Raw genomic sequence first — 255,553 nt, forward strand, 5'->3', positions numbered from 1 at the left:
TCGTCATAGATATCCAGTGATATTATCGGCCATTCTTCTTGGAGTAAGGGCGAATGCACAAGTAGAAACTAATGCAGGGGTCGGGAACCTTTTTGACTAAGAGGCATAAAACTAAAATATTTAAAAATGTTATTTTCAGTGAGAGCCAAACGCACGCTAACACGCACGCGATTTCAACAAAATGTCAGAATATATTATTTAAAATAACTTTGTGATAACACTCATCATTAATATGAATATGTTTCCGTTCCTCATGATTGGTAAAAAAAAAAATCCAGCCAAACAATCGGAATGAAAATCAATTTGCCGGTTCCATAGGCGAAGCTACTGCTAGCTAGCCTGCACACTGCTCATTAGCTTGCACGCTTGCTTGCTGCTGTCTCTCGCAGAAGTATATGGATGCTCATGTTAGCATGGGGCATGTAAAAGTGCCACTAATTTTCAACTGTCATTCATAGTATTGTTTCATTGCAAATTAGAATCACTGCAGAACTTTTTCTCTCCACAAAGGTGAATCCTTCCGTCCATTCAACATCATTTTTTACTCGCCAGGCTTATTTAAAAGGGGCGTTTACCTGTTTCGACATCAATGGCCATCGGTCAGTATCGTCCTATCAAAATTGCGCTTTCCGCCAATTGCCGCCGAAACAGGAAATGAACAGCGAAAAAGCAAGAATATGTACGTACAGTATTTAGTTTTGTCGGCGAGCCAGATGCAGTCATCAAAAGAGCCATCTATGGCTCGAGCCATAGGTTCCCGACACCTAGAGACTTGATTAAAAACTGGTTTAATATTGAACCTCATCTTTTTGCCAGATAAACAGAACTTCAGGGGCAATTGGATTATTAATAGAGGAAGTTATGAGGTCAAACCCATACTTGGAAAAAAGCATAACCACACATTACTCAAAGTGCGACAAACCCACCGACCACTTTCACAGGCTGGCTATTTTTTGCCCCCAACAATGTTGACCAATGTGAGCATTGTCACTTTCAGACTTCTTGCCAACTACTGTGAACTGCTGAAACAGGTCAAGAAAGACAAAGCACTAACACAGGGGTCATCAGTCTGAAGGGGTCATACATTTTGCATAATGACAAGCCCTCACACAGCAGCCTGAACTGCAGACCATCGAGGAACTGCTCCTCTAATCTCTTTACAGCTCAGGCCTTGCCCTTTCAAGCTTTCACTTGTTTAGTCATTTAAAAAAGTTCACGAGAGGTGCAAAGTTTGAAAGTGGTGAAGTCAAAAGTGCTGTGAGTGACTGGCTGAGACATCAATTCAAAGAATATTAGGATGAAGGGATATGGAAGGCTTGTGCACAGATTAGAAATGGGAGTGACAGTGCTGGGAGACGACATTGAAAGAAAAAAAAATCGGAATTAGAAGCCCTTATGTAAAAAAATAACAATGACGCTGGTTGAAATGGTGGATTAATATTCATGTCTAAAGGTCTCTTTTGCAGAAGCATCATCTTGTTCTGTGCTAATTTGCTTACACGAATAGCCCAAAAGTCACCACAATCACTTGCGCAGGGTTTCTTTGCATGTCCAGTCCTGCATGCAAATCCTAAATCAATGCGTTTTTATGGGACTTGTTCTACAAGTGCACAATCTAAGAATTGTCATTCTATTTTATGTACTGTTTATCAATTTATGACTTTGGGCCAAAGGGTCTGGACTGGTTGCTAGTCAATTACTGGCCAAATGTAAAACCAAGTTAGAAACCTTGAATGGTAATGAGGTGTCATCACTTCCACGGCAAGGCAGTCATTCGAAACTTGCATTCCTTTTGGAAGCATTTGTGATTCTTCTTTCATTCTACTCTATTATGTTTAAATTGTATTTCTGCAGTCAGTCCTAAAGTATGTGTGCCCTAAGAAACACTTAACGGACTCATTGATATCAGGAAATGAGACTCTGTTACAGCCTCAGAACTTGCTTCCTATTTTAGATTGAACTTGGCTAATGACTTATTTCCTGAGACTTTTTTTCTGTAACATGTACAAAAAGCCCACACAGTACAGACGCTTTGTATTTCAAACGTGACTACGGTACAGCTTTAGGTGTGAAGTGAGCTACCGCACATACTGTGGGCTTCCATATCAACGAATAGTCCTAGGTGTTAAAACTGATCTGAGATATGATTTACAAGGGGAGAGAGCAGGACAAAAACCCAAATGGATACGTGGCAGTGTAGCATGTGTCTATTGTTGCAATCCCTTGCCTTCTATTTGATTCATGACTTCAAGACCGCTCTAGTAGCTTCTATGTATTTTTGGACAATTTCAAACACATATTTTGAACGCATTATTCATATTTTCAGTAAGCTGAGGGTTAGCTAGTTTGTGTCAATATTTCCACTCTTTGTCTCTTAGCAATCTACCACATTTTTTCAAACAAACCCACAGACATTTGAATGCTTTTTTTGCATTTCTCAGGTGGAAGGAATCATTGGCAATAACACCAACACAAACAATGTTACAGTATACCATTAACGCAGCAAGAATAAAAAAATGTAAACTCTAAAATTGCAGCATTAAGATGTTTTGTGTGTCATGTTGGCTTACTTTAAAGTCAGACGTGCTCCAGGAGAATTCTTTGTTATGTCACCATCAGCACAGGTGCTTGCGATGGGTGGGGCAGGATGACCAACTATGTGATCGACTTTGAACTATCCTACAGAGGGTTTGAGAAACACGGATCGGTCACTCGGATGTACTGTGTGAAGAGACAAAAAAAACGATCATACTTCAAATGGGCAACGTGTGGGCATTCTGTCTTTTCCAGAGCCTCCTTTAAAGCAAGTAAGTATTGCTATTTGTGTTTAATTTTGCCCTACCTTATTGTTGAGGTTCAACCAAACAGTTACAGTCTACCGTCTCATATTTTGGACAACTAAACTAAACATGATGGCTCAGTAACTTGTAAGTCATTACACATTTGTATTGATGCCATCGAATTATGGAAAGACTTCATCGGTAAGTGGTTTCTACCATTGTATTTGTATATACATCACGAGTATGTTATGTTTAACACTGCAACACTGGTCTGACTAAACATAAAGTTCTGCTTCACACATTTTCATGTGAATTTCTGAATGCTGTTGTTTCACACAACTTAAAAAAAAAAGATCGATATGTACCCGACAAACTTCTCCTTCTCACAGATTGCATCCGTTTGGAGCTGAAGCCCTAACATATGTGCAAAGATGGATAAATTGCGTATGATGTTCCAGTTCCTTCAATCCAACCAGGAATCTTTTATGAATGGGATCTGTGGTATCATGGCCCTGGCGAGTGCACAGATGTACTCTGCCTTTGAGTTCAGCTGTCCCTGTATTCCGGAATATAACTACAGCTATGGAATCGGGCTGCTGATCATCCCACCGATTTGGTTTTTCCTATTGGGATTTGTATTAAACAATAACGTGTCTGTGCTAGCAGAAGAATGGAGAAGACCCACAGGAAAGAGGACGAAGGATCCGTCAATCCTTCGCTACATGTTTTGTTCAATCACACAGAGATCTTTGATAGCACCTGCGGTTTGGGTGTCCGTGACTCTCATGGATGGAAAGAGCTTCCTCTGCGCTTTCAGCATCAATCTGGATGTAGACAAGTTTGGGAATTATAGTCTCACTAAGGGGATGTCTGAGACAGAGAAGATCAAACTGCTGGCTAAGATTCCATGTAAAGATTTATTTGAGCATCAGGAAGTCAGAGTAGCAGCGTCACGCTACATCAAGTGCATATCACAGGTGTGCTGATTTTTTTATTCACAATTTTATATATACATAAACATATATACATGCATGTGTGGGGGAGGAGTGAAGCATAAAATGGATGAATTGATTAGTACTTTTATTTTTTTAATCCTTTATTTTACCTAAAGTTGAACGTTTTTATGAACTTTTGCAATTGAATAACATTACATGATGACATAGCAAATTTCATTTCCTGTATTTCGTTAACACAACTAACTTCTTTTTACATTTGGAGCGCAGCGGGGGGGTTTTATTGGCTTAGTAATGGGAAAGATAACCCTTCAAATGTGTTATTCATGGCACTGAGGCCTATTGTAATCCATCCAAAACACACACTGTATTTTTCGTGCTTTGATCCACTGTAGGCAATGTTATGGTTTTAAAGTAAGATAGGAACACATTTTAACTGATATATTTAGGAGGATAATGCCATTATAGAGCCAGGGACATGAATATATATCAAAAGCCAAGAATGACAGTTTACTTCATACTTTTTTTTCGAACAACTCAACGCAATGTGAAGCTCTATCCCTAATGCTCGCCAACTGTATGTTCTACAGGCTTGTGGATGGATATTTTTGCTCATGATGACCTTCACAGCATTCCTGATTCGAGCTATTCGACCTTGCTTTACTCAGGCTGCTTTCCTCAAAACTAAATATTGGTCTCATTATATCGACATTGAGCGCAAGATGTTTGATGAGACCTGCAAGGAGCATGCCAAGAGCTTCGCCAAGGTTTGCATCTATCAGTACTTTGAAAATATTAGTGGAGAGATGAGCAGACTACATCATCACTCCAGCAAGGATGACAGCGACAATGAGGATGATGATCGGAGAAGAACGGAAGAAGACAAGCTCTTGGGTATAAGGGTCCAAGAAGACATGAATAAAGCTTTGTGCAACTGGCACATATGCAAGCCAGCTCTTGCGTTGAGAAAAGACCAAAAAAATGGTGAAAACAATGACAAACTGCATAGAGAAGGCAGCGGAGCAGTAAATGGGTTTGCAAATGGCCACACTCACAATGTGGAGAAAAAGGAATGGGCGGTGTATTACAGTAAAGTCTGACCTCAAAGGGACAATGGATTATGGGCTGAAAATACTTTATATACATACATACTGTATGTATATAGGATATGTATGCGTACACTGTTGACACAGTACAGTATTGCCAAATATTCGGCTCCCTTGAATCCCTCCCACATCCATCCATTTTCTGATCCGCGTGCTCTAGCCTATCCCAGCTGTCCTTGGACAGTAGGCGGGGGACAACCTGAACTGGTTGCCAGCCAATCATAGGGCACCCAGAGACGAACAACCATTCACTCTCACACTCATGCACACACGCACGCAGCACATCCACATACGCGCACACCCACTCCCCCAGCACGCGCTCACACACATACAGTACATACATGCACGCACACACACACACACACACACACACACACACACACACACACACACACACACAGACACACACACACAGGACGTGCGCACACACAACCCCCCCACACGCGCATGTGCGCACACACGCACACGCCCACACACACACACACACACACACACACACACACACACACAAGGGCAAAAGGTGGTTCAAAGAAATCAATTCAGGGAGCTGAATAATTTTCCGCACCTGCTTTTCAGTTTACTAATTAAAAAAATATAATGTCAAGTATCATTTGAATTTGGGTGGCCCAGTGGTTAGCACGCCGGTTTCACAGTGCAGAGGTTGGGAATTCAAGAACCGGTCCGCCCTCCCTGTGTGGAGTTTGCATGTTCTCCCCGGGCCCGCGTGGGTTTTCTCCGGGTCCTCCGGTTTCATCCCACATTCCAAAAAACATGCATGGCAGGCAGATTGAATACTCCAAAATTGTCTAGGTGTGAGTGTGAGAGTGACTGGTTGTTTGTCTCTGTGTGCCCTGTGATTGGCTGGAAACCAATTCAGGGCGTCCCCCGCCTGGTGCCCGAAGACGGCTGGGATAGGCTCCAGCAACCCCCGCGACCCTAATGAGGAATAAGCGGTACGGAAAATGGATGGATAGATCATTTGAATTTGGGTCCACTTCATCTTTGTGTCCGGCTTGGTGTTCATTTTTCAGCCAAAAATCTGATTTTATGTACAAGTAATTAAAAAAAAAATACAAATCATAAGTTAAAAGGGGCCGAATACTGTGTGTGCATGTGTATTTGTGTATATTATTGTTGTTTGAAGTGGCCCAGTGACATCACTGAATCAGATGGGTGTCACACATATGTTTGTCGTTTGCTCAGTTGACTTAAAACGTCCAAAACATAGGTCTGCAGTGCAGTTCTTGATCACACCAAACCACCACAATCATAGACACATTGTTAAATAAATAACTGCTGAGAAAGGTCAGTTAAAACGGACCGTATATCATGTAAAAACATTCATACACTTGACATCCAATTTATATTACACACTACAAATGACACACTACACACATAAAATGTTTAAATGTGTAGCGCAACTTAGATGTTATTCTTTTAGTGTTGGCAAAAAAAATTAAACTGTCTTATTGTGTTGTCCTACAAACAACAGCTGCTGCTCTGGACAACTAAACACTGGCTGTCAAAAGTGGTCGAGGCTGCAGAAATGTGACCCTGAAAGGAATAATAGTTTAGCAATAAGCCCAGGATGACACTCAAACGTGTTTGCTCTCAAGAGAAGGGCCACCGTGAAAATTCCCAAGTGATGACAGGACATATTCAGGCAGGGAAAAAAGGTATAGAAACAAGAATCTTAGCAGTTAATGCCTCGAGTGCACCTCATTTGCAGTTGGGCTAAACATGTGATTTATGCAAACGAAAAAGTTATGATTTTCCTGCTGCTTGAACATAAGGTCAACATTTGCTTCGGTTTTATTTTGTCAACCTCTTAGTTGAGCATTGACAGAATTCATCCTCTGTTAAATGACAATTCACTGATCAGGTGATAGTTGAGAAAATGACTGCATGACACTGATCACCTGTATACAGGACGGTGGGTTACGTGCATCATCATGTGTCAGCATCAACAACAATCCTTGTAGCGTTTCACCGCAGCCTTCTTGCAGCCTCCACATTGGGATGGGCGATCCAGCTTTTCCTCAACAATGAAATGACTAAGAGTCAGAAAAGGACAGAGAGGAAGGGGGCTGAATGAAAATGGCTTGGAGCCCATTGTTGTCCCTCCCTCCCCCTCGGGATTACTGAAGCAGCACTCCCCTTGACCGTCTGACAGCTCACCCAGTATCCCAGCAGCTGTTCTCCTCCTCAGTGGACTGGCTACAAGGGTGCTGGTGTGGGGGGTTGGTGGTAAGCATGTCTTTGTCCAGCTTGCTATTTCTTTATCAGCGCTTATTCTCTTTCACGTTGTCACCTTCATGCATTCCTTACTGAGTTTATACTTTGCAGACAGGATTATCTTTGTCTGCTCACTAGCCACATTTGGGAGAGCGAGTGAGATAGACCGATTCCGATTTTTAGTATTCGTAAAAGGTGATTGGGGAAATTATTTTTAAAACACGTAACAGTACGACATACACTCATCGAAAGTGAAATTACTAAAATAAACGTGTACTTTTCTGTAGTATATTGGTGGCAGTTCCACCCATGAACTAAGCATTGAAGAATTTATTCGGGAATTGAAAATATGACTTTTTATTTTTTCTTGTTTGGGTGCCAATAAAGCGCTGGCCATGGCCTCTGGCAATGTTTTTCACTTTCACAAGGGGCAGCATTTCCCGTTTTCCCATGTTAGCGCTTTGTTCCAGCTTCAGCTGTTCTTAAAGCGCTATATATATAAATCAATATGTATGTATTGCATTGTATGTTGGACAGCCACCCTCATTTCAAGGTCATATAATTCCAGACCCGTATAATTTAGGAATTAACTCTTTTTGAGGGGTGAAAGAAGACAGTCTAAGGCAGGGGTGTCAAAGTCATTTTTTGCAGCGGGTCACATTGTAGTTGCGGCTTCCTCTCGAGGGCCATTATAAATTTGAGGAAGCCATTAGAATGTTTAATCCCCTCCACATACTACACATAGAGCACGCAACAAATTAATGAATAACCGGTTTTCAAATCTGAAGTCAAGAATAATGACTGTTATTGTGGTTTACATCCAAAAATAGGAAATTTTGGTTAGGATTTTAGCAAGCATCATGGAATTTCACAAGTTGGATTTGCTTTCGCGGGCAGAAAAAAATGATTTGGCGGACCTTGACTTTGACACCTGTGGTCTAAGGTTTCTAACGCTGTATTCAATGTTTATGTCGTCCTAAAAATCAATATTTTGTGACAATGACAAAAACCCTGGCACAGCAGTGGATACATTTTTGCACGTCTGGCAGTGAATGAGTTAAGAGATTTGACAATACAAGAGGCAAACAGTAAAAATAGACTGTAGAACGCACGTCGCATCAACCATAAATATTTGACATCTCAGTTTGATCAACTGACGACATGAACCAAAATAACAGCATTATGTTCATAATTCTTCTTGAAGCTAATGTTGTGAATTCTGCTCAAAGTAAGCAAATGTGTCTTGTTTTTCAAAAAAACACATTGTATGCATTCTTGATCGATCGAAAGAAAAGGGTGCATAGGGTATCTGCATGCAATCTGGATGACATCTACTTGGCAGAAAGGACATTGTTTTGTTTGTCAGGACACCAGCCATGCATGCATGCATCTGACTGGGGCCTCCCTTGCTTGACTTTGCTGCAAGAGCTGTACGCACTCAGACACATACACATCAGCATGCTTGCAGTCATCCTATTTGTCGGCGTCTGGCTCATTTTGCCTTCCTTCTGCCTACAGATTGGAGGACAGAAGCAGAGGGAGGGCTGAGGCCGAGCAGAGTTGCGAGGCAAAACGGATGGTCACATGAGCACAGATCTGTTTACAAACCCGAGGCAGAGCGGAGCGGTGCAGGAGGCGTCGGGAAGGAAGACTGCATCTCACTTTAAAAACCATTCTGGACTGAGAGAAGGAATGGAGAAGTGCCCATGAAAAAGCCAGTTGGAGGTGCGAGAGACTGATTGCAGCAGATAACACTCTTCACTGATACACGCCACCTTTTGTCTTATTTCTTTTCATCTGAAGGAGCAGATGGTGGGAAGAAGAGGATCCCCCTCCCCATTGAATCCAACAAAAACACACATGCACTGAGTGAGAATCACACTCAGCAGCAAAAACAGCGATGCCATCTTCAGGACTGCCTTGCCAAGCGGTCCTCACTCTGTTTGGTCTTTGACGAGAGCACATCTTTGGCTTCTGGAATACCCTCTGCAACATCAGCGGACTGGAGGAGGAGACGGCAGAGGACATCTGAGGGGGGTGGAAGCCGCGAAAATCCTCTGTGAAAAAGCGGCTTTATGGGGGGGAGACAAAGCAGACTCAAGGCAGATTATTACCTCCATTGATCGACGACTGTCATTGTGATCGGCGGATGACATTGGAGCCAAAACTGGCGACAAAAAAACACAAGACATAGTGTCTTTGTCTGCTTTGACTGTCAACACGCTTTGACTGCGCTGTTGATGTTATGACTGCGCATGATTCAGATTTTGACAACAACTTGCGAAATAACCCCCGGTATGAGGCAAGTGACAGTTGAAGCTGCACAACAAGATTTCTTTGTCTTCACTGATGACATCATTCAGATCGGCATTCAAGAGCACATAAGGTTTTTAGACGCGATCCAAACTCTTGTCCCAAATATCGCAGTCTTAACACGGAAGGCTTGATCCAGATTTGGGAAATGCTGGGCCACACAGACTGCTGAGCCAACAAAACCACACCTCTGAAGGATTTATGGAAATCTGAGCAAATCTGAAAAAACTTAAGGCTTGTATTTGGGGGGGCTCAGCGACTGCTCGCAGGCACAGACCACCAGTCCAAGAGGTTGGCCTCCATTCAAACTCAGCCTTCTTCTTAAAGGGTCTGAATTTATTGCAGTTGCCCCAGGAATCAAATTTCATGCAACCATTCCAATGGTGTAACGGTAAGTGGATTTCTATACCATCTGTTTTATACTCAAAGGACCCAGTACACATTTGCGTAGCTTGTCACCTCAGTGTGCTTCGTAGGTTACTGGCTCTGCATGATGGATTGAGCAAACCACAAAGGCCCGAGTGTTTTGTCTGTGCCAAGCGGCGCTCCAAGTGAGGTGCATTCAAGTTCATGTTTACTTGAGGCAGACATCGACTGCAGCTGCGTATTGTATCTCAGTCTGCGCTATTATTTTGTGTCTGATTTAGTAAATCAATCATGTTACATTCCTACTCACTATAAGTCTTGTTTCTTCAGCGTGACATTTTCGTCACTTCCAAGCTTCCAAATTGATGGGTGCAATTTGACGAAAGGCATGTCGCCTTTGAGCGTGACACAAAGAAAAACAATGAAGCGAGTTGAAGAGTTTGATGTGGATGAAGTGGGGAACTTACATAACGTTAATATGAACTAGAACAGAAATGAAGCAGGTCCTCTTCATGTCCAACTTTACTAACCTCACAGAGGTTCTTCTTGAGCGTAAAATGCCATAGACACACACGCCTGACATATTTTAAAAAAATCAGTATTCCAAAGACGTTTTATTTTTAATTCCTGTTTAGACCTGGTGTCCACATGTTGCCCATGTCGTCTATCTTTCATTCAGTTTCCCTGCCCCCCTTCTTTTAAAATCCCCCAACCTCCATCTATGTTAAATTATCATACCTCCCACACAGTGCAAGATGTACCCATTCATTGACTCTGAAAAGGGACACATGGACATTTTGAGGCTGGCAAAGAGCCCGCTTGGATTGGATTGGATATGCCTTTATTAGTCTCACAGTGGAGAAATTTACATTTCACAGCAGCAAAGTGATTGCTGCAAATTAATAGGGTGACATGTGGCTAGTGGAAGTGGGGCTTCCGCTGCTATTATTTTGCCAAATGGCCCCGTGCTCCCAAGTTCATTCTCGTTTTAAATCTACCCCCACTGCCATCCCGCCACCTGGACCATCCATGTTTCTGGTCTTTTAAAATAAGCACACACACACACACACACTGCACTGCACAACCCAAGCCCTCAACCCCCAAATGCTGTCACACATGCACACACTTTATTGCATTACTCTATTTTGTCTGGAGAACAGGTGGTGATGTGTCAGTGTTTGTTCATTGTGTTTGTCTACTTCACAGCCAATTAACGGGTCTCCCTACGAGGGTTATTGTTGCCACCACTGTGCCACAGCCGCGTGCAAACAGTCACATCCAAGAAGCCTCATTGAGTAGTTGTGACTAGACAGGAGAAAATCTCCAGTTATGGGGAAATTGCACTTACCTTATATGATGGTCACCTAATAATGATGATGATCATGATCATGATGTGCAGCCCAGGTGTCAAAGTCAAGGCCCGAGGGCCAAATCTGGCACGCCACGTCATTTTATTCGGCCCACGAGACCAAATCAAGCACGTTAAGTGCCATGATGCTTGCTAAAGTCTGAACCAAAATTTCAAATTGTCCCTTGTAAACCACAGTAACAGTCATTATTCATGACTTCAGATTTGAAAACTATTCATTTGTGGTGTGTTCTGTATGTTACATGTGGAGGAGATGAAACATTGTAATGGTTTCCCCAAATTCATAAAGGCCCTCGAGAAGACACAGTAACTCCAATGTGGCCCGCAGCAATAAATGCGTTTAACACCCCTGATGTACAGTATCTAACTATTCCAAAGACTGTTTGAATTTTCTGTTCCAGACATCTCTCGAAATATTGGTTTGAATTAAATTGATTGGATGCATGTGTTATAAACTTGTTGACCCTTTTTTTTTTTTTTTTGTCAGGATGCCTGTGCGGTTTGAATTCTCTGAGCTCTGAACACAACTGCAGCATGACATCTGACATGTATCACTTACCACTCAATGTGTATGTCATTGTGCTGGGCATTGGCCTCTTCGTCTTCATGCTGAGTCTCATCTTCTGCTGCTACCTTTTCCGGTAGGTACAAGGGCGATAGTGGAGGTTGGCTTTGCCAGTTCTGAATTGCTGTAAAGAATTGGAGAATGGTATGTGTTGGGGAGAAATTGGGACAGCCATGAATTTTTGCATGTCATCCTTTGTAAGTAGTCGACGATGCAATGTTGGTATGCTTCCAAGCTACGATTGAAACAAAGCCATGAGCGACGAAAAGCACAGGAGGTGCAGCACGGTTTTCGCACCCCTTTTCATTTTGACCTTGGATGCCTGCAAATGTTCCGTTCTAATGTACGGATGAGTGTGAATTTCAATTTGAGAGATGAGATTAAGTATAATACATTCCATTTCGTAATGAAAGAAATGATGTAAAAATCTGTCCAGTCTAGGCTTTGGTTGGCTCTGGCAAGGTGGATGCATACATCAATCTATTTCATAGTGGGCACTTGGAAAGTGTTCAAAAATGATACACATCTTGTATTGCTCCATATTTAAACGGTTAATTATAGGCTCAGGGTAAAAGTATGTACATTATCATTTTATTGCAGGTTACTTTAATTGCACAACCCCTCCATCCATCCATTTTCCGTACCGCTTTATCCTCATGAGAGTCGCGAGAATCATTGCAGAACCATTTAATGATAATCCCTCCACGTGAATTTCTAGCAATAAAGCTAAAAAACAGTCACCCTTTGGAGTTTGTGTCAACTGAAAACAACCGCTCACTCTTTTCATCCCGAACTCGAGCGGCTGTACGTCCTGAATTTACCATTGGCCGCCATACTGTTGTTGCTTACGTGTGTGTGGATTTTGGAATGTTTATTTTGTTTAGCAATGTCTGAAACTCATGACAAAAAGTTAGCGGACACCAGGGCAGACAACTCTGAAAAGTTGCCTGCCCGAACATAAAGTTGCATGCACCATTTTTCACAACTTGAAACACAATAAGACGACTAATCGCAGAAAAAAAAACATTGTTGCAAAGTATAAAGGCTTTTTTTAAATTCGGGAAGTACCTACCACAAATGCTCCCTCGCTTAATTTATGGTAAATATCCCTTGCTGAAGATTTTGCTCTAGTGTCGTTTGTCGTCATGGTTGTCTGCTAAAAGCCGCGTGGACTCCTCTTTCTAAGCGCCTTTCAAAACTCTCAAGTACACTTTACAGTCACGGTATAATGTACGTTTAGGTTTTGTAGCGTCATAAATTTTGTTAGGTTCTTTTGAAGCTTTCTTCTGGGGCTGAGTTTCTGTCAATCTACTTTGGAAAATGATATTCAAATGCACGACCTTATAACGCTCGGAAAAGTCTGAAGCATGAAACAGGCTTCTGATTGGCTGATTGGCCGAGTATGCCAAACGAACATTAGTTTGTCAATTTGCATCCTCGGCACGGCAGCCAACCAGAAGACTGCTTCGTGCTTCGGATTTAGCGTGTCTGTAAAGTGTACTTGAGAGTTTTGATAGGCGTTTAGAAAGAGGAGTTCACGTGGCTTGTAGCAGTTTGCTTGTTGCGTTTGCTTTATTGAAGAAAGCAAACGTTTGATTTGAAAAAATAAAACAAATCTTGAAGAAGTTGTCGGCCACCCGGGCCGAGACGTTTTGAAGGTTGTACGCCCGACGTAAAAGTTGTACACCTTGGGCCTCCGGGCAGACGTTATTTCAAACACCGTGTTCAGTAAATAATTTAGCAATTTTGTGATTGAGTATTCATAGTAATTAGTGGAATTGCAATGCTTCGATTTTAGTCAGGGAAGTAGCCACACAATCACATCTGTGAATGCAATTGTACAAAGAACAATCACAATGTGATGTTCTTGACAGAATTTTGAAAATACGCAAATTCAAATAAAAATCCTTTGGAAGCAAATTTCTATCACGAATGACATTTTCTCAACCCCAGCCAGATATACAACATAAGGTCCCTCACCTGATAACTTGCAAGTCATTATCATCTAACAATTTTGCCCCAGGGGCCAGAATGCGAACCACGTTTCTTTCTTGGCCCTCTGGTGCTAAAACACTAGCCTGATATTTTGGAGGGACACTCGTGCCTTAACGTTTTCACTTAAAATTACACACAGCTCCGTGCCGGCGAATGTCTTATCGCAGAAAATTTGCTGCTCACCATTAAAGTGCATATTTTGTCTTGTTTATGACTTGCTCAGGTTGAAACAACAAGGAACAAGGGAGCAGTTCAGCTACAATGAGGTTTGTCACTCAATGCGGTCTCTGCATATGTAACACCACACTTCTGAGACAGAGTCTAAATCCTACCACTGCATGTCATTTTCATTCAGCCGAGCTATATAACACCAACTTCCAGAAGAGTTCATTGGGGTAGATTGAATGCAACAATTTTGAAGCTATAATTAGATAGGCTTTTCTATGCATCAGACGGAGAAGTAATATGAGGTCACTCATGTTCGCATATATGGCTCAACAGAAGACGTTATATTTATGATCTGCTTGCACTGTATTATGTTAAATGTTCATCCTGGCATACTCATTCTTCACTGTAGGTGGTGCTGAAGGGAGCAAGCAAGAAACTCAGCCTGCTTGGAGTAAGTTACATGGACAGTATTTTGTTTGACATGTTACTTACATCTAATGCATTAGAACAAAGTGACAACCAGTATACGTTGACGCCTTAATGTGCTGCAAGAAATATAGTGTTATTATCCATCTGTTATACAAGGGTCGTGGGGGGTGCTGGAGCCTACACCAGCTGTCTTAAGAGCTGTAGCAGGAGTACAACCTCAACTGGTTGCCAGAAACGTGTAGGGCACACATAGAACAAATAACCAGTAACCACACTCAAACTCACACCTAGGGACATTTTACAGTGTTGCATTAACCTGCCACAACTTTTTGGAAGGAGGGAGGAAACTGGAGTACCCAGATAAAAGCCACAGGCAAAAGGAGTACATGCCAATCAAATCCACACAGGATGGTTGGAATCCGGTTTCATACCTTGGACCTGTGTACTATGAAGCAATCCGCTAATCACATACTGTTCTGCTGCAAGGAATACAATTTCACTTAAATGGTCCAAAATCGTGTACTGTACTTCAATGTATTCTACTTCAACCATCAATGCCAGCACCATGCAGTGACAAACATTTAATTTTTTAAACAGACGATACTAAACCTTTTAAACAAAAATTTCAGATATTTTTGTCTGGTAGTGTGCTGTGAGATTTTTCAAATGTGACATATGTGCCTTGGCTCAAAGTTTGAACTTTGAACATTTGAATTTATTGTGGAATTTATGACTATGAGCCAGGTTGATCTATTCTATCCCAACATTGTGACGCAATTCAATCCTCAAATGTAATTAACACACAATATGCATTTTACTGAACATGTGTTTGAAATATCTTGGGTTCATGGCAAATACATATCAAGTCCTTCCCAATCTTCAAGCGGCAGAATTTAGGATTGCCAAGAATAACTCTGCTTTTTATAGATGCTTCATATGAGCATGCTTCTCCGTTTGCCATCTTAAAATGACTGCCTTTAAATGTTTCAAAGGCAGAGTTGGCAGGGCAAGTACAGATTTTGAGAGAAAAAAAAATGATACAGCTATGAAAAGAACAAATACTGGTAATAAATAACATTACATTATTTTATTCCCTGAAACATTGAGCAGATTGAGATTCACAAGTTACAGTTTTTTTTGCTTATTCGTTTGATTGAAAAGATGTTACACAAAATAGGGCCTTAACTCATTTTTTCTTCTGGTTTTGGTAGCAAACTTGCGCCGTATGTCTGGAGGAATTCAGGACCAGAGACGAACTGGGAGTGTGCCCATGCTCACATGCATTTCACAAGAAGTGAGTGTCTGCAATGACATTTGTAAACAAACAACTACATTCCAACATGTTTGCTGCTTGATGACAAACGATTTGTGAGCTCACTGTCGATATCCAAATTGATGTGGAAAAAAAACAGTGTTTATTAAAAATATCACATTATTTTAGATAATAAAGTACCAAAAAAGCAAAAATGTGCATTCTTACAATGCAGAACTACTGAATGAGACATTGTTTCCTCAAAGAGAAAATATCAGTAAACAAGACACGGCCTGTAGTTCCAGGAAGGCAATCCTAAAAAAACATTACTCAGTTAAACTTTGACTTTAGCTACTTTGCCGGTTGTTTCAATGGCAATGGTAACAATCTGAGTGAGCTTTGACCGAAGGTGCACGGAACACATCAGGCACTAATTCTTGGGACATTTTATTTGGTTTTCATGTAAATTCCTCTGAAATAAAATACAATTGAAATTCTATACACCCCAAAAAAATTATTGTCTATAAAATTGCCATTACATGTTTCATATTTTAGTTACGGTAATATGTTTGGGGACAACATGTTAAGAGAATTGTCAGTTTTAAATTTGTTTCTGGTGTTTTTATGGTTCTTTCTTTGACCTGTAGTTCTTAACCAATTTAGGTGCCTGCTCAAGTGGCTGGAGATCCGCAGCGTGTGCCCAATGTGCAACAAACCCATCTTGCGGCTCCACAATGATACCCCCCAGGGTGCAGAAGGTCCTCTGGAGCCAGAGGAGGTGTGAGGTTGGGAGAGATGAAACTATACTTCTCTTAGGAAAAAAAACAAACAAACAAACCCACAACTCCATTTATATGACTAGAGATGATCATCTCACGGACAAAGCTGTTTTTGATCCCAAGCGGCTATGTTGCCACTGACCTTTGAGCAATATTCTTAGGTGGGAATTGGATGTCGACGGATGCAAACTTGATTTGGTAGGGTCAGAAGAATGGTGGAAGGATGTATAAATAAGACATTTGTCATGACATTGGTCCTCGCTTAGATTCCATATTGCACTGCTCAGCAACAGTCGGTCTGCAAAGGAGGCACCAAGACTGCAGCACTGCTGGACAGAAAAGCGGTACTGAGCAGGAGTAGTACTGATACCTCTACCATCTCAGGGGTGTTACCAACCCAGCCAGCACAAAGCACGTCAGTCACAACGTAACCCACACAAGCATTTTACAATCAATACTGCAACTGTGTAGGTAAAATACTCAAGCAGTCAAGCGGTAGCCACACCCTACGGATGACATCATGACCAGCATCAAGGATTTAAGTAGGCAGATTTCTTTTCAGAGTGCGTACTAAGAAGGTTTCTTTTAAAAGAGGATAGAAAACTACCGTGTATGTATTGTACGTAAATGTGTACCAATAGATATTGTTCTTTTGTATTTGTTGCTTTTAAATAAAATGTCATGCAACGTACTGTAATGATTGAGAATTTATTGAGTGGTGGTAATGCTTTCAGACAATTTCTTTATGGACACAGACTCAAAACATTCAGAGTAGATTTCATAAGAGTGAATTCAGTCCTTAATTCTAATTGCAGCCCAATTAGGTTGATGTCAGAACACATGTACATACATTTTACAAAAGGTTGGATAGAGTCTTCTAGCTCCAATAAGCTATTTCAACAGTAAAAATGTCAACTGACAATTAAGAAACTATTCACATGATGTAGCCGTCGAGACCAAACATACAATAAGCAAGATTGTACATTTGGTCTCTAGCTGGCAGCCTCACTGCCTTTGCCTTCCACAAACTCAACAGCCTTTTCTTTAACAGCCTGCATGCTTTGTGGTGTGCCGTGCTTCTTCTCGTACTCCAGGTAGCGTTTGAAGAAGAACTTGATTTTCTTCACCGACACACTCAGGTGGATGACACGATCAAAGAGGGCCCTGCGTGATAATTGAGAAGAATGTGACTGTAAACGTGCAACAATCTTTCTTAACCTGTTTAGAAATCAAGAAAATATCTGACTGAAATGTTTCGGAAGTACAAGAAAAAACAAACGTGTCCTTACCTGACTTCCTTCTGTGATCCATGTTTGACCATCAGGTCGATGAAAACGGACCAAAGGTCTGTGCGTTTCGGGTAGCTTGTCAATATTTTGTCAAACATCGTGTGACCCTTTTCCGTGTTTCCAAAACGAAACTCCAGTTGGGCAAATTTTGTGATGACGTCCACACCTGATAAAAAATTACAATGTTTACAAATTAGTCTCGGTAGGTGCCGCGGGCACACGTCACCAGGCCAACAAAACGAATACATAATCTGAATTGTTAGAGAAATAATTTAACAATACTTTATTATTGTGTCGGTAGTTTGCATTGGTGTAGAACCACACAACACGTTTTCCACTTTTATGGTTACTAAGAGACTACCGAACAGTGTGACATGCTTAAACCAAAATTCTTACTAGTCAGTGAGATTAAAACATTTTACATTACATTTAAAGGCCAACCGACAACATTTTTTTTGTTTCCTAACTGACATCAGAGAAACGTTTTATAGCATCTAAAATACCCAAAACATGCAGACTGATATTTTTAGTCAAATGCAAAACACTAATAAAAATGACTTAAAGTGTCCCAAAACTACTTCAAAATGACCTCAGAAAGTTTGTTTCAGAAGTTCCCGCCCCCTTGTTCGTGACGTCACGCCAGGACGTCTTTGCCTTGCTCTAGAATCAAAACAATGGCTTCAGATTCGGAGAAGATGCTTTCTTGTTACTCATCCAATTATGAATATGATTCAAATAGTTCTGAAGTGGAAAGCATAAATGTTTGCAATCAATTAAAGAAGTCCTCCCATAACAATTCGAGCAGTCAGGAATCCAATGTAGGGTCCCAGAAAATGCACAAGATGGCGCCCAAGCTCCGTTGGAAATGGGCTGATTTGTCTGCTGGGAATTTGTGTCAACTTGTATCAAATAGTAGTCTTAGTGCAACACACAACGATTCACCATCGAGTTATGTGTTTTCCTTCTAATTTCGGCAGCAACACGGATCAACACGAAGTTTTCAGACCAAACAAAGTACCCAAAATGCATTGTGTCGCTTTCTCGGTCAGGGGCGTTCCAAATATGACGTCACTTCGGGCATCGTCATCAACTCAAAAACAAGACTTCCTGAATATTCAGTGCGAGTCTTAAAACGTAAAATATAGCTACATGCCGTGGAATCTTTGCAAAATACGCTCAGTAGAAGTCATTTGAAGTGATTTTACAAATTATGGACACAACTTGTCGGGAGGTGTCGGTTGTCCTTTAAGGGGCCGTCTACACAGTAGCCAAGTGTCACATAAAAAGATACAATTATTACAAAAACTGTGAGGGTGTACTCACATTTATGAGACACTATATATGAAAAACTGACGCAGATATCCACCTTTGGAGGTCATTTTACATTACTTACGTCTGTGTAAGCTCTCAGTCGTACAGGAGTGGTCCATCGATGAGAAGGTTTCTTCAGCCGTCATCTGTACAAAAGTGAAGGTTTCGGACGTTTCGCCTCCTATCCAAGAGACTTCGTCAGCGAACTAAAGTCTGACTGGTCGTATCGGCCCCATTTATATATCCCTAATGTCCAGACCTAGTGGCGCCGGACACAGCTATGATAGGTCCCTACTCTCAGGTTGGGGGGGGGGGGCGCGGGACCCCCCCCTGTGGCCCCACTGATTGTTCCTACATTCCTGACTAACGATTGGCCTATTACCCCCACTCCCCCCGGTATCACCTCATCAGCATAACGACCCTCATCAGCATTGCGAAAGTTGCCTAACCTGTTTTGCCTGAGCAGGCTATTGTATGAACGATCCAAATTGAACCTCACACCACCCGACCGGTTTAATGAAGGATTTTGTTGTTTTATAAGAATCGCCTCTTTTACCCCCCTTTCAAACCATCTATGTTCTTTCGCTAAGATTTTAACCTCATTGTCGTCAAATGAGTGGTTAGTAGCTTTTAGGTGCAAATGTACTGCCGATTGAGGCCCACTAGTATTATCCCTGCGATGTTGATAAAGTCTTTTTTTGAGAATTTGTTGAGTTTCCCCAATGTACTGCTCTTTACAATTTTCATTCTTACAATGTATGCATGCATACAATTTTCATTCTTACAATGGTAATAGGCCAATCGTTAGTCAGGAATGTAGGAACAATCAGTGGGACCACAGGGGGGGGGGTCCCGCGCCCCCCCCCCCCAACCTGAGAGTAGGGACCTATCATAGCTGTGTCCGGCGCCACTAGGTCTGGACATTAGGGATATATAAATGGGGCCGATACGACCAGTCAGACTTTAGTTCGCTGACGAAGTCTCTTGGATAGGAGGCGAAACGTCCGAAACCTTCACTTTTGTACAGATGACGGCTGAAGAAATCTTCTCATCGATTTACATTACTTACTTTCTTTGGATGGCAGACTATTAAGCGCCCTTTGCAGGAGAGCAGTGGCAGCATCATTGTGGCCGTGCTGTAGCAGGAAGGTACCATAGCTCAGCCAAACCGCTTTGTTTTGGCGGAAACGCTTCACCATTGACTTATACAAGTTCTCGGCCTCCTGACCCAAACAGAGAGACGGACAGACGTCAGCTCAAGCAAAATAAATGTTTTACAAAGAACAGTTTGATAGATTTGCCATTTGTTCATCGTGGATACTGTGCAAATTATGTACAGGATTTAATACCTTCATCTTGTCTGATTTGGAATAGATATCAGCCAGTTGCTGATAAACTGGCATGGGCTCACAGAACTGGAGGGCTCGCTCAAAAACTTTCTTGAGACTCTCCTGGGTGCCGTACATATTTTCCAAGTTCAGCAGGGCAACCCACACGTTCAGTTTCTCTTGCTCCTCTCTGGACATGCCCAAAAAATAAAATACAATTACAATCAGCAAACAAGCACTGAAAACTAAGTAGGTCTTGTGTGCTGTAAGTAAAGGGATGCAGATAAATTTGACATGTTTCTCAAATGGGTATCAGAGTTTGTTGCTCTTTTTTATTATTATTTTTTTCTTGACCCATCGTGCTCATTTAATTTTAAAGACTTGGAGTACATTTGGAAAAACACTGTGGTGTGTTTACATGCAATTTAAAGGACAACCGACATCACTTTTTTGTTTTTTAACTGACATCAGAAAAACGTTTGATAGCATCTAAAATACCCAAAACACGCAGTATGATATTTTTAGTCAAATGCAAAACACCAATAAAAATGACTTAGTGTCCAAAATCTGCAAAAAAATTGAGCTGCGTATTGGGCATTTTCAGAAAGTCCCGCCCCCAGTTCGTGACGTCACGCCAAGACGTCTTGCATTGCTAGTGAATGAAGACAATGGCTGCAGATTCAGAGAATATGCTTTCTTGTTACACATCCAGTTATGAATATGATTCAAATAGTTCTGAAGAGGAAAGCATACATGTTTGCAATCAATTAAATAATTTATTTGTGCCATTTTGAGGCAACATTGGGGGTTAATCTTTCACCTAAAAAAGACGCACAAAATGGCGACCTCCTGTGGCCACCTCCGTTTCCACAGGCTGATAAATTCCTTATATGGCGCTTGGACGCCCTCTTCTGGCCTTCTGGCGGCTTTTGGGTGCAACACGAGGTCCCCAGACCAAACAAGTACAGCAAAATACATTGACGTGATGGAAGGACCGCTACAATGCGTCTTTTTTTTCCGGTCAGGGGCGGTCCTTTAGTGACGTCACGTACGGACTCGTCACCAACTCAAAAACAAGACTTCCTGAATATTCAGCGCGAGTCTTAAAATGTCAAATATAGCTATATTCGGTGGAATCTTTGTAAAATACGCTCAGTAGAAGTCATTTGAAGCCATTTTACAAATTATGGACACAACTTGTCCGGAGACGTCGGTTGTCCTTTAAAATAATGAATCCACATTTTCAGTTTTTATTCAATAACTACAAAACACAATCATACCAGGGATATACAACTGTCACTTTTTAGGAGGCTATAATTTACATCAAATTCCTATCGAGCACAATTGAGGTGCATGGTCCATTTGGAAAAAAATAACCTCCGAGTTGAAGTACAGGATGGCTCTGTAATCAGATAGCTTTGTGAGCACATTTCTCTCAGGCAACCGTCCATAATCCACTAGTTTTGTTTTTTATGTTGTTTTTTTTACCACGGCCCGTTTCCATGTCATATCAATCCACAGCACACCGACACCGAGATAAGAGTCTCACCAATGTTTGCTCACTGTCACAAGGCAAATGGAGCCGGCATACAGCCAACTAAGTGAGGTCAGCAGCCATGATAGTTGCCCATGTTACTATGCAACGTGCCTCAAGGGTCAACTTCAAAATACAAGTGTGCTAGTATTACCTCACGTTGATTTTAAAGTTGGCACTTGGAATCATTGATGATGACTGACTTGACGTAGAATAGAGGGTGGCCTGATATTTTTGTGCCGAAATTGAGGAGACGGATTGAAATTTGGGGAGCAGTATTCAATTTCTAGTGTTCATGCATATTGGCGCACGCAATTTCGGCACGCCTAAATATAAACTTATATAAAACAAAACAATCTTCATAAAAAAGCCAAAACAACAGGCACGAACCATTTTAAGAAAAAAAAGTAAGCAAACTTAATTTCTGATAAAAAACCCAATAACAGAAAAGGCAAAACACACAGTGATGACCATGACGACAAGCTAAAACTAAAAAAAAATAAATACATAAAGTTAAGAATACAAATGCCAGCAACTAAAACAATTTTCTTCCCATAGCCAATGAAACCCAAGTGGGCAAAATATCAAAGTTACGTATTGACAGGGTCTAATCTTACCTGAAAGAAATTGTTTTCAGCGCCCTCTCCGCCACAGCGCGAGCCTGCTCAATTTGGGTGGCCTGCAGATGGTGAGCCATGTACTGAAGCCAGAGAATCGAGCTGTTGGGAGAAGCCAAGAGCAGGCGCTCAAATGCTGCTGCATCCTGAGGCCTGAGCTGAGGGTCCATCAATTCTATCTCCCGCCGAGTCAAGGCTTTCTCCGCCACTTTTTTCTCCTTCTCCAGCTCATACCGAGATTTCTTCTGAGACTGACAAGGAAAGAAGTAAAGTCTCGTTATATCGATATTCTCGGGAGTCAGAAAAAATATTGATATAACCGGACTATCGATATATCCGATCCTGCGGCATGTAAATTTTCTCCTTGCGTTCATAGAAATAGTATCGTAATAAGCAGTACTATCGATATAACCGATATCGATATAACGAGACTTTACTGTAGTGAGAAAAATAGCGGAAAGTTGCAACAACAAGCACAAAGTAAACAAATGCCTCACCTTGCTGCTTTCTTCTTGGTCCTCTCCATCGCTCGAGTCCGCATGTGTGTTTGCTATCGCAGGCTTCAATGAACTGAGGCCGAGATCCCAGGAGAACCCAGCTGCAACTTGTAGTCTGAAAGGGCCAGATGAACTGGAAACCTGCCGAGACATTTATTTATTTATTTCCTTGCAAATATAACCAATTTCAATCAATTTGCTTACATTCACAGCAACTGGTTTGGTATCATTGGTTTCTTGGTCCTCTTCCTCTCTGAAGTACACATCAACCCCACTGTCATTGTCTAAAATTTTTGTTTTCTTCTTCTTCTTCTTGGTCTTCTTGTTTGGGGGCTCCAATTCATTCTTTTTCTGGAAATATAACCAAAGTTAAAACAGCTAGGTATGCATAGTATTTCTGTTTACAGAAAAACCAAAGGGCAATTGACGATCTATGCGGAAATGTTTCGTAACTGTTTGGTTACCTCTTCATTTTCAGAGAGTGAGCGTTTCTTTTTCTTTTCAAGGTTGTACTGCTTTTTCTCCTTTCCCAAGAGACGCAGTGGCAGATGGAGGGACTCCGGAAGGACGTCAGCCTTCCCAGTGTCCACGGTGAGCAGGGACAAGTCAACTAACTTTTCTTTTCTGTTGATACTAATGAACAAGAACATAAAAGGTTGCAGTGTTATTGTAACACAAACTATTTGTGCAATGCAAGATGTTTGCTGCAGCATTTCGCACTGTCCCATGAAACCCAATTGATTGTGTGACAAGAAGCACTACCTAGAACTCTAATCAATATGTGTATAATTTATTGATTCTTTTTTTAAATACCACTTATCCTCAATAAGGCCATAGTTGAGTGGGAACCTACAGCAGGTGACTGAATGGACGAGAAATGGGGTACATTCTGGTTTGGATGCCAGTCAGTCCCAGAGCACATGTTAACAAAATAAGCATTGACCCCTACTTTCCTAAGGACAAGTAAGATTCTTCAATAAACACAACATGTACATTTTTGTTGACAGGAAAGAGGAAAATAATACATTTGTTTCCTTAACTACGACGACTACATGTTTTTCTTCTTCCACTTTTTGATCTCAGTTTTTGTAAATCTAGTAATCATTCAATCACCAAAATGCTACGTGAATTCCAAAGCAGCTTTTGCTTCTTAATTATGCTTTTTTTTTTTTTTTTTGGGGGGGGGGGGGGGGGGGGGGGGGGGCTGGTGAGATTTTTACTAGAGAGGGACTTAGAGACTGAAAATGCAAGGAGTTAACTACAATGTCTAAAAGCAATCGTCCATTTTGATTATGTGTCAGGGGTTTTCTTAGCAAGCGTATTGTATCACTGCTTTGCAGTGAGTAAAACTCATTCCACCTGATGATCTTTGCGGTGACCAGCGTGCTGGGGGGAAGATGATTACAGAGGACTTTGTGGTTGTTTACAAAATATTTGGTAGACAGCTGAAGCTCGGCTCTCCCAGTGATGCTGTTTGACAACCTGGAAGATGCAAAGAGATGTCACTGATTTCAAGTCTTGCTTGAGTGAGCCATGACATGATGGATTTCGTACACGCTTCCCCTGCAGTCTATGTCTTACCTTATAAAGACTCCTTGTTCACTGATAGACTTGACAAAGCCTCTGATTAACTGCCCTTCTTGCAAATCCTTCAAGGACAAAACCTCTGCGTCTTTTTCTTTGTTGGCCTGTTGTGGGTTCAACCTGGACAACAGGAACAACAACAACACAATGAGGTTGCAGGTTCATGACAGATCAACATTTTTTTTGAGTGCGTATATGTCAGATCTCATACCTTGATGGTCGTAGCGATAAGTGCCAACTGTCATTTTCACATCCTAGAAGGTAACACCTGAGCGAAAAGAACATCATCCAAAGTGGCAGGTCTATTAACTCTGAAGTGTGTGTGTGTGTGTGTGTGTGTGTGTGCGTGCGTGCGTGCGTGTGTGTGCGCGCGCGCGCATATAATGCAGACATCGGTTTATGTGGACGGCTGGACACCAGAAGTGTCAATCCAGGGATTGTGCCATTGTTTTTATGATTTAAAATATACAATATTAAAGTATCGTGGATTACACCGCAAAACTGAGCTGGCGTCTGAAGACTGGAAAGCTGTACACATGTAGTATGACCTTTGTGGACTCCACATTATATTGTATTAATTTTACAACTGGTGTTTGGATGAGTGGCTGTTCACTGAAATGACACTGAGAATCTGTCAAAATAGCACAGCTCGTGCTGTACAGGCTAAAGCCCGATCACAGATAGTGTAATCAGAATTTAAACAGGGAACAATACAGGGTCTTAAACTAAATTGTTATGCACGGTTAAAATTGTTTAAACGCGAGTTGAGATTGCGGTGTGGTGTCATTTTTTCTTTATGTGTATTTTGGCTCTGGAACACCTTTCAGTGTCCGGAGCACATATCGGCATCAAGATATTTTCAGATTAACATGCCTGCACAAAAACACTGTGACAAAACGCAAATCAAAGATACGGGCTTGGATTTAAGCATGGGGTGGAGGTGAGTTTAGTCTTACCCAAAGCGCTTTGCATGGAGCATAATGTTATGTACTTCGTGTACATAAAAGCTACAATGTTTGTCAACATATATACATACATATAACATTCCATATTAAAATCTTAATGATTTAATTCCTTTGGTCTTACCAAAGACTTTTAAATAGGGGCAAAATGATAGAGAATACTTTTGTTGATAAAGTATTCCAGAAATAGCACACAGGTACTACATATTAAGCAAACAACAACAAAAACGTTATTTAAAGGACAACCGACGTCACTTTTTTGTTTCCTAACTGATATCAGAAAAACGTTTTATATGCATCTAAAATACCCAAAAGACGCTGTATGATATTTTTATTCAAATGAAAAACACCAACAAAAATGACTTAAAGTGTCCAAAATCTGCAAAAAAATTGAGCTGCGAATTGAGCATTTTCGAAAGTCCCGCCCCCAGTTCGTGACGTCATGCCAAGACGTCTTGCATTGCTGGAGAATCAAAACAATGGCTTCAGATTCGGATAATATGCTTTCTTGTTACACATCCAGTTATGAATATGATTCAAATAGTTCTGAAGAGGAAAGCATACATGTTTGCAATTGATTAAAGAATTTATTTTGAGGCAACAATGGGGGGAAATGTCTCACCCAAAAAGAGGCAGAAAATGGCCACCGAGCTCCTGTGAGGAATGAATCAGCCCGTTTCCACAGGCTGATAAATTCCTTACATGGAGCCTGCACGCCCTCTTCTGACTCTTTCTGGTGCAACACGAGGTTTTCAGACCAAACAAGCATTGACGTGATGGAAGGACTGCTACAATGTGTCCTTTTTTTTTGTCAGGGGCGTTCCTTCAGTGATGTCACGTACGGACTCGTCACCAACTCAAAACAAGACTTCCGGAATATTCAGCATGAGTCTTAAACGTAAAATGTATCTATATGCGGTGGAGTCTTTGTAAAATACGCTCAGTAGAAGTCATTTGAAGCCATTTTACAAATTATGTACACAACTTGTCCGGAGACGTCGGTTGTCCTTTAAATGGACATTTTGCTCTGTGTTGAGATCATATCAATGTTTTTTAATGATTTGATCAATTTCTGCCTGAAGCTGACTTCAATTTGGGTATTAAAAAGCTATTCAATCTGAAATTACTCACAGCTATTCAAAATGGTAAAATGTCAAGATCTTACTAAAAAAAGATTCCACATTAAACCCCTTCATTATTCTACGCAGTCTCTGAAACTAAAATGTGTTGGTTGGCGGTCTAACGCATTTGTTATATGACTATTGAATGAATTTACTGTACTGATGGTACATTCACTGACCTCAGCAGCTGATCCTTGCTAAACGCAGCCAACGGGTTGGGCTTGTATGCATCGGCAAGATCAGTGATGGCCACAGTTCCCGTGCAGCCAAACGGAAGTTTGACCCGAAGGCCGAGCTGTGGCAGTATGCTTGTCACCATTCCTAAAGTGATGTTGCCGGTCTCCAGTTCATGAATGCCTACAAAACAAACACACAGTAGCCCGTTAGCTTGTTTCCACAATATAATTACATATAGGATTGCTAAATAAGTTGTGTCCTACCGGTGAGTGACAGGAACAATCGCTCAGTTTTCAGACTTATTTTGACAACTTTCGCCTTAACTGCCTGGCCAGGTTTGTACAATTTTTCAAGGTGGCTGGAATCCTAAAATAATATGAAAAGGAAAACAAAAAAGAATCAATATTAGAAAAAAAGTTTGCATTAAGCAGTTTTTGTAATGTTTCCTTTGTTTAGCAATTATTATCTTTGTGACTTCTCGTTTCATTTGTTTTATGGTAAATCTATTATACAGTACTGCAAATTTGAGTGTGAATAGTTCACGATGTTTTGGTTATATAGCGCCAACTGCTGCTTATGTGTGCACATGAGTCTGCAAAAGCACACATGCCCAATTTTATGTTAGTGTAATGACATTTGTGATAAAGATACTGTATTTATTTGGAATTTTATTTTAACAATATGCATGTTAAAAAATATATTGAATTTCACTAGTTCATCTTTTGGGGAAAAAAACTTACTTTCAGGTGTGTAATCATAGCCAGCAGTTCTACTGTTCCGGTGATAAAAATATCAGAGGTGACCTCCAAACGTTTCCTCTCTGGATGGAACTGCACACAGTTACAAAAGCATTCACCTCAGCTTAGCTTTGTGGCAAGAGTATGTCAGATCCACAACTGTTTAATCTTGCCTACCTTTGAAATAAAACATGTAATTTCCTCTCCAACCTTGTAACTGCTCAGTTTGTCTGCAGCCGTCAACGGCTTGAGTTCCATTTTCCTGTCCAGTTTACTATGAGAAAAAAACATTTTGTGGCAACATGTGAAATGGCAACACAAACAAAACCGTACGTTCAACAAATCATGCCACTGTCAAAACAGTAATGGTCAGTCATTTACCTGGATATTAGTGTTAGCTCAGGTGAGGTGTATGCTAATCTTGGCCGAGAAATAGGTAATAATCTAAAGAAAACAAAGAACAAATCATTTATAATTGTAGCAGAGCAAAACAATGAACTCAAACGCTTTTGTTCAATGTTGTCAACTAATATCTCAATTTTCTAGAGGACAAAATTTGACAAATCTGGAAATCCGGGAAAATCCAGAGGGCTTTAGCCTCTGTTGTAGATAAACTTCAAAAACATTTTTAGAGAACATTCAATGTCAAAATAATAATATCGAGCAGTCACCCATTACTGTTGACGTCTCGCCTTCCAATGACCCTGCCGGTGACAACACTGCCCACTTTAACGAAAGACGTGGGGAAGGATCCTTCTATCACCTCTGTCTCCTCCATCACCTCAGACACATGCACAAAGCCTGTGCTTCCATCCTCTAGTTCAACCTGAATGTTGGTAGGCTTCACTGTCCGTACTTTCCCCTGCACAATTTCTCCAAAGCAGTAACGAGTGTCAGAATCCATTTGGTTTTCTGCAATGGTGCGCTGTTTTTTTGGTGCAGTATGCTTCCATGACAATAGTGGGAGCCCTTGCAGTTGCTCGCAGCTGGCTTCAACGACTTCAACCGCCAAACGCATTCCTTCCCTCAACCTTTCCGAATCTGGTTGAATGACCTCGTTCAAGTGGCTTTGAGTTTGAATAAAAGTCATCTGAGCAGTGTCTTCCACAGAGATGATGGCTAGGTCTTTGTCAATGTGCTGTAAAATTGCAGAATATTTTCTCTCTTCCGTAAGCTGTAAACACACACACACAGACACACACACACACACACACACACACACAATTACGATCCACAATATTTCAGGGATGGTTCTCTCTTTATTTGTGTGTTGGGGGTTAATCTTTGCATGTGTGCAGTAGCTCGCCACTGTTCTTTACTGACTGTTGGCCCTTATTCACAATTTAGCTGACCAATTATTGCAGGAGAGAGTGACTCCCATTAGTTTCAGGTGGGCTATACCACCTGCAAAGATTAACCACCACCAGAAGGTTCAAACTCTTCAGTTGCTATCACATGGAAGAGCCATAAGAACACAAGGTTTGTCTTAATACAAATGTATCACCCCCCTCATCATGACCTCATCGGGGGAGGGACAAGCTATCTTTGTTTTAGAAAAAAAATAAACCACATCTAGCATGCAGCTAAAGACTAAGCTTAGGGTTTGGTTATAAGGGGTAGGTAGCGTCTCCTGGAGTACATCGTGGAAACGGTAAATACCTTGTACATCAGATTTTCATGTTCACAAACATCAGATTTTTTTTATACAAATCAACTTACCCTTTTCTTTTTGGAAACTAACTTGGAAAGGACTGACACATGGATAGTGGCAGACAGGATGTCAACATAAATGACAACTGCAGTCACCTTCTGTCCTGGTGTCAATTCAATCCCTTCCACAAAGAGAGAGCAATATGTTATCAAAACATAAGATCTATCAACATTTAAAATCATGTTATATTGAAATGCAGACATTGAAAACAAGCAACATCTTTGTTGTAACAATGACGACCTGTACATGCCTTTTTTTAAATTCAAATATTGCAAATATTTGTTTTGAAAGGCCATTTAAATGCACAAAAACGCTCATTGTCCGATTTTTAAAAATCAGTATGTGCAATTCAGTTCAATTACAGTGCATTAGCATTTTTATTGAAACTACGGTAATGACACACATCCATCCTTTTCCCAGACCTTTACGTGGGGGTACTGGAGCCTATCCCAGCCGTCTTCGGGCACTCGGCGGAGGACACCCTGAATTGGTTGCCAATTTTTGTCCCATGTCAAGATTGTGTCCAAATTTTGATTTTCCACCAAAACAAAATCTGATTGTATTTCATTCCATCAGGGAGGCTCATGGTTTCACAAGGCATTAGCCGATGATATACATCATACAGACTTGACTGAAAGATGCAAACATACCCATCACATGGTATTTGTTGGCCTGTATGGTGGCACCAACCAATTCATCTGACTTGAAGGTGGAACCGTCGCCATCTTTAACTGTGTCCACGGTCAACTTCAGCCTCTTGCCAACAGAAAGAGCAGCAAGCTGCTGGTAAAGATCTGTGGCTTCTGAGTAGAACACAGAGGTAAGACATTTAATCGTGACTTCAGATTAAGACTCAAATCAATATAAGAAATAAAAGCACACAAAAATGTAGATATTGGGGACCTTTCTGCATTGTATCTTACATTGTATTTTGGCTGTTGATTTACCACCTTATTATAATGTTTTTTGACTTCCTTCCTTTTTAATCACTTTGCTACTGTGAAATGTAAATTTCTCCCCTGCGAGACTAATAAAGGCCAATACCATCCAATCTAATACAATAAACCCAGCCCCCCCCTATTATGCCCAATAAATAGATTTCTAAACATGTTTTCTGATTTGGATTACCGCCACCAAATACACTGCAGTGTAATTTTCACACAAGATTACACAGTTCATAAGAATTGCATAACATGGTTATATCACGTACACTGTGATAAAACGTCCCACCTTTCAAGGCAATCATTTTAGTCACAGCTTGTCGCTCTTGCACAGCATGAATAAGTCTGGTCTGGGCAGATCCTTCTGGCAAAGTGACCTCAGAAATTTTCAGTGTGACCAGGAATCGCTTCTTCTCTTCATCCAAATCTGTCACCTTAGCAACCACTGTCTGGCCCACGTGGAAGGTGGTTGTTGTAACAGCAATTAACTGATCAGATAAGGCCTACAAGTGCGTGGACAGGAAAATACAGCAGTTGGCACAACACAGATGGAGAAACAAAGAAAACATGCCCTGCCAATGGTGAACCATCACTCACAGACTTTGGTGCAAGACCAACAAGGCCGTATGGGAACTCAACAAAGATGCCGTATGGCATGATGTTCTTGACCCAGCCAAACATCTGCATTCCAACTGTGATCTGGGAGAATTCCTTGGCTGCCACTCCTTCCTCCAGTGACCAGAGCACCATTGGCTTCTTGGTGACAGTCTAGGAGAGAAACTTAAGGAAAACAAAGGACTACTCTTTGCACATTACAAAAAAGGTCAGGAAAAAAGCATTATTAAAAACAAATATTCAGGTGTGGCTTAGGTTATTTACTTCGTTCCAATAATAAACCAGGATACGATTTTATTCTTATTCTGGAGAAAACAGACAAGGTTCGAAATGGTGTCTCCCTCCTGAAGAGCCTCCCACATCAGAGAACAGTTGGACACGAGATCTGAGAGGTGGATGGTGGGTAAGAAGGCAGAAACCTCATTGGGAGTAATGGACACTTCCAGACCATTGGCCGACTTCTTTAGCACCTTGGCCTCCAATCTCTACAACATGGGCAAAAAGTGCAAAAAACGAGGTGTTACTAGTGTCCATTGCATTGGATTTAGAAATATATTTTTTCCACATTAAAATCACTACCTCTGCATGACAAAGCAGCCTAACAGTTGTAGTTGTTGAAGTATACTTGTGGATATTGTCATTCATCCAGGTCATTTTATTCTCAAAGTCAATGGTGTGTGTGCTTGTTGAAGTACTTCTGGATATTCTCATTCAATCCGGTCATTACATCTTCAGGGTATTGATTTGATCGCAACTGTATTGCTTCGATCAAGAAACACAGCCACTCCTATTGTGATCGTTTCAGAATCAGAATGCCTTTAATAGTCCCACAATTGGGAACTTTGCAATGGTGTTGAAATAGGGAAAAAACACAAACACACTCACTTTCAGCCAGACTGTTACACCTGTGCTGCAAAGAGAGCTGAGGCCGCTCGTTCCTACCAACAGGCTTTTTAACAATCATATGTGAATGAGAAAAAAAGCTGGACTCTTGTATTGTAAATAGCACAGCCACCTTATGTTGACTTGATACAGTTGCATATATCAAATATGCTTTTTTTATACTTTCACTCAGTACAGTTCTTTATAAAACATTTTGCACAGTCACAGTAAACATTTCAGTCCTCTGACATTTCTATTAATCTTAGAATACTTTGTTTTTGATCTTTTCACATATCTTTCCCACCTCAGAGCCAAATTGGGGCTTTCCAATTTCTTCTGTTTCGCCCTCTGCCGCAGACTTAAATGACAGCAGCATTTTTTCGTTCTCTGGATCACACTGTAGAACCTTTGCCCTCAAAACCTTTAAAAGGGAGACATGCATAAAAAACAAATAAAAACTGTTCCAATGCATCTTAACATGCTTTTGCTCAATAATAGGATATATTTATTTACACAATTTTGGGATTTGTCTCTTATGAGCCAACCCTATTGAATGCTGCAGCAACTGTGAGTTCATTATTCTTTTTCACCTCGCTTGGCACTAAGTGTTTGAGAACTCAATAAAAAGAACCCCCCCCAAAAAAAAAATATGAGGACTTAATTTCAGATAGCAGAGACTCAAGACACCCACCATTTATATTAAAAAAACTGATTTATCATATGTCTGCTTTAATCAAAGGAAAAAAAGATATACTTTTCTTGATTGCTGAAATACTATATAGTAGCGTACCAGCTATAGTTCATAAGAGCTCACCTGACCAATATAGAAGACTTCCTCAGGGTTGACAATGGCTTCAGAGCTGAGTTCATTGACTGGCACCAGGCCCTTAACATTGTTGTAGAATCGAACAACGCATCCAAAGTTTTTGACACAGACAATGTAACCGTGCGACACTCGTCCGGGACGAGCATCATCATAGCTAAGGAATAATGGCAGCTGGCTTCCGATGAGGGCCTTCTTCCGGGTCAAATACAGCTTTTTGTCTTCTACATTCACTGAGAGCACCTGACAACATGAAGAGCAAAATAAAACATAACACAACTTTTGAAAGATGACACATTCGATGAACATGTTTCTTGATTCTAATAAAGGACTGACCCGACATTTGACTTTCATGCCCTTGGTATACTTCTTCTCAGGGTTCTTTAAGACGATGCTCGATAGGTGGGTAGAAGGAACCAGCCCTCGAATGTGGCTTGACAAGTGCACCACCATGCCATGATTCAGCAGGACAGACACTGTCCCCTTAAAGGGATAGACATGTAAGACTTGGTTAGAGACAAAACATTACATCAAATTTAAAGGACAACCGACGTTTCCGGACAAGTTGTGTCCATAATTTGTAAGATGGCTTCAAATGACTTCTACTGAGCGTATTTTACAAAGATTGCACCGCATATAGCTATATTTTACGTTTTAAGACTCGCGCTGAATATTCAGGAAGTCTTGTTTTTGAGTTGGTGACGAGTCCGTACGTGACGTCACTAAAGGACCGCTCCTGACCGTAAAAAAGACGCATTGTAGCGGTCCTTCCATCACGTCAATGTATTTTGCTGTACTTGTGTGGTTAGGGGACCTCGTGTTGCACCCAAAAGCCGCCAGAAGGCCAGAAGAGGGCGTCCAAGCGCCATATAAGGAATTTATCAGCCTGTGGAAACGGAGGTGGCCACAGGAGGTCGCCATTTTGTGCCTCTTTTTTTGGGTGAGAGATTTCCCCCCAATGTTGTCTCAAAATGGCACAAATAAATTCTTTAATCGATTGCAAACATGTATGCTTTCCTCTTCAGAACTATTTGAATCATACTCGTAACTGGATGTGTAACAAGAAAGCATATTCTCCGAATCTGAAGCCATTGTTTTGATTCACTAGCAATGCAAAACGTCTTCGCGTGACGTCACGAACTGGGGGCGGGACTTTCTGAAAATGCCCAATTCGCAGCTCAATTTTTTGCAGATTTTGGACACTTTAAGTCATTTTTATTGCCGTTTTGTATTTGACTAAAAATATCATACTGCGCGTTTTGGGTATTTTAGATGTTATAAAACGCTTTTCTGATGTCAGTTAGGAAACAAAAAAGTGACGTCGGTTGTCCTTTAAATAATAGCAAAACAGGAAATCACTTTTTCAGTTAAGTTTGTAATCTTACAAATAAAATGAATCTATGTTGTCTGAAGAATGTTTCGTTTTCACCACTTTCATTTCTGTACTATTGTTCAACCTGAACATACTTTTTAATTGTAACCGGGAATTGCAATTGTTACATTTTGTAGATAACTGCCATTACAGGGTGTTGTGAAATGGACCGATAGTGGGGACTAATTAGGGACATGGGTTAGATATAGCCTTTTATAAAAGTGTCAAGTGTGCTGATATGCGACTGACGGAGCACTTCAACACCAAAATGCCAAAACAATAATAAATCCCAACACTACGTTGAAAACCTCCCATTAGGTAATCATTGTATGGATGTAATGTAGATGTGCTGTTTATCAGCCATGGCAATGCACTTTATTTTCTAATAATTTAGGGTTGAATGTTTTTTTTTTACTTAACAAACGTGATTTAAAAAAAATCTATGTAAAATAAATAATAACTGCCATTACAGGGTGTTGTGAAATGGACCGATAGTGGGGACTAATTAGGGACATGGGTTAGATATAGCCTTTTATAAAAGTGTCAAGTGTGCTGATATGCGACTGACGGAGCACTTCAACACCAAAATGCCAAAACAATAATAAATCCCAACACTACGTTGAAAACCTCCCATTAGGTAATCATTGTATGGATGTAATGTAGATGTGCTGTTTATCAGCCATGGCAATGCACTTTATTTTCTAATAATTTAGGGTTGAATGTTTTTTTTTTACTTAACAAACGTGATTTAAAAAAAATCTATGTAAAATAAATAATAACTGCCATTACAGGGTGTTGTGAAATGGACCGATAGTGGGGACTAATTAGGGACATGGGTTAGATATAGCCTTTTATAAAAGTGTCAAGTGTGCTGATATGCGACTGACGGAGCACTTCAACACCAAAATGCCAAAACAATAATAAATCCCAACACTACGTTGAAAACCTCCCATTAGGTAATCATTGTATGGATGTAATGTAGATGTGCTGTTTATCAGCCATGGCAATGCACTTTATTTTCTAATAATTTAGGGTTGAATGTTTTTTTTTTACTTAACAAACGTGATTTAAAAAAAATCTATGTAAAATAAATACATATTTGTTTTTTTTTCTGATTTGAAATCCAATCCGTGACCTAAAACCATGATAGGTTCTGAACCCCTTTTACCTATTGCACCAGTCCTCGACAATATTTTCGAATCCATCTCCAAGAAGAATCATTAAGAGCTTTTCAACTGAGTATAGTAGTTAAACATTTTTTAACAGTAGCTAATTTATATTTCATCCAAGTCTCAGAACATACCTCAACAATCTGACCAGCCCGAAGATCGGAGTAACGAAAGAAAGGTTTTTCAATCACAGTCCTGAAAATCAAGTGAAATTAGTTGAACGCTGACTTACAAAGGGGGCATGATGCAAAGAATGATTTCACATACTTGCGTAGAGTAGCAAAATGAATTTGGTCAATGGGGCTGAAGTCAATTATCCTACAAGTGTGATTGAATAAGGCGAGTAGTTTGCTCTCATTAGCTGGCTCCTTTAGCTCCTTCAGGTTATTCCTCTGTCAGAAGGAAAAATAATGTACCAGGCAAAGGAGTTTTTTTTTATATCCAAGATATAATGTATATAATATGAATATTTCATGATTGTTACTCACATGTACAAATGCGAGAGTTTTGTCAGGCAGCTCCAATACAGCTCCAGACATGATGTGCATAGAGGTCATCTTGCAGTCCTTCACCACCTCACCGACTCGGTCGCCGCAGGCAGGAATGGTAATGATTCGAGTTTCAGGTTGGACTATGTGGTCACGCAAGCTTAACCCCACCAAGCGGGTGGATGGGTCCAGATATAACACGCGGGCCAGCATCTGCACAATTGATGCAAACATACAAAGCAAATGGTACGAAAATGAAGACATACAAATGTCTAACCTGACTTGAACATCTAAACCAAGCTGGGCAAAACATGGAGGTCGCCATGAGCGCAGACAAGTGGAAATATCTTCATTAAGCCAACTTTGCATTGTCGTAGAAGGTCGTACAATTTGTATGAATTGTTCTCACAAAAACGACCCATCCTTACATTGCTGCCCTCAGTGTAATGAGCAGCCATCTCTCGCTCCATGTGAAGGATGTTCACCTGACCGCGGAAAGCGGACAGGAAGCCCATGAGCAGTCCATTTTTGGTCACCTGCAATACAGGCCTGATTAATTTCAGCCCTGTCAAGACTTCATTTGTCATTATTTGTGGTCATGCATTTGTGTTTCAGTGTCGTGAAACTTGAACAGAGCTTTGAACAGAAGTATTTTTTTAGAAGTTTTAATTTCAGTGTTGCTTGATGGGAGCCTCCGTGCCGAGAGGTGGGTTTGGTCCACTACAGAGGACGTCATCCTGTGGATTCCCTGGACCTGACTGGGGCTGCTAGGGAGCTATGCACATTGAAATGAGTTTATTAGTGTCTACCTGAGTCGGAGTGGTCTGTGTGGCGATATCATCTGTAGATGAAAAGGTTTCTTCAGCCATCGTCTGTACTTCTTTGATGGTGTTGGACGTTTCACTTCTCACGCAAGAGGCTTTGTCAGCGAACTAAAAGGTTTGCTGGTAACTCTGGCCCTGTATATATAGCCCTACTAAAAAACTACAAGGGGTCCTTTGGCAACACAAAATTAATACTTATTTAAAACCGATAAACACTTGAGACAAAAATTAGCGAATCCAAAATATAGGCTGCCAAATGAAAAACAAATTAACGTAGTTTATTCGATACATTGTAAAGAGTAATACATTGGGGAGACTAAACAAATTCTCAAAAAAAAAAAAAAAAAATCAACATCGCAAGGATAATGCTAGTGGGCCTCAATCTGCAGTACATATGCACCAAACGCTAGCAACCACCCATTTGACGACAGTGAGGTTAAAATCTTAGCGAAAGAAAATAGGTGTTTGAAAGGGGAGCAAAATAAGCTATTTTTATAAAACAGCAAAACCCTTCACTTAATCGCCATGGTGGGGTGAGGTTTAATTTGGATTGTGTTTACAACAGACTTCCTAGATCATTACCACGTAGCTTAGTCATGCTGATGAGGCGATACATGATTGAATAGGGCAATGAGGCCAGTCATAGACCATAATCAGTCAGGACAATAGAAGTAATCAGTGTAGCCTCAGGGAATAGTCCTCTGCTCTCCCAAACCTTAGAGCACCACACCTCTGGAGAGAGAGAGAGAGAGAGAGAGAGAGAGAGAGAGAGAGAGAGAGAGAGAGAGAGAGAGAGAGAGAGAGAGAGAGAGAGAGAGAGAGAGAGAGAGAGAGAGAGAGAGAGAGAGAGAGAGAGAGAGAGAGAGAGAGAGCGAGAGAGAGAGAGCGACAAAAGCTACTAGCAAATTTTAGTCCACTGACAAAGCCTCTTGGATGAGAAGTGAAACGTCCGACACCTTCAAAGAAGTACAGATGACGGCTGAAGAAACCTTTTCATCGATGGACCACTCTTGTACGACTGAGAGCTTACACAGACGATATCCTCTGCGGTTATAGACTGCGGTACCTCGGCGTGGATTGCTCCCACAGAATGTTTTCTCGCATGAGTTTCAGTGCCTTGCTATATTTCCCTATTTTCACTCAGTATGCATTGCGTGAATGTGTGTACATGTGGGTCAGTGTGTTCTTATGGGCATGTTTGTATTTACAGATAGAGATAGGAGGGGTGTTTTTTTTGCAATTGACTGTTTTTATTTCTGCAAAGCATTTTGTGTTTACTTTTAATGGAGGAAAATGCCAGACAAATAAAATATGGTGTGAGAATGTTAACATTACAGATTATACAAAACTCGGCCTACCTTTCGGACTGTTGCTTTAACAAGAAGTCCCGGAAGGAGGTTAGTCAGGGTCCATCCTTGTTTGGATTCAGCAATAGCTCGGCGAACAGCCAAGGGCTTGGCGCAGAGTTCTAATACATATCCATTGTTCTTCACTTTTTTTATTTGACAAGTCAAATACTGGCCCACTTTCAGCTCTGGGAAAGACGAAAACAACTATTGTCACATCTTTGACCTTGAAAATGAATTTCAAGAGCAAGGGAGAGGATAAAACAATTCCGATTTACAATACCATTGTTACTGTTCTGTTTATCCTTTTCAGCTTTCTTGGGCAGGAAGGCTTTGGTTCCATCGACACCAATGTCAACTATGCAGCCATGATCTTCAAGGCTCTCAACACATCCACTCAACACCTGAAAACAACAAACAGTGACAACTGATAAGTTGTGAAAAAGGGATTCTGGGTAAGAGGTTCTGACTTCTGACTTGCCATGTCAGCTTTCAGAGCACTTGATGTAAGTGCGCTGTTGACGAGCTTTGGATTGACTGAGAGTTGGATGCTGATTGTGTTTCCTTTGGTGGTGTCCAACTTTGCAACCACGCATCTCAAAATCATGCCAGTCGAGAAGAGTTGTGACAAAGAACAAATGTCCTGTCATGGAGAAAAAACACATAGTTCTGTCACTTGAAGCCAATGAACAAATCCACAAAGTGTGTTCGTGATTTTTTTCCTTTTATTTGACAAGTCAACATGGAAACCATACTCAATGATTCCAAATTCCAGTTTGCGAACACATAGGGCGGTGGTCAGCAAGACACAGCACGTCATTCTCCACAATTAATTAGTCAATTTAATCACAAAGGCACATTATGTATTTAATAATAATAATAATAATAATAATAATAACAATATATTACATTTTATTTGTAAACAACCCAGTCATTTTGATAGTAGGCTAACATAGATACATATCGTATGGGTTGACTTCATTATAAGGCTTATATAAGTCTTTTAATTTATTGTGGCTCAATCCACATTTTTTGATCCAGCTTGGCTCTTTCAATATTTTGGGTTGCCGACCCCTGACCTAGTGATACATGAGTTCATGGCATGGGATGTGATTTGCTGCTTTTCCAAAATCTAAATGAGAGAGTCACAGATGAAATTCTCATCAAAGCATGGATGACCGATGAAAAGATTTATTTCTAAGGTCTCATTTGTTTTTATTTTTGATTTGAGATTAAAAAAAGTCAAGGCCCAGGAATGATAACATTTAGGGAAAATACTCTCATTTCAGAATCAGTTACGTTCTGCTTTTAGAAAATCATGTTTGATTGAGTGAGGGTGTTATGCAATGCCAAAAGCACTGAGTTACACAAGGCAAAAAAGGTCCGGAACCAATGAAATAAAGTTTATCTACCTCATCAGCTGAATCCAGTTGCTCAGTGAGCAGCTTTGTGTATGAGTCGCAGATGTTCCGAATGCTGAGGAATCCTTGTAAACCACAAGGTAGACCAACAGTCACCTCAAAGTCTGAAACATCTTTTACACAACCCAGCATCAGCATGCCTTCCTTAACATCCTGTGAAGGAAAAAAGTGACATTTTGAAGACATTTTCCAACTTGAGAATGTTATAAATCGACACGTTTTCAATGTAAATGCCCTAATCCATTCCTAGCCCAGCCAAAATGCAAACAAATGTTTTCCAAAGCTTAATAATGCATCAAAATGAGTAACAAATACAAGTCTTAATTAGATTATTGTACAATACATTAGAGTTGTGCATAAAATACAAAAATTAAGAACAGAGTAAAGAAGAAAAATTATGGTCATGAACTACGAACTCATCGTTTTTGCCCTCTTGGGTTCATGTTCTCTCTCAAAAATTGTTTTTGCCTGCTTTTTGTAAAGAACTGATCCAATGATATTTGCTTTTGTCGGATTTTAACAATCCTTCGAAAACATCCAAAGGAAACATCAGCGTAGTGAACGATCACCCAACTTTTTCTGGGTGACTCACATTTACAGAAATCTGAGAGCGCCTCATATTTATTTAAAGTGTAGATGTGTGGCTAGAGGCTCGGGCAGTTAAATTTCTTGTCCTTTCTATGTGACAAGTGGAAAACATTTATAATCACTCCATCATATTGAATAATCCTCCCTGAATTTGGTTTGTATCATTTTTATGGCTAGTTATGACAAGATTTCACGAGCCGCATAAATGACTTGGAGGTTTGCATCTGCCATGTGGGCCATCAGGTTGATATCTGAGCTATATTATCTAATTCTTTAGAATTCAGTGTCATTTGCTGTTTGTAATGTATTTTGTCCTGTTGTAATGTGTGTGACTTTCCTTACTCGTGTATTACCTTAATATGTAGTATTTCCAGACATTTTGTATCCGCATTTAGAGTCAGGCCATTTCCATCCGTCCCGGCAGTCTTTTGCTTCTTGAATTTCTTATCTTTTGAACCCCCCTTCCATTGCTGAGATTCTTCTTTTTCGATAGACTGCAGTAAACAAACGAATTGCTTAGAGCATGGGAAAATTACACAAGCCGCTTGAAAAGTTACAAGTGAAAAGTGAAGACTTGGAAAGAAAGCAAGCATAGCAAGGAGAACAATCTCAACTAAAGTGGCTCGGGTGGATTGTTTTGTGCTACATGCCAGCTCTGAATAAAGGATGATCAACGATACCTCGTAAAGGTTGTCCACTTCAACCCGTGAGTCTATTTTATCTGTACGAGCCTTCTTAACTGCTCCACCTCGAGGAAAGTCTTCCTCTGTTGATTCCATGCCTTCTTTTTCAGCTTTCTATGAAACAAAATAATGTAATGACGACATCATGAAACTTGCAAGTCCCATTTGACTTGATAATCAGTCTTGTGAAAAACAGGTTTATTAAACTGAAATGATCACATTTAAAACACGATTCGATGTGGTTTAATGCATTCTATGCTACTACTACCCAGCGTGATAAATCAGACACTGCGTGCTAAAGTATGGTGAACACGTGGAAAATACAAACTATATGACATTAAATATTAAACGTACAATATGGTACAAACGGGTTTACGTGAATTTAAAAGTGATGCGACCCGTGGTCCAGAGAAGTTTGATCAGTAAAGCGCCGTTAGAAGATTCATTAACTCACGTGTTGATCAGCACGCCATAACAATGACCCGGAAAAGGAACTCGGCTAGTCGGTTGGTCAGGCCTGGCGAATCACAAACAATCGCAAATATTGACATTTTAGTTGGCCATTCAGTATTCGTATTTAATGACGTTGCTTCGCTATGACCAATAGAGAAGAATTTATCAATTCTAAGTAGGCGGGACTTCCTTTCAAGTCCCAGCATCGAGGCCATCGTTGAAGGGCACAGTTCTAACGAAAGCTCCTCAAGGTAAGACTTTTACAACTATAACTTGTGCTCACTTACCTTACATTGCTAACTACGACAGCATTATTTGAAACGTGTAAGTTTCCATCATGCAATTGGCTTGCCTATTTCCCGTAATACATTCTTTAGCTAATGATAATGCTATGTAAACGTCTCACGGTTAGCTTCGTGTGCTAACAAGCGACCAACTTGTCAATGTCAAGAATGGATGAGCTTCGGTTGCAGTCCTTCACCCACAGGAAAATAAAGCATTAGAACATGCGTAAAATAAACTCAGTGGAAATGTGCATTAATGCTGGTTTTTATACTCTCACAAATTCAACTGTATAACATACTCTCTAATTGCACGATACTGGCTTCCAAGCAAATGTCATATTCATGAATAATAGAACGTAATGATCTTTCCGTTTCACCCTGATGTAGGTTCACTATCCATCATGGGAGGTCATGACGCAGGTTCCCAGCACCAGTTCACTGGGTTTGCAAAGTACTTCAACGCATACACCATGGTTGGTAGGAGAAATGTAAGTTAGCAATAACTAGACTCGCAATGTAATCTATTCATTTATTTCATGAATGGTTACTTTCTTTCTAGTGCGTTTTGGCCACGTATGCTAGTATAGCAGCAATTGCGCTCTTTTTTAAATTGAAGCCCAAGAAAAAAGCAGCAATCACAGAGACATAAAGTAAGTACAAGTTTTGACTAATAGTCTGAAACATATACATTGACATAATTTTGCATCAATGAACTGTGATTTGTGTTTCTTTTATAGACATACAATTGCTTTTTGCCTGCTGGGAGCGGAGAAGGCAGCTGGATGTTCTTGTAAGATCATAACTGTTTGTTGTCCCTATGTTAACAATAAAGACCATTCATGTCCAAAACATAAAAAAACATTTTTATTTACACATTTTATCTATTAAAAACACTATAATACATGAGTGGCAGCCAAATGTTGAGCTGTACTTGTAATTAATTTTAACATGGTTATTAGGACAACATATTTGGGTCCTACATCACAGTCAAGTGTAAGAATTGATAAATAATAAATGTGCTATTTATCATTAGATGTTTTCGCACTGCCCAAAGCTATTTCAAGCTTAATTCAGTTAAAGGTCTTATGGGTTGTAGCCACCAGCAGCCAAGAGTAGATTTCTGCGGGTAAAGTGAAGGTGTAGGACTGGTGAAGATTTAGTTGTGTAGCAGCCAAGCAGAAGTTCCTGTGAGTTATCTTGTAAATGAATGTGTCCTGTGGTTGCAGTGAAGTCGTCAGTCTCCAAATCATCAAATGCTTTCATGGCATCCCACAGGCGAACCGTGTTATCCATAGAGCCTGGGGAACACAAAATACTTGAATAGCTAGGTGTATTTAAGAAATATAGCACATGTATAAAGGTATAGTATAGAAACACTAGTCGTTTCTCAATGACAACCTTACACTGCACCTTTGTCAAATATGCAGTCATGCAATGAGAGATGTCCGAGTGAAACTGGTGCGAAAACAGTGCTGCACCTCTTGACCTAGAATGGGGTTGGTGTTTTCTTCAAGGGCACCTTGACAATAGTTAGGAAGTAAACTGGCATTTCTCTCAGACAACTACTTGCTTTTTTGTATACATGTTGTGGATAGTGACTCAAACTGTGAGTCTCCAGTCCTTACAGACAAGCTTTTGCCTAACCATTTATAGATCCAAGTGCCAACTCTCCATGACACCACATGAGAGCTGTATCAGTTTATCTTGCATTAATAATTTGGAGGCCTTGGTTGATTTAAAATTGTCCAGAGACTCAGAAATTCAGCCCGTCAACAGAAAATGTTGCATTTCTGTAGTCCTCCAAGAAAGCAGATTATCTCATGAAATCTTTGCAAGACTCTGCTTTTATTGTGGGAAACAGGAATTAAAAAATCTTATTTTTCTAAATGTGAAGGGCCAAACCAGTAACTGAATTATAATTTGGGCATTTTCTGCTTTGTCAGTTTTGGATAATGTTCTACTTTTGAATGAAGCGATGAAATAAAAATGTGATTGATTCAATAATTGCCAAAATGATATACAGATTAATGATTAAAATAATCATAAATTGCAGTCCAGCATGACACGATCAGAATGAATATACTTGTGAATGGCTCAATGGAGCATGCTATAGCAGTCATGTACATACACAACTACTGTACAGTAAATTACGCACCAGAGGCAAGAATTTCACCATCCCTGCTGAACTTGAGAGAGTAGATGGTGTCTGTATGGCCTTTGAGCTCTCCAATCATGAGTCCATGACCAATATCCCAAAGAAGAACTCTACCATCAGTTGCCCCCGAAGCCAAAAACTTCCCGTTGGGAGAGAATGACAGGGCATGGATGGGACCCTAGAAAATGCAATACCAAGATGTTATACTTTCCTTTGGCACCTCATTGTTGCTGTGAACATCAATTTACAGTGTGGACCTCACTGTGTAAGACCACATCAGGACCATGTTCAATAAATTATGAATGTTAAAAATGTTGACCTTGTGACCTGTGAAGATGCGAACACAGTTCCCATTCAAGACATCCCACAGGCGGATGGTACGATCAGATGAACCCGTGGCCACATAATTAGAGTTGGGGTGGAAGCGGGTGCAAGTGATGTCAGCTAGGTGGCCAGCAAACATCCGCAGAGGCTGATAGTGATCTGTAACCCAAAGACTAAAGGAGGCAGAGATTAGATTCAGATAGAGAGATTTATTCATCTTATGGACACTGTGTGTTTGGCAATGTTATGAAAGCTTGACCTGAGGTGCATTTATTTCTCCTTTTTTATCATGTTTTTTTCAAACAAAATTTGTTAGTCACGTTTGTGAAATACTTGCCAGGGTTGTAAAAAAAAAAGCGACATATTGCGACACAATCGCTAAATTGGAAAAAGCACTCCACTCTCTATATGAATCAAACGTAAACGTTGATCCTTACACACACCAGACAGTACTTAGAGGGCTTCAGAAGACAAGGTGTAAAATAACCGGGGTACAGTATGTAACATTGTTGACAGAGTTGGGTATGTCAAGTACCTAAAATGCAGATCGCTGAAACTGCTACTTCAAAATGTCACACTAACAGGTTGCTCTAAAAAAATTGTGAGGTAAGCAAATCTTACCGGGCAACTCTGTCATGTCCCCCGGAGACAAAATAGTAGCCATGAGGGGAAAACTGGGTGTCCCACACAGGGTAATTGTGACCTTTGTAGCCCACCAGACAGGTGAAGGTTTGAAGACTCCACAGCCTCACCGTGCCATCTTCAGAGCTTGACAATAGGTAGTTCCTAAACGTGCACAGCAGTGGTCACTACACTGGGCTTGTGCTGCTCATATATTGCACGCTGAAGCAGCTCATTCAGGAGCGCATATGATCCATGCACCAAAAGCAGGTGGCAAACCATCTTTTTTGTTTTACCTGTCTGGGCTGAAGCTGATACCATAAACAGGACCACTGTGCCCGTACAAGAGCTTGGACTCACTTGCCGTCTTTTCATCCATGATCCTCTCCAGTACATCATCTGACTCTTTATCTATCAGGTTTAAGTCTGTAGCAAGAGAAACAACATATAGTTAGTCCCGTTGGACAAAATACTGCTTGATGATGACAAACATTGGTTCAGAGGTTTACAAAAAATAATAATCCACTCAGTGCACATCATGTAAAATGGCAAGAAATCCTCCTATGAATTTGACGAAGATATTTCATCCAAAAGGCTTTGTCAGCGAACTAAAATTTTGCTGGTAGGTCTGGCCCTATACAAATATCCCTGCTGTCCAGAGGTGGCGGTGCCAAACCTCTGCTATGATAGGTCCCTGCTCTATGGTTGGGGGGAGCAGAGGACTATTCCCTGAGGCTACACTCATTACTTCTATTGTCCTGAGTGATTATGGTCTGCGACTGGCCTGATTGCCCCATTTGCTCTGGTATATATAGGGCCAGCGCTACCAGCAAAACTAGTTTGCTGACAAAGCCTCTTGGATGAGAAGCGAAACGTTCAACACCTTCAAAGAAGTACAGATGACGGCTGAAGAAACCTTTTCATCGATGGACTGAGAGCTTACAGACGCCTCATATGAATTAAAATTTTCTCTTAATGTGTAATGTCATTGAATGTGAACACCATTTTATTTGTTTGTAGGTAACATTGTTCCATACGTTATCATATACAAGGTAATTACTTGAGACGACTGTAATTGTCGACTCACTTTACCTGCTGCTGACTTGACTTTGCGAAGCTTTTTGGGAGTGACACTCCACACTCTGACTGAGGAGTCAGCGAAGCCTCCGGCAATTAAACTGGAGTCATCTGTGAAGTCCACAGCAGTTAAACCCTGCAGGAAACATTTTTAAAAAAGACATCAGGATACAACAATTGAGTTGACCGTCACCCCACCTGAACACCAATTGAAAAATGTGTAGTAGGGGTTCCAGACCTGGTATGCATTAAGAAATGAGTAGAAGCAAATCGAAGGGAGATTATCTGGTCCCAGTCGAATCTTCTTGGTGGCCTCTTTCATGTACATGATTTTGTCCAGTTTGTCTGAGTCCTTCAGTTCTGGAAGAGGTATCCTGAGGAACAGAGCTCATTTTTCAGTAATTATGAGACACGCATGTAGGTCACAAATTGGTTCAAGACAGCAAAAGTGTCTATGTTTGAAAGATCAATCTAAATCTATACCTTGTTTGTGAAGGTGCATTGGGATCCTGCTTCTTGCTCTTGGAGCCCATGCTATCCTTTTTTGGTTTCTTCTTTTTGGGTTTACCTTCCTCGTTCTCTGCTTCCTCATCCTCATCATCAAGTGGTAGTTCAATTTCCGGTTCCTTCAGCAAGCCATAATAAACCTAGCGGGGCGTTGATAAAAGTGGCAGGTCAAACTGGGAGCCTGGTTCAACAGCTCAGCTGATTTTCTCATTACTTTGTACGTCTCCACCATGATTTGTCATTTTATGTTAATTCTGCATCTTGTCAATCAATTGTAGACATTTTTCAGTCTTATTGGCCATTATGTCTTGCGTTTATTATTTTACTTTATGTTCATTGTTTTGTTTGGCGCTTTGTTACAGCTTCAGCTGTTGTGAAAGCGCTATTTGAATTAGGATATAAGTATGTTTTTTTGGCGCAGAGTATAAGTTCTTTAGTTTTCACATGCGATTTTTCCTGTGTTTACAAAAGCTCTTTTTTATTGAGTTTGGGGAAAAATGCAACTTGTCTCTAATGTTATAAACCGCAAGAAGCTAAATCTGCATGAAGTTTCTTCGTCAAAGAGCCAAAACCTCCCATCAACCCCAGGTGCCATCTCAACACAGAGCTGAATGTCTCCCGAAGGAGCAGAGCTGCGACTGAAATTTAGTAAAAAAAGAGTGTGAGTCAGACAAAAATATTGAACCAGGCCTTTGGTATGTATGTTACTCTATCTGCTGGAAAACAATCCTTGTTTGTTTACTTTCAACCTCAGTTTGAAGAAAAAACCCCAATGGAGCGATTACAATTTCAGTATACTGGGCATGGACAGTATATGGTCCGGGAGCTTTCATACTGGTTTTCTGAAACTTTAAGCTCGCTACATTTTCTCGCCTACTAACAGCTAAAAACACAATGCGTGCAACAAAAGCGAATAAAAGCCTTCACCTGCTGGGTGCTATCATTTAATTATTACAGTAAAGTCTCGTTATATCGATATCGGTTATATTGATAGTACTGCTTATTACGATACTATTTCTATGAACTCAAGGAGAAAATTACATGCCCGCAGGATCGGATATATCGATAGTCCGGTTATATCGATATTTTTTTCCGATTCCCGAGAATATCGATATAACGAGAATTTACTGTATATAGATTTGAATTTGAAAAGAGTGTTTGTTATTGTATAATTATTTCAAAAAAACATCCCAAAAACAATAATATATTGAATATTGAATTTTAAAAAGACTATTTAGATATTTATGATTCTATAATTATTAAGAATCAACCTAATAAAAATAATAAAATTATCGTTAATATTTTATAAACACCGCACCAACCTTTGCCTTATTGGCCTCTCTCTTGCCCTCTCCAGCCAGACTACCAGACATGGCATCAATCTGGCTCTTGCTGCGTGGCATGCCATCAAAGATGTCAATGTAGAGATGCTCCTGGATGATATTCCAGATCTGATTGTTCTGACGCTCTTGTAGATGCCTTTTGAGCAACTGGTACGAGTCCCGGGAGATGCGCAGAACAAACTTGCTGGTGCGGAAGTCGAGCAGAGTCTCGTTGCCTCTCATGTGCTCCCTCTTTGTCAAACCCGATAACACTTGAAGGTCTTCTCTGTAGTAACACTCTTGATCCCCGCTAAACCTGTGATGGGGTTGCATCAGTTTAGTGGAAAGGCAAGCGGGCACAGGAAGACAATCTTTCCAGGAAAACTTACTTTTCAAAGAACGCCTTGGCGACAGTCTCATGGTTGTTGTATACTAGTTCCAGGTACATGTGAACAAACAGTGGGTAGAAAACCTGGGACAGTTCTGCTCGATGACAATCCAAAACTGTTTCGATAAACTTTTTTAAACCGCCGTAATAAACCTCATAAAGGGGTGGGTCTCCCTGCTGGCTATAAGCAGACAAGACCACACTCACATCCGGCTGGTCCTCTGCGGGTGCAGCTGAAACACAAGATTACATTTCGATATTAGCAGAAAATGTTGAATATTTCTATTCACAGTCAATGAGTGTCCTAGTACATTTTACACACTTCTGTTCTCTTTCAATAAACCTTTCGAATGAAGTCAGCTGGGATAGTCCCCAGCTTTCCCCAACACTTAACAGAGGTAGTGATATAGAAAATCTATTCCTGCAGACTCTTGAAATAAATAAGGTTACGAAAATATTAGAACCAAATCTAAAGGCGAGACACGGATCAGTTCTTCAAAGCCGAATAAGGATTCTCAGCTTTAAAAATGCACAATATTACATCCAGCTATTGTATTTTATGTCAATGTAACATGCATGTATAACTTTTCTGGAAGATAATGTTGAGGTCTTATAGGAGTACAGAGATATTTGTATTACTTCGAAATCTGAGTTTACTTTTTCTAACCAGTGCATATTCCAATTGTGAATATTTGTATCGAAAAAGGCGGGACCAAACGTTGCTAATAATTTCAAATTAATTATGCAGATAATGTACTTTACTAAGTCTTTTTTTAAGAAATCAACATTTAAGTATAATACATCCGATATGGCTTATAGTAATGCAAATTCTTTATTGCTTGTGGTTGTTTACAAAAAATATGATAAGAGGACATTGAAAACAAACAACATATTAAATCACAGTCACAATTGTGGGGCAGCGAGAAAGTCTGCAATGAGATAATTTTTTAAAATAATGGTTTATCTGTGAATTTTGTCCATTTCAGATACTTCCGATGGGGTAAAAATATTAGAAAAATATTTATAAGCACTATAGATCACGCGTCAAAAATTACAGATGACGGCTGAAGAAACCTTCTCATCGATGGACCACTCCTGTACGACTGAGAGCTTACACAGACGCGTCAAATGAATGGAACACAATACCGTAAACCGTCGTGTAGGGAAAATATGCAAACAAAGGTGTGTGTGGGGTTATTAATTGAAAGCACAAACGTTTAAAGTACATCACGCATGCACGCGGGTAGTAAAATGAAAATAAATAAATTCTCCGTGTGCAAAGTTTTAAACTGCACCTTTGACTGGCGCCTGAGTTGCGCAGGATGTCACTCGGCTCAGAAGAGAGTTGGCATCAAGACCTCCTCCTTCCACGGTCCCGGGTGTCCCTCCAGATCCCGAGGATGCATCACCACCTTTCAAATCAAACAGATCCTGGGGTAATCCAGCTTCGCGGCGCAGAATGTCAACAGACTCGGACAGTTGGTTCTTTTTAAGGAATTGCAGAATTGCCAGCAACGTTTGCTTCTCCTCCAGAGCTCCCGTTGCAGGTTTGGAACTTCCAATCGAACCACAAGGTCCAGGGGACGCAGAAAGTACACTCCCGTCATTAGCATTGCTGTTTACCACGGTATCGACGGGTGGTTCTGTTTTAATGTCCTGAATTTCAACAGCGTCGGCCATACCGCCTTGTACGGCCGCCATTTTCGAAATGATGTGCGCATGCGCAATAGTACAAAAAAGTTAAACCCTCGTGGTTGTACATATCCCCATATGATTGGCTATCTACCACCTACGTCTGTACGAGATGCCCTCGTTGTGGTCACATGCTATAAGAATTTCATGCAACATAAAGTAAAAAAAAACTCAATTCCCGTGAAGTGAATTTCGCGTTTTTTCCATTCATTAAATTTGTTTCATGATAACTGATAGAAAATCAATTCGGTATTGCTGCTGCGTCCACGTAGAACGATTTCGTTGTTTTATGAGTTTAAATATTTGCCACTCAAAACTGAATCTGAGTTGTTGAAATTTAAATTTAAATTGCTAAACTTAAATATTACACTCTTGATTGGGTTATAAAGTACATTCGGAGACTGTAACATAGTTGTATGTATATTGTATTTATTCCAGTTTGCTTTATTTTACATTTAAACACCATACATGATGTTTGGTACTTCACTACAAGCTTAAAATGAAAACCCGCAAAAGCATAACTCAACTAACTTCAGCAGTGCTGTATGGGTTTCAAGTAAGGGCTGTACAATGCAAATGACAAAGGTTTGGGCCCTTGGCAGTATTTTGCTTCGAGACCCCGAAAAGTCTGGATCGATCCTGGAGAAAATTTTGATATGATACTTTATATGTGAAGATGAACATAACCTAAGCATGCAATATTGTTATTGTTGGTAGTCCTTGAGGTTCTTGTGGCATACACTTGAAATTTCATAGCGGTGTTTTGCTCCTGTCTCCTGCTATCCAAGCCGTAAAGAAGTGATTGCTGAGTTCAAAAGTTGGTAACGTATACAGTAATACTTTCTTCATCACGAGGACTACGATCGAAGCCTGAGGTGGGCAAACCTTTTGACTCAGGGGTCACATTGATTTTTAAATTTTCCTTTCCATTTACATCACATGGTCACAACACTGGGTTTCTTCTTCTTTTCCTTTCAGCTTTTCCCTTCAAGGGGTCGCCACCGCAAATCAGTATCCTCCATCTTTAGAGGTTTGATCCGCATGTTTGTTTTGGCCAAGCGTTTACATCGGATGCCCTTCCTGACACAACCCTCTGTATTTATCCCGGCTTGAGACTTATTAACGTGGACTAAGTTTTGCCCCACTGTGTGCACATTTTATGACAAGTACCTATTCATACCAGGTGGGGGCAGTTTAATCACACATCACCCGTGCCCCACCCACCATCCAGGGCCCAGCACAATGACCTTCTTTACAAAGGTGACAAATTGAACTGCAAAGGAAAACAAAGCAAATGCTGTGAGCCACTTGGAAATCGATCAGCATTTCCCAAGTGAGAAGAAGACTATGTTCACGACATGGATATTCTTAAAACTAATTGTTGTAGTTATTTGTAACATTATGTTCTTGTATCCTTTTGCCTTTCAAAATGAGGATCCTTGTTTACATTTTATTTGGAGGACAATATTGAATGTATTTTCGATTTCATGCAAATATGTTTGCTGACAAGCCTCTATATTTGGAAGCCTATCTAAGGTTATTACACTGCCTTCTTGATGTTGCACTCTTTCATGTTCAAAATGCATGCTGTGGGACAAAAAGCGGCAGTGTTGTATAATATTGCAGTGGGTTTGGAGTGCAGGAGAGATGGGGATTTGCTGTGGGAGACACGTTCACCTCAGCAATTCAGGGCGTGGTCTGAGCTGATATTACCACTCTTTCGTGTTGTCCATTTCATTAAAAAAATAAAAGCTTGCCTTTGGTGAAATCCCCGGTAAAATCTGACTGAACGACTGAATATAATGCATTGAAGACATAAAATTTTGTATTTGAATAAAAAATATGCAAATGAGTCTAGTACAGCCTTATATGAGGTTTTCACCACATTCTTTGAAAATATTGTTGTGCTGAGCGTTTTGATTGTTTTTTTTCATCAAACACAAATAAAGCTATAAACAAAAACACTACACTACAATCCACGGCACAACGTTTGAAGGAGATTTATGTATTTATTCATCCATAAAAATAAACCGAAACGCTTTTCTTTGGGGGAAGTAAAACTAAATTAAGACTACAACCCTGTGTCCTGAATTGTCACAATGTGTATGTGACATGAACATTGAAAATTGATTGAGCAGTCTTATTCCATTTTATGTAAAACTGCTCACGTGATCTTATGAAAATCATGAAACGCGTGAGGGAGGAGGTGAGAGGCAAATGTTCACTCTTCCCCTCCCTTCACACCTAACTGGTGACTTCACTGCATGTGGCTGTTCTTTCTTTCTCTATCAGGAGGCAGAAGGGTGTGGCTTCATCCAATATAGGCGTCTTTGTACACTAAACATAGAAATCTGCCACTTCCTCCTTGTAATACACTCTAATCTGTGTAATCAAATAAGATAAGGACATTCTGTATAATTCACTCTTCTAAATTAGCATTCTGTCTGTCTCATTTGTTCAGATTAATAATGTAATCCATGAAATTGCTGTTAGCTTCAACCATGAAAATATATAGTAAATCAAAGTTGACAATTTAGTATCTCAGATATCCGGGACAGTGTATTGTGAAATCTTATTGCGTATGATAACTGTGCCGAACAATGTGTGAGGATGCAGACATCCTTGTGGGGGTTCAGACTGGGGTGTGGCAGGTCGACAGTGTCTTCATTTCTGTTGCAGTCATGAAAGGTGTTGCCGCATGCATCTGCCGCATGATGGCCACGTAAAACTAAGTCACCATTTAGGTACATTTTAGATTTTCATGTATCTTCTGTGTGTGTGTGTGTGTGTGTGTGTGTGTGTGTGTGTGTGTGTGTGTGTGTGTGTGTGTGTGTGTGTGTGTGTGTGTGTGTGTGTGTGGGTGCGTGCGTGCGTGCGTGCGTTGTGTGCGCACACTATAACTACAATTTATTGACATTGGCATTAAATTGTCTCAAAGATTTCCCCACTGCTCTCCTTGTTTATCGCCCTCCCAGATTTCTTCCACATAAACTACATGAGGACAATCAATCTAGGATTCTTCACACCTCGTTATGTTTGTTGGTGTCAACATGTTCACGACAGAAGAACCTGGCACTCTTCTCAGAGAAACTCAACTGTCATGTATGCAAGAGCATTTTGGTAGTGCATTAATTTGTGCCTTTCAGAAAAATTGTCTCTGGTTGCAGGTCTTTGAGCCATAAATGGTCAGAGAAAGCGGCGGAAGTCCCCTGTGGTGATGCAGATGTAAATAATTCATAAGGTGTGACTCTCAGAAGAGGTAGAAATTGCTCAAGTAGAAGAGAGGATTGAAAGGAGTTCTGAGGAGAGGCTGCATAGTGGGCGGGACTCAGAAAAATAGAGGGGTGGGGCAACAATGCAATGTTCATGGTGAGGTTCCCTCAGAAAACATCAATAGATACAACGATGAAAAATAGAGGTAACACCAAATAAGAACAAACTGCCAAGTAGACTTCCAATGTGATTACGTTTTCGTGAAGAATGCTGACTGTCATTTTCTATCTATTTTTGTCAAATGTTTTCCCAGACATGCAGTAAATCCAGTGGTGGTCTTATGTCTCTGTGCAGGCGGCAAATTTAGACCCTCTTGTCCACTCATGCGGAATAATGGCTGTGAAGGCGGAGCACTAGCAAAAGAGTTCTTCTATTTGGTTGACGAGATGTAAGGGGGTTTGCATTATTCATTCCTGCCCTAACATGGAGAAGTGGATCCTGCACGAAGGTTGTCGACTCTGTTGGCCTTACGACGGGTTGGAAAGAACAGCATGCTCTTACAATGGCTTCACATACATGAAACCAATTGGGCTGTTTTTGTCCCATTGTTAGCCCAATCTCAGCATGTTGTTTTATACAAGTAGGGTTATACATTGTTTTATTTTCGACAAGTCCAGTTTTGATTGCAGTTTCACAAATTGATTTTGGTAAAATAAAGTCATAAAAGCTTGGCCAAAACAAACATGTGAATCAAACCTCTGAAAATGGAGGACAAAGATTTGCTGTAGCGGCCCCGGGGAAAGCCAAAAGGAAAAGAAGAACATCCTATCCACTGTTCATCCATGCATAATTTGAAGGGCGCTTATAAATTAAATGTTTAACAATTCTTCTTCTTCTTCTTCTTCTTGTTGTTATTATTATTATTATTATTATTATTATTATTATTATTATTATTATTATTATTATTATTATTATTATTATTATTATTATTATCTGAAACGCTTATTCTTCCTCACACAAGTCCCTGGAATGATGGAAGCTATCGTTACTGGCCTGTCTCATGTCATTTCTGGTCAAATATGTGTTTCTCAAAAAATAATATTTTCCAGAGCATGTTTTACTTGCTGACAGTGCTATCATCTACAGTCATCTGTGGAAATACTCACCAATCTTTGAGTTTTATCTGGAAGAGCATGGTCAGCTTCACGTTTGTATTTTTCCTTAAGTCAAAGTTAAAGTCAGCTTTATTGTCAAATATGCTAATATGCATGGCATACAGCACAGATGAAATTAATGTCCTCTCGGATACAGCGTGCAAGGCACTTATAACGTGGCATACAATTGACAACAGACAATACATGTAATGTCTGAATGTAAAGTGAGGTAGTGTCATGTAAAGTGAGGTAGTGACGTATGCACGTAAGAGCATATCGGCCTCACATCGGCTTCAAAGTGCAGAGGTCCGAGTTTTGATTGCGGCCATGGGCTTCTTGTGTCGAGTTTGCATGTTCTCCCCGTGCATGGATTCAATACAACTACCCCGGTTTCCTCCACATTCCAAACACATGCACCATAGGTTAATAAAACACTCTAAATTGCCATTCATTGTGTTTTTGAGTGTGTGCTAATTTCAGAAGGGGGGTCGCAGCAGCCATTGTGCTCCAAATGTATGGATGTGTGAATGAATAATCCAAAGAAATTAGATTAATAATACATTGATGTTTTTTTCAGCCTAAATTGCACTGGCAAACTGGATGTCATCTTTTAAAGGACATTCAGGATAATGAACTGATGTGTGCTGATATAAATCAGCACACATCCCCATACATTTCTAAAATACAATACAATATAATACACCTTGATTTATATACCACTTTCACAACAGCTCCAGCTGTGACAAAGCTCTCTCCAGAACATTTAACATAAAATAATCTGAATTTAGTAAAGCGCTGCTGCCTTTGTTTAATCTTAGAGCCGCTTTAAATCGAAGATTAATTTGGATTGGAAGGGGATGGCATGGATTTTTGAATACTATCTGATTATAATGCCTGTTGTCATGGAAACCAAAGGACCAGGGTAAAATACATGATTGTGGATGAAAAACATCTAGATTCTAATGGCATTGTTTTTTTCTTGGTCATGTATAAATATATATTCCACAGTAAAGCATGGCGTGTGATCTTTTAGAGACCAAAAAAAGTAGAAGGCATTTTCCTTTGTTCCAGCCGTTCCCTATACCAAAGGGAGGGGCAGGTGGGCAGCCTGATGAGGATGTCCTCAGGGAGTGACTCCTCCGGCAGACAGACGTGTGGTCGCATATGCGCAGCTTGGCAATATGAAAAAAAACAAAAGAGGAAATTTCACACATTGAAAGCACAACTACACTTCATCACACTTTAGCTCTTACTATAAGCATGACGAGGCATGTCCCAGAATGCTGTGCAACAGTTTGTCTATGCTAACCCACGCAGCTAGTATTTTTGTATTTGTCTAGTATATCAAGTTAACCAAATAAATAAATAAAATACTGTATCTCAAATACGTAAAAAGTTGATTGTAAACTACGTTAATGCCGGTTCAATGTCTGAATTAGGTTCTGTTCCGTTAAATATGCTGTCATGCTCATCTCGAACTTTGTTTCCGTTGAGCTCCCATATCGTCACTGGTTTGTTTTGTAGCTACAAATCTGAGTAATCAACATGTAATAAAGGTTTTGTGATTTTGATTCAGATTATTTCCACTTGCCTGAGAAATAAGCAGTGCTATAACCTCTGAGAGCATGCATTTGTGGTTCAAGAGAAAAGAGACAGAACAACAAGACAAATTTTACTATTTGTGTACTCTGTGTACTTGTGTACTATTTGTGTACTTTACTATCTTACTTTGTAGATCCAATAACCAACTACATGACGTAATTGAAGCAAATGTTGGATGGCAAGTCAGTTTTTTTCAAGATATAAAAAAACGAACTGGTCACAATCCATATCCGTCTGCAGCCTCAGACGCTCACTGCCTAATTTTCAGCTCAGTGCTCTTAGATCATTCATCTTTCAGCTGACAAAGACCAGGACCTGCCATTCTTCCTCTGATTTGCTCTCTATTCCCCATCGATAGTCTGGTTTTCATTTCTGATCTGTTATTTCATGGACTCACCATACTCTCCATACTGGACAAGTTGTCCACTTTGACATCTCTAGGTGTGCAATTGTTACTGACACTCTACTTGTAAAACTCAATTTCTTATATTAAATTATTTCACAAGGATTTTTTTGTTAGTTTTGGGCTGCAACCAGTAAACCAGAATCCAATGAGAAAATTAAAGGGCTAGGGTTAGGGTTAGGGTTAGGGTTAGGGTTAGGGTTAGGGTTAGGGTTAGGGTTAAGGTTAGGGTTAGGGTTAGGGCCTCAAAAATTTATCTCAAATGTTGTTTCTTGCCAGGACCACACTTACAAAAACATAGAATGTATTGATTGATTTGACATTAATTTTTACATGCCAATTAATCAGAAATAACACAACAGAGTTAAATGTATATTTGATTGAAAAACGTGAATACCACGTAACAACTCAATAAGCATTGTGAGCTAATCTCGATGCCGCCCCAAAGTTTGGGATCCTCATTCGTATGCATACATAAAACAGCTGAGTGGTCATTTTATGGCCTCACATACCATTATAATCACATGCACATCGAATGAGATTTAACACAAGAGCTGCATATATATAAAATTCGGCTTTCTCACTCTGTAAAATAGTGATTACAGTGTGTAGTGCTGCAGCAGACTGAGAACCATGCTAAATTTCCAAAATCTTATTCAGCTAAGGAGGGCCCGGCATGGTTCAGAGGTCGTGAGTTCAAATCCCTGTGCGGATTTTGCATGGTCCAGGTCCTCCGGTTTCTTCCCACTTTCCAAAAAACATGCATGGCAGGCTGATTTAACACTCAAAATTGTCCCTAGGTCTGAGTGTGAGTGCAAATGGTTGTTTGTCTCTGTGTGCCCTGCGATTGGCTAGCAACCAATTCAGGGTGTCCCCCGCCTAGTGCCCAAAGACGGCTGGGAAAGGCTCCAGCACACCCACGACCCTAATAAAGATAAAGAGGTCTGCAAAATGGATGGATTTTTCATCTAAACGATTTACATAAAATATGAGTGTCAATCAACACTGCTGCTTTGCTTCACTAATCTTAACAGTTGCAATATCAAAGAAATGTTTCTATGGGGAAATCATTTTCTATGGGGAAATAATAATTTTTCTTCCTGTCTGCTCGGCAGGCCATGGAAGCTTTAAAATTGCTTCTTAATTAAGCGCTGATATGGGGCTATCGATCGAACTATGCGGTTAGTGTGAACTTGCATCAACAACAATGACAGAAGCATTCTCACACTCACGTTCAGTCCCATAACAGTGCTCAGTACATATTTTAGCAGATGAGTTGTCAAAAAGGTTGTCTTGCGTTTTGACCCTAAGGACCAAGAATCAGCTTTAATTAAGTCATTGTCAAGGTAATGGAAAGCTGAGTGTTTTTCAGCCAGTCAATAGCTGTAGCCTGTTTATGTTTGTGGACAGCTAGACAATATATCAGCCATTGGGCACATTGCCAGAAAGCAGAGAAGGGGCGGAATAAGAAAATGAGGCAATCAAACCCGCATTGTACTGCTCGAGATGAGATTCTATGAGACTACTGTGAATGTAGTGCAAACATCAGTTGAAGCTAAAGTAGCAAACATAAAAATGCATAATTTATCTGATAAATCAACATACAGTATGTTAAAAAAAGATAGAATATTTAAAGTAAGCTTGATTCAATTCAGATTTTCAAGACCACCATCACGCTGACAGGCACGTGTTGTCAACATCTTCGGACATTGTCCACATTTATATTGCAAGAATTTGAGGATTTTTTTTGTTCCATTCATACAGATTGATTCCTTCATAGGTTAATTGGTTTTGAGGTTCTTCACATAACATGCTACCCTATAGTACAAAAAATGTTCGACTGCAACTAAGCATGTCCTATCATGGAGGATTTTGGTCCTTGCTACAAGGTCAGAGGCACAGCTGGGCATCATCCCCATAATAAATTGTGGCAATTATGTCCTCAAGGTTTTTTTATACTCAGTTGACCACAGTCCTGCAACATTGTCAATCAATAATGACAAATGATTCATGAAAACAGACATAAAATATGCAGAACTGTCTTTATATTAATTCAGAAAATAACAGCTCTGTTAAACCAGGTTGTCTCATCAAGGGAATGAATGTATTATAATATCACATTGCCAGGAAGCTCTTAAATAATGTCTTATAATCACCATGCACTCACCCATAACAAGCAGTTTAGATTGGAGACCTATCTTCCAGACAGGCAAATCAGCAGCACTGCAAATTACCGTTTAAGCTCTGAGGATAAAACAAATACTGTCACCTAAGAGAAAGAAGTGATGACAACCACCTGAGAAAGTGCTGTGTTATCACTGCTGATACATTCAGGCCAAAGGCTGAACATTTTACAGAAAATATAGGTACCATGTTTGAATGTGTTCAAGATAATGAGTGCCCATGCACCTGAAGTGAAATGAACCAATTCAAGTTAATCCCCACATTAAAAATACCTATGAGTTTCCCACAAATGCAAGCTGTTATCTTGAAATAAAATTAAATAAATAAATGTATTTATTTCACATTTTTAACCCCACCCCCTAAAAAATAAATAAATAAATAAATAAATAAATAAATAAATAAATAAGTCATTCCCTTTCTTAATACAGGCCTGATGAATGCTGACTGGGCTAAATATTTGACAATAAATTAACACAGCAAATGCTGTAACACAGTGCCACTTTATTATGTTACCTCCAGACCTAAGGAACTCAAATGTTAGATAAATGTTGCCTATTTTTATGTATTTCCCAATAAAAAGTGTATTCGGCATAGAAATAGAGATTTCTCTTTATGTTATGAAGGTGCACGTGTCTCCTTTCTCTATAAAGAGAGAGTGATAAAAGAGAGCGGTCCTGACTACAACCTCCCCCACCTGCAATCCCAGTGCTCCTTGTCCCAGCTGTCCAGTGTATGTGTGGACATTTGAAGCCCAGATCATGTGTTGATATTTGTCAATGAGATGGCCTCGAGAGGCTATGCCTCTTTATCCGTAAGTTCAGCACTTTGCATAGCAATGGAAGTCTCCATCTTTGCTTTTCCCGCTAATTTAAAAATATGCATGACAAGAGTCCTATTGAGTAATGTGTACCGCTACAGCATGCAATAAAATGACAGTAACTATCAATAGTAAAAATGTTCATTGTTGTAAAACATAATACAGTACTTATTTGAAATTGATATTTGAATGTTGTAAGTGGCAGCGTTTGATAATCACACCACCTCTGAGGACATTATGAACACCAGTCACTATGATGCATTAGTTTTGCACCACTGCATAATAATAATAATAATAATAATAATAATAATAATAATAATAATAATAATGACGAGCTAGAAGAAGTGGCTGGGGAGACGGAAGTCTGGGCTTCCGTATTGAAGCTGCTGCCCTCGCGACCCGACCCCGGATAAGCGGCAGAAGATGGATGGATGGATGAATAATAATAATAATAATAATAATAATAATAATAATAATAATAATAATAATAATAATAATAATAATAATGATGATGATGATGACAACAACAACAACAATAACAATAACAATAACAATAACAATAACAATAACAATAACAATAACAATAACAATAACAATAACAATAACAATAACAATTGTTGGATTATTTTTATCGTTCGCCCTTGGTTCATTGCTTCGACGGGTGTTGACGGAGATCGATGGTTAAATCATCAGGGAGCCAGGTCTTGAACAGAAAGTTGATTTAATTTGGGAGAGCTGGAGACATCGCGGTGTCGACCGTGGAGGGAGCATGGAGAGAGAGAGAGAAAAAAACGGGCTGCAGGAGTATTTATACGGCGCATAGTATATGACGCGACAGGATGTGACGTAATGAAAATGCGACATCATGTAAAGGAAGGCAGGATATGACGTATGAGGAAGTTCAAAATGTAAACAAAGATTACAGAGCGATGTTTAGAGATGTTTGTATGCCGAATTACCCCAACAACAATAACAACCAAAAATAATGGGGCGACACGGTGATCAACTTGTTAACACGTTTGCCTCATAGCGCTGATGTTGTGTACCCGGCCTTCCTGTGTGGAATTTTGCATGTTCTTCATGTGCTTGCATTGGTTTTCTCTGGGTATTCGAGTTTCTTCCTAAAAACACGCATGGCGGGTTCATGGAACACTCTAAATTATTTCACACAAGTGCAAGATCAACACACATACAACCAATAACAACCAAAAATCTATTATTTTTCAGTTGTCCACCGCATTTCTACTTGATAGCTTCAGAAAGCAGTAGCACTTTGTGTAATATTTGCAATAGTCATGCTGCTAGTGGAAATTGCTTCCTAGTGCATTATACAAATGTTTCTCCTTTGGCATAGCTATTGTCATATGTATTACTCTCTTGATCCCTCCCCCTTCTATCTGTCTACCCTTTATCCCATTCATGTCACGCTAAGTCTTAGGCAAATAATCATAGACAAAGTATGTGAACTATTATGACAATATTGCTGTCTTTTTTTCCTTGTTAGTCGGTGTGAAACAAAGAATATTTTCATTGCAGTCATTCAAAGTAACCTTCTATATTTTGGCCAAACGACTGCTGACCCTGCCAGATCTTGTAAATCAATCATCACGGTAAAACAGGGACATAATTAACCTCGGTCTATTGTGGTGTTCTCTCAAGTTAATCTCGCCTGCACATCTGCTTCAATCAGACAAAGAACCATCTGAACGAGCTGATTTACTGACCACTGGGAAAAGGGATTTGTTTTTTTCTTTTTTTGTTTTTGTGTTTGTTTTAACTTCGGCATGAACTCTTAAATTGGTCTCCTTCCACACTGAGGGAGTGACTATGAAATAGCCTTGGGAAGGTGTGTGATACACTGTTTTACCAATGAAGATTACATGCAGAAGTAAGATTAATGAGAGAAAACAATGGTCTCTGACCTTACCCAGTTTCACATCTGTTCAGACATAGGAAATTAGTGATCATGGTGATGTAGTATTGTTACACATTAAGCATAGCAAAAACATCTCTTATCTGAAGCACAACATTAATCTGCAGAAGTATTATCGGATTATACTTTTCAATCAAGGGCTGTAATCTTAATCTGCACTTTATTTTTAGTTTTTCTGTTTTATTCAGTTTTAAAATGCTGTGTCACAGTCTGCAGTTCATACAGCAAATCCTGGAATAGCTCAGCTGCTCTATTATGGATAAGGCAGCAGCACCCTCACCCCCAGAAGCACCACCACCAGAGAAACTGAGTGATGCATGCGTTTTTGCCACTTTAATCCCACAGTCCAGAAACATGTAGTACTGTACTGTATGATGTGCAATGTGAATTGAAAACTCAAAATAAATGGCCAATGTATATCGGTGTCACCATTGTGATTGATTGATGGCCTATACGGGCCCCACCTCTCACCCTACAATTCATCTGGCATAGTCTCCCATTTCCCGACGGCCCTGAACGGGAAAGCAATAAGGAAAAGGACTGGATGAATGCGCTGAACATGACTGGCACATTTGTGTCCAGAAATAATTTTTTATTACAAATCTACATCTAAAACAAAACACACTCTTTCATCTTTTATGTTATATACACACTACAAAACAATACAATACAATACAATACAATACAATACTGTACAATACAATACAATACAATACAATACAATACAATACAATACAATACAATACAATACATTACAATACAATACAATACAATACAATCTATTTTTATGTATCGGTATATCATATATATATGGCTTTTTCATATTCAATTAAAACTTGTATATTATGTCGGGAACAAAATAAAACGAGAAGCGCGATCATTAAAGTGGGTATTGCCGTATGTAAATCATAGCATTGTAGAACACAAGACAAAAGCATTTATATTCACATTGTTCTACCATTTTATGTAGAGTCCGTCTATTTATAAGGGAAATAAATCACATAAAAAACTCTCCCAAGGCCAAAGGAAGTGTGTGGAGTCAGTATACATAACAATGAGAAAAAAGCTTGCAATAGGTGCGAGGTGCCGAAGAACTTGCAGTTCATGGCCCATTCTTTACAACTCCATTTAGAAGTTACATTTTACTTCAATGTTGGATGCAGATCATGACTGTATTGATTTTGATGTGGGTGCCGCGAGCAGTGCAGAGAAGTCCATGCAGAAGTTTACATTCTGTAAAAATACACGTGTTCACAAACTGAAAGATTCCAAAAGACATGCAATTGAAGTCATTAGTCTTGCTTCGAGCAGACTGCAATAACTTTGTCCTCATCTCATTCCTCTATTGGATGTTCGTATGACCTTGCTCCTTCTTGTATAAATATATAACAGCACTTGCCACCAGAAATTCCATTGAGGAATGAGGAGTTCGAAAACTTGGGGATATTTATACAATTGCTTCTCGAAGTTGTCATCTGATGGAGATATCTGCTAAAGATGGATCACATATGCTAAACAGAGAGTCAGACAGAAATAGCTCACTGGAGAAAGACCAGAGTGTAATATCTGGTGATGTGCTTTTATTCTCTTTGAGTGATCAACTACTATTTTCCAAATCACATGTTTTGTGTTATGTTTTGCTATTTATTAAGTGATAGTCAAAAAAAAAAAAAAAAAACGATTGAAAGTCATATATTATATTTTTATTCCGGCATATCATTTGCCAGCGACCAATCAGGATCAGTCTATCATTATTTCAAGGCAACATTCTTATTTTAGTAATGCTTCCATCATTACAAAATTACAGTTAGTCCCCATTAATTTTGGGACTGTTGAAACTGTTTTTTTTTTCTTCTGTGATGTCAGACAATTTGCATAGACAACGTCGTACCAAATGTCACATACATTTACACTACACAAAGTTTATCTACTCCGGTAAAGGAACACGCCTTGTACTGATGTTTCATTGCTCATCTACTATCGAAGAGTCTGAAAACAAAAACAAAGATATTCCGTTGTATTTCAAATCAATATTTGCAATCACCTCTTTAATCAAGCATTCAAGAAATCAACAAAATACATATTGTATAGGTTCCTCTGCTCCTACATTCCTGATTCAAATGATGATGATCGCTCTCCAGCTTCTCCAGAGATTGCTCATGAGGTGATCATTTGAATCAGGTGCATTGGAGCAGGGAAAACCTCCAGAGTAGCAGACATCGAGATTACAGTTCCACATAATCTGAAATTCAAGATTCATGTTACTGTACCTACAGACAGGTGGTCCCATTGGGATAATTGATGGCAAATTAAAGAGATGGAAAATATTAATGGTAAAATAAAAAACAGAATATAAAAGTGAGCTTATGGCTCAAGGTACATTACTGTTAGTGTTAATCATTCTTTGAAATGTATAAATGGGAAACAATGAAGTAACAGAATGCGCTCTGTTGCAGAAAATGGGTCTTGCAACAGTATAATGACCCGAAACATGACTGAAAAAGCCCAAAACACCAAAAACAAAAACCAAGATTGGCTAAAACATTGGACAGTTATTTTTTATGAGCCCCGTTCTCAACCTAACATTTGTGGGAGGAGATGAAATACAGTATACTAATGGGAGAAAGCACCTTTCAATCCTGAGAGAACTGGAGCAGTTTGCTCATGAAGAGTGGACCGAAATAATTCTATTTAAATGCAATTTAAAAGCAATGTCTGATTTTCATTGTATAATTATTATTATATTTTTATTCAGCACATTCTCGACAGTAGTTTTTTTTTCTTTGATTGACTGATGTTTACCAACAATGTTGTTATCCCATACAATGCTGTCCATCTACCGTGTGAAACCTCTTTCCAAGATCAGGAAGCAGGATTAGACATTCTGTTAATCAGGGAAAATATTCTTTCGCCAGTCTTCCGTGAGCCTATTTGTACAGATGAGATGTGCTATTATTAGCCTGAAGGGTGGTTGAGGCCAGGGGTGAGTTGAGGGAGGGGGGCCGTGATGGCTTGGTTAACACGCCGCATCACACGGCCTGCCTCAAAATGAGGCAGCACTTTCTCCCAGGAATGTGTCAGAGGATGAAGTGGTCTTGTGTAAAATATTTTTTTTGTTCATCTACAAAGGTAAACATTCCATCTAGGAGGTAAACAGTCAATGTCAAATGTCTAATGTGGTCGGAAACCTCTTGTTCCTTTTTTGTGTTTTGACATCAATCCTCACTTCAGACCTCGCAATCTCTCAAGGCCGTCACTCCCTTAGGCTGCCACAGCCGGAGGATGCTAGCAACAGACTCCAAGGCAACAGCAGAGAATTAACACTTTGTTTACTGACACCAGGGGCGTCACTAGGCTTCGTGGGCTTGGCCCCCGGGAGATGTACAGACGGACAGGTTCAAAAACAATACAATACTGTATAAGTCGCCATTAGATTTGAAGGCTTATGTGAGTCTGGTTTTGCGGCTGGGGCCGCGGCCAGTGATTGTTAATCAGCAGTGATGAAAAGGTACTTTCTTCAAACATTTTCTAATATCCACAATTCATTTGCAGGAAAAATAAGCATCTAATGCAGAGTACACTAGACAGAAACAGCTGCAGTTTGGAGAAAACAATGTCATCTAGAAAACATGGAAATTATTACCAGTAATTAGGATGTTCAAGCAGAATGGATTTTAATTGATAACAAGCCACGAAAAGAGCCTTCTTTACTTAACAGTATAAAGTGAAGGGGATCTATTGATGTCAGTTGTGAAGTCATTGAAGAAGTTTATTGGGAATTTATTGTGAAGCTGGGTCCCTAGCCCAGCTTCTACTAGCCCAGTTTCTACCAGAGCCTCCTGTTGGCATGGCGTGTTAACCGTTCACAACTGCACCACAACTGTTTTTTTTTCATTGATTGACCGATGTTTCCCAACTATTTTGTTATCCCATACAATGCTAACCATCTACAGTTTGTAATCTCTTTCAAAGGTCAGGAAGCAAACTTCATCGGGCAATCCTCCTGCTGAAACGCTTCAAGATGGCTTACCCGGTTTAAAAAAAAATCTCATTCCAGTTGAACTTTAATTCGTTATGACCCCAAACACTTTTGGTTCGCAAATATTTAATGACACTATATGACTGGAAAGCAATTATGCATCATGACATTATCATTTCAAAATGTTCATGTATTTCTTTACAATGGCAGAATCAGAATCATCTTTATTGCCAAGTTTGTAGAAAACACAAGGAATTTGTTTCTGGTAGAACACGCTGCACTAGTATCATCATCAAAAAATTGCAAAGTGGCACTATACAGTTCCATTTGGGCTACTGTTTAAAGAGTTCAAAGAGTTAATGGCTTGGGGGAAGAAACTGTTTAAATATCTGCTGGATTTGGTGCGCATGGATCAGTAGCGCCTGCCTGAGGGGAGTAGCTGGAAAAGGTGGTGGGCAGGGTGCGGAGGGTCCAGTAGGATTTTTTCCAATGATTTTTTCCGCAATCCTAACTGTCCGTTGAAGTCGGATTTTTTCAATGACAGCCGTTTAGAAATGTTGCAGCACCTCCTGTGGCAGGCCATGCTTCTTTCGCGTCATGTGTCTTCTCTTTTGTTGTTGTTATGATTCCGAATCAAGAAAGATTTAATTTCCAAAGCGTATGCATGCATTTAACAAAATATTGTAAGCGATTATAATGCAGCTATCCTGACAAACGGATGAAAACGAATTAACCATACCCAAGTATCAATTTCACCTAACGCCGCCACAGACCCTTCTCACCGGATGGATGATAAAACCAGCTTCTTCATGAGCGCAGCCAACATTAGTTACCAAAAGGGAAAAAGGGATTCCAAAATTACAAGCAGACAGATAGCCACTAATTACAATCTTGCCGTGCATTCAGAAATAGAAACATCTACATTGCCTTGGTAACAGAGATGTCAACAGTAGCACTGATTAAAAGGACCCTAAACAGCAAAGGAAGCATGAGGGTAACATAAGAAGCTTTTTTTTGTTTTATATTTAAAAACTACAACGCTCACACTCACATGTAAGGACAATTTTGAGTGTTCAATGAACCCAACATGCATGTTTTTGGAATCTGGGAAGAAATCAAACTACTGGGTAAAAACCCATACAGTCAATATAACAACACAGTTGAGGAATGCTTTAACTGCACTGTACATTGATTGCAGTGGGATTACAGATGACCACCGCTCTTCTTCAGCATCTGCAAATCTCAAATGAAACCTGCTTGGAATACCGTCTCCTTTACTATATCACATTTTATACAAGGGAGTAGCAATTATTCATGCGTTTTACTGCTCTCGCGTGTTTGCTATGTTTGATGAGGAAAGGGGTTGGGGTGGCTGAGGGTTGGAAAGTTGTTTTTTTTTATTTTACAGCAAATCACAGGGACTTGTTTCACAGCAGAGCTTTTACAATGGCATTTCAGAGGCCTTTACCACCGTCTGCTGGGTGCATTGCAGAGGTATAAATCTGAAGAAGAGCTGCACCTTGGATCACGCATGCACTACAAGCACCAAAGCTGTCTCACCCAATCGATGGGCAACAAAAAAGGAAGGACTAATCGCACACGTATGTGATGCTCAAGGTTAGGGCGGTGTGTGTCCTCTTGTTGACTTGGTGTGGTAGAGGGGCTTGTGTCACAAGCGACTTCACAAAATACTGCGGCAGGTGATCGATCATGCCCTTGATATGCATGTTGCACTTTGCCCCACGTCAGGAATATCATTTATTCAGAAGAAGACGCTTCTTTGGTGTTGGTTGGTTTAAACGGATATCCCATTCTTATAATACAGTGAAGCAAAACAAAAACAACAACAATATTTGCTTGTATGACTATGAAAGACTGGATGAGGTGATCCAGTCGTACTGTTGCGATATATGAAGTTGTCAATCATTTTTACACACTCCTCTTTCAGGAGAAAACATTGCTGCAGTGAGGGACTCAGTAGGACGCATCTTTTTGGGTCACCCTACCGAAAAAGGAGTGTGTAAAAGTGATTGACAACTTTGTCAGACGAGTACAGGTTTGTTTGCAATGAAATGGTGGATATTTGGAACACATCTTGGGAAAGCCATAAATTGACTAAAATGGACAGAAATAGCTGAAACTCTGGTGAATCGTCCATAAACTAAATAATGTGTGGTTGTAATTTGAAAGAAATAGCTTTTTAATCAAAGCCACAATTGAAATTTTCATGGGTATGCATCATTTAGGGTCACCCTGTCCACCAACCAATCTTTGGAATGCAAAGTGGGGCAACTATGTCAGTAAATAACAAAAGGCAACACAAGACAATACATATCAAATTATATCGCGTTTTAACAACTGCTGAAGCTGTAATAATGACCAAACTATTATTCTTTTGCGAGCCAATATTGACAATTAACACTATTTTAATTTTGAGGAGTATATATCTATATTAAAACATATATACCCTTGTGTCTGAGCCCTCCCCCAAATACTGAATCAGTCAAAAAAAGACCACACACAAATAAATCGCCATGCAGCCACAGTCAAGTCAAGTCTTTATTGACACAGTGTCTAACAGCAATACATAGCAAGTTGAAACACCAACAAGAATAACATATCAACAACATTCAATCCCTAAACTTCAATTTTCACAGTAGCTCTAAACCAGGGGTGTCAAAGTCATTTTTTGCCGCAGGCCACATTGTAGTTATGGTTTCCTCTCGAGGGCCCTTATGAATTTGGGGAAGCCGTTATTAGAATGTTTAAACCCCTCCACATATTACATAGAGAGCGCACAACAAATTAATGAATAACTAGTTTTGAAATCCGAAGTCAAGAATAATGACTGTTATTGTGGTTTACGTTCAAAAATGTGAAATTTTGGTTAGGATTTTAGCAAGCATCATGGAATTTCAAAAGTTTGATTTGCTTTCATGGGCCGAACAAATGATGTGGTGGGGCGGATTTGGCCCCCGGGCCTTGACTTTGACACCCGTGCTCTAAACGAATGCAAATAACGATCAAATACTCCACTTGACAGAATCATCTGCACCATGCACACGGCAAGATACGAAGCTGCTGGTGTTTTAAGGCATTTTATATCCTACAGTATTTAGTCTATTGCAGAATTTTGATCCTTGCGTTGGACATTGTGAAACTCTGTAACGTCATGCTATGTATGACGTGGTGCTGTATGTGTAGTACTTTTGGCAGTGTTGCGGGAATGGGATATTTAGATACCCACGACATTTTATTTGGTTTGCATGTGTGGTTATGTTATAAAAGCTTTTGTTACTCTGGAATGCAGCATACATACATTTACATGTGCTTGTGATATTTTTCTATTCCAAAGTCCTTTTAGCATAGGCCACTGCATAGCGATACAAATGCACACTTTCTACAGCACTAACATATTGAGCGTTTCCAAGCCACAAATATAAGAAGCCAATCCAGAACATTCTGTCACACAATCACATTTTTGTTCTTTTTTTTCATGTGGGAGTGCAGCCTGTCAGGGCGGGGGTCTTGCATGGAGCATAGCACAATTATAACGTTGCTGTGTTTTAACTGGCAGGAAGCAAGCAAAAAAAGTGAGCTTTAAGTGGCTCACCCAAACAAGTTTCTACTGGTGAGATTACACTACAACAGACATTTTATCCAGTCATGGCCAAAGTGTGAACGAGAGTTTACATTTTCAACAATCTGGTGCTTTTCAGCTGTTCATCGGCTTATTCTTAACTGCCGTTGCAAGGTTTGGTCTTCAGCCTTGAGTGATATGGATTGTGTGTTCAAATCAGACTTTACTCATCCATGTAAGAAGGTGAGAAATGGACTACTCTTATCGCTCAGGTGTATCGCACAAAATCACCTTTTTGTGCTTAAGTATAATTTACCCAACGGGTTACTGTGCATTATTGGTTAAGTGAGGAAATAAACTTGTTTTTTTGTTTTCATTTAGTAGTTTATAACATTTTGACATTTTTTATCCTGGAATGCTTGTGCATGATGATCTTTTGCACGGTCAAAGGCAGAAAAGGGAGGCTTTGCTCCAACCCTTAAATCTGGTCATTGCGTTGAATGCATGGAGCAAGAGGATGACTATCTACAGTACACCATGCAAATTAAGCTCACTTTGCAGACATTTCTCTTTTGGTCATTAAATATTACAACTTGCTTTTTTCTTTGTATTATTATCGTTCAAAAGGTGAGAGAGGCGGTGTTACTTTGAGGGTGTCTTCCTTCATTTGTGCTGCTACCATGTAGACACCATTAACGTATCATTATTTGGAATTTTTTGCGAGGTGATTTTTTTTATTTTGAGTTAATCAAGCAACATGAAAAGCTAGTCTTTTAGGCCAACCATAACCCTGGATGGTTTTCTTGTAGATATGTGTGCTTTCATACGAAACTCTTGAATCTATCATTTATCTAACTTAAATTGAGTCTACGGGTGATGTTTTCAACACATTTGTCCTTTTAAGTATGCACAGTGGTTGCACACTTTGTCTCATAGTTGTGGAGGTGGTGTTTGTTTGACCTGTTGTGAACTACTGTGCGCATCTTTATGACACTAGTGTGAACAAGTTCTTCAGTACTGTACTGTACTGTACTGTACTGTACTGTACTGTACTAAAAAAGACCACAGATCTGGCCACCGAGCCTAAGAGCTTGTAAGTGAGTAGCGAGTGAATGACAAACAAATAAAAGAGAATTGAGTGGTCTTGAACAGAATGACTCACGTATCGGAGTTAACGGGGAATGTGTGTTATTTAAGGGTTAGAGAGAGAAACAAAATAAAACCTCTACACCTCAAAATTGACTTCTATCTGAAAATCCAACACATTCATCCAATTGTTTACGAGAAGGCAAACTAGCACCTTAGCTCCTTGTGGTGTTCTAAGTGTAAAGACAAAGGGTTTATCATGGTATGGAAACTTATCAAAGGGGAAGGGGAAGGAAGTTGAGAGATAATAAGGTTATGTGGTCTTGCAGGCTTACACCGGGCTCCTAGTTTTTCTGATTGGTGATATCACTGGCATCTTGTTGCTTCTCCACCTTTTTAGTGGTGACCACCGTCTCCTCATAAACCTCATGTGTGGCCTTGCTTCCAGCCTTGCTCTGTGGCTGGCTGTCCTCCTTCCCTTCCTTCTTGGAGCTCTTGCCAGAGGTGGTGTAGATGCGGGTCTGGTAGTTGTAACTCTGTCCACCTCCAGAAGTTATGGAAGGGCTAGAATATGTAATCCCTGTCCCGATGCGGGTCTCCTCCCCTTCGAGCAGCTTCCTGCATATGATAACAATAAGAAAGGTTTCAAAGGAAAATTGAATATGGCAGAAAAAAGCAGTCGGGCGTGTCTTTTTTTTTATTGTATCTCAATGAAACATGTGTTAAGTGACCCACCTATATGCTGCTATCTCAATATCAAGAGCCATCTTGACATTCAGAAGATCTTGGTACTCCCTCAAGTGACGAGCCATCTCACTTTTAGTGGCCCTCAGCTCATTCTCCAACTCTGCTATGCCATCCTATGAAACAGATGGATTAAAAGGCTGCTTGTAAAATATTAAATCCTACCAGAAGCAACAGACATGTGCACGTTTGAGGGCATCCAATGCTGTCATAAGAATCATCACTTTGCCCGCATACCATGAATGTTACCATATATACAAAACATTCTGGAATATGTTAGTAAATGTAGTGTTTTAAGGTGAAACATCTGATCATATATCAGCTGTGTTTTGTTTACAGTAATATCTGAAAACGTGAGTAAAATAGAACATGACGATCAGCATACATTGCAAGCTGCTGACAGAAAACATAACGACGTGGGCGTTGTCACTTGCGGATGCTGAGCTAAGACATCCCAGGAGAAATTCAGTACCATGGACAGTGCTCCAAATCCTACGATTTTACTCAAACTTAAACAATTGTAAATGTCAGTTAAACGACATGATACAGTGAGGGCAAGATTTTGTTACCTGGTAGTTCCCAATCTCTGCGCCGTGTCGGTCCTCCATCTCCCTAAGTTGTTTTTCCAAGGACTCATTAGTGCCTCTTAGGCTCTCAATCTCGATGGTTTTGGACTGCACCTGCCTCCTAAACTCGCTCATTTCCTCCCTGCTGGCGCGGATGGCATCGTTGCTGCGGGTGGCTTGCTCAGACAGGTCGGCGAACTTGGTCTTGTACCAATCCTCGGCAGACTGCAGGTTCTTGGAGGCCATGGACTCATACTGACTTCGGATCTCCTTGAGGGCTGAGGTCAGGTCTGGCTTGGCGACCTCCATCTCAACAGACACCTGAGCAGCCTGTATCATGTCGGTGAGTTCGGCCACCTCCTCATCGTGCACCTTCCTCAGGAAGTTGATTTCATCCAGGAGAGATTCCACCTTCTTCTCCAAGTCCAGGCGGACCATGGTGGCATCCTCCACATCTTTCTTGAAAGCCTTGAGAGTGGCCTCCGCATCCTCTCGAGCACGGAACTCGTCTTCATATTTTCCCCTGAGCTTCTGGAGGTCATCGTCAATGCTGTCTCTCTCGATGAGAAGCTGGGACTTCTCCCCATTGAGCTCATCCAACTGGGAGCGCAGTTCGCGGATCTCCTGCTGGTAGAGCTCTGCGAGGCGGGATGGTTCCGCCTGCCTTTGACGCAGGGCCACGAGCTCCGTCTCCAGCACTTTATTATGTTGCTCCAAATTGCGCACTTTCTCAATGAACATGGCAAAGCGGTCGTTGAGACCCTGCATTTGCTCCTTTTCATTGGTGCGGACAATTTTGAACTCATTATTGAGGACGCTACTCTGTGCCAGATCGAAGGTCTCCAGAGGCATGGACGAGAAGGAGCGTCCGGACTTTCGGGTGTACGCGCCCGCGGATGAAGCGTTGCTGCGCGATGCGGAGGAGGCTCGGTAACCTCCCCGCGAGGACCCACTCATGGCTGTCCGAGATGGAGAGGACGCATAGCGGGGTGATTCCCCGAAGATCCTTCGGTAGGAAGAAGAGGAGTAGACTTCAGATCCGTAGCTCATCGTGCCTTGAAAGGAGTCGGAATAAGACGACATGGGCGCGTCTCCCTTTTATAGGCGGGGGCAGCGTGATCGTTATTGCATATGCATTGTTCGGACCACGGAGTCGCTCGAAATGTGCCAGAAAGGAAAACAAGGAATACGAAGTAAAAGTAAAAATTAAAAAACACCACCCCCCACCAGTCCCCAAAAAAAGGTCAGTAATCATTTTCATAGCCACACCCTGGTAAGTCAAACAATTCAATACTTACATTATGCTATTTGTGTCAATTGCTTCTGTCAACCTACAGTTAAAGTTTAGTTTGCTAAAGATATTAATGCAATAAAGCTATGATATTTTTGTTATTTCAACGAACGAACTCTGCATTTTGCATGCAATTTCATGTTTTTCGACTTTATAAAAACGCTTTCGTCATTCCCCACTACACTTGTGCATTCAAAAATATGACTTTGATGCCCTCTTTTGGAAGGAACAAGTACTAAAATGCTGTCGCGTGCACAAGTTCACCGAGACGACAATGAGCTAGCTGACTGCTGACATTGACACATCCAACTCGCATCATCAATTGGCATACCTGTCAACCTTGGTTAATAGTTGCTCTTATAAATGATTACAATTTCCGTATAAAAGTTGCAGTACGCCTTGTGTGTCAATGGCTAAAGTAAATCAATTATTCTTTCAAGTAACACATCCACAGTCATTCACATCACAACTCCCTGCCCTTTACTGTCTGTCATGACATTTGTAGTCCACATGATCAGAATCAGAAAGCCTTTAATAATCCCACAATAGGAAGTTTGCACACTAGAACAAGTGAGGCGAAGGATCGGCCAAAAAGTGAACCATTTGGATGGAAGGCCTCATTGCTTCATGAGGCCCCATATAATCAGAATCAGAATCAGAATCAGAATACCATAATAATAATAATAATAATAATAATAATAATAATAATAATAATAAGCGCGGGCGGCCCGGTAGTCGCGTGGTTAGCACACCGGCTTCACAGTGCAGAGGTCGCCGGTTCGCGTCCCGGTGCGGCCTCTCTGTGTGGAGTTTGCATGTTCTCCCCGGACCCGCGTGGGTTTTCTCCGGGTCCTCCGGTTTCCTCCCACACTCCAAAAACATGCATGGCAGGCAGATTGACCACTCCAAATTGTCCCTAGGTGTGAGTGTGAGAGTGACTGTTGTATGTCTTTGTGTGCCCTGCGATTGGCTGGCAACCAATTCAGGGTGTCCCCCGCCTCGTGCCCGAAGACAGCTGAGATAGGCACCAGCAACCCCCGCGACTCTAATGAGGAATAAGCGGTACGGAAAATGAGATGAGAGATGAGATATTAAGCGCCTTTCAAAATCTCAAGGACACTTTACAGTCAGAGGATATGTCTTTCTGTGGGTGAGCAGCGGCAGCCACACTCAACTTGCGGATACATACGCAAGGTTACTGCTAGCTAGCCTGCACCCTACTCATTAGCTTGCATGTTTGCTTTCTGCTGTCTCTCACAGAAGTATATTGATGCTAACGTTAGCATGGGGCTTGTCATAGTGCCACTGACATTCCACTGTTTCGTGCATGGGATTGTTTCATTGTCAATTAAAATCTATCAAATCAGAACCTCTTCTCTCCACAAAGGTGAATCCTTCAGTCCATTTTTATTTTACATTTTTATTTTACTATGCTTAGAATATCTTGTTTTTCTATCCTTTAACCCCCCCACCCCCCATCCCATTTCAAATCGCTGCCGTGGACTGCAAATTTCCACATTGTGGGACGAATAAAGGTTTTCTGATTCAGATTCTGATTAATTCCGTCCATTTCCGTCCAGTAGAGAATAATCTCTCCGAACCATTCCAATCTGGTTTCTTAAAAGTCACGAACGATCTTCTTTTGGCAGCTGACACCGGTTTACTCTCCATCCTCGTCCTTCTTGACCTCACCGCAGCTTTTGACACCATTTCTCATCCCATCCTCATTGACAGCTTTGAAAACATTGAGGGCTTTGTAAGGCCCTTGAAAAAAACGAATAAAATGTTAATTAAGTTAAGCAACAAAAAAACTGACGAGACATTTGGGAGCCGAAAGAGTCCGATCTTTTTAGTGAGCCGAGCCCAAAGAACCGGCTCCCTGAAAAGAGCCGGAATTCCCATCACTATGTGACTTATTATGATAATTGTCGCACCGACGCAATACCACAGTCACTTTGCCAAGATGGGAGGTGACTCCGCCTAATGAAAGACAGAAAAGAGACTCCGCCCCCTCTGCCTGCTTTCGTCTTCCAGCTGGCTGCCGAGAAAAAGACCGACAGAAACCCTACCGAGACTTCAACTGAAGAGAAAGACTCGACAGCTTGGGCTCACGGCGCACTCATTCGATACTCTGACTGCAGCGTTCTACGCAGATATCCACCACATTTCTTTCTCATATTTTCACGCTGTTTAAGGTGCATGCTTAGTAGTAGTGGCGGTGCAATTGTACGACACAGGATATAACAGTGGTGAGTACAGCTATTCTGGTAAGATCTAAGTTAAACCCAGTGAAACCTGCCACGACCTTTTTTAGCTGTTGTTGTTGTGTCCCATTAGGCTAATGTGTTATTAGTCTTGCTCAATACATTTGCGCACTGCCCGCTTCTATCAGTGTCGAACTAGGAGAGCTCTGCAAAATGTTAGCTAGTAAATGGGATGTTTGGTTGTCTTGCGAAAACATTTTCCTGTTAGCCTGGTTAATTCAACACCGACCGATATTGCAGCTTTTATGTCACACTTGCACCCAGATTTCCGATTTCCCGGGTGCAGTACGGCGTAGTAGCGCTTATTAATGGAGCTACGTGATATGGTGGTAGTGAAACAAAGCCCATTTGCGTTAGTGCACGCTCCTCGTTAGCAATGCTTCCACATACAGTACTTTTATCTTCCTAAACCCGAGCTCTCCCATCCGACACCACCGAGCCCCGTTCTGAGTGTAACACAGGTGTCGTGCAGGCATTGGTTCAAAATGACTGCAACCCGGTAGTTGTTTGGGATTGTTTTGAAACACGCTGATGTACATCAAACGCCTGCATGCAAATATTAAAAAGATACAAACGTTGATAGTTGCCTTTCTTTGACACATATGATCACGTGTCACATATGCAAGGTGCTGACACAAGAGCAAGAAGGCTGACTTCAGCGATTATGCTAGGCAGAGCCTACCCTCTCCTCCAGATTCCAGTAAAAACAACTTCGAATTACTGTCAACAAGCCATGGGAGGACCAAAGGTCCAGAAACGGTCATGCAACCAGAGTTGACAGCACACTTTAATGTATTTCATAGCTACTCTAGGTCTTCCTGTCTTTGATACATGTTTGATTCAGCGTATGTATTAATCTCTGTCTTAAAATACAGTATATATGTGGTTTCCTTTGGATGTCAAATGTCAGACAGTAAAGTACAATACAATGCAGTGTGTACCGTCCATTTGACAGACACGTTAAAAGTAGGGAAAGTATGGAAAATGTGGAATATATTTTGAATAACAAAGGTAAGTAGGGGCAGATGCCCTTCTTAAAAATGGCAAATTTCTTTGACATGTTAAAGGTTTTGAATACCAAAAAAGATGATGTGCCTCGCCAAGAATTGTGCTGAAGGACACATATTTAATAAAACAAAATGTAAAATCATGTAAAGAGGCATATTACCCCACAACCTGGAGAAGACATCCCTCACTTGGGGAAGATGCCTATTCTACCTAACGTCACTTCGATCATTTTTAATCTTTGTATTTCCGCAAAATATTAAACCTCATTTTCACATCCCCATTGCTTTTACCTCATCTGAAATACAAATGTTCTTCACATAATCATCACACTTAGTTGTTTTAACAGCTGTTTCCTCCACACTGTTTTGTTTAAACCAATTGTAAATATTATCTAGCCTTAAATCAGGTGTTGTTAAAAAAACAAAAACACTTAAAGGATGCACATAGTCAAGTTTAATTTCAAAGTCTTAACAGCTTCATGTGATTATTGTAACATAAAATCAGCCCAGTATCTTTTAAACTGGTAACAACACATTTGTTTTTTCTTGTGGTGAACCCTTGCAAGTGTTGGCGAATGTTGCAAATTTTGCTCTGGAGTATGGAGTTAACCATGCCTGTGTAGGTTTTCTCTGGATACTCTGGTTTTCTCAAACATTCCAAAAAGGTGAATGGTAAATTTAACAAACCCTAGTCTAGATTGATATGACTGTGACTGTGAATGGTTGTTCATCTATGCAAGTCTGCAATTGGCCGGTGACCTATTTCAGGTTGTACTCTGCCTACCGCCCACTGACAACTGGGATAGGCTCCAGCGGGCCCGCGTTCCTCGTGAAGATAAAACAGTTTGGAAAATGGATGTATGGATGGTCATCATCGGTACTGCTCGAATCATCATGGCAGGCTTACTTCAGTGACTCCCCGACATGCCCTGTTTTAGTACACTCAAGGCCATCCCTTGTTTGTTTTTGACGCCCACGCCTTCTTAAGTATCTTGTGTGTGTGATGTGATTACATCAGCTATTATACCCATGCTAATAGTGTGAACAACACATTCCCGCATAGGTTGTAATTCCAGTCAATCAGTGGACTTCGTTCACGATAACAGCAACCATCCTCACACAAAAGAATGTACAACTTTGTATCATAACTCAATACCCTTTTAGGCAAATAATTATCCTCTAACCAATGTAAAGCATTTTTTATGAAAAAAAAAAAAAAAAAAAAAGACTAAAAACTACCGGTAAGTGTTATGCCATCACGGTCTGGTTTATTCAACAACGGACATATATTTGTTGTGGTACATCTCAAAATATTTGCAAATACAAGATCATTAAAAAGCATTCAAAAGTAAATGAATTCTCTGTCGAGATACGCGCGTGAAAAAAATATTAACATATCGTAAAATGTCCTCATTTGGGATTATCGTATGGTTCTCATAAATATATATCAATCCATCCACTCATTTTCCGATCCGCTCTATCCTTATTAAAGTAGCGGGGGGTGCTGGAGTCCATCTCAACTGTCTATGGGCAGTAGGTGGGGTACATCCTGAATCGGTTGCCAGCTAATCCCAGGGCACACAGACAAACGTTCCCACTCACAGTCACACCGAGGGACAAAATAGAATGTAAAATTAAATTACTAATCAATCACTGTGCAGCCCCTCAATGAATTCTCTTAATTTCAAAGAAGAAAAAAGAAAGAAAATGAGTTAAGTTTCCCCCATGCCAACATGCCTCGGCCTCACTTGTCGGTATGAAGTGGTGATCTAAACACCAAGGACAAAAGCAACTCTGTGGTTTGGGTTCAACCTTAGCGCTTCCACTCTATTTGGTCAAGTAGAAACCCAATCAATATAGATTCATTATAGAACCATGAGGTACCTCATGTTGAGTACAGTACAAAGATGGATATGTTTAATTTCTCCTATCTCCTTAGACACTGAAAGACTCAAGATGACCACTTCTTGGAGTGACAGACTTCAGAATTATGCAGACCTGCCAGCCAACATGGACAGAATGACAATGAAAAAATACAGACGTGAGCCATACCATAGGTAAGAACCTTATGCCTCCTACAATCTATGGATATCTCAAACATGCACTATCCTCAGGATGTTGACAGAATAGTTCTGGCTTGAAGGTGTTCTCTTAAGTTATATTGTTTTAACATGCAGGTTTCAAAATCAAGGCCTGGGGCGGCAGATCCAGCCACTTTATTTGGCCCACTCAATTAATGAATGCTGGCTTCATGTTTCTTACTAAATATGTCTGTGTAAGCTCTCAGTCGTACAGGAGTCGTCCATCGATACTTTTTCATTGATCTTACTAAATGTGTTTTTTCTTCACTTTTCACTGATATTACAAGCATTTCTTTGTTACAAAATCCCTTCCTCACATAATATGAAGGGTAGTACTTCATATTTGTGTGCCACAATTTTAGATGGCTTCTGTTCTCCAATTCAGTTATCGCTAACAATTAACGACTATGACAATTACGGTATATATCTGAGTACAGTGATCCCTCGCAGCTTTGCGATTTCAGTCCATTGCTGATTTTGTTTTGAGGGGAAAAACAACTTCAGAATAAAAAAAAATGACGAATGACTCAAAGGTTTTGTACATGACTGTAGAATGGTTCCCAACGCTGACGTCACCCAATGACAGCATGGTATCCCATGGTTTACAGCCAAGTGGATTGGCTGTGCATCTTCTCAGACCCGACCAGCACCCCTCTGTGTCTTATCACATGGGTTATTGTTATATAACTCTATTTCACGAATTTTCATCTATCATGGGTAGTCCTGGTCCCTATTAACCGCGAAAAACTGAAGTGACGTTTTTTAGAGTCATAAGAACCATCAGAGGAATTCAATAACTAACGTGGTCTGCGACTAATATGTAGGAGCTTAACACTTCCCCATATGCAGCCAATAAATCAAAAAGATTTCCCTTTTTGAACCTCCTGTTTGGTCATATGTACAAGAAGCTATTTCACAAAATTACTTAAACTCACTATGACTATGTGAGATGACACATTTTATTTATTTATTTATTCATTCACTCATTTATTTATTTATTTATTTACTTATTTATTTATTAATGTTTGACCTCATTTTATTGCAAGTCACATAATATGAATTAATGCACTGCATTAGTCCATCGACATTGCATCACACACATACAGGACTTCAAATTCAATGTTTTTAAGTAGTGCACTGAAGTTTGGACACAGTGTTAAGCAGGTTTTTCCTGTGTTGGTGGCATATATGTTGTTCCTTGGGTGTGGTTTTATTTTTTTTTTAGCATTCTGCAAAACCTTGAACTTTGCAGCATGCACCTTAAGTCCTGACTTTGCATCAATGGTTGATGTGTAGTTGTTGCTTATGCTGCCAATTGATACAGATTGCCGTTACTGAAACTAACGGAAATAATCTAATCGTCAAATGTCAAAATGTTGCTGCTAAATTTTGAATGAAGAATTAGGAACAATCTCTGCCAGTCCGTCTGTGTAAGCTCTCAGTCGTACAGGAGTGGTCCATCGATGAAAAGGTTTCTTCAGTTGTCATCTGTACTGACGGCTGAAGTAACCTTTTCATCAATCTCTGCCAGTGAAAGAAATCTTGGGGAGGCTCCGGCATGTGCCTGACGTCAGTCAGTCTAATTTGTTTTTCTTTCAGGCGTTATCCCACTAAACAGCGAACATCTGAATTGGTGGGAGATCACTGCATTTGATTAATATTCGCTTCAATCACAAAATGTATTTTTTAAATATAAATATTGGATGTGATATTTGGTTCAACAATTAAATAATCACAGATGTACACCATGAGTAAAATCATCAAGAGTCAAATTAAATTGGAAAAAGTGAATGTGTTCCGAGGATCAATAACATAGTTTTTTTGTAGTGCACTTGCTTATTGTTCTAACAAATAAAAGTGATAGGTGAATTCTAAGCGTTAATTGGCCAAACCAAACATAGACAGATGGATATAATAAAAGATAAACAGCCATCTGACGTAAGAACATATTTTAATCTCCTTTTCTTCCCTCGATCAAACAAATCAACATTCACTTTGATCATTTTCTTTAATACATAGAGACTTTAGGTTCGAGGTAAATTGAGCAACCAAATGGATAGAACAAATGAGTACATCAGTCTCTTAGCTGACGTGGCACGATGCTATCTGTCTGATTGAAATTAATGTCTTCTGCTCAGAGGTGGTCTGATTTGCATTTTCTAGCTCACAGCCAGTTTGAGCGATCGTTACTGCAGTTGATGAATTATTATTTCAAATCATATCTAAAAAGCACAATGACTCTTCTCAATTTTAAACATAACGTTTTACTTCCCGGTGGCGTTGTTCCTGCTTATATTTTAAATGCGTTGTGGATTTTATTTCAGAAAACCATGACAGCGATTAGTTTCACAAACAATGACTTCTCAGCCATATAAGAAGCTGACTATCATGTGCAAATAATTAGCGGAGATTCTTCAGATTATGGTCTTATCTTTGATGTGTGATCTGTTGAGGTCAGGGGTCGGCAGAGATATTGGACAAAAAAAGAAAAACAAATGTGTCTGCAGCCACAACAAATTAAAAGCCCCAGAAATAAAGCAAGAAACGCTGTATGTATATTAGCTATTACCCTAGTATCAAAATGACTAAGGTGGCTACAAATACACAATGGGCCTTCCTGATTAAAAATGTTTTTTTTTCCCTGCCGTGTATCCTGTTGAACATTGTGGGGGGGGGGGGGGGGGGGCAAACTTTGACCAAAGCTCTATTTTTCAGTCAACCAGCTTCCCGCGATTGGCCCGTGATTCCACACGCATACGTGGGGGGGGGGGGGCAAACTTTGACCAAAGCTCTATTTTTCAGTCAACCAGCTTCCCGCGATTGGCCCGTGATTCCACACGCATACGTACATGTTCACTAAGCATATAACAGCATGAAACTTTTAAATATGATAACTTCTTACTCTCCATCATTGACCTTAGTTTTTTTTTTTTTTTTCATTCACGGAACATTTGACTGTTTTATAGTACTATATCATTTAGCCTTTTTCAACTGTATAACAGAAAGAAAATTTAGATTATTTTTTTTGGGACATTTTGTTATGGGTGAGAGGTGATAAATGTTAGAGGTAAAAACGTCAATTAAAACATTGTTTTGTGTATCCCAGGGGTCGGCTACCCGTGTGCACGTGGGTGTGTGTGTCTAGGGGGGGCGTGTGTGCATTCCTATGTTAACATTATGGTCCTTTGAATGGTTAACAAATTAATGAGTGAATAATTTCCATTATAATTTTTATTATGATTACAGTAAAGTCTCGTTATATCGATATTCTTGGGAGTCGGAAAAAATATCAAAATAACCGGACGATCGATGTATCCGATCCTGCGCCGAACTGCATTAAAAGTGGTCAATAAATGGGGGATCTTTGATATGGCATGTAATTTTCTCAGTGAGTTCATGGATTGCGTATCTAGCATGCTTTTGCAGTGTAGTGAAGTGAAAAAAAACTTTTGCATTAAATAAAAACATCATTTATTATTCTCATAACGCACTCTTGCAATTGTGACTGAGTAAAAATTTGGGTTCGACATTGTCCTATACACACGAGAGAAACCACGATCGCCAGCATGTACATATGAAAAACAATGATTATTGCAAGCGATAAAAAGATATCTGAATACAACACAATTAAATAAATGTATGGAAAACAAAAACTGCAATGTTTACATTACTTATTCATATTCTTTGTAGGTTACCGGCAAACCTTTGGTTTGTTTGCTTTCCCGATAACAATGAGTTTTAACTTATGGGTACCCGTCATGTTTGCGCACGGCACGAAAGCTGGTCACGTGACCAACGGTGTTAGCCGAAAATCAAACAATACGCCGTTTACTGATTTCGCGAATAGTGGTATTGAAATCCTTCAGCAAATATTGATTCAGCTTTAAGCTGATTTTGTATCGATATAAGCAGACCAAATTGGCTGGCGGGAGATGAAAAGGGCATCGTAGTAACCGGATTATCATTATAACTGGGTATCCTACTAACAGGAACAAATTATATCATAAAAGACTAGAAATTTGCCGGGTAATGAAAATAGTATCGTAATAAGAAGCACAATCGATTTCACCGATATCGATATAACAAGACTTTCCTGTGTGTGTGTGTGTGTGTGTGTGTGTGTGTGTGTGTGTGTGTGTGTGTGTGTGTATATGTGCGTATATATATATATATATATATATATATATATATATATATATATATATATATATATATATATATATATATATATATACACACATACACACACAGTAAAGTCTCATTATATCGATATTCAAGGGAGTCCGAAAAAATATCGATATAACCGGGACTATCGATATATCCGACCCTGTTTGCATGTAATTTTCTCCGTGTGTGCATAGAAATAGTATCGATATAACCGGGACTATCGATATATCCGATATCGATATAACGAGACTTTACTGTATATATATATATATATATATATATACAGACTGTAGTATTAATTACTACAGTCATTTGACTACAATAGTCTTCTGTGAACCGATATATCGATAGTACGGTTATTTTGATATTTTTTCCGACTCCCAAGAATATCGATATAACGAGACTTTACTGTAATCATAATAACAATGAATGAATTCTTCACTCATTAATTTAACCATTCAAAGGACCAAAGGCATGTGTATCCTCCTCGAACCCTTCCGCAATTGAATGAATTGACTGTTGCTTGGTGCCGTGTTCTGGATGTCTTTGAAGGCCCATAAACGTCATGCCATCGAAAAACAACTCTGACTAACCGCACACAACAACGGAGAATGACGTAGAATAGCCACAATCATTTTTGCAACAAGTCAGAAAAGGTCTGAATGGTAAGAAAGCAAAGAGAGGGGGGTTAGGGTAGAGAGGGTGGAGTAGGGGGTTCATTGTGTTTCCTGTGGTGGCCTGCTGGAGCAGGTGGGAGAGTCATAGTCAGGTTTAATTTGACATAGAATGCATCGCTACTCCTCTTCTGGACAAATATTGAAATGGGAGCTTGTTCACTACGGAACTGCTTCAAGGTACAGTATTTACTTTATGCTTTGGATGACTAGGACAGGTTGACAAATGCCATCCTCGTGTAACGCGACATTCTATTTGTCTTGATTTTTCCATTTTGCTAATTTGCATTTTAGTTTGAGGAGAAAGAAATAGGAACGTGTTTGGTAACATGAATGATATGCTCTCCAATCTGGTGTTTGTCTCAAATTTTGATGACCAAAAAAAAAAAAATCCTAGTAACGTGATGCTCACATTAATATTATTCCCAAATTTGAAGGAATTCTCACTGTAAAAATGTGCTGATACCTCAAAGATGTAGTTTATAAAAGTTAAGTGCATTAATTTCAGGATAAAATGTTGCAACAATGCGAGTTAAGTCAGGAGGTTGAGACCGGTGAAACAACGTCTATAGTTGGGGACACTGCGCACTGGTTTATGAGGCAGGACAGTTGAGCCGTTTCCTGGCCGAATGTCACAAAGTCTTAAGGGTAACCGTCACTCAAAATAGTAGCATACTGTCACAAATCACCTGGCACAAAGAAAGTTTCTCCTTACCGATACGAATTAAAACTGCTGTAGATTACTGATGGTTTTCTCTGAACAATGTCGGGTTGAATGTTAAAGCTATCAAAAAGACCCAACTTTCCTCTAACAATTATTATTCTTCAACAGCGTACTAAACGATACCAGTACTGGTATCGTAACCCTAACCAGTACTGGATTTCAGTAAGTTGTGCAACTATTTCAAACGCATGGTCCACTACATCCAACGTCAATAAGCTTTATATGGGATATAAAGGTGCCTTAGTGATTATTCACAAACGTTTGGACCTCTATCCATCCATTTTCCGATCCACCTTATCCTCACAGGGGTCATCGGAGATGCTGGAGCCGATCCCAGCAGTTTTTCAGGCAATTGGTGGGTCGGGGATAGGGTTGGGGTTGCACACCGAACCGGTTGCCAGCCAATGACGGGACATACAGATACCAACAACCATCCACACTCACACCTTGAGAGTCAGGCTGCCATTCATGTTTTTGGAATGCGGGAGGAAATCGGAGGACCCAGAGAAAACCCTGGGAGAACATGTAAACTCCACACAAGAAGGCCAGAGCTGGGATCGAACTCGTGACCTCTGCACTGTGAGGTCAACACGCTAACACTGGCTCACATTTGGACCCACGGCAACCTTACAAAATACAATCATTTTTCATTTTCACTGCGATTGTACTTTTTAAATGCATATTTAATGACACATACTTTTTTTTACAGTTTGTTTTTCTTGTTTCACTATGCTCTTACAAAACTCACTTCTGTATGATGGACATTCGACCTTGTAACTGTAGGTTTTTGCTGATGTAGATCATTTCAGTTTTTTTCTGCAACACATTAATTTTAATGTGTTGTGATTTCTAAGGTCACGATAAACAGTAATTTCAGTCGGAAAACCACGTTCTATAAAATTTATGCAGTACTGAAGTTGATCCATATTGCAAAATAGGTTATTGTATCCGTGTTGTAAAATAATTAATTGTACCATATCGTCTCAAAGCGAGTCATGCTGTTTTGATTTGAAACAAACCGAATCCTAGCGCTCCACATGTATCATGTTTTGTTCGTGAGACACGCACCCCTAGCGATTGCCTCAAAGTGAGTATGCAATATGATGACATTTTTCTGACCCTTTCTCACTGTCTGGTGCAAGCCAGTGTTTTCGATGCAGGAGTGAAATTGTGGGTATATACTTTGGCCTGGCTTCCCTTCTGACTTGTGGAAGGTTTACAGTTCCCCACCTTATACATTCCAAGCGGTCGTTCGTAAGGTGAATTTGTTCGCAAGTTGTTTCAGTGCAATATAGGTCAAACACTGAATGGGAAGTATAAAACACTGATGCTCTAACAGTCGTAAAATAAATTCACACCTACTGTAGTACGACGACATACAGTATATACTTGGGTCTTCAGTAAGCCGTTACTGAAGCTGCTGGTCCGTAATTACTGAATTACGTGCCAGCAGCCATTACTTTTTGTTATGCATCACATCCTCCTGGAGCGTCAACTGGGAAGAGGGATTTCCTCCCCGCCCAAATACTATACACCACAGGTGTCAAAGTCAAGGCCCGCGGGCCAAATCCGGCCCGCCACATAATTTTTTTCGGCCCGCGAAAGCAAATCGAACTTGTTAAATTCCATGATGATTGCTAAAATCTGAGCTAAAATTTCATATTTTTGGATGTCAACCACAATAAAAGTCATTATTCTTGACTTCACATTTGAAAACGAGTTATTCATTAATTTGCTGTGTGCTCTATATGTAATATTTGAAGGGATTTAAACATTCTAATGGGTTCCCCAAATTCATAACGGCCCTCGAGAGGAAACCATAACTACAATGTGGCCCGCGGCAAAAAAATGACTTTGACACCACTGCTATACACAGTCAATCGTAAGCAAGCTCGACGCATCCTCCTGCAGCGTCAAATGGGAAGAGGGATTTCCTCCCCGCCCACATACTCTAGCAGCCAGCCAATCGCAGGCGAGCGCGGACGTACTAAGGCGCACAATACAAAATCTAACTTACAGCATCTCTGTTCAAACATTTTTCGACATATCCACAAAAAATGTTTGTACCATTTAACGTAACTTGAATGTTCATAAATTGGGGAGTGTCTGTATTCTCACAAAGGGTTTTTTTTTCATCCAAGAATGGTATTTTCCATTACAGTATGTCTGCGTATTGCTGTTTATTTTTTATTTTTTTATTACGAGTAACACAAATACTTTGGTGTGTCCTCTCTAGAGTGTTTGTCAACAGAAGCTTGGCAATGGAGAAGATTAAGTGCTTTGGCTTTGATATGGATTACACTTTAGCAGGTACGTACGTAACACCTCATCCAACACCTGTGGAAAGTAAACAAATAGAGTAAATGGCAATATATTCTTAGTACAGAAAGAAAGGTAATAGTTACTGAATGGAGATGCTTTTTTGCAGTAAAAAAAATAATCACAGTTTTTTTAAGTATCTCTATTTGAACGGTCTCCCTATCAGTCAGTGGGAAACCTGTTGTGAACGTTCCACATAACTCCCTTGCACACAGGATCAGTTGCATACCCCACTGACCAGTAACTGCTCCAAAATTACCCTGCCATGTTGTTCTGTGACTCGGACACACTTTTTCACCCATGCTTTCAAAAATAGCCAAATGACTTTGTTAAGTGGGTCACGTGTGTTTGTGAAGTTCTCAAATGATGACTCCTCTGAGAACAGGAATCACTCCTAGTCCCGCTGTGAATTTAAAACTCCATCTGAGTGCAGAGTGCAAGTTGCTCAGCTGTTGACATTACTCTTTTTATGGGACTTCATAACTTAATGGAAATGTTTGCGAGAGACAGGAGCCTCACATATCCACAGAGGCGCTGGCAGCTTTCGTCCCAGAGTGGGTTTAACCACGATCCTGAATTTCATTGATTTATTTCAAGGTGTAATGGATCATCATCGTTAGTCTGTCATTATTTCAACCGATACAGAAGGTGTAATCATCAGTGTGTCAACCCATCATCATTATTCAAACCGCATAGTAAACAGTTTTATTATTGGAGCACCATGGTGTGTACGTGGCTAGCATGTTTACCTCACAGTTCTGAGGTTTGGGGTTTGAATCTTAGGTCGGGTCTTCTTGAGAGGCACTAGTTTCCAGGTGGTCTCGCTCTACGCTCTGTCTTTGTCCTTCAAAACGTGCATGTTAGGTTATCGGAGGGCTCAAAATTATCCATGAGTTTTAATGTTTGTCTGAATGCGTGTTTGTTTGCCCTATAAGCAGATCAGTCTGTCTGTGACCTGCCTCATTCTCTTAAGTCACCTGGTATAGGCTCCAGGTCACGGGTGACCCAAGTGAATCTAAATAAATAAGTCTTTCTGCTGGCACGTTTTCTTATATTGTAAGTGACTTTGGTTGCATGCCGGGCAGTGTGGATATTGGTGTTGACAACCCTACTCTTTTGCTTGCAAGAAACCCACGTCGTTCCCCCGTGAAACAAAATCATGCGAAACATGCATGGCAACACGATATTTCATGTATGGTTTGAACCTATAATAGCATGCATGATATGATTGTTGACCTAGAACAGCTGAGAATAATGAGAACTAAAAAACTTCAAGGAAGTTAAGGACATTGTAACCACATCTTCCGGTCCATACACCAAAGTTCTTGGTTGAGTTTGCTGTCAATAGTGTGAAGCAGCAACAGATCTCCAAATACCTGTATAGGCTACTGTCAGAGATAGGGGAGCTTTAAGTTACACCTTTAAGTTAAATTCTGTCAAATACTATCTCTCTAAACTTTGTGGTATTCTGTCAGTCTATGCTCCGCCAAATCAACACCTCTTAATCAACCATTCAATCGTGCACAGGATATATGGTTTAGCTAACCTAATCTTTCCTGTAATTATGTAATCAGACATGACTCACTTCCTAAATGACAGTCCTAACGGCCGGTTTGACAGTCTAGATTAGGATATGAAGTGACATGCTAAATTGAGGTTTGTCCATGTCAAGGTCAACCTGCAGAAAAGGACCTGGCAGTGAGCGAGAGAAAACGAGAATGGATATTCGCAGAGGGGACCGAGGGCAAACAACTCTTAAAATAGGTTTCTTTGTAGCAAACCTGAGCTTCGGGAAGAAGAATATGACAAGAGAATGTGGTGCAGGGGGGAAGGGAGTGGAGGAAAAGAAGGGGTGGAAAGGCAACGTAATTGCTTTGCACTTCTGCTCCGGGCAGAGGGCCCAAGCCCTCTGTTTACTGAAGGACCACAGCTGGGACTGAGAGACAGATGGAGGATTGAGCAGCAAAAGGTGACGTGTTTTTTTTGGCAGAAACAGACTCTGGATTAGCAGGGAAGTTTGCAAGACAACAACGCTAGTTCTAATTTAAAACATCACAACTGTGATCTATACACTGTGAGAATATATTTGGCACAGCTCTGGTAATGAAATCCTAATCATATTAATATAAGAAAGTAAATTATTATAGTCATGATGGATTAAAGCATAATGAAAATGCTCAAGTGTGACTTGTTGGTATTCAAATTAGACCTTAGACTGTCACCCAAACCAATTTGCCAGGCTGGTATGTGGTTGTCGCCAATTTAATGTCTTACAATTTCATGGAATGTTTTCATGGAATTCAAACGTCAAGAATGAAGATGTGATTATTTTGTCACAATTCACAGAGGTGTTGTGGTTGTGAGCAAGTTTGTAAATCTTGATGTGGCAGTTAAGACTAAAACTGACACACAGACTACAAAGTAACAGTGCATGACAAAAACCTTTAGCAATTGAGATTGTTCTATCAACAGAAATAAAGCAGAACAGAAAACAGAAAAGTCCCAAATAAAGAACACTCAACCTGCTGTCTAACATGGAGGAGACAAAGTTATATTTTGAGTCTGCTTGTCGAGAATATGTGCAGGGTACGATGAAAGACTATCAAGGTAGTCAAGAAAGAAAACGTGCCGCGTATCGCTGACGGTGTAGTGGTGCACTCGCCAGAGCTGTGTGCGGGGAGCGTGGGCTCGGTTACCGCTCAGTGAAGAGGAGAATTTGGGTGTTTACGGTTGTCCGTCTCTATGTGCCCTGTGACTGACTGGAGACCAGTTTAAGGGTTGTTCCGCCTTTCACCCGAGGCCATCTGCAATCGTGTCCAGCAATTCCCTCGACCAGCTTCAGATGGAAGTGTGAAAATGTGGCGAAAGCATTCTTCAAACCTGGAACATCAGAAGCAATTTGCTCAAAAAAAGTGCCCCAAAACACTTGTTAAAAGGTACATTGAAAAAAAGCATTTGATTGCAGCAATTGTTTCAAAAATATGTGCAATAAACATAAAGTTGAGTGTACAATCAGTTTAACTATTATTATTTTGAAACAAAATTGAAAAGCAATGTTTGGTTTGTGTTGATTATTTTCAATTGCCTTATAGGTATAGTAACAATAATAATAACAATAATAAAACAGCAACAATTATACTGATGATGATGATGATTATTATTATTAGTTGTAGTAGTTGTAGTAGTAGTAGCCGTATTATTAGTATTATTAGTATTATTATTATTATGTTTGTTCTTCTTTTTATTATTATTGTTGTTGTTGTTGTGTCATTAACATAGTGTTACCACCAATTCCGTCCACATCACTATGTGTTTTGCCATGTTTTGCTCATGTCCAACAACATGCCACCAGAAAGGGCAGCATTTTGCTTGTGTTCTACGTTTCTTCCAAACTATCCCACCACGATAAGGACAGCAGCCATCAATGCAAGCGCATTCTCCATTTTATATTTATAGCATGTGACATGTCCTCGTCCCAGTGTCAGATAGCATTTTAATCCTCCGCCGGACATTTCCAAGCCTCGTTTAAGTTCGAGTTTGGCCCTGGGGTTAATATGTAGCTCTTGGCGATGCCTGCATGGAGCCCATCTGAGATTCTGCTGAAAGTCAGGCCAATTTTTGTTTTCACTCCTGAACAGATGTCAATGTTGATTCGTGTGGAGAACATCATTTCTTGAGTTGATACAAACACAAATGTGTGTGTGTGTGTGTGTGTGTGTGTGTGTGTGTGTGTGTGTGTGTGTGTGTGTGTGTGTGTGTGTGTGTGTGTGTGTGTGCATATGTGCGAGCGTGCGTAGCATTATTCGAAATTTTCTCTTCAGACACTCATTAAATTGTCCACGTTGTAGCCATCTGCTCAGCTTTAAAGCGGTTCCAGCGAGACCCCTCGAGAGTGTAGTATTTTGCTCATTCGCGATCGATGACATTCAGTTCGCTTAACATCGTCAATGTGCTTCCTTTTTACATGCTTGTGTATTACTACCATGAAGCCATGAAAGACAGGTATGCAGCATATTTTTGGTGAAATTCCCCAGAACCTTCAAGCTCTATTGTCAACATTTCCCAAGCCATGAAACATCTGCTCTAATATCTCATTGTTTTCTGGGAGTCTGACTCACAGGTCAAATTCATACTCCAGTGTCCAAGTAACATCTCTTGATTCACTGTCCAATGCAGACAAATGTCACAGTAGTCAAACAACTGAACTGATTATGAGCATAGTTGACCTTTTGCAATGTTTACTGCAGAAGGTCATAACACAAATCTAAGTGAATAATTATACAGATCCATTACAGAGCACTTGAAAGGTTTATAGTCCTCAGAAGATACAGTAAATCTTGCAGACCTCAGCAATGACTGAATGTTCTGTTAGAAATGTAGCTGCAGCAGAACTTTCTTGACCACGCATTGCATTTCCGGAAACATAGGCATCCAAAGTGTCTTCAAGAAAAAAAAAAGTTTTATGTTTTAAGGATGGAGTGCCACAAAGCCATTTGCCACCATCCCTCAGTACAGAATCAGATAGAGCCAATCTTGTGGTCCCTTAAAAGCTGAACAATTCATTGATATAAGGATATTTCTACTCACAAAGCAGGGGTTGGGAACTCTGTTTCTTTGAGAGCCATATCTTACCTGTTTTAGATCTCTTCCTACTAAATCACGTCCAATATAAATGATCAGAAGCACTTAAGGCTTCTACAGAGCTTGATGATTTCTTTTTAACCATTGCACACCTTTGAAGAAAACAGACTAATAGAGTCAAGTCAGGAGATGAAAAATCTAAATGCAGCGGTCAGTTCGCCATCGACTGCATTCCACAGTAAAAGGTAATAACCAGAAAATTGGAGTACATAGAGAAAAATTTGGAGGCAGGAATAATATAAGACTGTTATTCTCAAGAAATGATCCCTGATTGGAATTGTTTTCGTGTTTACTTATCAGTGTGATGCAGAGGCTGGCAACTCACTGTATATACATATGTCTTTGCTTTCTAGTGTATAAGTCCCCAGAGTATGAGTCGCTTGGATTTGAGCTTACAGTGGAGCGGTTGGTTTCCATTGGTTACCCACAGGAGTTGTTCAGCTTTGTCTACGATCCGTCCTTTCCGACCAGGTAGGCCCAACTTGCCACTTCAATGCCACACTTTCGATCACCGTAGGACCTCTAATTCACTAGAGATAATGTAAAGTGGGCAGCACCGGTGATTTTTTTTCAATGAAAATAACAAACTGTGCTTCAAAATATTACAGCCTTCAAAATATACTGTATACAGTATTTGATGTGTTCTCTTTTTCACTGCTAGGGGCCTTGTATTTGACACAATGTACGGAAACCTGTTGAAGGTCGACGCCTACGGTAATATACTGGTCTGCGTCCATGGATTCAACTTCCTCAGAGGGTGAGGCTTCTGAACATTCATCTCTCCTCGACTCTGAGGAAGATTGTTAGTAAGCGTGTCAGGTTTGTGTCCTCATACGGAATGTGTGCCTGCATCAATGCCCTCATGAGCCCACTTGAATGGGTTTTCTCTTTCCCCAGCCCTGAGATCCGTGAGCGCTACCCAAACAAGTTCATCCAAAGAGATGATACAGAACGCTTTTATATTCTCAACACACTCTTTAACCTGCCAGGTAATGTTTGCACAATTCAGTCGGCCAATTCCTGAAAAAAATGTCGGTGAGTGTGATGCATGATCTTTTGCGATTGACGATTGTTCTTTTTTTCTGGATTTTATTTATTTTTATAGAGACTTATCTCTTTGCATGCCTAGTGGATTTCTTCTCCAACTGTGATAGGTACACCAGGTAAGAAACTGCTTCTTACAATAAATGTCACGTATACATATAGCACGCTGCTACTGGCCGTTGCACGTGAAGTGATTCAAAACAATCTGGGACAAAAGAAATTCTTGCTGCATGAAGGCTGCACATTGTCAAGCGGTCAATAGTTACATTTGCACTCCCTAATTATTTTTTTTAAGTTTCCTATAATGATAACAGGAATAAAACATGTTTTGACTAACTTTAGAACAGGGTGGGCAACCTTTTTTGACTGAGGATCTACTTTTTCCCCACAATGGACCCAGTACCGCAATACACGCACATCCCGGACCCGAACATGAACAAAACAGAAAAAAAAACAGATACAAGGACAAGAGTGGGTCTATAAATATGAAATTATTGGCTACCTTACTGGGGGACCCAACACAGCTTTTTCTGGCCAGTGCACAGACTGATACGTGTACCATTTTAAAATAATAATCCTGATAGCCCATATTCCTACAGTTTGTGAAATGCAATTGAAACAAACCTTGAATGAGAATAAACAACAAAAAATAGATATATCTTAACACCTGTGAATGCTAGCTGCTACTGCAGACTGCTGACCACCAACAACTTCTTGTGATGCAGTTATGCGCCACCGTAGGTTAAAGGTTACCTACTTTTTTATGTGATTTTATTAGAAGTGTTTCTTTTTTGTGAATGTGAAACTGATGGAGTGCTTTGGATACCGTCGACACTAACACAAAAATATACTGTATGATATTAATAACACGCACACAGATACCCTTTTTTTGTTTCCCTCGACACCTCTCACGGTCGACTTGGACCAATCCGCAGACTACTTGTTGACCGTGATCAACTGGTTGAACACTCCTGCTTTGAAATGAGGAACCAAGTGAGATAGACATTGGATGCTAATATTCGCAGAGAGAATCCAATGTCTTGTAAATTACCTAAGAATGTAATCTGGAATGGTTGCATGGTCTTTGTCCTCTGAAACCTGGTTGTTGGTCTTTTAGGGGAAGAATGCTTTCCTGTTTGGCTGGGGACCCCGCCATCAAGGGAAGGCTATCCCATTTAAGAGCAAATGAGAATAAAGACAAACTAAGGAAAACATACAAAAGAGAAATGTTTTTGAAATACTTACTGTGAAGATTGGTCTTGTTCAACAACTGCAGACATTTGCCTCTGCTCCTCCCCTCCCTCAGCTGCGAAAAAGGCTTTAAAGACGGTGACCTCTTCATGTCTTACAAGAGCATGTTCCAGGATGTTCGGGATGCAGTAGACTGGGTGCACTTCAAGGTATGGCGTGTTATGAAAGCAAACAAACTTAGTGCGCTCTACCCCGCCAAACATGATGAGTTAGTTCTACTCAAATGCATTGAGGAAAACAATTCCAATAAATCATTGGAGTATGACTAACACAAGCAATGTTAATATGACAAAATATGTGAGAAATAAAACTGGTAAAATTAAGCAGTATTAAGTTTTCACATCTTTTACATTTCAGGGTACATTGAAGGAAAAAACAGTGGAGAACCTTGAGAAATATGTTGTGAAAGATGTAAGTCGTTTGTATTCATGAAGGATGCTCTTTGCACAAAAACTTAAGTCTGTGAGGAGGCTTATTTGGCAAGAGCTTTATTTACCCTTCAATTTTGTTTTCCACATTCCCACCAGGGAAAGTTGCCTCTCCTCCTCAGCCGGATGAATGAAGTTGCCAAGGTGTTTTTGGCTACCAACAGCGACTACAAATACACTGATGTGAGTAAGACCATTAAAATTCAGGCCATCAGCCACACAAGCTACTTGTTGGCTGCAGCGCAACAGTATAGTCAACGCGTACTTTTTATTTATTTATTTATTTATTTAGTTATTTATTCATTTATTTTACTGCCAATTTATCATTTTGAATACATACATTTTAAAGTTTACAGTTAATTTTGCAGTGAGGCAATAAGGAAATCAGTCAGTTAAAATCCTCTTGTATTTTTTTTTGTTCACAGAAAATCATGACTTATTTGTTTGATTTCCCCCATGGTCCGAAGGTGAATATGCTCTTCACTGTGATGTCACTCGAAAGCAAACCTGTACAAGATGAACAATTCCGATCAATCTGGTATATTAAAATCCGCCTTGTATTTATTTTTAATCCATATGTCTGCAACTTTTTTCATGTGGGTGTGCTGATGTCTGCATCAGCCTGATGCTTCACACCGACCGTGGCAGTCTTACTTTGACCTCATCCTAGTGGATGCCAAAAAACCAGTGTTCTTTGGTGAAGGAACAGTGCTCCGACAAGTAGATACGGTGAGCAGACCTAAAGCTCACTATAAAAATGTCCAAAGTATACTTTATGCTCACCAGTCACTTCATTAGGGTACACATGTCAAACTGTTTCTCATCAGACCAAATCCCCAAAACAGTGTTTGGTTAAATTTTCTCTTGCTCATGAGTAATACATTGACTCTGTGGCCTTGGATACATGTAGCAGGGTATTTTGACAACATGAGATATTTTTTCTTCCGTTCGCTATATCATTTACACATCAGTAGTGTCCTGTTGTATTTTGCGCTTTATAATGTGCCACATATCTTCAATAAGAAACAGGTCTGGACTGCTGGCAACAATCTATAATAATAATACATTTTATTTCAAGCGCCTTTCAAAACACCCAAGGACACTTTACAATAAAAACAATAAAACAAAGCACATAACAATAAAACCATAAGTAAAATTATTACTATTACTTGTATTTACTTGTCTTTCATAATGAAGTCATGCTGTTGTCTCGGGGTAGCCTCAGTTTGTTTACTTTTAACTCATTCACTGCCAGACGATGTGCAAAAATATGTCCACTCATGTGCCAGGGTTTTTGTCATTTTCACTCAAATTGCAGGACCCACAGAATATTGGGTTTTAGGACTATATACACATTCAATGCAGCATAAGAAACCTTACTTTTTTCATCAGAAAAAAAGAGAGATTTCTACATAATATGGGTCTGGAATTATATGAGCTTGAAATAAAGGTGGCTGTCCAAAATACAATGCAATAAAATACATACATATTGGTTTATATAGCTCTTTAACAACAGCTGAAGCTGGAACAAAGCACCAACATGGAAAAAAGGGAAATGCGGCCCCCTCGTGAAAGGGAAAAAAAATCATTTCTAGACGTCTTACCCGCGCTTTATCAGCCCCGCAAGAAAAAACAAAACCCGAACAAATTCGGGAATGGCGCTCCATGTGATATTTTCAATTCTCTAATAAATTTGGGGATGGAGTGAATGAGCTAAGGTACAGTTTGCCTGCGTGATGAATTGTGAAATTTTAAGTAATGACTTTATGTATTTTACACTTGCCTCAGACAACCGGGCGACTGAAGATCGGCACATACACAGGACCCTTGCAACACGGTATTGTTTATTCTGGAGGTAAGAAGACATTTCATGTGGTGTCAGGGTGTTTGCGGTCACTGAGTGAATGCTCCCTGTGAGATGTCCTTACACTACCCCACAGGCTCCTCAGACATTGTGTGTGACCTACTTGGGGCCAAAGGCAAAGACATTGTGTACATCGGGGACCATATCTTTGGAGACATACTCAAGTCTAAAAAACGCCAAGGCTGGCGGACTTTCCTGGTCATACCTGAGCTTGCCCAGGAGCTGCACGTGTGGACCGACAAAAGTTGTGAGGCTGCGAGACAAATTTTTAACATTGTTGCACACATTTCTTTTCATTGAAAGGATATCTACCAGACCTAAGGCAGCGTAAAATTGCAATGAGTGCCTTAGATTAAATTTGGCACATGCTTGTCACGTTCATGCACACTATCAGTGATGCTGATATTTTTTTTCTCTCAGCTTTGTTTGAGGAACTGCAAGGTCTGGACATTTTCTTGGCAGAACTCTACAAGTAAGAAATTGAACTATTTAAACCTGCGTACATTTGTGTGTGGGCATGTTTCATTCTAAGGTCCACCAGTTCAAGAGTTTAGAGTCTAAAGGCGCGCCACGCATGTTATTTATAACAAGGCGTCGGCCTTTTGACCAAACTGATATGACCCCACCTGCCCTTTGTCACCGACGTGATTCCTGTCTTGGTTCTCCCGCAGACATTTGGACAGCAGCAGCAATGAGAGGCCCGATATCAGCACTCTCCAGAGAAGAGTCAAGGTACAGCGTTAATCACCTCTGTTTCCATAACAACACAAGAGGACAAGGCTTGTCCCCATGCTGTCACGTTTGTTGTGTGTCATTTATCTTTGTTCTATTGGCACTCCTCAAAGTTTGTTTATCTGAGAGTGGATGCTCACCATTAATGAATAACCGCATTTACACCAGTAGAGATATCGTGCAGCTGATCCTTGGTTTACGACTGAGTTCTGTTCTTTCGGCGTTGACGTAACACGATGTTGTACATACATGTGAAGTCGTTATTACAATTGGTATATGCATGCCAATAATTTCCAAGCTTGATGTGTAAATCCAGTGCTACACAATTTACTTTACCCTTTAGTCTGTCATTGCCTTGCAAAACAAAAAGGATAATTTATCGGCTTAAATGTGACATAACTTATTTTGGAGTGTATTCCGTTGGGAAAAAAAGTTAAAAACGTATCCAAATGATTGATGGTATCCTAGTTTTATTTAGATTTTACACAAAGTTTCGATTTCATGGACATAGGAATGGAAGTTTGTATTGAAGATACAGTACCTACAATATGCATTTGGATGTCTTGAAATGGACAACTTCTATCTCTGTGACACAACCTTCTCCGGACTTAAAAATAAAACAAACATAACCATTTTTCCCCAATTATTCTTCTTGTCTTCAGAAAGTCACACATGACATGGATATGTGCTATGGCATGATGGGTAGCCTTTTCCGCAGCGGCTCCAGGCAGACTCTGTTCGCCTCCCAAGTGATGCGCTACGCAGATCTCTACGCAGCTTCTTTCATCAACCTGCTCTACTATCCATTTAGTTACCTCTTCAGAGCCGCACACGTTCTTGTGAGTACAAAGACGCTACAAGACGTTTGGGTGAATGAAAACAAACAGATTTGCAGATTCGCCCCAGTGGCAGTTTGCGCTCAGTTAACCGTAACCATAGACTAATTTGACACCTTTCCATGCAGTTCATTTCAGTTGAGTATGGGCACTGAGCCCTGGTAATAATTTGGCCCGCGGCTCATGATTTAAAAAACAAAACAAAACTACAGTATCTTTCGACTCCACCCGCACACTAATGTTCACGTTACTTTGCACATTCTGCCTCCCAAATATCGCTTCAAACTAACAAAGTTAGTAAAAAAAATCCGCAATCGGATTCGAGGCATCTAACCCCACATGCACTTAAAGGACAACCGACATCTCCGGACAAGTTGTGTCCATAATTTGTAAAATCGCTTCAAATGACTTCTACTGAGTGTATTTTAGAAAGATTCCACCACATATAGCTATATTTTACGTTTTAAGACTCGTGCTGAATATTCCGGAAGTCTTGTTTTTGAGTTGGTGACGAGACGTCACGTCACGGAAGGAACGCCCCTGACCGAGAAAGGACACATTGTAGCAGTCCTTTCATAGCGTCAATCCATTTTGCGGTACTTTGTTTGGTCTGAAAACTTCGTGTTGATCCGTGTTGATGGCGAAATTAGAAGGAAAACACATAAATAGCGATGGTGAATCGTTGTGTGTTTCCAGAAGACAATTTCCACGGAGCTTTGTCGCCATCTTCTGCCTTTTTTGGGTACTGTTAGTACTAAAGAGTTTGTCACTCCATTTCTCTCCAGATGCATCAAAATGACCGGAATAAATTCTTTAATCGATTGCAAACATGTATGCTTTCCTCTTCAGAACTATTTGAATCATATTCATAACTGGATGAGTAACAAGAAAGCATCTTCTCCGAATCTGAAGACATTGTTTTGATTCTCCAGCAAGGCAAGACGTCTTGTGGTGACACTACGAACAAGGGGGCGGGACCTTCTGAAACTGGCCACTTCCGGTTTCGATTTTTTTGCAGTTTTAGCACACTTTAAATCATTTTTATTTGTGTTTTGCATTTGACTAAAAATATAATACTGCGTGTTTTGGGAATTTTAGATGATATAAAACGTTTTTCGTGGTTGCCCGCCAATGTACTCTATTTTTATTTTTTTTGTTCAACACAATACTTTAACTTAATTGGTATTGGGTTTGTATAATTTCCCATGGCAGACGGGATGAAAGAATGATATCTTCCGTCTCAACTATATACTGTAACTGCCAGTGCATATTTTTTCAGAAACTATACAAATCCCTGATTCTTTGGTTTGTCTGGTTCTCAGATGCCCCACGAGTCGACAGTAGAGCACGCGCACGTCAACATCGATGCCGAGTCACCGCTGGCCACACGCAACCGCAACCACTGTGGTGACTGCAAAGAACTGGAGTGCAAACGCAACCAGCTGACCCGCTCTTTCAGCGAGATCAAGCCTCCCAACCTGTTCCCTCAAACCCCACAGGAGATCACCCACTGCCACGATGAGGACGATGACGAGGAGGAGGAGGAAGAAGAAGAGGAGGAAGAAGAAGAAGAAGAAGAAGAAGAGGAAGAAGAGGAATGAAGTTTTTGCCATTTTGAGGTTTTCTGTTTTGTGGCAATATGGGAAATACTTCAGCGTGTGTGCGTGAGTGTGTGTGTGCGTGTGTGTTTGTGTGTGTCAGTCTGACATTTTAAAGTGTGACAGACCAGCAAACAGTATCACACGACAGTCACACAGTTGCATGCATAACGCCTTCTTAAAAAAGTGTTTTAATGTTTTTTTTTTTCATTCTAAATCGATTTGATTCAAATTAAACATTGTCGTCACTTGACGGAAGGCACTCCTCCACTGAGGTATAACGTGACGTTTTTGGATAAACTGGCCTTGTACATGACACATGTGTGTCAGCATCCTGTGTGAAGAGGGTCTTCAATTTAATAGATCACAATTGATTTTTTATGCAAAATGGGAACAAGGTGTTTTTTTTCTTGACATTTTTCCATGTCTTTTTTCTGCCAGCCATAAAATGCATGATGGGCGATGCTGACATGAAGAATTTCTAAATGGCATCGCAGTGTTCAGGTGGCCGTTGACTCATTATGTTGTTACCAAGCAACAACAAGAACACTGTACAACAGGCTGGTAATCGCTATGACAACAATAAAGTCATTCTTCTGGAAGTAACTGTCAGGTGTCGACAGCCGAAGAAGGCAAGAGACAGTATTTTTATAGGAAAACAAAACTTGAGTGTCACATTTATTTTTTGAGGACGGTTTGCTGCAATGGGCCTCCATATGCAAAGCAAATGGAAAAGATCTGGGACTTCTTAAGCTGTTTGTGCTTATTCGGAGGCCAAATGGTTCAAACGGAAGTCAAAGGGTCTGTGCCAATTATTTGCTTTCTTTTTGTTGACTTTGCAATATTTGTTTCTTGCCTTTTTGTGATCCAGACACGTAAACATGCACCGGTACCGGTGTCATAAGTACCTTATGACAGAACCTTAAAGGAAACACAATCGGGAAACAAAACAAATCATGTTAGTTTTTTTCTTTCTTTTATTTGTTATGATTATTATTGCAAAAGTAATATTTGTACTTATAGGATATGACTGTGTCTTGAACTTTGCGTAACTAACAAATGCACAGAAAAGACCTCGTTTTTTAAAATATTCATTTTAATCTTTGTTTTCTTTGTTCAGTGGAAGCATTTTGAAAATGTATTCACCTCGGTTTACACAGAACAAAACTGTTAATCTAAACTGGAAGTACAAAATTCTAAAGAAAATGCTGAAAAATTGTGAATAACATTGTTGTCACTAAATGTTAATTAATCGACAACGTTTAGGGTCATTCGAATTTTTTTAAGCTCGTGTTTGAAAGAGTTTCTGTCTCTAGAAGTATCAGCGGTTTCTTACCATTGTTTCTTAATTTCTGTACCACACCACACAGGCTTTGAGCCTATTGACAATTTTAGTGAACTGAAGTCAATGCATGAACTGAGATTTAGTTTTATTCTCTTCCCAGAGTGCCCTGAATGCATCCATGTTCATACGGTGTGTTGTCACTGTTATCTCTCATTTTCAAATTATGGTTATCTTTCATTTTTATGCATAACCCTTGTATGTACTATTGCTTCGGCAGTTTGCACACTGAGTGAAAGCCTACAAATGTATAATAAAGATAGTTTTTCATAGTTTTATGTTCTTTTCTTTCGCACCAAGCTCACGTATACTCACTGCTCACTTAATTTGATACGTCCATTCAGTCTTATGGCATCCAGGACAAGATCCGCAATACAATGGAATATGTTTATTTATATAATTATAGAATTGTTATTGCTGTTATTTGAAAAGTTATTACTTTGTCAACCCATTCTTTTTTTGGGAGGGGGCAGCAGGTAGGCTTGAGCTGGAGCCAATCGCATCTGACTTTGGATGAGAGGCAGGTTACACAATGAATTGTTCGCCAGTTACTCTCTTTCACAACTGTGGGCTGTTTAGACAACCATAGTCTTCAGATAAACTTGCATGTATGTTAATGGAATGTGGAAGGAAGCATGGACGGACGGACGAGGTGGAATATCTAACCAGGCCTGAGAGACTGTTCCTAAAATAGCTTTCTCGTGACGGCACATTGGGATTTTCCTAGGAATGTTGTAATCATCATTTTAAAATGTAAACATGGTTATTAATAACATTATTAAATGTAATTCCCCAAAATCTTATCTCAAAAATTTGCATTCAACTGGCATCCCTTTGCCCCAATCTGATCCCACGAAGACTCTCAGTTTCAAAAAGGTCAATAACCCCATTTATACATTATTCTGTCCACAATGCCTGGACCCCTAAGCAACAAAATAAACATTCTTCATTCCACATGAAAAAAAATAGTATTGCTTTCCGCTTATAAACATTTTTTACTTGAATCGCAGCTTTTAAGATGCAAAAACAAGCAAATTTGTACTTACTATTTTAGCCAACCTATATGCCCCGAGGACAAGCGTTTGAATATAAAACAACGTAACCAGATGAAAAAAGAAAGACAATGTATTAAAACTTATGAATTAGAAAAAGAACATTCATTCATCTGCCGGGCCAATTTATCCTCATGAGAGTCTTGGGGTGTGCTGGAGCCAAACCCAGCTGCTCGATTGGGTCACCCTAAAATGGTTGCCAGCCAATCACAGGGCACACAGAGACAAACAAAGATTCAAGCTCACACCTCAAGGCAACTTTGAGCATTTATTCACCTGCCATGCATATTTTTGAAATGTGGTAGGAAACTGGAAGACCTGGAGAAAACCCACACGGGCCCGGGAAAACATGCAAACTCCACACAGGAAAGCCAGAGCTGGAATTTAACCTGTGACCTCTGCACTGTGAAGTCGATGTGTTAACCACTCGAGTGCCGTTTTCTTATTTTCTTTTTTTAAATCTCTTTTTATGAAACAAATGCTATGTGCTAACAGTATCTTACTGATTGTGAGAGTACATGGACAACATTACGCAATTTATTTCTCAAAGGCAATCCATTCTGCAAGCTTTTCAAGCAGATTCCACAACCCATAATTTTATGCTGAGGCCAGGTCCCACTCTTCCCATTAAAACACTCATTTTCAACTGCTTCAAGAGATAGAGCGCCCGAGTCCAAGATAACAAAAACTAATAAAATGCGCGCATACACACACGCGTGCACGCACACACGAACATACAGGCACACACACGCAGTCCAGTGCTCGTTTATATGGTTACGCAACAGGGGGACTGTTGATATAGGAGAAACTGCGCCTGCCAGCGGTATCAAACAGTAAATGCACTTGGAAAAAACAAATTTTCATGTAATTCTGTTTTTGAAGTGTTAATATAGATAAAATATCGATGAGAAGGTTTCTTCAGCCGTCATCTGTACAAAAGTGAAGGTTTCGGACCCCTCCCTGTGGCCCCACTGATTGTTCAATCAGTGGGGCCACAGGGAGGGGTCCTCTGCCCCCCCCAACCTGAGAGTAGGGACCTATCATAGCGGTGTCCGGCGCCACCATGTCTGGACATTAGGGATATATAAATGGGGCCGATACGACCAGTCAGACTTTAGTTCGCTGACGAAGCCTCTTGGATAGGAGGCGAAACGTCCGAAACCTTCACTTTTGTACAGATGACGGCTGAAGAAACCTTCTCATCGATGGACCACTCCTGTACGACTGAGAGCTTACACAGACGTATAGATAAAATAGGTAGGAAATTCATTCATTCATTCATTCATTCATTCATTTTCTGGACAGACCTCTGCACTTCACAGTGGAGAGGTCGCCGGTTCGCGTCCCGCTCTGGCCTCCCTGTGTGGAGTTTGCATGTTCTCCCCGGCCCACGTGGGTTTTCACAGTGTCCTCTGGTTTCCTCCCACATTCCAAAAACATGCATGGCAGGCTGATTGAACACTCCAAATTTGTCCCGAGGTGTGAGTGTTAGAGTGACTGTTGTATGTCTTTGTGTGCCCTGCGAATGGCTGGCAACCCATTCATGGTGTTCGCCTTCGCCTAGTGTCCGAAGACGGCTGGGATATACAGCACCCCTGCGACCCTACTGAGGAACAAGCGGTATGGAAAATGGATGGATGGATCCTGTGCAGTACAATGGTTGGAGTCCTGTGGTGGTATAGTATCCTCCACGAAGGCCCTGGTTTTGGGATCACTAAAACAGACTTTTATTTTGTTTATAAATCGGGGAATTATTGCAGATTGAAATTAATTTAATTTTAGAAGTACATAATTTTTGGGTGGAATCCTGAGATCCCAATGGTGGCCCGAAGACAGATTCATTGTCGAGAAATTCAGTTTATGCAGCGCACCATTGTCCTCATATATTTGTTGCTGTTTTATTTTGAAGGCGGCCTACGCAACTGGTACTGTGGTGCACGGTTCGAACAACCATTAGTTGCCTTGGTCTTTCCGTGTGGAGGCTTGTCTGCCTTGTGTTGTGGACTTCACTTGAATTATCAATAATGGCTGATAAAATCAGGTAACCGCAACACAAACGCGATAAATTTGTCCAAATCGGTTTCAGACCCCTTTTTAGAACACCGAGTGTGCATTCGTTGCTGTCCACACAAAGTACAGTAGTATTACACAACAAACATGTATGCTACTTAAAGCCAGTAAGAGTTGGCCCGATGCTCAATTTTCGCCGAGTTACTCGTACTCTGCTTCAGATGTAAATTTGTAAAGATACCAAATGTGTAGCATGTTTCAAGCCATTTCGGAAAGGTGAAAAGATCGCGGCTGTATTTGTTGTCATCACAAATGTATTATGCAAAACAATTGTAGTCTTATTTCACCAACAATCTGCCGTATCCCACTCCCTGAGCACCTTATTTTGCGAGTGTTTGCGAAGGTAGCGAATGCTGATTTGGCCGGGCTAGTTCAAGTCCCACACGGTCGTAAAGAAATGAAGTTTAAATGGTTACAAACTGTTTTACTTGTCTCAGGGAAAATTCGAACATGTTTAAACATTCATTATGTTTGCAAACAACTCTTATTCCATCGGTGGTTATAATGACTTTGGGGAACTGTCCACATTTCGTTACAATATCCACGGCGAGGTAGGACAATCATTCACAGATGATGACATTATGAGATGTGGTGATTTGAAGCCTGTCATTACTACTACATTACTCAGAATGACAAAAGGTGTTTTCAGTGATGCTTGGTGAATATTATTCACATAATGAGAGATATAATGATATTTTCAGCTGTGGTAAGCAGTAGTTTAGTAATTTTTGGCTACTGTCGTATTCTGAATGGAGAGGGGGTTGATTTGATTTATGATGATGGATGGCCCGTTAGTCCAATGGTTAGCTCGTCGACCTCACAATGCTGAGCTACTGAGTTCAACTCCAGCTTTGGCATCGCTGTGTGGAGTTTGCATGTGTTCCTTGGGCCCGTGTGGCTTTTCTACGAGTACTCCGGTTTCCTCCCACATTAAAAAACATGTTTGGCTGATTGAGCACTCGGCTGCTTGTTCATCTCCGTGTGGCATACGATTGGCTGGCAACCAGTTCAGGCTGTACCCCGCCTGAAGACGGACGGCTCAGATAGGTATGCTCCATCACCCCTACCCCCCCACAATGCTTTTGTGGATAAAATGATTCAGAAATGAATGGATAGATACGTATATTTATGATGTTGCACATATGTCACCCTGGAATTTGTAGGATGTGGATGGCTCTTACATAGGGGTACGAGTGAATATTAAACATGGAACCCATGGCTTTTATTCGCTGGTCTTTTAACTTATATATGAGTAGCCAGCATCTGTTGTATTTTCTGTTTAATTTGATCACTGATTCAGTTATCTTTTAAAGCTTTGCCGATACCATCGTTCATCTGGATGTTAAGGTAGGGTAAAATACTTTGAAAACTATATCATTTCTGTCTTTTTTTTAATTCATGGACTCCCTCTGCCCACTATTCGTAAGGCTGAGCTCTGAAAAGTGAAAATGATTCACTTTGCCACCATTTTCTTTACTGTTAGAGTGTATACCACTGCATGGCTTGAAATCACCGCCAAACCCCTTCTATATTCTTGTCGTCTTTACATTATTTTTCTTCTTTATCTTGATTTTATATTGCACCCAAGTGACACTAGTGGCCTTAAATAAGTACCAAATGTGATTAAACTACATGGCCATTAAAGCTAATTCTGGTGTATTTTTTCAGGGTGCTGCTCAATTTTAAAGTTCAATTTCTCACAGACGCGCACTAACCCAACATCGCCTCTTGTGACATTTTCATCTATACCTTCTCATATAGGATTATTATGGGAAAACATTGCAGAAGACATCGGATGTACAGAGTAATGCCTGTGTGGCTCCAGTGGGGCCCCTCCCGAAATGCATCCTCCAGGCTCTGAAGAAAATCCATCCTGATGTAACTGACAGGTTGTTGCTTATATGTTCATGCAGTCTATCGGAGTAGCACAGTGGCTAAATTTTCAGAATGGGGTTCCCTCCCCATCAGATACTATGGTTGTGGTCTGGCTGTGCCAGAATGTTTGGAGGGTTGCAGTATTCTGGATCTGGGCTGTGGGAGTGGCAGAGACTGCTACATCCTCAGTCAACTGGTGGGAGAGGCAGGTCACGTCACCGGCATTGACATGACTGAGGATCAGGTAAACTACTGTTTTGCTCAACTCAAGTGAAATCAAATAAATTACACTCAGAAAAAATAAATAAATCAAAAACCATCTGTGCATGTAGCAGCCATTGTTTAACAACAACAACAACAACAATTCTACAGGGATGAATAATAGCATTAGAAGTCTTTCGTCAGATGCTAGCATATGTTAAGATTATTAAGTAGAGAAGCTGTCATATAAGCCCTTTTGAAAGCCAGAGTACCTGATTTAGTGTAACTAGATTTAGAAAGACGCATTGATTTTTTGTCACATAGTACTTGGATGGGGGTGAGAAATCATTGTGCACAAAATGAAGTATTCATCAGCTTCATATTTTGGTTGAAACTCAATAATAGATTGTGATAGAAAAGCATGGTGTCGAACACCTGCATGGACATCTGAAAACTGTCTTTAATTCTCTCACCTTATCCAGCTTGAAGTGGCCAGGAAACATGTGGATTTTCACATGAAGGAGTTTGGCTACAAGAAGCCCAATGTGACTTTTGTCCAGGGTTACATCGAAGCCTTAACCGAGGCTGGTCTGGAAAAGAACTCTATTGATATCATCATGTAAGTTGTGTTTCACCTTGCCTCACGCTTGCTTTCAGTTTGTTTCATGCATACTATATTTGGACATATGTTTTGAAATACTCCCTTTCATTACTTAGATCCAACTGTGTTGTGAATCTTTCTCCAGACAAGAAGAAAGTCCTGACTGAAGCTTACAATGTGCTAAAGGTACACTGGTCTTTAACTCACATTTAATTGCATTGTCTGAATGTATTTCATCAGAACTGACCAACCACATCCTCACCAACTTCATGTACTTGCCCGACTGATGTTTAGGATGGTGGTGAGTTTTTCTTCAGTGACATGTACAGCAATGGAAGACAAACCGAGGAAATTAAAAACAACAAAGTTCTTTGGGGTGTGTGTTATTAACGCACTACCGTACATTTGCTAACGACACATGCCTGAGTGTGATAATGCAATTTTCCAATGCATTAGGTGAGGGATTTGGGGGTGCACTGTGGTACAAAGATCTGCTACAGTTGGCTGAGGACATAGGTTTCAGACCCCCGAGGCTCGTCAAAGCCAATGTTATCACTGTTTGCAACAAGGAAATGGAATCCATTCTGGGTGCGTGCTTGTTTCTGTCTTGACAGTGATTTGCATTGTTATTGTCAAGAGCTATATTTTCAACCATTAGGGCGCAGTACTGCTGGAATGTCAGTTAACTCTTTACCTATTCTACATTTCAGGGGACTTCAAGTTTGTCTCTGCCACATACCGTCTCTTTAAGGTCCCGAAAGGCAGTCTAGAACCATGTAAAGTTATTTATAATGGAAACATTGCAGGGGCAGAGGACGCTCTCCACTTTGACTGTCAGTACACCTTCAAGGTCTGCCTCTCCTCATCAGATCACCTCCTGTTGATTTTGAACTGAAATTTGACAAGTATTTCCTCCCGCCAGACTGGTGAAGTGGTGGAGATAGATGGTGAATTAGCCACCAACTTGACCCATTCCAGATATGCGCAGGCATTTACTTTCCAAACAACAGAGAACTCCTTTCAATCTTGTTGTGTCAAGCCAAAGGTCGGTGATACTCTGAAATGCAGTATGTCAAAATGCATATCATGACTTTGAGCACCAGAGGTCGGTATCATTTTAAAATTGTGGACATGCCTTGAGAGACCCACTGGCTTCACTGCACAGTCAAGGAAGCATGCTGCACATTCTCACACACGCTCTCTCAAAGCACACATATGCACTCATCCACAAGCACAAGGTCAAGCAGCTGTCTCGGAGTCATAACCAAACTGTGGAGTCATGCTGCGAACCTTGAACAGGAAGGAATGCTCTCTTTTCTAGCTCATGGAATGCAATCGCTTCAGCTCTAATGGTTATTCTTTGAATGCATACATTTCATGGACAACGCAAGATGATTCATCAATGACCACACTGCATATCACACCAAAGAATGCCTTTCAATTACGTTATACAAATTTTGAATTTTGATTTCCTGGATAGTAGAAATCAGAGTTGAACCTTTTGACTGGTTCTCTGTTGTGAGGCCAAGCTAACACACTTGACTGAAATCAACCATTTTTGCTGTGAATTTGTTTGAATACTTATATTTTGCGCGTTGTTGTGTACTTATTTAATGAACAATCATATGTTCGATAGAGTTAAAAACAACAGAGTAATAACACTATACACCTTGTGAACTGGTACAGTGGCTCAGTTGATACCAGCCAGAAGACAATTTTATAATTGTGTAAAATATAGTAAGTAACAGCAAAAGAACTACGTATTTGTTTCTCGTTAAAAAAACGAATTTCTGCACAGTTTCTACTATTGCTTTGAGGAAAATGTCACGTAATCATTTAATGTGATGTCCTATTCTTGTTAAATTTATCATTCAGGCGATTTCTGGGGATCCTTTTGAATTGGCTGCACAGCTGCAGAAACAGACTGCAGCCTTAGCCACAGGGGGGTGCTGCAGTACGCAGTCTGCAACCTGCTGCAAGTGATTCTGGAAGTACAACACTGCTGCCAAGTTCAGAATGTCAGCAACATAATGCAATCACGTGGTCGTATAACAGTAATTTATCCTTTTTTGTTCCTGAAAGTAGATGTCCAATTAAGATAAAGTGTAGAGTTGACCAATACTTGATGGCTAAACCTGGTAAATACGTTGTTCTTTTCTTATAACAACACATTGTTGCTATTTTGAGGCATTGTTGTACTGACATGAAATCATAATGTGTTTAACACATCCTAATTGGTTGCTCATAATTTTAGAGTAAATGTTTTAAAACAATGCATCTTTAACTTAACCGATGTCAAGTCATGGTATTTACAGTACATAGCGTTTTGACAACTATTGTAGCTGGAACAAAATGTGCCCGATAAAACACAACTCATAAAACATTAACGATATAATCATAGCCCAACACAAAATACATTTTTACATAGACTTTATTATTGTATTTAAAGTCTCCTTGCATCAGTGTATCTCAGGTGTCATGATCACCGCATGCATGATGTCACAATCGTGGAAAAATCTGGGACGTCCGTTGACTAGTAGCATACATACCAAAGCCCACCTTTTAAAAACAAATACTGGATGAGAGGTCCAAATTTTCTTACAGTTTATCATTCTATAGCAATCGCTATAGAATGATAAAATTTGCCAACTTTTATTTTTCTTGTCGTGCACCTCTTTTTGCTGTGATTTTCAGTACTTGTAATTTCAATGTAATCAGTAAAAGCGTCCAACACAATCATTGTATTTGTTACTGTAAATAAATGATTTTGATCTCGCTCTTTGAATATCAATGCCTCATATTTTTGGAGATGCTTTCTATGATTGTTGACAATTACAAAGGCAAGGGGAAGATGACACAATGTAATAAGATTACACCTGGTATAGTCTATAAATGCACAGTGTAAATCCTGTTAAAGAGGCTATCTAACCCCATTTTTTTTTGCTGCAGGCCACATTGTAGTTATGCTTTCCTCCCGAGGGCTGTTATAAATTTGGGGAAGCCATTAGAATGTTTAATTTCCTCCACATATTACATATAGAGCGCAAGTTAATGACGAACTAGTTTTCAAATCTGAAGTCAAGAATAATGAGTGTTATTGTGATTTACATCCAAAAATGTGAAATTTTGGTTAGGATTTTAGCAAGCGTCATGGAATTTCACATGTTTGATTTGCTTTCGTGGGCCGAAAAAAAAAATGATGTGGTGGGCCAGATTTGGCCCCTGAGCCTTGACTTTGACACCTGTGGCATACAACATCCACCCAAACTTCCATCCATTATCTCAACTGTTTTTATTCCCACAAGATTTGATCGGATCCTACCCGTGTTGTTTTAGGGCAGAGAGGTGGTGGCGGTGTACACCTTGAACCGGTTGCCAACTGATCATTGTCCATACATGTTCTTCATGTACTTTCCTCACAAACGTCATCTCACCTAAAACATGACAAGGAATTTTAAGAGTAATTTTCGTGTTATTTATCTCGATAAGAGGAAACCAGAAAAGCACGTGGACGTTGGATAAAGGTGATTTGTATATGTTTTGAGTGTGTGTGTGCGTGCGTGTTGTAACTATGCTGAATAGGTATTTGTCTCCTAAACTTGAATAATACTGTTTGTCCCCAAAGTCACGAGTGGGTCTTGTCCATTTCTTTACATGAGGTGCACTTGTTTGGGAACTGGATTCGTCAGTGTGGACGCGGGCGCCCCGCCCCTGTCCCGGAACATTCTTCTGATTGGGCCCCGACGCCGTCCGTCTGGGGGGAAGTCAGAACAGGCACGAGTTAGCCAGTTACACTGGGCTGGCGAGGGACCGCTGTCGGACACGTAGTGGCGAAAGAGGTCCTGATGTGCGAGTCAAGGCATCCCTCGGCGGAGATGAAGGCGGACTCCGACTGGTTCTGATTTTTCAAAGTCATTTTCATTCAGCAGGTTGCATGCCAACGGTTGTCATGATGGCAGAGCCGCTATCCCCAGCACCCGCCGCTGCAAAAATGGCGTCAGCGAACCGGGTCCGCGCGTTGACGTTAATTTTCTTGACTGTCAGTGGTTGTTTGGTCACCTCGACAAGTGGCAAGGAAGGGTCCGAGGAGACCGTCATCAGTGGCCTCCGTCTGGAGGACACGGACGACATTTCCTTCATGGATAAAGGCTACTTGCGAGTGAGTGAGCGCTCTCGTATCAAATTAAGAGTGTATGGGCAGAACATCAACAACGAGACCTGGTCCAAGATTGCCTTCACGGAGCACGAGAGGAGCCGGGCGGGAGTCAGTCTTGACAGCTCCTCGGGGGATAACCACAGCCAAGAGGACTTGTCCGGCTTGCATCCCTGTGGTATAAGGACTTCAGATATCATCATATTACCAAACATTGTTGTGAACCGAAAGACGTCGGGGATAGTTGAGATAGAGATCAAACCTCTGCGAAAGACAGAGAGGAGCAAAGCATATTACCTTTGCATCGCCACCTCCGCACCCGCCGCTGCTGGAATGCACGACCCGTGGACGGAGAACACCTGGATTTACCACGACGGCGAAGACACCAGGGTGATCGTAGTGGAGGAGAAAAAGTTTTTGCTGCCTTTCTGGCTCCAGGTCATCTTCATCTCAATGCTGCTTTGCCTGTCTGGTATGTTCAGTGGCTTGAACCTTGGGCTCATGGCACTGGACCCCATGGAACTCCAGATAGTTCAGAATTGTGGCACGGAAAGGGAGAAAACCTATGCCAAAAAGATTGAACCTGTCAGGAGCCAAGGGAATTATTTGCTTTGCTCGCTTCTGCTCGGTAATGTGTTGGTGAACACAACGCTGACCATTCTGCTGGACGATATCGCCGGTTCAGGATTGATAGCTGTGGTCATGTCCACCATTGGAATAGTCATCTTTGGGGAAATCGTGCCACAGGCCATTTGCTCCAGACACGGGTTAGCCGTTGGTGCCAACACCATTTTCCTGACCAAATTCTTCATGTTACTCACCTTCCCCGCTTCCTACCCGGTGAGCAAGCTGCTCGACTACCTGCTGGGGCAGGAGATCGGAACCGTGTACAACCGGGAGAAGCTTCTGGAGATGCTCCGTGTCACGGATCCTTACAATGACCTGGTCAAGGAAGAGCTCAACATTATCCAGGGTGCCCTGGAGTTGAGGACTAAGACCGTGGAAGTTGTGATGACACCTCTTCGAGATTGTTTCATGATACCCTGGGATGCCACCCTTGACTTCAACACCATGTCCGAAATCATGAAGAGCGGATACACGCGCATTCCGGTATTTGAGGGCGAGAGGTCCAACATCGTGGATCTTCTCTTTGTCAAGGACCTGGCCTTTGTTGACCCGGATGATTGCACTCCACTCAAAACCATTACAAAGTTTTATAGCCACCCGTTGCACTTTGTCTTCAACGACACTAAGCTGGATGCAATGCTGGAAGAGTTTAAGAAAGGTGAGTTTGTTTCACACTCCCTCTGCTCATATTATAGCTAGTGTTAGGGCAAGTTCCTTTTGCCCTGTCCCACTCACGTGAGCCCTGCACACAGCCCTCATGCCAAAAGACGAGCACACTACATTTTTGACATAATCCCCATTGACGTTCACATATTGACCTTTCACCTCTCTTCCTCTTGAATGAGCCTGGACGTGATGGTGAAAGGTCAAGTGTGTGTAAATCTGAGAGTCGCGGGGATGAACAGGAAAGAGGCAGAGAATTGCTGAGTTGAAAGGGGGCGCATTTCCACCCCTCCCACCCGTCTTTTTTGGCCTTGCAAAGCATTGTTGCAGCTGCGTCATTCACGAGTCGCAGTTCTTGCCACAGGTTCACATCTCATTGCCTGGCGAGGTCTCCTGATTTCCCTGCATCACTTCCATTCAGGGTTAACATTTGCAAAATGTGTCTGTTTCAGCAGCTTCCCTCCATCCTTTCATGTCATTCTCATTCAAACATTTTAGCTATGCTGCTCTCCACCCTCTCTTTCACACTCTCACTGTCTTCTGCTCCGATTTGTGAATGCATTAGGACACGTGGGAATGGTGTAACTACAAGACTTAAGGTTATCAGGCTGGGGCATCTTGTTTGAGAACCTGCTTAAAAATCCCTCTCTTACTCGCCTCTAAAGTGATGGTGGTGATAACTTCTTTTGTCCAGCCGTGGAATGCAGTCATGTGGGTAATGAATAACAGCCTCTAACACCCTCAAGCCCCCCTCGCGTGTGGTGTGTATGCGCATGATGTTTGAGAAACAATTTTGCCTCACACACAGTTTACCTGAAATGTTGCACATCACTGGCCTTCACGTACCAGCCTGACAAATTGCACTCAATTTATGACTGGCAGCCTGCACAGATATTCCCCAGTTTTGCATGTACAGTATGTGTGAGCACAACATTACAGTAGAGTCATTTTCACAGACATTTACAATCACCAAAATGATCAATTTGAATTGACACTGCGCTAATTGTAGCATCAAATCAGACCGAGTAATTGTTTCAAATGATTTGGTTCCCTTATTTGGCTATGTGGACATAGATTCATTTACGACACTTTACCTTGCGACAGTCGAATTTGTGAGGTCCTTCCAAACTTGCCATTGTTTCTTGATATTTTACACAAAACACCCTAAAAACACTTCAGATGCATTGTGAGTTCATTGGAATACTCACTTGTCTGTAAGAGGATTAATTGAAGTGGAAAACTGAAAATCATTGAGCTCCATTACAAGAATCTAGGTGTAGCTCTCTCTGCCAAATTATTATTACGTAATACACGGGCAGGGGGGTGTTTTCATCATTACTGTTTATTTGCTGGTGGAAGCATGAAACATACCGAACCCTTTGAGCTGATTTTCCAAGAAAAACAAACACAACATATTTATCCTGTAACTTTGTCAGTAGCATATCCCCATGTTCTCCTGGGTGATCACTGCTGTTCACTATGGATGGTGGAGCAGGTATTGCAACACTTTTTAAGAGTTTCACGTAACAGCCTCGAATGTGCTGCTATGCTGTCTACTGTAGGTCTGGTTTTGATACTCTGTGGAGTGGCCAAAGCACAGCATTATCACGACTGGAGCAGCACCGGAGGGAATTTGCATCCAGCCCCTTGCGAAGGTCATAATCAATTGTTGTCGGGAGGGCTGCGGGGGTCAAAGTTTCTTGTTAATCTGCCTCTGTTCACAGCACACTTTCAGTTCAAAGTGCCTTGTAATGTAAGTCATTTCTTATTTATTTTTACACTTTGACAGTCGTCTGCGGTTGCAATGTCACACACAGCCTTGACCTTTCGAATTGTCGAAAAATCTATTGTTGAATCCGTTGGGGTAGCCTTTCTGTGTCATATTTTGCAATATACTGTAATCAGCCATACTACCCTGAGAATGCCCGATCTCGTCTGATCTCGGAAGCTAATCAGGGACGGGCCTGGTTAGTACTTCTGGTTAGTACTTGGATGGGAGACCGCCTGGGAATACCAGGTGCTGTACATTGACAGTGGGTAGGTCCTATAGACCTACACGGGTGTAAAGACGACCCCGCCATCCACGAGTCTCCGAAGCCTCTAAGGCGGTCTGGTGGCGAGATCCGCCACCTTTCCGGCAGCTCCTATGGGAGTAAACCCGAAATCAATCCGGTAATGGCGCACCTAAGGCGGTCTGGTGGCGAACTCCGCTACCTTTCCGGCAGCTCCTGCGACCATACTGACCCCAAAATTGTATCAGCTCAGCTGTTCCTTTGGTCCAGTCAGCGTGGTGGAGAGGGGGAGCAAGCTGCATAGGCGACAACCTGCTCTCCATAATACACCGCCCAGGCACACTGTCCGCCGGGACAGTCATCCATGGTCAGCCATGACCGATGGAGGCAGACGACTGTAATCAGAATCAGAATCATCTTCATTGGCTAAGTGTATAGAACACACAAGGAATTTGTCTTCGGTGGAACATGCTGCATTAATATTAATGACTGTATTAGATGGTCGGACAAGAAATATCGTTTAATAGCCCAATTATTATGAAATTTGGATGGGAGTAGACAGCCAACATTTTCCTCATCTGACATTGTGGATTGGCAAAATGTATAATTTTATTCAAAATGTTAAATTTGTCATACAAATAAGTGCTGTTATTGAAGTCGGACCATAAGATACTATCTTCCTGGCCACAACTGACAGACATTATTCACAAGCTATACTAATGCAGATGTTTATTCATAAAAAACTGAATTGGCATACTATTGTGAAAGCACGAATAAAATGTAGTCTCACAAGTTTTGTCAGCAAGGAAGTTGATCATTGTTTCCAGTAAATCAGTATTGATGTGGTAGCAAACAAAATAGTCAGGTTATGAGGTTGTATAATTTAATTATGATTATCAGAACGATGTGATGACTAAAGAAAGGGTCACAGATTATTTATTTTTTTTATAACCGCAATTGTCCGAGGTATAAACAAAGTTGTGCGACAAAACCGCTTTTGTTTTTAGCTTTATCTAAAACTTGTTTTGAATAATAATTGGAATGTTCTATTGATGCGCCAGGTGTCACAATGCAGTGTTTGTGTTGAAGCAAATAAACAAATGTAAAAAGTCAGTTTAGAATGAAAAGGTTCCTTGTGCAGTCCATAACTGTGAATCAAAGCTTGTCGCAGGGGTTTCATTTAGAGTTAATAAATTGAGACCGACACCCTTGCGGAAATTTCTGACCCTTTCACTAATTGCACTTTCTTACTGCGCCTGCCACAATTACTGGCATCCAGCGGTTATTCGCTCAGCTCAAGCTTTGCTCCCTAATGAGAGGGTCACTTTGGGACCAAACCAAGTACCAGAGTAAGAAACAAGAATGCATCATGGCCTCTCTCCCCTCACCTGCTTGATATTCCCTGGAGTCAATCTAATTCCCTCACTCTCATGTGCTGGGGCCAACATAGAGCTGATCAGGGATGGTTTGAAGATCTTAGATCAGATATAGCATAGCTTATTGACTCCACTGCAGTCAATGAACCCCTGTGCTCCGAGGTCAGGCAAGACACTTGCTGTTGCGTTAAATGTTGTTCTTCCTGGTTCAGCTCTCCATTTGTATAGTCTAAATATTAAATCAGTAGGAAGCAAGGTGATATATAAAAAAGGAATTTTTATTATCAGGCAGCTCCAAAGGAGAAGCTAGACTAAGGGACAGACAGACAAGAGCGCGCTCAAGCGCGCGTCCCGGACAGATATCTAGACAACAGGAGTGATATCACTTTGGAAAGGACCTATCATCTGCTAGATACAATCATGATAGCTAGATTTCTATACTAAGTACAAGCTGAGTACGTGTATACTAATTAACATATACAAAAAACTAAACTACATACATATATGGACTTACTAATTGATAAGAATAAGTAGAAATGAAATAACATAGGATGTTTTAGCATGTGTATATAACAAATTCCAACACTTGCCTGACTTGAGGAGTCAGGCAAGTAGAGAGAAAATGACCCCTAAAAAGCATGGTGGGGGCAGGGACTTCCTCAATTCATATCAATCAATAGACGATAGACATCAGCATGGTGTCATAAACAAACCCAAAAAAATGGTTACAAAAATGATCACAATCTGGTCAAGACACCCCATCATTCTTACGCCATCACTTGTCACAACATGGGCATCAAAAGTTTTCATATCCGAGCTGTCTGATTATCTGGTGCTTTAGTGGAGGTATTGCTCATTCGTTTAGCTTCAAGATTTAATGGGCTGCTACTCACCAATTCGAATAAAAATCAATCACTGAATTTTCAATTTAGTGATTAATGTTCAGGCAGTGATGCGTAAACCTGCATACAGCCTGCAATGCTTGTCAGGAAGGCCTTCAGTGAAAAGGCCTGCATGTACGTGGGCCAGCATGTTTTGATCCAGATCCTTGATTGCTGCAATATAGGCCAATCTATGCTTAGTTCAGATCCAACAGCCTTCACAGACTCTTTGCTGCTTATTTCACCCTGTTGAAATACTAGCGGGTAATGCTGCGATTTGATCCAAATTATGTTATTCCTTCTTGGTGTTTGTACTACGAGCATCTTACTGGAAAGTGAGTCAGAGCATTTCCCCGGTACCCTATGGAGTTTATGTTGCAACAAGTGTTGGGATTGACTGACATCATTAGCGGTAAACCCGCTTAATCCTTTCTGACGAGGGACACCCCCTTTAAAATTTAGACATCTGACAATCAACATCCAGGAATGACCAAAATGTATTCCGGGATGCTGGTTGGCCAGGAAACAATTTGAGAAAGGGAAACTTTTTTTCAAACGCCTGACCAACATAAACCCTTCACCAACAATGGGGACATTTTCATTTAGATTTTAACATTAAAGGACAACCGACACCTCCCGACAAGCTGCGTCCATAATTTGTAAAATCACTTGAAATGACTTCTACTGACCGCATTTTACAAAGATTCCACCGCAGATAGCTATATTTTACTTTTTAAAAGTCAAGCTGAATATTCATGAAGTCTTGTTTTCGAGTTGATGTCGATGCCGGATGTGACATCACATTGGGTACGCCCCTGACCGAGGAAGCGACACACAATGCATTTTGGGTACTTTTTTCATCTGAAAACATTGTGTTAATCGCGAAATTACAAGGAAAACTACATACATAACGTGATGGTGAATCGTTGTGTGGCAGCCAATTGCGGTAACACGCAAAAAAGAAGGTGTAAGTTTACACAAATTCCCAGCGGACAAACCAGCCATTTCCAATGGAGCAGAGTAGTTAACCACCAGCGGAGGGGAACGAGGAAGCTAGCCTGAGTTAGCGATTCGGAGCTTGGATAGCGGAAGTTTAATGCATGTTTACTCATTTAGTCACACTGCATGCTAACTGTGAGCTCACCTGGTGAAAGAGAGCAATCGCCATATTAGTGGAGAAAACTGATCGGACAAACATCCACTTTCCACCGTGTCATTTGTTACTCTTTCGCGCTGTCGAGCTCTCTCTCGTCTCAACATCTCTGATGTTCGTGTGCTGCTCAAATTGTGCCGCTGTCTCTTTTGTGTGTGTGCGTAAAACACACCCCTCATCCGTCTTCTACCACGGATTTTAACCAATCACGGGCGGCTTTACGGCTCTTATAAGCGTCTCCATATACTGGACGAAACGCCGCTTGTACGCCATCTTGTGCGCCATCTTGTGCATTTTCTGGGCTGCTACATCAGAGTCCAGATCACTGGTTTCATCCCATGCAGACGGCTCAAATTGATACAGAAGTACTTCTTAAATCGATTGCAAGCATTTATGCTTTCCTCTTCAGAACTATTTCAATCATATTCATAACTGGATGAGTAACAATAAAGCATCTTCTCCGAATCTTCTCCGAATCTGAAAAGCAGTTTGTGGGTGGGCCAATCCTAACGTGATGTCACGAACAAGGGGGTGGGACTTTCTGAATCTCGCCAGTTTCAAGCTCATTTGTGGCAGTTTTTCGACACTTTAAGTCATTTCTATAGGTGTTTTGCATTTGACTAAAAATATCAGCCTGCATGATTTGGGTATTTTAGATGTTATAAAACGTTTTTCTGATGTCATTTAGCATACAAAAAATGGTGTTGGTTGTCCTTTAAGGATCCTACAGGACAGTCAATGTTGAAATAAAATTGATTTATTTGAGCAAGATTACCCGAAGTACTTGGATGATATGATTGTTCAAATTCTTAGTTGATGTGCGGGGATTCAACCTTTAAGGGGCCTTTCACAGAGGTTACCCTTGCCCGACTTTCATGAAAGGATAGTATCTACAATTCTTGACAGCAGCAACATTTAAAGGACAACCGATGCCTCCGGACAAGTTGTGTCCATAATTTGTAAAATCACTTCAAATGACTTCTACTGAGCGTGTTTTACAAAGATTCCACCGCATATAGCTATATTTTACGTTTTAAGACTCACGCTGAATATTCAGGAAGTCTTGTTTTCGAGTTGATGACGATCCCCACGTGACGGCACGTTTGGAACGCCCCTGACCGAGAAAGTGACACACAATGCATTTTGCGGTACTTTGTTTAGTCTAAAAACTTTGTGTTGATCCGTGTTCCTGGCGAAATTAGAAGGAAAACACAAAAATAACGCGATGTTGAATCGTGTGTTGCACCAAGACAACTATTTGATATTCGCCGACACAAATTCCCAGCAGACAAATCACCCCATTTCCAACGGAGCTTGGGTGCTATCTTCTGCATTTTCTGGGTGCTACATTGCTGTCATTGACGGCTTGAATTGATATGGGAGGACTCCTTTAATCGATTGCAAACATGTATGCTTTCCTCTTCAGAACTATTTGAATCATATTCATTACTGGATGAGTAACAAGAAACCATCTTCTCCGAATCTGAAGCCATTGTTTTGATTCTCGAGCAAGGCAAGACGTCTTGGCGTGACGTCACGAACAAGGGGGCGGGACCTTCTGAAACTGAAACTTTCTGAGGTCATTTTGAAGTAGTTTTTGGACACTTTAAGTCATTTTTATTGGTGTTTTTCATTTGACTAAAAATATCAGTCTTCGTGTTTTGGGTATTTTAGATGCTATAAAACGTTTTTCTGATGTCAGTTAGGAAACAAAAAAAATGGTGTCAGTTGTCCTTTAAAGTAACAGCATACTGACATATTTGACTGATTGCCCGGTGCCGGTCAAGTTTCACTCTCAAGACTCCAATACCATCCCTGTCAACGTATAAATTTCCCTGTATTTTAAGTTTTTTTACCATTTCCACCTTGAAGCAGTAATTCATGCCTCTGTCACATCTCGGCTCGAGTACTGCAATGTCCTTTACTTTGGAGTCAACCATTCCTCCTTAAAGCGTCTCCAGCTGTTCCAGAATGCTGCTGCTCACCTCTTGACTGGTACTCGTAAGTGGGAGCACACAACTCCTACTCTGGCATCCCTTCACTGGCTTCCTATACATTTTAGACTTTTTTTCAATTTTTTTTTTCAAATCTTATAATGGCCTCACTCCTTCTTACCTCTCCGAGCTCATCCACCTCTACACACCTTCCCAAATCCTCAGGTCTGCTGACCAGACATTATTAGATGTGCCAAAAACTAATCGGAGGCTCACAGGGCATCGAGCCTTTTCCGTTGCTGGTCCCACTCTCTGGAATGACCTGCCACTGAACATTCGGCAAGCCCTCTCGCTGCCCATCTTTAAAACCGTCTCAAAACTCACTTGTACGCTTTGGCATTTGACTCAGCATGATTCCGACTTGGTCGTAGTTACACTCCCTGGTGCTTTCTACTAACTTTGTGACTGCTTTATAGACTGTACATGATACCTGTCAATTTTAAGCGCTTTGTTGCAGCTTCAGTTGTTACAGCACTATATACATCAATATGTATTGTATTTCAAATAATGTACGACATACTACAACTTTTTATATGGCAAAAAAACATTTAATTGTGAACCGATCTTACAAAGTCCATTTTGGCTCAAATCCAGTTCGTCTCAACTGCTGGTGGCCAACGACAATGCTGCTGCCGATCGTTACTATTGTCACGTCAAACCAGCAAAATTAATCCTCAATCGTATTTTTTACGGTTGGATTGATAAAAGCATAACGTGCTTCTGTGTGGTCTGCAGTTCTGCTTGTGTTAGCATTCTAGCCAAGGTTGACAGGTATGAATGCTCTGCGTCGCACGATGACTTGAGTGAGGAAAAGTAGAGTAAAATTCATTTGAAAAGGTTATGTTCGTTCCAATGTTGGAAAGGAAGCATCTTTTAATATTCTCTTGATGTGATGATAACATCTAACAAAGGCGGCATCATAGTTCGGAAATCACATTTTCCAAAGTAGCTTGGAAAAATAATTGGAACGGGCAGAGTGGCTGCCATCATGAAGTGGGATTCCTGAAGTACCACTGCTTTTATTTGTACCGATACATGAGTGCCCTTTAAAAACTGTACATTGTAAAGGAATTTTCTTGCTTTTTTTCTTTTTCTCTCATTTAGCTGCTGGCTTCCACATTGGTGCAGAAGTCAGCAACACTGAAGACATACACACTATTAACAGAATGTTAACCAGATGATTTTTCTCTTTTTATTTCAATAAATACAAAAAATGTCTCTTTGACATACCTTTAGTGACTGGTTTGACCTTTTTGGCTCCCTTGGCCAAGTTTGTTTTGTTCAAAGGCTGGCTTTTGAATTAGCCTACATTCTTCAGATTCTGGTTCAAAATGGAGTGGCCTTGTAAGACCCGATTAGTACAACAGGAGGAGTGTGAATTAAAGCGCAGAGCATTACGAGAGGCAGTCTGATCTGCCATTGTGATTTCTATCAACAACCAACCGCTCTCCTGCAACTCATCCTACGTGCATAAAACATTTGAGCAAGTTTGGTGAGTCAGTGGGTAGTTTCATGCCAAATCACCGAATGGTTTCAAACAAGCCCGTTTTGATTTTCATGAAACTTGCTTACTCTGGACATTTGCTGATCTTTGTGGATGCAGAATCCTCCATAGTAACAGCCTCATCGTGCCTGTTGGCACTGAGCAGCAGAGGTGGAGAGGGCATAAGGGACTTGGTAGTTTGAGAGGCCAAAATTTTGATGTTTTTATGCGGTTCGGATAATGGGTGGATGGATGGGTGGGTTGGTGGCGGCTGTTTTGTGACACCAATGCCACCATGAAGGTTTGATAACAATGCCCAACATGCATTAGTGTATCCTGACTATAAGGAGCTACTCTTTCCCCACTTTTTGAACCCTGCCTCTTAGCTGTAGGCATGTATAGCCCTTTAAGACTTTTCAGTTATTCTGGGCTAAACAAAATCAATTTGACTTGGCGAGATGAATTTTTTAAAAGAATTTTTACTGACGGTCTTCAAGCCGTCAAGAGAATTACCCCAAATCTTCTCACATTTGACCAATGAAAATACTGATCACGCAACAGTAGACCAATGAAACTGTCCATGTCCACTCTCATACTGATTATTCATCAATCAACATTTTTGATTGGAGTAGCGCACATGGGCTAAGAGACCAAAAAAAAAAAAAAAACGGAAGTGTGTAGCGGTACATTGGCATTATATGCTATACAGCAAAAACAAGTCCAGTGATACCTCAGCTTATGAACTTAATTGGTTCCCAGAATGTGTGTGTAAGGCGTCTTCCAAAGATTAATTTCCCATATAGGAAACCATCAAAAATGAGAATAATCCGTTTCCACATCCCCATAAAACATAATTTTCTACTAAATAAGCCTTAAAACTACACAAAATATACCTTATTTTATGTATAATAAATGTGCTATTGTATTGTAATTAAAAAAATAAACGGTACTGTATAATAAAGTCATTTTATTTACCTTTGTGATGGTCGTTGATGTAGTTGCCTCTTGATGACATCCGAGTGAAGTTGCCGTGCTTTCTCAACGATAATACCCTCACACACTGTCCCCTACTTGCTGCTTTTCGTGAATCCAAATCAACAGAAGTTTTTTTAACCTTTTATATTGCCTGAGACTGTTGCTTAGACAACACAGAAACACCCTTAGCCACACGTAGCAATGGTCGACTTAGCATACTGGTACTGGGACGCTAAGTCACACAAACGCACACCTCGTTCGTGTTTTTCGATGATCTCCTTCTTCTGCTCGACCGTAATTTTCTTTTGTGTCCTCTTCGGCTTAACGCTAGCCTGTGGTGGGGGCTTTTTCAGTCCCAAAAAAGCTAAAGTATCCACTCCATCACAAACCACGTCTGCACTGAGTGCACTCGAAGAAAGTGGGTGTGGAAAAGTGGTCCGGCAGCTACGGTGGCGCTGTTCGGCCGTGTGGTTTGGTGTTCTTCCGCCGAAAACTCGTCCGCCAGCCATTGTGGTGCACCGTGTGTTTCCCAAAAACTAGTTTGTATGCCAAGATTATATTCTTATGAATTTGATGTTCGTAAGGTGAAAAGTTTGTGAGCTAAAGCGTTCGTAAGCCTATCACTTGATTTGAGTTAGTTGAGGAATAGGGAATGAGTGCAATAAACACAGACATCTTTGTCGAGGGACACCCACAGTGTCTCTGGTGTTTGTTTGTCAAATGACTTGCGGTATTGCTGGTGATCGATGACAGGACAGCAATGGAGCGGCATCCCCTCTGTGTTGTTATGGCGAAATGTATCTGTTGCAGCTTATAAATTACACATTTTGTTTTCCAAATTATTCGACTGACTGTTAATGTTATAGTCCTTAGGACATGATGTCAAGAGTTTGTCATTATTTTTTTCCCCGGTGACAGAAAAACAATTTATAATCACCCTAAATGTCTGACTTAAATTAGAACACATTCATTTCATGTCAATTGCCGTTTTGTTGAAGTTTGGTCAACTGCTGCTTCCGTCCGTACAACGTGAAACACATGCAAAGCGCCCCTCACTGGGCAGGAGGTGAACAGATTTAGAATATTTGCTAAATCGTGATGTTAATTATCATTATCAATATCCACCCCTATCTGTGTGGAATCATCAAATGTATCTTTTTTTGTGTATTGTTCCAAAGCAAGCAAAAACAATACCTGTGTGAAGGCTGAAAAATGTGTAATTTGTTTGAATGTCTGTTAAAAGTAGATGATGATCTGACAGAAGTGTAACGGTTGGGCTGAGGGGCGCAATTGGATGAACACTAACACCATACCTTATCTAAGTTTGCAACTAACTTTGTTTTAAAAAATAAGGCCAGTTTGAGGTAAGCCTTAAGGGGGGCCGATAAGCCTCCAGTCTGTGCAGCACACTCAGAGAGGCACAGTCACTTGCTAGTTCAGCAAGTCCCATCCCACTTCTTTCACATTCCCCCACTCCCTCCACCCTCCATATTGTCCTCTTGCCTATTTCCCCCTGTGTTATAAATTACAAACGACACAAACCTCCAGGCCTAATGCCCTGCCATGGATGTGTTCCAAGCCGGACTTTCCTGAGAGCCAAGAGGCTTGCTTCATTGATAACACCGGGCAGCACCGTCTGCCTCTCCACTTGTTGGCAGGAGAAAAGCTTTAGAAAAGCTGGAAGCAGAAAAGCCCAAACGACACCAGTTAACCAAGGAGTTAACCATGATACATTTCAATAGCATGAGTTCCTTACTGTGTGACGACCAACGTTTTCATGACCAACCTTTTTACTAAAATCACTCATATATGATGTTTTTCCCATTGAAATGTTTTCAAAAGCAATTCCTTTGTAGTCACCCTCCAAAATACAACATTACTTGTTTCTTAATGATGAAAAATACAGTAGCGAATGTAACAATCAATTTCTTTTATAAATTCTAATTACGACATGGACTGTATTATTTATGTTTGATGTGTGCCCTGAAAGGGTGCGGCCTAATAAGTGATTTCAGGAGTTACAGTCAAAACCTGAATTGTAGCCATGCAATTCCTTGCGGGTGTTCTCGTTTTGTATTTGCGTGTTTGAGTGTTTGTCCAATTCACTCAACTGAAAGTCCATTGTGGACTCCTGAAACTCTTAGGAGAACTTCCAACAATTAGTGTGCGCCCGCAAACTCAAATACTCTTGGATCAAGAAGCAGGAGGATTCAAAACACAAAAGCAAGGCCTCTCTCTCTCTCTCTCTCTCTCTCTCTCTCTCTCTCTCTCTCTCTCTCTCTCTCTCTCTCTCTCTCTCTCTCTCTCTCTCTCTCTCTCTCTCTCTCTCTCTCTCTATATATATATATATATATATATATATATATATATATATATATATATATATATATATATATATATATATATATATATATATATATATATATAAATGAATATTCTCTCCTACGGAAGGATATTTGTGGTAGTCAATCTGTCCTTAGAACAGAGTATATTGTCCTAAAAGTGATTATGTAACAAATATGTTCAATTGACAAAATACGAATTGCCAGAAATTGCCAGAAAAATGAACAAAACATGGTCAACGCAATGTACTGTAATAACACCAATACAGTTAAGGACTGTATTTTAATCTTTTTTTCCATCTTGGAGAAAAATGAGTGTTTTTTTTTTTTTTTATTGTTTTGTTCGATTCATTCTTTGGCGCTTGAGAATGTTTGCCTGCGTATCATACAGTTTTGTTGCTAGATGTATATAACTGTCCTGTTGATCATCACTGATGTTTGATGATTCTTGTGCATACAGAAGTAAAAAAAAAAAATTCACGACTAGTCAAACGCATGCCAATAAAAGTGTCATACGTCATCATTTCGGATCTGAAAATAGAAAATGATGAAGCAAACACGTTTCTTCAGTTGTGTCTTCCGCTGAGTCAAGTAGGCGCTGTTTGGTTTTAAACTACTGCGGGCTCCGTCGACTTCCAGGTTACGTATATTCAAACTTTCGCTCACATAAATTCCGATATAATGGAATAACATTGTTAAAATTTTAATGCGAATGTTTTTATTCCGGGTGATAGATAATAGAAGTTCATCGGTGGGAATATTCACTGTATTCCAAAACTTCAGTCTTACATTCAGCTCCCCCATAATATTGTCATATTTTTATTGTTTAATGCATAAATAATTGCCTGACAGAAGCGATCACTCTGTCGATTAGGTTTGCAGACCATGTCGCTGCTCGTTCATGTGCGACGGTAAATGTTGTTTCTGTTTGGCATAAAACATCTCACAGTAAGATACGTTGTGAGCTTGTTTATGCAGCGTTGAATACTTTGCTTTTCAAGAATGGGGGTTTTGAGTGGGGTAGACTCGAGGTAAACGTGAGGCTGAACCTGTGAACCTTTGATAGCCTTGTACTTGGCACTAAGCCGTGGTTAAAGTGTGTATATTTATGAGAAGAAGTCATGTGTGATCCTTTAAACCACCACATTTGTGCGTCTGTGGCTGTCTAACTGGGCTGACGCTGAATATATGCTAAGGATTGCAGCACACAGGCGCTGTACACATAAGAAGTTCAAGTTCATGTGATTGGCCTGCAACCAATTCCGGGTGTCCCCCGCCTTGTGCCCGAAGATGGCTGGGATAGGCTCCAGCATACCCGTGACCCTAATGAGTGAGGATGAAGCGGTCTGGAAAATGGATGGATGGATGTTCAACTTCTGTATCACCTCTGCAGGAAACCTACGCGGTCAGGTTCAAGTGTTAGATGTATCTCACTTCTTATTTCCCAAATATTCCAATGAATAAAAGCATACTCTGTAATTGTTGCCCTACCTCGTAACCATCCCACTACCTCTTTTGTTGTTGTAAAATAATAATAATAAAAAATAAAATAATAATAATACATTTAATTTGAAAGCAGGCGGCCCAGTATAATACACAGGATAATAATTTACACTTAAAGCCAAGCATACATGAGTTATAAAAACACATTTTCCTTTAGAATCTAAAGTTTAGATGGTCACAACAATGAAAAAATGGGTAAAAGAGATTAAAATGTTCTAAAGGCATTGCAGAACAGGTGAGTTTTAAGAGTTGATTTGACAAATGGGAGGTCAATAGAGTTGCGGATGTGTTGTAGTATCGTGTTCAAGAGGGTGGGATTGGTGACAGAGAAGGCTCACTCTGCCCACGTTTTGAGCATGGTCACAGGGATGTCGTTTGTAAGAATCAGAATCAGCTTTATTGGCCAAGTATGTAGAACAGTCCAGAAATGTGTTTCCAGTACAACACCATCTTGTTTTTTTTTTGTTTTTTTGTTTTTTTTGTTTGTGTTTGAGGAGCGGAAATTTCCTGGAAGGAGTGCATCGATCAAGTCTTTAATCATTGTCTGTTCTGTCGGAAAGATGTTCCATTTACCCTCTTGTTAATTGTTGAATTCCTATATTGATTAATATTGGGTGTCTACCCACACTGCAATTAAGGCCCATAAATGTTTTGTTCAACTGCTCCAAACTAAACAACGATACACCTATGCAGCTATTCATCCATACTCCAAATCAGAGCCTGAGAAATTCCACGATGGCCTTCAGAGACTAAACTGTTTGCTCTTTTCCACCATTCCCAGTGTATTTAGGGAATGCAGCTTTGTCATATTTTTCCATAGCGTAATTTTATCCTATAAATAGCGACATAAGACTTGGGGAGATAGGGTGGGAGTATGAGGGGTCAGTGTCTGCTTTGGACACTGAAATGCGGCCCCTTCCCCACCTCCCACTATTTTTCCAAATATTTGAGAACAGGCAAATATAGTGCAATGAAAGGGTGGTGGGAATGCATTGCATATTCTGTCATTTCTCCTCAGACATCTCCACTGATTTGAAATATTCCAGCCATTTTGGCCCATCGCATATCAATGTAATGTACACGAGCCTGTTAATATATTAATAGTATTCTTCATTCAATAAAAAACACTCCAGTAGGTGGAACAAATTAGAAGGATATGACTGAGTGACTGAGAGGTGGGGTACACTGTGAAGAGATTACCATTCAGTCACTAGACTGACAAACTCTATAGCGGTGTTTACAATCATTTTAGGCGCATAGTTTACATAGAACAAAAATGTCACGGCACACCACCAAACACATTCTGTTTGACACAAAAACTCTTGAAATCCTGATATTTTCCCAATGACATGAAAGATTGGTTAGCATGTCGACTTCACAAAACCCATCCCTGTGTGGCGTTTGCTTGTTCTCCCCATGCTTTTGTGGGGGTTCTCTGGTTCCTTGTTTTTCACCCACATACCAAAAACATGTTTGGCAGGCTGATTGGACACTCAAAATTGTGTTTTGTTGTGAGCGTGACTAGTTCAGGGTTTCCCCTGCCAAAGACTGCTGGGATAGGCTCCAGCACCCCCATAACCCTCGTGCGGATAAGGTGTCTCGGAAAATGAATAAAATAAAGTTAAGATTTACTTCTGGCCTGATTAGTCGGACAAAACGTTTATTTGCTTGCGGTAATTGAAGATGTTATCTTTATCACTTTAATGTTTCATCATCCCACTTGACTGAATATAATGATATTTGATAGCCCACACAATTCAATGCTGAAATAATGCTATATATATATAAATAATGCTGTTGGATCTTGACAATATGGTTCAAACATGATCACTCAGTCGCTACTAGCAACTCACACACACACGCACGCACACACACACACACACACACACACACACACACACACGCACACACGCATACACACACCATTCTGGAATTCTGTTCTTCATTCACAGATTAGCTTGCTGTTGTAACTGTTTGCGTTTGTTGTTGAAATGACCCCTGGGTGGAGATTCCCTCGAGCCTCACTCATAAGGACACACATCAATGGGAAACCCGTGAGAGAAAATGAATGAGCTTGTGGTCAGGTGCTGCTCCATTGTAAATGATGAATCTAATATTTTGTTCTATGGATACCCGGCTGAAAATGATATTGAATAATAAAGTACAGTATTTGGTTTTCATTTTTTGGTAATCAACTACAGTAAAGTCTCGTTATATCGATATTCAAGGGAGTCCGAAAAAATATCGCTATAACCGGGACTATCGATATATCCGACCCTGTTTGCATGTAATTTTCTCCGTGCGTGCATAGAAATAGTATCGATATAACCGGGACTATCGATATATCCGATATCGATATAACGAGACTTTACTGTATTTAAAAAAAAAAAACTTAAATTTAAACTGTGTATTAAACTGCCATTGAGAAGTAGGCATACTGAAGGTTAATTTCGATTCTTGCACATATACAACACATATACATATACTTGGCAATAAAGATGACTCTGATTCTGATTCTGACATGAGCTGGTCGCTATTTAATCAATTTCAAATTGACTCTCGGAATTAGATTTCCATCATATAATAATAAATAAGTAATACCCCCACCTGACCCCACGACTCCAAACCCCACACCCTTCATGAAGAATGTTACCCACAATGTATTCCGGTCTGTATCAACATGTCTTTGCGCATCAGTGCAAATATAACTTCTGTTTGAGAAAGGTATTGTACAATACAATGTATATATATAGTCATGTCATGGTAAAGATGTCATGATCTGGTTGGTGACCAACGGGTGGCGCTGTCGGCCCCGCCTGCACCTGCACAGGTGCTGGTCGTCCCGATCAGTGGCGGACTGCCACGTTCGGATTGGCGACCAACGGGGAGCGACGTCAGCCCTGCCTGCAGCCTCGCAGGTGCTGGTCGTTTTAATCAGTGACACTTAAAAGGACTCACGGCACGACCATCCGGTGTCGGCTTCATTGTTTGCATGTTTGTTGCATGCATTGTATGCTGTGCATGTGTTGGTTTAACCTTGGCGGACTTTTACTTTTGGTCTTCTTTTGATACTTTGTGTTTTTTTCTGTTCAGATGATTTTGATGTTTTACATTTTGTTCCTGCTGACCTTTATTTTAATACAATTTGTCAAACAACCTCCTGCTCCCTCCTGCCTGCTTCTTGGGATCCGCACCCGCCATCACCACCTCGCAAAACGTGACAAAAGATGGTCATAGGAATTATATATTTGGTCCAAAACGCTGAAAAAAAAAGTTTGCGATGCATCGGTACTCGCCTGTTGCCAAGAGTGCGTCCTGAGCTGCCACAATTGTGGGGAGCCCCTCATCATCTGGGCCTGACTCGCATCTGGGAAAGGCAAAACTGAAGCCAATATTCTCTTCTTCATAATGGGTCTACAACCTATGCTTTGTCTGGTCCCTCACCTTGCATTCTGATTGTACTACCGGAGGCATAAGGGTGTCCCGAAAAAAGTCACAAAAGTGACAAAAACACAAACGCTTATTGCTTCATCCTTAACACATTAAGACATTTTGGGATGAAGCAAAAAAACAAAAACAAAACAATATTGTAAGACATGCTGAATATTTTCATGCTTGCTGGCAGGAGATTAGTATTTGAAATTGAAATGGAGAGCACGTTTGTCCAATTCGTCATTTATGACTTCTCACGTTAGTTTCCACTCTAAATGGGAAATGTTGATGTTGGACCCCATGGGACAGAATTGGACAAAACACAATATTTTTTTTCTGACCTTCCCATTCAGTTTTCCCGACTTGTATTCCTCAGTGTGAGCGTCTCCCATACTTACAGTAACTCCAAGTATATTGAGGAAGATACTCGAAAGTGTTGTGATGAAGAAACCATTGTAACAAGATTAAAAATACATGCCTTTAATGCTGCACAATTGTATTCGTACGAGTGTGTGTGCGCGCGCGTGTGTGTGTGTGTGTGTGCGTGTGTGTGTGTGTGTGTGTGTGTGTGTGTGTGTGTGTGTGTGTGTGTTATACGTTTGTAAATAAAGGCTAATTACATCGTCAAGTTCATTGCTGCTTGAACCCAGTAGGCTCCATTTGTGTTTGTGGAAGTTAAAGCTGGATTGATATTATGCAGGTGTGCCACCGTTTGCCGATTTATTTGTTCCCAATTTCCCAACGAGCTTCGGACTACCCCTTCGTGTTCTTTGTTTTCACTTGTTATTCTTGTCTCATGGTTTCATATTTTAGTAAATTGGGTGTTTATTTAGGGGTTGACGCTGCACTGGATGCACATACTTTTGACATATGAAGACTGCCCGGTTGAGTGCACTGCAAATGAGTATGCTGTCTTGGTGCTCTGCGGAAAGCAGAGCACCGCAGTGCAATAAAATTCTCAATGATGAGTGTAGACATCCTCTCTCTCTCTCTCTCTCTCTCTCTCTCTCTCTCTCTCTCTCTCTCTCTCTCTCTCTCTCTCTCTCTCTCTCTCTCTCTCTCTCTCTCTCTCTCTCTCTCTCTCTCACACACACACTCTCACTCTCTCTCTCTCTCTCCCCCTCTCTCTCACACACACTTTCTCTCACACAAACACTCTCTCTCACACACACTCTCACTCTCTCTGTCTATGTCATCTCTCCAATCTCTCTGTCCAAAATCTGCATGAGCAGAAATGACTCTGATCCATGCCCTCAGAGATGCACCTGTGGTCTCAATGAAATAAACACAGCACACACCCAATGACCATTGCATTTCATAGTAACAGACCAAAACATTTGACACCCTCTGTTATTTACACCCAGGTCGCTGCATGCAAACGACCCATTCCGAGACAATTTGATCACACAGTGGAGGCTTCGCCTTGTTTCTGTTCCTTCGCTTGGTGAGAATATCGCCGGTGCGGAATGGAAACTTCATTTTGAAGGGGGCTAATATTAGCCTGGGCATGTGGAAAATTCCTTTTAAATGATCACAAGCTGAGAAAAGGCAAAGAATTTGTTTAGCATTTTGCTTGACAGTCTTTACTGAATACATGTAGTCCGTTTTTCTTTTTTTTCTTGGTGGAACACAGGAGGGTCCTGGGAACATAGATGGAGAGGAAGGGGGAAAAAGGGGTCGTTCAGATAACAGTCAGGACTTTATGACTGGCTTTGGCTGTCGCTTATTGTAGCCCTGGATCAGTTAAAGCTACTTGGATCATAGTTGCTCTTTTTCCTCTAAAATGCCAAAAACCATTCCACAGTACTTGACATGGCATGGTTTGTTTTACAATGAAGGTGTGGATGTGGGTGTGAATAGTATCAAGATGAGCCCTCCAGCCTACTGGCGGCCACTTCAGGGTGTAGTCGGGCTTATGAAATACACGCATTGTCACAATTATAGACTGAATCAGAAATGCATTTTGTACAGACACTGCCATACATGTTAAGTCTCATGATTTGGTCGGGAGACTCCCGATTTTGACCACAATACTCACTGTATAAAGCAACTACTGGCACAATACAGACAGTTCATTTGTAAGATGGACCAAAAGAAAATGTAAAAAAATAAAATACATTTTTATACTAATTGAATGCATAAATAAACAATGAAAGCATGTTTGTGTTTTATTTACTTCTAATTTATACTTTTTTAACACGCACCACAGAGTCGCAAGTGCGAAAATCTCCCGATTTATGATTTCTTAAACTTAACATGCATTGCTGCTGAGACACAGAGAGAGAGAGAGAGAGAGAGAGAGAGAGAGAGAGAGAGAGAGAGAGAGAGAGAGAGAGAGTCCTGTTTTGTGCTCGTTTGTGTTTTTAAGCAATTGAATGTTGTAACTGGGAATTAAATTGTGTGTTTTAAGGACTTAGTCAATGCGTTTGATTTAAAAAGATGTTCCTGGAATACAGTGTTTGTACATGAACATTGAGATAACGTTGCAAAATCCAGATTCACGGGAATATATTGTCTTGTTTTTCATATTTTGGGGGAAATAGTTTTTTTTAATCATCATGTAATGCATTTTTTTTCATTGATTTTTATTCTTTTCCCAGCAATTCGGATTAAGTCAATACGAACTCTATGCATGCATGCTGTCCGTTTTTAAGTCATGGCTCACTCTCATTTCATTTCACTTGTGGCTCCATCACTTTGGAGTAGAAAGTGCATGTGTGAGGAAGAGAGAGACACAAAGAGATGAAACGGAAGCTGATGACACAGGAAGCAGGAACTTTCTGTGTGCTTTTTCCCCTAATCACAGCCTTTGTTGTTTGATAATTGCATTCTACTACATCGTACTGTTTTCTTGAATTCAACCAACCTTTCAGCTGTAGTGGTAAGCAAATTACTTCAAAATTCGGAGTAGAGTTGATAGAGTTAATATGCATTGAAAAGAGCTTACGACTGATGCAGACATCGTTGTACTTTGTATGAATAGGTTGCTGTCACACTACCCTTTTTTTCCGGGTTCCGGTTATTGTACAATTTTCAGTTGTTGTGCCTATTTGCTACATATCAAAATGACTGAAAAAAATCAATCTGTGTAAGCTCTCAATTGGTCCATCGATGCATAGGTTTCTTCCGCCGTCACCTGTATTTCTTTGAATGTGTCGGACGTTTCGCTTCTCATCCAAGAGGCTTTGTCAGCGAACTAAAATTTGCTGGTGCCAACCCCAGCAGCAGTCTCAGTGGTGAGGATGAGACTGCTAGAGGACTCTTCTCTGCATGAAATAACCAAACTTAAACCGGACCACATCTGCCAATTATTGGAAATTTGCCTTAATAGTACATATTTGCAATTTAGGGAAACGTTTTAAAAACAAATACATGGTTGTGCTATGCGCTCACCAGTTTCACCCAGAGTGGCAAATCTGTACATGGAAGGCACTGATTTAGATATGTGGACGACACTTTCGTCATAATTATAAAACAAGAAATTTAATCCATCACAGATCACCTCAACTCTGGAGACATCAATATTAAATTTACTCGCGAGGACATTAAAGATACTTACTGCTGGATACATACTTTTTGAATCTAACCACCCACTACAACCCCCACTACAACACAAACTAGGAATTATCAGAACCCTCCAGAATATGGCTAAACTAATACCAACAAGCGTCGAAGGCAAAGAAAAGGAGTCAAAACATGTCAGGAGAGCACTCACAGACTGTGGTTACCTTCAGGGGTCTTTTAACAATTGGCAAAAGCCAAGAATAGGGAATGAAACCAAAAATCTTGAATATACAAAAAGGAGACGAGTAGCAGTACCGTACATTGCAGGGGTTTCTGGAAAACTACAAAGGGTCCTTTGGCAACACAAAATTCCGACTTATATATTACTTATTTAAGACAAAAATTAGTGCATCCAAAAGATAGGCTGCCAAATGAAAAACAAAGTAATGTAGTTTATTCGATACATTATAAAAATGAAGATTGTAAGGAGCAATACATTGGGGAGACGAAACATTTCTCAATTCTCAAAAAAGTGTTTATCAACATCGCAGGTATATTGCGTAGGCCTCAATCGGCAGTACACCTAAAAGCTCGCAACCACTCATTTGACGAAAGTGAGGTTAAAATATTTGCAAAAGAAAATAGATGGTTTGAAAGTGGAGTAAAAGAAGCAATTTTTATAAAACAGCAAAACCCTTCTCTAAATCGCCATGGTGGTGTGAGGTTCAATTTGGATCGTGCTTACAATAGACTTCTTAGATTGATACCACGTAGGCTTAGTCATGCTGATGAGGTGGTACCAGAGCGAATGGGGCAATCAGGACAGTCATAAACCATAATCAGTCAGGACAATAGGAGTAATCAATGTAGCCTCAGGGAATAGTCCTCTGCTCCCCCCAACCTAAGAGCAGGGACCTATCAAATCAGAGGACTGGCACCGCCACATCTGGACAGCAGGGATATACTGTATATGTAGGGCCAGAGCTACCAGTGAATTTTAGTTTGCTGACAAAGCTTCTTGGATGAGAAGCGAAACGTCCGACACCTTCAAATAACTACAGATGACGGCTGAAGAAACATTTTCATCAATGAAAAAAATCTAGTTCGCATGTTCAGTTTGAAGCCCTCCTCACCCTCTTCCCAAATTCCCAACAAAACCACTACCGCTACCACCACCACTGCTAGACCTGTATTTGACGAACAAACATAATATGACCCTAACTTTGTAACTTGCCTTTGTGTTTGTGTGTCTATGTGTGCATGTATGATTTAATAGGAAAATCCCACCTGGCCATAGTTCAGAGGGTCAACAATGAGGGTGAGGGAGACCCTTTCTACGAGGTTCTCGGTATTGTCACCCTGGAGGACATTATTGAGGAAATCATCAAGTCAGAGATCCTGGACGAGACAGACTTGTACAGTAGGTTGCCCTCTTAAAGTTCATAACCATACTCAAGATACAAACCGTTAAGTGATGTCTAAGTCGCAGTATAGCTTGGTCCAAATATTATTACACAATGTACTTTCTGAAATATATCACTGGGCAGTAATTCAATCAGTGCCTTTGGATCAATATGGGTCACATCGCCATGAGTAATAATACAACCTACACAGGATTCACAATCAGAAAGAAGTATGAGCTGTGATAAAGCATGCTTTGTTATAATTTATTCCCCCAGAAGGCCCACAGAACATATGCATAATGTATTTATCAGTATTTAATATGAATAGAATGTCCAAGTGTTCTGTATTACCCACCTTTCCAAATCTAGTGATGAGTTCCTGTTTTATTTTAATCATTTATTCATGTCACTAAAAGGTAACAATGGCACTCTCATGAACACTATCATTGCATCTAGGAGACTGTGCGGAACACGTTTGCAAAGGTCCACTCATACATGCCCTGATAGTTTAATGAAAAATATTTGCTTTTATTTGGTAACATTGGGTCTATCGTCTGTTTTAATCTTTTTGCGGTTGGTCATGTGTATTGTATATAATATTACTTGTTCACTAACGGTTAAGACATACATCACTAAATTTCATTTTGAAAATTACATTATTTTACTGATATGAGTTACTATCTAGATACCTATTGGCAATTATTGTTCATAAGGTTAATGATGGTTCACCTCAGTGTTCACCTTGTCACTCAATTCCATTTTTTTGCCTCGAAACGACACTGATCTTTATTTATTATGCGATATGAACAGCATCATTACAATATTTTCCAAAACCGTTTTGTGCCAATTTAGGATGTGGATACAAATTGAAGATATGTGCAATGCATCTCCAATCTGAACACTCATTAATACACATTCAATCTAACTGTCATCAAAACCCCAATATGCGCTCTGCGCGGGCGAAGCGAGACTGCTCAGGGGACCACTGACATGGTCCATTTAATCCGCAGATTTGTTTTGAGTAACAATCTTTATTTTTTACTTTAATCCCACTTGAAACATGAAGTATTATGTTGAAAGTTGTGGTTATAATTGTAATTCAGTCACACAGACCATACAATTATTATCTGCCACATGACGGCAAATGTAGTACGTCTTCAAAAAAAAAATCAGGAGATCAAAGAGCATCGGCACTTTTCCCCAAAATATTTCTACTTCCTCCCGCCTCGCTACTCTGGTGAAATTACATTAAATGAATGTAATTGTAAATCATGTGAGAATGTAAATCATGTAACAATCGGCCCTACCAACAAGGCCACCTTTACTTCGGCAAAGTCTCTTTGGAATCTCGATAGTCATCTTTCTGAGACCTGCTGTATGAAGGCTACTTGTTTTTTTTTTTTGTTTTGTTTTTTTAACTTTTCTTCTACGATGACACTAAAAGTTTGATTTTGTTTCACTTTTGTTGGATTTTGCCTAGCATCATCTCAGCCAAGCCCAAAAGTTATTTTTGAATTTGATTACATGAACAGTAAAGTCTCGTTATATCGATATCGGATATATCGATAGTCCCGGTTATATCGATATTTTTTCGAACTCCCTTGAATATCGATATAACGAGACTTTACTGTATTTTGCATTGGGACACACATTCACTTCTTGTTTCAATGAATATTTGTCATGTTTTGCTATTTTATTCTATTTTGTATTGTTGCCACGTGATGTTTATTTTTTTTCTATTTTCTTCCGTCAATCCAAATTCATAAAATTTAGTACCAATTTAATATCATTGCATTGATATGCTGCTCCGACTTTGAGTGGACCAAATACAATCCATTTTTTTCAGTTGTAGAAGCCCAACTGTAATGCAATGGCAGAGTCTGGTTAATGGGACAGGGGAAAATGTCAACATGCAAAGCAGAAGGAAGAGCAATGAAGGCTTGAGCATTCAAGAAAATAATTGTTGATGTACCAGGAGCTGTTGAATGACCTCCTCCTTGATCCATGCTGAGTCCTGGGGAATTTTCTCTTGTCTGAATAAGACATTTGACTTTGGATATTGAAATATCTAGAGTACAAATACAATGTTCTTGTAAAAAAGTTAAGGCTTCAAAATGAGTTTTGGATGATAACTGCAGATAGTTAGCAGGGTTTAGGCAAGAAGCCATACCACTGGGGCCCTCTTGGTGGAGTAAAAAAGCCATACTGGCAAAACCTGGCTCTGGATGTATCTCTCTTTCCCCCTCCATCATCTTCGTCAGAAGCAGGGGCCTCTTTGATTTTAGATCATTCTTGACCATTAGATTTTGGTCGATGGGACTAAGACGTCCGATGGGCAATTTGGCAATGTGACAAACACTTGTTCAATCACAAGCTGCTTTTAACGGTGGCATTTCCAAGGCACTACATACACTGTTTTAGGACCTTCAACCCTGTTGTGACTCGCAGTGAGTTCACCCAGAAAAGATCAAATGCTGTCCTTTACTGCCTTTTTTTCCTTTTTTTAATTTGACAGCAATTGTTGTTGATGGTGTTCCTTGCTCTGAGTAAATAAGCAGATGCCACTGACACATTGACGAGAAGCATGTTCCATGTTCCTGTCTCAGTAATTCTATTTCGAAAATACTGTAATCATTCGGTATACGTGAGCCACACTGTAAATCAAACAGTTGGTCGCCTTGTAGCTTTTTGTTATTTTGACTTGAATTGAATGCAACAATACATCCAAACACACAACAAAAATGCTTTGTGAGGGATTAAAGCCCAAATTTACAATCAAAATATACACTTTGTAAAACACTTTCTCAGCTACACTTAACACACTGCACAAAATAATTCCACCCCCATCCCATCCCCTTAGTTTTTTTAAACCCCAAAAAAAGCAATACTTCTTTCAATTCATGCTTTTTTTACTCAAAAACATTTGTTGCGCATTGAACTGCACACCAGAACTTAACTGTATATTCTACTTTTATCACGATTACATGTGATTGCACGCACACACACACACACACACACACACACACACACACACACACACACACACACACACACACACACACACACACACACGCACACACACACACACACACACACACACACACACACACACACACACACACACACACACACAGTTACTATTAAAATATTCTGAGCGATTACGTATTGTTTGTATTACTGGGAGTTGGGCCTGCTTATTTGTTGGTCCAATACATATGTCTTGAAGTAATGCTAAGAATGTGGTAAACCAATAACGTAGCCCCCTATAGTTCTCTTTTAGTTCTGAGAAAGACACCGCAGCTATGTTTCCAGAAAAGGCAATGAAGTTTGGGTCACTCAAGTTTAGTCACAGTGTGACCTGGGACAACTATCTCCATCCAGGGAGTCACACGGTGGACTGACTTCTTAGCCTGATAGAAGTATGACCGTGTGTGTCTTCTCATCAAGTGTCACCTTCTGTCTGCAGCTGACAACAAGACAAAGAAGAAAATCACCCATCGTGACAGGAAGCAAGATTTCTCGGCCTTCAAGCCGACCGACAATGAAACCAAGGTTAAAATATCACCTCAGCTTCTGCTGGCTACCCTGCGTTTCCTAGCAACAGGCAAGTGGTTTGTTGCGGCTTCACTTCCACCAGTGTGCCTTAAGCCCCTCACGGCGAGGAAAGTTTTTTGCCTGTGTGTTGGTAGTTTGTGTGCACATGTACTTGTTTGTGCTTTTTGGGCACTTGGTGGAGAGTTGGGTGAGTAAATGTGTGCATGTGTGTGTTTGTGTTGGAGGGAATCAATTGTGTGAGTACTGACACCCGGCATGTTGGTGTGCATGTTTATGTGTGTTTGTGAAGAAGGCCTCTTGTGAGTGCAGCACGGGATGGCTAAAACACAGTTGTCTATTGGTGTCTTCTGAACATGACCTGTTGCGTTAACACCAGCCTGTTTATTTTTAAATAAATCAAGGTGTATGTAGTCAAGTCCTCTGTGATGTTATGTTAGTTTTAGTATTTTTAGCCTACGAAGGTACCCACGCATTGACTTGTTTAATATGGTAAACAAGCGACTGAATGCTAGAGCATTGCTTTTATGTCTCCAACTGCAGATGGATTTTCTTTCGCACTTTGACCTCGCAGCTAAGCGTTGATTATTTTCTTCTCAGGGCTATTGGGAGAGTTAGCTCCTGGTGATATACATGTAGTTTAGCTGACAACCACACCTGTATGAAGTTGATGGTACTGACTGGCTAATGGTTGGTGGTTAAAACACACGCAAATCCATTCCCAATAGATCATGTATGTGTTATTGTCAGGTGTGGGGTGTACTCACTGGGCTTGAGTGCAGATTAAGACGGGAGGTCATCGTAAAATTTTAATTCTTAAAAGTTCTGCAAAGCGCTTTAGCAAAATGAAAACTCGGGCAGGATATTGCTTTGTAGCTTTTGAATTCTCATGATCTGAAAAAAAAATCATAAAAGAAAAATGGTTAATGTGCAGAATGTTGCAGTGGATTTACAAGTTCCTCATTTAAAACTACCCCGAATGCACCCTTCTGCTTGTGGAGCAAGTGTGTGGCGAAAGTGATTGTTGCGTCCTTCAGTGCGTTAAGCTGTTTAATGCCCCCCGCCCCCTTGTTGGAGTTAGCTGTCAAACTAAACAAAAACAATTAAACACATTATTAAAACGCATATTTAAATCAAAGACCCATGTTTAAAAAATCCCAGTGCGAAGGATAAAGTCTAAAATCCAATTGAAATGCTAATAGCCATTAACGGCAACTTCAAAGAATGATATTCCTTCAAACAACGAATATTCACAAACAAGTTTCTGAATTCCGTTTTTGGAATACCGGCCAATGTGGCTGATGACTTGCTAACATTCGCAGTCAATCAGAATTCTCATAGGGCTAACTTAGATTATTATTTTTTTTTAACTTTACTTCCATTGTATTCAATCAAACCTTCTCAAACTATCAATGATTTTTTTTCACTCCAACCTGTAGTGTGAGGTACAGGCTGCTAGTGACCGTATTAAATGTCATTATGTTATGTATTACAGCACAGTATTTATTGGAGAGTCACTGGCAGTGATACCAATGACCAAGAACAAAACTTAGTGTGGGGTAGGGTTTGAATTTGAAAGATTGTGGTTTCTTGTTTTGACCTGGTTCCATATGATTCACGATTTTAACACTTTTTCGAATGTCTAAACTACAGCAATTTGTTTTTAGCATTTGCTTGCAGCACAGACTAAAATAACATTTAACCAAGTTTGGCTGCATTGTGCTATGGTAATTACCTTCTACACTGAGTGGCAAGGCACAAGAACAGAAGATTGTTCTCATCGCTCACATCTTGTTTTCAAATATTCATTCATTCATTCATTCATTTTCTGAACCGCTTTATCCTCACAAGGGTCGCGGGGAGTGCTGAAGCCTATCCCAGCTGTCTTCAGGCAGTAGGCGGAGCTTACCCTGAACCATTTGCCAGCCAATCCCAGTAAACAACCATTCGCGCTAAACCAAGGGACAATTTGGAGTGTTCAATCAGCCTGCCATGCATGTCTTGGGAATATGGGAGAAAACCAGAATACCCAGAGAAAACCCATGCAGGCATGGGGAGAACAGGCAAACTCTACACAGGGAGGCCGGGGCAGGGAATGAACCCAGGATCTTTGCACTGTAAGGTCAACGCGCTATTAGAAATTAGAAGTCTTATGTAAGCCTCATAATGAAGGCAGCACATGTAGAATACAGGTAGCATCCGGCTTACGACGAGTTCCTTTCCGACCAAACGGTCGTAAGTCAAAATGGTCGAAATACATTCAAAATGTAGAATAGAGACTCGGCGGCTAAATGACTCGCAAACAGCCCCCTCTAGTGCCATCACACAGTCGTTTGCTGTGCGAGAGTGGGATGCTGGCTGGCTGGCCAAAATGTCTAGCGCGTTGCGGTGCCAGGCGTAGAATTAATTTTTTTTAAATAGGGTCTGGAGGTCGTGGTCGTACGTACGGGTGGTCGTAAGTCGAACCGGTTATAAGTCAGATGTTACTTGTGTATCTTAGCTTATTATTAAAAAAATGAATATGTTGTTTACAAATCCAAAATTAGCCTTCATGCACGTCCTACGCACCACCTGACGACTCTGTTCTCGGATGCTGCCTCAAGGTTAACTTCACTACAATACGAATGAATTACAGTATGCTTCATTGCTTTGATGAAATTAAAAGAAATGCTGTACAGAAATCAGATTTGAATGGCATTTTTATTTAGAGGGTTTAGTAAATTTAAAAAAAAAACAATAAAATGGAAGATGCACAAGGTGCCCCTTATCTGGGCTAGAAACAATGCAATAAAATGCAGCATGCTATCATAAAAATAAAACATGCAAATGATTTGGTCCAAGAAGCGTTGAATCCTCTTTTCTCCTCAGTTATGTTTCTCTTTTTACCTTTGGGGTCCATGACACATCACACACCGCATCACTTGTCCTGTTCTTTAAAGTTATACTTCCACTTGAATTTTCAGGGTTTGAAGCAATTCAAACACAAATTTACATATTGTATGATACCAGAGGTCCATGATTACTAAATCCCAAGACTTGCAAGACTTGTGATATATACTTTTTAATATACACTGTATATACAGTATATATATATACAGGTACAGTATATACAGGAGTATACATAAGATGAATGAGCCTGATGCTATGATGAATTGTGCTCATTCTGCTGCTCCATTGTCTAATCTCACCACCTTCTCCGTCTCTCTAGAGGTAGACCTCTTTGCACCGCCACAAATGTCAGAAAAGATTCTACTGCGCTTGTTGAAGCACCCCAATGTAATCCAGGAGCTGAAATACGATGAAAAGAGCAAGCGGGCGCCAGAGCATTACCTCTTCCACAGGAACAGACCAGTTGACTATTTCATCCTCATTCTGCAGGTTAGTGGGATTGAGAACCTTGCCGAACATCATTGTAATACTAAAATACATTTCAATTCATGAGTGAAGAAGGAAGAAAGTAGCTTTAGATATGAGACACCTTTATTTGGCAAGGTAAGTTTGATTTTTTTTTTTTTTTTTTTTTTCAAAAGATTTGGTTTAAGAACTTTTGAAATTATATTATGCAGCAACACAATCCATTTTAAAAGGTAATGCAGACAGAAGAAGACTGTGGAAAAGTGTAGTTGAAGCTAGACTAAGAGCAGAAGTGAACATTTGTGAGCAGCAGTATGGCTTCGTGCCAAAAAAAAGAGTATGGCAGATGCAGTGTTTGCTAATAGAGAAGTACAGAGAAGGTCAGAAGGAATTGCATTGTGTCTTTGTAGATCTGGAGAAAGTGTATGACAGGGTGCCCCGAGAAGAGCTGTGGTATTGCATGAGGAAGTCTGGAGTGACAGAAAAGTATGTCAGAACGGTGCAAGACATGTATCATGACTGTAAGACAGTTGTGAGGTGTGCTGTCGGTGTGACGTGGAGGTGGGACTGCACCAGGGGTCAGCTCTGAGCCCCTTCTTAGTCGCTATGGTGATGGAAAGGCTGACAGACGATGTTAGACAAGAATCTCCTTGGACCATGATGTTTGCAGATGACATTGTGATCTGTAGCGAGAGCGGGGAACAGGTGGGGGAGAAACTAGAGATGTGGAGGTTTGCCCTGGAAAGGAGAGGAATGAAGATCAGTCGCAGCAAGACGGAATATATGTGTGTGAATGAGATGGACCCAAGTACAAGAGTGATGGTACGCGGAGAAGAGATAAAGAACGTGGATGATTTTAAGTACTTGGGCTCAGCTGTCCAGAGCAATGGAGAGTGTGGAAAAGAGGTGAAGAAGCGTGTCCAGGCAGGCTGGAACGGCTGGAGAAAAATGTCAAGTGTGGTGTGTGATAGAACGGTTTCAGCTAGGATGAAAGAAAAAGTGTATAAAACGGTGGTGAGACCAGCCATGATGTTCGGACTGGAGACGGCGCCACTGAAGAAAAGACAGGAAGCAGAGCTTGAGGTAGCAGAGATGAAGATGTTGAAGTTTTCTTTGGGAGTGACCAGGTTGGATCAGGAATGAGTAGATCAGAGAGACAGCTCGTATTAGAGGCTTTGGACAGAAAGTCAGAGAGGCCAGACTGAGATGGTTTGGATATGTCCAGAGGAGAGAGAGTGACTAGATCGGAAGAAGGATGCTGCCAGGCAGGAGACAGAGAAGAAGACCGAAGAGGAGGTTTATGGCTGGTGTGAGAGAAGACGATGCACAAAACCGGGATAGATGGAGGACATTGATTCGCTGCGGCGACCCCTGAAGGGAAAAGCCGAAAGGAAAAGAAGAAGAGAAGAATGCAGACATAAGAAGTTGGAAAGAAAAGCATTGTTTCATAGTTACGCTATCGATATCCAAAAGCTTTTTGATGTTTGATGTGAATTTTCCTGACAGAAACGTAGTTTTCATAACATAATGGATTGACCAAGTGACGATTCCTGTTTGAAAAAAGAAAAACAATGACGGACGGGCGCCTGGGCAAAAAGTTGTACATTTCCCACCCGTTTCTTTTTTGCTTACATAGCAATTTTATTTTCACAGGAACAGCTTATTTCTATTGCTATACTTTTTCTTTATCGACATCGGTGACAAAGTAACACTTTTTTTTACATGTTTAACTGAATGAAACCATCATTACCGACAAAAATAATATTTTTTTCCTTATGATTATAAATCTCTGAATATGACTTCCACAGGGCAAAGTGGAAGTGGAGGCAGGAAAAGAGGGGATGAAGTTTGAAGCGGGACCCTTTTCCTTCTATGGAATGCTGGCACTTACCGTTTCACCAGGTGAATTCGCTGACTGAATTGTATTTGTGTATATTAACACATTTTTTTGCAGTTTCAAACTAATTTGAAGCTTTGTTTGTCACTGACTGCTTTATAAGAGTAAGACTGGAACAATGTTGAGGACCAGCTTTTATTGACTGTCTGGTTACTTGAATAAGCCTTTGTCAGTTATTAAAAAAATCCTTTTAACCCCTCCCGCGGTGACAATAGTAGTGACGCCCTCACTCTTCTCAGTTCATTCACAAACTTCTCAACGATTCACCAACCCTTTGCCGCCGTTTTGATCAGTAGATAGGAAACGAGAGACACCTATTGGTGAAAATGAGAATTTTAAGTCGAAATTTATTTTGTCTGTGATTCTTCATCCATTCTTTCAATCATTCTCATTGATTGCAGCTCCTGTCTCCGTTTTAAGCAGAATTAATTGTTGTTGATTAGACCTTTGTGTACCATATATGTATACTAGAATACTTACCTTTCTTTACTTCTCTGTTCCCTTCTTTTCTCTGCCTTCCCCTCCTCCCAAAGTCCCGCTGTCACTTTCTCGAACATTTGTCAATAGGGCCGATTCATTAGCGGCATCACCAGGTACAGTACACGTTTCTTCCTCGATTCAAACCCATTGAATGCTAAGCTAACTGCACACCCAGATTTCTTCATGTTATTTTATTTTTTGACACAATTTAGTGGCATAAATATGTTTCCTTATGGTTTGGAGTGACTTTGTAAAAGGTCATGGTGTGTATGTTGAGAATTCGGTTGCACACTATCGCCAATACATGTGAATAAAAAAGAAGGAAAACTGTGCAAAGGAGGAAAAAAACACACTGTTCCACCCTCATCCTCTCAGCCATTACTCAAGGGGGCTGAATGGTGCGAAAGACTGGAGGCCCCAAACTCCGCCCTCTCCCTCTCGCCCCTAACCTTTAACCCCCTGACTGCAAAAACAAGACCTACAACTACAGCCCCCTGCTGGACACCACTGTGCACATATACTGTATACAAAGAAGCAAGTACACTTATGTTCATTTCCACGGACACAAGTCAAACAAGCACACACTGCGTGCATAGGATCTGTCATAGCTGGAAGCGTAGTTCAGTACATAACGTTCACATTTTTTTTTTCTCGTTCTAAGCCTAACTGCCACACATTGATGTTGGTCTGGCTTTGACACACACATGTATTACGTTTTTTTTTTAATACTTTTGGGGGGTTTTAAATAATGCCCTGCCCCCTGCTGCTTTTTGAAAGTGGAGTCGTAATCTCCAAAACACATGCCAGGTATTTGGCCCACTGTGCTCACACACACACACACACACACACACACACACACACACACACACACACACACACACACACACACACATACGCACACGAATGCTATTTGTGCGTTTCATAGACACGGACTTATTTCAATGTTGGATTACATACATTCCAGTCAGCGTCGTAACATTGGTTTTAGCCAAGCTGTTCACTTTGTTCTGTGTGATTTTCACTTGGCTTCTTGAACTAGTGGAAAATATAATCTGCCTTTAATTAAAAAAATAATAATTAAAAAACAAGTGAACAAGTCCTTTTTATGGAGTGGCCAGGCAAGCTATCCCTTTGAAACTCACCAGCTGAAATATTTTCAATATCATCAGTGTGATGCAACTATCCTCACATGATGTAAAGTCTCATTTTGATTTTTAATACACCACCATTAATTGTTGAAGTCGTCAGATGGAGGGAAGTTGAAGATGTCAAAAAACAAAATATATGTGTCCCATTACACATACGCTCATAACTACACAAATTGCTAATAGTGATGCTAAGTCATTCACTAAATTGATTTCTACATTGATCCAATGTATATGAGTTTTTATATGAGTGTGTGTGTGTGTGTGTGTGTGTGTGTGTGTGTGTGTGTGTGTGTGTGTGTGTGTGTGTGTGTGTGTGTGTGTGTGTGTGTGTGTGTCTACACATTTGAAATGCAAGTGTCCAAGCAATGTTCTGTGCTTTGCGCTTGTTTGTCCTCTTTGTAGAGTGAATGTAGTTTTGTGCAATAATCATCCTTGATGACTTCTCTCCCAGAGAATAAATCTCCACCACGGCCGTTTGGACTGAACTTCTCGGACTCTCAGAACAGGAGCGATCGAATAGATGCCATCACTCCGACTTTGGGCAGCAGCAACAATCAGCTGAACTCCTTCCTGCAGATCTACGTGCCCGACTACTCTGTCAGAGCGTGCTCAGACCTGTACTTTATCAAGGTGAGCAGAAGGGATGAACACTTGGTCCCCCGTTGCACGATCGAAGTGACTCCCACTCACCAAGTGTGGGATTCTGCAGCATCTCGCTCACAAACTGCTGCAGTTAGACAGGAGTTCACCAAAAGGAGCCAAGAATGTCATTGCATCGAGCGTTTGAGGGCATTCGACTTACAAAGTCAAAGTCAGCTTTATTGTCAAATACAGTGAGACCTCAACTTACAAACACCTTAACTTACAAACTTTTCTTCTTACAAACGCCAAATTTATGAAAATTAAACCTTATAATAAGCACTATTTTCATAATACACACCCATGGATCTTCGGCAGAAGCACACGACCGAACAGACCAGAGGTTAAGTTACCAACAGTCCTTATGGAAGGTGACTCTCCTTCCATAAGCCATCAACGACCATCAAAAAGGTAAATAAAACTTTATTTTACAGCAGTTTATTTCTTTAATTACAGTCTTCATGTAATGCGCCTCTCTTTCCAAACAGCAATTCCCTTTGACCTTTGACCTCCAACGCCATTCCATCAAGCCATAAATGACCATCACAAATGTAAATAAAGTGACTTTATGATACAATGCGGTGTATTTCTTTCATTGCAATACAATAGCACATTTATTATACAAAGAATAAGGTATGTTGTGTGTAGTTTTAAGGCTTATTTAGTTGAAAAGTATATTTTATGGAACCTGGGAACAGATTATTCCCATTTTAATGGTTTCCTATGGGAATTTTTTTTTTGAGATACACACTTTTCGCATTACACACTCTGTCTGGGAACCAATTAAATTCGTAAGTTGAGGTGTCAATGTATGCTCATACGCATGACATACAGCACATATGAAATTAATGTCCTCTCGGGCCCATCGTGCAAGGCACTTATAATGTGGATAAAAAAGACATAGTAAAAAAGACAAAAAGCATGCCACCAGTCAATCACGCCAACATGATCCCAAACTTCTTGCTCTGGCATGTGACCCTCTGGCTCTCTTCTCACCGTTGCCTAGGTAACACGGCAGCAGTACCAGAACGCCGCGATGGCGTCCCGCATGGACAAGACGCCGCAGTCCGCAGACAGCGAGTTCACCAAGATTGAGCTGACGCTGAATGAGCTGGAGACCCCCATGACCCCCATCACGCTCGCCGGCACTGCCGGCCTCGCCCCGGCTGTGACTGTAGCCTTGGCCAACGAGGCTTCCCACCTTCTCAACCAGCAGCACAATTGCGTGGCCGTGAGCAGGAGCAACCACAGCGCGCACAACGAATGGCCCATATAGCAGCTCGGTGGAGGTCCGGACCCTTCCACTTTCTGCCTGACGGACGCGTGGTGCAGTCGTGTAGCGAGAGATGAGGGAACGCGACGGGCAAGTGGCACAATGCACATACTTGGGCGGTTGGTAAGGCCCCTCCCAAGAGGAGAGGCGGTGGTGGGGCAGGAGGTGGGTGTTGAACACCCTCCCCCCGGTTGTTGGCGGCCCTGTTCAACTGCACGTTGTAAAGACGAAGGTGCTGTGACTGAGATTCCTTTTGGGACGATTTGACACTTTCATCGCGATAACTTGGACGAAAGGACAACAGACTGCCTGTACACACACACACACACACATACTGTATTTTCCACTCAGGCCCAAGACCTTGGTCCCCAGTGCCGTTTTTTTTAACACTGGACACACACTTCCAAACAAATCTCACCTTTTGCATCTTTCAGGGAAACTGAGTAGACATTTGATCCCATCAGCATGGACTCCAGAGAGCAATGGTTCGGCTCAGACTGCACCAAAAACCGCTTTGAGAGAAACCATTACATCACAAACCAAGAATGTTTTCCTGTATTTATTTATTTTATAATATTGTGTGTATATATAAAGAGGTATATCTATCTGTATGCTTGGAAACACTTAACGTGGCAATGGAGCATGCACAAAGTCATACCAGAGAGGACATGCTACATACTGTATATGGAGCTAAGCATCCACTGGTGTATATTAGGGTGGGGGGTGAAGGTCTTTTACAGATACAGTATGTACAGTATATTTACAGATTGTCTTATTTTTACTATTGTGTACTCAAAATTGGGCCTTTTTCACCTTAAAATCACCCTATTGCCTTGAAGAAAACAAATCATAACCTTAATTATTTTTAACAAAGTGCAACGAAAAGAGATTTATTTAAGAGATGATTAATAATAATACAAAACAATGACTTGTCAACTGACAGATATATTTGCATGCATGCTCTGCATTTGTAAGTTTGTGTTAGAAAGATGCTAAAACCCAACACCCACGTGCAAATTTCTCTTCATGTCTAATTGGAAGCCTCCCATGATCGAGACCTTGATCGACATCCGAGTGTGATCTCTGATGCATTGTGGGAACGATGTCAATGTGAACCCACCATCACCTGCGCCAATGCATGTTAAGTTTTGTAACTGAGTGCATCTGTTTTTTTTTTTCAATTTTACATTTAATCAAATTTGACAGTTTCACAGTATTAATGACCCTGTCTCATAGGTTGGGTGTCATCACCATCCCAAGGAGAAACTTCAACACAAAATATGTTCACAGACGGCACATGAAATTCTTTATCCACTCCAAGGATTTGTTTCCTGTTATTTGTCTCCTTTTTACATGACACGCCAGAACCAAGTCTGGTCTGAGTTCACAAGGGCCTTTTCTATTCTTGACAGCAGTGAATGTGAGAAAGATGTTGTGGCGGCTATCACAATGCAAACATAATCCATGATGAATAACTATTTAGTTACATTAAAACCGTTTTTTTTTTCTTTCACATCTGCTGTGGCTGCCATTAAAAGTTTTACGTTGACATGGTTTCACTTTTATTTGATGCTTTAACTGTAGAAATATGGGGGTTGGGGGGTTGAGTCTTTCCTTGTCTAGTCCTCCCAGGTCCATTGATGGCAAAGGAAGTAAGAAAAAATAAATTTCAAAATAAATACTCGGGGAACGAACAGATCCCTGAGAAGTCTCCTTAAAGGACAACCGACGTCACTTTATTGTTTTTTAACTGACATCAGAAAAACGTTTTATAGCATCTAAAATACCCAAAACATGCAGTATGATATTTTTAGTCAAATGCAAAACACCAATAAAAATGACTTAAAGTGTCCAAAATCTGCAAAAAATTGAGCTGCGAATTGGGCATTTTCAGAAAGTCCCGCCCCCAGTTTGTGACATCACGCCAAGACGTCTTGCATTGTTGGAGAATCCAAACAATGGCTTCAGATTCGGAGAATATACTTTCTTGTTACACATCCAGTTATGAATATGATTCAAATAGTTCTGAAGAGGAAAGCATACATGTTTGCAATCGATTAAATAATTTATTCCATGCCATTTTGAGGCAACATTGGGGCAACGATGGATCATCAGAAAAGAGACGCAAAATAGCGACCTTGAGTGGTAACCTCTGCTTCCACAGGCTGATAAATTCCTTATATGGAGCTTGGACTCCCTCTTCTGGCGGCTTTTGGGTGCAACACGGTTCTCAGACCAAACATGTAAAGCAAAATACATTGACGTGATGGAAGGACTCTACAATGCGTCTTTTTTACGGTCAGGGGGCGGTTCTTTCTCGTCACCAACTCAAAAACAAGACTTCCTGAATATTCAGAGTGAGTCTTAAAAAGTAAAATATAGCTATATGCGGTGGAATCTTATTAAAATACGCTCAGTAGAAGTCATTTGAAGCCATTTTACAAATTATGGACACAACTTGTCCGGAGACGTCGGTTGTCCTTTAAAGGATATATGTACTGCCGATTGAGGATGGATGGAGTCAAAACATATCAGGAGAGCATTCACCAACCGTGGGTACCCTCAGTGGTCGTTTAACAAATGTCAGAAAGAAAGGATAGGGAATGAAACCAAAAATTCTGAAGATACAAAAAGGAGAGGAGTAGCAGTACCTTACATAGCAGGAGTTTCTGAAAAACTACAGTCCTTTGGCAACACAAAATGCCTACTTATTTCAAACCGATAACACTTTAAGGCAAAAATTAGTACATCCAAAAGATAGGCTGCCAAATGAAAAACAAAGTAATGTAGTTTATTCAATACACTGTAAGAATGATAATAGTAAAGAGCAGTACATTGAGGAAACTAAACAAATTCTCAAAAAAAGACTTTATCAACATCGCAGGGATAATACTAGTGGGCCTCAATCGGCAGTACATATGCACCTAAAAGCTAGCAATCACTCATTTGACGACAATGAGGTTAAAATCTTAGCGAAAGGACATAGATGGTTTGAAAGGGGAGTAAAAGAAGCGATTTTCATAAAACAACTAAATCCTTCATTAAACCGGTTTGGTGGGGTGAGGTTCAATTTGGATCGTTCATACAATAGCCTGCTTAGGCAAAGCAGGTTAGGCAACATTCGGAATGCTGATGAGAGGATACCGGATTGGGCCGATACTACCAGTAAGACTAGTTCGCTGAAGAAGCATCTTGGATAAGAAGCGAAACGTCCGACACCTTCAAAAAAAAGTACAGATGACAGCTGAAGAAACCTTTTAATCGATGGACCACTCCTGTACAACGAAAGCTTACACAGACGTAGTTTTGGGACACTAACTCATTTTTATTGGTTTGACTAAAAATATCAGCCTGCGTGTTTTGGGTATTTTAGATACTATAAAAGGTTTTTCTGATGTCAGTTAGGAAACAAAAAATGGTGTCGGTTGTCCTTTAAGCGATCATTGTGTTTTTCTTTCTTTAATGGATGGTTACCAGCAATTTTGACTGTGTACAGTCACTGTGTAGAAAATAACCACAATTATTGAATAGTACTTAAACATGACATTGAAATGTATAAAGTTGATATTGCATTAGAATGATACAGATGCATTGATGTGTGAATAAGTAATCGTTCTCAACTGTAAAAATGGAATTTGGACTCTTGTTATCTATGGCAGCAGCAGCATTTTCAAAGTTTTTTTAAGCAATGCATTTTCTTTGTTACTCTTGATTTTCAGAAAAAATGGGACAGTACTAAGGGGAAAAAACAGTTGCAGTGTGACAACAGTTGAGAACCACTGATATTGTGTCAACTTGGTGATGCTGGGTTACTGCATTCAACGCAATCACTTGCAGCAGGTTGCGGACTTGGTACTGCAGCATCCCCCTGCGCTTGAACTCGGACTTTGTTTTGGCAAATGCACAGCCAACTGGAAAGGATCCTCTGCAAGTGCCTGTTTGGATGAGGGGGTGCAGTAAATCAAAGATCACACTATCACATCACAGTGATACCTTGGCTTACGAACTTAATTGGTTACCAGACAGAGTGTGTAACGCGAAATGTGTGTATCCCAAAAATGTATTTCGCAAAGGAAACCATTAAAATGAGAATAATCCGTTCCCAGGTCGCCATAAAACATAATTTTCTACGTTCTAATTTTCTAAGCCTAAAACTACACAAAATAAACCTTATTTTATGTACAATAAATGTGCTATGGTAATATAATTAAAGAAAAAAACTGTACTGTATAAGAAAGTCATTTTATTTACCTTTGTGATGGTCGTTGATGGCTTGATGGAATGGAGTGGCCGGTTTCATCAGCATTAAATACTTGATGAGGAACGTAGCCTTCTTCTTTCACCATCTTGAGGAATTATCACTTGTAGGTGCTTTCTCTGTGATAATTTTACCTAGTTCCTCATTAATTGTGTTCTGTTTATCTGGGTTGATAGCTTTTTGCATTAAGTGTACAGTTGGCGTGTGTGGGTTGTTTGTGGAGCCTGATTGATGGAATATTTTAACCTTGCAGTCTACACTCTGCCTTTGAACTATCAAAGTTGAAACGAGTTTTCTATCAATTTTTTCATTCTCTGTCTTCTGTCTGTCTCTTTAATGTTTAACGGCCTCACTCTCTCTCTGTCTCTATGTGTCTGTAACCCCCAGCCCCTCACTGCTGCGTTCTTGACCAATCACGTGGCTTTAATCGAAGACTGGGCGCGGGGAATAAAGGACAAAAACAGTCGGCTGCCATTTTGTTGTTAGGAGAATGGGCTCATTCACTCATTGTGGTGCTCTGTGTGTAACCCGAAAAAAAGTTTGTATGCCAAGGTAAAATTTTCATACATTTAACGTTCGTAAACCGAAAAGTTCGTAAGCCAAGGGGTTCGTAAACCGAGGTATCACTGTACTTGGTAGACATAACAAGGGGGTTATTACCTGCAATTTATCCTTTTAAAATAATGTATACATTTTCACTAACTATATTATCCCTGACTGTTTATGTCCAAACTAGTTTTCCATTAATGTATTGTATATATTCAATTGGTCCTCGACCAATAATGAGTTGATGCGAAAACGTGTTCAATTGTTTTGGGTGCTGTAGATTACAGCAATAAACATGGAGTAGACTGACATGATTCGCTTTCGCGGGCCACAAAAATGATGTGGTGGACTTGATCTGGTCCCAGGCCTCAAGTTTGTGCTTCAAGTATTTCTCACCTTAGGTTTGAATCCACAAGGGCCACAGGAGCTGCTTGGTGGCTGGAAAGTAAAGTCCTGGGCAAATCTGGAATGGGTCAGGATGGCAGCTAATTCACCATCCACCTCCACCACTTGATCAGCCTGGCAGAAGCAAACGTTCAGTTCAATAGACCCTGGACTTGATCTGCAGGTTCTATACAGACCTTGAATGTGTACTGACAGTCAAAACGGAGAGAGTCCTCTGCCCCTGTAACGTTTCCATTATAGATGACGTTACATGGCTTTGGGGAGCCTTTTGGGATCTTAAAGAGACGGTATGTGGCAGAGACAAACTTGAAGTCCCCTGAAATGCCAAACGGGTGAAAAGACATTGGTTTGTGTTTTGTTTATTCAAACAGTGTGATCTTGCGGAGAAACCCGTTTCGGATTCAGCTTTGACAAGATACAATGACACAAAATGTAATCATGGGAAGGCAGAAAGGAGCATTATACCCAGAATGGCTTGCAGTTCTTTGTTGTCAACAGTCACGATGCTGGCAGTAACGAGCCTTGGTGGACTGAATCCAACTTCCTCCGCCAATTGTAGCAAATCTTTGTACCACAGTGCGCCCCCTATACACTCCCCTACCATGAGATTTTTCCACTGAAATGTCTGCAGCTTATATCAGTCGAACATTGCAAATACGCACCCCACAGGATTTTGTGCTTTTTAATTTCTTCAGGCAGTCTTGCGTTGCTGTAGATGTCACTGAAGTAAAACTCACCACCATCCTAATCATCAGTAGAGCAAGAACAGTGCATGGTTAACACAATATTTGACTACATTAGACAACGGGTGAAAAATCAGGACATTTACAGTGGAAATTTGTATAGTTGCCAAGTTAAATTCTTAACTCATCTGTATTTATAGAGCACTTTCAAACACACAAAGCTGCATACAAAGTGCCGTACATAGACAGCTATCATATACAGCACAGGTGTTAAAGTCAAGGCCCGGGGGCCAAGTCCGGCCCGCCACATCATTTTTTTCGCCCCTCGAAAGCAAATCAAATTTGTGAAATTCCATAATGCTTGCTAAAATCCTAACCAAAATTTCATATTTTTGGATGTAAACCACAAGAACAGTCATTATTCTTGACTTCAAATTTGAAAACTAGTTATTCATTAATTTGTTGTGCGCTCTATATGCAATATGTGGAGGGGATTAAACATTCTCATGGCTTCGACACCCCTAATATACAGGAAATAAAGCAGTCACAAAGATAGTAGCAAGCACCAGGGAGCAAAACTAAGTATGAGACATCACAACCAGGAACAATTTTCAATGACATCCCTCATGGTTGGCCACATATATGTGTACACACATCCATTTGGAGGAAATGCTGTGGAATGGAATTCAAGAGGAATGCATTCAGAACAGAAAGAGTATGCTTGAACCTGTGATGAGTGCTTGAACCACAGTTAGATTACAAATAATGTAGAACAATTACTTTTGTCAGGTAGAATTTTAAATAATTCTGGTGTCCAACTTTCAATATCTTTGACCTTCTTCAGTTAATCCTCCTGTTGAATGCTTGAAAATTTTAATTGAAAAATTCAACTGTACCTTTAGCACACTGTGGGCTTCAGCCAGGACTCGCTTCTTTTCTGGAGAAAGATTCACCACACAGTTGGAGCTGAGGGATAAAAAAAAAGTGACAATTGGGAAAAAAGAATGTCCGCAAATTCGCAGCTTAAAAATGACAGCGCATTAGGCAAGAAGCACATCTTACATGATGATATCAAAAGAGTTCTTTTCCAGACCCGCCTGAGTTAAGGCCTCAATGTAGCCCTGGACAAAGGTAACATTCGGCTTCTTGTGGCCAAACTCCTTCATGTGAAAGTCCACATGTTTCCTGGCCACGTCAAGCTAGATAACATAGAACATTTTAATGACGCTTTCGTAGTCAAAATATATGATCAATAAACAAAGGTCTAATTCTGGATACTCATGATTGGCATTTTGACGGGGAAACGGTTTGTGATAGGCCTGAGTGGCTCCAATGTGTTTGCTTACACAACATGTATTCTATAAACCCCAAGAATCTGATCATCTACAAATCTATCAAGTAAATAAAATTAAAAAAAAAATACAAAAAATACACTTTTTTGGCAGTGAGGGTTACTACAAATGCCGACCACAAGATATTGTTTACTGGTTGGTTGGTTTTGTTGTTTATGTGTTACTTAATAGCAAAACTGTGCAACTAATTCCTACTGGATTTTGTGGAGCGGTGGTGCATAAGGCAAGGAAGATCCAGAACATTTTGTTGATTTTGTGGGCAAAGTTGCAGATGTAGGAATTAGTCAGAACAATAGGAACAATGAGTGGAGCTGCAGGGAGTAGTCATCTGCTCCCCCCAACCTGAGAGCAGCGACCTATCATTGCAAAGTCCGGCACCGCCATGTCTAGACAGTAGGGATATATATATATATATATATGGCCTAAACTACCAGTAAGACTTTAGTTTGCTGACTTTAGTTTCTTGGATAAGAAGCGAAACGTCCGACACCTTCAAAGAAATACAGATGACGGCTGAAGAAACCTTTTCATCGATGGACCACTCCTGTACGACTGAGAGGCCAGGACTAATTCTACCTGAGTCTCGGTCATGTCAATGCCGGTGACATGGCCAGCTTCTCCCACCAGTTGACTCAGCATGAAGCAGTCTCTGCCACTCCCGCTGCCCAGGTCAAGGATCCTGCAGCCCTCCAAACACTCTGGCACCACCAGACCACACCCGTAATATCTGAGGGAAGGGGAAACCCGTTCCAGAATTTGACCAACAGCATTTTGCTGCAAAGAAAAAAAACGTAAAAAATAAAATTTAATCTGTGACAACCTGTCAGTCACTACAGGGTGTACTTTCTTCAATGCATTAAGGATGAAAGTTGGGTAGGGCTGAGCTGGAGCCACACATGCATTACTCTTCAGGTCTGAGGTCTTCTGTAACTTCTTTCCATAGTAATCCTACCAAGATATGACAGAAACGTTGATGGGGATTTGGATGTACTGTACACCTGTCAGATTAATATTTTAAACGAATAGCACGACCCGTCAAAAAAATTCTCCATTGATCAGCACCCCCCGGAAAATAACCAAGAAGTAGACTCAATGGATGTTTTCCGGACTATGATAAAATAAAGGTTTATAGTATGTGGAAGTTATTGTAGTACGTCTAGATTACTTTAACAAGGAACATATTCATTTTACCTGAACATCCTGGTGAACAATGGTATCCACAAATCTTAAAAAAAGAAAAATTAAATGCTTTATATACCTTACTTCATCACACAGAAAGTAAAGCGAGTTGAGAGGTTAGTCTGGAAATTAGTAAAATAGACGTGCAATCTATAAATACAGGCTCTCAATGCTAAAAGCTATGCTAAATGAAAGGGAAACGAGATATTTTAGGCGTGTTCCTACCTAGTTTTATCAGCCATTGTAGAGGGTGAGTAAGATCGGTGTACAAAACTGTTCAGAGGAAAAAGCTTCTTTCGAGTAAAGTCGACAGAGGACTAGCAAAAAGTCCGCTTGAAGGAAGGTTCAGAGTCCCCTTCCTGAACCGTAGCAAACACTGCTGCACTATTCGAAACGAGATTAGAGCTCCTTGCATTGGGCCGGTTCGAGAGCCGGTTATTTTGGATCGGCTCACCAAAAAGAAATAGTGTGTGTGTGCGTGTGTGTGTGTGTGTGTGTGTGTGTGTGTGTGTGTGTGTGTGTGTGTGTGTGTGTGTGTGTGTGTGTGCGCGCGCGTGTACTGTATATTGTATATAGATACATGTTTTTGACGTCACGCGTGGTGTGTGTGTCTCGTCTTTTACCTCGGATTACCACATTCAGGTTCAACCGAAGGGGTGGGAGGAGTAGTCGGCTCCAACTGCTGGAGTCTGTTCTTGCATTAAGTGGGGGATACCCTAAACCTGTAGCTTGCCTTACACAGGGCCCACAGAGAAACAACGTTTCAACACAGTCACACCCAAAGTCAATTTAGTGTTCAATCGACCCGCCATGCATTTTTTGAAATGTGGGAGTGAAACCAGAGAAAATCCACTTAGGCCTGGGGAGAATGTGCAAACTCCATACAGGGAGACCGGAGCGGATATTGAACCCCATAGCCTCTGCCAATGCGAGGTTGATGTGCTAACCACTGGGCCACTCTAAATAAAAACATGACATTTTTAAATTGAAATCTTTATTATAAGTACATCCATCTGGGTTGGTATTGACATATTAACATTCAATGATGCATCAACATAGTGAAGTGAGTGAGTCTTTGGCATGATTTTACCTGATTGGGTTGAACAAGAATGTTCAATCATGTACTCGTCACAAATCTTCAGCACGAATACACAAAAGGACATGGAGACAAAAACAAATAGTAACGTCTGCTACATGATTGTACATTTGAAAATTGAGTGGTTTACCAATGTTATACTTTTTTTAAATTAAATGTCAGTACACTCGCGATGATTTTACTGGAAAAATAGCACATCCTTGCACTTACATGTACCACAAGGTGCAGAATTTAGACTGCACGGATAGTATTTATGAACAACCTTTGATTAGTTTCAATAAGGCAGCTTAAAAGAATTTGGGCTTCAGTTGTTTTGAGTGTGGGGCATATTTGTAATCTTTTCAGTGAACGTCTGCATTGGCTGATGAAAACATTGTGCTTCACAAAATGTTCTGGATTGTTCCATGCATCTGTAAAATGTATTTCTATACCAAAGTACATTTTTAGATATATAACAATCAAAGTGTAATCAGAGTCCTTTGTCCGACTGCCTCCTTCATCTGTTAAAATTTCAGTTACATTAATTTTTTTTCACGGGGCAGATGTGCAACATTCTACCAGCAGGTTAGCGATCAAGTGGCCATTTTTGTAGTGCAGCACTGTCAACATTCATAACTTATACCTGTTCACATTCACCGAACAGGAATGTTTTGTGAACTGACATTCAGTAATAGGCAACTAATAATTTTATGAGCCTGAGGGTCTGTTCATTCTATTATTAAGATCCTCTATTCCAGTCTAAAGTTGTTGCATATTATTATAATATATGGGCCATTTTCCATTCCTGCTACAGTTGTATTCACGATTACCATGATACGGCTTCATAACAGACCAAGTAAGATGTCTGCAACCCTTCAACTCCCAGCAAAATACCAAACTGTCTCTGTTGGGGAGTAGCAGGAAGCTTTTAAACGACAAGTTCTTTCCGCAGGTGGTTACATAGCAAAAACGTATATCAAGGGCAAATATTTCCCATTGTTTAGTGCAAACGATCACATATGCCTGATTGCAGTCATACTTAACTCAACACATAAATATTTAACAGTAACATATTAACACAATTTTACTGTAGATGACAAGGTACGGTTGGTTGGTAAATTTAAATATGGCAACAAAGATCAGTGCTTTATACTGTACTGCTGGTGTTATTCTGCTCAAATAGTCAGAGGAGCATCTGATGTTCCCCATATCAGCTCTTTGGGTAGGCACATACTGCTAACATGCAGGAAGTTGACCAAAAGGCAATTCATGGACCAACAAGTGAATCTGTAGCACTTGAACCCTAAAGAAACAACCCATGTGCTGCAACTTAAGACGGAAATGTGAACATCAAAATGACAGTCTGACTTCAAAGCTTCATGAAAAAAAATGTGTGCAAAGTAGGAACAGCTCACATAATGAATGACTTGTTAATTCGCTAGTGGTTCCGATCAAGCACAAGAAAACACTTTCAGAATTGCTGGAAGGGGAAAAAAGCACCATCAGCACCAGGTCAGATGTTTCTACAACATATGCTTGCTTGCTCAAACAGACACGTGAGAAGGGCTTGTTGAGTGTGTCATTTAGTCACTAATTTGCACCTGCTGGGTGAGATCAGCTGTCTTCCAGTCATCACAGTGGTCCAGTCTTTGCAATATGTATCGGAGGATGCAATCATAGCAACTGCGCAAGGTGCCTCATGTGCACAAACTGTCTTCTGTCCACACAGACGTCAGTCAAGCCCAAGTGACGTTCCAGTAGGGAGAACAGAACTTTGTCACGTGCGTTTTGAAATGTTACTTCTGGATCCCACAAATAATATGCACCGATAACTCACTTGAAAAATCTTAAAGGCTTTTATTTGTGACCCCCTAAAAAAGCATCCGTGGTCCATTTATGGTGTGTGTTTCAACCTTGCGGCTCAGTGCTGCTATGGTGTGGAGGCTCCTGCTCATTGATGGTGTGAAGTAGGAGGCAAACTGGAGGGTGCAGCGATGCGCTGCCTGTTTGGTGCGCCGGCTGCGAGGTTCCTGGTGGAGCTCGCCTTTCCAACCCGCCGAGTGCCGGCTCTTCCTCCACACCAAAGGAAGACCGGTGAACACAACTATCGCAGAAGTCTCCAGCCTCCTCCTCCTCATATCCCTCACGACCCAGCAGGCTCTCCAGCTCCCGGAACTCTTTACTTTCCAGCCCACCTGCTCCACTACAACCATTGTTCCCACGTGAGCCACACACACACACTTCAATCCCGGAGTCACCTGTAAATCGTCGCCTTCTACCATAAGGGAGTCGATCCTTGTCGTCTGGCAGGTCCTTCAAAAGAAGATCCTTGTAGTCACTCTTCTTATCCTCAAGGTTGAGTGTCTCCCGACTAATCCCCTCTGACAAAAGTAACATTCCTGAATCCTCCGTTGTTTGTGCAGGCTTGTTGTCAGAATTTGGCCTTAAATCAAAAGCAGCCAGTTGTGGCTCCTCTACACTCGGTCCGCCCAAGTCGTGGGATGCTGGGGCCGGTTGAATGGCTGGACAGCGACCATCCTGCTGCTCCAGGTGAGACTGCGAGACTGCCGAGGATGCCGCCGTGTGTAAGGCACTGTAGGGCGGCGGTGGAGTCGGTGGACGGTTCACGACTTCTTCGTAATCTGGCAGCAGATAGCTTGGTAGAAACCCTGAAGAGGAAGAGGAATAAATCAGATTTGGTCCGAGAGATGTAATAACAGTGATGCCTTCTTGATGCAATGTTATCAGGTTTCAATGAAATCTGATAACATTGCGTCTATTCAAAATGAAACATTGTTTCATTGTGTTCATTTTGTTACATGCTTCATTGGCCTCGAACGCGCATAGAGTCGAGCAGCGATCTCCAACCTCTGGGCCGTGGACCAATACTGGGCCACAGAGACATAACCTTCATTATATTCATTTTGGAATCTGAAATGTTTTATTTTGAAAAATTACCCGATTGTCTGTCTACAATATGTCATTTTTGACGCACGTCAAGGCGCGCCTCTAGGTCATGTGATAGGTTACTCAAGTCATCAAAATAGTCCGAAAAAGGGCACTGTCGAGCACAATGGTACGTCAGAAGTGAGACTGGGTCGGGATGATGCCACAATACAATTCACCAACCAAAGTGTGCATTGATGTAGAGAAAACATGTCTTACTGAAGTAGAAGGGTACTGAGGGAAAGTTGCGTGCTTCCCGAAAAGCAATGAGATTGATCTCGTGCTGTCGCTGCTGTTGCTGCAGTCGGTGTTTGGTGCGCCGATGGTGACACACACAGCAGCAGCTCAACATGAAGATGATAACCCACACCAACCAAAACCCTACAATAAGGGAAAATACAGACATTTATCATGTTTCAGAAGATGTTTAACAACAAGTAATGGATATTTATCAAATACAGTCTATAATCCTAATTTTATCACAGTAACACGTTAGTGTGGTAAATTTGATATATTTCATGGCCTACGTTGACAATGCACACACACAGGCGTCTTCTGCAATTTGACCAAGAAAGCTCCTTACAACTGGTTTTCCAACTTTAACAATTGCCCATAAAGTGTAGAATCATTTTTTTTAATTGGGAAAGATTTGTGTCGAAATTATTCACACAACCACATTTGTGATTTTCACATTTTTCAGATCCACAAATACATACGCTATTTATTTTTGTGTGTGCAATATTCAATTTTAAAATTCAAATAGGAAAAACAGACAATGTCCATTTATTCATCTGATCTTCTACTATGTGTTTATCACAAACAAAATACAACAATTTTTGTTTGCCTTGCCCCGAGAGACAAATGCACACACACTGACACACAAAATAAATAACTAAAATAATTGAAAAAAAATGGAATGGGGCATACATTATATTAATGGCTTTTAAAATTACAGATGCACTTGTGTGTACAATGTTGCCAAAAATCTCTCCCTTGATAATTGAATCTCAGAGTTGCACAACTTCGATTTGAAAATTCCATTTCGGGATCAAGATGTGCAATGAGTTGCACTAAAGTTTCATCGACCAACATGAATGAGATGATTTGAAACCAGTTTGGCTCCATCCAAATATTTCTATTTACATTTCTTCTGAGAAAAATGTTTCCAAATCGAAAATATTTACTGTTTGACAAGTTTTTTTCCCTTACACTTATAAAATGATTTAATTGCCACCCTTGCCACCTGCCCTCCCTTTGAAAGAACCCACATAGATGTTGTTTGGCACTTGCGGATACTTTGACATTTTTTTGCTCATGTTAGTTGGTTATTTGCACATAGGTTGAATTACCATTTAGTTGTTAGATACTCCAGTGTTGGTAGCAGATTCTTATGATTGTTTAACTCACCCAATTATGACAGAGAAGTTCGGCACACTATTAGCTAGGAGGAAGACTCAAGTGGCACTCTGTTTGGAGACGTCATACCACTTCCTTTGCACAATTTCATCTTATTTCAAGTGTTGCACAAAGGAAACTCTTCATTTAGTTGAACAAAGCTAAGCCACGCTTGTGACTGCTATTGGGTGCACCCGTTTAATCAATTGAATTGAAAGCATGAACAATTCTGGGAAAATAGTCTCGTTCCTATCGATTCTCAAGACTTGATACCCAACCCTATGTATATCTGATTGACACATAAATACTTTTTTATTGTCTTCCATCAAAATTTATTTTGACGCGCATTTGGTGGGTTGGCGTCTGCCAATTTTTAGCATAATTTAACAGTATGGTCTCGGGAAAAGCAGGACACTTACACCAAAGCTCATAGTAGTAACTGCAACACTGAGATTCTCCACAGCAGTGACCCGATGCACACATGTAGCTCTGGTTGTTGACACCTTCACAGAGAAGTAGGCTCTGGAAGACAATGAAAAAAGGAAAGGAATGGGTCTAACCACAATTCATCTTCAATGTTTAAAAACTTCACAAAGCATCTAAGGTCATATCTGGCCTCTATAAACTACAAATAGTAGTCGTAATTGTAGTACTTCCATAACATGTTGAGTAATAATTGTTCATCTAACTTCCTGGAAAAAATATGTGATTGATATGTCAATCAATCCTTGGTTTTTTTTAGATCACAAAAAAAGATCTTCTTCACTGTCAGTTTGAAATAAAGTCCTGTTTTTGTACAATTGGATAGAATGTTGGTTTAAAGCCTATTCAAATCCTAGACCCACATACGATAGAGCAGGTGTCGGGAACCTATAGCTCGCGAGCCATACATTGCTCTTTTGATGATTGCATCTGGCTCGCAATACATATTCTCGCTTTTTCGCTGTTCATTTCCTGTTTGGGCGGCAGTTGGCGGAAAGCACAATTTTGATTGGATGATACTGACCTATTGGCATTGATGTCGAAACAGGTAAACGCCCCCTTTTAAATAAGCCCGACGAGTTAAAAAAAAAAAATGACGAGTATCGTACACTTCAGATTGAGAAGGATTTGCCTTTGTGGAGAGAAAAAGTTCTGCCGTGATTGTAATTTGCAATGAAACAATACCATGAATGAAACAGTTGACTATCAGTGGCACTTTGACATGCCCCTAACGTTAAAATCAATCTACTTCTGTGAGAGACAGCAGAAAGCTAATGAGCAGTGTGCAGGCTAGCTAGCAGTAGCTTCGCGTATGGACCCGGCAAGTTGACTTTCATTCCAATCGTTTGGCTGGATTTTTTTTTACCAATCATGAGGAACGGAAAACTATTCATGTTAATGGTGAGTATTATCACAGTTATTTTAAATACAATTTTCTGATATTTTGTTGCAATCATGTGCTTGCGTGTTGTGTGTGTGTGTGTGTGTGTGTGTGTGTGTGTGTGTGTGTGTGTGTGTGTGTGTGTGTGTGTGTGTGTGTGTGTGTGTGTGTGTGTGTGTGTGTGCAGCTCTCACTGAAAAACATTTCTAAATATTTTACTTTTATGGCTCTCTTAGTCAAAAAGGTTCCCGACCCCTGCTATAGAGCATTCTCTGATATAAAATGCCTCTCAAACATACATTACATATGCTGTTGTTGCTTCCCGTCTTTCCCCACACACCTAACAACCGCCACAATAACAAACGCTACAGCGCACACATTTCGCCCAGCAACACCAGTGGAGACCAATCACCCCAATCCATGTGATCATCACAACCTCAACTGCTGACATTAAAAGTGGCTTAAGGACAACCGACGCCTCCGGACCATAATTTGTAAAATCACTTCAAATGACTTCTACTGAGCGTATTTTACAAAGATTCCACCGCATATAGCTATATTTTACGTTTTAAGACCCGCGCTGAATATCCAGGAAGTCTTGTTTTTGAGGTGGTTACGATTCCTGACGTGACGTCACGTCAGGAACGCCCCTGACCGAGAAAGCGACACATTTTGGGTACTTTGTTTGGTCTGAAAACTTCGTGTTGATGGCGAAATTAGAAGGAAAACATAAATAATGCGTTGGTGAATCGTTGTGTGTTGCACCAAGACTACTATTTGATACTAGTTGACACAAATTCCCAGCAGACAAATCAGCCCATTTCCAACGGAGCTTGGGTGCCATCTTGTTCATTTTCTGAAACGCTACATTGGAGTCCTGACAGCTTGAATATACAGAAGGACTTCTTTAATCGATTGCAAACATATATGCTTTCCTCTTCAGAACTATTTGAATCATATTTAAAACTGGATGAGTAACAAGAAAGCATCTTCTCCGAATCTGAAGCCATTGTTTTGATTCCAGAGCAAAGCAAGACGTCCTGGTGTGACGTCACGAACAAGGGGGCGGGACCTTCTGAAACTCGCCATCTCCGAGGTCATTTTGAAGTAGTTTTGGGACACTTTAACTCATTTTTCTTGGTGTTTTGCATTTAACTAAAAATATCAGCCTGCGTGTTTTGGGTATTTTAGATGCTATAAAACGTTTTTCTGATGTCAGTTAGGAAACAAAAAAATGGTGTTGGTTGTCCTTTAAGCCTTCCGTATCAATGACCTAATTTTGTTTGTAATATTCTGAACTTATTTGACATGTTCCAAAGTACTGCTGACCAGAAATAGGGAATTCACTAAAAAAGTGACCTCTCAGATAACCTCTGCTGTTTTCATTGATCTGCTGGCTTTTCCCCAGCTTATGTTCTCAACCAGGCCACCTGGGAATGTCTTGCTACTTGATACTCAGAACCAAACCATTCAGTTTGTTTGAGTCTTCACCTTGTTCTCCGTTGTACTGATGGTGTTTTGTCCTTTTGCAAAAACAACCTTTGATTCAAAAAAACATTGTACAACGCAATATGAGGAAAAAAATGTGTCAACTAAAACGGTGAACAGCACGAATGTCAGTTACCTAAATCCTGGTCTGCACAGAACTGATATCTTTTTTTAGCTTATTTTTGCTGAAATGGGATGTTATAATTTTAACTTTCCCCGAGCAGTTTATTTAATGTTTACTTTACCTATCTGTATGCTTCTTCCCAATGTACAGATAAATATTGGCTGTTGTGAAATATAGAATTTGCAGGTTGCAGTGTTCCATTTATGTGTTGCTTAGAAAATAAACTCATTCTGGTTCTGGAAGCCAAACGTAATTAGTGATGAGTTCTTGGGGGTGCGATATCTCCAGTTAACTCCCTGACCTCTTCAACATATTTATTGAGGTACGTTTTTTTATTTTTTTTTTTTTTTTCATAAATCTTGTGATTTCCTTAGCTAACCTGGGGACCTCGGGTATCATATTTCCTGATATATCATATAGGGGGTTGGTATGACAAACCACATCCATTCAATCCTTGAAAATTAACTTTATAACATGAATAGCTACAAACTAAATTAGTAGCAAAAAATTAGTGCGGAGGGTCCAGTAGGATTTTCCGCGCCCTAGTTTGGATTCTTGCAGTGTGCAAGTCCTCGAGAGTGGATGTTATGTTTTTATGAGAGTTATGTTTTTAAGATTGGGTGAATGACTGTAAAGTGTCCTTGAGAGTTTTGAATGGCGCTTAGAAATAAAATGTGAAAATGTGCTATTATTATGACCTATCCCAGCCGTCTTCGGGCACAAGGCGGGGGACACCCTGAATTGGTTTCCAGCCCATCACAGAGCACACACAGAACAAATAACCACTAACCTTGCTCACAGTCACACCTTGGAAAATTTTGGAGTATTCAATTAGCCTGCCATGCATGTTCTTGGAATGTGGGAGGAAACCGGAGGACCCGAAGAAAACCCACACGGGCCCGGGGAGAACATGCAAAATCCACATAGGGTGTCCGGACCGGGTCTTGAACTCACGACCTCAGCACTGTGCAAGTTAATCATCATTATTGTTATGACTGATTGGGATGTCACCGATACACTGATAAAATGCAGCTGATATGAGATATCATACACCTGAGTCGTGTGACGCCTCCTCTTGGTCAACGACCATTTCAAGCGCATGCATAAACTAAAGAAATATAGACACAATAAACACATGGCTTTGCATCATTTCCTAAACACAGTGGATCCGCAGGTTATAACCGAGTTTCACTGCTCTCAAGCTGATGTAACCCGTGTCTACGAAACATGCAATGGTGTATTCTTCAGCCATGAAAATGTTGCATGTTGGGACTCTGTTACGGTGCTTGTGCATGTGCCTATAAACAAGTACAGCTCCAAAAGGTCAGAAATAGAAAGAAAAAACAGTAATAACCATTTGGATATCAGGATACTGTGCCTCTATTGTTGTTGTTATCGTCACTTTGTGTGATCTTCATAACTCATAGTGATTATTGCACTTCATATTGCTCAAAGGATCTCCGTTTGCTCCACATCCAGATTCTTAATTTCTTTTTGTGGGAGGAGTTATGAGACAGAGTCAACTATCAGTAAACACATTCCTTATGTATAACATACTCATGTTTGAGAAATGTTTACAATGAGGAATGATTCATAAAAAAACATGAAACTTAACTGACCACTTTAAATTAGGTACTTTGCTCCCTTGCCAGGTTTACTGCATTCTTGTATCAGCACTGTGCATTCCATTTTGCCAACATATTAATCTAACTGTCTTTATCTCCCAAGGTGAAGGCTAGCCTGTTTAGAAAATATTAAACATACAAAAACACAATTTTACAATACAATAAAATACATACAAAATATTGTGATTTATGTAGCACTTTAACAACACTTGAAGCTGTAACAAAGCGCTTAACATGGACAGCTATCACATACAGGAACTAAAGCAGCCACAAAGTAGAAACCACCAGGGGAGTGAATAAAGTCAGATGCCGAGTCGAATGCCAAAGCGTGCAAGTTTTGAGACAGGTTTTAAAGATGGTCAGCGAGTGGGCCTGCCGAATATTCAGTGGCAGGTCATTCCAGAGTGGGACCAGCAACGGAAATTTAGTTTTCATCTAATAATGTCTGGTTAGCAGACCCGAGGGTTCACGATGGTGTGAAGAGGTGGATGAGCTCGGAGATGGGCTCAGCGAGGCCATTATAAGATTTGAAGACAAAAAATAAGATCTTGAAAAGAACTCTAAAATGTATAGGGAGCCGGTGAAGGGATGCCAGAGTAGGAGTTATGTGCTCCCACTTACGAGTACCAGTCAAGAGGTGAGCAGCAGCATTCTGGACCAACCAGAGATGCTTCATGGAGGATTGGCTGACTCCAAAGTAAAGCGCATTACAGTAATCGAGACGAGATTCAATGTACTGCATCTTCTTCTTTTCCTTTCGGCTTTTCCCTTCAAGGGGTTGCCACAGCGAATCAGTGTCCTCCATCTTGAGAGGTTTGATCCGCATGTTTGTTTTGGCCAAGCTTTTACGTCGGATGCCCTTTCTGACACAACCCTCTGTATTTATCCAGGCTTGGGACTGACACAAGAAGACTTATGTCCCTTTGTGGCTACAGAACAAGCAACTCGCTCAGTAAAAGGCTCCCAAACACAAAATGGTCATCGGCACAGCAACATTCAAAAAAGCAAAAACTATACTCATCATTTGATGACAATGCTGTGATTCAATGTACTGCATGCCTTACATTAAAGTGTGTGACCAGTGAGACTTGAACAAAGTGCAGCAAGCAACAACTGGGGAGTGCAGTTTTCATCTTGACATTGTGTATTTTAAAAGACTACGTCAAATGAAATGTACCAGAATGAATATAAACACGATGTATGTATTTTTTTGTGTGTGTAAGTAGCAAGTTAAGTTGCAAGTAGCAACTATCCTGTGATCAAAACCCACGAAAGCAAGGCCCCAACTGCTCCAAGCTTCCTTAACTTTGTAATGCTAAGTTCAGTTAGCACGCGCTCGTAGTGAAAATGAAATGTTGTCATTGACAAACGGGTATCCGAAAGGTAGCCAGTGAGTAACAGCACTGTAATATGTACATGCAAATTGGGGTCTGTACCACCGTATGTTTTATGTTTCACAAACGAGTGAATGTTTACACTGCACGTTCTAACTCGTCCAGGTAATTAGCAGCTTGCTAACAGCCCTGACATGAAATGAGCTTGCTAAGGAAAGCTTACCCTGTCGGTTGTGGAAGCTGCGGGAGTGACAAAGGCAACGTTGTGCAAAAACAATCCTATTTGAACAGCCAAAGAGACTTTCATTCCTCCCATAATGTTGCAAGGAGTATGGCAAAAAAATGGAACCGCTTTGGTTCAAGAACTTCATCCGAATATAATCTACTACTTCTCGGGCACTGACACGCATCGAGGCCGCTGTGAGTGCCGCCGCCCCGGCATCGTGGAGCTTTCAAGGTTGCCACGGAACGAAGTGCCGTACGGGACCGCTGGTCTTACAGCTGTTACACAATCTGTTTGTTTCTCCCGCATGAGAGTTCGGCTGGTGTCTGCTCTGCTGGGGTGTGGCTTGAACACCTCGAGCCGATCCATGTGAGCAACGTGAAGGGCGTACTGTACGTTTGCGTGGCTGATTGAGCGGACTGCGAAGCTATTGGATAACTCGCTGGAAGCTAACCAATCACCAAGCTATGCGCCTTTTCCTGATAAATTCCATGAATTTATCAGAATGAAAAACATACAACATGAATGGAAACATACGGGGGAAAACAGGTCGTTTCGGTTTTGAACACTCATATAACCTCCGAATTTATGAACAGTTTATCGTTGACGTCAATTAAAGTAAGCAATTCAAGTCTACAAAGTTATTATAATATAAAAAGCTTAAATATAGGTTAAATAAATGAATACACAAACAAACACCGAGACGCTTGTCTGCGTTACTTGACCGCACTTCCGTGCTCATGCAGTCCATGAAGTGGCCGATGAGCGCAGTGAAACGCCATTCAGCATGCCCAGAGATACGTAACCCAGGATCAACCTACCCCCGCCTCTGCTGTTGCGTCACAGAGTTTCAGTTGTCGAAATTGTTCGACTATCAAAAGTGTCCATTCTGGAGTGATCGGAACGAATGCCACCCTCCATTTTCATGATCGCTCATCGTCAGCTGAACTTTGGGTGCGAGGCGGTATACACTTAATACTATATTATCCAGCCAGTCAATCGCAGGACACAGATTGACAAAATGATCAAAACCATGAAAACTCACAATCTCAGATCTCCGAGGCGGATCTGATAGCATCAAAAAATCCTTGGACATCATGTACCAGTTGCCAAATCAGATATTTCGAATATGCCGTTTTTCTGATAATATCATTTAAAAATGGCATCGTGCATAAACTCTCTGACAACAGATACATCACATGGTTCAGGTAAGACTTAATTAAAATAATGGCCAAAGTTTGTGTGAAAAACACACTTTATACACTCAATAGGAATAGTGTTTAGCCAACACATTCATCGTTTATGCTGCAGTCTGTTTGAAAATAGTATTCCGAAAATTTGACGCATTTATAGCTTTATTCCAGACCTTAAACCTGTATTCAGTCTGATGGGCATGATAACGAAAATAAACAGTTAATATAGCGATTGGTTTTGTCTGAGCTACGGACGCCCGAATACAGTGCGCATGCGCATTGCAGTGTTTACGAAATAAACCAAAATGTAAACGCTGACGATGTCTTTTAATCGCCGTATACGTAAAACAAACAATCCCGACGATTTACCTCGAGCTAAAAAAAGTGGCCCAGTAAGATTTTAATTTAATGACTCAGTCTGTTAGAACTCGTTGTATTTATAAATTATTTTTAGATGGTTGAAAAACACCAAACAGGGTGAAGTTTATGAAGCATTCATAAAGATAAAAATAGCAATATTTGGTACGAGATAATATATATAGCTATACTAAAAGCTATTGTTACTTTATGAATGGTTCATAAATCAACCTGCTTGGTGTTTTTCAAGCATCTAAAAATAAATAAATATATATATATATATATATATATATATATATATATATATATATATATATATATATATATATATATATATATATATATATATATATATATATATATATATATATATTTTATAGACATTGTAATCTGGACAGTAATGTGGCCCTGTATTCTTTGATGTCTCTCTTCAGTGCTGCTGATAGCATGTAACATCCTGACAGGCCAGATATTAAACAGTGGCTCCTCACCATACACTGTCCTGGAGTTTGTGGGCGAAGGTCGCTTTGGAAAAGTGGCCAAGTGCCTAAAAAAGTCCACCATGGATACAGTGGCAGTAAAGATCATAAAGAAGAATGCCTTTTTTATCAGGGAGACTGAAAAGGAGCTCGCCATGCTCAAGATGGTCAGCGACTTGAACCCAGACCATGCCAACATTATAAAATTCTATGAAAGGTTTGAATATATGGGTCACACCTGTCTGGTTTTTGAGATGCTCGACTGTCATCTGTTCGACTTGCTCATCGGACGAAATTGGGAGCCAATGTCTCTGAGTGAAATCCGGTCGGTTGCCAAACAGTTGCTGGTAGCCTTAGATACTCTGAAGCACCTTGGCATCTTACACACAGATATTAAACCAGACAACATCATGTGTGTCAACAAGCATGACTGTCCCCTCAAGGTAAAGTTAATAGACTTTGGCCTCGCTCAGGTAGTCTCCAGTGTGCATCCCGGGATGAAGATACAGCCAAAAGGTTACAGAGCTCCAGAGGCTGCCCTTGGACTTCCCTTCACTGAGGCTATAGATGTTTGGAGCGTCGGTTGTGTCTTGGTATTCCTTTACATTGCTGACAACCTCTTCCCTGTTGACTGTGAATACCAGATGATGAAGTGTATGGTGGATGTTCTGGGTCAGCCACAGAACCGCATGCTGTGTGCAGGGAAATATACCAAACGCTTCTTCATTAAGGATGAGGCCAGTCAATCTCTACACTATCGACTGAGGACACCTGAGGAGTATGAAGCAGTCAACCATACTACACCACTCGAGTGGAGTGGCTTCATTGAACCACCCAGCTCTCTGGATGCCCTTATGACCTTTTATTCTGTTGAGGATGAAGTCGCGGAGGTGGAAGACCGCAGAGCCTTTGTCGAGATTCTGAAAAGGATGCTGCACCTTGACGGCGACCAGAGAATCTCTCCCCATCAGGCTTTGCTGCAGCCATTCATTACAATGGCTCACTTGAGCAAAGACCCGTACCACCTGTGCAGTGATTATTTGAGAACTGCTTCCAGCATGATGAAAATCGTGCAAGAGCACGCCTGCAAAGACAAAGATCCAGAAAAACACTTTTCTGAGGTGGACAAACTCGTTGAAACAGCTCAACCTACTTCCCTGGATTTCACTCGTACAATTTTTAAGAGAATTTACAGACTTCTTGGACGAATTACCCCATTGTTTTCTTGTTTCAGCGCCCCAGTGGATGACAGAACTGTTCATGCTTCTTAGATATTTTTTCATTTATATTTTAATGTAAATCCACATTTAGCAAGTCCCATTACAATTTACAAATCCAAATTCCAATGAAATTAGGAGATGTAAATATATAAATTAAAAACAAAACAATGACCTGCTAGTCATCAACCTTCATTCAACCACATAAACACACGTTATAATGTTTCAATAATGAAATGAAACAGAATTTTAGTTTCTTCATTGAAAAGGAAAGTTGATTGTCTGGAGGGATTCATCCGTCTGTCGAAGCACCTCGTTTACCAATTTTCTATGCGATGTATACCAAGGCTAAAACATTATATTCATTGTTGAATACATTTTATTAATGACAGCTTTCATGATGGGTTGTTTGATTTGAAGTGGCAGAATACCGCTTGAGTTTCAATTTTATCATTTCACAGAAATAGTTTGTACATAAAAGCAAAATGTTGTTTGCATATTCATTAAGTTCTGAAATATCGTGCTTTTGAATCCATTATTTAACATTCGTGCACTCTTGGATCGTGCATCTAGTTTAGCAAATGTTTTAAAGGTGTTGAGTACCCACTTTGAACTGTTGAATAAAATCATCATTCAAATTAGTCAGGGGTAAATAGATTTAAACTGCCGTAAATGTTCTTTCGAGCAGCCCGAAGGTTGACTATTTAGTGCCTTTACCTCACAGTGCAGAGGTCATGGGTTTGATCTCCATCCTTTGTGGAGTTTGCATGTTCTCCCCGTGGCTGTGTGGGTTGTCTCTGGGTACTCTGATTTATCCCCACATTCCAAAAACATGCATGGTGGGCTAAATGAAAAATTTAAGTTGTCTCAAAGTGTGAATGCAGACCGAGGGTGTCCCCCAGCTACTGCCCGAAGACAAGTGGGACAAGCTCCAGCAACCCTCCACGACTCTTGTGAAGATAAGGCGCCAGCAAACCCCCACTACTCCTTAGGATGAAGTGGATTGGAAAATAGATGGATAGATACATTCTAATAGAACAAAGCATGGTTATTGCAAACCGTCACCAGTCCCTCTCACAAGGCTGTCGGTATGGTATACCCAAAAGTTTAAAAACGTCGCTCTCATTAGGTGTAGGTAGGGGTGTGCCAGCATACACCTTTGCACTACCTTGACGCACCACACTTTGGTTCAGTGAATGCTCTGACAAGCTCATGCTCTTTGTCTTTGCCAGAGCCCTCATGGAGCGGTTGAAGTGTGCAGAGCCGGTAAAGTACATCAGCGCACAGGCAAACTCATTGTAAGGCACTACAATGACATCCAGCCTGCGATGGCGGTGGTCCGGTCCTGGCAGGCGGCATACTCCCATGTATTTCTTCTGCTCTCCATTCTCCTCATGACTCACGAGATCGTCTGTCAAAAAGCCTGAGGAAAAAACATAAAAACAAGGGTTTGTGTACAGATGAAAAGCCTCTCCTCTAACTCATTCTGGGAGAGCTTACCAGTGTCATGGAGGCTTTGGAGCACTTTGCTGAATACACCTTTGTGGGATTTTCCGTCAGGATGTGAAATAAGCACATCAACATCTCCACATGTCTTCTTTCCTCTGCGATACGAGCCACATGCCATTGCCACAAGGCCAGAATCTATTGCTTGGGCAGCACGCTTTACCTGCACAAAGCCAGAAATAAATGGTGTTTCAAATGTTGAAGGAAGCAGCCTATAAAACTAAATGTTTACAGAGAGATACAAAAATGTATATACCACTTCCTCAATGGCTGCAGCTTCTTCCCTGGGCATTCTGTCTTGGAAGTCATCGTAGTGCTTGAGCCCTATTTTCTGAGAGCCGCTCAAGTGGGCTTTTGTGCGAATATCCTCCAAAGTTCGGAACCCCTGATGAATAAGAAAAAAAACAACAAAGAAAAACATTGAAAATCCAAGACCGCACTTATTCTAAAACAAGGGTTATTAATCATTAATATTATGAAACTATTGCAACAGAATCACTCAGTATGAATTCTGGCCTAGCTGAAAAGATACAATAGGTATGGTTTTATTTCTAACTTGTCTTTTGGCTATGCATACTTTTCGATCTACACCTAAAAGGGATCATGTTTAGACCATACATTTCACCCATATACTTCTCTTTATAATCATCAGAGATGAGCATTCCATTAGTAATAAAGAGAACGAACGAAGTCGAGTACCTGTTGGTACCAAAGCTGAGCTGTCTTTGCTCCTGCACCCCAAATGTTAGTAAAAAGCTCTAATACTGGCACAGCCTCTCCAATGTGATTGAGCTTGCGCAGATGACCACTTTCCATGATCTCATCAATTTTATCCGCCATGCGTTTGCCAATTCCCGGGATGAGGCATGCCTCCTGAAACACAGGAAACAAAAAAAAAAGAAAAATGGAGGGGTTCAATGCTTCTTGTGAATGTATGCAGTATTTCTTGCATCTACGTTAGCTTACCTGATAAGACGTAACCGGCTTGTGATAGCTCTTCAAAGCATTAATAGCTTTGGAGTAGCCCAATGCCCTCCACTTGTCCCCCTGGTGTGTATAAGCCTTGGACAGTAGTTCTAGTTTGTCTGTGATGTGTTTGTTGAAGTTATCATTTTTGGACAGAGAAGATTGGGCGCAGACCCACTTCCCAGAGACCACCGGATGGATGTCAGCGTCTCCATCGGGCTCAAGACTGAGCCCAACGGCTTCTTCTTTGGGGCACTGGCCTGTGATGAGAGCTTGCAGGTGACTCTGACTGACCCCCTCATCTTCTAGCACGTTTTTGTTTGATGCAATCTGAAATAGATTACATGGTTATGGTAATGAGTTGTGCGTGTGTGTGTGTGTATATATATATATATACACACATACACACATACAGTGCCTTGCAAAAGTATTTGGCCCCCTTGAATCTTGCAACCTTTCGCCATATATCAGGCTTCAAACATAAAGATGTTTTAGTTAGTAAGTTTTTTTTGTCAAGAATCAACAAGTGGGACACAATCATGAAGTGGAATAAAATTCATTGGGCAATTTAAACTTTTTTAACAAATAAAAAACTGAAAAGTGGGGCGTGCAATATTATTCGGCCGCCTTGCGTTAATACTTTGTAGCCTTTTGCTCCAATCCTTTTGCTCCAATCCAACAAGCAAATACACATATACACACTGGGCGACATACTTTTCAGTCATGTCGCCCAGCCCTAGCTTAGCATCTGACTTTTCTACAAATGTAACAGCCACTGACCATGTCTGATGTCTCCCCTTCCATGCTTTGATCACACTCTGGCTTGGGAGTTACTTCAGTTGCAGATTTGGTGTTCACCAAGTCTTGATGAGTTTCCGTATCCCTAAAATGAGAGACAATTGGCAATAACAGGAGCAAGATAATATCTAAGGAGAGAAGACAATGGTATCAGAATAATTGAGGTGTCTACATTAAGTCTAATACAGACCGCGAGGAGATGTATACGCACATAAACCCGCATTCACAGGGTTTTGCCACAGCACATAAAGCAATGAGGAGAATTACCTCTCTGTTAAAATACTGTATCTTGATTCATCCAAGAGCTGTTTCTCACTGATACATGAACTTAACCAACTACATTTCACAAGATGGACACCAGAAGGCATTGCGTCCACCTTCATGAGACGCAAAGCCCTGTCACACTCCATGTTGTCATCAACAACAACATGCGTGACACCAGCACAGATGGAACTTTCTGTCTGGCCTCCGTTCTGTTCAATTTGCCTTTGAAAGATTTGGCATCTTGCATTTCCGATTCCCGCAGGCAAGATGTAAACTGAAGTCCCATTAAATGTATGTCCTACGAAAAGGGAGACAAAAAGACAAAACTTAATGTGGCGCATTATCTGACTGGGAATCAAAACCAAATACTAATACTAACCTGTGACTTCAAATTCATCAGATTTTTTCTTTAAGGGGGGAGAATCATTTCCTTGAGAAACTCGGGCCCTTTTAACTTTAGGGAACGCTTTCATAACACCGTAACACGGTTCCATCTTCAGGGTGAAAGGGGCAAGCTGTACATCTAAAAATCTTTCAGGTTATTTTTTTGTTGCTGATTTAACCGGATGTATAATAAACACGCCGGTGGTTATCTAAACTATTTTAAAATAATTTGCCATGTTTTGCGCTTACCCTCTTCCAGAAGAACCAGTTCGTACTCGTTCACAACAAATACATGTTGAAAGCAAACTCTTCCGGTTCATTTTTTTCAAAACATGTCGTTAAACATTTTGGACTCCACTGTTTATTATTAAAATAATAAATACGTGTCGCTTCTGATTGTATGTTTTGTTCTAATGTAGAATGTGTATATTTTTCATAAATTATACTGGAAGGAGCTCTGTCCCAAATTGTCGCACTGTGACGACACAACTCCCCATTTCCGGGTTATTTGCTTTACACTTTCCGGATTACATGTATTTGCTTGCACTGTTTTAAAAATGTTTTGATGCGTTATTTTAATATTTTGTTCCGACACATTTTAAAACAACCACCGTGTATTTTTCTCAATGAAAACGTTTACTTTGCCTTGACATGCAATCACCACATGTCAGAAAATAAACATGCAAAACGGCCAAATATTTACGATTTTTAAGTTGATGTCGTCTGCATGAGCGTTGTGTAAAAAACATACTTTCGTGTGCTCAAGTTGATATTTGAGCATATCTAATGTTGACTTATGACTTCATTGTGAGTTGCCATGGCTACGGTTTGATTCCGGAAGTGTCTCTGCACCACTCAAAGATGGCTGTGCAAAGCTGGATCGATAACCTAAAATCCTCTAAGAAAACTGCTTTGATTCACGATGGTAAGTGTAGAGTCTCAGAAAAGTTTCTGTACAAATGTTTTCGTTGTCAACGGTTGGCCAGCAGTTCAAAACTCTATTTTTATCAAAATGTGTATTTTTGTGGACTTGAATAGAATGCAAAGAAGTTAACCCCACAAACCCTGTCTCCAAATTATCGCTAAGAGCAAACGCTACACGATAACAAGAACCACCTTCGTCATAATCAATACGGTTATATGGAATTTGTAAACAGTCGGCCCGCTCGTAATATTTGAGCATGCAGCCACTGTCGCTGTGTCTCGTTGATTTAATCTTCGAACATGTTTCTAGTTACCAACACCTTGATAATGCACTATGCATCCTATTACTGAGTTTCGCCTTCATTTTGGTATTTGCATGTTTTCCCATGTACTTGGGTGGATTCTCATTTGGTACTCTGGCTTGCTCGCACATTTCCCAAAAGTGATTGTTTAGTTCATTGAAGACGAGGATGTCCATATCTGTAAATATGAGTAGGAATGGTTTTTGGTTTATATGTGCGCTGCGATTCCCTGGGAGCCAGTTAAATATGGTCTCGCCAACAGGTGTGAAACTCAAGACTCAAGAAAAAATGATGTGGTGGGCCAAATCTGGCCCACCACATCATTTTTTTTTCGGCACGCGAAAGCAAATCAAGCATGTCAAGTTTCATGATGCTTGCTAAAGTACAAACCGAAATTTCAAATTGTCCCATGTAAACCACAATAACAGTCATTATGTTTTACTTCAAATGTGAAAATTAGTAATTCATTAATTTGTTGTGCACTCTAAATGTAATATGTGGAGGGAATCAAACATTCTAATGGCTTTCCCAAATTCATGAGTCCCTGAGAGGAAACCGTAACTACAATGTGGTCCACGTCAAAAATGAGTTTGACACCTTTGGAGGAGACTGTCTGTTGTGTGAGGCTCCAGTTCACCAGCAACCTGTTGAAGACAAGCAGGATAGAACGTTGATAAAAGCTGTGTATATTCTTGGCCAATTACAAAACCCATTTGCCTCCTAATTTTCATGTTTTGCCATTCCCAATCACAAGGGAAAAGGAAGATCCACTACCTCTTTGGAGATGGAAACGAAATGGCAGAAGAGTATGACTTGAGGACAGATGAACTTGTTGGTAAGCGTTGCACACAATGGATCATTCACCAGCCATGATTTATGTCCATCAGATGATGCATTTAGTGGAATATTTAATGATTTGCAGTGCGGAAGTGGCGTCACACAAACACCCTTGGAGCGCAAGGTCAATGGCAGGTAGAAGTGGGGGAGCCGCTAGTTGGTTCTTCTGTTTCTTTGGATGCTGAGATGCTCAAAGAGAACTGCTCCAATGTATGTTTTCTCTCTAAAGTCTTGAATCCAACATGTTTCATTTCAGTTGGAAACTGTGTATTTTGGATTGTTTGCACCTGTTAGATGATTCTGAAGAGCCATCCCTTTTGTTTCCACAGCCCCTTTTTATGCGTAAAGATACACCGACCAGTTTTCAGTGGAGAATCCGGAACCTTCCCCATCCCAAAGATGTCTTTCATGTTTCAGTACAAGCGCCTGAAAGATGCATTGTCATAAAAACGTCCAACAAAAAGTAACTATGCTTGAACACACTCCATGTACACTCCATGCTGCTGTGAAATGTAAATTTCTCCACTGTGAGACTAATAAAGGCAAATCCAATCCAATCCAATCCAATGTACCACTTGTTGTAATGCTATTATTCCTATAGATGACGCTGTTTGCTCTATATTCGTCTCCAGTGTTGACCCAACCTTTTTTGAGCCAACGCTCTTCATTTCAAATATTCTTCTTTTCCTTTCGGCTTTTCCCTTCAAGGGGTCGCCACAACCCTCTGTATTTATCCGGGCTTGGTAATTCTTAATTAAAAAATACTCAGACAAGACACCTGAAAACACAAATGTCACAAAAAATGGATACACAGTTTAAATATGTACTTTATTCCAGCGAGTGGAAGAGCATTTTATTCTTCTCCCTGTTTCTATATGACACAGCAACATATAATTACATAAAGACACAATGTTTAGTTTGTGAGTTTGGGAATCACTGTTCTGGATGCTGTACATAAAGTGGCCCTCTTTTGTGCATTACCAGGTATTACAAGAAGTTTGGTATTCCTGATTTGGATCGCAATCAAGTTCCACTGGATAGCTCTGCCTTAAGCTTCACTCATGCTAACAACACGTTGATAGTCAGTGTAAGTATCATGCGCATAAATGTTCACATATTTCTACCTTCCTTAACTTCTTCGTGCCAAACACCTTTTTATGTTGGGCAGGTGACAGTTTTCCCAGAAAGGCTTCAGATGAAGACCCAACTCAAACTTGAACTTTTTCATTTCACATTTCATTTTTTTTATCACACAGAGTGCAGAGTCTTTTCAAGATGGCCATACCGCAGTCTGATCTCAAGCCCAACCCAGACTATTAGTTGTATAATAATAATAATAATAATAATAATAATAATAATAATAATAATAATAATAATACATCTTATTTCAAGCGCCTTTCAAACCTCTCAAGGACACAGACATGCATAGATACAATAATGAATAAAATACAATTATAAATAGAATACAATAAATAAAATACAGTTATAAATAGAAACGAGGTAGAGATACACAAAAAAAATGCAATTTTAAATAGGTGGATTTTGAGATGGGATTTGAAGTTGGGAAGAGAATTGATGTTACGAATGTTGGGAGGAAGGGAGTTCCAGAGTTAGGGGACAGAGCAGCTGAAAGCTCTGTCCCCCATCGTGCTGAGATGGGCAGAGGATCTGAGGGAACGAGAGGGAATCGTTAGATAGGTATGGGGGTTTGTGCTGTGCATGTTAGAATGGTTTACAGACATAAACCCAAACATTGGGAAAATGTACAAATTTGATACAGGAAAGTAAGAACAGAGGTTTTGAACCGAAAAAGCCTACTGCTACTTAGCTACTCTGTGGTAATGACTTAAGCAGTTCCAGTATGCTCTTCAGCTAACAATGTGTGAAATGACTTACTTTCATACTTTCATCAACTTTCATCTTTTGTTTTACAGTCAATATTCACAAGTAATCTACAAATAAAAAAAGTTGCATGACTTCCTGAATATGCAGTCAGTTTTCAGTATGGTTATTCTATTTTTGTTAAATAAACGGAAGAAACAATTATGTCATTAGATATAAAAGTGTATAGGAAAGGTAAAATGTGTCTTTTTAAATTGGCGGTTATGAATGAGACAAATGATACAATATGCTGAATTGGTCACTCTTAGTGTGAAAATGGCTGAATTCATTTAACTCACAGTAACATTTAATTAGTAAAATAAAAAGAACAATACGTTATCCTTCATTTTACGATAACATTTATACATAACATTTTTTGAGGGTGGTGGTGGGGGGCTAAATTACTGCACCAAATATTGTAGGACTGGGCTTGATTAAAAATGGAAGCAGGCCAACCTTTCGTCACGCCTCCCCCTGATCATGACTGGAATTGATTAATTGTAATTGAATTGTCGTGCTGTGGTAATGCATCTTTGTTCTTCCTTCCCCACCCACTTGTACAATTATGTTGTAATTGGTCTCTTGTGTGTATGTCGTTTCATATCAAAAACACAGGTCATTACATCTTCTCTAGATGATGTCTTGAAGTTCTAATGAACCGCCTGTGTTTAATGAAGCAACTCAGGTACTGGAGCTCTTTGTAGACTACAATGCCATTTATTTCCCTTTGTTTTCACTTTTGTACAGTACAAGAAGCCCAAAGAGATTTTAACCCTTGAGCATGAGCTAATGAAGGAGCTGAAGAAGTTAAAGGCGACGAGCGAAGGTGACATCGACTGCAAAACTCAGTGAATACCACATGATGCCTTTAAAAAAAAAAGACAAGGTTAAAATACAGTAAAGTCTCGTTATATCGATATCGGATATATCGATAGTCCCGGTTATATCGATACTATTTCTATGCACGCACGGAGAAAATTACATGCAAACAGGGTCGGATATATCGATAGTCCCGGTTATATCGATATTTTTTCGGACTCCCTTGAATATCGATATAACGAGACTTTACTGTATATTGAAATCATGTTTGATTATCACCTCCGGATGCATTTTGTATCGATACTCAATTTGGTAAGCAATGTATTTCTTGTGGTTTCCACCAGTATTTTGAAATGTCAAACCACTGACAAGCCTCAACAAACGAAGTTGAGATCAGAACACAGTTTTAATGTTACTTCATGTGACATGCTTTCTGCCTCCCTCTCCAACTCTGTGCTCTTTGGTCTTGATGGCAGTGACACAACCTACCCGACTTCCTTTCATTGATGTCCCTATAAAGCACTCAAAACACACAATGAGCCATCCCCGTTCGTTCCAGGGTCACCGTTACGAGCACGTCCCATTTGTGTGAACTGAATACCTTCATGTTCATTGCGCGTTGTGGGCCACCCTGAAAGCCATTAGTGGAGTTTTGCGGATGGAGGTAGCTAGCACATGGAGAACTGTTTCCAGGTTTCATGAGACCTTGGCTGTGTGATCAACATCGCAGACACAATTTTGGGTTAAGAATAAGGCAACGCACAGGACTTTGTTTCAAATGAGTATACTGTTGTCCACATGGAACAAACATATTGTCTACATTTGCTGACAGTAAAGTTCTCCCAAGCAATCAGTATGATATTTGGTGACAAGTTATAGTCTTCAAACAAAGTCTTCTTGACGTTAATATTAATCCATCCCTCTTCTAGAAATTGGTAATACTGTAATTTATGCATCCCCACAAATACTTTGAAATTAAAGCCTGCATTTAAAGTACTATCATAACCAAGTTTTCTGCATGGCATATTTGCTTCTATGGTTTTGTAGAATTTTTGCGGCTGAGTGGTGGACTGGTGAGCGCGTCAACCTGACAGTGCAATGGTGCAGAGTTTAAGTTCCAAAAGGAAAATACTATTTAAAGATGCGCAATTTCAAGTCAGGATTCTTTCCCCTGACATGTAAAGACATTGGCCCGCCGATTTATCTGGTTTGTTGCGCAACAATCATGAAACAATAACCAAGCTTCTCAACCATTTTTTGCATGTATGTGATTGCTTCACCAAAATGCCTGGCAATTTAATCGGATGCCACTTGCGTCATGAAGCCATCCTCTTAGAGTACACCAAGCCTGCACATCCATCGTCAATTCCCTAGAAAACCTGAGGCCATTTCACTCTTCCAAACAGCAGCAAACAAATTGAGCATCCAGCTCATGCATTGTGAGCACATGCAGCCCAGTTCTTGTGTTCGGGGTCTTCTTCCTTCCCCGTCGTTTGGCCTCAGACGGTCATGCTCAGCTGCTTCTTGGGAAGAAGCTGCTTCTCTTTTCTGCCTCCCTTTCACTCCCGAATGCCTCTTCCCAGCCATTCGACCTCTTTCAGTCCATGCCACATTTCGCCACACAGGCCCTGATGTTTTTTTTCTTCCCTGCACCCAAGCCTCCCTTCCAACCCCTCCCTGTGTGACTGGCTTCTTTTTGATAACTGACCCCTCCTCATGTTATTATTCGAACCCACTATTGTATAACATGCCCTTTTATATGAGCTCTCACAAAGGCCCATTTGATCAGAGGGTTACGGTGTGCGATCGTGAGAAATGCAACTACATGGTGGTAACCTTTGTTTGGGCCAAAATGGTGGGCTGACCTCATCGCTTTTAATGCGTAGCTCCAGCCATTCAGGTCCGAGTCTCACTTGCTGAGCACATTCAACTCTGTGGCCTGTCACAGATATTGCCCTTCAGTTATCTGGGTCTCTGACTTGAAGGGGGTGCGGAGAGGCGTGGGGGGGGGGGGGGGGGGGGGGCAACTACAGGCGGTAGTTGAGGCCAAACGTTCATTCGATCGCAAAATAATCACGAGAAAGAAGCCAAAGTGTTTTGACTGGGTTCTTTAGTGATTTTAATATACACTCTACAATAAATATCCATTTGATGTCATTTACATTTTTACAGTAAAAATATATTCATAGATGTTGAAACATTTCAAAATGACCTCCTCGCGGATAGGAGGTCAAGTGAGACTCCAAATGCTTGTACAATAACAGTACAAACACAGCTAGCTGCCTCGTTTAGCTTCCTTGTACTTTCAACATCTTTTCCACCCAACTTTGACGTGAGCTACCTTTTCCTATCAATTGAATTCCCCACAAATGCCACGAGAAAAATTGCATCCAATATCTTCCCACCAAATGGTAAATAATGATCAAAATTAGACATTCAATGTGAACAGAAATTCCAGAGCAAAGAATGACATAAGGAATCCAGGAAATGAGAGATAAAGTGGCATTTGACCGTGAAAGGTGAATTGCCCCCCCATCGCCCATCACACCCCCACCGCCTCCCATCGTGGTTTGTCCATGATGGTTTGTCCACATTGTCGCCTCTCAGCGGCCCACTGAGCGCTGCTGATGGGAATGTTTAGTCCGCTTGCTTAAAGGAAGAACAGAGAGCGGCAAAACATCAAATGGTCTTCTCTCACTCAGCAAGTGCCCCCTAGGTAGCCGCTTCATGAAGTGGGCCTCTCTCTGGTGCTGCTTGGTCTTTGAGGCCTTCCTTGGACGACCCTTGCGTGTGAAAGCCATGTACCAGCCCTCATATTTGGCATTCTGGAGTGCTGTGTAGTTATTTTCCAGAACTATCTCAGTAAAGATGCAATCTTTGCCTCTTCCCTTTTTCTGAAAAAAAAGGAGAGATGATACATGCTTTGGATTTGTTTGTATTCCGTCACATGGTGAAAATTTGGAGGTTCTAAAAATTTCAGGTTATCACACGGCAGTAATTCTCAGGCAAAGCACACCCTCTGTCGAAATGAAGCGCCACAACTCACATTGGCATGAGTTCCTTGGCTCCAAGGTGCTACAAAGTGGTACCAAAACAATACTTGGATTTTATAGCGACAGAATGTTCACTCACTGTATATGAATTTCCTTTGTATTTGAGGCTGATCATGTAGTCTCCCCCCCTGTACTGTATTAAGAGGACTAGTTTCTGTCAGATAGTTTGTCATTCAAATAGCTCGGTGGGTGTGGCTGGAATACTCACATTATTTTCCTTCTGCTTCTCATAAGTACCATACTTGAGTTCACTTACTGTATAATTCAGGGGTGTCAAAGTAATTTTTGCTGCGGGGCACATTGTAGTTATGGTTTCCTCTCGAGGGCCGTTATGAATTTGGGGAAGCCTTTAGAATGTTTAATCCCCTCCACATATTACATATAGAGCGCACAACAAATGAATGAATAACTAGTTTTCAAATCTGAAGTCAAGAATAATGACTGTTATTGTGGTTTACATCCAAAAATATGAAATTTTGGTTAGAATTTTAGCAAGCATCATGGAATTTCACAAGTTTGATTTGCTTTCGCGTGCCGAAAAAAATGATGTGGCGGGCTGGATTTGGCCCCCGGGCCTTGACTTTGACACCTGTGGTATAATTGAACCAAAATCTAGCAAGAAATAAAGAAGTCCTGGGCAAAAATTTTGTTGGCGTGACGCATTCCAAATGATTATGCACCACTTTTTTCATGCAAAAATAAAATACTTTCATGGCATAAATATCAAGTTGCAGCAACATCTTCAAGGTGTTCTCAGCAACTTTTCCAGCTACAACAAGAGTTGTAGAGTTAATACCAATTTGGAACGACATCTTCAAGAGTATTTTTGGAGTGGGCTCATATCAAGATTATTTAATGGATGTCTCTTTTGATGACTGTTCAGTTTGAAACTACGAAATGTTTCAGCATCACATGCTTGTTGATGTTACGTCCTTTTTTTGAACAATGTGACCCTCCACCAATCATCCACAACTCCATCCATCGTTAGCTCTTCCAAATCACACTGTATAGGTCCGTGGAAAAAAAAAAAGTATTTGATGTATTTCTGAAGCCACTGCAAAAGTTTCTCATTTTGAACAGGGTTTAGGTGTGGCCGAAATACGACTTTATGCATGACTGCAAGCTTGGGGAAGATCCTGCATTGCATTGGTTCTCCAGAGATGGCTGCAGTCAGTCTCAACAATCCGCTTGCTGTTCATCGCGGACTTTTTAACAGCTGCTCTTTTAAAATGATATATTGCTTTTACTGGAACTTTGCTTCTTATCGGAACAAACACATTCGCTGTCTGAGTCAGACACAAATTGTTAAACAGGATGTTCTTGAATTACCCAGTGTTTGCATTCTTTTTTTTTCAAGCTACTGAACCGTGCTACATTTTTTAAAATCACAGTGGTATGCTCCACACCATTTTTTGTCATTTAAAAACTCCATCTGCAGCTTACCTTGCCAATCAGCTTCCCACGTTTATTCATGCATATGTAGTATCCACTCTTGACCCCTCTGATCCGCACTCGGCTCCCAAAAGAATCAGTCTCCACCTCAAGTTTAGCTGTACAAGCAAACACAATACAAATCATGAGACGAGGTACAAAATATAATATTCTGATTTTACACTGACATCAATGTCCCATCGTCTTTTCTATGAATGAACTCTTAAGGGAACAGTGGAGCATATTATCTGTAATGTCATCAAAGGGCATTCATTGATTTTTGAAAACACCCAGTCCAATGAACCAGCATGGCAAAGATGGCAGGCATAACCTTTATCGGGATGATGTCACAGGGTCAAGAAACGCTGTGCTGCGATGCACTTCAACTGAGGGACGAAGGAAAGCGGCGCTGGCAGAATTGGGCCACTTGTAAGAGTGACACCCATATGTCGAGTGTTGTTCCAAAGGTAGCCAAAACCGAGAATAATGGAAATGCTTTTCACCACATACAGTTTGCGCACGGTGGAATGTTACCCACCTTGTTTCTGAGATTCGGTTAAAATGGTGTATTAACTTTTATAAGCTATGTAAGACTTTATATCAGCATTTCGTGATCATGTTGGCTTTCAACGTTTAGCTTGTAGCAGACGTGCACGTTTCACCTTGACGTCCCTGATCCATTGCCGAAAAGGGCACTTTGATACTCTCCTCTTTCATCTAAAATTGCTCCATACGACAAAAAGGGTGCAGAAAGTGCTCAAGATTAATGACTGTCTTTGTTTGTGTTTTGACTTCAAGATGGAGCCGCGAGAGTGGCTGCCTTTCCATCAGCTCCTGTATTTTTTCTACTTCTTCCTTTCCTTTTCTCTTCCTTCCATTACTTTGCAGCTGCAAAATGTACATTTCTTCACTGCGAGACTAATAAAGGCGAATCTATCCATCCAACTATTTCAAGCATATAAACGTCTGATACAATCAAACACAGGTGCACTTGGCATAGGAGTGCCAAACTCTTTAGTTCTTCTTTTCCCCCATCCCAATTTTAACGTTTCTTGTTTTGCCTCTTCCATGTAGCCGAGGAAACCACCTACTCAATCGTTATCCGAACCACTTATCATCGCGAGGGTACCAAAACCACACACGGGTTATATTGTATCTGGTTTTGTGCGATAATGCCTTACACGCTTAAATAAATGATTACTATCTGATTTCGAGATGAATTTAGCTGTCGTTTCAAATTTGTTGTCATTTACCGTGCGCCGCCCCGTCGTCTCCGTTGGCGTTGATCCTCTTGTTGGAGAGCACTTGCACGTGTTTCCCGCTGGTCCGACTGTACAGTTGGTAGGTTCGAGTCAACCGGCGGCTCATCCGATCCGACAGCCGACTCTGCTCGGTGACATGGTGCTTGAAATTAGGAGAATACTGCACTGTGTTCTGCAAGACAACAGTAAGCACACGTATTGATTTCTAACATTCAACAAGTGTGATGAGTTTCAAAAATGTCGGTTGTTTTCAAGCGATTAATTTTAATTGTGGTTTCGTCAATAATTTAATGAAATCATTAGACACTGCCATTTGCGGTGCTTTTAATGAAACGTTCGCGGACCCTCGGGAATGACCCTCCCCTCCCCCGTTCGTGGTTTTACTTCACCAGCAGTGATCTTTCACCCCCTTCTTGACTCCCCCCTCACCCTCAATACAGCCGTCCACATATGTTTTAACAATCACCTGTCAACGTGGGATCTTGCCACTTTTCAAGATGTTTGAATTGTTGCCAATTGCCGTAGCCCTCCTAATAAAACGTGTTCATTATTATTGCAACCCTTTGCAGACGTACGTCGTGTCTACATATGTGACCGACTCACCTGTTTCAATTGACTTGGTTCATAGCACTACATGCATTTTTTATATAGAGGTTTTGATGAAGTAAAAATGTGTTACCTGTGCGTAAAAGCAAAGCGCTGTGAACTGGAGTAACCTGTCAGGGGGGAAATGAATGAAAATAAATGGTTTGCATTGGCCAACTTTAATTAAATACGATTAACGTGAGAATTGTCAAATTTCCTACTTACAGATAACCTAACCTCGATGCTCTCAGCCTCATCTTGTAGTAATTCAAATATTGATTCATGAATACTCCGCTGATTCGCTGCTGGAAGGTCTCAAAAATTAATTTATCCTTGCTTCGGAATCCTTTCACCTTTAAGCGCTACACGTTTGGTGGGGAATCATTGGTCCAAAAGCCTCCGGTCCATTGCAGGTGAAGCTCCCCTGTTCCATTTCATTCAAATGAATGAAAATGTGAAGTCCACAATAACAGTCCGTCATTGGCGCTGCTCTTTGCACGACACCTATAGTAAAATGGTGTTTTTTTAAAAAAAAAAAAAGTGTCCAAAAATATATTATTTTATATTGAAACACTCCTCCAATTCGATGCGACAGTTACCGAGCGTGAACGTTTGCGCACGGAACTTTACGCACCAGAAATACGCAGAGAAAAGATCAGCACGAATCCATTCCACAACATCTTTGAACAAATTCACAATTTGTGCCTCCTTGAATGTGCTGTATGTTGTTCGGATAATTCAAGTCCAACGTCCCCCTGGTCTTCCGCGTGTACCCCCTCCCATCCACCGGCAGCATCTGCCTGCTCCAACATTTAAATAGCTAAACTTGCGGGAAAGTCAACATCCTCGGCGAGAGCGGGCGGGGCCTTCAAGCTGGAGCACATTTGAAACCGAAGACTTGTTAAAAATCTTTACATGAATCTATTTGCCTCAGGAATGAGGCGAGAATTGAACCATTGAGTTTATTTGTGGCTTCACATGCACCCCCTGGCATTTATCATTAGTGCCCCTTTACCAGACCACAACAAACCACATCTATGTCAACTGCCATGAAGTGTATCTTCATGCACATAAAAATCACACCATTGTTTTTCTATTAGCACAAATGTCCACATGGAAAACGTTCCTGGCATGTGCTAAAGAACATCTCCAGTTACATTAACATATTCCCTAGCTGCAGGTTAAAGGTGCTTTGCCTGTCCCGTGAGGGCAGGCCCCGGTGTACTTTTTTTTATCCTACATATGTAAGTAATATGTATTCCATGTGAACGCATGACACAAAATGCTTTTCACATGACATATAGCTGCATGGATACAAATGAGGTCTCTCACAATGATTCCCTGTAGTTTATCACAATCCGAGTTTGATTCTCAGATGTGTGAGCCGGGTCCGCTATGCTTTATTTGTTTATTAATTTGTTTCATGGAAGCCATGTGATTACACCTCCTGCAGAGGGATATGACCATTCTATGTTTGTGTTGGTCCGTTGGAAATTGGAACTTTTAATTTAAATATATGACCTTAACGTTTAAAATAGTTCTGAACTAAACTACATGATTGTCATCAATTTTATATATTTTTGGCAAAAATGTTCATAACCTCACACATTGTAAATAGCAACTTATGTCGAGTCAATACAGTTAAATATATGAAATATGATGTTGATACTATATTTTTATGCTTTGCACTATGTACAGTTCTTTCTGTCACTTTTTTGTGCAGTTGTACATTTCAGTCTCCTGACATTTTCTTTTGTGCATAGAATACTTTGTTTTATCTTTTGACCCCCCCCCCCCCCACTCCTTTCTATTTTGCTGCTGTAGATCGCAAATTTCTCCATTGTGGGACGATGATTAGTAGTAATCATGGTCCATGATTAATACTGACAGTGAATCTGTCAAATATATTTCTTGATAAACATTCTTGCAAACATGTATGTTGTAAATGTGATGTTTTATGTAAGCATCCATTCTCCATTCTGAAACAATGAAATAAATAATGTACATAATCATAACAGGAGACATTTAATACACAAAGTGCTACTCTCAACCCACTGTCCACATTACACCTCCGTATGTTTTTCTGAGGTTTGTTTATTCATTAAATGGGAAAAATCAATGGCTTACCTTAAATTTGCTTACCGACTAATGAGACAAAGCAAATGGCCTGACCTCACCAAAACACACACGCGCACACACACACACACACACACACACACACACACACACACACACACACACACACACACACACACACACACACACACACACACACACACACACACACACACACACACACACACACACACACACACACACACAAGCACACACACACACGCACACGCACAAGCACACACGCACACACACACACACACACACACACACACACACACACACACACACACACACACACACACACACACACACACACACACACACAGCAGCTGTGTAAGGGCTACATCTAAAATATATATTTTAAGGTGCATATAATATGTCATATAGTCGTAAATCAGTCATTCTAACCAATGCAGGGGATTTAGAGGTGAAAATAGAACTGACTCATTAATTCCAGTGGGATGCTTGAACAATGGATTTTGACACCTGGAACAATTCAGCACCTTGTTCAGCTTTGTGCTGACCCTCCCCAAGCAATCGACCCACATGCTTGATAACTCATCATAGCATCAAGTTAGTGTATGCACCAGTTCTTACAAGAAAGTGAAGTCCTCTTGTTAAAATATTACCTTTTATGTCTGAATTTGGAATCAATAAAGCTTAAAAAACAGAGTACTTTTCAGTTTTCCATGATAGAGTAATCATTGTAACATGTTGTAACATGGTTGGAACAATGTTGTAACATTGTAACATGGCTTAAGAAATTGTAGTTTATTTCTTTAATTACAGTCGTCATGTAATGCGCCTCTCTTGCCAAACAGCAATTCCCTTTGACCTTTGACCTCCAACGCCCTTCCATCAAGCCATAAATGACCATCACAAATGTAAATAAAGTGACTTTATGATACAATGCAGTGTATTTCTTTCATTACAATACAATAGCACATTTATTATACATAGAATAAGGTATGCTGTGTGCAGTTTTAAGGCTTATTCAGTTGAAAAGTATATTTTATGGAAACCCGGGAACGGATTATTCCCATTTTAATGGTTTCCTATGGGATTTTTTTTTTTAGATACACACTTTTCGCCTTACACACTCTGTCTGGGAACCAATTAAGTTCGTAAGTTGAGGTGTCACTGTACATTTAAAAGCCTCTTATATCCAACATGGAGCTTTTTTTCCCCTTCAAAAGTGCATTTTGTCAATGAAAACTCAAATTCCTGCTCAGCCTCAGTCCAAGAGTTTGATAAAAAAGACTTAACACTGCAACCTCTGTAACCAATCGAAGGACAACATAGGACATGTAACAAGGTGCAGCAAGACGAACAAAAATTCTGACATGCCAGACCTTTGCCGTCGTTGTCTCCCAGATGCCTAACGACCATAAATTGAGTGGGTCATACTTTGACGGGCTACGACGGGTGAAGACAATTCCAAGTAGGCTTTGAGACACTGCATTTGTCTGCAACACGTCTGTCAGGTAAAAAAAATAAATCATGCTACATTCCTCGAGTCTGGTGTAGGCCTGACATGTATAAGATTGAGGACTCTTATTTTCTTGGATTTGGCAGAAATGCAGAAACCGTGCTTCTATTGAGTAAGAATGTGCAGGAATGAATGATGAATTAACATTGTAACTTTATTTCTGCATGCTACAGGCCCTTTAAAACTTGAATAATAGTGGTACGAGGAAGATGCCAAATCATATTTACATTATTGTTGAAAAGTTATTTGGGAAATTGACCAAAGATAAATTTAGTTGACTCTCAGTGATTTCTCTGTCGCACATTTTATCGTGGCTGTACTTTGCCACAGGTGGATAGCGTCATAAAATCATCTCCTGAGACATATGCTTTTCATGCACACAGTCAGTTTCGAAAACTCAAGTAAACGGTAACAAATGTAAAAGACTTTTTAATGTGAGTGAGGAGAGAGTCTGTGAATACTGAGAAATTATCTTAAATCAGCTCTTTTGTGGAACTGTCGCGGCTTGGAATTGAAGCAGATTTACGTGGGACAGGAGATGTGAGACAATCTCTTTTCGTCAATGCTACAGTTTCGTGTTTGCTTTCAACATTTAGCTTGTAGTAGACGTGCACATTCCACCATGACGTCCCCGATCCACTGGTGAAAAGGAAATGTTAATCCTCTCTTTCATCGAGAACTGCTTCATACGACAAAGAGGGTGCAGAAAGTGCTTAAGATTGAATGACTGTGTGTGTCTTTTGTGTTGTGTGACATTATTTGTTATTTTGTTTTTGTTGTTGTTTTGACTTCAAGATGGCGTCATGAGAATGGATGCCTTTAACAGCAGGTCCTGTATTTACTTTTACCACTTTGCTGCTGTGAAATGTAAATTTCTCCATTGTGAAACTAATAAAGTGTTATCCAATCCAAATGAGATGGTTTGAAAGAAACAACATAAAAATGAAATCATAATGCGGGAATAAAGGGGAACATGTCAACACCATCAGACAGTCAAATAATATCGGCATGACCCATAAAACCGTATCAAGCGAGAACAGCATCTGCATTGTAGTAGAATGTGTGCAGACTAAAATAATAATCACAAATAATACATCGGCTTATAATTAGTGCAGGGTAGTATTTTAAACACGAAATACTTGAACAAGAGTAAAATGATGACTTCTAAAGACAACATGAGAAAGTACATGAAATTACTCAATTTTCCGAGTCTTTTGAGCTCTGTAATTTGCATCATATCGTGTTTCTGAGTATTTAGCTAAAAAAAAGTGAATGCAATTCAGGTCCAAAACTAAACCGAAATACTCATCGCCATCATCATGTGCGCACAACAAACACGTTGCTGTAGCTCTGGTATTAATCTCTTTAATCTGGTGTATGCGCAGCTAATGAAGTGACACACCAAAACAAGTGCTGTCCCCTGCGATTCCCGAAAAACCTTCAGCTTCAAGGCCTTCAGAAAAACGGAACCGTATCCAAGTTTTGCCACTGATCCTCATTCTTTTCCCCTTCTCTCTCGGCCTTTCCCAATGCTGCTTTTCTCATTTGGATCACGTCACTAACGAATACAAGGTACTGTATCGGAGAGTGAGGACAAAGACAGAGATCATTGGGAGCTGAGAAAAAAGAAACATTTTGGCAAAGATGCACTGCACTTATTCTCCGGGGGTTGACTGACTGAATGTCTGAGACTACACTTGAGCAGACTACCATTAAGTGAGAGGTATCATTCCCCTTGCTAATGTGAGACATAAAAATCCGCACTCTTAAATGAGGCCAATGGAAAGTGAGATACAATAAATGAAGCGGGGAAAAACGTCAGAGGGGAGACAAAGGAGATGGAAATGGCAAAATATGGCATCTTGACATGAGCGTCACGCCAAAGCAGTGACAGTCCAAAACTCCAAAGAGCATTTTTGTAGGGAAAACTTCGACCACCTGTTCCAATGATTTGCTACAACACGACAAACGATACCATGAACCCAAAACCACACAATTCCAATTCATTTTCAACTCTTTTCATAATTACACCACCATTTTCAATTTCTTCATGTACAAAAGACATGTTTGATCACAAATAAGACATTATTTTCGCATATACCTCAACATATTGATATTTGCTAAAAAAAATAAAATACTGTATTTTCCTATAAGGAGCACCCAAAAACCTTGATTTTCTTCCAAAGACGACCCTGCGCCTTATATGTGAAGTATTATTGAGTCCCAACGGGTATGGCAAATAAGGTCAGCAGCCACCGACTCCATTTCCCCCTGTCGAAGAAGTAGTGCGTAACCCCAGCCTCTACTGTAGCGTCTTATAATGTGGTGTGCCTTATATTTGGAAAACATTTTTATATTGTTATATATTTGGGAAAACCTGATTAATTCATTGAAAGTGTGCCTTATATATGCAAAAAAATAAAACACACCATTCATTGGGGTGCGCCTTATACATCGGAAAATACAGTAGCTTTGACCTTTATTATTTATTTTATTTTTTTGTATGTGTGTATGTGTGTGTATATTGCTAATTATTTATTTACTCTCAGAAAACACTGTAAATCTAGCTGAACTAATACTTAGAAGTATTTCTTGTATTTATTGATGGCCTGTTGGAAGTTAGAAGAAACTATCCACCCAGCCATTTTCTGAATTGCTTTATCCTAACAAGAGTCGCACGATGTGCTGGAGCCTATCCCAGCGGTTCTCACGCAGTAGGCGGGTTACACCTTGACGAACACATCTGGGCTCACACTCACACCTCGGGACAATTTCGGAATGTTCAATTAGCCTGCCATGCGTGGTTTTGGAACGTGGGAGGAAACCGGATCACTTTGGGAACAGATGAATTTGTAACCTTGCAGTGGCAAAAGTGCCCAAGAAAATCTTGACAAAAAAGGTGTGTGTGTGTGTGTGTGTGTGTGTGTGTGTGTGTGTGTGTGTGTGTGTGTGTGTGTGTGTGTGTGTGTGTACGGGGACGAGGGGGTTGGGTGGAAATCACATTAGCGTTCGTGCCACTGATGCTGGAAGCACTCCTGTTTGAGCAGAGCTAAAAGCTTGAATTCATTATAACTTGATGAAACCACTATACCAAATAATAACCAAAATAACTGACAGTTGAGTTGTCATTGAGGGATTGCCAATTTGACCTTAACCCTCATATTATGTTGAAAAAAAAATCATGTTGATTATGTTGTGGGTCATTTTTACCCATACGTAAAAATCCACACAAAACCATACCTGTCAACCTGTACGTTTTTGCCGTACAAAGTACATTCAGTATGCATTTTATGACGTGTACGAGGTACAAGAAAATCAGAGAGGAAATTACCCTGGCAATTGTTGTGACCTTCAACCATCAAAAGATATGCTCATGTCAGCAAAGAAGGCAACAGTGGCATACAATACAGAACACTAGTAATTAAGCAACACCTGTAATTTCATCATTTATTAAGAATATGTACAGAATGATATAATGAAACACATGTACAATACAACATGTTAAACTACATGAAAAAATATGGTGTAAGATTATTTTGTATTTTGGGAAAATACAACAGTTTGTAAGGGCATGGAGCCGTGGAGATTGACAGGTATGACTCAAAACAGTCAAATAACTGTTTGTGTTAAGTTCATACTGTCTACTAGATATCTAATTTACTTACGGAAAGTGTTTTTTTAGGTGTTCAATTACCTTACATGTTTCGGCGTATACTTCCGCCTTCGCACTCTGACGAAGTATACGCCAAAACATCTAAGGTAATTGAACACCTAAAAAAAAACCACTGTCTGAAAGTAAAGAATCTGTTGTAAATCAGTCAAATAACTGTTTTGGGGTTTCTGAGATGTTATAAACATACATATTCTGTATGTTCTCTCCATATTGTCAATTGGGATATTTTAGAAGTATTTTGAAGAAAGACAAAAAAAGGATATCCAGTCCTTTAGTCAACGGAAAAACGGAAACGGGTAAAATTGATCCATAACATAATAGGAAAGTTAACCCCAAAATATTTGCAAGATGTCTTTTAATAATAAACTCTCTTCATAATGTCGGCTTTAAGGTGCTTGTGTTTTGCTCAGTCTTTTGCAGGGGTGGTAAAAAAAAGTGCAACCCTAAATACAGTAATTGTCACCTGGATGTTGATGCTAAGCAGTTTTGAGTCTGCACGCCGTTTCTTCAACTGTATCTTCAAGGCAATATGATTAAGTGCAGTTCAGCATCCAAAGTGAATTTGTTCCCAAAACGAATGCTGTAAAATGCATTCAAGGTTTTGAGGAAAAATAAAGAGTGAACAACCACAATGATATTCACGGTTGTGCAATTTCTGTTCAGGGTCATGAGAAGAGGTGGGAGTCTCTTCCAGCTTACTTTTGGCGAGAGACCGACTGCACTCTGGACTGGTTGCCGTTCAACCATGGGGAATTGTCAATCATCGCATTGAGTGAGAATCAATTTGCAAGTCAGATTTGAACCATGACATGATGAATGGCCCACACAATGACAGTTAAAAATGATCAAACATTGCTTCATGAAGCACAGAATGTGCACGCATTGGAGGTTTGTACAACGTCAATCAGAAGTGAATTCTAAATTACAACAAATCTAATTTCTACCAGCAACTAACTCATTGATGTCACTGATCATACATGCAAAGTTTGAGATTTTCAAAAGGATATTTCTTTAACTTTGTACAAAATCTCGAATTTTAATGGCAGCCGCGCAAGCTGCTTGCACAACATTTGAGACCTCTGAAAATGGATGAATCCAACTGTTTCCAACCTGGGACCTTTCCTGTTAAAATTAAATATCACAAATGCAAAAATTATATAATAAAATAAAATAAAACATACCGGCACCAAATTTCTCATAGATTTGTTCTTTCAGAGAAACAGAAGGATAAGAACGAGCATGACCATAACAGTAAAACACATTGCCATCTGATATTGTTAGCTTAAATGTGTTTTGACTCTGCTTATTTATTTATTTATTTATTTATTTATTTATTTATTTATTTATTTAAATCTGCCCTGACATTCAAATGAGTATGACAGAGTGCTTAATGGCCAATTGTCAGCCAGGATATCTGAAGCAAGCTGTTGAATAGCAATGTGTTTGTTTATGGTGTAGCAGTCTTGTGTTTAGCGTGATCGTACGGCATCTTAACCTGCGCGTGTGGAAACTTGGCACACAACAGAGAGGAACTGAATGCGGACATTGTATATATAGCATTACACCCCATATAATTGTGTTACTGACTGATGCCTGTCAACATGTTATTTTCCTCCCAAAAAAATGCAAGCCCAACCTGGGATGCGCGTTAAGATATTTCCCGGCACAGCGAATCCTCATTGTATAATGGATGTAACTTGAATTGTTGGATGAGTCAGAACACGCTGGATTGTGTATCATCATTAACCTACACTAACAATATTTTGGGTGCAGCAGTTGGGAATCGTAAATACAAGGTTCCCAAGTGACCGAGACACTCACAGAGAAGCAGCACAGCAAGCCTGGTGGTCAGTCACAAACGCAGAGGTCAAATTGGAAAAAAAATGTGCAGAAATGTCTTTGGAGAAAAATATGATATCTGATTCAATACATTTTCAGTCACTTTCTATTATTGATTGTTATTTTTTTCAGTTTTAGTTCATTTGTTCTTTTCTAAAAGGATTGATAACATAGCCCATGTGTGTAGATCACTTGCCATCAAAGTTGGAAGTGAGGTCATGCAGTATTTTATGATCTTCACACTTTATAGGTTTGTATATCAATAAGAAATGTGAAGATTGCCTTACTTGCTATTAAAAAAATGAGAATTTTGTACAGTCGCTTTGACTGGTTAGGAATGCTTGCCATAAAGGAGGAAAAGTAGTCTGGGGATTGGAAAAGGATTTCGCTGAATGACAACACCAGTGACAACCGCAGCAGGTTGCTTTGGGCCAGCGTCACCTTTTTTTAAAAGCGAAATTAGATTTCTCTGGTGACTGTATGGAATAAAACTATTCACTTTTTTTTCATTCCGGGTACCTACATCAAAACTAGACGATTTAATTGCACACAAAAAAAATCCCTGTCAAAAGTTTCACCGCGGTCATATCAAAAAGTGGACTCACGCAAGAAAACAGTGTTTGATTCTTGCTATCAGTAGTACATATTGGACGTTGATGTAGAGACATGCCGCTTCTTGGACAAAATCAGCAAGGATAGGCTCCAGTTTACTCGTTAAGTGGGACCGGATCAGGAGTACTATTGAAAATGGATGGATTGGCAGATGGAATAGACCAGGGGTGTCCAAAGTCGGTCCTCGAGGGCCGCTGTCCTGCCTGTTTTCCAGCTCTCCCAGGAGCAACACACCTGATTCAAATGATCAGCTCATCAGCCAGCTCTGAAGCAGCATCAAAATGGTCCTGATGATATGAATCAGGTGACTTTGGACACCCCTGGAATAGACCTTCAGGATTTACTCAGCTGCAATACCTGCCACACATATTCCAGTGGCTTATCTGTCACTACGAGATCCCAAGCAGTGAATTCCAAAATCTGCCCCCCCCCCCCCCCCGTCCAATCGAGTCCAATGAATTGATATAGGCACTGCGAGACTAATAAAGGTAAATCCAATACAATACAATCCAAGGATGCTGCCTGTCATTGTTTTGATGGAGAGTGGGTCTCTTACGACCTACCAAAAATTTATGTAACCAAATAGCGAATCTTATTTATAATAATAATCATCCATTTTATTTCAAGCTCCTTTCAAAGCTCTCAAGAACAATTTACAGTCACAGACAAGCATCGATACAATAATAAATAAATAAAAATTATTAATAGAAACAAGAGAGAAAGCTATGTAGAAAATGCAATTTTAAATACAGTAGGTGGATTTTGAGATGGGATTTGAAGGTGGCAAGAGAATCAATGTTATGTTATGTATGTTGGGAGGAAGTGAGTTCCAGAGTTTGGGGGCAGATCGACTGAAAGCTCTGTCCCCCATCTGCTGAGATGGGCAGGGGGCACACAGAGGTGGAGGGAGGAAGAGGATGTGAGGGAACGAGATGGAATATAAATTGGAAGAAGGTCAGACAGGTATGGGGGGGGCAAGGATATGGATAGCTTTAAATTAAATTTAAAAAGAATGTTAAAGTTGATTCTATATTTGACCGGGAGCCAGTGGAGCTCTTGGAGGACGGGGGTGATGTGGTGAAAGGATGAGGTTCTGGTGATGATCCATGCTGAAGACTTCTGGACGAGTTGAAGTTTGTGGAGAAGTGAATTGCAATAGTCATTTCGGGAGATGACAAGACTATGAACAAGGACAGCAGTGGTGCGAGGGGTGAGAGCTGGGCGAAGACTATTGATATTGAGTGGAAGTACGCAGATCGGGTTTATTTATATGGGAGTGGAAAAATAGTGTGCTGTCAAGGATGACACCCAGGCTCTTGACCTGATGGGAGGGACAAACGATCGAATTGTCGATAGTGAGTGAGAAACAGGTAGCTTTGTCTTGCATGAACATATTCTACCATGACTGAACCACGGAGACAAAGGGATAAAAGGTACGCTGTATGAATTGCTGGAAGCGATGCCGAAAGCTGCAAAGCTGTTGTTGGCTATGTCGAAAATGTTCCTCTGACCCATTATCTTGACGTTTCCTTCTATATTTTGCCCTATAACCTCTATCATGTGCAGGCCATGATTTACTATCTTGTAAACACATAGGAAGTAGCATTGAAAACGCTTTAGCAAAGTCAATAAAAGCAGACATCATTCCTGGTCTTGGGGGTGGCGAGGAGGCGGGAGGTCTGTGCCGGCTGAGAGCAGGTATCCAGGCCTCTCTCGCTATTTTTCCACTTCATTCCGCCGCACCGTCTTCACATTTTCTCATCTATACCCTTTCTTCAATCATTCTCTCTAAAATGTCTCTTCATCCATCTGTTTTAACAGTGGACTTGTTTTTATTCTCACCCTCTATATTCCATAGTCCCTCCTTTTCTTTTTGGTTCCCTCTCCCATTCCTTCAGAGATTTTTTTTTCTATTTCATGCGGTGGGCAGTGGACAGCGAAAGCAATGGCTTTAGCAGACCTACCTGCAGGGCTGCTTATGGCAGCTCTTTCATCTGGGCTCTGGAGAAAGAAGCCCCTGGCCCGCAAACAGCTGTGCAGACCTGGGAGTGAAAGGACCATGAAAAAGCACAGAAAAAAAGGAGAAAATTCAGTGGCCCTTTGGGAATCGAACCTCCCTGTACTTTTCGGTCATCTCTCCCTTCATCATTCTCTGGATCTTTTTCTTTGCATTTTTGGTTGTTGCATCAACTTTTGGGTCCTGGGATTTTGTTTTATTCTTTTAGGATTTTTTTGAGGGGTGGGGGCATCACTACCTGGGTATCTTAAAGCGCACAGGAAATTATAATCCATTCCTTTCCGAAAGCACAAAGACTCAACTTTTAGGAATTTGCTTTGTATGGAATCAGCACTTTATACTGTGTCTTAATACCATGGCATTGATCATTTTTGCCAACATACCCCAACAATCAATAATTATCTCACTTTAAAACAACCACCGCTGCTGTATTACACAATGATCTGTACATGGAGCGCTATGTAGATAGATAGATAGATAGATAGATAGATAGATAGATAGATAGATAGATAGATAGATAGATAGATAGATAGATAGATAGATAGATAGATAGATAGATAGATAGATAGATAGATAGATAGATTTTATTCATTTGTATGTTTATTTTCCAAGACCATTTGAATAAAGACTGTTTAGACTATGTTGTTCATTATGCGTGAGACCGATTTCCTTTTTCATCAGACGTTGTTGGCTTCCGTGAATTGCGACGAATACAAGAAATGTGGTGCCAGATCACTGGTTAAACACCTGATATTTGTTGTCCTCCGCCTCCTTTCATCACAGGCCGTTAGCCAATCTTCGAATGTGAGAAATGACAACGTGTCCCAGTGAGCTGTCGAGCTACCTTCAAGTTTAACATGTGCACAAGCAGGCTACATTCCACAGTGGGCCTACAGTAAGCAGACGAGGCCTGCCTGTGGGCTCGGTGGGACCTGTGGTGGTCCTCGCACTGACATCATCACATTAACTTGTATCTTTCAAGAACATTTGAACTCTTGGGTGTGGTGTGCAAAGCGTAAGGCGTGTAAAATAATAACAGCTGCACATTTGTTCTTGTATTTCATGAGAGTGGCAAAACTCCAGAAAGTCACATATTAATCGTGTGTTGGTTGTTTTTAATTAATTAATTAAATAATATGTAGTATTAGTTAATTAATTAATATGTAGTATTAGTTAATTAATTGGTATGTAGTATTAATTAGTATGAAGTATTTAGTTTAAGTATTTAATTAATGTATTAATTAATTTATTTGGGTATTTATTTATGTCGGTATTTAGTTATTTATTTTAATTGGGCATTATGATTATTTGGATCAATGTCATTGGAAAATTTATGTAAATTGCTAATTGCATTTCATGCAATGTAAATACACCAAAACGAAACTATGTTGAAGGAGCATAGAAGCTAAGAATTTAGCTGCAGGAGTGGGCGTGATCACTTTAGGCCTGTTGCAGCTCTTATAGCAAAAACTGCACATACTCTGGTTAACTATTAAACATTTTAGAAAAAAATGTCGGTTTTTACAGAAGTCATATTCTTTTCAGGGGAAAGCAGAGTAGCAAAAAAAAAAAAAAAAAAAAAAAAAAAGATTGTGTCCAAAAGCACTATTGGGGAAGAACAAGGCACCGGTGAGTAAATAATGCTAGTTAAATCTGTTCTTTGTCTATTTTATTCTTTATTTTTGTGATATTAAAAATACCATAGCGGAATCTAAAAATCAATTATTTGTATGAATCATGGGGTTCAAAGCGTTGGTGATCGATTGGAGAACAGTCCGGGGTAGGCAAAGGGGTGACCCTAGCCCAAAGTCAACTTAATGAGAATGAAAATGAAGAAAGGGTGTACACGTAATCGTCTCCTACTGGTGTCAAAATTGTTGTAAATGGTAAAAAGGTAACCGGGAAGTCGATGTAATATTTCAAATGTAGCCAAGTGATTTCAATGTCAAAAACGCTACTTTTAAGTACCGGTAGTAAACACACACATTGATGAGAATGAATTGGCAGGATTGGAAAACAATTTGGAGTGTCTACACACAGAAATGGTATCATGAGAACCAAACTGTGGCATGAATACAGCATAGTGTATTTCAGGATCACCTTCTTCGAAGAGAAAGAAGAGGACCTGGAGTTTTGGAGCCAAACGTAACGTCCCTCATGCATCATCACCATCAGTCTACACGGTGGTGAGATCACTGGGCTACTTTAAAGTTCCGAGCAGTCCCCCAAGAGGTGTGCCTCAATAAAACTAACTAACTTAGCCACTAACAAGTTGAATCAATAAAATGGAGGAATCTCCAAGAACCCGCACAATCCTCTTGGAGGTAAATTAAAATGTCATCTATCTTTCATAATGGAGCCTTGCAATATGTGTTGCTTGTATCAGTTGATAGTGAATGTTTGTGATGGATGATGTTTTAGCTGCTGGAATGAAGTGTGTTGTAGGAAGTCATGCCATGATTGCTTGAGATTGCATCAATTGTTCATACCAAACATGATGAAGATGGAGCGATTTTTAGTTTTGCGATTGAATGAACCCTAAATGTGGTGCCAGATCACTGGTTAAACACCTGACATTTGTTGTCCTCCGCCTCCTTTCATCACAGGCCCTTAGCCAATCTTCGAATGTGAGAAATAATGCTAAACCTAACCCCTAACCCAAACCCCAAACCCTAATCTAATGCTAACCCTAACCATAAACCTTAACCCTAACTCTACCGCTAACCCTAACCCTAACCCTAACCATAAACCTTAACCCTAACCTTATCGCTAACCCTAACCAACCCGCTGCCCATTTAACAAACATTTTCATTTGATTTTACGATAGTGGACATCAAAAATTGTCTCACATTGTATTTGGAGTTGCACACAAAACAGAGAACTAGACCACAGTTATGCATGCTTGAAAGAAAATATGTCAGAATGAAGGGGCAGTCAAACATTGCGCTGCCTCATGAGCTGGAGTTTGCTGGCACATTGTTCAAGGTCACCTCAACAATCGTTGCAACTCAGAATGCAGACAGATGTCTGTCCAACGTCCAGTGTGCATTTTTATATTCTTTTTTTGCATGTCTGGAACTACAAACAGGTCCGCTGCTGTTCTCAAGTACTGACACATGAATCACTGCTGAACCAAAGATGTATGAGACCAACGATGCCATGGTCTTAAACCAAAAGTGTACTGTTTATAAAATCCCCAAATCTGCCAAGGTGTTTATTCAGCCTTTATTTTTTGTAACATTCTAGTAGTTGTGTCAATGCTAGTCAACATTATTCTGAACATGTTTTTTTTTTCAAACCGCTGTTGTCACGTCTTTAAAAAAAATAATAATCTGGGACCCATAACAGTACCATGACGCTATTGGATTCCTGGCTAAATGCTGCGGCCACACTGTTCCTTGAACACCCCCTCAGTACAAAATCCATTCCTTTAAGGCTATTAAAAATGACTCGTGGAACACCTGGTCTCGACTAACACACCCCACCCCAACCCCCTCTCCTCTTCTGCACCATTCCTTCCCAAGAGCGTACATTGGGCACGAAAGGCAAGACGTAGAGGTGGGGGCATATGGGCGGTAACGCGAGGGTTTAAATGTGGCAGGTAAAAGGGAGGGAAAGTGGATCTGCAAAAAGTCCAGTTGAAGACAAGGGAGAGAAAAGACAGAGTGGATGGGACAAGTGTTGAGTGCTGTTGTGTTTATTTAGTCTGCTTCAAAGGCAAGCCTAATTATTTTACCATGCTGTGCCTATAGAGACTTTGAGATTCATGGGCTGCTCTCAGCTTCTATCTCCCCCAACCGACTGACAACTTAACCCTTTGTCTCCCAGTAACCATCTATCGAGATTTCACTGACACAACATAACTCACTCTTCCACTTCTCCACGAGCATGCTTGCGCGCTTGTTGTGAATATTCAGCGTGAGTCTTAATAACTTAAAATATAGCAACTGTATATGCGGTGGAATCTTTGTAAAATGCGCTCAGTAGAAGTCATTTGAAGTGTGGGAAAAAAAGTCAGATAGATGAACCCCTCCACCATCAGTCACTCTATATCATTCTAATTGAAATCATGTGGTATGCTACACTCTAAGTGTGATAGAATATCAATGCTAAAAAGAAAAATCAGGAGTATGCATGTCCCAAATATGCACGCTGCACATTAGTATATTAGTACATTTTATACCCAGTGGTTAAATCTCTGTTATCTGTGTTGCTGTTGCTGTGTTGCCTAATAATAGGTCAAGATACATGTGTAACGGAGTCATGCATTATGATTATTAAATTATGACGGAAGTGGTGCAATGGCACACAGAATCAGAAAGCCTTTAATAGTCCCAGAATGGGGAAATTTGCAACAGTATGGCACCAACATCCTCCTGTAGATCAAGCAGAGCTACCTGGGAAGTCGCATGTCATTTCCAAGACGAAACCCATGCGACTTCACCTCCCCCTTCTGCCATACTGTGTTGCAGCAATAAAAGAAGGAAAAGACGCATCCACGCGTCTGGTATTAAGACGGCAGCAATGTGGAGCTCAAGACAGTAACCGTTGTGACACCCGTCACATATGCACCAGAGTAACTATTTTTTTTTCTCCACTTACTTAATGTGTGTGGTGGTCCATAGGTCCAGTGGTTAGCTACTCCGGTCTCCTCCCACATTGCAAAAACAAGGTCTCAAGGTGTGAGTGTGAGCGTGGATGTTTGCCCTGTGATTGGTTGGCAACCGGTTCAGGGTGTCCCCGGCCTCATGCCCAAAGATGGCTAGCTTAGGCTCCACTCCAGCACCTCCCAATACCCTTTTGAAGATAAAGCGGATCAGAAAACGGATGGATGGTGGATGGATGGATTGCTTGTTGTGCCTTCATACTTCACTGTTGACTATGTCTCGTCAATTTTTGTGTCTTGTCTGCAACAGGAAAGGAAGGGAGCATAACTTTCCTTTCAGTACCTAGTATGTCTAGACCAAATACCAAAGAGGAGGTTTATGGATGTTGTCAAAGAGGACATTAAGGTAGCTCGTGTGAAAGAAGAGGATGCACAAAACCGGGTGAGATGGAGGACATTGATTTGCCGTGGCAACTCCTGAAGGGAAAGGCTGAAGACTTCGTATGTCTAGCAAATGATGAAATTGACAATAACAAAGCATTTGGGTCATTTTCAATAGGAAAATGTAAGTGTGTGTATCTGTTTTTTATGAGTGTGTGTGTGTGTGTGTGTGTGTGTGTGTGTGTGTGTGTGTGTGTGTGTGTGTGTGTGTGTGTGTGTGTGTGGGTGTGTATGTGGATAAAATGTGGAAAAAAGAAGTGCCGTATGTTGAAAAGCCATTAGTGATCCATGCCTCATGTAGATCTCGAACTCCATTATCTTGTGCCAAAGGGGCAAGGACAGGGTCAGGAACAATAAGAATGACAAAATCCCTCATAGAATAGTAAAAGAGGCGTGTCGGCAGTCTTGTTCACTCATTCCTGGCAAGCGCACGGAAGATCACTTTACGTCGAATGGGAATGCCAGTCACTTTAGGAATTTATATGTTATTAGTCTGGTCTAGACGGTTGAGGACAAATGTCATAGACATGATAGACATGGACCTGTTCCAAAGCAATAAACCGTGAATGTGTCAGGATTGGAGAAAAAGCTGTGTGTTAAATAACAAAAACATACAAGTATCATTGTACTTCAAATATCGGAAAAACAAAGGAAATTAGGAGGAAAATTGTACATTCAAAGCCTCTGACTTTTTAATGGCCTCGCGTGGTCTCCAGCAGGGACACGACATCCCACGTGATGTTTCTGGGAAGACTATTTGTTGGTCCATACTTACCAATAATACACATGACGCCCATCTCAGTATGAAAAGAGATCAATACACTGAGGAGTCACAAAATCACCCTTTCATCTGCTGAGCACTTCCAGATTTCTTTCCTCTAAAAGCCATTTCATATTTTTCACTTTGCGCTAAGCTTTGCTTCTTTTTTTTCCTTCAAAGAAATGCAGTGCAACACAGGTAGGAGTAACATTTCACAGTTTTTCAGTGTTTTTATTTGTCATGTACTGTAGGTACTGAAATCACACATGGAAATAAGATTTCTCCTTTATGTTTGACATTTATGAGGTTTGAATATATTCACAATGTTATTGCAATGATTTTCCCTCCATCATAAATCATCATGGAGCAGTCAAAAACATTGTCAAAATTCTCAATACAGTTGGGAACAGTTGCTTTGACTGTGTGTATGTGTGTGTTTACTTGGCATATATACTTTATATGTCAGTGCTTGTTAAAGATTTCACGACGTCTTTTTGATATGTTGCGATCTTTTGCTCTCTGACCTGCACCTTGGGAAGGGTGGGGAAGGTTGGACTTGAAAAATGTTGGTCCTCTAGTTGGCGCATGTTCTTCGAAACGGGTGGTTTGGACTGCTTGGACATGAACACCCAATTGAAGTGATTCTTGTCTTTCCCAATAAAACCGGAGTGCGAGAGGCGCGATCCTTGCCAGGTCAGGAGCAGAAAGTGGAGTCCCCGCAGGAGGGCCCAGCGTGCAAAGTCTGTTTACAAGGAACTGCAAACAGACCTCCACGGTGGGATGATCACAGATCATCATCCTGGCACTTGAGCTCACATAGCTCTCTGGTGGAACATGTACAGTTGGCAAATGCAGATCCATAAACTCAAAACCTCACTTAACCAGCTCCCGGGGAATTCTTTAACCTGCCGGTTGAGTAAAAGCACCTGTGGCAAAAGCCAAACTGTGGCAACGTTTTTACTCTGCGGACCTGCATTTGCTTCTTTGAGTATAATGATACATTATTATGATGGAATGTGTTTTTTTCACTCTGAAACAACTTCCAAGACTTGAAATAGTCATAACATTCCATTGAACTCATTCACTGCCAATCCAGAATTTATTTGGGAATTGAAAAGCATGACGTGGAGCGCCATTCCCGAATTTGTTTGGGTTTTGGTTTGTATTGGTTTTATTTGGTTTTTAGTGCTGGTCAGACCTCAGGTAGTGTTTTTCCCTCCCACCAGGGGGCAACATTTGCCTTTTGTTCAGGCGTCCCCATTTCAAGCTCAGATAACGCCAGACCCATATAACTTGGGAATTAACTATTTCTTTTTGATGAAAGAAGAAAGTCTAAGGCACAGGTGTCAAAGTCAAGGCCCGGGGGCCGAATCCGGCGCACCACATCATTTTTTTGGCCCGCGAAAGCAAATCAAACTCCATGATGCTTGCTAAAATCCTCACCAAAATGTCATATTTTTGGATGTAAACCACAATATCAGTCATTATTCTTGACTTCAGATTTGAAAACTAGTTATTCATTAATTTGTTGTGCGCTCTATATGTAATATGTGGAGGTGATTAAACATTCTAATGCCTTCCCCAAATTCATAACGACCGTCGAGAGGAAACCATAACTCCAATGTGGCCCATGGCAAAAAATGACTTTGACACCCCTGGTCTAAGGTGTCTTACGCTGAATGTTTATGCAGTCCTCAAAGTCAATATTCTGTGGGACCTGCAATTTGAATAGGCACATTTTTGCACATCATCTTGTAGTGATTGAGTTAATAGATTTTCAAAAAGAAATTAAACAAGGGATGGGGGTCTGTCTTTACTATTTGAGATCATAAGGTTGTTTCCGTTCATCTGTTTTCATGACGAAAAAGTGATTACTCATTGACTCTTGTAAAAAAAATGCATGTGCAGTGGCTCCGCTTCAATATAACAGATAAGAATAAGGTCGGTGGCAAAATTACAGCAGCCCAAACAGGTAACATTGCATCTGACGATTGCATAGCGGTGCCTACAGTGTGTGCCGGTGGATGTGTTGACATAATGTGTATCTATGCTCTGTCTCTATCCACACATCATGTTCCATATTGGCCTGTCAAGCATGGCAACGTTCACTCTGGGATGAATTCTGAAGAATGAACTGTGGCAAACTGTGGTTTACTCGCACTTTCCTTTGTTGAAGCAAGTGTGCATATAAGCAGTGCACATAAGTATTGGAAATTGAATATCGTGCTCGAGTTCAAGTCTGTCATCACGCTTTGAGATTTGCAGCCTCAAATCAAAGTCAAGTCAGTCACCACAACGATTGCTTTAACTTCAAAGTAAAAGCTTAAGGCATTGCAATATATGCACAGTAAGACTTGACCTGATTTCATTTTGGAGTTGAGATTTGCGACATGTTGCACCGTTGTGGCCTCTGGCTTGACTAGGCTAACGTTACTTTTGCCGTGAAACGGTGACCCAAACGTGTGAAGAAGACAAGCAGGAGAGATTGTTTTCTGCATGTCAAAATAAGGTCTTATGGAAAATCGGTCCGGGGTGCGTAAAATCACAGACTTTCATATTGCAGGTTAGAATTGGAAGGGTGTGGAGGTTACAATTAATTTTTCGAATAAACATTGCAACTCAATTGTGGTGTTTATTTTTTTTAACAATCTGCCTGGTATAATTATGTTGTTGGAAATTGAAGACAGAAAAGGAACATAAAAGTGTATTTGATTTTATTAAAATGACAGAACTAGATATTTTAATGACAATTCTCATCTATCTGGTGGTTGGATCTGAAAAAAAGGGCAGCAAACACTCTGGCACTCATTTCAGAAACATGACAAAACTTTTAAGTGTACCGCTGCACATAAATATACCTTGCACAGTTTGTCATGCATGAATTTCAACACATCGCTTCCTTTCTCTGTTATGTCTGAGTGCACATCTCCCATACCAATTATAAAATGAACAAGGGGAGCCGCTTCGATCATCGTTAACCAGGTTGACTCCATTCAAACGTATTTAATTGCGGCAAGTGGCGTGCCGTCGACAAAATACAAAACCTTGGTCTATCCCGCCCCTGCGCAGCTTCAGACCATTCCTCGTGCAACACTCACACTGAGCATCAAAACGGAGCTCAATGTGCGAAAGTACTCTATAACTTTACTCATTACTCAAACATGTACTACAGTGAGACCTCAACTTACAAACACCTTAACTTACAAACTTTTCGTCTTACAAACGTCAAATTTATAAAAATTCAACCTTATAATAAGCACTATTTTCATAATACACACCCACCACGGCTGGCGGAGTGATCTTCGGCGGAAGCACACGACCGAACAGCACCAACAGTCCTTATGAAAGGTGACTCTCCTTCCATAAGCCATCAACGACCATCAAAAAGGTAAATAAAACTTTATTTTACAGCACAGTTTATTTCTTTAATTACAGTCCTCATGCAATTCCCTTTGACTTTCGACCTCCAACGCCATTCCATCGAGCCATAAATGACCATAACAAATGATACAATGCAGTGTATTTCTTTCATTGCAATACAATATCACATTTATTATACCTAGAATAAGGTATGTTGTGTGTAGTTTTAAGGCTTATTTAGTTGAAAAGTATATTTTATGGAAACCCGGGAACATATTATTCCCATTTTAATGGTTTCTTATGGGAATTTCTTTTTTGAGATACACACTTTTCGCCTTACACAAGTTCGTAAGTTGAGGTCTCACTGTATAGGTATAAATGTGCCTAAATGTGATGAAAGAGGCCATATGTTGTAGATTTTTGGACATACAAATGGTAACACTAATAAAAGGATGCACCTGGGATTGAAAGCTACTAATCCAGCAGCTCTCATTGGCTCAACTAGTCTCGCTACTGCTGTAAAAGTCGTCGTAAAATCAAACCGCTTAATCTCAGGATCAAGCCTTCTCTATCATTCCATGTCCTCCCATTTCACCTCCATCATCCCTTTGTCTTCATCCTCTGACCTTGTGTCTTTTCCATCCATGTGATTCAACTTTCTATCTCTGCCTTAAGTGTCCCACCGGTGTCCATGTTGCCTCCGTCTGATCCCCTCTTCCTGCACTGACCTCTCCCTGTCCTCCCACCATTTATCTGTCTCTATCCCTGTTGTAGTGCTCCCCGTTGCCCCCCGCCCCCCATTCTCCCTTCTCTGCTTTCCTGTGCAGTCTGCAGCCTGTGAAACCAATTAGACCTTGTAAGTGGGGGCCTTTTGCCCCTGTCGTGTGGTCGGTTTAACCTGCCGATCCAAATGGACATTGCTCGGGAGGTCGACCACCACCTTCCATTTCTTGGTGGGTGGGTTTGAGATGGTGGGGAACTCAGGGGATAAGGGGGTTATGGAAGGGAAAGGAGTCGGTGTGTTGGTGTTATCTTGGAGGCGGTGGTGGCGGGGTGTGGTGCCCACCATGCTTCTTTTGAACTGTGCTCTCGAGTTAGCACTTTCAAAGTGATTGGATGGCAATCTGTGTTTGTTAAAAACACAATGACTGGGGAGTTTTAATTGTTCTTTACTCAGTGTCCGGCTGCTAGATTTTGGCTATGATTCTGTTTCAAGGCTGTATGGATACGGTTCAGCCTCTTCAGAAGTAAACAGACTCCTCTTTTGGCAGTAGACCGTCTCCTTTCACCCTCACCCTAACTGCCAGGAATGCTTTTAACAATTCACCGTCAGACACGAGCTACATAGGACACTGGAAGATTGGTGCATTCCAAAGGGGGGTAGTTTTTTTTTGTTGCCACTCTTCACGTGTCAATCAGCAACACTATCTCCTTGTCACCCCTTTAACCACGACCCTTCCTTCATCACTAAAAACACACAAACATATATACTCTACTTGGGATGACAGTCCTGTTTTGCCTCATCTCAATTTAAGGACATTGTCGTCAAAGTGTTAATGACCCAAGAATGTGACCTTTGGCACGAGACTGCCACCTCAACATGTGTGATTCGGGACACTGGGGTGGGGGGGCTCAAAACGGATTTTAACAGGCCTGACTCAATAAGAAGGCAATGAAAAAATTGGTTAGATTTGTTTGCAGCATCGTACCTCATTTCAGATGGCCACTTTCAACAGATAATATGGATGCTGTGGCTTTTTTCTTTATCATAGAATGTCCACATAGGACTAAAAAGAAATTGAAACAGAGCATCATTTTCTAATCCACGTGTTGAAAAAAACAACAGCTAAACTGCGCTGAGAAACACCCACACCCACACAATCACAACTTTCAACAGCTTGCACACACACACACACACACACACACACACACACACACACACACACGCACACGCACACAAACGCGCACACACACGCGCACACACACGCTTCTCTTTACAGTTGGGATAACAGTCCTGGTGAAATTCCTTGGCACATTATCAGTGTGTTGAAAGCACCTGACTGGTATGTGACAGTGGCAGCTAGTGACAGTTCTCCTTCAAAATAGGGGCAGGGAGGTGGGGCTGAGGGATACGAGTCCTGCTGGATGCTTGACAGAACCTGTCAGTGGACCAACGGGAGGGCAGCACTTATCGATCAAACACCGCAACTATCTGCCATGCTGACCTTCTTGTCCTAAGAAGGACCATTTGAGTGGGGAGGCTGTAACGGGAGATGTGGATAAGTAGGTGGCTGAGGGGGGTCATTCAATGGAATGACTGGACTATGGTGGATTAGTCCAGGTCTTCCCATCCGTGCCAATCAAGTTCATTTAGTTTTTTTGTTCTCTACAGATTGGCAATGTATGCCACATCCATTCAGTCAATTACTGCATTTCAAACCTGATTGAGACTTAGCTGAGGTAGCAAGGCAAAGACCACATTGTATCATCAAGGACAGTTTTGTTGTTTTAGCTGTTCATATGAACACATTGCGAAATATATTGATATAATTAATATAGGCTGAGAGTGCACAATCACAGAGGTTATTTGAGACTTTCCACATTCAAATAAAGGTTTATGAATTATAACCCTTTACACTCTTGATATCCCCTTTTCAAGGCACCAAAAGTAATTGAACAATTGTCTCAGAGGGCAGGAATTGACCTCAATGGAGGCGAAGCAGAAGATCATGAGACAAAAAAAAAAGAAAAAATAGCTGAAATGCTTGGAAAAGCCAAATAAACAGTTTGTTACATTCTAAGAAAAAAATGGAATGCACTGGTGAGGTTGGCAATTCAAAAATCAAAGACTTAAGAAACGTAAATACAGAGGGTTCACCACTAGGTGGAAGCTATTCATCAGTCCCAAAAATAGACAGGCCAGACTTGACTTGCCAAGAAAACACCTCCATAAGCCAGCCCAGTTCTGGAAAAGTGTTCTATGGACAGATGAGACAAGAAAACCTGTTCCAGAATGATGGAAAGACGAAAGTTCAGAGAAAAAAAGGGAACAGCACATGATACAACATACCACATTTTCTGTAAAATATGGTGGAGACAGCGTGATCGCATGGGCATGCATGGCCTCCAAGAGCATGACATTATAACTGATAAAAGCAGTCGTATGAATTCTGAAGTATACAGGGATGTACTTTCTGGTCAGATTCAGCCAAATGCTGCTGAATGTAACGGACGGTGTGACAGTGCAGATGGACAATGAACCAAAGCATACAGCAAAAGCAACCCAGGAGTTGATTAGGGCAAAAAAGTGGAAAAATATGCAATGACCAAGTCAATTTCCAGATCCTAGCCCAATTGAGCATGCATTTCACTTGCTCAAGACAAGGTTGAAAGCAAAAAGACCCACAAACAAGCAACAACTCAAGGCTGTAAAGGCCTGGCAAAGCATCAATGAGGAAATTCAGCATTTTGGTGTTGGATTTCAGACTTCTAGTAGTGATTGCCTGAAAAGGATTTGCAACAAAATATTGACAACAAACCTTTTGGGTTAGATGACACTTAATTTTCCAATTTATTTTGAACATCTAAAATGTTGGATGTTAGGAAAAAAAAAATACAATTCAATCATTTTCAGTCAGATGTTGTTGTTCAACCACTTGAATTAAACATTACAGTCAGCACTTCCAGTTTGCTCAAGAAATTTCAATTCATATCAAATGCGGTTGCATATTGAGCCCGACTTGTGAAAATTGTGTATAGGTCGACATTTTCAGGGATAACTCTATTTATATATTTTTTGTCTAGATATAAGTGTGTATGTGTGTGTATATACATATACACACATATACACGTACACGCATATGCAGACACGCGCACCTACGCGCACGTACGCACACATACACGCGCGTACGCACTCGTACGCACACGCACGCACGCACACACACACACACACACACACACACACACACACACACACACACACACACACACACACACACACACACACACACACACACACACAAGTACACGTACACAGTACTGTACACTTTCACTTTCATGCAATTGATGAGCAATGGGCTCCACCTGGTGGTTATTCGTCATATTGCAAAGCCGGTATCACCTACTCTATGAGTTAATTATACCATCAGCCCTTTAAATGCACATTTCCCTGAGCATTGACAGATGTAATGGCACTAGCTGACGATGTTTTTGTTTCATATGCGCTTCTCCACGCACACACACACACACACACACACACACACACACACACACACACACACACACACACACACACACACACACACACACACACACACACACACACAAACACACACGCACGCACACACAAGTTGCAAAGATGTACTATAGGTCCACTCAGTTCTTTCCTCTCTTACTTCCTGACCTATAAATACTCTCTCATCAGCAGCGGCTGGCTGTGTGAGGCATTGACCCCGGTCCTCTCTCCGTCCAGCTCAACAGTGATTGATGACAGCCTGCGTTGCTGGCGCTAACCTTGCACTTGGGCCCTGGCAGTATAAATGATGGCAGGTCATTGGCACCAGGCATGGACGGTGACGGAAAACTCACTCTCTCTGTCCTTCCCTCCCTTCTGTCCTGTTATTATCCGTGTGATGCGGACATCATCATCATCATCTCTGCCGAGTATAAATAATAGTGGACCAGGTGACAGGCCATTGATGGGAGCTCTAATTTCATGGCTAATTTCTCCAGGCTCATGCTCTTCATCCATTTGCTGGAAAAGCAGGGCACATATAAAGAATAATGCTGATTTATGGGCGCTCACAACAACATTTAACTCATCTGTAAGCACATGCATGCATGTATGTATGCCACAGTTGAATTTTTGGCATCCTTTGCAGGGTACAAGTATTGCATGAAGGGATGTTTCCCAGCACCCGAAATGGCCGAAACGATCGATAAGACCGGAACAAATAGCCTTGAAGATAAGTGCAGCAGGAAAAATATGAGCACACAGCTTCCCACCTGTGTGTTAAAGTGTGTTAACCATGGCCAAAGTGATAAATATCAAGCCCCAGTCACTGCTTGCAGCCCCATTGGGAGAGGTGCAATGCCAGCCCCTCCGTAATGACTTTGTCTCCCTATCGATCCAGCGATGATCCATGTACTGTAATTCTTCGAGCATCAGGCCGAGCCCCGGCAATAACTCCATGTCATGTTTTGGCCCGCCCATCCACATGACACCTTTTTAGTTTGAGTTTGGACTTCTACCTTGCTTCCTCCCTTATCTTGCGACTTCCCTCCAGGCTTTGATTTTTTCCCCCTCTCCTTGCTCTTTCAAAGTAATATCATCAGCAGTGGGCTTTTGTCTCTGAAGACATCTGACTCTGAGCCACATATCTTGCTCTCCTCACTGTGTAGCTCGCAGTATGAAACGGGTTAGTGTCCGCAACGGCGCCTCATCTGTCTTTGATTTGGAGCACAGCCCCTGCAGGGCTCCCGAGGAGACTCCGCCATCCCTCTTCAGACTCTGTTCTTTTCTCCCCTTTGAGCCACAACTATATTTCACTTCATTTCAAGACATTCTTTTTTTTAGCCTGGATGTAATAGCCACAGATATATGGCTTTGCTTCTGTAGCCTTTCGAGCTTCCTTTGCCTTTTATAAAACATTGTCACTGTGACAAAACAGCCGCCCGTGGGTGTCCGGGAACAGGTGCACCTTCATCCTACGGCTATTTCTCAACATCCCAAAGTGATCCTTTTAGAAAACGACAACATCTGTGCCCTTGGACAGCGGGTTCCAAAAGTCTGGACAGAATCGTAGCTCATCTCTTTTTCGGCCTATCTGCCATAAGCCAACGACTTTCTGTCAACATGTTCGTTCTGAGTGCTGATATCAAGCTTGTGATTTGGGCTAAAAGCTATTGTCTTTTCTGACGCGCCTAATAAGTGCTCATCGAGGAGCTCTAGATGAGGAGTTAGACCTCTCTGTTGAATGAAATATTTCACCGTGTGAGGCTAAAGACATAGAGGTGCTGGTGGAGGGTTGTTCATTACTGTCGCTGTTTGAGAGACTCTAATGATGTTCCTCCTGGCCATTGAGACACATAACAACCTACTACCTCTGAGGCACGACTGTGATTGAGATGTGAGTAAAAGCGAGGAATGAAAGGAGGGAGCAGATGGGCCCTGCAGAAAATTAAAATGGCATGTTCTCTACCTCCATTTTAACTCGGCTCCGAGCCCCATTCTTCTTAACACGTAAGCTTTTCTTCAATGATTATAAAGGTTCAGACTCTCTCGTTACCATCACCAAAGAAGTGACTTTTGCACCAGTGTATATTTTAGTTTTTTGGTTAAGTACAATCTATCTGCTTTTCAAATGGTATATCTACATGCTATCTGTGATGAGTGGTAGATTTTCTTTCAATATTGTTTAACTGGTGCATATAAAATGCTTGATCAGAAGCATGAAAATACTGCACAACCAATTTCAGCAAGTATTGGATTGGATTGGATTTGGATTTGCCTTTATTAGTCTCGCAGTGGAGAACACTAATATAGTAATGCGGTGAAACCGTTTGTGACTTAAACCGTTTTTGGTGTACGGTTTGCTAATGTCAAAGAATGTTCCAGATGCAAGACTTTGCATGTCAAGATCTTAATTTCTGACTCAAAGTCATTTGTTCAGATGTGTATCATTGTCAAATCATGTTGAATTCGAACCTATTTGTATTGTGGATTTTTGGTTGCATCTGGATCTCATTTAGATTCTGAATTAACTTGTCCAATGACTCAAATCAATCCGTCAGATGTTGAGTTGAGCATTATTTTACACAGTGATCAAAGTTGTTTCCTTTTGGATTTTCCCTGGATCAAAATTAGATTTGAAATTCAAATGCAATTGTATGCTTGTCCGTTTAAAAAAAAATGGAGGGAGCTTTAAATGGAATGAATTTTTCTGTTGATGAAAGAATGTACTTTTATGGATTTATTGCTATTATAATGTCATTATTCTGTTTTGTTATTTTAAAAGGAACTACAGTAAAGTCTCGTTATATCGATATCGGATATATCGATAGTCCCGGTTATATCGATACTATTTCTATGCACACACGGAGAAAATTACATGCAAACAGGGTCGGATATATCGATAGTCCCGGTTATATCGATATTTTTTCGGACTCCCTTGAATATCGATATAACGAGACTTTACTGTATTTAAATGCAGTGAAACGCTGAATAACAACAACAGAAATAGGCATCGTGAGATTGGTAGATATTCATCTTCCGGACAATAAAGGGTGGTGCTGGCGCATCTCCCAGCCATTTTCGAGCACTAGGTAGGGGACACCGTGCATTGGTTGCCAGCCAATCACAGGGCACACATAGACAAACAACCGTCCGCTCTGACACGACTAAAGTGTCCAATCACTCGGCCATGCATGATTTTGCCTGGAGAGAGCCCACACGGGCCTGGGGAGAACATGCAAACTCCATGTTGTCACGTTTCGGTTCGTGACCAACGAGTGGCGTTGTAGGGTCCCGCCTGCATCTGCACAGGTATTGGTCATTTTAATCAGTGGCAGTTAAAAGGACTCCCGGCACGACCACTCAGTGTCGGGTCATTGTGTGTTTCACCCTGTCAGGTCTGTATCGTCCTGTCATGTTTTACGCAGGGTTTTGTTTGATACTTTGGAATCTTTCTAGTTTTGATGACTTGTTTTTTGAGATTTTGCTCCTGCTGAATTTAAGTGATACAACCGTGTCTGCTTTTTTTTGGGGTCCACAACCACCACCACCTTGTTTCACCCAGACACACACACACAGAGGCCAGAGCTGGAAAAATAGCTGCTTTGGTGCATGTATCTTGATGTATTATTCGGCAACACAGCAGCAGCTAGTAATGAAACAGATAACAGAGATTTAACTAGCAGGAATCCTCTTCACTACCTGTGAAATGTGAGGTCAAAGTGCCCCTCATTTTCAACCCGAGTAGTATTCTTTAGTATTCGTTAATTAGAGCAGTATTCTTTAAGTATTCTTTAATTAGAGCAGATTGTTTATGGTCATGGGCAGCCCGGTGGTCCAGCGGTTACGGTGGTCCAGCGGTTTGTGGGTCAACCTCACAGTACAGAGGTTGTGAATTGGATATCTTGGATAAATGCCGTTGCGCAATATGGCATTCCACAGAAGGCGCATAACAAACCCAGAAAACGATTGCTTCAGAATTGCCAAAATGGCGGGTGTCACAAACGCTAGCGAGCTACGCTGGTAACGGAAGCGACTAGAGCCTTGGCGGAGGCCTGTGTTGAGTTTTTCCGTGTCTCATGCTTCTCCATCCTGAGACACTCTCATCCACAAGACACACAGTCTATCTCCTCTCACGACACCCCCCAGCCTTAATTGGGAGTCAGGGAGAGCAGTGGAAATCGCATTAACGCGGGCTCTGTCTTGGTGCGCCATCCATCTTCTTTTTTATTACACCACGCCGCGGCTGCCTGGGCTCTGCCGTTCGATTTGTCACCGGCCTCGTTCGCTGATAACAGGCATTTGTCATCGCCTTGCCTCCCTGTTAATGTCATCATCTCCTCCCTGACAGCGGCGGCCCTCCGCTGGGGAGCGCTGGCGACAAAGCACATCCGTCACGCGAATATTTCCACGGCTAAGGGGACCGCGCACCGCAATAAGCCACATTAAGGCACTTATGAAGGCTGCAGAGCAGGCATGTGCACGTGCCCGTGCTCTTCAAACACGCACGCGAGCGAGCGAGGAGTGTGCTCGTTAGTGCAGCGTGAGGAGTGGAGATGGGGGTAAGGGGGGCAGGGAGAGGAAGAGGTAATTTGTTGCAATTAATTACACAGTGAGTGTGGCTTTGTTGTGTGGGAGAGCATTTTATATGTTGGACTTCTTCCTGCGCCAGCCTGTGATGCTATTTGTCTGATTTATCGACTGGGTCTGCCAGAGGCCTGCATGTGTGCTTTCACGTGTTCCATAATGCTCTCGTGATATCCAGATTCATACGGCGCGTAGCCCGAGTGACAAGGAATACTTTGTGGACCCTTTTGATTAACGCCAGCTAGAGTTTGTCCACTGTCTTGCACTTTCAGGCCTCCCTGTGTAAACTGGACACGGGAGCATGTGACAAGATTTTTTTTTTGTCTCGTTCCGCTGTTTCGCAGGGGGCATGACAGATGGATCAACTAGCCGAAAGGCAGATCAAGAGAGCTCCTTCAACATTCTGTATGGCTATCAACTTCACATGACACATGGTGCATTTGCTATACAGGCTGCAGACGAGCACATTTATGATAATGGCAGCTGTCACACACTGTGAGAAAGCAAGGTTGCGCAACACAATGTGAAGCAGAGCTGGACATTTCCATTTCATGTCTCAGTCCCGTGCTCTTGTCAGATCAACATGGTTGATTCTCATACATGTGTATGACTTCAAACTCAAATCTCCAGTGGGCTGTATGGATTATTCGCATTGTTTTATCCATTGAGCTGGAATATTTTTGAGGATTTAAAAAAAAAGATTTTTCTGAGAGCTTCAGGGATTGTTTTTTTAAATTTATTGTTGAGATAACGAGTCAATTCATTTTCATTAGCTTCACAGCTGATGAATAAATAAATGTCTACTGACCAGCTATGAATAGGAGCAATAAGAAAATTCTACAATTGTTGAAATGGAGCATTATTAAGCAATAATGCTGACCCGCAGGCAATAGACACCAAAAAGAGAATGGCCAAAAAGTTGTAAAACATTTGAAACATTAATGGCTTATAAATTCTTAATTTTATTGAATACTTCTCCTTGTGTCTGACTACACATTCGTTTACACAAAGTATTCCAAAACACACCGTACGCCGCCGACGGGCATGTTGATAAATAACAAGGCATAAAATGACTACTACAGTAGCCACAATATCCGTCCCTCTTTAATAAAAAGAGACAAACATCACATTTCGATTGTGAGCCATGAAGGGAAAAAATATGCGTCTTGTCAAGGCACTCATACAACGACACTGGAGTGGACATTTTCCGTTTGAGGGATTCTGCACATGTGATATGAAGGTTGATGAACGGTCATGGGATGTGTTCAGATAGGGCCGCGGAACCAAGTTCCTGGACCAATGGCCAATTAAAATGCTTGGACGCTTGATTCATGGCGCATTGTCACGTGTCCTTGGATTCACACGTTGGAAGGAAGATTCTCTTAAAACGTTGGTTGTTAAGACAGAAGGGCAGTCGCACGAGTTGAGCCCTCTGCCACCGTGACATGGGATCAAAGTGAGTAGGCCCACCTCTTACTTCACATCCAGATGGCCCAGCGTCCCATAGCCACTCATGGGAGACATTTTCATACTGTCGTTGGATGTCAGCTCCTCTTCAACGATGTTGTTCTTGCAGGCAAACATCTGACTGATTTCCATAAAGGTTTTGTTTCTCGTCTCAGGGATGATGAAGAAGGTGTAGGCGGCCACTCCCAAGCAGATTGTACAGAAGATGAGGTAACAGTAAGGCCCAGTTGCCAGCTGTGGAGGGCACATATGGAGGAACGAATCTCTTTGTCACTTTCTAATGTATACCACCAAGCGGTATTATTGGCATTTTAATACTGTGTGCTCTGGAAAGTGTTTTGTTACAGCTGCAGCTCGAGTAAAAGTGTCATTCAAAAAGAGATGAGTTGGGTCTTTCATAGTTTTTTTCAATGCAGGGCATGCATCAATCACTGTTTTGACTATGGACGTCACAGAAGATAGCATATCATACAAGACCTCAATGAACGATTAACCACATGTGTGTTCTGTGTTTCCAGTCAATCGTTTTGCAATACTGAGTTCCAACAAAAGGAGGAGCCTTAACAAAATGTGTTAACACAAAGAAAAGAACCTACTCCAGAGGCTATACAATCCAAGAAAACTTTCATACAGATGAATAAGACCCAATACATTTGTCATCATTTTGCACTTTGAAAACAAGAATGTTAATTCAGATGCATGAGATAGATATATGACAAAATGTTGCTTTAAGCCTTCGTGGTCAAAGTTAAAGGGGAAGTCAAACATTTTTGTCAATAGTTTATGCATCCCTACCATTCTTAATTATTCTGATTCTGAACAATATTGTGCTTGCCTAATATGAATTCAGCAGCAAATCCACCGATTTTATCTATCTTATTTTGCCACAAAATTACACCGCAGTGCCCAAGGGCTCTGGATATGACCAATCACAGCAATCACAGCACCAGTTTCCTAGGTTTGATCATGTGTCATCAACAAGCTGAACTCGATTTTCAGTTTACAACAGGTAGCAGAATGGAGATGGATGAAAACAGGTGGGGTTTTTACCGATTCATTTATATTCAACAAGTCTTATTGAAAATACTGTCTAGACTGGTGGGGTGACATAAAATATATGACTGTAAAAAAGAGTTGTCTTCTCCTTTTATTATGTAGGATGGCACTATTTACATTGACGCGACATGAGGGAATGTTAGCCCATTTTAATTTTTGTGCAAGCGCATGCGATCTTGTGCCTGTTTGGGATTTTGACTGAATGGTGGGTGTACCAATGTATCAAGTGTGTCTCCTTTGATGAATTCACTAAGCGCACATGAACATTTGGTGATACAAACCTATGGGGTGTTCAAATTTGTATGTGAACATGAAAAATAGGAAAATACATCACACATTTGCGTCAAACTCATGGTAAACCAATTGTGGTCATATTTTCAGAAACTAACAATCAAGACTGAACAGTTTAAAACAAGGGTCACAAATGTGTGAGTCCTCAAGAAATTAGTTAGCAGAAATCGTAAAAACAGCTCACCAGTGAAATTATACCCCTGATTTCCCCACAAAGTTGAAATCATTGTTAATAATTACTATGAAAAGTTGTTAAACTCATCAGTGTCTTTACATGGATGAACATAGCTTTTTAGTAATAACGCATTTGAGTCAATACACAAGTGTGTATCCATGTGTTGGCCCTTGGTATTAAGTAATATCACACCTTATAACTGTGAGGCAGATGTAGTTGGAACCTGTGAACGGAGACCTAAAATACCAGCTACAAATTACTTGTGTTTTTGTGGGTGGTTTGATGTCGGACGAACAAAGTCAATGTGTTTTTGTGTTTTGATCACGCTTTTCATGAATAGTTAAAAGCGGAAAAGTGTTCTGACCTCAAGGAAGGGGAAGACAAAGCCAATGGTGAAGTTAGATAACCAGTTGAGGCAACCTCCCATGGTGTAGGCCGCTGGTCTGTGCGACTGTTTGAACAGTTCTGCGGTGATCAGGAAGGGCACGCCAGCTAGAGGAGATTGTGAAAAATGACAACTTTCTCAATCTGACAGCACTTCTTTAGCAAACAGTTCTCTTCCGAAACATTTTTGTGCATGCAAAACTGTTTTTATTTTCAACCCCCCCTCAACCCCCTTTCAATTTTTCTGCTGTAGATTGCACATTACCCCATTGTGGGACTATTAAAGGCTTTTTTATTTGTATTTTTACTCAGAGGACACTTAATACCCACTTCCAAAGTATTACAATAGTGAACTTTGCTTTTGTTGTATGCAGTTTTACATGTCAAAAGGTGAAGATGAGACAAAACTTCACAAGTCCAACTTTCATTTCAGAGTATTTGCATCCAGGTGTGTTTATCAACTCATGGTAGAGCATAAAAAATTGAGCCACCTACTTTTCAAATGAATACAATTATGGAACAGGTTTCTAGTTGCTCAGGGGTTGGTTTTTAGAATGACTGTTCAATCATTAGTGCTTGTTTTTAGACTTCGATTACAATTGTGAAATCTGCATTTACTCTCAAGTTATGATATGCAGTAAACTTTCTTTGTCTCACATTAGAGAAATTGCTGATTCACAGCAGCAAAGTTATTAATGGAAGAGAAAAGGAGAAAGAATAAGTAGTAAAAGACAATAAACACATTAGGAGAACGACTGCAGGAATTATTTTTTTCTATTCTCCTGGTATGCCCCAGTTGTTCTAAGAGTGAGCTGAATTGTCTTATACGTGAGGACAAAGTGCATTCTAGTACACGCGGGCTATAGGACAGACATCAAGGAAGATTAATTAATTGTTGAGACGGTTTTCCATAGCATGTATGGTATGTACAGTGTGTATGTCGCGTTACAAAAAGACCAAACTACAAGAATAACTGTACTTTTTTTGTATGGATTTTTTTTTAGATTATCTGTTGGGTTTAAATGCATAATCTTTCATTGTTAAGTGAAAATGTTGGAGAATTTTCTCCCTGATGCTCTAAATATTACAAATGCCATCCTCCTTATCTGCGCATGATAATTGCGCAGATGAAGGTTTAATATTGTCAAGCTAATAACAAGGACATAATTTGTCAACATCTGCGGTATGTATGGGAGGCGTCATGGTGCGTGCAGGCTTTAGTCTGATGGAAGCGGCATTCATCATGCCGAGCTGATGAACAATGAGCCATTAAAAGTCTAATTGCGGCAACACAAACTCTCGTCTGTGCACTCAAGTATAGATTTTTGCCTGCTTGACGAATGACGTTGTGTGTGCCGGATTCTCCCCAATTCATCATCCTCGCAGGTCCACTCTACATGGCTCCCAATGTAGTAAATGATTGCCTCTTAATTCACTTCACTCAACTGTTTCTCTTGTATAAATGACTGTGGGAATGGATGTAGCGTGGCTTAAGACTTCCTAATTTACAAGACTAATGAAATACAATATCTGTGTGCAGGCGAGAAGGAGCTAGGGAGGAGATGATGTCGCCTTTGTGACCAGGAGGAGGCAGTGTTACCTTGCGTACAGGACAAGACTAGCAAATTGCCCTAAAACCTTGTGGGTTGAAGCCATATGAGTTTCAGCTGATCCAGTCAACCTCCCTCCAGTGTTGCATGGACCCATTATTGAATCGTTATTTATACCACACCATCAGGCAGTACTGTGGGATTGTCCCACAAAAATAAATAGATTTACATATTAAATGCTTCTTCTTCTTTTCCTTTTGGCTTTTCCCCACAGGGGTCGCCACAGCAAATCAGTGTCCTCCATCTAACCCGGTTTTGTGCATCCTCTTCTCTCACACCAGCTACCTTCATGTCCTCTTTGATAACAACCATAAACCGCCTCTTCGGTCTACCTCTCGATCTCCTGCCTGGCAGTTCAAGGCTCAGCATCCTTCTCCCGATATAGTCACTCTCTCTCTCTCTCCTCTGGACATGTCCAAACCATCTCAGTCTGGCCTCTCTGACTTTCTCTCCAAAGCCTCTAATATGAGTTGTCCCTCTAATGTACTCATTCCTGATCCTATCCAACCTGGTCACTCCCAAAGAAAACGTCAACATATTCAGCTCTGCTACCTACAGCTTTGCTTCCTGTCTTTTCTTCAGTGGCACTGTCTCCCATCCAGCTTCTCCGCCACCTGTTCTCGCTACAGATTACAATGTCATCTGCAAACATCAAGGTCCAAGGAGATTCTTGTCTAACATCGTCTGTCAGCCTCTCCATCACCATCGCGAATAAGATTGGGGTCAGAGCTGACCCCTGGTGAAGTCCCACCTCCACCTTGAATTACTCCGTCACACCGACAGCACACCTTCACAACTGTCTTACAGTCATGATACATGTCTTGCACCGCTCTGACATACTTTTCTGTCACTCCAGAATTCTGCATGCAATACCACAGCTCTTCTCTGGGCACCCTGTCATACGCTTTCTCCAGATCTACAAAGACACAATGCAATTCCTTCTGACCTTCTCTATCAGCATTCTTAAAGCAAACACTGCATCTGTCGTACTCTTTTTTGGCATGAAGCCATACTGCTGCTCACAAATGTTCACTTCTGCTCTTAGTCTAGCTTCAACTACTCTTTCCCATAGTTTCATTGTATGGCTCATCAACTTTATTCCTCTGTCGTTAGTACAACTCTGCACATCTTCTTTGTTCTTAAAAATGGGCACCAGTACACATCGTCTCCATTCTTCAGGCATCTGCTCACCATCAAAGATCTTGTTGAACAATCCAGTCTGCTTCTGTTAGTTAATATTTCATCAAAGAAATATATCAAGTTTATCTATCAGCAATTACAATTACTGTAATTTTTGGACAACAAGCCACAACCCCTCCCTCCATGCATTGAATGCTGCAAATTTAAACGTGACATTAATTAATTAATTAATTAATTAATTAATTAATTGTTAATTAATGGGTTTTTACTAACGAGCTTCATGCTTCTAATGGATTTACTGATATTTTCATTGCATCTGATAGCCCAAAATTCAAACTTTTTACATAGCGGTAAATAGACAGAGATTGAAAATAAGAAAACAACGTATTTTTACTCTTGATTTTAGAAACAAATAACATTTAAAAATCAGATATTTTCCAGTCAATATCGACCAGCTGAAAATCAGAACTTTTCTGCAGGGTGACTGTGGCCGTGTTTGGCATTGTATGGGAGGGAAAAAAATGTTGCTGCTTAATTCTTATGAATGCAATGTCAATCAGAATACCGTGTTTTGAATAGTGGGGCTGCATAGATAATATTTGAAATATAATATATGTGCTGGCTTAACCTTTAAAACAAAAACTACGTCATATGAATGTGTGCAGTAATTACTGCTTAGTGCAATTAGTGGACAATATTCCTTTCAAAATATGATATTATTTGTGTTGAACATTGATTTTATTAAGTCATTGACCAAAGTGTAAAAAGTAACGGGCATTACTCAACAGTAAGAGGAACCTTTAAACAAAGAAAGGGAAACAAGTGTCAGTCATTGGAGCTTGAATTTCATATTCACCTGGACCAATGCAGAAGCCAGCAATAATCCCAACCACGCAGCCCACGCTGACATACCGCATATATGGCAGATGCTCCTGTGATTGGTCAAACAAGTTATATCATTATTATACATTGATTAAAATGTCCATCCATTATATATTTGAATGACTGGAAAGTACAAAAAAAGCTTTTACAACTTATCCAAAGCAATTCACTTTAGATCTTGATTTGTAGCAGAAGTAAAAATAAATAAACAAAACAATGATGATTATTAAGATTATTCATTCTAGTTTGTTTATTCAAGGTCAAGGCCAGAGGAGCAGTAGCTTAAGCAGGAAGGACCAGACTTCATCCTAAGCCTTAGGGATCCGAAGACGTTTTCAGGAAAGCAGGGAGACAAGTCACTCCAGCGTGCCTCAGGTCGTCCTCACAATGTATCATGCTCAGAACACCTCGCCAGAGAGGTCCCCATGAGGCATTCGAACGAGATACCCGAGCCATCTGGTTGTTCTCAATGCAAAAGAGCAGCGGCTCGACTCCCAGACAACCGAGCGTCTCACCTTACAGATAAGGTAGAGCCTGGAAACTCATTTCGGCCGCTGATGGATGATGAAGCAGAATTTCTTTGAAGTCATCAACAAGTTATGCTCCATGGCCTTGCTGAACCCATCCCGCGACCAAATTAGTGCACATACTGATCCCCTTATAGTTGAACAGGGTATTTTTATGGACAATCCGTGAATAGCACAAAAGTCCAATAATAGGACACTTTTTGGGCTCTGAAGAGCCATTCCAGGTCTCACTGACTTTGCTCATGAGAGCATTGAAATAACCCAATCGACCCACAAAGTCTTTGGCCACCACCTAGATCTCTGCATACTGGACCTCCTTGGCTCCTCGCACAGTGAGTGACCTCAAGGGACCACTGCCCCTCCAGGCTGTGCCTTTAGGGCCACATGGATACAAGCCCCCACATGGATACACTTGCCGATATGCCCCTACACTTCACTGAGTAACCCTGCCAGGGGGCATAAAGCCCTGAACAATATAGCGCCACAAGATCATTCGGAAATAAACAGTGGTAGTTTGTAGAGTAAAATGTGCATTGTCAATAGTTATGCAAAAGAATCATCCAACACAACGTGCAAGATCCACAAATCCTGTTCATGATTTAAAAATGAAAAGAAAAAAAACACTACAAAAAATCGGCTGACTGTGTACCTGGTAGAGGACCGACACTGTGATTCCAGCACAGCAGATGCTCATGAAGATGTAACCACCCATCATCAGAGGCCTCCGACCTACATGCTCAATTGTAAAACACTGCAAGTTGGGAAACAAAGAAGCTGTCATCAACTGGCTTCAAAGACAACATGTAATCCATTTGTCTGTATTTAACTACAGTTTATGTCAACCATTCACGATTTCAATGTATCTAAGAACCATCCTATATGATAGTATTGTCATTTATATGTGAGTGGTTGTGAATGACACACAGTACATGCAGGTTTTTTTCGCATGTGTGTACTCACACCCAGCATTCCAGAGATGACCTCAATGGCTCCAGTTCCCACTGTAGTATACTGGATACGGGGCTCTGGAATTCCAGCATTCTTAAATATATCATTTGTGTAGAACCAAATCTGAAATTGAGAACCAGTAAAAATGAAGACAACACACAGCCATTTCAGAAGTCTCATTACCATACAATTTGTCATAGTGATCATCAGCATCCCATCACCCATTAATCATATTCATTTGAGTTGCAGCATATCATCTGGAGGAACATATGACATTGGCTCCTTTTGAAAATAGTTTGTTGTCAATCACATTTTGCTGATGCAACATGGTGACTGAGTGTTCTGGTTTTGATAAAGCAACAAATCCAAAATGCCATGTGTGAATGTTCGAATCTCAATGAAAACAACGTTGGGAGATTAAATGAAACCAATGCCATACAAATATAATAATTTGCCAATTGAAATGAATAAATGTGGACTGCATCTTTTAGACAAGTTTCACTGTGGCAGCAGAATGAAAAGAACCGACAGTGAGTGGTGCAAAATGCTCCTGGGCTGATGTTCTCCCTCAATGTGCAATACAAGGGAGGCACCTTGAGGGCCCCCCGGCAGTTGCCTGCAACCACTCGGCTGAATCTTCTAAATTCAATACACAACATCTAAGCTCCACTTGGATTTAGTTAATCACGTTCCTGTCAGGGAAAGGTGAGCTGCGTACTCCTGTGAATATCATGAAATTGAAGGTCACCATCCAGTGTTTAATACCAAAACTGCAGAGTACAAATGAAAAAGTTAATGTCATTCATATTTTAAACCCATATGCCCTGCCTGGTTTTAAGCACGCCCAATTAACAACAAAGTAGTCTGTAAATTGGCAGATGGAACCTCCCATTACGAAATATAATAGTTGCTGACAGAATAACGTTTCATGCTGCCACACCGTGGGGTCTTTTTTTTAATGTGATGCGTGCATATTCTACCTGTCTGTGAGATTCTGTCCTATTTACTTGTGTGGATGTATTTATTTATAGCGAAATTTGTTAAAAACAGTCTTGGGAATAGTTCAGTGGTATTTGTCAGATTGTTTTTGAAGTAGTGTGTGATAATGTGAATTAGATATTTATTTATTAATTCATACAGAAAGGATTTAACATGACGTGTGACAGTTCGAGCACAGGTACCCAAGTACCGGTAGAAGCATAAATGCCGGCATGCGCGTTAGTGCACACTGAAAGGCTTCATTTGCAAGCATACTGGTTGTAGTGCCTTCAACAGTCACTCTTCTAATATACGCTGCACAGAAAAATAGAAGAATGAATGGAACTTGCATGTGTTTATTTATGAACGCTTGAAAATGTAAAACACACTATGTACATGTTCTGGTGCGTCAGTCTGGAACATGTGGGACTGGCACACTCAGCAGGGTGTACCCCTGCTGGGATTTCATTCCAGCACGTGAACCAGCATGCCTGCAGCATCCACTGGCACAGTGCAGTGAGAACTGGAGTGTGTTGACGGCATGTACATGGGTGAACCCTCCAATGGGGGCCTGCACTGAGAAAGGAGACCTGAAGATAATGAGGCGTAGTTGTTTACCCCCTGCTTAGTGGGACTATGATGTATAGACAGGAAGACATACAAATAGGAGAAGCACAGAAGGGAGCTGCCATAATAACTGCACAGCCTTTGCACAAACATCAGCAAGTCAATCCAACGTTCCCCAACTCACCGCGTCAATGCCAGACAGCTGCATGCCGATGTTGACCACTACAATAGTGATGACTTGCCAGCGGACACACACGTCCATAAGGAGCCCCCATACAGACACAGTCTGGATGGAGGACAAAGAGCGTTGTTCCTCCTGCATCTCCTCCACCTCCAACCGGATGTTGCCTTTAGCGCGGAATACTTTGAGAGCTAGAGAAAGGACGAGATTGTCAATCCGGTAGTGGAAGAAACTTTTTTCATGAAATAGACTGCAATGTGACAATGTGAGACACATCGTGACATAATTCTTGGAAAATAACTCATGACAGAAAATATGTAAACGGCTTCTGTCAAATCCAGTGTGTAACCCCACCCGCAGCCTGGTGGGAAAGGCTCCAGCCGACTCAAGACCCGAATGAGTACAAGCGGGATAGAAAAGGGATGCGTGGAAGGTAGATATTTTCAAACCTGCAATGGTGGCATGAATATTTCCCTTTTCTATCAACAGGTACCGTGGGCTCTCTGGAAACCAAGGTAACAGAATCAGCTGGATCAGAGTTGGAAACACTATCAGGGACATGAGTAGAGGCCAGTACTCTTCCTGTAAGGAAAGATCCAGCTCATGGGTACAGTAAAATGAACATATATAGTGTACACTCAGGCTGAACGCCACAATACCTTTCCCATCAGCTCTTTGAGCCCTAGAACTTGAGCGATGAAAACCCCAAGACAAATATGGATGCTTGGAATAAGACCCAGGAAACCTCGCAGATTCTTGGGGGCAATCTCCCCAAGGTACATTGGCACCACACTGAGTGAGATACCTGTTCCAGAAAGAGAAAACACTAACCACTCGTCTTTCATTTCAAATCCTGCTCTTCTTCATTTGGTGGAATTGACTTTGGAATCAGAAAGCCTTTAATGGTCCCACAATGGGCACATTTGCAGTTATCTTGACAATTTCTTTTTTACCCCCGATTTTTAGCAAAGCAGGAATGAAACCACCATAATAACAGAGGATGTGTAATTTCTTTTATTTATGCTTAATATTTTGAGAATTTGTATTCCTTTTTGTTCATACATGTGAGAGGGAAGCCTACCAGAGTGTACTCCAACAATGAATCGTCCAATGATGACCAAGGAAGGCTCCCTGCATGACCTGCTGAGGCCCATTAGGCCTCCTCCAACAAACACAAGAACAGTTGTTCTCACCAACGTCCCCTTCCTGTTCAGACACGCACATTTTAACTCGCTTAAGATTTTTAAACAAAGTTTTGTTACTACTTGCATTTATGCCACCAGCACACTCACCTCCCATACTTGGTCACAAGTTTTCCGACTAACAGTGCTCCAATCATTCCACCAATCGCAAAGATGGACACAGTGAGGGAATACAAGACTGTGAGGTGCCTCTCATCTGGATTCCAGCCATATTGTTCTTGCAGCGTCGCGTTGTAAAAGTCTTTGATATACTAGAGGAGGAAAACAAGTTCATCTTACTGGTGTAATCATCTGACCAAGCATTCAAATGAAAACATACAGGCTTCATCACATGGATGGCACACATATGAAGATGGTGTTGATCAAATTCAACCACCATATCCTCAAAGGAACTCAGTCAGACACTGCTAAAATGATTCAACAATATAATAAAAGCATCTAAACTATTTTACAGCAAATGCAATGCAATGCAATGGCAGTAAATTCCACAAACATAATAATACAGTAAAGTCTCGTTATATCGATATCGGATATAACGACAGTCCCGGTTATATCGATACTATTTCTATGCACGCACGGAGAAAATTACATGCAAACAGGGTCGGATATATCGATAGTCCCGGTTATATCGATATTTTTTCGTACTCCCTTGAATATCGATATAACGAGACTTTACTGTACATGAATTGATGTAATTTTGTTCAAAATAGCATATGCTATTGTATGCAGTGCTGGTTAATAACTACAGTACATTTCAGAATGTATGACCACGGCGCATGTCAAATCTAAATGAAATAAAAAAATGACATCACACATAATTATTAAGCTATTATATATTATATGATAAACCAAAAGGTTGGACATTCATCTTTGGAAGAATATTTTTGTGTTGTCACAAATTTTCTGCATCATCAATTGATTCCATTAGAAATCCAGTCTATTTACTTTTTACCAACATGAAATGCTCTCTTCCACAACCAGATAAAATAATCATTTCAAAATTAACCGGTTCAGACTGAGACAATTAATTGCTTGAACAAAAAAAACGACTACTGGTATTTTTTTTATTTTTCAATCTGGGTAAATGTATTTTCTTCAGAATAATATAAATGTATTTATGTGCCAATTAAAGAAGTAAAGAAGCCGGGCTATGTTGGCCTGGATTGGATTGGCCACTTGGGGGGGGGGGGGTCTGTAATTGCCACCACGCCTCTGGCTGTACTACATGATTTGATGTTGCTTGAGAATGGCCAAGAAGGGACAGAGCACAGCGATAAACCACATGAAATATATTTAATCTGACGAAGCAGCGGTAAAATTAAGGGAAAAAAGAATTTGCATGTTGCTTGTCTTACAGTTTTCTGATCAATTCTTCCATCCTACTCTTTCTATTTATACCGCTACTTATTTATGTATTTAGAGTTACAAGTCACAGGGTAGCTGGAGCCGATTCGATTTGACCCATGAGGGAACGGAAGTTATCAACTGCCAGTCACAGGGCTGACTGAATAGAATGTAAATCTGGAATATTGCCTGGATAATATCACCTGTGAACCATGACATTTTAAGTGCCCATCAGAAAACTTCTGATATTACTGTCAAGTAGTCTATCATGTCGAGATCAACTGAGGTGAGCAGTAAAAATAAAATGTGGCTTGGACAACAATGGTGTAACTAATGCATCAGAAATCCTGCAGGTCATATGTACCATGGTTAAAGCTTTTTCCGAACCATGTTAGAAGCGTGTCAATTTGTAATATTGCATGACGTACAGCTCTCTGGGATCTTGTTCTCGACGATATAAGAATAAGAAGCTGGTTCACCGTGTTTAGCTTTGCCACAGAAAAAAACACAAATTGAGAACAAAAGTTTAGATATAGTAGTTAATTCAATTGAAGTCAATTTGGGCTGATATACACACACCATATAACGTGTAATAAAATCCAAAGTCCTAAACTCATTCTTTCAAATTTGGTCTCATTTTGTCCACGTCACATCCCTCAATTAGATGGATACCTCAATTATGAGATATAGATGGCAACATTTTTTTAATTATCTCACATTTTGGAATGATACTGGGAGTAGCGTCCGTGGGAAGGTCAGATGTGATACAACGAAGCCTCAGGGAGTTTGTGTGTATGCTCAGAAGCATTGAAAATTAGGGAGAACATTGTCTGTGACTCTGAAGTAGGTAATCAGTATGGGATGATGATGGGTGTGATGACCCAGAGTCTACATAATAAAATACTGTCAATCCTATAATACATAACATTGTAGTGCTACATTATACCCACAATAGACGAATCAGGAAGCATGCATGCCTTGGAATGTGATAAAAGGGTAACATTTCTAAACTCTTTCCGGCTGAGCACTGTATCGAATCCAGCGTTGGTGGCTTGATCAAGACACATGATGGAAGTGTTCTTCAATTTACCATGCAAAGCCTCATGACAATCAGATACATCTTCTAGACACATTTGCTTCAAATGCCATGATGTGGTGTTGGTTCATAAGGGAGGCATTTGAGGTTTCCCCAAGGATTATTAAAATAATCAAAATGAAAACATCTGAAAAGTGAAATGATGACATTGAAATGAAACAACAACGAAGCCAATTATTTCATTTTTCATGCTCACTAGACTAACTATAAGACTATACCAGAAGACTGTATTTTCTCGTTTGGCTATTTAATGGGAGGCGGGCCGGTAGTCGAATGGTTAGCACGCTGACTTCACAGTGCAAAGGTCATGAATTCAAATCCCCTTGTGTGGGTTTTGCATGTTCTCCCTAGGCGACGGTGCATTTTCTCTGGTTTATTCCCTCATTGCAAAAACATGCATGGCATGCTGATTGAACACTCAAAATCGTCCCAAGGTGTGACTGTGATTGTCTGTCTCTGTGTGCCCTGCGATTGGCTGGCAACTAATTCCGGGTGTCCCCCGCCTCATGCCCACAGTCGACTGGGATAGGCTCCAGCACCCCAAGACCCTCGTGAGGATAAGGCGGTGCGGAAAATGAATGAATGAATGAATGAAAGAATGAATGACTATTTAATGATGGCCAAGAAGATCGCCACAGATAGGGAAGGCCATAACAAGAAAGTCTTCATAACAACAAATGGTTTGGCGCTTCACCCATTTACAGTAATTATTTGTGCCAGTGAATCTGAATCTGACAAAAACATCTGTAGCAGTGATACAAACCAGGGCAGGTGAGTTGACTACAGCAAGATTGAACCCATAGAGCAGAGAGCTGCCGAACGATGCCAGAAAAGCCACTGCCAACAGTGACTTTGTGAGGTTCTGAGGAGAGGATAGATACAAACATTTTATTCCACATGTACTCATCGTCTACTCTCTGAGTGTGTGCTGAAGCCAAGTCTAAAACGCAACAACTTTTTACACAGTCAAATTAAATGGACAATGTGTAAAAATGTGTTGAATTCCCACTGTTCATTCATAAAAAACACGATTGACTTAAATACTAAGAAAAAAATATTACACCAACATAGAGTTTTGTGGAACTATTGTTGTAGTTTGTAGCCCCACAAGCTCGTATATATACTGTCTAAGAACCACTGGTGAGTATAAATGATGGTCGTACGATGTAAAATATACTGTATTTTCACTCCATCGAAAGCTATGACTTAAACAGAACGACTTTCACAATATTTGATGAATGTTTCAACTTGCAATCAATCAGACATCACTGGGATAAGGACTACAGGTTACTCTTTTGGCTCTTCATGTTCTTTTGGTGGGTAAGGTTCTTAAATGCGCCAATAGTTGGGAAAGTCACACTTTCTATAATGGACCCTATCCCATATCATTTTATGAATTTAAACAATATTTTCAACGCGCTTCCCATGTTAGAAGTTGATCCTGAGACACACGGAGTTTGAAGCTGAGATTTTATCCACACAATGTATGTACAGACACTGAATAGTAATGCAACACATAAAAATAGCTGGGAGCAAATAAAGCTTCCAAGTTTGAATTTAATTTAGCCTAATTACCAGCAGGATGAGTGCAGTTTATTTTTTGAGGCATATGTGTGTTGGTTACTGTTAGTCCTCCTCCTTCATGTGATGATCTGAAATGGTTTCTACTTCGTTGAACAGCATTTTACTCTTGAGAGCATGCTTTTTGCCAAAGGATGTTCATTTCAAGAATTCGTAGAAAATGTGTATATGGCCCCAAAACCGTGACGTAAAAGTTGCAAATTGTTGAGTGTCTAAAGTGACATTTCAGGACTCACCGACTTGATTTTAGCCTCGTTTAACACCAACGGTTCCTCCACCATGTTGACGGTGAAACGCTAGTCACTCCGTAAGAAATTAGTAGAATGCTCGAGGGAAAGTTTTATTCAGCGTTGTTTCGGCACGCTCATTTGTACTTTCCTCTGCGCAGCGACACTGTTGAGTGCGGAAATGTGTCCAGCATCGAATTGAGCTTTGCCGCGATGCTCATGTCACGTGAGGCAACAGAGCCTATCGTCATCATGTTAACACGGCCCACATTATACAAATATGCTCCAAAATGAAGTTTGTATTCGTACTTTATAAGTGGTAATATAGGATTACACGCATAAATTGTATCATTCAACCTATAGTTACTGATAGGCTTCATGAACGATTGTCAAACTCAAGGCTCAGGGGACAGATCATTGGCCCGCAGGAGCAAATCAAGCATGTCAACTTGCATGGTGCTTGCTAAAATCTATATCATTAAGAAAAATAAATAGAAGACATGTTGTAAGCATTTTATTGGAACCAATACCCTCATGACGGTGAGGTTCATGGCTGGTGAGGCACTGACGTCATCACAGTCAGATTTACAAACGTATGAACTCTACAGAGTAGTTTATTATTCACCATTTGATTGGCAACAGTTAACGTGTTTTGCTTAAAATGTCATGTCAGCATTCTTTATATAAACTGTAGCATAGAAAACAAAAAAAAAAAAAACGTTATTATCGTGTTACCTTTACTTATAATGAAGTCCATGCGCCGCCCCTTCTGAAGAAAGGCATCGATACCTTCTTTGTAGAAGCCTTCCTTATCTTTCTTCAGTTTTAAAAGTCTTTCTATTTATTTCAATTTAGATATGTAATCCTCCATTCTGAAAATAAGGCCAAGCAACACGAAAAAATGACTGGACAGTTGCACTTAACTTCCTCACTGTTTACTGTAGTTTGATGTCACTAATTCTATTATTCTGCACCCGAGGAGGCGCAAGAAGAATCTCTGTAATCACCAGCGCCCCCTGTCATGAGGCAGGAGAACTGTGTGCCTCACCTCTGCACACAGTCTTGATAAAAATAAAGTGGCTCTACATTATATACACCAGCTAAACTGTAGAAATTTAGCTCATATACTAAACGTGTTTGAACACTTTAATAGCGACATGCAGAGGGACAGCAATCCTAAAATGGTGAAGTTAAATGGAAAAGAACTTCAAAGTACAAATCACTCAATAAATATAACTGTTTGATTTATTTTTTCATTTGATACTATTTCCATGATGACAGGTGAGGCATGGCCTCACCTGCCTCCCCTGACTGCACGTCACTGCTTTAAACAACTGTTGGATAAACCATTATTATTGACTTTTTCGGTCATAGTGGCCCTCCAAGGTAAATAGTAACTTAAATGTGTGCCATGACAAAATGATTTTGATACCCCTAGTTTACGTTATTCTAAATTATGACAACTTGTTCTGCATACTCAAAGCATGGTAGCCACACCTCATCATTTTCCCAAAGCACGAGCAATTACACCTATCTGGATTAACTCATTTTTTTCCTCACATGACTGTCTTACATGAGGTGGCATGTGAATGTCCCCGCAAAGCCTTCTTAAGTTCTACGGCTCAGAATTGACCATATGAGTAGCCTTCAATATTTACTTTTATGAAAAAGTTTTATTTTGCAAACATGACGTCTGCAGGGAAAAATATACTTTCACAATATATTTTTAAAACAAGTTTCAGAAAGCATGCTGTTTTTTATATACATAAAGGACATTCATTTCATACATTGTAACTATGTCACCCAAGTGATGATTTTAAAATCAAAGGTATTTCCAGGTCCTAATACAATCGAGGATTCCCGAAATCTTCAGAATCTCATTTTATCCATCAGATCTTAGATAGCACCAGACCGCCATCTTGGGCTTTCTACATCAGTAAAAAAGTGTCTCATTGAGAAATGTTTGGTGATTCATGCTACGTTGGCATGTAAAATATCATTTCCTGCACATTCACAGGACAAAGAGCTAGGTTTATACAAATCCAATATGCACATGAACATCACATGAAAAGTGCCTTCTCAGTTGCTACATCATGCTCTATTGCCATAGTTTGTAGCCCTACAAGCTTGATTAATATTTTTTATGGAACGATAAAAGGACATTACAGTATGTTCTGCCTTTAACCGAGACGAGCTGAATAGACACCCTCGATTTTGCGCAAATGATTCTTCAAAGAAAAGCGAACTTATGCGTATTGTCCGGGGAATTTTAATGTGTTTGATGTGAGTATCCTACGTTAGAAAGCATGAGTCAGTTTATAGACTGGGTGGCTGTGATACTGACACATTTTTTTGATGGAGTATTTTTCTCCTCAAGAACTTCTATCATCGTTTTGACACGAAAGAATAAAAAAATGTGATATAAATGACGATGCATAATTTCCCTTTTGCATGATTGAGACAACTGAAAGTCATATGATGGTAATTGACAGGAGTGCCGCCAATGAGAGAAATATGACTAACGAGTAACATTAATGTAATTTTTTCTTATTTTCCTTTCGGCTTTTCCCTTCAGGGGTTGCCGCAGCAAATCAGTGTCCTCCATCTAACCCGGTTTTGTGCATCCTATTCTCTCACACCAGCTACCTTCATGTCCTCTTTGACAACATCCATAAACCCCCTCTTCGGTCTTTCTTTCGGTCTCCTGCCTGGCAGTTCAATTTCTCTGGACAGTTGACCCCAAGGACTTAAAATCATCCACCTTCTCTATCTCTACTGCCTGTAGCATCACTCTTGTACTTAGGCCCCTTCGTTTGGCAATTTGCATACTCGGCACCGGCGGCCATTCAGAAGCTTGCTTCGGACTACACCCTGACTCAAAAGTGTACTTCAGAGTTTTGAAAGCCGCTGAGAAAGTGGAGTCCTCGTAGTGTTAAGCAGGCAACACAACGCAAATGTTGCATGCCCGCACGCGACAACAGTTGGTCACGGAGAGAGTGATACACCTGTGTGCCGCTCAGATACACTTGAACACCGATTTATTCGAATGAGAACCGAGGTACCACTGTAGTTCATTCAAAGATCATTTTGGCTCCATCAAACATGGATTTAAGCCTTAAAAGTGGAAATGAGGTTACGGAGACAATGAATACCAATTAATGTCTTTTATTGTCATTGTGTGTTTGGCATTTTGCATAATGAGTGACAGTCTATTTAGGGTAACTGGCAAAAAGTAAACTTGACAACATGAGAACACATGCTGAGCCAAAAAGCCATCACTTATCTTAATTTGTAACATTAGGGGGAGCTGTGCTGGAGAATGTTTGGAGGGGAATGGAGATGCTTTATGGTCATAAAATGTCCACATTTTTTTGCAGCCATAATACAGACGAGCATTGATGTGTGTGCAGGAGGGTGCCCGTTAACAGCCCATTATTTCAATAAACCGCCACTTGAATACCATTGACAAAATCATCTGCTCAGAAAAATAGATATTGAGGCCTTTAATCAGCCAGCCTCCTCCCAACAACTCTCGTCTCTTGCGCAGTATTTAAATTCCTCATTTGCTCACATATGATGAGCTAGTCTCCCATTGTTCTCTCAAATAGACTGGGGAGCTGATCGTGTTAACTGTACCCATGATTGATGACTGCTGATGAAATTTAATAATGTCACGGCATGTCATCGTTTAGCGGAAACAGAATTAGAGACAAGGACTGTGACAATCGCTGATAAGAGTACGTTGTTGAGTTGGAATTGCTGCAAGAGATGCGATGGATGTCAGCCATGGAAATACAGCTAATGTGAGTGAGCATGTGACTTCCTCTGCACATTTGACACATTTAAAAAAGGGTGGGGTGGGGAGAGTGACTTACCTTCAAAGTTCTCCCCAAAGCTTGAATGCAAATGACATGGACAACGTGCAATGTCACACTGATGCTATGAGAGAAATAGCTCATTGAGTTGATGAATAATTGAAAGCCCTGCCGAACTAAAAGCGAATGAAACTATAAAGACTCCATGATTGCTAGATGGCTTTCAGTGACTCAAACGTGAGTGGTGGAGGTGGGTGGGGGGACTATCTTGATGCAACCTGTGACATGACAAAGTTACACTGATTTTACAGATTAATATCAGGAGTCATTTAAAAATAAGACAAATACACGACACATGTTTTAAGTCAGTGATGTGATACAAAATGTAAATGAAAACATAAATCAAAAAGCCTTTAGAATCAGAAAGCTTTTAAAAGTCCCAGAGTGGGGAGATTTGCAAATAAACATAAATAAAAACATTTAAATACAACAATTTGCAAATAATTTTCAACCTGTATTCAATTCAATACAAAGAGACAATATTTCATGTTCAAACAGATGAATGTGAGTGTTTTTACAAATATTCTCCCTTTTTGAAGTTGATACATGCAACTCACCCCCCCCCCCCCCAAAAAAATGGTACAAGGGCAACCCACACACAAAAAAAGGAAAGTTCAGAAATACTGACAAAACACCAATCTATATATTTGTTTCACATGGTAGCGTAACAGAGGGTCTGAAAATTTCTGGCAGGAAATAGTTGAACAATATAAGAAACTCAAAATATGTTCACCATATTTCCCTGATTTTTTTTTCACGTGTCTGGCCATGAATGAAGAGTTTCTTTGCAACATCTTCAACTGATGTGACATGAACATTACATGCATCACCATTTTGGATTGTGATTTTTATATGAAGAAATTAGGAAAATCTCCAGCAAAAACTTTGTAGTGTTTACTAGATTGTTCTCATGTAGATTTAGAGTCTTGTCAAAGCGGTCTGAAGTCTCAGCGACACTGTCATCCTCTCTCCTCCCTTCCCTCCCCTGCTTGAGGTTTTATCCACTTCACAACGACATTAGCAGTTGATTTGGGTGTAATGGATCTCCCTCCTCCCATCCTGACCCATTCCCATTGGTTGGGACTGGACCCCAGCCCAGCCCACCTGCTCCGCGGCGCTCTGCTTAATGTGACTGGCCGAGGATGATGGATCACCACCTGTCACTTCCACATCCTCCTCCAATCAACAACCAACCATGGAAATTGATTGTTCTAATTTGCTCTCATTATTATTATGATATTAAGCACAATATACAGACACAGCTCACTGTCAGATTCGGGCAGTGGCGTCATTAGTTACAGGGGCTAGAGAATATGCCTCGGCGGGATTTCTCCTTGCAGACGATGAGATGTAAAGGAATCAGCGAGCACATGAGAAACACATTGCTTTTCTTAATCTGATTTGCTGTGCACACCCGCGCTGAGGTGATGTAGCATCTAATTAAGTTCAAACATGAGCATCTGGGAAAGAGACTAAGGAAGATATGATTAAGTTCCTCCGTGTTAAGTGTTGCGGGGATGTGCGACTGCTGGATTGTAAGGAGTGGGAGGTGCAAAAAAGAGAGAACTCTTGTCTTAACATCAGCAAATGATGCAAATACACTGGAGAATTTATATTAAAGATAAGTGGGGCAGTGCCCTACCAGATCCAGCAGATGGTGCTTGGTGATTAAATAGGAAAATGATAGGAGTCAAATAATAATATCTGTTGTTTTGGAGTAATTTATTGTAGAGTAGCTGCTTGATCCACAATCACCCTTATATTTCATTTCATTTTCCAATCCGTCATTTGCTGTGTTAATCATATATATATATATATATATAGATATATATATATATATATATATATATATATATATATATATATATATATATATTCCGTACCGCATATTCCTCATTAGGGTCGCGGGGGTTGCTGGAGCCTATCTCAGCTGTCTTCGGGCACGAGGCGGGGGACACCCTGAATTGGTTGCCAGCCAATCGCAGGGCACACAAAGACATACAACAGTCACTCTCACACTCACACCTAGGGACAATTTGGAGTGGTCAATCTGCCTGCCATGCATGTTTTTGGAGTGTGGGAGGAAACCGGAAGACCTGGAGAAAACCCACGCGGGTCCGGGGAGAACATGCAAACTCCACACAGGGAGGCCGGACCGGGACGCGAACCGGCGACCTCTACACTGTGAAGCTTATATCAAAGGGTAAATACGGTTTGTTTGTACATTGCTGTTGAAGAGAAATTCATGTGGACAAAAGCAAGCAAGTCGAGAGTAGTTTTCCCTGTATGTGGCCTTCTTAAGTGGAGGGCAGCCCATTTTATATATAAAAATGCCACTGCGCAAATATACAAATATTAAATGCTTATGTGCAGTTAAGCGCCCTCAGTTTACCTCACAGAGGGGGTGGTGTTTTAAATATTTGGGAAGGTTTGTATTATCTACAAAAACAACAGTATTCTTCTTACTGTCTAATGGTGTTAGTCACAACCTGTACAAGTTTCGTCTCTCACTTTGAGCACAAGCTTTCTCATTCCTCCTTTCAGATAACATTTCGCGTTGGTCATCAGATCTGGAAAGGAACCACCAAGGTCAGCAGTATTATTATTCAAAGTGCTTTTCCCCCCACCTTTACCCCCTGCTGAATTCACAAGCCTGGTTTGCGATGGTACAAATGAGACTCCAAAAGGCCAAAGCAAATACCATGGAAATCTGCTGATCCAGATATTACTGCAGCAGTGCCTCCAGCTGTATACTACTCCGATGTTCCATGGACCAAAGTGTATCCCCAGCCATGCTGTTACCAGCCCAGGGTATATTGGATGGTGCTTACATTAACACACAGTGTCTAACAAACCGCTTACGCTCCTTTAATTGGATTACAAGGAGAGCTGCATTCCCATTGGTGAGATTAGGAGGGTCCGGGCACCGAGCCGACACCAGCATCCCTCACTTTCCCCTTGCAAGAGCAAGCCATCTGATTCGTCGTCCTCCTTAACGACATGCGAATGCCAGATGTTTGATTGGTGGACTGGCACTGGCCTGAGTATTTATTGGTCCGTGACGGTGTAATAAGGGAGGAGTGTGGTGTGCCAAGTCAACTGCCAGAGTGTTTAAGTGTCTGCTCTGATCTAGAGTTGATTAATGATGATATATATTTATTTACTGATCTTAACTACATTGACAAATAAGTGATTATCCCAAATGTGAATGCCAGAAGAACACACTTACCACAAATTCTGGTTCTTAATAAAACAACAACAACAACAAAATGTTTATTTACTAGTTTGGCCAGTGAATGTTTTGTTTGGATTTGGGATTTGGATCACTCTCATGTAAAGTAAATGTAAAGTCTAAATGTTGGCTGTCTATTCAATTCATATTTAGGTTGTCAAACTAATTGTGTGGAAGTTTAAATTGAGTTGATATAAACTGGTCTCTGAGTTCAACACACGCCCGATGGCCAATTGTTTAGTGCGTCAACCTTACAATGCAAAAGTCCAGAGTTTGCATGTTTGCTTGCGTCGGTTTTCTCTGGGTACTCTTGTCACATTCGAAAAACATGTATGGCAGGCTGATTGAACGCTCCAAATTGTCCCGAGGTGTGTGTGTGAACGTGTTTGGGTGCTCTGCGAAAGGCTGCAAACCAGTTCAATGACAGCGGTGTGACAATGTGCAGTCATCAAGCAATGATAAATTGATCAGTGGTTCAAAATAATACTACGGCGATTGTGCAATTGGTGCAGATTTTTTTAAGTGACCAATAGAACTAATGGGATCAGGATTGTGATTTTTGCTTCTTCAGAGGTGACTGATGAGTTGATTGTTTGAATCAGGCAAGCCTGAGCACATAGAGATAGAAAACAGGCAGAACATTTGCCCCTGAGGATCAGAATTCGGACATCTCTGAACGAAATCTATGTAAATTGGGTTAAAAAAAAACAAGACAAATTAATAGATGTTATATTTCTTGTTGATCATATTTTCAGGACAATTTTAATTTGGGAATAATTCGAGTGGGGATTGGAGATTTTTTTAAGGGAACTTTAAACTAGATGAATGTTTCTGTTTATTAATGAATGTACTTATGCAAGTATTGCTATTATTATATAATGTTTCAGTTTTATTTGGATTTGGATTGGATTTGCCTTTATTAGTCTCGCAGTGGAGAAATTTACATTTCACAGCAGCAAAGTGATGAAAGGAATGAAAGTAGAAAAACAAAATACATGAGCTGCTGGAAAGGCAGCCACTCATGCGCCGCCGTCTTGAAGTCAAAAGAACAAAAAAAACTAAATATATAATATGACAACACAAAGACAAAGAGAGTCATTCATTCTTCAGCACTTTCTGTACCCTCTTTGTTACATGAAGCAGTTCTACATGAAAAAGGAGAGGATCAAAGCGTCTTTCCACCAGTGAATCAGGGACATCATGATGGAATGTGCACGTCGACTACTGCTAAATGTTGAAAGCAAACACCCAGCTGTAGCATTGACGAAAAGAGATTGTCTCATCACTCCTGTCCCAAATAAATCTGCTTCAATTCCAAGCCGCAATAGTTCCACATCCGCATCGGCGCTCTGCGCTGATGCTCCTTTTCTTTTTATCGCGGGCTCCTCAAGCCATGCATCCATCCAGCCGCAGACTGTCCAACAGCACCGACCTTTCCGCTGAACAAAGCGGGGCTGTGAAGATGCTGCCCATTACAGACGCAAAAACGCACAATGGCCCCAGAGCTGTCCAGCGATGACAGTCGAATGGCACCGACATTCCTCCCATTCAAAAACAGTACTGGCATATTCATGCTGCCGAAAAGGCGCAACCGCTCAGCACAGTCTCCTCCTTGATGAATGTCGTGGTCAAAAATGCTGAAAAACAATCCGTATCCATTCCACACGACGCACAACAACACAAAGTGACAAAACACAAAACAAGACAAAAACAACAAAAAAACAAGGCTCATGAGAGCACTTGCTGACGGCTGCACTCGGGCGCCATCTTGGACTCCGTTTTTTTTTTTTTTTAAGGAACCATTTTAATACAGTCAAACACTTAATAACAACAACGTCAATAGTCACAAGGAGATGGATGGATGTATGGATGATAGAGTCAAATGAATTGATGACTGAGTAAATCAGTGCAAACACTTTGCGCTTGTGATTGTCAGGCTGAAAATGCAAATTTGCGTTTTTCATCTTGGAGATATGCCTGTTTGGATATTTGTGTATGGGTGTACCGGATAGAAAGGCACACTTTCTGACCTTCCACACTTCGACCTCTCACCTTTGGCCTGCGTTGTAAATCTTTATTTTTTTTCCCTCCCTTTTCTTTCCACATTGCCCAAACCTCTGACCACTAGCTTATGTGATGGTCTCGACACAAGCTGCTGAAAAGCTGGCAGCTGCTGGCCTCCTGCAAAGGCAGACCCACTCCATCATGGCACTGACACCTTAACTGTCGCGCTCTCGCTCAATGAGGAAGCACCCCCTTCCCTCCAATCCTGCCCCCCCCCCCCCACACACACACACTCTCTCTCGTGTGCCGGTAAAAGAACAGGCACACTGACAAAATGTTCTTATTTTACACAGGTGGAACTGTCAAGTCATTGTTGCACACAATTTGAATTTCATTCTCTGTACTGTATTAACTATATTCTTAAACCTTCAAAAAGTCAGGCTGTCCTCACTCATATACAGATTCAAGGTCAAAAGATGGGAGTGTAGGAGTCCCAGTTTTCACGTTGAACAATTCCCACATACCCACACACACACAGACACACACAGACACACACACACACACACACACACACACACACACACACACACACACACACACACACACACACACACACACACACACACAGACACACACATATCCCTGTTTCAACGGTTTGGTGAGGTCCGGATAACTCCAGATAAGGAGAGGCCCTCACAAGACAAGTCATACAAAACACACACACACACACACACACACACACACACACACACACACACACACTGGAACCAGAATGTCATTGTGTCTTAACGTACCACGGATTACCTCTGTAGGTGACGTGACCTTTACCGTCACGTCTGTCACAGAGGCTGCAGCCAAGTAAACCAGATGGCAGCGGAGCCCAATCGGCCTGCACAAGAGGCTGAGTTAATATGTAGCTTCAACAATTGTGTCTTCTTCCTGACAATGGTGCAAGTTGGGAGGGAGGAGCACTCTTTCGGGCTGGAGCTGAAGATGGACTCTGGGTGCATTCTTGTTGGAGTTCATAAAAATGAAGCTTAGACCCACTTTATTCATCACTGTCTCATTTGTGCAGGAACGCACACTGACTAATATGTATCAAAGAAAGGATATATTTCTTAGCTACATAAAGATTTTTTTTCTTTTGTGAATCAGCAAGGCAATTTTAAGTGAGGTACATTTTTTTAAAAAGGAGAAATAATCTTAATTTTATTGAACAAAAACATAAATACTATTTTTTAATACAACCAAATTCACATTCAATGTCATTAAATTATTCAGAATGGCTGTTGATGGAGCCCACAACGTCTGAGTTGCGAGACGACTACCTTGCCACTGAATTGTGCAGTCTTACATGTGAACTCGGACTAAGTTTCCACTTGTTATCCCAGGGCAGAAAAAAAATTTCCCCACAGCTTCCAAATGATCCAATCACACACTCCAAGTGTCATTCATCGGTCTGCCACTTTGCTGACATCTCAGCCTTGTTGGTGCAGAGGTACAAACAGTCAGGAGCTGTCCTGCCACCCGGAGGCAGAGGGGGCTACTTTCAGATGCTTCTGACAGGAGGTGAATGGGAATAAAGGAAAAAATTGGGATCAAAATCATAATTTCAATTTACCCAACATAAACTGTAATGCTAGCTACGTTTTGATCACAAGCGATTGATATTTCACCTAGTGAGGCCACTGTCTTTTTTTCTTCTTCTTTTTAGCGTGTCTGTGAAGCCCTGCGTGAATGGGCCACACTATTTGGTCGGCATACACTGCTGCTTTCAAGTTTAGTTTGGAGAGTCACAAAGTCTCCGACTTCCACACTGACACAACTTAGAAAGACCAAAACATGGTACCATCTTTGGCAGCCAACGCTCATCACAACTCACCTGTTTTCTGCGTGTCGTCAAGCTGACCCATGATTGGGTGTTACCTGAGCCCTGATCAAATGTGAAGTTATTTGCAGTCAACAGCCACTGCCAAAATGGCCACCCGCTTAAATGGCAAAACACGGGTGAATTCTGCTTCTTAATTGTTATTCCACAAAGGCAATATTAATCAGAATACCATAATTGGACAAATGGTGAAGCATAGAACATACAATTGCAGATTTTTTTGACTTGACTTCCCTTTTACATATAACCACAACCAAAACAATGACAACAACAGCAAAAACGTTTGTCAGTATTTTAGTGAGTGGCCTCGAAAGGCTGAATGATTTGTTCACTTATTGTGGGTGTACCAAAATATCCCGTTTTCAGGTGGATTGTTATCGTAAATAAATTCTACAATGACATGTTGAAGTTGAATAACTCGACAATTTCTCTGGTTTTTAAGTCATTCACTGCCAGACGTGCAAAAATGTGTGCACTTCAGTGCCAGGGTTTGGTCATTGTCACTCAAATTACAGGACCCACAGAATATTGAGTTGTAGAACTAGATAAACATTCAATGCAGCATAAGAGACCTTAGATTGTCTTTTTTCATCAGAAAAAAAGCATTAATTCCTAAAGGAAATGGGTCTGGAGTTATATGAGCCTGAAATGAGGGCGGTTGTCCAAAATACAATGCAATATATACATATTGGTTTATATAGCGCTTTAACAACAACTGAAGCTGGAACAAAGCGCTAACATGGAAGAAAGGGAAATGCTGCCTCCTTGTGAAAGTGAAAAACATTGCCAGAAGCCATGGCCAGCTCTTTATCGGCACCCAAACAAGAAAAAATAAGACCTGAACAAATTCGGGAATGGCACTCTACGTCATATTTTCAATTCCTGAATAAATTCTTGAATGGCAGTGAATGAGTTAAATGGGTACATTAAAGTCTTACAGAATGTCAGTAAAATCAATTCTTCACACTCGAGGGTAAATATTAAATGATATATTTCAATTATATTATGTGATGCCATCGTCATCTCAAAGCAGATATGGAGCCAGTCTCTTTCATGAATAACACAACTGACAATATCACTAACATCTCCATTGTGGGCCTCCAGTCCATAGCACAATCACTTCGCTCGAGATCAGGCTAATTTTCTATGCAAATGAGCTGCCGTCATTGTTCCCGCCTCGTTAATCTGGGCGTGGGCTCCTTTGACAAACCCCTCTGTGATTGATGAGGCCCTGACAGCTCCAATGTGTGCATGCATTTCCACAGATTGACATCATCATTAAGGAGGCGAGCGAGCAGAGCTTTGAATCACTGCAGATTTACTCCTCCCGCCGGCTCATGCACATGCGCTATACAGGCAAGCGTCTCACTTTAACAACTACACGAGCACAGGTTAAGGCTTCTCTCTCTCTCTCTCTCTCTCTCTCTCTCTCTCTCTCTCTCTCTCTCTATCATTCTCACACTTTCTCTCTGTCTCTCTCTTTCTTTCTCTCTCTCTCTTTATCTCTCTTTCTCTCTCTCTCTCTCTCTCTCTCTCTCTCTCTCTCTCTCTCTCTCTCTCTCTCTCTCTCTCTCTCTCTCTCTCTCTCTCTCTCTCTCTCTCTCTCTCTCTCTCTCTCTCTCTCTCTCTCTCTCTCTCTCTCTCTCTCTCTCTCTTTCTTTCTCTCTTTATCAGCCTCACTCTTTCTCTCTTCTCTCTCTCTCTCTCTCTCTCTCTCTCTCTCTCTCTCTCTCTCTCTCTCTCTCTCTCTCTCTCTCTCTCTCTCTCTCTCTCTCTCTCTCTCTCTCTCTCTCTCTCTCTCTCTCTCTCTCTCTCCCCCCCCTTGTTCTCTGTCACACATGCACAAAGGACCAAACCAATCCAACAGCTGAAGGCTCCCTTCTGCGGTGCAGGCGGCAGGCAGCACTGGCTGCTTGGATCCGTCAAGTTGAAGTTAATTGGTGTAGGCTTTAAGCAAATTTCCAGCAGCACTCCCCATCACTTGATGGGTGAGCCGCTGTCACATGGCACCTATTGATTCACCCAGGGGTGGAGATGACTCCCAAGGTGTCAGTGTCACCCTGTCAGGTGGCTGAGGATTGGTCCTCTCTGAAGCAAATGCTGCACCCGTTTTTTAATAAGGGCGTGAAATGCTGCTAAGACTATTGTGTTTCCTAATTTTGTTTTCTCTGTGTTTGAAAAGTCAGATGCTTAAAGTCTTGAGATAACAAAATGGAGAGACCTAGTGTTTTTTTGCTTCAGGGTTAAAAGATGGCAGATAAAGGTGAATGCAGAATTGAAATAGATTCGAAGTGAGGCAATAAAGTGAAATGTCTTACAAGCAAAAACACACTTCTAGTGGAAAATGTATTATAATTATTGTTTGTTTATTTATAATGCTGAAGTACTAAATACTCCACAGTAGAAGTGTATGTAAGAAAGTAAAAAGCAAGGGAAACAATGAAATTATTTGAAATAAATATAATTTCGTGATATGCCCCAGTATAAAATTTTAATGGGACTAATTAGCAAATTATGGCAATTTACTAAAATGAAAAAATGACAACAAAATGTGTCATTGTCTGCGTGAGTATGTTTTTAAGGTTTACTGGTTTACCAAGAGTAGCTACAGCATTGAATGACGGGCAAATATCACCAGAATTCATGTCTGAAAGTGCTAATGAGTCACAGTGTTGAATGTTTCATTCTTCTGAAGTCGATCTTAGAGTTAATTTGGAAATGGGAACATGCGTTTGAGTTTGCCCCCTAGCTAACACGAGAAACATGGTGTGTGCCGGATGAGCGAGAACAGGGAGAGACAAAACGCTGCCTGAGTGGAGCCAGATGCAGATGAGCAAATAAAGCATTCAATATTTATGGCTGAAATTAAAATCAGATAAAGATGTCACATATAACTGTGTCGCCGCCTTCCTCTCCTCACTCCCAGCCCTGTGGTCCTGACTCTCTGGTAGTCACAACTCTCGATGCTCTCAGTGAAAGAGAAGCATTATTCCTTCGTAGGCCAATGTCTTCAAAGACAGTAATGAATGCAATGCAGTGACCCAGAAAATGGACTTTGGAGAAGGAGCGGGGGGAGAAAAAAAAAGCAATCTTGCGTTAGTGGCGGAGCATTATCACTTTACTCCCCTCCCTCCTCTCCTCCTGGGCTAGTGTGTGTGCGCGATTGTGCATTTGTGTATGGGTGTTTGTGTGTGCACCTGCTATTATGTGTGCATCTCAAAGACCTGATGTGCCTGGGTGCATTCATGTGAGTTTGTATGCACACTTGCTTCTGATTGTTTGTGTGTGAGCGTGTGCGTGCGTGTGCGCACGTGTGCACGTGTGTGTGTGTGTGTGTGTGTGTGTGTGTGTGTGTGTGTGTGCGTGTGTGTGTGTGTGTGTGTGTGTGTGTGTGTGTGTGTGTGTGTGTGTGTGTGTGTGTGTGTGTGTGTGTGTGTGTGTGTGTGTGTGTGTGTGCGCCTGCCCGCTTACGAACCAGTGGGTGAGCTGAAGTCTCAATCAAGAGAGAATGGGCGCAGCCTGACAGGCAGGCCCATTGTGGGGTTAATTAAACACTTCAGGTTTAACACCCCATCCCTGTCGTTAACCCAGACACTGGCTCATCACTCATCCCTGCCACACTTCAGTTAGAGAGCAGCACGGGAGGCGGGCAAAGTAGGCCCACAATGGATACGTCACTGTGGGTGAATGTGCTGTGGTTGCTTGATGTCAGATTGCAGTTATTATTTTTTTATAATCTCTCAAAATTGTGGTTGGAAATTTCCGGACACTTTCAAAGTTGGAAACTTCCTATGGGAATGAAAATGAGGTGGTGGAAATATAATAGACATGATTGTACCAGGAATTTACGAAATTGGAGTTTGGTTCTGAACAGTGAATATAAATGAAAAATGTTATGAAAACAGCCAAATTTTGTGCAAGCACAGTGGTGCCTTGAACCCCAATTTTTTGATTGATCAAGTGTCACTTGATTTCAGGAAGGAAATAATTTTAGGAAATGAATGACAAATGGTCAGTGGCTGGTCATTTGTGGGAGTGCTCTACTGCATTGTAATGGATCATTGAACCACTAGATAGCAGTAGTTTACACCACTGACATGTCCATACCTCCTTTGGTTGTTGGTTTTTGCAACAATTTCAGTACTGAATTGCATCAGATACTGATCTTTAGATATAAATGCAGATACAGCTGGTTCTACATGTATGAATCATTCTAGATATGTATTTCATATAATTTATTTTTTTTCAATTTCAATGCCTTGTTTAGGGGATCTCTAATCGTGAAACGTGAGTTAAAACTTCCATATTCATCTTCAACAATATGTTACTCCTATTTATGCATGGAACTGGTAGGGCCTCAATGATGTGCAGATATTTATAAAATATTTCCCATCTTTGCCGTCATCTGTTTCAATGCAGATGCTTGTAAAATCAAATAAAAATTGCTATCGCTGGTCCACTGAACAGGTCAGTCTACAAACGCATTTGCTTGAGTCTACATTTTTATTCACTAATATTAACTCTCAAACTTATTTTCAAGTCTTCATTTTTTAAATATACTTATTAATTAAGGTAATAAAATATTTTTGAACATACCCCGCTCCAAATGCTATCATAGGAAATATCCTATAATGTATTATTTTGTGAGAAAGTTAATTTCTAACCTGAACGAGTTCTTCAAATATAAGTTCTGTTCAACCAATTCCTTGGTTCATTCTGAGCATGTTAAATAAAAGTCTGTACACAACAAACATTTTTGGGTAGGGACTGCAGCTTTTCTGTTGGAGAACTTAGCCTGTCTTGCAAAAATGCACGACTTTTCTTACTGACTAAATATTTATGGTAGTCAGTAGTATATCAGGTCTTCCTGATTTGAGAAGTGTCCGAAACAGATTGATTTTTGTGTTTACATCAGCTTAGCTTTAAGATATTGAAGATATGACCTGACATTCTAATTCTGAAGTGCATCAGCTCAGTCTTCCATGAAATGAATTAATCTGAATTTAAAAAAATCATGACATTTCATAAATGAATCGCTTCTCCCGCACACAGGAAAACTTTTTATACAGGTTGTTCTTACAACTGGAGAGTAATGAAAAAAGCAAGGGAGTGTGAACAACAAGCGTGCAGGATTACGTTGCTTTCAATGGACAATAGCATTGTATCAGATACGAGCTAAATCTGATCGGAAGTCTGCAGATTAAATGATGTCCGCTCAGGTTGTGGTTCAGGATGGTTGAGCTCCCGTTGTTCTTGCGTGTTATTGGTGCGACGCAGCCATGAAGCAGTCTTTTCATTAGCCATTAGCCCATTAGCCCGTTAGCACTCAGGCTGTTGGAACAGCTTGAACGCGTGATGCTAATGCTTCAGGGATGTAACCCAAAGTGGAGTCTTGGAAAAGGGCCAAATAGGAGCAGCAGTACAACAACGACCCAATTCCACTCTACCCCCCCCCCCCTCACCCAACTCATATTATCGCCTCGCACTCTCTCATTGTTTTTGCCTTTTCTCTTAATTCCAGTAAGATCTTTAAGACACACAAGTAGATCTGTTCCATCCTGGCGCCATATGTTAGCAAGTAAGACTAATGAACACGTCTTTTCCATTGCAGCTGGGCTATCTTTCTCCTTCAATTCTCTCAGTGTTGCCCACTGCAGTTTATCCGTGGTTTGTTTTTCCAAGCATTTCTCATAAAAGTGATTTATCAAAAACACTTAATAGCAAACTACCAATGTTTCATCCTGAATGATTCCAAAGGCTGCAGAAGCTGGTGGTTTTTATGGCTCTTGCTGAAAAGGGTACCTCTCGGGCCATGTTGTGTTAGCTTCTTGTAAAGTAGTAATGCGCGTACAAACATGCGCTCAAGCCGCACTGGTGTTGACTGGGGATGGGCGGCGAGCAAATGTCAGCATGGATAGAGGTCACTGCGTTCCAAAAGGATAAACACACACTCCACAAGGCTCCTGACTGCGTTATCATTTTTCTACCCTATCGGACACGTCTCTGAATGTATTTATATGTATAAACACATCCTTTATTTATATTCTCTGAGGCCACTGCACCGCGAAAATGATATTGATATCTAACATTTGGAGCGCCATCGTGATTGCTCGGATGCAATTTGTGTTCCATCTCCGTGGAAAAAACGGGGCCGTGATGCCCAGGGGCGGCCATTTCCTTCCCTGCAGTGACATTTTTAACAGGGTGCCTGCAGGACAGCGCGTCACAGCCTGAGCCACACTCTAACCGTCATGGTAGATGGACCGAGCAGCGCGGCGCGGATGCTGTCCTTGCGTGGCTTCGAACGGCTCGCAATGTGACCCTGGCTCCATTTGTGGGACAAGGTAGTGAATGCAGTCCAGAATTTTGATAGTCTGAAAAGATGAGGGGATTTATCCATCACTGTGCAAAAGTGTCGTACATATTTCAAAAGTTTGGAAAGGTGGTTTGTTGTAAGATGGCTTGTTTACTCGGCAATGCCTTTGAGGTAAATGCAACATTTCTCTTTGGGGTCTTGAAAAGATTCACGTACAGACGCGATCATTGTCAACACAACTTCTTGCCACCGAGACTCATTCAACATTTAAAACAATTTAATCTATGCTCTTTGCATGCCAGGCCATTTGTCATAATTGATAAAACAAAGACAAAAACACTGTGCATTTTCCATTCTCCATAAGTAATGCGACACTTGTGGAAACAGTAGGGATGCAGTAAATTTACACTTTGCTGAAGAATTAAAAGTACAAACACTTGCATTAGCTTTAGCACTTTGTTGTGCTGAAATCAGTAAGCCCTACTGGTATAGCCCCGTGTAACCCAGCACACACAAACATGATTGGCCCATCGTCACATTCACAATTAAATATACTCTAAAGACATTCTCTGTCTATTAGTAATTGCTAATGTATTGTATTTTGAACTGTATGAACAAGAAAACTCGAACAGAAAACAAGTTGTGTGGCAAAAACATTTTTTCATGAAATAGCATATATATATAGAGAGATAGATTTTTGCCTATCTTAAGGACATTTAAATTCTGTCTAGCAAGCAAGGAGGAGAATGACGTGAAAAAAAAGTTATCTCGAAGCTAACCAGAAACTTCAATCTTGACGTGAGGGCACAGTTGATGTTTCAAACAAATATCTAGGATTGAATCTAGGTGACACCCCTTTTAAACAAGGTATCGGTGTGCCATTTTAGACTACACGAGTTATTTTATTACTGAGTGGTGTGAAAGCAAAAATGACATCAGGCTTTTCATAAACAAAATGGTTGATAGGTGCTGGAGCCTATCTTTGGGCACTCGGCGGGGGACACCCTGAATTAGTTATCAGTCAATGATAGGGCACACACAGACAAACAACCATTTGCTCTCACAATCACACCTAGGGACAATTTGGAGTGTTCAATAAGCCTGCCATGCATGTTTTTGGAATGTGGGAGGAAACCGGAGGACCCGGAGAAAACCCACACGGGCCCAGGGAGAACATGCAAACTCCACACAGGGAGGGCGGACCGGGTCTTGACTCACAAACTCTGCATTGCAAAGTCGGTGTGCTAACCACTCGACTACCAAGCCGGCCCGCTTGGTACGTCATTGGTTATTCAATTTCAGTGTTTGCGTGACTTAATATTTTCCAAGTCCACCTCCAGGGGGTATGCTCGCCAGCGCAAACGACACACCCAAACCATCGAGCCCTTTGCTGGATGGAGCTCTGATGTTGTTAAGGTTTTAAAGTCGATGCACAACCTCCCTTTTTCAAATGGTTGTGTTTTACTCTTATTTCATTTCATTTTATTCATGTATTAATATCGTTATTTGTCTGTTTAGGCCCGGTAGTCGAGTGGTTAGCACACCGGCTTCACAGTGCAGAGGTCGCCGGTTCGCGTCCCGGTCCGGCCTCCCTGTGTGGAGTTTGCATGTTCTCCCCGGACCCGCGTGGGTTTTCTCCGGGTCCTCCGGTTTCCTCCCACACTCTAAAAACATGCATGGCAGGCAGATTGACCATTCCAAATTGTCCATAGGTGTGAGTGTGAGAGTGACTGTTGTATGTCTTTGTGTGCCCTGCGATTGGCTGGCAACCAATTCAGGGTGTCCCCCTGCCTCGTGCCCGAAGACAGCTGAGATAGGCTCCAGCAACCCCCGCGACCCTAATGAGGAATAAGCGGTACGGAAAATGAGATGAGATGAGATGAGATTTGTCTGTGTATTTGTGTCATCTTGTTTTCTATCCTGAACTTCAGAAGACTCTTCTAATGAAGCATGAGACTTTCAAAGCCACAGACACTTCTTTTCATTAACAGTGATATATATACAGTTTCAGGTGCCTTCCCTCTTCCTGCCTCTATTTATCAAAGCAACATTAGTGGTTTATCAACATCAATTTGCTGCCATGAAGCACGGCGCTGCATTCCACCCATCTGTGACCAGTATACTAATGAGGTTAATGGTTCAGCTGTGCTTACTATAAGATGGATACCTCCAGTGGAACGTATCCCTTTGTGTGTGTGTGTGTGTGTGTGTGTGTGTGTGTGTGTGTGTGTGTGTGTGTGTGTGTGTGTGTGTGTGTGTGTGTGTGTGTGTGTGTGTGTGTGTGTGTGTGTGTGTGTGTGTGTGTGTGTGTGTGTGTGTGTGTGTGTGTGTGTGTGTGTGTGTGTGTGTACGTGTGTCTGTGTTTTCGGGTGACTTTCCTTCAGCAGTACGTAACAATTTCAGCTTGAAATCATTCTCTATCATCCATCATTGTAATCGTGATAGTGCACTCACTCGTGATGACGTAAAACCATATTCTTGCCATGGTGGCCTGAGGTCACTAACTATGGTAGCCCCTGAAATATGTAGCAACCTGTGCCAATATTGTCAAAACTTGTTTTTGTGTCGACATACAGAAGATATTCACTGGGCATAAACACATACTCTACACCAGGGGTTGGGACTTTTTTTTGACTAAGAGAGCCATAAAAGTAAAATGTTTAGAAATGTTTTTCAGTGAGAGCCACACACACACACACACACACACACACACACACACACACACACACACACACACACACACACACACACACACACACACACACAGCCACGCACGTGATTTCAACAAAATGTCAGAATGAATTATTTAAAATAACACTGCGATAATACTTACCATTAATATGAATAGTTTTCCGCTCCTCGTGATTGGTAAAAAAATCCAGCCAAACGATCGGAATGAAAGTCAACATGCCGCTTGCATAGGCAAAGTTACTGCTAGCGAGCCTGCACACTGCTCATTAGCTTGCACGCTTGCTTTCTTCTGTCTCTCACAGAGGTATATTGATGTTAACGTTAGCATGGGGCTTGCCAAAGTGCCACTGATATTCGAATGTTTCTTTGATGGTGTTGTTTCATTGCAAATTAGAATCAGGGCAGAACTTTTTCTCTCCACAAAGGCAAATCCTGTCCATTCAACCTGAAGTGTTGTCTTTTCGGGCTTATTTAAAAGGGGGCGTTTACCTGTTTCAACATCAACGGCCGTAGGTCAGTATCATCCAATCAGAATTTCTCTTTGCAATCATCAAAAGAGCCATATATGGCTCGCGAGCCATAGGTTCCCGACCCCTGCTCTACACAGTAAAAATAAAACCACGTGGCGAGAGAATTGAATTCTCATAGAATTGATTTTTGAAAAAAACATTGAAATTTAACAAATGACTAATATCGTTTTGGCCTGAGGCGAGCGAGTTATCAAATTTAAAGCGTTGACTTTGGAGATTAATTGAAATTACTCAAAGCATTCAATGAACACAGTTATATTTACTGCTTGTGGAGGACTATCACTTCTGCCAAATTTAGAACTCCTGCCGCAAAAATGATAAAATACAAAATACGTACAGGAAGCTTTAGTTTCAGTTTTACTTCGTTGGAAAACTCTGAAGTAATTTCCAGACGATGTCAGGCCAAATTCGAAAAATGTATTAGTTCTATGCCTTTGGTGTATCGTGTCAGTGCGAAATGCACTACCTCAAGTTACCTATTTAGGGCCTTGCGAGTCTGTTGCAACAAGTCTTGCAACACTGCTGGAGTTTGCTACTTGGGGGCAGAACATAACCTGCAACTGATTGGATCAAAGAATCCTTTCTGTTGAAATTAATATAGGAAAGTTGCTTGTGAAATTGCGGCAGTTTTTATCATTTTGTTTTCATCGTTTTCGTTTTTTTATCCATTGTATCGTTGTTTTATCATTATAAATCCATGTGTGTATACAAGTGTGTATATAAGTGTCCTTGAGAGTTTTGAAAGGCGCTTAGAAATTGAATGTATTATTTATTTATTTATTTATTTATTTATTTATTTATTTATTGTCCTTGAAAGTTTTGAAAGGCCCTTAGAAATTAAATGTATTATTATAATATATATATATATATATATATATATATATATATATATATATATATATATATATATATATATATATATATATATATATATATATATATATATATATATATATATATATATATATATATATATATATATATATATATATATATATATATATATATATATATATATATATATATATATATATATATATATGGACGCATTGAGTATATTATATATATATATATTGAGTCCACATTTTATTTTATTTTTATTTATTTATTTATTTATAGGACCCTAACAGGCCGGACCAGAGTTGAAACAAAACTGCAGTGGAAGAAAAAAGTACAATACAAACATGCAGTGACTGGCCCACAGTAACCACCAAGGAGTAGTAAGCAGTTGTCATAAAAGTTGCAGAGATTCAAAGAGTGTCAAAGATGAAAAGCTGCACAGCACCAGTTGAACATGATCCACACTTACCGGCATAGGAAACTAACTTCTGTACTGCCATCACAAATGAAGCAGCTGCTTACTTGTAGGACCCTCGCAGAATGCTAACTCAAGGTCAGACAGACCGAATCATGAAGGACGCCCAAAAGCGAATGGCTATATCAATCTACCAGCCAACAGCCTGCCTCAGCATCACTTGGGAAAAGTTATCATGCATCCTAACCACTAAAATGGATGGACATATGGATCAATATATGAAAAACATGCATGGTATGTAATTTGAACTGTCCATGTTATAGATTTGCAAATCTTTCAACTGTGCTGTCAGATTGACAATAACAACCTAAATCATCATCAGATAATGTGTAACATTGCACAGGATAGACAGCTAGTCTGCGGCGATGAATTTTATTCATAAATATTTGAAAAGTGGGCATCAAACCATGAATTATATTTTTATATTTATCTCATAAATCCTTCCGAAGGGCAACACAGCTATGGACGGAAACATTTTATGATCACGTACTGGCGGCCATTTCTAAGTGCCCCCTTAAAGTGTTCGCCATGTCAAAATTCTTGTGCGTGTATCACATTTCAAGGGAATGAAAGTTGACACCTTGTTGGACCGGCCTGTGCGTTTCTGCGGAAGTACCAGCATCCGATCTAACTCACCACCATACCGAGATGTGCCCCGGCTGAGTAAAAATTTAAAGAAGAGGCTGACATGTCACATTTATGCCACAAACACGTGAACCAGTATTTCTAAATTACTCACGAATTAACAAGTTTATCTGAAATCTAAAATATGTCTGCCAAAATGCAACCCTGTCAAAAATTCAACGGACATAATCAAGCATCAATGCCATAGGCGTGATGGCCTATAAGGGGCCGAAAGTTTGCGCAAGCACTTCTTTGGAAAGGACAGTTTATGAAATACAGTAAAGTCTTGTTATATCGATATCGGTTATATTGATAGTACTGCTTATTACGATACTATTTTCATTTCCTGGCAAATTTCTAGTCTTTTTATGTATAATTAGTTCAGTTTAGTACGATACATGGTTATTACGATAATCCGGTTACTACGGTGCCCTTTTTCATCTCCCGCCGGCCATTTTGCTCTACTTATATCGATGCAAAATCAGCTTAAGCTGAATCGATATTTGCTTAGGTATTTCTATACAGTACCACCATTATCGAAATCTGTATCGGTAACACCGTTGGTCACATGACCAGCTTTCGTGTCTTGCTCTGTGTAGCAGAGCTGCAATAGCATCTGAAACATACTGTAGTCTTATTATATACAGTACAGTTGTTCAACACCCATTTCAACTATGGGGAAACGCAAGAATTGTGATATCGGAACGAAGCACAAGGCAATAGCAGCTGTGGAGGGCAATCCAACAAGAGGCAAATCCTCCATCGCGAAAGAGTGCCGCAGAATACTTTATCAACGTAAGTAATGTAAACGTTGCAGTTTTTGTTTTCCATACATGTATTTAATTGTGTTGTGTATTCAGATATGTTTATCGCTTGCAATAATCACTGTTTTTCATATGTACATGCTGGCGTTCGTTGTTTCTCTCGTGTGTATAGAACAATGTCGAGTGCTACTCAGAGTCACTATTGGAAGAGTGCATTATGAAAATAATAAATGACGTTTTTATTTAATGCATAAGTTTATTTTTCACTTCACTACAGTACAAAAGCATGCGAGATATGCAATCCATGAACTCAAGGAGAAAATTACATTCCATATCAAAGATCCCCCATTTACACTGCCGACTTTTAATGAAGTTAAGGATCGGATATATCGATAGTACGGTTATATCCATATTTTTTCAGACTCCCGAGAATATCGATATAACGAGACTCTACTATACAGTAAAAATAGAAGCCTTTGTCTGAGGTTTAAATAGTGACAAGTCTTGTCTGCCCTATTCAAATAAAGTTCTTTGTAAATTTAGGTTGTTATGATTCGGAATCGTCCAGATATGAGTGCATCCCACAAACGTAGACAAAGATAAACATTTTCACAAAGCAAGCTTTTTTTTTACAAAAAGTGCAATCTCAACAAGGTTCAAATAAGGATGCTGGTTCCTCAGAGCCAGGATAAAACACAATGAACATAAAGCCCTTGCAAAAGTCAAGAAGAATTAATAACGTAAATAGCTTGTTGTAAAAAAACAAAACAAAAAGAAGGGAATCCAATTAGAAGAAAACACAAAACAAGCACGATGAACAAGCTAACTTAAATGCTACTTACACTATGAAAAACCTTTGCACGAACAAGAGCGGAAAGAACAAAATCATGAGCATCGAGAGAATTAGCACTGGGGACGCGTCGAGCAAGGAGAATAATATGACAGCAAATGATTATTTTGTGAACATATTAGTATTTGACGGACGCATTGAGTATGTTGAGTCCACAAATTAAAAATAAATAATAATAATAATAAATAATCCGGGTGGCCCCGTAGTCGAGTGGTTAGCATGCCATCTTTACAGTACAGAGGTCGTGAGTTCAAGACACTGTCCAGCCTCCCTGTGTGGAGTTTGCATGTTCCTCGCGAGCCCGCGTGGATTTTCTCCGGGTCCTCCGGTTTCCTCCTACATTCCAAAAACATGCATGGCAGGCTGATTGAACACTCCAAATGGTCTCTAGGTGTGAGTGTGGGCACGGATGGTCCTTTGTCACTGTGTGCCCTGTGATTGGTTGGCAACCAATTAAGGGTGTCCCCCGCCTAGTGCTCCAAGACGGCTGGGATAGGCTCCAGCACCCCCTGTGACCCAATTGAAGATGAAGCAGTCTGGAAAATGGATGGAAAATGAAAATCCTTGTCATGTCGAATATTAAGGAATCTACAGTACTCAAGTCAAGACAAATTAATATATACAGCCCTGAATCACAAAGAGTCTCAAAGAGCTTCATATGCCCACAGTTCACAGATATTACCTCCCAGGAGAGTAAGAAAAAAAAAACAACATTCACTAAAGTTTTTCCCCCCATTCCCTTTAATGAAAAACACAATTGATTTCCTGTATGTTTTTGTTTAAACTGGTAGCTTGCAGCTTTATCAGAATACATTGGTAAAGTAGGCCTCCCAGCTGTGACACAACACATAAAATAAACATTACTGTACAGGAGAATAGGATAACACACACCTATTAGTCGTAACTGGCAGTTTAATGGAATCGGAAACAAGAAAATCTACTATAGCAATGCTGGAAAAAAAAACCCAAAAGAAAACAACCACATGTCATTCAGAGTTATGTCTTCCCAGCTTCACATTGTCCAGAGTTATCTTTGAACTTTACAAACTAATGTGATGAACTAATGACTTCTTGTAGGCTATTACGAGAGGGCCGATTAGTGGTGTCTATTTTTTGCTAATTACAAATGGTAAAAGCAGTGAAGCCTTTTATAAGCTAGGATACCGTTTATGCCCTGCCACATGCTATTCAGTCTAAAAGCGAAATAACCCTCAGGAATGAGATCGCACCATTTCTTTAACAGATGGGACACAGCAGCCATCTGTATTGTTTTAGATGCATTTAGGTGGAAAAATTGTTTGTCTCTGTACCTGTTCAGCCACTTTCAAACAACACACGGAGCATGAAGAGATATGAGCCCCGCCGTTTGAACAAAGTGAGTGGAGAGCTAATAAACTCTCCTATTATTGATTTTAACATCTTGACATAAACAATTACGAGGCCTCAGATTTGTTTGTTTTGTTCGCTTTCATTTTTTTTTTTTGTTCTTGTAATTTCAATTTCAACATCAGCATTGGTACTGTGTGCCAATGCTTGTTTGCACACAAGCCCAAAACCACAGTATTGCTTCTTAATTAGATTTACAGGATATTAAAAACACAGTAGGTGCTCCTAAACGATGTTCATTGGAGACAGTGCTGAAATAGCAGGCTATCATAAGTCTTTTTTATAACACGACTTGAACTGTAACAATATTTGTATTTGTTTACACGAATGTATTCAATTATTCCCACCAATCTGGGAAAACATGAAAAATGTCAAATTAGGAGTGCAAATTTGCAAATACATGGTCGTGACTCTTCTCAATTTTTACCGTCTTCAGAATGGCGCTTTAATGAACGAAACAAAGTTGGACTCATTTGCGGTTAATGAAGTCAAATGCTTTTTCTCAGTGGGTGCTGCCCAATAATCTGAGGAGAAAGAAGGGCACCGGGTCTCTGGGGGGTTACAACTTTAATTGGATGATCTCAAACTCCTTTTTCCCAATTCCAAATGTAAACAAGGCGTGTCATGGCACATCTAATGACAAATGAACAAACCTAATAAAAATGCCTCTCTGAGGTTTGCCAATTATTTCTTTTTTAACTTCATCCCAGAAGGCACATCATAACATATTGCTCTGCTTTGTCACGAATGATAATAAGAAAGAACATTTAACAGACTCGAGTGCCAAGCACAAAAGAGACCCATCTTCTGCATTTGGAGACAGGAAATGGTAACAACTAAAGAGAACTTCTTGTTAATAACGATTAATATAACTCATATTCACATTTGTCAGAAATCATTTGGTGATTACAAGAAATGAAAAAAAACTGCTAAAGACACCGGTGTCAAAGTCAAGGCCCAGGGGCCAAATCCGGCCCACCACATCATTTTTTTCGGCCCGAAAAAGCAAATCAAACTTGTGAAATTCCAGGATGCTTGCTCAAATCCTAACCAAAATTTAATATTTTTGGATGTAAACCACAATAACAGTCATTATTCTTGAGTTCAGATTTGAAAACTAGTTATTCGTTAATTTGCTGTGCGCTCTATATGTGATATGTGGAGGGGATTAAACATTCTAATGGCTTCCCCAAATTCATAATGGCCCTCGAGAGGAAACCATAACTACAAAGTGGCAAAAAATGACAAAAAAAATCTTTCAACCAATTGTCCTGATAGGGAAAAGCGCAGTTCAAACAATTGAAACTATAATAATGCAGTATATTACTTTGATATAATTACTGTGTCGCTCCCTTATTGCATTCACTTATACTGTAGTACCTATAATAGTTAATGTTTTCCTACAGGATAATACATACTGTATATGGCAGTAGGATACATACTGCATATGCATTTCAATTTTTCATTTGGCCTTGAATGCCTTGTGGTCTCCCAGTCTACATATGGGCGATTATTTCGGCCCGCTAATTTGTTTCCTTGTCGCTCAGCGAATGTGTTGAGTAGCTGAGCTAAAGACTGCTGAGCTAGTGAGTTAGCTTAGCCGACCCTTGGGCCTTTAAAGCTGCTGAGCACAGCACAGCGTGCGAGTCTACACACATACACACACACTCACACACACTCACAAACACAAACACAAACACACACTCACACGCACGCACCCACCCATGCACGCTGGGCCCTGAAAACACATAAAAAGTTTTCAACCCCCGGACAGTCGTGTGCATGAAGGGCTCTATCTCAGCTGAGTAGTTTAACAAGACTTGTAGCAACGTCTCAAGGCCGTGAAATACGCAACTGATACACAACCACTTGCTCCGAAATTGAAAAAAAAAAAAAAAAAAAGGTGCTCCATAAAGTTCACGCTTGTGGTGAGTTTATTGGCTCTGGTAGGATCAGAAACGCGTGGCCAATGGGAGCGCTAGCACACAGACGGCATATTAATTCACCGCTCTTTGCTTGAACCTCCGCATGTGCTAAAGATGGTGATCCTAAATCATTTGTTAGTGCTGTGTCGGCACTTTGACTTTTTCGACAGCTACTTGACAGCAACCTAAGCTC

At 40.6% G+C, this 255,553-nt stretch overlaps 16 protein-coding genes across 24 annotated transcripts; 8 read left to right on the top strand and 8 right to left on the bottom strand.

Moving 5' to 3' along the window:
• The first annotated feature begins 2,706 nt into the window (after nucleotides 1-2,706).
• On the top strand, nucleotides 2,707-4,984 carry calhm1b (calcium homeostasis modulator 1b). The gene is made up of 3 exons (XM_089006499.1): nucleotides 2,707-2,807; nucleotides 3,170-3,757; nucleotides 4,324-4,984. The coding sequence occupies exons 2-3, from the start codon at nucleotides 3,212-3,214 to the stop codon at nucleotides 4,831-4,833; spliced, it is 1,056 nt and encodes a 351-aa protein (XP_088862625.1). The 5' UTR covers nucleotides 2,707-2,807; nucleotides 3,170-3,211; the 3' UTR covers nucleotides 4,834-4,984.
• A 3,591-nt stretch (nucleotides 4,985-8,575) lies between these two features.
• On the top strand, nucleotides 8,576-17,007 carry LOC148892613 (RING finger protein 122). Of its 3 annotated transcripts, none has more exons than XM_089005573.1 (7): nucleotides 8,593-8,799; nucleotides 8,878-9,778; nucleotides 11,610-11,763; nucleotides 13,906-13,948; nucleotides 14,260-14,301; nucleotides 15,491-15,573; nucleotides 16,195-17,007. In XM_089005573.1, the coding sequence occupies exons 2-7, from the start codon at nucleotides 9,754-9,756 to the stop codon at nucleotides 16,313-16,315; spliced, it is 468 nt and encodes a 155-aa protein (XP_088861699.1). In that variant the 5' UTR covers nucleotides 8,593-8,799; nucleotides 8,878-9,753; the 3' UTR covers nucleotides 16,316-17,007. The 3 variants fall into 3 exon arrangements, with proteins under 3 accessions (XP_088861697.1, XP_088861699.1, XP_088861700.1); XM_089005574.1 differs by having other exon boundaries at nucleotides 8,884-9,778; XM_089005571.1 differs by having other exon boundaries at nucleotides 8,576-9,778.
• pdcd11 (programmed cell death 11) lies at nucleotides 17,003-40,803 on the bottom strand. Of its 2 annotated transcripts, none has more exons than XM_089005569.1 (36): nucleotides 40,785-40,803; nucleotides 40,328-40,444; nucleotides 40,001-40,141; nucleotides 39,051-39,212; nucleotides 38,120-38,281; nucleotides 37,922-38,042; nucleotides 37,651-37,826; nucleotides 35,897-36,004; nucleotides 35,469-35,681; nucleotides 35,248-35,372; nucleotides 35,115-35,175; nucleotides 32,776-32,922; nucleotides 32,431-32,682; nucleotides 31,921-32,037; nucleotides 31,025-31,219; nucleotides 30,717-30,887; nucleotides 30,409-30,622; nucleotides 29,829-29,981; nucleotides 29,187-29,299; nucleotides 28,139-28,641; nucleotides 27,849-27,911; nucleotides 27,645-27,741; nucleotides 27,471-27,560; nucleotides 26,994-27,096; nucleotides 26,733-26,910; nucleotides 24,682-24,738; nucleotides 24,468-24,590; nucleotides 24,246-24,368; nucleotides 23,351-23,519; nucleotides 23,091-23,237; nucleotides 22,887-23,027; nucleotides 22,390-22,640; nucleotides 20,260-20,428; nucleotides 19,980-20,133; nucleotides 17,600-17,765; nucleotides 17,003-17,474 (listed from the first exon to the last, which is right to left on the bottom strand). In XM_089005569.1, exons 2-36 carry the CDS (start codon nucleotides 40,424-40,426, stop codon nucleotides 17,303-17,305), a joined length of 5,436 nt encoding a protein of 1,811 aa, XP_088861695.1. In that variant the 5' UTR covers nucleotides 40,427-40,444; nucleotides 40,785-40,803; the 3' UTR covers nucleotides 17,003-17,302. The 2 variants fall into 2 exon arrangements, with proteins under 2 accessions (XP_088861695.1, XP_088861696.1); XM_089005570.1 differs by lacking the exon at nucleotides 40,785-40,803 and adding an exon at nucleotides 40,685-40,714.
• A 111-nt stretch (nucleotides 40,804-40,914) lies between these two features.
• atp5mk (ATP synthase membrane subunit k) lies at nucleotides 40,915-41,926 on the top strand. The gene is made up of 4 exons (XM_089006805.1): nucleotides 40,915-41,034; nucleotides 41,455-41,555; nucleotides 41,627-41,717; nucleotides 41,805-41,926. Exons 2-3 carry the CDS (start codon nucleotides 41,469-41,471, stop codon nucleotides 41,714-41,716), a joined length of 177 nt encoding a protein of 58 aa, XP_088862931.1. The 5' UTR covers nucleotides 40,915-41,034; nucleotides 41,455-41,468; the 3' UTR covers nucleotide 41,717; nucleotides 41,805-41,926.
• On the bottom strand, nucleotides 41,910-49,458 carry taf5 (TAF5 RNA polymerase II, TATA box binding protein (TBP)-associated factor). The gene is made up of 11 exons (XM_089006804.1): nucleotides 48,757-49,458; nucleotides 47,463-47,694; nucleotides 47,074-47,389; nucleotides 45,728-45,891; nucleotides 45,483-45,618; nucleotides 45,260-45,380; nucleotides 44,464-44,593; nucleotides 44,168-44,332; nucleotides 43,542-43,719; nucleotides 43,223-43,400; nucleotides 41,910-42,365 (listed from the first exon to the last, which is right to left on the bottom strand). The coding sequence occupies exons 1-11, from the start codon at nucleotides 49,160-49,162 to the stop codon at nucleotides 42,151-42,153; spliced, it is 2,241 nt and encodes a 746-aa protein (XP_088862930.1). The 5' UTR covers nucleotides 49,163-49,458; the 3' UTR covers nucleotides 41,910-42,150.
• A 17,526-nt stretch (nucleotides 49,459-66,984) lies between these two features.
• Nucleotides 66,985-71,947, bottom strand: inab (internexin neuronal intermediate filament protein, alpha b). The gene is made up of 3 exons (XM_089006834.1): nucleotides 70,418-71,947; nucleotides 69,840-69,964; nucleotides 66,985-69,722 (listed from the first exon to the last, which is right to left on the bottom strand). The coding sequence occupies exons 1-3, from the start codon at nucleotides 71,495-71,497 to the stop codon at nucleotides 69,449-69,451; spliced, it is 1,479 nt and encodes a 492-aa protein (XP_088862960.1). The 5' UTR covers nucleotides 71,498-71,947; the 3' UTR covers nucleotides 66,985-69,448.
• A 1,780-nt stretch (nucleotides 71,948-73,727) lies between these two features.
• nt5c2b (5'-nucleotidase, cytosolic IIb) lies at nucleotides 73,728-98,949 on the top strand. 2 transcript variants are annotated; one of them, XM_089006218.1, is made up of 19 exons: nucleotides 73,728-73,954; nucleotides 76,916-77,033; nucleotides 84,859-84,932; nucleotides 89,936-90,053; nucleotides 90,244-90,339; nucleotides 90,480-90,571; nucleotides 90,688-90,745; nucleotides 91,933-92,026; nucleotides 92,235-92,288; nucleotides 92,405-92,488; nucleotides 92,731-92,772; nucleotides 92,927-93,034; nucleotides 94,094-94,160; nucleotides 94,246-94,416; nucleotides 94,590-94,641; nucleotides 94,841-94,901; nucleotides 95,564-95,740; nucleotides 97,060-97,356; nucleotides 97,777-98,949. In XM_089006218.1, the coding sequence occupies exons 2-18, from the start codon at nucleotides 76,933-76,935 to the stop codon at nucleotides 97,336-97,338; spliced, it is 1,728 nt and encodes a 575-aa protein (XP_088862344.1). In that variant the 5' UTR covers nucleotides 73,728-73,954; nucleotides 76,916-76,932; the 3' UTR covers nucleotides 97,339-97,356; nucleotides 97,777-98,949. The 2 variants fall into 2 exon arrangements, with proteins under 2 accessions (XP_088862344.1, XP_088862343.1); XM_089006217.1 differs by having other exon boundaries at nucleotides 97,060-98,949.
• Nucleotides 98,950-101,646: 2,697 nt separating this feature from the next.
• On the top strand, nucleotides 101,647-107,253 carry LOC148892619 (arsenite methyltransferase-like). The gene is made up of 11 exons (XM_089006819.1): nucleotides 101,647-101,770; nucleotides 103,113-103,146; nucleotides 103,561-103,688; nucleotides 103,768-103,918; nucleotides 104,358-104,494; nucleotides 104,593-104,662; nucleotides 104,771-104,852; nucleotides 104,933-105,064; nucleotides 105,187-105,326; nucleotides 105,399-105,521; nucleotides 106,352-107,253. The coding sequence occupies exons 1-11, from the start codon at nucleotides 101,754-101,756 to the stop codon at nucleotides 106,457-106,459; spliced, it is 1,122 nt and encodes a 373-aa protein (XP_088862945.1). The 5' UTR covers nucleotides 101,647-101,753; the 3' UTR covers nucleotides 106,460-107,253.
• A 1,017-nt stretch (nucleotides 107,254-108,270) lies between these two features.
• cnnm2b (cyclin and CBS domain divalent metal cation transport mediator 2b) lies at nucleotides 108,271-145,869 on the top strand. Of its 2 annotated transcripts, XM_089006181.1 has the most exons (8): nucleotides 108,271-109,914; nucleotides 131,851-131,994; nucleotides 135,444-135,581; nucleotides 138,738-138,907; nucleotides 140,692-140,785; nucleotides 141,314-141,373; nucleotides 142,860-143,038; nucleotides 144,054-145,869. In XM_089006181.1, the coding sequence occupies exons 1-8, from the start codon at nucleotides 108,411-108,413 to the stop codon at nucleotides 144,321-144,323; spliced, it is 2,559 nt and encodes an 852-aa protein (XP_088862307.1). In that variant the 5' UTR covers nucleotides 108,271-108,410; the 3' UTR covers nucleotides 144,324-145,869. The 2 variants fall into 2 exon arrangements, with proteins under 2 accessions (XP_088862307.1, XP_088862308.1); XM_089006182.1 differs by lacking the exon at nucleotides 141,314-141,373.
• Nucleotides 145,870-147,744: 1,875 nt separating this feature from the next.
• On the bottom strand, nucleotides 147,745-153,238 carry LOC148892621 (arsenite methyltransferase-like). Its single transcript, XM_089006183.1, has 11 exons — nucleotides 152,969-153,238; nucleotides 152,756-152,789; nucleotides 152,385-152,512; nucleotides 152,141-152,291; nucleotides 151,275-151,411; nucleotides 151,109-151,178; nucleotides 150,192-150,273; nucleotides 149,995-150,126; nucleotides 149,706-149,845; nucleotides 149,521-149,643; nucleotides 147,745-148,255 (listed from the first exon to the last, which is right to left on the bottom strand). Exons 1-11 carry the CDS (start codon nucleotides 152,983-152,985, stop codon nucleotides 148,148-148,150), a joined length of 1,122 nt encoding a protein of 373 aa, XP_088862309.1. The 5' UTR covers nucleotides 152,986-153,238; the 3' UTR covers nucleotides 147,745-148,147.
• Nucleotides 153,239-153,720: 482 nt separating this feature from the next.
• On the bottom strand, nucleotides 153,721-164,698 carry wbp1lb (WW domain binding protein 1-like b). 2 transcript variants are annotated; one of them, XM_089006318.1, is made up of 4 exons: nucleotides 164,317-164,694; nucleotides 158,579-158,681; nucleotides 156,984-157,145; nucleotides 153,721-156,487 (listed from the first exon to the last, which is right to left on the bottom strand). In XM_089006318.1, the coding sequence occupies exons 1-4, from the start codon at nucleotides 164,407-164,409 to the stop codon at nucleotides 155,727-155,729; spliced, it is 1,119 nt and encodes a 372-aa protein (XP_088862444.1). In that variant the 5' UTR covers nucleotides 164,410-164,694; the 3' UTR covers nucleotides 153,721-155,726. The 2 variants fall into 2 exon arrangements, with proteins under 2 accessions (XP_088862444.1, XP_088862445.1); XM_089006319.1 differs by lacking the exon at nucleotides 156,984-157,145 and having other exon boundaries at nucleotides 164,317-164,698.
• A 1,576-nt stretch (nucleotides 164,699-166,274) lies between these two features.
• On the top strand, nucleotides 166,275-167,619 carry LOC148892623 (homeodomain-interacting protein kinase 2-like). The gene has a single exon (XM_089006317.1). The coding sequence runs from the start codon at nucleotides 166,429-166,431 to the stop codon at nucleotides 167,614-167,616; it is 1,188 nt and encodes a 395-aa protein (XP_088862443.1). The 5' UTR covers nucleotides 166,275-166,428; the 3' UTR covers nucleotides 167,617-167,619.
• On the bottom strand, nucleotides 167,618-171,958 carry poll (polymerase (DNA directed), lambda). Of its 2 annotated transcripts, XM_089006316.1 has the most exons (9): nucleotides 171,730-171,958; nucleotides 171,476-171,619; nucleotides 171,100-171,394; nucleotides 170,815-170,917; nucleotides 170,035-170,364; nucleotides 169,768-169,941; nucleotides 169,325-169,453; nucleotides 169,063-169,231; nucleotides 167,618-168,985 (listed from the first exon to the last, which is right to left on the bottom strand). In XM_089006316.1, the coding sequence occupies exons 2-9, from the start codon at nucleotides 171,588-171,590 to the stop codon at nucleotides 168,624-168,626; spliced, it is 1,677 nt and encodes a 558-aa protein (XP_088862442.1). In that variant the 5' UTR covers nucleotides 171,591-171,619; nucleotides 171,730-171,958; the 3' UTR covers nucleotides 167,618-168,623. The 2 variants fall into 2 exon arrangements, with proteins under 2 accessions (XP_088862442.1, XP_088862441.1); XM_089006315.1 differs by having other exon boundaries at nucleotides 171,476-171,957.
• Nucleotides 171,959-172,286: 328 nt separating this feature from the next.
• Nucleotides 172,287-178,228, top strand: dpcd (deleted in primary ciliary dyskinesia homolog (mouse)). The gene is made up of 6 exons (XM_089006492.1): nucleotides 172,287-172,405; nucleotides 173,461-173,541; nucleotides 173,629-173,753; nucleotides 173,873-174,006; nucleotides 174,528-174,630; nucleotides 176,172-178,228. Exons 1-6 carry the CDS (start codon nucleotides 172,342-172,344, stop codon nucleotides 176,274-176,276), a joined length of 612 nt encoding a protein of 203 aa, XP_088862618.1. The 5' UTR covers nucleotides 172,287-172,341; the 3' UTR covers nucleotides 176,277-178,228.
• Nucleotides 178,229-178,249: 21 nt separating this feature from the next.
• On the bottom strand, nucleotides 178,250-184,520 carry fgf8b (fibroblast growth factor 8b). Of its 2 annotated transcripts, XM_089006490.1 has the most exons (6): nucleotides 183,209-184,520; nucleotides 182,800-183,078; nucleotides 182,669-182,705; nucleotides 181,981-182,161; nucleotides 180,740-180,846; nucleotides 178,250-179,137 (listed from the first exon to the last, which is right to left on the bottom strand). In XM_089006490.1, the coding sequence occupies exons 2-6, from the start codon at nucleotides 182,856-182,858 to the stop codon at nucleotides 178,847-178,849; spliced, it is 675 nt and encodes a 224-aa protein (XP_088862616.1). In that variant the 5' UTR covers nucleotides 182,859-183,078; nucleotides 183,209-184,520; the 3' UTR covers nucleotides 178,250-178,846. The 2 variants fall into 2 exon arrangements, with proteins under 2 accessions (XP_088862616.1, XP_088862615.1); XM_089006489.1 differs by having other exon boundaries at nucleotides 182,800-184,520.
• A 28,574-nt stretch (nucleotides 184,521-213,094) lies between these two features.
• On the bottom strand, nucleotides 213,095-228,134 carry slc2a15b (solute carrier family 2 member 15b). Its single transcript, XM_089005876.1, has 12 exons — nucleotides 227,970-228,134; nucleotides 226,916-227,014; nucleotides 223,803-223,963; nucleotides 223,592-223,716; nucleotides 223,170-223,315; nucleotides 222,960-223,092; nucleotides 222,514-222,701; nucleotides 220,797-220,907; nucleotides 220,486-220,587; nucleotides 219,284-219,359; nucleotides 215,658-215,785; nucleotides 213,095-214,005 (listed from the first exon to the last, which is right to left on the bottom strand). Exons 1-12 carry the CDS (start codon nucleotides 228,012-228,014, stop codon nucleotides 213,778-213,780), a joined length of 1,542 nt encoding a protein of 513 aa, XP_088862002.1. The 5' UTR covers nucleotides 228,015-228,134; the 3' UTR covers nucleotides 213,095-213,777.
• Between the last annotated feature and the right edge of the window lie 27,419 nt (nucleotides 228,135-255,553).

Source organism: Hippocampus bargibanti, linkage group LG10, assembly GCF_051943395.1.
Source record: "Hippocampus bargibanti isolate YZ-2025 linkage group LG10, ASM5194339v1, whole genome shotgun sequence".
Classification (NCBI taxonomy): Eukaryota; Metazoa; Chordata; class Actinopteri; order Syngnathiformes; family Syngnathidae; genus Hippocampus; species Hippocampus bargibanti.

What these genes read in the sequence shown, in the direction of transcription:
- LOC148892621 (XM_089006183.1), bottom strand. An exon ending in TTGACATGACCGAGACTCAG is followed by an intron (nt 151,412 to 152,140) that starts GTAGAATTAGTC and finishes TATGTTATCTAG; the next exon opens with CTTGACGTGGCCAGGAAACA. An exon ending in AACTCTTTTGATATCATCAT is followed by an intron (nt 151,179 to 151,274) that starts GTAAGATGTGCT and finishes TTTATCCCTCAG; the next exon opens with CTCCAACTGTGTGGTGAATC.
- LOC148892619 (XM_089006819.1), top strand. An exon ending in AACTCTATTGATATCATCAT is followed by an intron (nt 104,495 to 104,592) that starts GTAAGTTGTGTT and finishes TTCATTACTTAG; the next exon opens with ATCCAACTGTGTTGTGAATC. An exon ending in GGAAATGGAATCCATTCTGG is followed by an intron (nt 105,065 to 105,186) that starts GTGCGTGCTTGT and finishes TCTACATTTCAG; the next exon opens with GGGACTTCAAGTTTGTCTCT.
- pdcd11 (XM_089005569.1), bottom strand. Translation starts at nt 40,426, where the DNA reads ATGGAATCAACAGAGGAAGACTTTCCTCGAGGTGGAGCAGTTAAGAAG. An exon ending in CTGAAAACAATTTCTTTCAG is followed by an intron (nt 20,429 to 22,389) that starts GTAAGATTAGAC and finishes GGGCATGTCCAG; the next exon opens with AGAGGAGCAAGAGAAACTGA. An exon ending in CCAAATCAGACAAGATGAAG is followed by an intron (nt 20,134 to 20,259) that starts GTATTAAATCCT and finishes TGTTTGGGTCAG; the next exon opens with GAGGCCGAGAACTTGTATAA.
- taf5 (XM_089006804.1), bottom strand. Translation starts at nt 49,162, where the DNA reads ATGGCGGCCGTACAAGGCGGTATGGCCGACGCTGTTGAAATTCAGGAC. An exon ending in GCCAAGGCGTTCTTTGAAAA is followed by an intron (nt 47,390 to 47,462) that starts GTAAGTTTTCCT and finishes ACCCCATCACAG; the next exon opens with GTTTAGCGGGGATCAAGAGT. An exon ending in GCATCTTCACAGGTCACAAG is followed by an intron (nt 43,401 to 43,541) that starts GTCAACATTTTT and finishes TGCATTTTCTAG; the next exon opens with GGTCCCATCCATGCCCTGTC.
- LOC148892623 (XM_089006317.1), top strand. Translation starts at nt 166,429, where the DNA reads ATGGATACAGTGGCAGTAAAGATCATAAAGAAGAATGCCTTTTTTATC.
- fgf8b (XM_089006490.1), bottom strand. Translation starts at nt 182,858, where the DNA reads ATGAATCAATATTTGAATTACTACAAGATGAGGCTGAGAGCATCGAGG. An exon ending in GCATCGAGGTTAGGTTATCT is followed by an intron (nt 182,706 to 182,799) that starts GTAAGTAGGAAA and finishes CCCCCCTGACAG; the next exon opens with GTTACTCCAGTTCACAGCGC. An exon ending in CGCTTTGCTTTTACGCACAG is followed by an intron (nt 182,162 to 182,668) that starts GTAACACATTTT and finishes GTTGTCTTGCAG; the next exon opens with AACACAGTGCAGTATTCTCC.
- LOC148892613 (XM_089005571.1), top strand. Translation starts at nt 9,754, where the DNA reads ATGCAACCATTCCAATGGTGTAACG. An exon ending in TTCTGCTGCTACCTTTTCCG is followed by an intron (nt 11,764 to 13,905) that starts GTAGGTACAAGG and finishes TGACTTGCTCAG; the next exon opens with GTTGAAACAACAAGGAACAA. An exon ending in AGCAGTTCAGCTACAATGAG is followed by an intron (nt 13,949 to 14,259) that starts GTTTGTCACTCA and finishes TCTTCACTGTAG; the next exon opens with GTGGTGCTGAAGGGAGCAAG.
- wbp1lb (XM_089006318.1), bottom strand. Translation starts at nt 164,409, where the DNA reads ATGGGAGGAATGAAAGTCTCTTTGGCTGTTCAAATAGGATTGTTTTTG. An exon ending in CAGCTTCCACAACCGACAGG is followed by an intron (nt 158,682 to 164,316) that starts GTAAGCTTTCCT and finishes ATTGTCTTCCAG; the next exon opens with AGCCTACTTCTCTGTGAAGG. An exon ending in TTACTACTATGAGCTTTGGT is followed by an intron (nt 157,146 to 158,578) that starts GTAAGTGTCCTG and finishes CCCTTATTGTAG; the next exon opens with GGTTTTGGTTGGTGTGGGTT.
- atp5mk (XM_089006805.1), top strand. Translation starts at nt 41,469, where the DNA reads ATGGGAGGTCATGACGCAGGTTCCCAGCACCAGTTCACTGGGTTTGCA. An exon ending in CCATGGTTGGTAGGAGAAAT is followed by an intron (nt 41,556 to 41,626) that starts GTAAGTTAGCAA and finishes CTTTCTTTCTAG; the next exon opens with TGCGTTTTGGCCACGTATGC.
- inab (XM_089006834.1), bottom strand. Translation starts at nt 71,497, where the DNA reads ATGTCGTCTTATTCCGACTCCTTTCAAGGCACGATGAGCTACGGATCT. An exon ending in CAGAGATTGGGAACTACCAG is followed by an intron (nt 69,965 to 70,417) that starts GTAACAAAATCT and finishes TCTGTTTCATAG; the next exon opens with GATGGCATAGCAGAGTTGGA. An exon ending in ATTGAGATAGCAGCATATAG is followed by an intron (nt 69,723 to 69,839) that starts GTGGGTCACTTA and finishes TATCATATGCAG; the next exon opens with GAAGCTGCTCGAAGGGGAGG.
- slc2a15b (XM_089005876.1), bottom strand. Translation starts at nt 228,014, where the DNA reads ATGGTGGAGGAACCGTTGGTGTTAAACGAGGCTAAAATCAAGTCG. An exon ending in TCAAAGAGCTGATGGGAAAG is followed by an intron (nt 223,093 to 223,169) that starts GTATTGTGGCGT and finishes CTTTCCTTACAG; the next exon opens with GAAGAGTACTGGCCTCTACT. An exon ending in CAGTGTCGGTCCTCTACCAG is followed by an intron (nt 219,360 to 220,485) that starts GTACACAGTCAG and finishes GACCAATCACAG; the next exon opens with GAGCATCTGCCATATATGCG.
- calhm1b (XM_089006499.1), top strand. Translation starts at nt 3,212, where the DNA reads ATGGATAAATTGCGTATGATGTTCCAGTTCCTTCAATCCAACCAGGAA. An exon ending in ACATCAAGTGCATATCACAG is followed by an intron (nt 3,758 to 4,323) that starts GTGTGCTGATTT and finishes TATGTTCTACAG; the next exon opens with GCTTGTGGATGGATATTTTT.
- cnnm2b (XM_089006181.1), top strand. Translation starts at nt 108,411, where the DNA reads ATGCCAACGGTTGTCATGATGGCAGAGCCGCTATCCCCAGCACCCGCC. An exon ending in GCTGGAAGAGTTTAAGAAAG is followed by an intron (nt 109,915 to 131,850) that starts GTGAGTTTGTTT and finishes ATGATTTAATAG; the next exon opens with GAAAATCCCACCTGGCCATA. An exon ending in CCTGCGTTTCCTAGCAACAG is followed by an intron (nt 135,582 to 138,737) that starts GCAAGTGGTTTG and finishes CCGTCTCTCTAG; the next exon opens with AGGTAGACCTCTTTGCACCG.
- dpcd (XM_089006492.1), top strand. Translation starts at nt 172,342, where the DNA reads ATGGCTGTGCAAAGCTGGATCGATAACCTAAAATCCTCTAAGAAAACT. An exon ending in AACTGCTTTGATTCACGATG is followed by an intron (nt 172,406 to 173,460) that starts GTAAGTGTAGAG and finishes CCCAATCACAAG; the next exon opens with GGAAAAGGAAGATCCACTAC. An exon ending in ACAACACGTTGATAGTCAGT is followed by an intron (nt 174,631 to 176,171) that starts GTAAGTATCATG and finishes ACTTTTGTACAG; the next exon opens with TACAAGAAGCCCAAAGAGAT.
- nt5c2b (XM_089006217.1), top strand. Translation starts at nt 76,933, where the DNA reads ATGACCACTTCTTGGAGTGACAGACTTCAGAATTATGCAGACCTGCCA. An exon ending in TATGGATTACACTTTAGCAG is followed by an intron (nt 84,933 to 89,935) that starts GTACGTACGTAA and finishes TTTGCTTTCTAG; the next exon opens with TGTATAAGTCCCCAGAGTAT. An exon ending in TAGACTGGGTGCACTTCAAG is followed by an intron (nt 92,027 to 92,234) that starts GTATGGCGTGTT and finishes TTTACATTTCAG; the next exon opens with GGTACATTGAAGGAAAAAAC.
- poll (XM_089006316.1), bottom strand. Translation starts at nt 171,590, where the DNA reads ATGGAACCGTGTTACGGTGTTATGAAAGCGTTCCCTAAAGTTAAAAGG. An exon ending in CTCAGCTTTGGTACCAACAG is followed by an intron (nt 169,454 to 169,767) that starts GTACTCGACTTC and finishes CTTATTCATCAG; the next exon opens with GGGTTCCGAACTTTGGAGGA. An exon ending in CCAAAGCCTCCATGACACTG is followed by an intron (nt 168,986 to 169,062) that starts GTAAGCTCTCCC and finishes TTTTTTCCTCAG; the next exon opens with GCTTTTTGACAGACGATCTC.